Here is a 282,078-nt window from a genome sequence, read left to right as displayed (position 1 = left end):
TGACTCCAGCTAAGCAATTCAAGCAACCAAAGAGAAATTTGATATGCCAAAAGATGATGAAATGAGAGAGTTGCTTTCCTTATATAGATTTTGTGGAGCACTTTTACCTCCATTTTCCTTCCATCATGGGTCCCTCACTTAACCAACGATTTCCCCTCCATGCAAATCAAACTAGGGAATGTGTATTCTCCTAGTGTGGGTGGCCCCCACGTATAACTTAACCACGTCAAAATAACTTATACTAAGTCTAACCTCTTAATAAAACCTAATGGGTCCCATCACCTCCAAAATTAGCCCCAAAATGTAATAATTAATCTTATTCCAAATTAATTTAGGAAGGGACATGACAATCCTGAATGAAGATCCAACTTGGTGAAGTAAATTGCTCCATGCAATTCATCCAGCAATTCATCAATGACAGGAATGGGAAATTTATCTTTAATAGTGAGCTTGTTGAGATCCCTATAATCCGGACACATATGCCATGATCCATCCTTCTTGTGCACCAATACCACAGGAGCAAAGAAAGAACTTTCACTAGGTTTAATTATTCCGACCTCTAGCATTTCTGAAACCATACGTTCATTTTCACTCTTTTCGGCATAAGGATATTTATAAGGTCTGATGTTTGGGTGAACACTTTCCGGAATCAAATGAGTAGCATAATCATGATCGCAAATAGGTGGGAGGCCTTTGGGAGTCTCAAATACCTTGGAATGATTATCCAATACTTTTTGGAGATATGGAGAAATAGATGATTTCGGTGTTTGAACCTCTAGTGAGCATAATTGTGCAATTACGCCCGTTCTTTCTTCGAAATATTTGTCATGCCATTAGAGTTGATTATCTTTCCTAGTTTCCCTACAATACTCCTCCATTCAATTTTTTTCATTCCCAAAAAAATTTCAAGAAAGTTCTTGAAAATTAAAATTTATCATCCCCAAAGATTGTAACCATTGGACTCCTAGTACAACATCAGCACCACCCATTGGAATGTAAATCATTGTACTATTCAAGACATAGTCCCCATGGTTAGCTTGATATTATGCCACTTTCCAAAGCAAATTATAGTTCCTCTTTCTATCTTGAGAGTTTGAGGACTCGTAATTCCTGTCAATGCATTAGAAGATATGGTTCGATTCATTTCTTGTTTCGCAGGGGTTGGTTCTTGGTGTATATCCTCCTCTTTTGATGTTTATTGTTCCTTTTATTCCTCCTCTTCACAATATATGTAAAATGATTTCTTCTCAACACACTTATAACCTTTAGTGTATTCGTTATGACAACTATAACAAATCCCTTTTTTTCTTTTTTCTTCCAATTGTTGTGGTGTCAACCTTGTAGGTTGTGGAAGGCTAGGAGCAACAACACTTCCATCTTTATAGTTGTGAGTGGTAGATTTCCTTGTTGCCATAATTTTACTTTCAACTTTTCTTGCCATCTTGAATGCCTTCTCCAATGAATCAGGTTTCCAAAGGCGAACCTCATGTTGGATGTTATCTTCGGGATGTGGTGGGTCTTAAACTCGACATTGGAGTCTCTAAAATCATGATTAACTTTCCTTTTGTTCTCATCATGAGTTTCATGGAATACCTTTCTGCCATTAGGAATCATTTCTTGTAGCAACTTTGGCAAACCTTCCTTCAAACCTTCCATGTTTTCTTTTAAATCATTCATGTCGTATTTTAATTCTACTTTTAAACCATCCATGTCGCCTTTTATTTTTGCTTTTAAACCATCCATGTCACATTTTATTTTTGTTTTTAAACTATCCATGTCCCCTTTTAGTTCATCTTTGGCTTATCTTTGTGAGAGTGAAATTTGTTGCACTTGGTCCCGTAATTTTGATATATCATGTTGCAATTTTTCCTCTTCATGCGTCATAATAGAGCTTTCTAAGGGCTTAATGGGTGTAGATTTTTTTTGTTTGGGAGGAATTTTAGAACCAAATACTAATATATATGCTTCAATATGCCCTTGGAATCACTTCAAACTGATTTTTCAAACAAAATTTATGTAATTTTTAAAAAAAATACACACATTTTTCTTTTTTTATGAGCTCGATATTGAAATGGTTGTACCTCAATAATTTCGGCTTTCCAAGGTCTGAAATTTCGTCTTGTGATAGCCCTCCAATTCTTCTTTCTAATGACACAAGTCAAACCAAGATTGGATTCCTCAAGATAAATTTATGCACAATCTCCCATAATGACCTAGTTATGGAATAGTTCAGTAGAGCAAACTTGTACGGAATTTCACGTGTCAATTGTTTAAAACTTCGGCCCTAAAAATGATACACCAAAAACTACAATTTGTTCTCTTTTCGTGAATTTTTACGAAATTCAAATCTGACACTCATAGAGAAAGTTTTGGCAATTTTCCCTAGGTCACTTGTTTGAGACTCAATTCTAGAGCATGCCAAAACCCTAACTTCTTAGGACCATATCTCAAAAACTATAGCCAACCAATATATGAAATTTTTACACGAAGTTCATCAATATTTCAACTCTACGTGATCGAAATTTAAACTTCTGAAGCTTCATAGAAAAAATTATAGCGAAAATTCCAAGATAACCTATTTGAAGCAGTGAAACCGTAGAATCCAAACTTTTGATACCAAATGTTATGCAACCAACTCAAAAAACAAAAGAAAAGATAGATCAACGACTTAAAAATTATCTTATTCGAGGGAATAACCTCATTTACATTACATAAAGAAACAATTCTTGGATGATACAAATGATAAGACCTCCTTGATATATATAGGAGTCTAAGGAGTCACAATATAATCAGAGCCTACATAACAATAATAATGTAAGGGCACAACAATAACGATAGTGGGCTTCTATGGGGCACAACAATAACAATATGGGGGATACATGAACACAACAATAACAATAGGGGTCTACACTAACAATAAGGGGGATACACTAGTATTATAGGAATCTAACAACATTTGTTCCAACCCATAGCCATCGAGAACCTGCAACAACAATCAGAAAAGCAAATGGAAAACCCACAACCCACTGTCAATCCAGGAAAATCTCCATGCCAATGACAACACATAAGCAAAGAATCACATGCATATACCATGCATCCAAAAATCAACATGCTAAATCTCACATGCGCACTATTACCTGCAATCCATAGTTAATTTTTGTCCTTGTCCCTGTCCAAGATTTCTCTTGCGCACCCTTTTTTTCCTTGCTTTCTTGTACAAGTGGTTGTTCCTTCTTCTTTGCTGATCTTGATCATAGAATGAGCAACTGATTCTCAGGTGTCTTTTTATTATTGGTGTCCCTTTTTTTGTCATTTTCCTTTATTTTTCCTCTATTTTCTCTTGCATCCAAATTTGTGTCTCTTCACCTTCCTTTTCTCTTATTTTCCTTTATTTTCATAATTAAAATATCAATTATTACCTCTTTCTCTTTACCAATTTTCATAGCCATTAATTAATCATAAGTGATTCCCACTATAATGTTTGTAACACCCTTCTCCCACATCCACCCAAGCAACTGGCCAGCCGGGTAAACATGCAACGAGAGGACACTATAATATGATTTGACCTCCTAAGTCACGTTAAGGAAGTGGAACCGATGGAAACACACTATACAGACATTCAACGTCATCCTTAGGACCCTCAGGAGCCAATCCAACACTTCAGGGAACTTTCCCCAGGGTCCCACTAAACTTTTGGACAATTTAACCTATGGACACTCTCATGTTATGGCATGCCAGTGTCTGATGAGCCTCATTATTGGGTAATTATATGGGCCTTTATTGGCCTTAATTCACCTCCTAGCTTAGTCAAACAAACTACTCTCACAACTTATTGCATACTTTTGATTATATTTTGTTTATGAGATGACTTAGAGTTGGATATTTTTCTTTGTGGTCTAATGTGCATTTAATGCAGGAATAAAGGATAAAAGCATGGAAAAATGCAGGAATAAAGGATAAAAGCAAGGAACTATGTCAAATACCTTGGTAAAAACTCGAATGGGACAAGGGAGAGGAATTATACGAGGTAAATCCTCCTCATTTACTACCCCTTCGTTCGAACATTCCTCCATCAGCTTGGAGTGCAAACAACCATCACTTTGAGGACTAGAAGACAGTCGAACAAATGAAAGGACAAGAAACCTGTTTATCTTGAGTGGGGAGCCTAGCCTCCCTAATTGGAAGGAAGTCGTTGGAGACTTGAGATGTATAAGTAGAGAGGCTTAGGACCTCAGTAGGATTTGGATTCTTATTATAAAACTCTACATTATTTCTGAGTTGCAAGACTTGTGACAGTTTGTTATGTAATCCATGGTCTTTATAATAGAGATGAGTTTTGTTTTGAGTCAGCACTGAGTTAACTCAGAGGACTGAAGCTCTTGGGTTAGGGCCCAAAGCGAGCAGCCAAAGCTCCTCTTTATTGTACATGTATGCTAGCATAGATTTCTAGTTCTGTTCATTTTCTTAAGTAGCTTCTTAGTTTTCTATTCATTTGCTTAAGTAGCTTCTTAGTTTTCTATTCATTTGCTTAAGTAGATGCATTTCCATTACAACAATATAGCGTATATGATTCATGGTTTGATTGTTCGTTTTCTTAAGTTGTTGCATTTCCATTACAGCAATATAGTGTAGATGATTCATGGTTTTCTGTTTATTTGCTTAAGTAGTTGCATTCCGCTTACAGTAGTGTAGAGTAGATCGGTTGTGCTTTAGTTTACTTCCATTTGTGCCTTCTTTCAGTTCACAGGTTAGATAGGAGAAAAATATCACCATAAGGTTGTCTGCAGGTGTCTTGGCCTCACCTCCTCCCTCTGAGATCGTGACTTGATGAAGAGACCCTTCAGCAACCCCAAAAACACATGTTTCTGGTTCTCGCATGAGCTTTGGAGTTTGTTGTTTGATGCAATTACTTGTTTCGTTTCATTGTCATTGTTTCCATCACTCTCAGTTCACCCTCACCCTCACTGGTTTTTCTTTCGTTTTCATTTGAAACCTCCTTCAGCACGTTCTTCATGTATCGTTTCCTCACCATCCGATCCACAACAAACCTGACCAATCACTGTTTGATTCATTAGTTTATCCAACAACCATCGTGAGTGAAGTCTTCCACCTACTTTATGCACTCTAATCTCCACCATCGATCTATCTCTTAATCCATAGGCTATCGCGTCACCTCAATACTTTATGCGCCCCGTCTCCACCGTCGATCTATCTACCCTGATCCAACGGCTATCGCGTCACCCGCTCACCAACTATCTTGGCCAATCTCCACTATCGATCTGTCTAGCCTGATCCGACAACTATCGTGAAATCTCGTGCGGATTCTTGCACGATCGTTATCCGCCTGAGAACATGCGAGAAAAAGTGGTTTTCACGTGCTACGTGTCACCCAATTAGTCTAATCGCATGAAATTTCAAAATATAGCTTACTGCTTACCGCCTTTGAAACCTGCTCCATCATTTTCGCACGTTTTCTTCCCGTGATACGATCTCCTCCATCCATCCTCCGATTAATCATGTCCGTCCATCTTTTGACTTAATCTCCGCGATAAGATATATGTCATTCATCTGTTTTGTTACCCTGTTCGTTCACCTATTCACTAAACTGCCCGCGATAAGATATTCATCATTCATCCTATTCGTTAACCCTGTTCATCCATCTATTCTCTTAAGCCCCCGCGATAATATCTTCACCGTCCATCTTCTATTTGTTGATCGATCCAACGGTCCTTATGCACTACTGCATCCTTACATCCTCCTTTCACCAATTTCGATCTCCGACTGCTCTTCTGTTTGAAAACATATTTAGTTTAGTTCCTTCTCTTACATCTTAGTATAATTTAATGCTCTTTACCTCTGCAACTTAGATAGCAGCATTAGGTTGGTGTTGACTTAGCAATTCTGTTTAACATAGTTGTTTAGATGGTTACTTAGGTTATGGTGTGGTTTAGCATTACATGTTGTTTTCTTCATTACTGTAGTAGTGTAGCTCTCTCTTAGAATAGATTTTCTCTTCTTCCATCAAAGAATTAAGCTTCCTCTGACCCTATAGAAGTCTGGCTTGGAACCCCTGGGGTCTCTTGCCAGATGAGCAGTGACAACAGGCAGGACCTTCACTTTTACTTGTGCATATAGCATTGTCACCTCCAAGTTTGTATGAACCCCGAGTTGATAAGTAAAGCTGGTAGCCCTGGGAGTTGCAGCATTCTTGTTGCAATACTTAGGATCATCAGTGTCCATGTACACCTAGATGCTCTCACAGGCCTGTAAGCCAATGTCCATGGACTCTTTTTGTCATTTTGGTGTCAGCATCCCCGGGAATTAAGCCACATTTTCAGGCCCAGAGCCCAGGTCACTGCCCAGAATTGCATAATACCTTCAAAACATTAAGATAACATGAAAACAATAGTACTAATGCAAATACTTGAATAATAACTTGATTGGACCCCTACTAGCCGTGACAGGAATTTCTTCAATCATATCATGAATATGAAATCTACAAGGGTAAATAACATATCTCAGCATAGGGGTCTCGTACTTAGCTGAGAATTGCTAAGAAGTATTGATGCCTCAACACATCAATTACCATTTCATCCATTATGTCATAGATACATTGATCATTCATTTACAAGTAAAAACATGATGAGAGCCATACATAGCTTATGTCATAAAACACATAAATAACCAACATAATAGTAGCAGATATATTCATGAAATCATAGCCATATAAACCGCATATAATCCAGTATAATACTCATAGGAATACAAGGAGAAATAACCTCATATTGATGATGAAAAATCCAAACCCGGATGGGACTTCCACGTCCCACCCGACCGTAGAATAGCTGAGCCAAATCTCTCTTCATTCATTCATCCTCGTGCCATATTCCAAGCATGAATGTGGGATCTAATAGAAAACATCTAGGGCTTCAAGAGGCCATCCACCTCAACCCACCAAACAATGATTCCACCTCACAGTCGAACATCACAAAACCATCATCAGATTGCTCTCCATCCAATCATTCCAGGGCTCCTAGAGCGTTTGTTCCAACCAAGGCTTCCAAGACTAGTAACTCAACCCACAACTATCGTCGGGCTTCTAGAGAATTTCTCCAACCAAGGCTTCCAGGACTAGTAACTCAACCCACCAAGGGCTTCCAGAGTGTTTGTCCAACCAAGGCTTCTAAGACTAGTAACTCAACCCACCAAGGGCTTCCAAAGTTTTTGTCCAACCAAGGCTTCCAGGACTAGTAACTCAACCCAAGCTATTACAGGGCTTCTAGAGAATTTTTCCAACCAGTGCTTCTAGGAACTAATAACTCAACCCAAGCTAAGGAAACATGAGAACCAACCAAAACAAAACAAGGAAATAAACCCACAGACTCAATGGTTATCCATGAAATGGCTAGGCTAGGAAATCCACTGTCAATCCAAGCAAACCTCTATGCTAGTGACAGATCATGACCAATAATCCACATGCATATGCCATGCATGCCAAAACTATTGAGGAAAACATGCACGCAACTAGGTACATGCAAGAAAAATAGTCGTAGTTTCCTGATGCCCTCTTGTGCTTTCCTACTCTTCCTTTTCCTTCTTGCTCAAGAATCCAAGTATGCCACACTCTCTAAGAGTACTCAAAGAAAACTCTAAGTTTCAAAGAGTATGAGAGATATAGAGACAATGATGAAAGAGCTCCAACATTGAACTGACAAAAGGTTACCAACTAATCCTCAGAAGCCTTTTTATGTATGAGGCCTCTATTTTCTTCAGTTTCCAATATTTTCCTTCATTTTCCTCTCTGCATGCAACCTGTGACCTTTCACCTCCCTTTTCTCCTAATTTCCATTATTTTCATAAATAAATGTGTCAAAAATTCCATTTTTCCTTTCCAAAGCCTTAGCCATTGCCTTTGCCAATTTCCTTAGCCATTAACCAACCACAAGTGATCCCCATCACTATGATTTTTCCCAACATCGAGCTTGGAATAAATGTCCCATCAACCATGGTTATTATTTTTCCTTTATTACTTTTATTTCATGGAATTTTTACTAGGGCTGTTACAGAACCTTCCCCTTTGGGGGAACATTGTCCTCTATGTTCAACATGTTGGGTTGTGTTATATTCTTTCCACGTAGTTAACAGGGGGTTTAAGGAGCACCCGTAACCCCACTTTATGGGGTCCGGGGCAGTGGCTCGGAAAATTTTGGTTTTGGACCCTATGTTAGGTTGGGCGGACCCACCTATGGTTTGTGTATGATTTTCGCACATGTTTTTTGGACGCGATGGTTTTCGGTCCATGGTATTGGATGCTTCGGCATGTATAAATATGTATTATAACATTGAAAGGAACATAATGAAAAATCAAGCTGGTAGTCCCGGTTTTGGGATCCAGGGGAAAATCTCTGTGTATATGTGTTTTATGTGTTCTGCTCTCGCATTATTTATTTTCTATGTTTTAGAATTCGTATGCAGGTAATTTCTGTACGGGGTTAAAACTTACATTTGGTATCAGCGCAGTTTTGGCTTCAAGGGGACGCCTTTGTTGCTAAGGGGTTTCGCTCGGGCCTGCGATAGACCCTGTTCAATGGGAGATCTGAAAGATCGATTCTAGTGGTGAAAAAAGATGGCGAGCAGTGGAAAGATAGAGATCGAGAAATTTAATGGTCAAAGTTTTGAGTTGTGGAAACTCAAGATGGAGGATCTGTTGGTGGATAAGGATCAATGGATCGCGGTAGATCCGAGTACTAAACCAACGGGAGTGTCCAATGAAGAATGGAAGAAGTTAGATCGGAAGGCAAAGAGCACAATACGATTGTGTGTGTCAGATTCAATATTGCTGAATGTATCAGAGGAAGCTCTGGTTAAACTAGAGGAAGTATGTTGAGACAATACTGCGAAGGTTTAATATGCAGGATAGTAAATCGGTGAAGGTTCCTATTCCTGTAGGTGTGAGGTTATCTGCTGAAAAATGTCCCAATACACAAGAAGAGGAAGAGGACATGTCTTGTGTTCCATATGCAAGTGCAGTCGGTACCCTGATGTATGCAATGGTATGTACTAGACCAGACATTGCACATGCAGTGGGAGTATTGAGCAGGTTTATGTCAAAACCAGGAAAGGAGCATTGGACAACAGTGAAGCGGGTTTTTAGGTATTTGCGTGGCACTAGTGATTATGGTTTGTGCTACCAAGGAAGATCAGGATTGGATAGAATGTTGGATATTCGTGGCTTTGTTGATGCAGACTGGGCTGGAGATCTGGATCAGAGAAGATCTACAAGTGGGTATGTGTTTAACCTATTTGGAGGTGCAGTCAGTTGGATGAGTAAGAAACAATCTGTAGTGGCACTATCAACTACAGAGGTAGAATACATGGCAGCCACTCATGCAAGCAAGGAAGTAGTTTGGTTGCAGAGATTGTGTTCAAGTATGGGTTAGTACAAGGAGCTATAAGGATAGACTGTGACAGCCAAAGTGCAATTTTCTTGGCAAAGAACCCCGCATATCATTCAAAGACAAAGCACATTGATGTTCAGTATCACTTTGTGAGGGATATGATAGAAGACAAAAAGGTGTTGCTGGTAAAGGTGGACACTTTGAAGAATATTGCAGATGCATTGACAAAATCTGTGAGCTCTGAGAAGTTCTCTTGGTGTAGAGAGACAATGGGCATTTCAGGGCTGGAAAAATGACTAAGCTCTCTTGTGGCCCCCTGTGGAAAGAAAACAACAAGTGGGAGAATGTTGGGTTGTGTTATATTCTTTCCATGTAGTTAACAGGGGGTTTGAGGGGCACCCAATTTTGGTTTTGAGCCCTATGTTAGGTTTAGCGGATCCACCTATGGTTTTGTGCATGATTTCGCACATGTTTTTTGGACGCTATGGTTTTCGGTCCATGGTATTGGACGTGATGGTTTTCGGTCCATGGTATTGGATACTTCGGCATGTATAAATATGTATTATAACATTGAAAGGAACATAATGAAAAATCAAGCTGGTAGTCCCGGTTTTGGGATCCAGGGGAAAATCTTTGTGTATATGTGTTTTATGTGTTCTACTCTCGCATTATTTATTTTCTATGTTTTAGAATTCGTATGCAGGTAATTTCTGTACGGGGTTAGAACCTACATTTGGTATGAGAGCAGTTTTGGCTTCAAAGGGACGCCTTTGTTGCTAAGAGGTTTCGCTCGGGCCTGCGGTAGACCCTGTTCAGTGGGAGATCTGCAAGATCGATTCTAGTGGTAACAACACCTGTAACCACAAAATTGTTGTAAGAAAAATATACTATTGATGGAGCTTTATAACTCATCTCATTGTAGTATTTACAATGATCATCATGCTGAGAAGCAAACTAACATGAAAACATAACAACATAACATCATAATGACATGACACCCATATCGCTTATTGAAGCTTTATAAGATAGCTCACGACAGTATTTACATCCATGTACGTATATAAATAAACCAACATCACCAAAACATATACCAAAACACCATACCAAACCGCCATCCCGAAACTTATTTACCTCAACCGGAAAACAAGGAAGGATACATAGCCCGCAGCGGATCCGCCATCTCCCATGTAGCTTCATCGGGCCCAAAGTGCTTCCATTGCACTTTAACTTGCTTGATTTCTCGATTCCAGAGCATGAGAACCTTTTTTTGCAATATACACTGAGGATCCAGCTGGAATTCTCCATCTCGTCCCACCTGCTACAGACCAGTAAATCACATAATCAACATTTCTAACATACATCTTAAGTAATGACACATGGAAAACATCATGGACTTTCACTGTCGAAGGAAGTGCAAGTTGATAGGCTACTAGACCAATCCTCTCAATAATACTAAAGGGTCCACAAAACTGTGGTGCCATATTGACACATGATCCAATCCGTAAGGAGCTCTGCTTCGATTTGATGCACAAATACACTTGTTCCCAACCTGGAACTCCTTGAAAAACCTGTTCCGGTCTGCATACTCTTCTCCCTATCCTATGCTACCTTTAGATTTTTCTATATACCCTGCATTTCTTGTTCCATGTCTGCCCACATATCTAGTCCAATCAACACCCTGTTAACTGGATCACTCCAACTAATAGGACTATTAGACCTTCGTCCATACAATGCCTCAAACAAACTTATCCTCAAATATTCTTGATAACCATTGTTGTATGCGAACTCAACCAAGGGAAGATACTCTTCCCACCTTCACTACTAATGCATCACATACATCCTCAACATGCCATCCAATATCATGTTGACCCTCTTTGTCTGTCCATCTGTCTGCAGATGATAAGTTGTACTAACTGCCAACTCTATGCCCAAACCTGCAAATAACTCCTTCCAAAGCTTGGAAGTGAACTTTGCATCCCTATTTGACACAATCTTGTTCGAAAAACCATGCAATCTCACCACATCTCTGATGAATATATGTGCTACATCACTAGCTAAGAATGTATACTTCACTGGAACAAAGTGTGCACAAACATAGTTACCAATCAAACGAGAAAATTACCTAGTACCTGTTTTCTTGAGGTAGCAAAAAGTCACTTGATTTTACAAAATGGTGATTCAGAATACACCTTTTTTTTGGAGCATATTTTTGGCACTTTAAATTTTTTTATATATCAAGTATGAACATTTTTTTAAATATTAATGATTTTCATGTTGATTTTGAAAAGTGTTGATGGAGCATCAACACATTTTTTTAGAGGGCTTATTTTTGACACTTTAATTTCATTTATGTATCAAGTATGAACAATTTTTTTTTTATAGTAATTTTCATCTTGATTTTGAAAAGTGTTGATGGAACATCAACACATTTTTTTAGAGGGCTTATTTTTTACACTTTAAATTTTCTAATGTATTAAATGTGGATAAAAAAATTATTGTTTTTATTTTTTTCAATATTTTAATTTTTGTTTTCTTTTGCATTATTTTTTGTGTTTTTTTTATTGTTTTTATTTTTTTTTCATATTTGAATTTTTGTTTCCTCTTGTATTTTTCATATATATATATATATATATTTGTCGATGTTCTTCTAGCAATCCGATCCCATTATGTGCAATTTGATAGTTGATTTTAAATTTTTCATTATAATGAATTGAGTTTTCCCCTGCAATGTGTCAATTTCATTGTTGGTATTTAAGTTTTCATTACAATGGGTCAAGTTCACCTACACTGCGTGTCAATTTGATGGTTGATTTTTGAATTTTTTTTGCAATGTATCAAGTTGTTTTAGGCTAAGATTTTAAAATCACTATACATTTAACATTTAAAAAAAGGTTACTCTTGGTATAATAACTCTTTCATTCAGGGGTTCATTTTTAAAGTTTTTTTAGTCATAAATTTTTGCCATAATGTCATGCTTGAAATATTTTGAAACTTAAGATTGTTTTGTATCCATAACCTTAGTTTTAATTCCTTGGTTGAAAAATTGTCAAGATTTTAATGTTTTTCTAAATCGTGATATTTTATCTTTAATGCTATGGTTGAAAACAGTTATAAGTATTTTTTTCTTAGCACCATGCCTAAAAATTGTTGCAATTTTAAGGTTTTTCAAATACATGATATTTTAAATTTAATGTCATGCCTAAAAACTTTGGAATTTTAAGGCTTTTCAAAGACGTGATATTTTATGTTTAATTTCATGCCTGAAAATCGTTGGAAATTTAAAGTTTTTCAGAGTCATGATATTTTATTTTTAACGTCATTATTAAAAAATGTTGAAAATATACCTTGCAAAAAAAAGACGTTATTCCAACATCAACACTTTTTGTGTTCAGGGTGTTTTTTGCACAAAAAAATTTGGTTCTCACTGTTGTTTTTAAAAAATGTTGAAAATGTATCCCGAAAAAAAGATGTTATTCCAGCATCAACACTTTTCGTTTTCAGCCTTTTTTTATGTTTTTTTGGGGTTTTTTGGCTAGAGTACCCATTTTGAGGTAATAGTTCGCGTTTGGTAGGTAACTATGTTGGCAACCTTTATCAACCTGTTCACAATAACCATGATGGAATCATGTTGTCTCACTGTCCTCAGTAAACCTGTGATGAAGTCCATGGAAATGACCTCCCATTTCCACTGTGGAATCGCAATTAATTGTAGTAGTCCACCTGGATGCTTGCACTCTACCTTCACACACTCACAATCAAAACACCTAGCCACAAACTCTACTACATCCCTCTTTAGGTTCGGCCAACAATAAAATTTCTTCATTGTAGTCAATGTCTTCTGATAACTTGGGTGACCTGAATATGGTTTCGCATGAAACTCCCTCAAAATCACCTTCTTGAGATCATTGTTATCTGACACATATACTTTGTCTCTGAATCTAACCAATCAATCTGTTATAAGATAGTAGTCCATATCCTATGCACCTGAACCGGTACATGTACTTGTACCACTACCTGTACTTATACATGTACCTATCTTACCACATGTACCATACCTGTACTACCACCTATACCTATACTAGTACTCTACTGCAACTTGTGCATAATCTCCATATATATGACATCTTGTTGACCTGCCAGCGAGACCCTATCTTGTAAGTTTGTCCAATAGGAGCTCATAGCCGCTAAGTGATTTATTTGTATCCGCCTGCTAAGAGCATATACCACTGTGTTCTCTTTGCCTTTGATATATCTGATCTCAAAATTGAACTCACTGATCATAACCAACCATCAAGCATGCCCACCATTCAGATTTGGTTGGTCAAATATATACCGCAAACCATTGTGATCACTCATTAATGTAAACATCTTTCCCATAAGATAATGTCTCCACATCTTCAACTTATGTATAATCATTGTCAACTCAAGATCATGTGGGGTAGTTATGCTCGTGCTCATTCAGCTTTCGCAACTCATAGCATACCACTTGTCCATCCTGCATAAGGACTCCACCAAGTTCTTTCTTGCAAGCATTTGTACATACTACAAACTCTTTGTCCGGATCTGCAATCGTTAACATTGGTGCATGTACCAACAACTACTTAAGTTGCTCAAAACTAGACTCACACTCATTTGTCCATTCAAGCTTCTTACCTTTCCTCAGCAATGATGTAATAGGATAAGCAATCTGTGAGGAGTTCCTGTTGAACCTCCTATAATATCCCGCCAACCCCATGAAATATCTCACCTCATCCACATTCCTAGGAGCTACCCACTCCATGATGGTCTTTATCTTTTCGAGATCTACTGCAATGCCCTTACTAGAGACAACATGTCCCAAGTAATGTACCTCAATCTGAAAGAAACTGCACTTGTTGAGCTTCGCATACAATTGATGCTCGCTTAACAACCTCAACATTGTTGCTAAATGTTCAGCATGCTCTTCCTTATTTTTAGAACATACCAATATGTCATCATTGAACACAATAGAAAACTTATCCAAATACGGATGCAACACATTATTCATCAAGCATGTAAATGTAGTTGGAGCATTAGTAAAACCGAATGGAACTACAACAAACTCATAATACCCATACCTGGTCCGGAAATTTGTCTTGTAAATGTCTTACTTTTTTATGCGTATCTGGTTATATCTAGATCTCAAGTTGATCTTCAAGAACATTGTTGCTCCCTTCAACTGATCAAACAAGCCATCAATCCTCGGTAACGGATATCTATTCTTGATGGTCACTTTGTTCAACTGCTTGTAGTCAATGCATAATCTAAGAGTATCATCTTTCTTCTTCGCAAACAATACTGGTGCACCCCATGGTGATACACATGACCTAATGTATCCCTTGTCCAACATTTCCTTCAACTGCAACTTTAACTCTACCAACTTAGGTGTGCTCATCCTATAAGATGCTTTTGATGTTGGAATTGCCCCTAGCACTAACTCAATAGAAACTTCTACCTCCCTATGAGGTGCCAACTCTGTAATGTCCTCAGGAAATACATCCCTGAACTGTTGTAAAACTAGGTCCCTACTCAAAACATCTGCATCCTCAATTTCCTTACCTTTGTCACTAGAAATGTGCACTGCGAATAACATAAACCCTTTTCTGTGACTACGCTTTTCTTGCATAGCTGTCACGATCCTAACCGATGTGGATTTCTTCTTTCCCTGTAAGACTCTTGGCTCTCCATTGTCATCAACACACTCAATGGCTTTGTCATAACAATCCACATTGGTTCTATGAAAATACAACCAATCAATGTTCAACAACATATTGTATGATCCCAACGATAATACACTCAAATGTATTGCGGTAGGCATACCATTCAAATCAAATGCACAATCTCTTACCCAATGGTGAACTCGCTTCTTCGTATCTATATCCAACTGCACTAACCAAGACTCTGCATGCAATTGCTTACTCAAACCACACTTATACACCAAGTCAAGACTAACATAGCTATAATTAGATCTAGGGTTAATCAAAATAGATATGACTTGATCACAAAGCTTACCATCCATCTCAATGATAGATGCATGATGGTTTGCCTGTTTGTTATCCAATGTTGCATAAATACGAGAAACACTCTAACCAACATCCCCAATAGTCTATGTGTCCTATGCATTGTATATCTGAATCCTACCACCCTGATTCTGTGGACAATCTCTCCTGTGATGATCTTTGCCACAAGTCCAACACTCTATAGGCTTTTAGCCAATCTCCTTGTTCTGATCTCCTAATCGAAATCCCTGTCCTCTATCTGATGCATTGAACTTCTTAGATGGTGCAACATTCTCTTTATTATCCGTACCCTCGGATCTTGCTCATTTCTTGTCCCATTTTCCTTTGTTATTTGCATTACCTCTCCAGTCTGGCTTAGTCTCAGATCTGCGCTTTGATTTCTCATAACAATGCCTTAGCTTTTAGATGGCCTCCTCCAACAATCTAGGGTCATCAAACTCAATCATATATTTAAATGCAACCGACAATCCACTAATGAACCTCTGAATTTTAGCCTTCTCCTCCGTGAGATAAGGCACATACCTCAATGACTCTAAGAACCTGTTACTGCCATTGATCCCATGTTTAGCTCATAAAATTCTTTTGCCCTGTCATCAAAGTATCTCTCTGGTAGGTACTTCTTCTTGAATATCCACTCAAACTCACTCCAAGTCAAGTCTTCCTCATGAATACATCTGACATTTTTCACATCTTCCCACCAAATGTTTGTTTTACCTTTGAGACTTAATGTTGCCACTCTAGCTTTCATGTTCTCTAAATAGTCATGCAACCTGAAGAAGTTCCTCATGACAAGCAACCATGCCTCTGTATCATGTGGTTTATTCATCTCTCCATCAAAAGTAAGTGGCTTTGCTTTCTTAAACTCATCCAACAAGTATCCCATATCACTCCTCCTGTAAGGATGATAACGATGATGGTCATAGTGCCTATCTGAATCATAAATAGAATAATACCTGTATCTATCCCCTCTCTTATCCGGAGTGACTAACAATCTTCCATCTCTAACCGCGTCATCTATATCTGACATGTGACCACCATGCGACCTATTACCATATGCCCCATTAGTTTTGTCCTCATGCTCATAGCGGATTTGACGTGGTCCCTGTCACTGCAAATCTGAGAAACTCTGAAGTATCACTCCATTTACCTCTACTTGTTTCTCCTGTGCCTACATGATTCTATCATTATCTTCCTTACAATTCCTCATTTCTTCCTCTAAGCTTCTCAATGTAACTGCCAAATTGAAAGAGTTCCCAACACCATACAGCTCTTCTGATTCATAAGGAGAGTCTTTGTAGTCTACCATCTTTCTAGCCATTTGATATTTCTTCCTGCAAGGTATATCATGTTAGCTAAACCAAATCACAATAAACCAACGTACCTTAGTATAGCTCGGGGAAGATACCTTGTCTGCAAGATCCACAAATCAACGTGATACATGTATAACATAATCATGACAACATATAGAAACATACCACATATGCATATGACCATGCATTCGTCATCCTAGTTAAGGTCCAGTGATCAATGCATGACCTTATCAACAACATATACTATGACCTCATGCATGACAACCACCACTACATCATCGTACACTTGCCCACATGCAAACATGAACATGCATAACCATCCACACATATGCATAAACACATACGATCAAACATAAATGAACAACACTTGAAACCAAACCTACAAAACCAATACATGCAACCAAGTATACAAGAATGTAACCAAGCAGACAAAAACAATACATGTAAGCGACATAAATTGACATGTAACCATTCATACACTCACGATGATGCATTCCACAATAACAACATCAAGTTCCACATGACGACATCACTACAACCATGATCAACATCATGCAAATGCAACAAGCACATGGAATACAAGTGTAAGAAACACACATGAACTAACATGCATGCATGACCAACACACATCCCATCCAGTGTGGGGTGAACCATGCTCTGATACCACTCTGTAACACCCTCCTCCCACATCTACCCAAGCAACCAGCCAGCTGGGGTAAACATGCGATGAAAGGCCACTATGATACGATTCGACCTCCTATGCCACATCAAGAAAGTGGAACCGATAGAAACTCACCATACAGACATTCAACACTAGCCTTAGGACTCTCAGAAGCCAATCCAAAAATTTAGGCATCTTTCCCCTCAGTCCCACTGAAATTTTGGACAAATTGACCTCTGGACGCTTTCATGTTATGGGCATGGCAGCATCCAGGGACCTTTGGACGCTTTCACGGGCCTGCGAACCGGCGTCTAGGGACTCCTTTTGTCAGTTATGTGCTAGCGTCCCCGGGAATTAAGCCACATCTTCAAGCCCAGAGCCCAGGTCACTAGCCAGAATTGCATGATACTTTCAGAACAGTAAGATAACATGAAAAACAACAATACTATTACAAATACTTGAATAATGCCTTGACTAGACCTCTACTAGCCATGACAAGCATTTCGTAAAACATATCACGAATATGTAATCTACATGTGTAAATAACAAATTTGAGCATAGGGGTCTCGTACTTAGCCAAGAATCGCTAATAAGAATTGATGCCTCAACACATCAACTGTCATTTCATCCATTAGGTCATAGATACATTGATCATTCATTTACAAGTAAAAACATGATGAGAGCCATACATAGCTTCTATCATAAAACACATAAATAACCACCACAATAGCAGCAAAAATACTCATGAAATCACAGCCATATAAACCGCATATAATCTAGTATAACACTCATAGGAATACAAGGAGAAATAACCTCATATTAATGATGCAAAATCCAAATTTGGGATGGGACTTCCACGTTCCACCTGACCATAGAATGGCTGAGCCAAATCTCTCTTCATCCATTCACCCTCGTACCATATTCCAAGCATGAATGTGGGATCTCATATAACACATCAATCAAAACTCATCCAGGGCTCCTAGAGGCCATCCACCTCAACCCATCAAACAGTGATTCCATGACCTCACAGTCGTACATCACAAAACCATCATCAGATTGGTCTCCATTCAAGCCCTCCAGGGCTTCCGAAGTGTTTGTTCCAACCGAGGCTTCCAGGACCACTAACTCAACCCACAACTATCATCGAGCTTCCAGAGCGTTTCTCTAACCAAGGCTTCCAAGACTAGTAACTCAACCCACAAAGGAATTCTAGAGTATTTTTCCACCCAAGGCTTCCAAGACTAGTAACTCAACCAAAGTTGTTACAGGGCTTCCAGAGCATTTGTCCAACCAGGGTTTCTAGGAACTAATAACTCAACCCAAGCTAAGGAAACATGAGAACCAACCAAAAAAAAACAAGGAAATAAACCCATAAACTCCATGGCTATCCAGAAAATGGAAAGTTTAGGCAATCCATTGTCAATTCAGGCAATCCCCCATGCCAATGAAAGATCATGACCAATAATTCACATGCATACACCATGCATGCCAAAACTAGTGAGGAAAACATACATGCAACTCGGTACTTGCAAGAAAAATAGTCGCAGTTGTTGATCTGGATGCCCTCTTGCGCTTTCTTGCTCTTCCTTTTCCTTCTTGCTCCAAGAATCCAAGTATGCCATTCTCTAAGAGTGCTCCAAGAAAACTCTAAGTATCCAAGAGTATGAGAGACATAGAGAGAATAGTGAGAGAACTCCAACATTGAACTGACAAAAGGTTACCAATTGATCCTCGGAAGCCTTTTTATGAATGACGCCTTTATTTTCTTCATTTTCCTCTTCACATGCAACCTGTGACCTTTCACGTTCATTTTCTCCTAATTTCCATTATTTTCATAAATAAATGTGCCAAAAAATCCATTTTTCCTTTCCAAAGCATTAGCCATTGTCTTTACCAATTTCCTTAGCCATTAACCAACCACAAGTGATCCCCATCACTATGCTTTAGCTCAGCATTCAGCTTGGAATAAGTGTCCCATCAACCATGGTTATTATTTGTCCTTTATTACTTTTATTTTGTGGAATTTTCCCCAGGTATGTTACAATGTTTGCCCACCAGTCAACTTGGAACACATATCCCACAACCTTGGTCTTATTTTATTTACATGGAAAATCGACCAGGGGTACACTAAAAGAAAAAATGGAATCAAGAAAGCCTTAAAGCCAATCTAAGGAAGAAATCAAACCAAGAAGAGGTTCCTCCCTAGTTGATTCACCATTTTATTGATAGGAATTTTGACATGGTGAACACTAGTCACTCTCAGTGGTATATACCAATGATAGAAAATAAGAAAATAGTAATCTTACAATTAAACTAGGGTCATGGAGAAAGGGGAATATAAAAATGTATTGTGTTCTCTTGTTGAAGAGTCTTCTAAATGAGATTAAGTAGGGGGAGCAAGAGGAGGCCAATAGCTCCTAGTAAACCTATACACAAGACAAACAAAACCTTTTCCCTATTCTAGAATGGAAATATTCTAGATATGACTCACTTAAAGAAAATCATAACCCTTCTAATCTATTTTGTAATTTAGTTAAAAAATGTTGCATGTAAGTAGCATCAAATCAATACAAGAAAATACAAAGGGAAAAAAGTATATTGCATTACAAGAAGAAATCATTACATCAATAAGTCCATACTTTTCTATGAGGTGCTCTCTCAATATCCCTTATCATTGGGTTCATTCCTCTTAAGGCCCTCTATAATCCAAACTTCTTCAATGTCTTCAAGATCTTCTTCTCAATAAAAGTGCAAGAAATATGGGTAGTTATAAGCGAACGTGCATGTGTTGCAACCTTTCGAATAAGAAGAACCAATAATTAATGTCATAAATTTGGCACTCTTACGACCACATATCTTTAATCAAATGTAAAGGACTTGTTATAGTATTCAGTTTCCTCTTAGCGTTTTACATGATGAATTAAAATGACCACGTAAATCTTAAGAAACATGTGCCTTAGTCATGCCACAACTAATCAAATATGATTGTGTCAAAGATTGGGTGCTCTTGATTAAGTTTCCCTTTATCAACAGGGACCATCCAAGTCTTAACCATATATATGCATGTTTGCACTATTTGTGGGGTGAAATACATGTAGGTGTGCTTAATCTTGTAGTTTATATATTTTTCCAAATTCAACTTAAAGCAAGTTCGATCATGCGAAAAGGATCATTAGTGAACAAATATTGGAAATAAAATTGTTCGGTATATGCATGTTGCATATTGGTGTTAACAACCACTCTTAACCCTTCAAGGTTAGACTCTAAACCTTCCTTGAGAGGCTCTATCATGAGTGGAAGGTATAGCTATTTTCACTTTTCTAGTTTAATTTTATAGGAGGAGAAGTGACTTCACCAGCAATGTATACTAGGTTCCTAAGCCTTCATACAACTTGTTATTTTCTTCTAATATCAAGTAGCTATACTACGTTATTTTAGATCCACACCTAAATAAGTACTTTTGCACATGGAGGCAAACAAACCCTAGGACACCCTTCTTAGTTTGCTTCGCCAATAAAGTGAATGCGTTAATCAATCTAATGCTTGTTGTATGTTTGATTGCATTTTGTTCAATGGTTAACTAGGATGCATATGCTCTTCTTTTAGTTTTGATCTTTACTTTTCATAGATTAATTAGAGAACATAAGAGAAAAGAGGAATAAACCAACATTGTTTCTCTTTCCATTTTATTTATATTGGTAGTTAATACTTTATTATTGCATTAAACCTAATCAAATTCACTTGCAAACCCTTCACAATTGTAGGGCATTAATTACAAGATTTAATATTTTAAAAAGCTCAGTGGCTACCTCTTACCTACCTTCTCCCCTCATCATAGTTTTCCTCATTTCTCTCAAAAACCAAGTGACAAAGCAACTCCCTTCCAAGCACTCGAGCTTTAGCCTTCCCTTTTGGTGGTAGTGTAGTATATCACTATATTAGGTACAATAATGTAGCCATCACTCCAGCATGTTATAATGACATAACCAATGGTAAGATCAATAGTAAATAGAATGCATGGAGGGTCTTTTGAAGCTACCACATAGTAATTTTCTAGTAGGCATTTTGAATGTTTGGATACTATAAAGAGCACAATTTGATTATGGAAAACATGACATGCAATATCATAAAATATAAATTTGTAGAGGAGAGTACAAAGTTGCAAAGAGAATTGAACTTGTACAAAAAGTTAAAAGAACAAGTAGGTTCATTGGCAACCAAGTAAGATCTCCATGTACAAAACTTTATCTCAATGATTACAAAGGGACTTGATCCCTAGCTCCTAGGTGAAAACTAAATCACTGAGGTTTTGATTGACATAAACAATCAAGTGGATAAGTGACTTTTATTCCAAAATTTGATGGTCCCTTTGCAATTATTTAAGTCATCGAAACTATATTCACAATCCATAAAGAAACATTTTTTTATACTTTTTTCACATAAAAAGGTTATAACAAGTGACAAACAAAGCATCCAAATTACAAATAAATTTGTTAAAAACTGCCACTAAAAATATATTACTAAATGAAGTATTCCAACCATTAAATAAAACATGAGCAAAATTATTGAGTTATTTCTTTTAATGTTCTAATGAGTTTTTCTTATAATACTCTTATTATTTTTACTTGAACTTGCAAATGCATTGCTACCGTAAATGAAATTATCAACCCATAACAACAAACTAATATTGAATAATGTAAACCTAAGGACACAAAACAAAATAACGTGACAAGAGAACAAGTAGAGTAAAGCACAAAGAATGGTTGTATTACGTGTATAAATTGAAAACATTATTACATATCTAACCAAAGCATTACATAATTTTTGAAACAAATTCCTTAAATATCCTCAAGATATCATGGGACTTTACGTAAATCTATTGGCTTTGCTTACAACACCTAATCTCAACACCCAATCTAGTAAGAACATCTAGTGAAGCAAACAATGAAAGAAACTTTCTAGGAAGCTAACCCTAATAACCCTTACCTGAAGCTCAAAACACTCAACAACTCAAATTTATGCACCACTAGGAAACTAACCCTAATAACCCTTACCTGAAGCTCAAAACACTCAACAACTCAAATTTATGCACCATACTATATTTGATAGCGGTTATGCTATATTCACATCTACAATCTAAAGGTTAAACTATACAATCACACAAGCTAGCACAATAGTGACAATGAGAATGTCACTTAATGAGTGATATTGCATTATTGCAGCAAAATCAATCTGATTTTCTAAAATACTTCACACAAGCTAGCACAATAGTCACAATGAGAATGACACTTATTGAGTGATATTGCATTATTGCAGCAAAATGAATCTGATTTTCTAAAATACTTTATACTAGAAATTGCCCCAAAAGGTGCAAAGAGAGGCCAATAGGATTGTTGAATTGGAAAAGTTGTATTTTGCCTATACATATCAAAGAATGGCAGTGCCATATGCACACTCTTCTTAGCGATGATAAATCAGATCTTCTTGTCGCCTACAATATAAGATGTCGTAGCTATTCAAAGGATGTTTCTTATATTGCCAACATCGAAAACTTTTATTATTCTATATCATCTAATAGACCCGTAGATGCATGGAGCTTTTGTATAAACTCTCTAGTATGATATTCACCTAATGTTTTACACTACCAACAAAATAATTTGCCACTTTAAAGGTAAGTGTAACAGAGTTCCACTCATAAGCAAAGACAACCTTTTTGTTTACAATTATGAATAGGCAACACTGATGGGAATCATTTACAAATCATCTGCCTAGGTTTGATATTTTCGTCATTATTTAATAGTAAACCAAAAAACATAACTTGTGACCCAAATATATATATATATAGTATTCAACCAAAATAATCTAGCCCATAACCCATTTTTTTAATCCAAATTAAATACTTTTGAAAGATCCTTACCAAAAATCAAAGAGTGCTTTTTATTGGAGTTGGGATTTGAAAAACATTTAATTCATTAGAAATATAATTAATATTATAATAATAATTTTTACAATTTGTAAAAACAAAGTATCTCATTACAAACATTTTTCCTTCCAATTTTTACCCAATACAATAAAATATTAAGCGATAGATTAAAAAAAAAAAAAATCTATAAAAACATGTGAGTAAACTCATGTTGTTCCATGTGAATTGCAAGGTTTCCCAATGTTAGTGCCCCCTATTAAACAAACAATACAAGTACCCTGATGGCTTGTCCTTCACGTTTGCTTCCCCACTCTCACATCATTACCCATGGCTGACTTGGTCCTCTTGTGGCTTGTCCTTCACATGTTTCCCCACTCTGACATCCCTCTATAGATCTCTACAAATCTCTCAACTATCCATCGACACAGAGTTTCTGATTTTTTCCCTTTATGATGATTATGTTTGTGCTTATGATTCACACTATTACTTTTCTCCTTAAGACTTAGGATTGAGACCTGACACCATCTTTTATTTACCTCTTATTCTTGTTTTTTTCCTTTATGCAAAGACTTAAATTATGATGGGAAGTAACTCATGGAAAATATATTATTTATCTAAGTATCAAATATTTTTTAAAAATTTAATTTTGAATGATTTTCTTGCAAATCTTAAGAATAAAAAATCACTACACTTATTTAAAAATCATGCACAAATATAGCAACAATATCTAGAAATAATGACATAAAATATATGAGGCAGTTATCCATATTGAAATATTTATTTTTGCAATGTTAAATATTATAAATTACATTGGTCAATGCTATGACAAAGTTGTTTTATCAACATTTAATGAAATGATTGATTTAATCAATAATGCCAATGTGTGAGCTTGTTATGTTGTTGGTACATACAACAACAACCATTGAACTTTCTAAATGTGATACTTATTCATGTGTCTCGTAGTCCTTGACCAAGGCTGGGCATTTTGGGCTTGTGGAAAAAGGAAAAAAGTGTTGGTTACGATTGGAAATATTAAAGAAAAAAAAATTATATTTTTCAACTTTTAATTTATGGTGTAATCATGGTTGTTATCTAGAGTTTTGATATCACTTTGATGGCTAGACAAGAAAAACATACAAAAATATAATAGATAGAATTGCTACTATGTAAATCAAATTAAGTCAATTAATTATTTGAAAATAAATCATTAAATAAACTCAAAATTATTAATAATTTTGTTAATAGACATTTATATTTTTTTATAGGGCTTTTAGAATTGTCAAGAATTATTAGGTGGACCCTAGGAATTTAAACTCGATAGAATAATGTAGAATATTATTAGTAGCGTCCACAAATAAAAAGTTGAGATTTACCTCCAAAATAGCTATGTTTTTTTTCCTTTCAATTAAATTGATTAATTAAAGACAATGTCATATTAACAAGTGTCATTGTTTTTAAAGACTATGTCATTTGTAGGAAAAAAAAATCATACTAATTGATGCACAGATGTCATGTCTCGACGAAAAGGTGAGGCGTAAAGACATGAGGTCAACCGTAAAATGTGAGTTCATATGGTGCACAAATGTCAGTGTAAAATGTGAGGTCATATGGTGCACATGTTAGACGTAGACTAAAAAGATAGAAGAAAATATGATATGAATTGTGATTCAAAAGAAACATGTAGTCTAAAAAGGTAGAAGAAAATCTGAGATGAATTTATTCAAAAGAAAGACCTATCAACCTAACTAAAAATATTAATTTTATTATTATTAAATTAAAAATATTATTTTTATTATCATTAAATTAATAATTTCTATTATTGATTTTAGTCATAAAATGTAAATAAATTAGTTGAAATGTGTTTGTAACATAAAGGAACGTTGGTGTGATGAAAAATTCAATAATAACATCTTTTAGATTACAAAACAGCAAAAATAGCAACTTTAGTAAAAAGACCACATTTAGTGAAGTAAAAAGGAAATGTTTAGTAAAAAGACCATATTTCACAATAATAGGAAAAAGTAACATTTGTTATGTACATTTTACGGGCTTCCATAAACAAAAATACTCAACATAAGGTATTACAGTATTACAGGTTGCACGTTCTTTCATAAAAATTAAAATTCAGACCAAAAGACTCAACAGAGGGTATTACAGGTTGCACTTTCTTTCATAAAAAATAGAATTAGAAAATATGTCGTGTTTGACGTTCAATATCACATGACAGTGTTCTTTTCTCTGATACAAGTAGAAAAATTGTGTACAACACCCAACAATTTTTCAAGGGGCAAGCTTCTAATATTAATTTTGTAAAATCCAATAATCTAGAAATCAATATTGTCTATCATATACTTAAAAATTGACCTTTTTCACAATATAATGTACAAATTTTGCTTCAACTAGTATACAAAATCTCTGCAAGTTCCACTCCTCTGCGATTGTGGACTTCCATAATAAGATTCCTGGCGTAAACCTCCGCAATTGTGGAGTTCCATAATGAGATTTTTGGCGTAAAAATGTGAGGTCAGCCATAAAATATGATGTCATATGGTGCACAGACGTGAGCATAAAATGTGAGGTCATATGGTGCACAGATGTAATGCGTAGGTTAAAAGGTAGACGAAAATATGAGGTTAAATGATTCAAAAGAAAAGCCTATCAGCCTAATTAATTATTATTATTATTATTATTATTAAGAAGAAGAAATGGTGATGAATTTTATCAAATATTTATTATAAATTGAAATAATAAAAAATAAATAACCACACTAAAATAATTGGCGTTCTCTCCCATGTTAACCTTTTATTACCCTTCAACATGTGTTCAAGTTGAATAATCTTTCTAAGTTTCATGGGAATCTCTTAATTGTAATTGAACAAAGCAAGTTTCATAATCCCTTCCCCTTAAATAAAATATAGATACCCGGAGAAACAACATCTCATCCAAAATAACTTGTTCTCAAAAAGCTCAACAATTACACAGCACCTTCCTCTTATTCATGGACAAATTTCAACCTCATTTGCTACTAAGTACTTTAATATTCAATAATAAGTACTTTAATATACTAAATTGCGAACTATTATAACCTTAGTCTCTTGTCATACGTCAAACTCTACAACATCATTGCATTGCATTGCATTACGTTTTGTCGTGCGACAAATAAGTTGCAATTTGAATTCATGGAAATAAGAAACTACTCGGCTCATAACCTACGAATCACTGATTTTTCTAGTCATTTATTTTCTAATTTGTTGTACTTTTATGTAAATTAGAGATAAAATGCTCCTCCTCTGTTACAGACAGAACTTTGCGGATTTTTAATCTGCCTTCCAGAGCCTCAGGTTGTACTGTGAATGTGTAATAAAAAGTATTGAAAACCTCATCAGTGTAAAATGTGATGTCATATGGTCCATAGATGTACGCTTTTTAGTTCCAGAGAATCAGGTTGTACTGTGAATGTGTAATAAAAAGCATTGGAAACCTCGTCAGTGTAAAATATGATGTCATATGGGCCATAGATGTACGCTTTTTAGTCCCTGCCGCCTGCGGCATGGGACTATAGTAATCGGTTTTGTAACTAACATTAGTTTATGTTTGAACTCACTTGAAGTTTTTTTCCCCGCTTCATAAAATATCGTTGTTCAAGGTATCAAATGATATAAAATATTGTTGTTCAACCTATCAAATTATAGTAATGAACCAACCAATCAGATGTTTTCTCATCTTATTTGGCCTCTTCCTGAGGCAAAGAGGTTATATGAGGCTATTTTGTTCATATAATTTCTGGATTCAATGGGTTTGCTCGATGAGTATTTTTGAAACCAAAACTAATGCTAGCATTAGTCAATACAAATTAAATGTTTGGTTTTTTTGTGTTTGACAAATTAAATGTTTGGTTTTTTTGTGTTTGACAAATTAAATGTTTGGTTTTTTTGTGTTTGTTTCTATATTATTTATGGTAGGTACGAGACACCACGCCACATGGTTGTGCACATGTAATGGTGTGGTGTGGTGTCTACCGCTAGGGTCTTCGTCCATTACGCGTATGAACTTCGGGATCACGCACTTATGAATATGAACCCAACTTTCCTGTAACGAACTTTACAAGACTCGGCTTTCTTAGCTTCCCTGTAACCTGCTTTACTGAAATCAGATTTCCCATAACTACACTTCGGATTTCCGATAACTACGCTTGGATACCTCAACCTTCACCATTCTTTTGCACTTTTCTGCACTTGTCCTCCACAATCGAAGTGCACTGAACTTGACGTCTCTCGGCATCTCTATTCTACTTCCCTCCACACCACTGCATGCAGAGTGTTGATGTTTCTTATCCTATCGGTGAAGTTGTTGCTGGTTGATTGGACACAGAGGAAGGTACCTGCTATTAGCTAGAACAGTCATAAATACCAGTTGGAAGAGTTAGAATTTCTTGGGTAAGTTATCTTTATAGGAAAAATTATATAAATTATCTATTTCGATTCTGCTTTTGGTTATGTTTCTTCCTGGTTTTATAACATTCAATATTAAAAAATAACAACTATATTTTCTACAGATCATAAACTCAAGCCATCCACCAATTGTTTTATTCAAGTTTACTGTCCTTACAAAAAGTAGTACATACTATAAACATTTTCTATAGATAATGAAGATGTAGTTACAAACGATATAGTAGAGAAGAATATGCGTCCTCTGAAAGGAAGAAGTATAAAATTAGTCGAAATTCAAATGTTATTCAATATTTGCAAGTTTGCCGTTATTTCAATAGAAGTTCACATGTACCTAGGCAAGTGCCTTCTGCTACTGTTGTTGTTGGTTTACTATTATTGTTGGTAAAATAGATGTTTTTACTCCCCTATCGGGCTACCTCTTCCTCCACGCAGTATTAAGACCCCCTGAAAGAAAACATAGAAATGGAAGAACTTCTAGTGCCATGCATAGCGCCCACGAATAACAACTATCTTTCCTGCAAATCATAAACTCTCTAGCAAAACATGCCAAGCCAATTCAAACCATTTAGGCAATACGCAAATACCTTGTGACATTTAGGCAATACACTAATACTACATGTTTAATCAAGTTGCAAAGACAAAAAATAGATTAATAGATTTGCATGTGTTATAAATCATCAATCATCCTCAATTTTATATGGCCAAAATGGTGATCCTTTCTTGGGAAATCTAGTTGAATTGCTAAATATTTGTTTTCGCTTTCTAGCTCTTAATTGAAAAAAAGGATGAATTTCAATAAACACGTGAAAAGGAGTACTTCCCTGCCTGACCCTTGTGACGACCTGGGTCAAGTGGCGGAGTTACTGCATTTATTATTTGATAGGCATTAGCCTGTGAAAGGTTCTCCATGAGAGATTTTGATTTTGATGTTTTTCCCTGAATACTCGCGGGCCCTTGTTGAACGCAACTAATTATAAGTAATTGTGCTTTCACTTGATCAAATGGTTAACTGGTTCCGAATCATTTTCCAGGTGCTCGAAGAGGATCAACTAAATTGAGATCAATTTCCGCATTCTCTAGTTCTCTCCCCTCCCTTGTTCTTTATATGCAATTTGGGGTTGTTAAATTTGAGGTTCTTACTTAACCAAGCATTGTTAGCAGGTGACTTTCCCATATGTTTCTGAAGAGTGCTTTGGTCCGATTTTCATTTCGAGGAGAATCAATGCTTTCCAGCGCCTCATTGTTGGGGAACCGGACTCCCAAAAAAAGTTGTTCCTACAGATCATCATTGATATTCTTCGCGTCCCCAACCAGACTGCGAACTTATGGATCAGGATTTTCTACAGTGATGGTACAAATCAAGAAGCCAACATGGCCTGCCCTGCCTTTCAGTATAGGCCATCACTGTGTTACGTAACCAAAGCAAACCCAGGAAGAAGTAGAAGCTATGGAGATGTCGAGTTTTGCACAGCTACAAAGGCATGATTCCCTCGAGGTGATTCTCGGTGAGGCCAATCTTCACAATAAGAACTGGCCCTACAGACATGAAGAAGATCCTGAGGAGAAGAAATTTGAAAGTCGTTTGTATACGTCTCTGAGCTAGAAGAAAACCCACCCCCGAGTCCTTCTCAGCCTATAGGAGAAACCCTAGCTACAACAGAAGCTCCTTCAAAGAAGTATGCACTCACCAAGGAAGACTTGGCGTATAAAAGGTTTCAAGCTGAGAAATTAACCTTAGAAATGAAAACAAACAATGATATAGAAAGGCTAATGCAAAAGGATACTCACATGAGGACTCATTCAAAGGAAATAAGTAAGGAAGAAGTCCCAGCACAAACATTGGAAATCCCAAAATCACCTGCTTTAGCTTCACTAGTTGCCCAAGATTTGGTCACAAGGAACATGCATGTCACACAAGATGATCCTTCCAATTCCCTTCCCTTTGTCCCTGACTAGATTACCTGACCAAATACCAAATTGTAGATCTTAATCTCTTTCATTATGACTCTCAAAAGAAAAAGGTTGTCAAAACCATTACTTCCAGAGACAACCAAGGGACGGTGGCACCACAGAGTTAACACTGACAGAAGGAACTCACCTGGATCCAAAGATCACTGCCTTAGCCAATGTTGTCATTGCCCATTGCCCAAGCCACCAGTGACAACATTCTATCCATGAAGATAAAGATCAGTGAACTGGAATCAACCCATGATAGGGTGAAAGAACAAGTGTATGTCATCAGAGTTCAATTAGCCAACACCCATAAGGTTGATGACTACCTTCAAGCTATTATAAGCATCACTGTGGAAGCCCAGGAAGATATGAGAATTCATATCAGACCTTTCTATTCATTAATGCAGAACTTCCAGGACTTATGTGTCAAGACAAGTCAGATGAAGAGAAAGGCCTCAAATCTAAAAGATGAATTCCACGCATACATGGAACAACTATCTGATATCTATATCTGTCTGAGGGGGGATAGGCATAAAGATCAGGATGCCAACAACAGATGAAACATCATAGATAGAAACAGAGGAAACATTCCTTCAGGTAGTTCCACCAACATCAGATCCATATCAATACCCAAATACATATCATATTGAAGGATTCAATGACAACGAACTAACCATCTCTTGAATCTATCCATCTTGACGGGAAACTACTCAAACAACCGGTCTGATCCTGTATTTAGGAAAGAACCAAACCAGCGATACCAGCAGCAACCAAGTGTACTACATGCAATAAACTTATGTCGCATCTAAAGCACAAGATGTTTGGTGTCGACACATATATAAAAATGATTCCATTTATTAAACATTAATTATCTTTTATTTTATTTCAAATAAATAATTTAGGATGGTTCCAGTCAACGTCCACCATGATCAGATGTGCTAAGTTAGTTTTATGTAGTTGTATAACGGCAAGGAAAAATATTTGTTCTACTCACTACCACTATCTATTTTAACATATCCCTTGCCCTGTATCACAAGTGGCCAAAAAGTTTCTAAATCGATTAGCATATCAATACATGAATCAAAATTATATCCTAATCACTGAGCGACAAATCATTCGGTGCAAGTCCATGTCCCTCAATTTCTTTTAAAAAAGGACTTACCTCGTGGATTCAGTTATATGTTATGCTCACATTTTGACCAAGATCCAGCTCGTTGGATATGTCAATGGAATACTTAGGCTGTAAGAAGGTCATTTTTATTAATTTTTCATCAAAGCCACTGAGTTTCAGAAACACAGAAATAAAGATGTTAGTTTCCAAGAGGGCTACAAGTTTGTGAGATATATATATAACACATATCTAACCCTCCGTCATTATGCCTAGCTTGCGTGATAAATATATCATTCTAAGCAAGAAACATCTCTTGAGGGGTTCTCGTTTTTTCCTAGAAGAAGATTTAACTGTAAAAGACAGGAGGAAAGAAGGGAGGAAATTTTAAAGGTTAGGGCAGCGAAAGATGAAGGAAAGAGAGCATGGATTTGTAAAGGCAAAGCTGTGATAGCATGACTTGGACCTCCTTCCAAAACAGAGCAACAAGATGGTAATAAAGACGATGTAACAAACTCTTCAACGGGAAATCAGAAAGCAAGGTCAGTATGGGAAAGCAGGGACAAAGACTCAAATGTGAGACTTGCATGTCAAAATAAATAGCAATCAAGTCATACCCAGGTTTCCTTAAGATTAGTTTGTTGGAACTGCAGAAGTTACCCATGGAGACGAGAACCTAGGTTAGGGCCTATTGCGGAAGATAGAGACATAATTTGCCTTATAGAAACACATGAGCATGAAGGGTGCAAGACACCTCTGTTTGAAGGATACTGGAAGATGGTAGTGTGGAACAAGGAAGCAAGGAATGGCAAAGGGGACGAGGGTATCATGGTTTTAGTAAGGGAGAAAGAAGATCATCTCTTTCAATTAGAAAAAGAAGACTCAAATAAGCAATTCATTTGGTTTAAAATATCAAAAAATGAACACCACATCATAATTGCAACATGCTATTTTGTGTTACAGGTTTCAAAAATCTACAGAGGTAGAGGGCTTGACCACAAAGATCCATTTGCAACCTTAAAAGCGGATATTGCAACATATTCGCAGCGAGGTGAAGTCCTTATAGTGGGTGATTTCAATGTTAGGATTGCAAGTGAGCAAGCTAGCATTCTATGTTGTAAAGATGATTGTGACCCTATTTGGCTTACAGAGGAAAGTAATCATCAATGGGAAAGAATTTCAGAGGACAAGGGTTGCAATCTCTTTGGTGAACAACTGTTTACTATATGTGGGGCCTTTGATTTAGTCATTTGTAATGGCTTGACTAGATGGGCAAAGTCCAGTAATCTCACTTGCAATACTTACAGTGGAGCAAGTGTGGTAGATTATATAATTTGCTCGCATGTTTTGCGTGAGAAAATGGAGGAAGTTTTGATTGGAGATCACCTGTGGGACTTGAAATCAGATCACAAGCCAAATTATTTATGTTTATCTTGAATTGGAAAGAAACAATTAGAATAAAAAATTCAGCATGTCCAACAAAATCTCTCACAGGGCAGAATTCTTTTGACTCTAGAAAATTGTAATACCTTCAAAATGATGCTAGAAAAGGCTCCTAGAGAAGGAGAAAATTACAATTCACAATCTTCATAATAATGAATTAACACATTTAATTCAATGCGCACTTGCAAAGTGCAAAAGAACAAAAATTAAGAAGTTTGAAACAAATTGCTTTCCGGTTAATGCTTGGTTTGACGAAGAGTGCAAAAAGGTAAGGAGAATGTGGAAAGAGTCAAACAAGAATAACATAAAATTCAAAGCTTACAAACAGTTATTAGGCAAGAAAAAGGTCGATTTCATGGTTTCAAGGAGGGAAGAACTAATCTTCCTTGGGAAAAATAATCCCAAATTATTTTGAAGGAGCTCCAATCGAAAAAGATATAAATTGGAAATAATATTACAGCTTCTAAATGGTTTGAATATGCAAAACAACTCTATGAGCAGGTTCCCAAGGTTGACCCTCCCCCTTGGTCAACACTGATACTGAACTCTTCACGATACAAGAGGTAGAGATGGGTATCAAGAAGTTGGGTGTTGGAAAAGCAAAAGACTTAGTTGAACTCCAAGCAAAATATCTAAAGTGGGCTCAAAGATTCTTGCACTTCACATTACAAAAATCTTCAACAACATCATACAACAAGGGCTCCCCACAGATTGGACAACTAGTCTGACAATAACTCTTTTCAAGAGCGGTGACGTCAATAATCCCTTCAATTATAGGACCATCATGATAAACCCTTTGTTTGCAGAGCTATTTGGAAGCACGCTAGAAAACAAAATTAGCAAGTGGGCAGAAGAAAGATAAGTGTGCTAAAGGGCAAGCAGGTTTTAGAACTAAACATTCCACAGCTGATCATTGTATAACTTTAAGGCACATCATTGAAAAAGTTTGGGAGAAGAAAGAAGAAGTCTTTTGTTGCTTTGTTGATTTCAGAAAAGCGTTTGACTCAGTTCCTAAGGATAAGCTTTGGCACAGAATGGAGGAACTTGGGGTTCCTAAACATTTGAGAGCAGTTGTGCATAGGCTGTATGAAGAGGTGAAAGTCAAAATTAGAACTTCAGCAGGCATTTCCAAAAGTTTTAGAAGCGATATCAGGGTCAAGCAAGGTTGCCCACTGTCTCCTACCCTTTTTGGTTTATATATTAACAAGCTTGAGGAGTGGTTAAATTCGCAAGGGGGTGATGGTATCTATTTGGGCAAGTTTGTTATAAGGCTTCTTTTGTATGTAGCTAACCTTATTCTGATTGCTAAATCGACTCTTGGTTTGCAAGAGCACTTACTATCCCTTAGTGGTCTTCTCTAAGAAAAGAAAACATAACCAGTATAAGTTCTACTTTGAAGGCAACATTATGGAAGAAGTTGCGGACTACAAATACCTCGGAATTGACTTCAACAAAAATCTAAGCTAGAATGGTTGTAGAGAGAAAAGAACTTTGCGGGGTTGGAAAGCATTTTATGCTTTTCAAAATAGGTGTAGAGAGGCAGAGTTATGGGACTAGAAAACCAATCAAACTCTTTTTGGGCTTTCAGTGATTCCGATGATTCTCTATTGTTGTGAACTATGGGTCGGCAGTACATCTGACATGCAATGGAGACAAATTGAGAAAATTCAGAAGTGTTTGATTACCATCAAATTTAAGATTAAAAGTGCAGTTCCTTATGATATCTTGTTAAGTGAAACAAGGAGTGCTCCTATTGAAGCCATTGCTATTGTGCGAGTCATAAGGTATTAAAAAAAATTTGAGCAAATGGAAGAGGGTAGATGGCCTAAGGTTTTCTTTAATGATAGATTGTGCAAGAGCAAAAAAAATTGGATGCAGCAAAATAACAAATGGTTTAGTAAATGGGGTATTTGCTTGAACACGTGTCCCAAAAACAACAAAGTGATAAAAGTTTTTGTTATGGAAAAGTTTCACAAGCGTACTTGGGATAATGAGCTAGGAAGAAAGAAAAATTACTATCTTGAAGTGTTTAATCCCACTCATAGTCATCAACCAAAAGCATACATAGAGGTCAATATCTCTTGGAGAGCCAAAATTCTTATTGCTCAGTTAAGGACTAATTCTCATCAACTCCATTGTGAAACACGGCGCTGAAAAAGGCCAAAGGAAGTGTGGGAGGAAAGAGTATACATTTTTGTTCTTCCGTAAAAGAGGAAACATAAAAATATTTCATTTTAGAATGTGAAACCTTCAAAGACAACAAGTTATGCAGATATGCTAGTAGCTAGCTCTTGAGATAATCTATTTAGCGAGAGGTTTGTTGAGAAGCTAGCAGCATTTATTTTGAAGCTTCACAAAAAAAAACCGAATACATCAAGCAGATGAAGAAGCAATCTGTCCCATAGGCTATCTTTAGCCTCGTAGATGTTGAAATAATTTCTTTCTTTCTTTCAACTTTTGTATCTTTGAAACCGCCTTATCTTACATTTTTGCAATGCTCCACAAAGACACCTCCGTTGTTGTTGCCCGATAGTTCTAAAGCGTAATCATCACACTGCAATATAACTTCAAAGAAGTCCAAACTAAAAATGATATATTCAAAAACCATCTTCGATCCATCTATCTGTAAGCCTTTAAGAGGAAATCAAAGCAACTAAATTGATAGAACAGCGAAAATCAAGAAAATCCCCGCCAGCTGTTCTATGAAAATCCCCAGGCAAAATACCCTCCTCCACTGCCCAGATCTAATGTCGATGAAGAGGCTTCCCCAAGTATTTTACAGCAATGCCCGAAATGCGGTCGACCTCTTCTCTGAGCTTGGCGTTCTCGATACGTAACTGCTGCTCATCAAATGAAATCTCTCCTAATGTGACCCGACCTCCACAGTTGGGACATGTTATGCTGCTCAAAGCACCTCGGTACCTCATGTTATCCCGACGAAGCTTCTCATTCTCTGATTTTAGCATAATCTTATCCTGCCGTTCATGGTGACCCTTACGCAGTTGTATAGACCCTATCATTTCCGGTATGCAAATATATTTGAATACAGATAGGCTGGTCTGGTGGCAGGGACATGCTGCCCCGCAAGCCAACCTTGTTTAAAAAAGTAAACGAAAATCTGAAGTTTACTGATTCAAGAAAGACTTATCGGCCTAAAAATACCGATTTGTCACGTTGACTTCAAACTTTGATAAATCGTTTCACAAGCAATATTGTCCTGTGATTGCTGGTAATTATGTTTAGAGTTGGAAGCTTAAAACTTAAGAGGAAAAAACTGTGAACAACAGCAGCAAATTAGCACCAAAATAGTGAAATAATAAAGTAAACATATTTAGGGTGACCACAGCCTGTATTTTGCATTTATCCGAAAAGGATCTTGAAAAGTGAAAAGGCCATTGTTTGTTTATTGACGCTGAAGCTTAGGGATGAGTCAGCACACAGGAATCCCATAGGTGTCGTGATTGTACGCGCCCCTTTAAAGAGGCGCAGTACTATGCACACTCCTCTACAAGGGCATTGTGACCACACATGCATATAAAATGCGTTGGAGAGCCCAACGATGCTGATGCCCAGAAATGCGTTGGAGAGCCTACAGGTGCGCCCAACGATGCTGATGTATCGATTCAGTTCTCAGGAAGTTATTTTACTTTTCATATAACTGAATGGACTCCAAATGGGTCAAATTTCCAAGTGCCGCAAGAGATCCTATCAATTCCACATGCCAAGGAAGAGAGCTCGGGAGCTGATAGAGAAGGCAGCAGAAGGGAAAAGACAAAAGATGGAGCAAGTCATCTTGTCACTTCGTCCTCTATAACCCAAATTATTGAGGATGAAGCACAAACAGAGAAGGCAATAGAAGAAAAAGGCAGAAGATTGAATGCTTGTTGTCATTGATGGAACAAGTTGTTCTATAACTCAGACCTGGATTGAAGATTGGTTTGGAAAAAAAGTTATTTATAGGTTCTCGTTTGGCTATCTTAGAGACAAAGCCAGAGATAGACACGAAAGTCAAGATAATTCCAATAGCTTACACTCTTCCCCGCAGAAGAACAAGGGCAGGCAAAGGAAGAAAGAAGATTGTTTAACAGCCGGAGTCCCATGCACAAATAATTCTGTTCAGAGAGCCCTTTTTAAAATACAGAATTTATGTTCTCAAAGAATCAATAAAGCATAGACAAAGCCATTCCATTGCTGGAGTTCTAAAGTGGGTTTATCCAAGGTAAAATCTGTGCATTAAATCGCATAGGTTTCTCCAGGGTAAAATATGTGCATTAAATTGCATCGTTGTGTGTTGACATTCTGTTATTTTTCTGTATATAGAGAGCAGTAAGCACATCTACGAGATTATAAATCGATAACTGAAAAAACGTTGTTGAACACAGGTTGTGACAAACTTTTAGCAGGATACCTGCTACAGTTTACAGATCATATTAAAACACAATTAACACTAGCACAACAATAGCAAGTACACTACATGCAGACAAAATGGAGTATGGCAATATCATTGAAGAGACTGAAACTTTTGGTCATGTTATAAAGGGCAAAATTGTTCCAGATTACATTAAGCGCAATTCTTCACGTATGAAAATCAAATTAATGGTGGAGAGAGTATGTTTCCTCCCCCAGTTTCACTAAACCGAAACCATGCAACCTTAGTGCAATATAGTGCGATGATAGTTGAGCATGCAAGATAGGATTTAGGAGGAATCAGTTTGGAAAGGTTTGAATGATGTTGCAAATATAATATGGTCGGATGATATTAAGCACGTTAGATAGGATTTAGGAGGAATCAGTTTGGAAAGGTTTGAATGATGTTGCAAATACAATATTGGGGATCATCCGATGATTGGTTTGTTAAGTCTCTCATCGTTCAACGTGAATGTGAAAAGTTAGTTCACCCCCATGTTGAAGTGAGTTCACCTAATTAATGCAGAGTTGGGGTTTACAAAGTTTATACGTATTAAAAGATTAAAAAAAAGAAAAAAAACACAGATGTTGGAAGTGCAATGTGGAAGCAAATTACAGTAGTCTATAAATGATAGTTGAGAAGTGAGGAGGCTGCAAGCTAGAGGTCACTTTAAAAAGTATAAAAATAAGCAGAAGGCAAAACAATGGCAAAACAAAGAATGACCATGGAAGGCAAACTACCATAAGCAATAGTACCAACTTACCAAAAATATTTTCTTAACTGACATGTAAATACTATAAAAGGTTGTACTTACCACTGACTCAATATCAGACCCATGTAAGAACAGAAACAAGGTATTTAATTCTATTGGAATTTAATAGAAAATCAAGGGTTTGCATTTGCAATAAATGAATAGTTTACCTATGATGAATTTTGCAGTTGACGATGCATTGATGTTAATTTGCTACTGTTATATGAATGACGAATTCATACGTACATTCAATGTCTTTTGTTTTTTTGTTATTCAATTTGGTGAGTCAATTGAGCCAATGACATCGTACCATTCAAAGTTCTCTATTCCCTTTCCTCAAAGAATTAATATCTTCCGCATATAAGTTTAATTTGGAAAGATTAAAAAAACAAAAATTCTCAACTCAACACTAAATAGCTCTAATGGGTTTGATACAAAACAAAGGCACAGGCCCCTATTTAAAGAAGCATAAGGGTTGATGTGATCCTTCACAAGCCCTATTCCGTTAGTCCTAAATCTCGACGATATTGCATGGAAATCATTCATGACTAATTATACCGGAGTTATTGAAATCATACATGACAAGTGTCATTGGAGTGGTCGTCGAGACTTACTGTGGTAATTCTACAAATACCTGTCTAGGTCCATAGTAAGTTATCCTATACATTCTTGAAATTTTGGATAGAGAAAAACATCCGATTAGATCCCGTAGACTTTCTTATTTACTTGGTTTATCTTACCTCTCGTTCTCTCTCCCAAAGTTTATCTCTAGCTATCTGTTCTGTGTACTTCTGACTAATGTTACTGTAGTTCAATTTTCCCCGGTGAGTAGCATATCCCATCATTACAACGTTTACTAGATTAAATAGCAACCTCATTTGGATAACTTGAGACCCTCACATTTAGGGTTACTACAGCTTAGTATTTGCCAAGGTGCCATCGAGTTTAGGACAAGCAATATCTGGCTGAAAAAAGCTTGACAGTGTGAAGACAAAGGGGAAGAACGAATATAGTTGTCTGAATTTTGAAATATGTTTTAACCTACGGATACTTGATGCCTAACAATCCTTATTTATTCAGATTTGACGAAAACTGCCACCCACATATGTGCTGTATTGTAGTAGAAGATATTCACCCTTACATATTGTTAGGCATCGAAATCACCTCAATTGTCCTTTTCTTTTCTTCATTGATCAGAAGATATTTCAGGTCTCCAAGATTGTCTCTAAACAGCTTGCAAACAGTGAAAATAATTCGACTGACATATGTCAGCCTTGGGGCAATCGCTTGTGCCTAAGAAAATTAGAAGCATGATGTAGTTGATAAGAACAAGATGAAAATATGAAAACATGGAGCTCAACATAACCATATTAACATGGTGCACATCCTTCAATATCCAGCATTTTATGTTCTTTTAACATCAGCTTGTTAAAGTTGTCTGGTAATAGTTAAATTTTCATAAATAAGCATTAAGAATCTGTAATCCAATTAATATAAAAAATATACATCCAGGCAACTTTCCTGTGCCTTCAACAGTTGACTATCAATGAATTCAAACTCACAGGGATGAAATTCTTCCGAAGAATTTGAGAATATGATCAGAAATTTCATTTGCTTTCTCTTGCTGGATGAAGTGATGACCATCTTCAATAACAACCACTTCCTCTAGAAAGGGGACAAATGTCTTCAAGCCTCCTCCATGAACAAAGTTCTTCATACCAGGTGTAGTATATACCATGTCTTTCTCTCCAACTACAAATTTTGTTGGGACTGTAATTCTGGCTCCTGTCCAAGGGGCCAGGAGCTCCCAATTTCTGCACCAAAATGATTCAACTAATCAGCATCGTAAGACTTCAGAAGAAGTCATCGTACCATAAGCTCAAAACAAATCATATGAAACAAAGTTTTGAATACCCAGGCAGAATGATATCTGGTGCTTTGATATAGCTAAATATGGTTTTGCTTAAATCATCACACTGGAAGGTAACAAACTGAAATTTGAAGGCATAACCTGAAAATGGTAAGTATGATTGAGCAAGAATAACTCGCCGCATGGTGTTCAATGAAATTTTCGCATACAATGTTGCCTTTCAACATATGGTGTCTCCAAGTTTACTCGAATTTTGGTTCAGATATAGATATGATTTGTCGTGACTGTTTGATGAAGCACTTAAAGAATAAAATATTTGGAACTTGTTGACCATTGGAGTGGCACCTGATGATTATATGAAAAGTCCATGCCCAAGGATGTACAAAAGGACACTTGTACCATCAGATATCATTAGTCAACACAACGTTTTAACTTTTAACTCTACTTTTGTTTATCATAATCTGTTCTTATACTCAGATTCCACACCCTGCGGGAAATTGTAATAAGTGATACTAGTAATGATGAGTTTTGAGTCTGTAACAGGTCTAGGATGTTGGGACTCTATCAGCAAACGAGTACACTTTGGAGTGTTTTTTTTAATCTGGTTAATTATCCCTTTTTTTTCAAAGGCGGATAATTTTTTGGGTTTTTTCACTCACTTTTTACTCCAAAGCCAAGGTGACAGTTTGAAAGTTGAGGTCCTAACATATCTTAGTGTCTAGAGTCGATGTATATTACCATACTAGATCACACAAAAAATTTCGTGGAATTTGGTTAGGTCTAAGCTAAGTCACTTGACATGAGGATTCGTGATTCGACGGATACGGAGATTCGAGTGTCGGATACAAACACGTTGACCCCCTGGAACCGAACACGTTCGGATATATATATATATATATATATATATATATATATATTAAAAAATAGATATTGCTCACACAAATTCTCATCCATGATACAAATTCATTGATTCAAGCATAGATCTTCATCTAGATGTCGATTTTACAAAGTAACATTATGCATACAAAATTACAAATACAATTGTGACATAAATGATAAACGATAATTTATTAATTTATAATACATATTCAATTCATCAATGATCCAATAGGAAAAAGACAAGATAGTAGGATAAAGATATTGTAGTTTTCTCATTAAGTCATCAAAATCAAAATGTGTTATTGTTTACATAGGTAGTGCAATGCCAATGGCAAATAGAAATAACAAATACAAAACAACTACAAGTCTACAAGCCTCAAGGCAGTAGGTAGCTCATGACTCATGAGTCATCAATCCTCATAGTCATCATCAAAATCAGCGTCACTGTCCTCATCATCATGGTCACCATTGCTCTCATCTGCTGCATCCTCCTCCTTTGTATCCAAAGTCATCTCTGCATCTGCTGGTGTGGAGGATGAACCCTCTATAGTATCACCATCATCAAATCTGACAGGCTCTAGCACTTACCTATTGCTTGAATCTCCTTGAAATGCTCCCACACCTTTTTTTCCTTGCTCCCTAATACCCACAACAAACTAAACAAGTGAATATGCAAATAGAATGGGGAAATACGCCTTTACAACGTTGTGCAGGTTCTTGATTTCTGCATTCGTGTCTGAAAATCAAGACACGTTCCAGAATCCGGAACATGTGCTGATCAGGACACATTCTGGATTCGAAGTGTCCTAATCAGAACACGTTCCGAATTCGAAATGTCCCAATCGGACACGACGTGTCCCGATTTTTGGACACGAATCCGTCCAAATCAAGCCCTATTCGCCAGATTCGGGACACGTAGGGCTTGGGGGATGAATCTGGTTTCATAGGGTCTAGGTAGTCATTTTTTATTTTTTTGGATTTCACGTAGGTCTAAAATTACAAATAAAATTATATTTAAATTGTAATAAGTGTAGTCTAGAGAAGTATGGGGTATGAGTAATAAAAATTATACCTCTCACTCTCAACTTTCTACTTTAACACACTTTGAAAGGTTGATAATGTGTTTTGGACCCTCAAAACCCACATTTCCTAAATTTTGTGGAAATTGTGGCATTTAATTAGGCTAGAATTAAATAAAATAGAGATAAATAAATTATTCCATGTGACAAAATGACATGGAAATGAGTTGGAAATTATCCTAAGTCAAAGAGTTTGAGTCAACGGACATGTGGAGGATGACTGAGCACATTGCATCATAAATACAACATTATTTGTCAAAATCGAATTTCCCAGAGATAAAACAACAATTGCACATGTCGAAAATCGAAACTATTAGAAGAACTCATGCACTAAAGGAATATTCTATGGAATACTTAGAACTGAGGATTTCGTGGGCCTTCTCTCACTGTTAGCTCTAGTGCTTCAACACTTAGCACTTCACATGGAGGATTACAAGTTTCACTTGGAGGAGATCACACAGTGCTTAGGGATCTAAGCAAAGCATTTTTGGGATCATCATCTGAGGTGGCAACACTTGGCTGAAGTTTGATTTGGTTTGACGGGAGTTATCTCATTGCTTTGATTCACTCATGGATATGCTTACTACGCCATATAGAGAAATCAATTTTCTTTGAGTGCCACGTGAGAAACACGATTTGCCTTGGTGTCTTTATCATCTCCACTTGGAACTCGACTTGCTCTTTCTTGGGATTTGCTCCAATTTTAGTTCTCACATGCATTCTTCCTTGGGATTTGCTCCCAACTCTCTATATAATGAGGCTATGACTCTCATATTGTACCATGTAATACGAGCTTGCTTGATGAGACTCTGCGGGATTGTATTCACTACTCACAATATAATACAACAGTCTTTGGGGTAAAGCGTAATGGTGTTCTTCTCCCTGCATATGTGGTAAATTCTTGACTTCTTGTTATGCTTCTAATTATTTCCTCACGTCATTGTTTCTTACATGCTTGTTTCAAGTTATGTTGGTATGTAGCTATCTCATATTTGCATAAGAATTACTTATTTGTTTTGGGAAAAAAAATCTTCTAGTGGATAATAGATATATCTCTAGGAATTCTTTCCACTACACTTATTTAATTTCATGTCGATTTAATGATTTGTGGTGAAGTTTTGTAGAGGAATCAGTGTTTGGTCAAGTTTTTCAAGCATGAAGGGAAATTCTCGAAGGAATCAACCGATTCTTGAGAAATACTCAAGGAGAACTCGCATGTGTTGAACTCTAAAGTTTCATCTATATCTTATTTGTGTCTTGCAGGGATTCTTCCAAGTTTTTTAAAGCTTTTATTTCTTGCATCAAAATACTAAACTTGAAATAATTTTATTTTTTACGTATTGTACTTCATTTATCAATATCTAACTATTTCAAAGAGCTAAGTCATGGTTAGTCAAAGAGGAGAGCTTGCACATACTCTTTGTCCTAGCCTCTTGTAGATTATTTTTTGTAATATACTTTGTAGTTTCTTGAGCTAACATTTGTTGTTGTAGATTGTTTGTAACTTGTTTTCTTGCAACTACTTACGGGATTCTTTATCAGAAAACTACTTACAAGTTTGCATGCAAGACCTTAAGGCTCAAATTTAGTGATTACTTCCACCTTTAGACTGAATTCATCTTGGACAAGGCCGTGTTCTTCTTGAGGGAGACAGAGTTCATTTTGGCCATCTCTTTCTCTCTCTTGGTCGTGGCCATAGAGGAGACTTATCTTCTCTTCTTCAAAAAAAAAATGCATTTCGCTGAGCCTTTGTGGGCCTCAAATTGCAGAAATTTTCAGGAAGGAAAGGTCTATGGTTTGATGCCAATTTGTTAAAAGAATTTCTTTGGATTTTAGAGAAGACTTTATTGTCTTTTCCTTCTTGTAACAACTAATAAATTTCTGATTTTTGGAGCATGGGTTTTACCCATTAGTATCCCTATCTCTCCACCTTTTGGAGAGGCTTGGTGGTTTGACTTTGTTGTCTTATTTCATTTTGCATACATATCATCTAATTGGGAAATTAACACAACATGCATCACACTCATTTTGCATGCACTTTAGCTTAATTTATTACATGTTTTAAATCTATAATAAGTTCAGATTGTTTGCATGCAAAAACTTTTTACTTGATGTTATTTGGCTTGAACATGGTTCCAAGTTTACTTATGCTTCACCATTAAACACATCTTACATGCATAAAGTATTTGGACAAATTTTCTCCATAAAGTAACATTCTATTTCATGTCAAGCAAGTACATTTCAATTTGAACTTAATCTCCATGTGTTTTGTTTAATTTACTTACATGCCCCAAGCATCAGTAAAACTTACCTCCAACTTAAGTTGGTTGAATAGACTTTTAGGGACTCTACCTCTATTGACTCCTCATTGTAACATCCAAATATTTGGGCAAGGATAAGGTCTGAGGACTACAGCTCAATTCTAACTTTGCCTTAGCACTAATTAATAAAATAAACAAAGAACAACATTCCATCACATTTGCTTTGTTTACAAAGTTGTCAAATTTCTTGCTATCTTGATGGTTTAAAGTTTCACATGCAAATCTTATTTCAAGAGGCACTTTGAATGCAAACAATGTAATCTCTTTTAATTTTGCAATAAGTTTAATTTTCTTGTACTTGGAAATTGGTTTACCTTTTGGTTTAATTGCATATTGTCATAAATGGTTGATTTCACTTTCAAGTATTATTATTTTGGGTTGCAAACTTAATTGCATGTTGTCATCTTGGTCTAACATTTGAGTTATTTTTTCATCTCATTCTCACAAGTAGATTTCTAATTGTATCATTTTGAACAAGATAGTTTCCATGCTTTGATTTGTAGACCTATTCATCTTAAAAACATTTATAATATCTTGTGCTAACAATTTATTATTTTATTTTTCAAGATTACTTTAGCTTTTTACTTCATTTTTGTTAAAATTGGAAACTAGGGCCAAACTCCACATGGGTCATCTTATTTATGACGGTTGATATTTTTCTTGGATATCTCTCTCTGAAAGGTGTAGGATTGATCTAAAGATCATCTGATTTCGACATGTACAAATGAAGTTATGAATTTATTTTGATTATGGACAAATTGTCAAGGTAGGCCAGCGAACTTATGTAGGCTCAGAAGCCCAACAATCACGTCTATTCATCCTCAACGTTTGCTATAAATACATGATGCCTTAGCCTCATTTGGACACACTCATTTCACACTTCTCTCTCTCTCTCCCCTCATTGATTGGGTACAGATTTCTAGGCCTCTCTCTCTCCACACATCTGAAATTTCAAGAGGCCGAAATTTCTGGAGAGCAAAATTTCAAAACGCCGAAATTTCAAGAGACCGAATTTCTGAACAATGTGACCAAGCGTTGACCAGCATGCATTGACCTCCTTTGACTTCGTTTTTCTTAGGGCTATCTCTGTTTGGGCAGGCCGCATTTCTGGGCATAGAAATCGAGGCTAAATGTTGACTGTTGACCAGCGTTGACTGCAGCGAGGGCTGACCGCAGGTGGGCTATTTGATCTGACTTTCACTGGCCTAAATTTCACTGTTTTGAGGGTTGTTTTATCTTGTTGTTTGGAGGCCAAAGTTGACTGAAGTTCACCGATTTGCTGAGGGTCAAATCTGCCCTGTTGAACAGCGTTGACTTTTCTGGTTAGAGCTCTTTTTCTGCTGTTATAAATTATGAGATTTGTAAACTGATTATTGTACTATCTCTCTATGTGCTGAACTATTGAAGACTAAAAGAAGATTTGATCAAGGGTTTCCCCACATTGGGGTTTGTCCCTCGCTGGTGCCACATCTTGCGTCCTCTTGTCTTGGCTTCTCTTCCACTGTTTATGTTTATGTCCTATCTGCATTTTACTATCATGTTGATGTGATTACTAATCTAAATATTGATACTGAGCTAATAAATAAATTGAAGTAAAATTGTTCTAAAGCATAGAACATACCATTGCTGCCTAAAATTAACATGGTATCGAAGCTGAGGTGAAGACAAAGCCCAAGCAAGAGTGAAAGAGCAATCCCCAAAAACAGTTGGACAAGGACAAAAGGTTCAATGGGTTAGCTTCATGATAAATCTGACTATCATGGATGGAAGATGCCTCTTGATTTGACCTAGGAAGAAAAATAAGTGATGGACTATGTACAAGGTAAAATCCCTGAACCTCGTTCAAATGCACTGGCTGCTGCGAAGACCAAGTACAATAGAGCTGAAGTCAAAGCAAAGAAGATTATCAGGGATTCCATTGACAAGCATCTGGTGGCCTACATCTCCGAATTGAAGACTTCCAAGGAGATCTACGACAAGTTGGTCGACATGTTCAAGGTTAGTAATGCTAATCAAAGTTTATTTCTCAAGAATAAGTTGGAGGATATTAAGAATGGCAAGGACAAGGATATTCAATACTATTTCTTGAAGATTACTGACACCAAGAATGATCTACTCTTGATTGGAGAAGTCATTCCTGACAGGGAACTTACTCTCACCACCCTTGGAGGACTCCCACCTAAGTGGTATGTATTTAGAACCATCGTCCTCAACAATGATCGAATTTCAGGGTTTGAAGAATTGATGTCGAGATGCATTCAAGAAGAAACAAGAATGGTGGAGCAAGAAATGCCTTCTAATAGAAGCAACCCCATTACATTCTCTGCTCATGCCAAAAGGAGAAATAATGCAAGGTCTAAAGGTCATTTCCATGGAAACACTGGACCTAAGGGAGGAAGGAAGGGCAGGTGCTTTGTTTGCAATAAGTTTGGCCACTATACAAGGGAGTGTCCAAATAGAAGGGACACATCGCATGATGACGATCATAATCATTCTAGGGGCAACTTCAACAACAACGATCAAAGGAATGGCAGGTCCAATGGCAAAGGAAAAAGGAATGCAAGACATCAAGAAAATGGTCAACCCTCCAAGAAATCAAGGAACTCCAGATATGAAGAATCAAATGTTGTTAACAATAAGCAAAAAGAGTATTATCTTATATCAGCCCTCTCCACTGCCTCTCCTCCGAATACTTTGGGAAATTGGTTGATTGATAGTGGTGCCTCAAAGCACTTCACTAGATACAAGGAAGCCCTCTCTAATCTGATAGAAAATGAGACAAACTTGGAGATCATCCTTGGAGACGATGCCTCCTATCCCGTGAAGGGAGTAGGGAATGTTACCCTTCAATTGAATCAAGATAACACTATTCATTTGCAAGAAATACTATATGTACCTGATCTCAAGAAGAACCCGGTGTCCATTTTAGCCATGGAGGACAAAGGATTCAAGGTGGCATTCATCGATGGAAAGGTACGTGTTGGAAAAGAAATTTTAAAGATACTTTTTCTCTTGGGTTCAGGGTTGACACTTTGTATCAAGTTGGAGCAAGTCCATTGGGAGCCATGTCTTCCGACACATCTCTACAATCTGAACCATGGCATCGGAGGTTTGCGCATCTTCATTATAAGGCACTAGTCGATGTGAGACAGATGGTGACAGGTATGCACAAGTTCAAAGTAGAGCATGAAGGTGTATGTCTGGGATGTGTCGAAGGAAAACTTACAAGGGGACCATTCCCCTCAATTAATAGCAAGACCACAAATATATTGCAATTGATCCACTCTGACATATCTGATATGATGCCCGTAAACTCTTTGGGAGGATACTTATATTATCTCACCTTTACGGTTGATTATTCTCGCAAGACCTGGATCTACTTCTTGAAGAAGAGGGATGAAGCGTTCATCTGTTTCCGACACTTCAAAGCCTTGATCGAAAACCAATTCGAGAAGAAAATCAAGATATTGAGGACTGATAATGGGACCGAGTACGAATCCAATGAATTCCAAGATTATTGCAGAGAAGTTGGCATTAAGAGGGAGTCTACAATGCCATACACTCCTAAGCATAATGGTGTGACTAAAAGAAAGAATCGCTCTATTGTAGAAGCAATTTGTGCCATGTTTCATGATCAAGGCCTTTTGAAGTTCCTATGGGCTGAAGCTGCAAATACCGTCGTGTATGTTCAAAACCGATGCCCTCATCTGCATTGGACTCCAAGACTCTCGAATAAATGTTCACTGGTAAGAAACCCAATGTCTTTCATTTTAGAATTCTTGTATATTTTCATGTGTAGAAAGAGAAAAGAAGCAAATTGGGTGCATCTGGGAAGAAAGGAATCTTTGTGGGCTATAGTGAAAATTCTAAGGATATAGAATTTATGTGGCTGGTCAAAAGGAAGTTGAGATAAGTCATGATGTCACCTTCGATGAAGATATGGTCCTTAGGAAGATCAACAACCTTGCTATCCTAAGGAAGGACAAAGAAGATGAAACCAGAAATCAAGGTGCAAAAAAAGACGAAACGATGCCTGGTGTTGATGAACCTATGGATCCTGTTGATCCTCCTCCTCATGAACCCTCCTCCTCCAAAAGGGGACCCTCATGGCTTAGGGAGACTCTCGAAGATGTCGAGAGACACATTGCACGAAGGGGGACTTTCCGTGAAAGCAAAAAGCCGAACAGGTATCAAGGATATTTGACTGCCATGAGCACTATTATTCAAAATGAGCCTTCATCATTCGAAGAAGCCGTGAAGCATAAAGTATGGAAGGATGCTATGATTGAAGAATACGAGTCAATTATGAAGAATGATGTCTGGGATGTGGTCCCTCGACCCTAGGACAAATTGATTGTCACCTCTAAGTGGCTCTACAAAATCAAGCATGGAGCTAATGGAAGTGAAGACCCTCTCATTCAAAAATGTAAGAGGGAGTTGGCTTCTGAATTTGAGATGAAGGACCTAGGACTGATGCACTATTTCCTAGGGTTGGAGGTCTGGCAAAAGCCAGGTGAAATTATCCTCTCTCAAGGAAAATATGTTGTGAAGATAATGGAAAGATTTGGGATGGTGCATTGCAAGCCCGTGACTACTCCGATGGAAATTAACTTTAAGAAGTTATGTGGTAGTGTCGCTAGACTTGAATTGGGAAATGCTTCCGAGTATCGTCAACTCATAGGAGCATTGATGTTCTTGGTGAACTCCGGTCCAGACATATGTTTTGCAGTTAACACATTGAGCCAATGTTACTTGGGAGCGGGAGCGGGGAGCGGGAGCGGGGAGCGGGAGCGACCATTTTCAGAAGCTCCCGGTTTGGGAGCGAATCCGGGAGCGATTTTTTAAAAATATATATATTTTTTATATTTTTTAATTTTTGATACATATATGTCAACAAAAACATGTAGAATGATGAAATAGACATAAAAAACATAAAAAAACATAAATTGATCATTGAACCATATCACATCAATCATCTAGAAATTATAATCGTCATCAACCATGTCCACAAGTTAGTAAAATACATATTACAACTGCAACATATTGAGTCTTATAAATCATGATTCATCAAATTCAATATTAAAGTTTCAACTTCAAGCTTTCAGAATTGAAAATTCAATAACATTTATCATCATTGATCACCAAAGTTGTACTTGTAAGCCAAGTTTAACCATTACAAGAAGTAATATCGAAGATATTTCTAAGTCCTAACTTCTAACTGTTAACATGATATTAAATGTTAAAAATTTATAAAATGAAACATGAATAATGAGATGAAATGAAACAACTTTAGTCTTTCACAAAGCATCATATTCATAATTCACAATCATTACCAATGAGTTATAATTGCCAAGGCCCAACTTCAAACTTCAAATTTTCATTGTCACAGTGATATAATGTTTACAAAAAATATCATAATGATATGAAAGAGTCAAGAGTCAAGAGTCAAGGACTCAAAACTCAATAGTTATGAAAACTAAAGTCTAATAGAAACTAAAAAAGACAAGTAAACTGTAAATCTACATGTGGCCCTTGCCACGAGAGTCTCCAGGAGTATAAGCAGGTCGTGGTGGTCTTCTAGGAGTCTCCCGCACAGACCGACGACCAGAACTAGAACCTCCACGCGAGGGTGTCGATGGAGGTGGCGACAGCAATGGAACAAGACTCGAGCCTCGAGCACTGCTACTGGATGGTGGAGGTGGAGGTGGCATGGCTGCTGCAGCTGCTTCATTTTCATCCCTTACAAGCTCCTCTTCTAGTTCTTCAATATGTACAATGCCATCCTCCAAATTGTCGTCCTCAGGGTGATTGTCCCAAATTTTATATGTGGGATCTTCATTAGCCCAATCACAGTAATGACTCAACAACCTCAAGTTGTAGTGCACATAAACCAAGCTTTCTGCTCGGTTTTCGTTGAGTCTGTTTCTTTTCACATTATGTATATAACTATAGGTGCTCCAACACCTCTCTGCAGAAGAAGAATTTACAACCTGTGAAAGAACCTTTTTTGCCAATTTTGGCAAAAGTCCGTGGCCGCCATATGTTTCCCACCATGTGAGAGAATCAAATTTATCTTTGTCGTCCATTGCATGGAAGTTACCATACAAACCAGTGCCACTGAAGTATCTGCCTATTTCAAGGTGCACAGCTGCACATTCCTCCCTGTCAGGCACCAACTTTTCTAATGCTTCCAGATATCCTTTAGTTACCTCTTGATCTAAATGGGGTTTGGTCCTAACCCCACCCCCTGCTGCAGGTTGGCCCAACCAAGATGTAGAGTAGTATTTTGGCGTAAGGATATACGCCAAGCAATGTAGTGGAAGGTTAAGCCTATTCCACCGTTCACACACACAATCATGAATCAGTTTGTACAAGTTGGGATCTCTATTATGAACAATGTCTTTTATTTCCCCCAACATGGTATCCATTTGCTCATACACCTCGCCAATCACTGGTTTGTCTGTATCTGCAAACCGAATCATGTGATAAATTGGCTTGGTGAAATCCAATACCTGCCTCACAGTTGTCCAAAACTGCCCATCAAGAGCGGCCTCCTCCACCATTTCAAAACCTGCCATGTCAGCTACATTTGTAGCCCTTTCCTTTAACACCTGCCAATGTGGACTTGATACCATGCTAGCTAATGCCTCTCTTACCTTCAAAAGGCGCCTGAAGGTGAGGTAATAGCTACCAAATCTAGTCCTCGCAATCTTCAGCAACTCCAATCTCGAGTGACTGCGGAAAAGGCCATGGGTATTGCTATGATTTGTAATAAATTTTATCATTTGTTTTCCTTTCTTGTACAAATTACCAATCCATTGGTATTGTTCATTTTTGTTTTTGACAATATCATGCAACAGAAGGTTCAATGTGTGAACCAAACATCCAGACCAAAATATGTTCGGGTATTTATCCTCAATAATTGCTCCCGCTGCCTTACAATTAGGAGCATTATCAGTGATGACTTGGATGACATTGTATGGGCCAATACGCTCAATTGTTTCAAGTAATGCTTCTGCAATGTTGATAGCGGTCTTGAACTTGTCTGAGCAATCATGTGCAGCTAGAAAGATGGGACCACTAACAGACACAGCAAGAACACTTATCAATGGCTTGCCTTTTACATTTGTCCATCCATCAGATACAATGGACACCCCATTGTCAGTCCAAGAACTTGTCATTTTATTCAAAGAATGTGATATTTTTGCTTTTTCATGATCAAGGCCAACAGTTCTTTCCTTGTCATACCCAGGGCTCTTGTATCCTTTAGGGGCATCATTTATGGCAGAAACCATTTCGTGCCAATAAGGTGAGCGTAGAACATTGAATGGTATCCCACATGCATAGAGGAACCTGTAAACTTTTGAATCCACATCATTCCTACACCCCTCATCAAGGAAATCTGATATGGTTCTACGCCTTAAAGATGATGACCCTGTGCCTCCATGTCCATATCCATTGCCTTGGGAGGATGCTGAAGGAGTTCTTTGTGATTGTGAGCTTGGTTCAAAGAAACCCCTTGATCTTTTTGTTCTATATTGGGCGTCCTCCTCTTCCTTTATGTATTTGGCTCTATCTGTTGTTGACACCGCTGCACAAGTTTTGATTCCTATTTGTTTCTCTCCATCCCATGGCCTTTTCCCGCAGAGGTGTCTTCTAGCACGGGTGTATGAACCTGTGTAATCAGTGTTGCAATGGGGGCAATGAAATTTAGTGGTTCCATCCCCTCCCTGTTTCAGCCCTGTGAACATATTTCCACAATGGAGTTTGGTCTTGTTTAGTTTTTTGAGGGTCATGTTCACCCTCCTCCACCTCCTCCTCACTGGGGTTTTCACCCATTTGACTTTCTCCAGCTTCTTCATCCCCCTTTTCAGTTTGGGGCCCCCTCCGTTTCCTACTCTCCAGCACCATAATAACCATAAAAAGGACCAGGAAGAGCAAAATGCCAATAAATATCGCCAAGCCCATGGTGTTTGATGTTTGTAGGGTTTTGAGTCTTGAATCTGCAAATTAATTTAATTTATTGGGATTAATTAATTTAATTTATTAATCTAATTTAAATACATGATTTTTAAACAGTTAAACTCAAACAACTAAATTAAATCAACTAAATTAACTACCTAACCAGCTAAACTAACTAGATTACTAAGTTACTTACCTCTGCAGGCTTGCTCCTCGCTCCTTGGCACTTGCTCCTCGCTCCTCAGCACTTGCTCTTCGCTCCAATGCTCTTGCTCCAGCTCCAAACTTGCTCAATGAAGTTATAATGAATGTTTTTTGGCCCATTGGCCTTATAAAACAAAAAAAAAAATTCTAAATTTTTTAATTTTTTCGGGTCCGGCGGATTTTTTTTCCGCCGAACCGCTCCCGGAGCGATTTTTAATGCCCGGGAGCGATCAGGGAGCGATCGCTCCCCGATCGCTCCCGGGCATTAAAAATCTCTCCGGGAGCGCGAGAGCGATCGCTCCCTGAGTCGCTCCCGAACAGACCAAGGAGCGCAATTTTTTTTACGGGAGCGCGCTTCGGGAGCGGGTTCGAAGGGGGGGGCGCTCCCCCGCAACATGGCATTGAGCCAATATATGGTTGAGCCTCATCATATACATTAGATTGCCGCCAAGAATCTTCTAAGATATCTTCGGGGGCACAATCACTCATGGACTGAGATACACTATCGGAAATGTGAGGCTGCATGGTTATTCTAATGTTGATTGGGCTGACAGTGTGGTCGATCGCAAGAGCACTTCTAGATGTTGTTTTTCTTTGGGTTCTGCCTCGATAACCTGGATGAGCAGGAAGCAGAAATCAATTGCATTGAGCACCGCCGAGGCCAAATACATAGCTGCGAGTATGACCTCTTGTGAAGCTGTCTGGTTGAGGAAGCTCTTTAGTGAGCTGTTTGGACATGTGTTGGATACCACCATGATCCTCTACGACAACAGAGTGGGATCTGATTATCAAAGAATCTCGTGTTTCATGGTCGCTCCAAGCATATAGATATCAAGTACCACTTTATCCGGGATATGGTACAACGAGAAGCAATAAGGCTCCATCACATTGGGACGGATGAGTAGGTCACTAATATTCTGACAAAGCCCCTAGGGAAGGTCAAGTTCTTGGCTTTCTGAGAACGACTTTGACTCGTGGAGAGACCCTCTTATGAGGGTCCTATATGAGATGGACATTGAGCTCTGGGAGCTCCGGGGGGCTTGGGGTACTTCGTGGAGTGATGAGCAAACATAGGGTGAGTGGTTCAGCCTTCCCCTAGTGGTTCGTTGTGTACAGGCTGAGTGGTTCAGCCTTCCCCTAGTGGTTCGCTGTGTACAGGCTGAGTGGTTCAGCCTTCCCCTGTGATACCTCTTAGCGACATGTCGGCAGAATGAGTGGTTCATCTTTATCTTGCTGAGACATCCTACCCATGCAGTCCGGGACTCATGGAAAGTACCTATCATTTAGCCAATGAGTAGGGAAATGAGGATAGGGACCATAGTACTATCAATAGACACATCGTGTACTACTGTACTCCCTATGCTAGGATGACTGATATTGATCTGGAATCAATTGGCACTGACTTCGGGTCAGTAAGAGTGGTATGAGACACTCTCTTTTGATTGGAACTGACTTCAGGTCAATAAGAGTGGTATGATACACTCTCCTTTGATTGGGACTACCTTCGAGTCAGTAGAGAATGGTATGATACATTCTCAATCACTTCTTCTTCTTCATAGTTCAATAGAGCAGAGCAGTGCATTGATGGCAAAGATAATACAAATTCGCAGATGGATTAGCAGATGGAGTTCTCCTTAGTTGAGAGGGAGTGTTGTTAAAATTGGCAACTAGGGCCAAACTCCACATGAGTCATCTTATTTATGACAGCTGATATTTTTCTTGGATTCCTCTCGCTAAGAGTTGTAGGATTGATCTAAAGATCATCCAATTCTGACATGTACAAATGAAGTTATGAATTTATTTTGATTATGGACAAATTGTCAAAGTCGGCCAGCAAACTTATGTAGGCTCAGAAGCCCAACAGTCACATCTATTCATCCTCAACATTTGCTATAAATACATGATGCCTTAGCCTCATTTGAACACACTCATCTTCACACCTCTCTCTCCTCATTGATTGGGTAAGAATTTCTAGGCCTCTCTCTCTCTACACACGTTCAAAATTTCAGGAGAGCGAAATTTCAGGAGGCCGAAATTTCAAGAGACCGAATTTCTGGACAGTTTGACCAAGTTTTGACCAGCATACATTGACCTCCTTTGACTACATTTTTTGTGAGGGCTATCTCTGTTCGGGCAGGCTGCATTTCTAGGCACATAAATCGAGGCTAGACGTTCACTGTTGACCAACGTTGAATGCAACTAGGGTTGACCGTAGGTGGGTTGTTTGACCAGACTTTGACTGGATTGAATTTCACTGTTTTGAGGGTTGTTTTATCTCACTGTTTGGAGGCTGAAGTTCACTGAAGTTGACCAATTTGCTGAGGGTCAAATCTACCCTGTTGACCAGCGTTGACATTTCTGGTTAGGGCTCTTTCGCTGCTATTATAAATTATTGGATTTGTAAATTGTACTATCTCTCTCTCTACTGAACTATTGAAGACTAAAAGAAAATTTGATCAAGGGTTTCCCCACATTGGGGTTTGTCCCTGGCTAGTGCCACATCTTGTGTCCTCTTGTCTTGGCTTGCCTTCTACTGTTTATGTTTATGTTCTATCTGCATTTTACTATCATGATGATGTGATTGCTAATTTGAATATTGATAATGGGTTAATAGAGAAATTGAAGTAAAATTGCTCTAAAGCATTGAACATACCATTGTTGCCTAAAATTAACAATTTTAAGCAAATACAAATTCATTTCTTAAAAAGAAATACTTTGAGGACACTGGTTGTTTATGTATTTCATGCTTATCTTATGTATTGATGGTTATTGCTCATATCAGTTTTTGCTTATAAATCTTAAAGAAGTAATCTATTTAACTCTGACAATTCTCCTAGAATCCCATATCACTTTTAACTTAACTTTTCATTAGAGAACACCCCCCTCACCTAACCTAGGAGATAGCTCAAACAGAGAGAGTCGGGATTAGTCTGACAGCCCCTTCTCTGAGTTCCCTACCACCAACCATACCTTGTGGGGTTGAAGGCTTTTCTCACTAACTTGTAGGTAGATGGAGGGGGCATGATCTGATAATCACCCTATGAGTGACCTCAGTTTGAAAATTTATTAAACAAAAGGTATTACAGACTCATGTGTTGGTGTGTGTTTTCTGTGTTATTGAAACAACAGATCGATCAGATTGCCAATACACAGAAAATAAGTGGAAAGACAGTAGAGAAACACAGTAAGCAACACAAAGACACAAGAATTTTTAATAAGGAGTTCACCCTATTTTCGAGAGCTACATCTCCGGTCCAGCTCTCAGTGGTGGCCTTGTTTTATTGTGTCTTTAAGCAGAGTATTACACATACAGGGACTCAATGCGAGTTCTCCTAAAACAGGTTTGCTTGGCAGGGTGGTTCTTGGATTCCCCAAGCCACTCGGAGTACACAGACTCTTGTTTGTCCTACCAGCGCTGTGACCCTTGGTCTACAGTGGAAAGAGCCAACTGTGATGCTCGATCCGGACAGATTCCTCTATGGGAAGGCTTGAATCTTCAAGCTCTCTGGTGCTCGATGTTGCCTGTGGTCAGCTCGACCCTCTGTCTCCTCTGCTTGGCTTTACTGCTCTCTGTGTTCACTGTCTCCCTTAGTTGCTTGGACTCCTCTCAATTCGGGTTTCCAATTAACTCTTCTCTTCTCTCTGTCTCTCTCTCCTCTCTTGTGCTCGACTGTCTCTGTTCATGGCTTTAGTCATTCGATCCCTATGCATGTTCGGTTCCTCTCCCGCCTGCAGCGATTCACCTTCTGCAGCTGCGCTTGGAATTCCTTGTTCGACGTCAGCACGAACGCTCAGGTAGTGGCCACGTGTCTCCATCTAATTGGTGCCAACACGCTCCGTCGGTTCGTTTCTTCCGCTACGTCATGTATGCGTTCTTTCTCCACCGTGGCGGTCAAACGGACTCCAAATCTCTTTAGAACTCGGCTTAATCCCCTGTCGATTCCGCTTCCTCCATCGGGCGCAATCTCAGTCGTCCGATCTGGGCTCCTCCAGATCCAACGTCATACGCACGTCGAGCGCGATTGACTTGCTCGACCGATAGCGCGCGATCAACGGCGGTTTTTCTCTCACCTCCGCTGCCATGCGTCGATCACTGAGTGGGATCGCTCCACTCTCCTCCAAAACCTCTTACCATTCAAGGGCGCCCCGATCAATACCACCGATTTTCCAGAGCGCAGGTCCCGCCTTTGTCCTTTAGTGCTTTTTTTGTGCCTCTCCGCCTGCGGTTCTCCAGCTCCTAACGCGACCGAGTGCTTAAGGCTCTTCCACTTTGGCCCTGTTTTCCCATAATCGCGCATCAAAATCGCCTCCTTTTCCCGATCCGGGGCTCCCAGGGGCTGCTTTGACCTCTTGCGCAGTCTCCATGGGCTGCTTTGACCTCTTGCGCAGTCTCCATGGGCCTTGGTCAACGCGCTTTGACCGAGGTCCTCGTCGTTCTACGTTGGCGGCCATTGCCACTGGTTCAAGGCGTTTTTGATCGTTGTTTTGGAATTTTCAAGGATTTGTTCAACTCGATACAGTCAAGGTTCTCGACAGTCTTTTGTGGATCCAATTCGGATCACGGCCTTCTCACTGAAAAAGCTTTTGGACCACCAAAAGTTGGTTTTCTTCAAGCATCGACTAAGTGAGGAAACTGCTGTCTCACTTGTCCAATCTCAATCCACTTCGCACTGCTCGGCTTCGAACCTTTAAGCCCAATCCTGAGGTATTCCACTTGTCCACTACGCGTCGTCCTTACCTTCCTGTCCAGCACTGTATCTTCCTGCAACTCATTAAGATATTCAGGTAGCAAGTCGTCAACAGAAGGTAATTGACTCTGCTCTTCAAGGTCCTCAATCATTGAAGGTTCAAACAACCTCAAACAGTGTGCATTTACGACTGAGTAGATGTGCATGTAAGTTGGCAGCGCAAGGCGGAAGGCATTTTCACCAACCTTCTCAAGTATCCTGAAGGGTCCATACCTAATAGCTTTTAGCTTTTTACCTTCACCTTGCATCCTGTCCTTGCTGATATACAGCCAGACTTGGTCTCCAACTTGAAAACTATGCTCCATCCGATGCTTATCATGCCTAGCCTTGTACTTGGCCTGGCTCTTTTCCAGCTGTTCCTGTACTGCCTGGTGGATCTCCTAGATCTGTTCAATGAACCTAGTTGCCTTGTCCACATCACTGTGTCTATCAACCATGGTATCTTTACCAAAGACAAAATCCAAAGGAGACCTCGGTACGAAACCAAAGCAGGTCTCAAAAGGAGATCTCTGTGTAGAAGAGTGTTTGGCTCTATTGTAAGCATGTTGCACATAACACAAGTGTTCATCCCAAAGCTTAGGGTGTTTGCTGCAATATCCTCTTAGTAACTGGATCACCGTCCTGTTAACTACTTCTGTCTGGCCATCTGTTTGTGGATGAAAAGCTGTGCTTTTCTTTAACTTGGTGTCCATTAGTTCCCACAGACTTGACCAAAACTTCCCCACAAATCGGGTGTCTCGATCAGATACAATAGAAGTGGGTAATCCGAAATGAACCCATACATGTTCAAAGAATAATTTTGTAGTTTGTTCAACTGTAATCTGTTTACTACAGGGTATCAAAATACACATTTTGTTGAATCTATCCACAACAACATACAGATAATCATGACCTTTCCTAGATTTGGGCAGTCCTCCAACAAAATCCATGGAAATACTTTCCCAAGGGTGAGAAGGAACTGGTAATGGAGTGTATAAGCCTAGTTTTCTGTTGCTAGGCTTGCTTTTTGCACACATAGCACACCCCTTTACATATCTAGAAACTGTTTCATTCATTTTCGGCCAATAGCAGAACCTTTGCAGCTATGCAACTGTTTTACTTACCCCAAAGTGACCTGATATCAGAGAAGTGTGGGCTTCCCTAATTATCTTTACTCTCTCAGTTTGTGGAATGCAGAGTTTCCCACAATGATATAAGAGTCAGTCCTTCACATGATAGTCCAATTCTTCTACTCTTTTGCCTTGACTCAAAGTTGCATATACATCTTGAAAGTCCATGTCCTGAGCATACTGTTCTATGTAGCTTTCATGCAGCACAGAATTATGCTTAAGTATGGTAGATGCATTTATAATGGGTCTCGATAACATATCTGCAACCTTGTTATGTATGCCCTTTTTATATCTGATGACTAAATGAAACTGTTGTAGAAAACCCATCCATCTGTAATGTCTTGATTGTTGCAACTTAGTTTGGGAGTGTAGATATTGAAGTGGCTGATGATCAGTGTGTATTACTGTTTCTTTGCCCATTAAGTAATGTTTCCACTTTTTCACACTCTGAACTAATGCATACAATTCTTTATCATAGGTAGGATAGTTAACTACTGCAGGATTAAAAGTCTCAGAATGATAACATATAGGTTTACCGTGTTGTGTCAACACTGCTCCCATGGCATAGTCACTGGCATCAGTTTGGATCTCAAATGGTCTTTGTAGATCTGGCAGTGCTAGTACAGGTGTTGTACTAATCTTTTCTTTCAAGGTTTCGAAGGCTTTCTATTGTTTGCCTCCCCACTGGAACACCTTGTTCAATCCTGTCAAAGCATGTAAGGGCGCTGCAATTGAGGAAAAATTTGAAATGAACTTTCTGCAATATTGTGCTGCTCCTAAGAAGCTTCTCACTTCTGTAGCAGACTGGGGTTTAAGCCAGTTTACAATCACTGCCACTTTAGAGGGATCTATTTTCAATTTACCTCCCCCTACTATGTGACCCAAATAATTTAGAGAGGTTTTGCCAAATTCACATTTGGAGAGTTTAACATAAAGTTTCTCTCTTCTCCAAACATCTAATGTCTGCTTAACATGCTTTAAATGTTCTTCCCACGTTTTACTAAAAATTAGAATGTCATCCAGATACACAATAACAAAATCATCAAGAAAAGGTCTGAGTACATCATTCATTAATCTCATGAAAGTAGCAGGAGCATTAGTTAGGCCAAAAGGCATAACCAGCCATTCATACAATCCCTGCTTTGTTTTGAACGCAGTCTTCCATGCATCTTGCTCTGCAACTCTGACCTGATGGTATCCACTGTGCAAATCCAGCTTGGTGAAATAAACAGCGTCCTTCAATTGATCTAAAAGATCATCTATGCGAGGAAGGGGATAAAGATTTTTGATTGTTATCTTATTTAGTGCTCGGTAGTCAATGCACATTCTCCACGAGCCATCTTTCTTTCTCACCAAGACGATGGGTGACCCACATGGTGATGTGCTAGGCTTGATGAACCCTTTCTCGAGCAACTCCTGCACCTGCTTCTTGATTTCAACATTCTCTAAAGCAGACAACCTGTACATCCCAATGTTAGGCAAAGGAACATCTTGCTGCAAAATAATATCATGTACTATTCCCTTTTTGGGTGGCAGACCTTTAGGTTCTTGAAATAAGACATCATACTCTGAAACAATCTTTTCTATATCAGCTTGCTGATCAGCATTACAACCCCCAAATACATTGGTTTTATCAAATTTCTTTTCCTTTACAACCATTAGTAAGAACTGTTTGCATGAATTTATCATTCTTTTCATCTGTCCTGAGTTGATGAGAGTATAGTTATTCTTGAGCTTATGAGCCCTTACAAAGTATTCGATTCCATCTTTAACAAGTAGATACTTGTTCTCAGCTCTATAGAAAATAGCTTTTCTATCATACAAGTAGGGACTTCCTAAAACAATTCCACATATATCTAAAGGAATTACATCTAACTCAACCTCATCTACAAATGCTGACCCAAAAGAAAACTTGAGTTTGCACTGTCTAGTCACTTGTAGTTGTGCTTTATCATTCAACCATCCTAATAGTTATGGCTTCTTATGAGGTGTAGTTGCTAATCCCAATTTCTTTACAATTGCTTCAGAAATCAGATTTACTTATGAGCCACTTTGTTTATGAGCCACTATCAAACAAAGTATCAATCTTTTGATTTTTGGAAACAACTCGAATATGGAAAAGCTCATGTCTTTTTCTCTCATGTTCCTCATCAATAACAGATTGAGCAGAATTACTAGTAGATGCTTCAGAATTCTTACCTTTTATACATGTGGTTGCAATGATTGTTTCATCTCCCAAGTCTGACCCCAAATCTTTCTGAATAGCTGCAACAGTCTTCTTCTTCTTGCCCTCGGACTTCTTAGGTCTCAGCTCTGGATGTAGAATCCAATAGTGCTCATCATCATGCCCCTCCTTTTTACAGTGAGTGCATGAAGTTTTGCCTTTTTGTGCAGTGTTAGCCTTCCTTGCTTTCCACTTCTACTTCCTTTTTTCCTTGCTCTTGCTTACAGTGGGTTGGGATGGTCCCCCAACTTCTGGATTTCCATTCTTTCCTCTAGCTTCTAGATGAGTAGCTTGTACAGATACCTCATCTATACTAGTGGGATTAAACATGAGGATGGTATGCCTCATGTAGCTGTGTAGACCACCAATGTACTTCAAAAGAGTCTCTGGTGAGTCTAATGAGATACCCAACATCAATGCTCTCTTTCTGAATTCTTGAGTATAGCCTTATACACTTTGCCCTTTCAACTACCGAAGAGTTTGCCAACTCATCATGGCTTGTTGCATGTAGGCCAATGGATAGAATTGCTTTTTGATTGCAGCAACAAATTCACTCCAGACAGAGATGGTCTTACCATGCTTCTTCATATCAGCTTGGGTTCTGCCTTCCCACCAAACCAAGGCAGTGCCTCCTAGGCGTAGGCTTGCCAGTTGAATCTTACTCTTGTCTAAGTCTATGTTTTGTACCCTGCAATACACATCAATTTGTCTTATCCAATTGTCTGACTTTTCAGCATTTAGCTCTCCATCATATATAGGCAAATCAAATTTAACATCTAACTTAATGAAAGATGCTTTCTTATTATGCACAGGGCTATTAGGAGGTGTGAGAAAGCCTTCCTCTTTCCCCTTTCCTTTGGAGTGGTCATGGAAATGAGACTCATCTTTTTCTTTATCTTGTTTAGAGCCTGATGAATCTTCATCCCTATGCTTTCTAAAATCCCTATACATTTCTTTTACCATAGATTTTATAGCTAGGAAACTTTCTATGAATTGAGGGTCTAGCCCTATAGAACCTTCCTCTGACATTGTCTTCTGAGAATAGACTTTCCCAATTTCAGGATTAGTTTCCACCAACTCTTCTTCTCCTAATTTGAGCTTTGATCTAGTGAGCATTCACAGCACACAAGCTTGTCTAACCTTACAGCCTAGAGCTTTGATACCACTTGATCTAATAATCACCCTATGAGTGACCTCAGTTTGAAACTTTATTAAACAAAAGGTATTATAGACTCATGTGCTGGTGTGTGTTTTCTCTGTTATTGAAACAACGGATCGATCAGATTGCCAATACGCAGAAAATAAGTGGAAAGACAACAAAGAAACACAGTAAGCAACACAAAGACACAAGAATTTTGAATAAGGAGTTCACCCTATTCTTGCGGGCTACATCTCCGGTCCAGCTCTCAGTAGTGGCCTTGTTTTATTGTGTCTTTAAGCAGAGTATTACACATACAGGGACTCAATGCGAGTTCCCCTGAAGCAGGTTTGTTTGGCAGGGTGGTTCTTGGATTCCCCAAGCCACTTGGAGTACACAGACTCTTGTTCGTCCTACCAGCTCTGTCACCCTTGGTCTACAGTGGAAAGAGCCAACTATGATGCTCGATCCGGACAAATTCCTCTATGGAAAGGCTTGAATCTTCAAGCTCTCTGGTGCTCGATGCTGCCAGTGGTCAGCTCGGCCCTCTGTCTCCTCTGCTTGGCTTTACTGCTCTTTGTGTTCACTGTCTCCCTTAGTTGCTTGGACTCCTCTCAATTCGGGTTTCCAATTAACTCTTCTCTTCTCTCTATCTCTCTCTCCTCTCTTGTGCTCGACTATCTCTGTTCATGGCTCTAGTCATTCGATCCCTGTGCCTGTTCGGTTCCTCTCCCGCCTGCGTCGATTCACCTTCTGCAGCTGCGCTTGGAATTCCTTGTTCGGCGTCAGCACAAATGCTCAGGCAGTGGCCACGTGTCTCCATCTAACTAGTGCCAGCATGCTCCGTCAGTTCATTTCTTCCGCTACGTCGTGTATGCGTTCTTTCTCCACCGTGGCGATCAAACGGACTCCAAATCTCTTTAGAACTCGGCTTAATCCCCTATCGATTCCGCTTCCTCCATCGGGCGCAATCTCAGCCGTCCGATCTGGGCTCCTCCAGATCCAACATCATACGCACGTCGAGCGCAGTTGACTTGCTCGACCGATAGCGCGCGATCAACGGCGGTTTTTCTCTCACCTCCGCTGCCACGCGTCGATCGTTGAGTGGGATCGCTCCGCTCTCCTCCAAAACCTCTTACCGTTCAAGGGCGCCCCGATCAATACCGCCGGTTTTCCAGAGCGCGGGTCCCGCCTTTGTCCTTTAGCGCTTTTTTTTTTCTCCACCCGCGGTTCTCCGGCTCCCAACGCGACCGAGTGCTTAAGGCTCTTCCACTTTGGCCCTGTTTGCCCATAATCGCGCATCAAAATCGCCTCCTTTTCCCGATCTGGGGCTCCCAGGGGCTGCTTTGACCTCCTGCGTAGTCTCCATGGGCCTTGGTCAGCGCGCTTTGACCGAGGTCCTCGTCGTTCTACGTTGGCGGCCATTGCCACTGGTTCAAGGCGTTTTTGATCGTTGTTTTGGAATTTTCAAGGATTTGTTCAACTCGATACAGTCAAGGTTCTCGACAGTCTTTTGTGGATCCAATTCGGATCAAGGCAAGAGCAACAGAACTCGTCATTGAACAAAAACGATTAAAAGGAGGCTTCAACACTCAAAATACGTCATTAAACAAATTTGTAAAGATACTTTTAAACCTTAGATATTGAATGTTATTCAAAAAATTTAAGATCAAAACCTAGGTTACTTGGGAGCAGGAGCAGAAGTGACATTTTCAAAAGCTCCCGGTCCAGGAGCAAATTTTTATATAATATAATTTTTTTTATATTTTGATGCATATATGTCAACAAAAGCATGTAGAATGATGAATTAAATATAGAAAGCATAAAAACATAGATTGAACCATCTAGAAGTTATAATCTTCATCAACCATGTCCACAAGTTAGTAACATACAACATAATGAGTCTCATGATTCATCAATCTTAAAGTTTCAAGCTTTCAAAAGTCAATATATAACATTTATCATCATTGATTACCAAAGTCATCCCTGTAAGCGGTGTAACCATTACAACAAAGAATATCTAACATGAAATGAAATGAAACAACTTTCAACTTTCACAAGGCATCATATTCATACCAATGAGTTATACTTGCCTACTTCAAACTTCAAACTTAAATTGTCATATATTGTTTACAAAAAATATCATTATAAATATGAAAGAGTCGACAATTATAAAAACTACTAGAAACTAGAAAAGACAATTAAATCTATTATCTACAGCTTCCTCTTTCTGCCACGAGAAATGTCTAATTTCTGAGCAGGTCGTGGTGATCTTCTAGGAGTCGCCTCCCACATAGTCGCACGACTAGAACTAGAAGGCACATGCCCTCCACGTGAGGATGTAAATGGAGGCGGCGACAACAAAGGAACAATATTTGGAACTCAAGCACTAGCACTACTACTAGATGGTGGGGGTGACATGGTTGCTATTGCTTCATTATCATCTCTCAAAAGTTCTGCTTCCAATTATTCAAGATGTATAGTGCCATCCTCCAAATTATCGTCCTTTGGGTTGTCACAAATTGTTAAAATTAACAACTAGGGCCAAACTCCACTTGAGTCATCTTATTTATGACAGCTAATATTTTTCTTGGATTCCTCTCTACGAGAGATGTAGGATTGATCTAAATATCATCTGATTCTGACATGTACAAATGAATTTATGAATATATTTTGATTATGGTCAAATTGTCAAGGTCGGCCAACAAACTTATGTTGGCTCAGAAGCCCAATAGTCACGTCTATTTATCCTCAATGTTGCATACAAATAGAAGATGACTTAGCCTCATTTGGACACACTCATCTTCACACTTCTCTCTCTCTCTCTCCTCATTGATTGGGTACGGATTTCTGGGCTTCTCTCTCTCTCCACACGTCCGAAATTTCAAGAGAGCGAAATTTCAAGAGGCCGAAATTTCAAGAGAGTAAAATTTCAAGAGGCCGAAATTTCAGGAGACCGAATTTATAGGCTATTTGACCAAACTTTGACTGGGTTGAGTTTCACTGTTTTGAGGGTTGTTTTATCTTGTTGTTTGGAGGTTGAATTTGACTGAAGTTGACCAATTTGTTGAGGGTCAAATATGCCTTGTTGACCAGCGTTGACTTTTTTGGTTAAGGCTCTTTTGCTGCTGTTATAAATTATCAGATTTGTAAATTATACGATCTCTCTCTGCTGAACTATTGAAGACTAAAAGAAGATTTGATCAAGGGTTTCCCCACATTGGGGTTTGTCCATGGTTGGTGCCACATCTTGTGTCCTCTTATCTTGGCTTGTCTTCTACTATTTATGTTTATGTTCTATCCGCATTTTACTATCATGTTAATGTGATTGCTAATCTAAATATTGATATTGGGCTAATAAAAAAATTGAAGTAAAATATCTCTAAAGCATAGAACATACCACTGTTGCCTAAAATTAACACAAATTTTATATGCTAGATCCTCATAAGCCCGATCGCAATAATGACTCAATCATCTCAAGTTGTAGTGCACATAAACCAAGTTTTCTACCCGGTTTCCATTGAGTATGTTTCTTCTCACATTATGTATGAAGTTGTAGGTACTTCAACAACTCTCTGCAGAAGAAGTATTTACAACCTGTAAGAGAACTCTTTTTGCCAGTTTTGGCAAAAGTCCCATGTCGCCATATGCTTCCCACTATGTGAGAGCATCAAATCTATCTCTCTCTTCCATTGCATGCAAAGAACCAAACAAACTAGTGCATCTGAAGTATTTGCCTAATTCAAGACGCAAATTAGCACACTCCTCCTTGTCAAGTACCAACTTGTCTAATGCTTCCATATATCCTTTAGATACCTCTGGATCTGTATGGGGTTTGATACTAACCCCACCCCCAGGTGCAGGTTGGCCCAACCAAGATGGAGAGTAGTATTTTGGCACAAGGATATATGCCAAGGCATGTAATGGAACATTAAGTTTATTCCACCATGCACACACAAAATTGTGAATCATTGTATACAAGTTGGGATTATTTTCCTGAACAATATCTTTTATTTGCCCTAACATGCTATCCATTTGCTCATACATCTCCCCAATCACTCGTTTATCTGTATCTACCAAATGAATCATGTTATAAATGGACTTGGTGAATTCCAAATACTCCTCTCGCACGTGTCCAAAAGAGACCATCAAGAGCGGTCTCCTCCACCTATTCAAAACCTTGGTTGTCAACTGCATTTGAAGCCCTGTCCTTTAATACATGCTAGTGTTGACTTGATACCATGCTAGCCAATGACTCTCTTACCTTCAAAAGGCGCTTGAAAGTGAGGTAATAGCTAGCAAATCTAGTCTTCGCAATCTTCAACAACTCCAATCATGAGTGACCGCGGAAAAGCCAATGGGTATTGCTATCATTTGTAATAAATTTTATCATTTTTTTGCCTCTTGTACAAATCACCAATCCATTTGTATTGATGGTTTTTGTTCTTAATAATATCATGCATCAAAAGGTTCATTGTGTGAACCAAACACCCAGACCAAAATATGTTAGGGTATTTATCCTCAATAATTGCTCTCATTGCCTTACAATTAGCAGCATTATCAGTGATGACTTAGGTGACATTGTATGGCCCAATATGTTCAATTGTTTCAAGTAATGGTTCTACAATGTTGATGGCAGTCTTGAACTTGTCTGAGTAATAATATACTGAAAGGAAGATGGCACCACTAACAAACATAGCAAGAACACTTATTAATGATTTTCCTTTTACATTTGTCCATCCATCAGATCCAATGGACAACCCATGCTCGTTCCAAGAATTTTTCATTTTACTCAAAGAATTTGCTATTTTTGTTTTTTCATGATCAAGTCCAACGGTTCTAGCCTTGTCATACCTAGGGCTCTTGTATCCTTTGGGGCATCATTTGTGGCAGAAACCATTTCATGCCAATAAGGTGAGTGAAGAACATTGAATGATATCTCACATGCATAGAGAAACTAGTAAATTTTTTAATCCACATCATTCCTACACCCTTCGTCAAGGAAATATTATATGGTTTGACACCTTAAAGAGATGTGTGTTCCTGTTCCTCCATATCCACTGCCATGGGAAGATGTTGATGGAGTTCTTTGTGAATGTGATTGTGAGCTATGTTCAAAGAAACCCTTTGATTTTTTAGATCTGTATTGGGCTTCCTCCTCTTCCCTTATGTATTTGGCTCTTTGTGTTGCTAACACACTTACACAAGCTTTGATCCCTATTTGTTTATCTCTATCCCATGGCCTTTTCCCATATAGGTGTCTTCCGGCACAAGTGTATGTTAATTTTAGGGTATTGATGGTAGAGAGTACAAATTGGCAGATGGATTAGAAGATGGAGTTCTCCCTAGTTGAGAGGGAGTGTTAAAATTGCAAACTAGGGCCAAACTCCATGTGGGTCTTCTTATTTATGGCAGCTAATATTTTTCTTGGATTCCTCTCATCGAGAGGTGTAGGATTGATTTAAAGATCATCCGATTCCGACATGTATTCATGGAGATATGAATTTATTTGTGTTATGTGACAATTCGTCAAGGTTGACCAGCAACCAAATTACCCCAACTTGTCCTCAACGTTTTATTATAAATAGAAGAGGTCTCAAGTCATTTTAGACACTTCTCCTAAGATCTCTCTCCACTCGTTTGGGTTTGGTGGCTAGAGAGATCAAGAGGGAGAAGCCCTAGCTGCAGTTGAAGAAGGTGCACTTATACGCTGCCCTAACGAAGATCAAGCTTCAGTCATCAACGCATCAACGAGACTTATACATTGTCCAAGTAAGGTCACCTAGTTGTAGTCCTAGGAGGAGTAATCTAGCCACAGAGAAAGGAGGGTCAAGCCATGCCCTAGCCGCAGAGAAAAGAAGGACTAATGCAACCTTATAGACGCAATTGAATGGAGACCCTGGGAATTGTATAGAGAAGGGTTTAAGCAGCAAAAAGGAAGACTCATATACGTTGTCACAAGAGCCCTAATTCACAGCTAACGAGTGACCCTAACTCCACAGCAATTATACCCTAATACGCAATCATGAGTCCTAGGGTTTAGAACTGAGCCCTAGTCAAAGTTTGATTCTCTAGCATGATATTATTTGTGAATTCTAGGGTTTTGGAGTTAAACCTTAGTAAAAGTGAAAATCTTTGATGTATGATGATAATGTGATAATTTGAGATTTGTGTAAGATTGTTAAAATCTACATTTTAGTTATAATTAATGTCTGGTTGATTGTCTGAGAAAATCTAGGCTTTGCAACAAACCCTAGTGGAAGCTAGTCATGTTATTGATTGAGTTGTGATTGGTTTTGATTGTCAAAACTCATGTATGAAATCTAGGGTTTGTATGAAATCCTAGTAGGAAGTCTAACATATGAATTTTGAAGTTGTTAGATACTTTGTAGATCTATATTTGTTTGAATTTTTTCTAGGTTTTGCTATATGTTATAATAGGGTATGTCATACCTTTATAAGAAACATTGAAACCCTAGATGTAATGAAGGTTGTTATGAAATGCTCGAAGCCTTGATGAAGTAGTCTAGGGTTTATGACAAAAACCCTAGCAAGAAGTTGTAGAGTATGTGTCTCTTCTTTACAATTAAGTTTGGGTATCGATATATAAAGTCGAAATGCTTTCGTGATTTTGATAATGATTAACTTCATGCTTCTATAGATTTGGTTCTACTTGCTATCTAAGTTGTGCAGGTACATGATCTTCAAAAAAGTGAAGATGTTCGTAAAGAAAAGTTGATGTGATGAGCATGATGTGAATAAATCTAATAAAGCCATGAAAGATTCTCTCGTGTCATAAAGAAGAAGTATAACTCCCTAAGTTAAGAGGGAGCCTGAATCAAATCTCCCTAGGTTAAGAGGGAGCTTCATTGAAAGAAATCTCCCTAGATTAAGAGGGAGCTTGAATGAATGAAATCTCCCTGATTCAGAGGGAGCTCGGATGGAAGGAATCTCCCTAGTTGAGAGGGAGGTCATATCGTAGTCATAATAGACACCTTGATAGAAGAAATTGGAGAATGTATTTTTGAAGGGCTACTGAGATAAGAAAAGTCGGATCGATTTATGGAATATGTTGCTGCATGAGAAGTAGGAAAGGAAGTTGCATGGTTGAAGGAATCTTCTGTCAAGATTCATTGGAAAAGCTCTAAGTCCTACTATGAAAAGTTGAGAAGCAACATCAAGTTGTTTGGAAGACCCCAGAGGTTTGTATCTATTTATATACATTTGAAAGTTTGTTACTGATTGGGGTTGTGTTTGTACAGGTAAATCTCTTGGAAGTTTAACAACTTGTTTTTACATGTTTAGAGTCGATGATCAGTTTGATTGGAGAGTTTTGTTGTCGATCGGTTTGATCGAGGAGGATATGTTGAAAGGTTGAGGCTTTGTGTGAGACATTGTCTGGGAGGAGATCTGGCCGACACTTTGTGTTGATGTCTAGTTCCTGAAGTAGGGAGGGTGGCATTGGTCATTGAGCTCTAACTTCAGATACGCACCTAGTTCCGTGGTTTGATGGTTAGTAAGTAACCCTGATGGTACCTAGAAAGGCTGAAAGCTTTAGTCCATCTTAGTCCCACTTGGATAGATTGCCCTCGATAGATTGCCCTGGTCAGGGATCTAGTCCATGGCATTGTGGTGCCTAAAACTATTGAGAGACCTTGGATAGATTGCCCTGGTCAGGAATCTAGTCCATGGCATTGCGGTGCCTATAATTCTTCATGGTTCATGTGTTCTGAGATCTTCCTTGTACCTGTACTGATGAATACCTCCCTAGTTAAGAGGGAGTATTGAAATTTGTAACTAGGTTCGGTCTTCATTAATGTATTTGAGATGTACTTATCAAAAGAATGAAGAAAATATTTATTATTATTATTATTATGACTTATTAAAGCATGTGTTTCATGCTTGGGTCATCATGTTTTAGGTCAAAGTTCCCATTGAGGACTTCTAGGATTTATTATGTGTCATTAGAGTCATTGTACATTTAAAGAGACCCTTCTTGGGCTTTCAGATCATATAAAAGAATTATTTGAGTGAAAAATGAATTTAGTTTCCTCCACAACAAGTTGGCCTCAAGAAGATAAATTCGGCCTCAAGTCGAGTAATTCGACCTCACAGAAGGGCTATAAATACAAGGAGTTCAAATTCATTTAGAGCATCTCATTCTCTCTCACATAGTTCGATCTTTGAAGCTGGAAGTTGGAGAAGTGCGAAATTGTCTAAGGGCTGGAAAAGAAACTAGAAAGAAGTGTGAGTTTCTAGAGGAAGATAGAAGGGCTCAAAACTGAAATTTTGGGACAAGTCTCACTCCATTCCGAGGTGTATCAAGGGAGATCAAAGTTCTCCAAGTCTGGTCAAGTTGATGTTGCATCTGTTGGGTCGAAGCTGCTACTAGATCGAAGCTGGTGTTGATGTTGCTAGGTCGAAGTTGCTTTGAAAGAGTTGCCATCTGCAAGAAGGATTGAGGGTTGACTTGGTGTGGAGGAATTCTCTGTCTGGGTCTAGAGTCTAGGATTATCTCGAGAATCTATTGAAGGAAGAATTGTTGACTAGGTTTTCCCCTAGATAGGGATTTTGCCTTGGTTGTCCGCCTACATTTGTTGTCCTTGTGTTATTTTTTCAGTAATTGGTTGATGAACTAAAAGAATAAAGAAGAACATAAAGATAAAAGAATCACAAGTAATTATCTATATAAGAAAATATTTCTACCTTTCTGATTTTCTAACACTAAGATGGACTAAAGCTTTCAGCCACTCTAGGTACCATCAAACTAACTTGCTAACCATCAACCCAGGGAAATAGGTGCATAATGCAAGCTCCGAGCTCTATGACCAACGCCACCCTCCCTACTTCGGGAACTAGACATCGACACACAGGCCGACCAGATGTCCTCCCAGGCATTTTGTATTACACACAATGCCTCAACACATCAAATCCCTCCCAATCAAACATATCGATAACATCAAGCATGCTTCCAAAACTTCGAGAGATTTACCTGAACAATCATAACCCCAATTAGTAGCAACCTTTCAAATATACATAAGTAAACACCAACCTTCGGGGTCTTCAAACATCTTGATATTGTCTTGATTGTCTTAATTTATCGCAGTAAGACTTAGAGACTTCCCAAACGAATCTTGACAGAAGTTTCTTCAACCATACAACTTCCTTTCCTACTTCACATGCAACAACACATTCTACAACCTGATTCTGCTTTCCCTCTTTCAGCAGCACCTCAACATGCATTCTCCAATTTCTTCTTCAAGGTATCCATCATGAGTATAATATGCCCTCCCTCTCAACTTGAGAGATATACCCTTTTCTTTCATCCTGACTCCCTCTTAACTTAGGAATATCAATTACTTTCTATGACATCGAAGAATGGCTTCAATCCTTCTTACCAGAGTCATCTTCATCATCATCATTCATATAACTTCCTTCATCATGCTTGTCAATCAAGTCAACTTTTCTTACAAATATATTCAACATCTTGAAGATTATGTACCTTAAACAACAAGAACAACCAAATGCATAGATAGAAGCATGAAGTTATCTATATCAGAATCATACATTGGACTTTAGACACCAACTACCTAAACTTAGTTAGGTTCATAATCAACAAGAGACACATACTTTTATACTTCAACTTCTTGCTCGGGTTTGGTTATAAAATCTAGATCACAACATTTAAAGTAACTTAATCAAGATATTAGTCTCATTATATCTAGGGCCTCAATATTACTTTTAGAAACATGACAGACTATATTATGATATATTACAAACCCTATAGATCTACAATGCATCCAACAACATTAGAATTCATATGTTAGACTTCTACTAGGATTTAATGCAAACCCTAGATCCCATCTTAGAGACACTAAGCCTTAGATGTCAACAAATAAAACTAAGCACAACACAATCTAAGGTTTCAACGATATGACCAACTTCTACTAGGGTTTGTTGTAAACCCTAGATTTATCATCAAGGCTAAACAATATCATTATATCCTAGAATATCAAACTTCTACTACGGCTTAGTTACAAACCCTAGAATTTACACATTATGAGCATCAACAATTAGGTTAGCACATACGTATACATATCTAGGATTTCATAATCATGCACAAGCATATCAATATCCCAAGACACAAATATCGATACATTTAAAGTCAGACATATAACAATTTTGATTAGGCTAGGGTTTTGATTACATGGACAAACATACATCTAGGGTTTCATTCCTAAGAGCTTAGTCTAGATATTATAAGGGTTTTGCTCATAAACCCTAATTTGTCGAAACCTCAAGGTCTACGAATATATTACCATCCAACCCTAATGTACTAGGGTTTTATAAAAATACTATAACTCCAAACATGACATTACCATCAAAACCCCAAACATTTAAAAGAATAGTATTTTTCTAGATTTCATCAGTAACCCTAAGTGGACTACGGTTTTTCACATTAGCATTGACATACCCTTAGGTTAGGGCTTTACAGAGAATCTTTTAGGATTCCATAAACATGATGATTTTAATGAGGTTAGATTCAATCTAATGATTAATCACCCAAATAAGAATCTTTATGATTCAAAGGTCCTAGACATAACACTTGTTAGTAATGTAAAGCAAATTTATTAGAATGAATATACCTTTATCATGAAGAGAACAAAGCTTATGGTCTAAGACATACCTTTGAGTTAGACAAACCTTATAGGACATCAATTCCAACAAAACTTTTATCATGCTTTGACTTACGAGGTTTTCTCCATAACCCTTGAGCACATCAACAATATTTTCCAAAACAAGGAAAATATGAAAAGAATTGTTATTAGCATCTAATGCAAACACATCTAGATAAGAGAAGGAAACCAAATATAAAAGGATAATACAAGAAATAAGATACTTATCTTTAAAAAATGGTGAGCGCTCCCTCTCAACCCAATCTCGAGGGATACCTATAACTTTATCAAAACAATTCAAAAAAATATTTTTCAAAAGCATGTTAAACCTACAAGTATTAGAAATCAAAGCATAAAGGAAAACAATTCAAAACCTTTAGAGTAGAAGGATAGAGTCTCTAAGACTCCCTAGTAAATAAGTCTTTGACTTCAGATTCTTCCATCTTGGTCTATTTTGGTGGTCCTTCATCAACAACATTTGCATGTTCCCTTTCTCTCTTCTTATTTCTTGGATTCTCAGAGCAATCGCTTCTAGAGTGACCCATCCTGTGACAATTGTAGCATTCAATTTTGGATAGGTCTATCTTCTTTCTTGGCCCTTTGCACTTCTTGAAGGTTCCTTTATTCTTGTAATGTGCGGAATAGGCATTCGAACTTTTCTCCTCTTCATTCTCTTTGTTGCTTACTAATAAAACTCTAACTTCTTCTTGACAACATGCATTCCATAATTGTTCGAATGTAGGAGTTTCCTTCCAACTGTTGATACCTGATGAAAAGGTACTCCAAGATGTTGGTAATCCTAGAAGTGCAGTGATTACAAGCTCTTTTCCAGGTACTATCTCATCTATTGCCTAGAGTTCATCTCTAGTTCTAGCTATTCTTACAAAGAAGGATACCACAATGTCATTCTTTGTCATCTTCATAGTTCTTAGTCCATTCTTAAGACTTGCAATTTGACCAAGATTCTTGATTGTGAACAATTTGGATAAGAGCCTCATACATCTCTTGAGCAGAATCTATGTTGGATATATATGGAATGAAGTTATCCTTTACTCCATCCACCCTTAGGGTCATGGCCTATCTCTCTCTCTGAACTTTGTCTTTTCTACATCACTTGACTCATTTGAGGGCTTCTTTCCTTTTCCTTTAACTAGATCCAAAACTTTATTCTTTTCGTGGATGAAATCTATCCTCTTTTTCCATGCCCTATAATTTGATGCTCTTAATTTGTTTTCTCCCTTCAATGAGTTAGACATGGTTCTTGAAGACAGTAGGCTTGTCTCCTTGTATGATCTTGATGACCCTTATTCAACTTTTTAAAACTTATTTTCTTTTCAATAGATCTTCAGGTTGCCTTTTTGTTTCTTCTTCACCTTAGCTCTGATACCATGTTAAAAAATCAGAAAGGCTGAAATATTTTCTTTATCTTGATAATTACTTGTGATATACTTATGTTCTTATTAACTTTCTTGTGTTCTTTCAACTTAGTTCATCAACCAATTACCAAAACCATAACTCGAAGATCAAAGACACCAGATGTAGGTGGACAGCCAGGGCAAAACCCCATCTAGGGGAAAACCCAGTCAACAACTCTTCCTTTAATAGTTTCATGAGATGATCCAAGACTCCTTGACCTAGACACAGACTTCCTCTAATCACCAAGTCAACCCTTCCTTTCTTTTGCAGATGATGACCTTCCAGTAACAACTTCGACCTAGCATTTCTATCTTGCAACAACAGAATTTCGCCCTCCCCAGAAACAGAACTTTGACCTGTAGTAGAATCCAGAATTTCGACCCTAGTAGTAGCCCAGTAACTTCGCATGTGTGAGAGACAAGTAACCCAGAAACTTCGATTTTTATTCTCCAACAAAGCTCCTTCTATTTCATCTGCAATTTCGTATTCTTATGCTTCTCTCTCTTGAATATCGAACTTCTAAGTGGATGCTCCAAATGAATCGAACTGCACTGTATTTATAACCTCTTATGCAGTTCGAATTACCCTGATGTAAGCCGACTTGATCAAGTAAGGGCTGACTTGCTGTGGAGGTAACAAATGTCTTATTTGACTCAATAAAAATTATTTTTACATGATTCAAAAGCCCAAAAAGGGTCTCATAAAATGGGCAATGACTCTAATGACTCAAAACAAAACCTAGAAGTCCTCAATGCAGACTTTGACCTATAACATGATGACACAAACATGAAACCCATGCTTTAATAAGCCATAATAATAATCATAATAATAATTTCTTTTTCTTTTTTTTTCGCAAATACATTTCATTATGACTCAAATACAAGTATGAAGACCGAACCTAGTTACATTCTTGTAAAATTGGCAACTAGGGCCAAACTCCATGTGGGTCATCTTATTAATGGAAGCTGATATTTTTCTTGGATCCCTCTCATCGAGAGGTGTAGGATTGATCTAAAGATCATCCGATTTCGAATAAGTATTCATAGAGATATGAATTTATTTGTGTTATGGGACAATTCATCAAGGTCAGCCAACAACCAAATGAACCCCACTTGTGCTCAATGTTTTAGTATAAATAGAGGTTGCCTTCAAGTCATTTTCAACACACTTGGGATCTCTTCCTCTCTACTTGTCCTTGGGTTTTAGTAGGAGGAGAGATCCTAAGGAATAATGCTGCTCTAATCTAGAGGGCAGAAGTCAGAACAGCCAGAACTGCCGGGAACTGCCAGGAACGGCCGGGAACTGCCGAAATTGCCCGAACTACCGGGAATAGCCAGGAAAAGACAAAAATGCTGGAAAAGCTGGAACTATCGAGAACTGCCAGAACTGTCGGGAAAAGTCGGAACTGCCGGCAAAGCCGAGAACTGCCGAGAACTGCCGAGAAAAGCCGGAATTGCCAGAACTGCGAGAACTGCCAGGAACAGTTGGATTCGCTGGAACTGCAGGAACTACCGGGAACTGCAGGAACTACCGGGAACAGCGGAAACTGCAGGAACTGCCGGGAACAGCCATAGCATCTGTCTCTGAAGGAGAGCAGCATGCAAGGGACAACTAACTAACATTGGGACAACTGTATGGTACTTAGCAGAAAATACACCAAGCATGCAATGTTACAGCTAGCATGCAAGGGACAGCTAGCATGCAACAACAAGCATGCTAAGGACAACAAGCATGCTAGGGACAAGAAGCAAGCAAGGGACAACAAGCAAGCAAGATGCAGCCAACACATAGGTCAGTATGGCAACATGGTGCAGCAATGGCACATAATGCAATACAGTGATGGGTACAGTCATGATTAATGAAGCGTGATGAGATGCAGCGTAGTGATGATGGATGCAACATGGTGCAGCGCGATGAGGTGTAGCATGATGATGAAATGCAGCACAACAATAGGTGAAGGAGTCACCTTGGAGAATCAGTTGAAGCAGCATGTCTTCAACTGATCTCATGTATCATCTTCTTAGAGATGATCTATGCTCTTATCTAGATAAGTCAAAGTGTTGACTTCTGTTGTAAACGTACTCTCTCTCTCTATTGAACTATTGAAGAACATATAAGAAGAATTGATCAAAGGTTTCCCCACGTTGGGGTTTGTCCCTGGCTAGCGCCACATCTTGTGTCCTCTTGTCCTGGCTTGTCTTCTGTGATTTATGTTTATGTTCTATCCGCAGTTTACTTTAATGCTGATGTGATTGCTAATCTGGAAAAGATATTGAGCTAACTATGAAAATTTAAATAAATTGATCTAAGCATAGAACATAACTAAAATTAACATGGTATCGAAGCTGAGGTGAAAACAATGCCCAAGCAAGAGTGAAAGAGAAATCACCGAAGACAATTGGGAAAGGACAAAAGGATCAGTGGATTCCTCATCCCTCTTCAAATTCACCGAGGGTGAAGTCGAAGCAAAGAATATTATCAGAATGGCGCAGCGGAAGTTTCCGATGGCCTACCTAAAGATCACTTCATTAGCAAGTCCGGATCTAAGGGTGGAAGGAAAGGCAGATGCCTTGGTTGCAATAAGTTCAGCCATTATCTGAAGGAGTGTTTGAATGGCAGAGACATGTCTCTTGATGAAGATAACAATCATTCCAGGGACATCTTCAATGATCAAAGGAATGACAGGTAATGCAGATCATCAAGGAAATGGCCGACTCTTCAAAGAAAGCAAGGAACCCCAGATTCTTTGGGAATCTAGCTTATTGATTGTAGTGCCTCAAGGCACTTCATCAGATAGTAGGGTGCACTCTCTAATTTGGTAGAGATGGAAACAATCGTGGGATTATACCTGGAGCCGATGCCACCTATCCCGGAAAGGGTGTAGGGAATGTTACCCCTCAATTGAATGAGGGTAACTCAATTCATTTACAGAATCTCCTTTATGTACCTGATCACAAGTAGAACCTGGTGTCCATTTCAGCAATGGAAGTCAAAGGTTACAGGGTGGCACTCATCGATGGAAAGGTACGTGTTTGAAAATAGAATTTTCAAAGATGTTTTTGAGTTCAGGGTTGTATCAAGTTGCAAGAAGTCCATTGGGGACCATGTCCATTGACACATACCACTGGAGGTCTGCGAGTCCGATGGTGACAGGGATGCCTGAATTCAAAAAGAGCATGAAAGTACATGTCTGAGATGTACCAAAGGAAAATCTTACAAGGGGACCATTCCCGTCATGTAGCAAGTCCACAAGTTTGGAACAACCCGAGGGGTTTGAGATTCATGATCAGGAATCTCACGTATGCAGGTGGAAGAAATCCCTCTATGGCTTGAAGCAAAATTCCCCGGGCGTAGTATGACAGGATTGATAGCTGTCAGATGAATTTGAGATTCACTAAGAGTGAAGCCGATCCAAACCATTGTTTGAAGGTTGTGGATGATAGACCTCTCATACCAGCACCTTCTGAGGATGACCTATTTCAAACAGGTGTAGACTCTCTCACTTGTAGAAGTAAGAGGGAGTTGGATTCCGGATGTGGAATGGTAAACTGCAAGCCCCTCACTACCTTGAGGATCTTATCTTTCAGAAGTTATATGGTGATGATGCCAGACCTGATTTGGGAAATGCCTCTGAGTTCCATAAACTCATTTGCATTGATGTTCTTGGTGAACTTCCGTCCGGACATATGTTTTGCAGTTAGCATGGTGAGCTCATATTTGGTTGAGCCTCACTGGATTGGTGCTAAGAATCTTCTGAGATATCTTCGGGGCACAATCTCTCATGGATTGAGATACATTGCCGGAAATATGAAGCTGCATGATTATTCGAACACTGATTGGGCAGGCAGTGTGGAGGATCACTAGAGCACTTCTCAGCGCTGGTTTTCTTTGGGTTCTGCTTCGATATCATGGATGGGTAGGACGCAGAAGTCGGTTGCTATAAGCACCATCGAGACTGAATACATAGCTATGAGTATGATCTCCTATGAAGCCGCCTAGTTGTGGAAGATCTTCAGTGAGCTGTTTGTACACATGATGAATACCACTGTGATTCTTTGTGACAACCGGAGGGGGGATTCAATTATTGAGGAATTTCGTATTCGATGATTGCTCCAGCAGATAGACATCAGAAACTGCCTTATCTGGGATATGGTAAGTCAATGAGCGAGGCGGCTCCATCGCATTGAGACTGATGTACAGGTCGTAGACATTTTGTCAAAGCCTCGGGAAAGGTCAAATCTATGACTTTCCCGAACGACTTGGAGTCGTTGAGAGACCTAATTATAAGGGTCATGCACGTTGCATGCATTGAGCTCTGGGAGTTGTGGGGGACTTGGGGTACATATTGGAGCAACATACGACCACAGGGCGACTCACCCTCCCCTAGTGGTGCGCTATGTACAAGATGATAGGTTCAACCTTCCCCTGTGATACCCTGTGGCGACTGTGGAACAGGATGATTAGTTCTCCTGTGGGCCGGGATGATTAGTTCTCCCGTGGCAACTGTGAAATAGGATGATTAGTTCTCTTGTGGGTCGGGATGATTAGTTCTCCTGTGGCAACTGTGAAACAGGATGATTAGTTCTCCTGTGGGCCAGGATGATTAGTTCTCCCATGGCAACTGTGAAACAGGATGATTAGTTCTCCTGTGGGCCGGGATGATTAGTTCTCCCGTGGAAACTGTGAAACAGGATGATTAGTTCTCCTGTCGACTGGGATGATTAGTTCTCCCGTTGCAACTGTGGAACAGGATGATTAGTTCTCCCGTCGCAACTGTGAAACAGGATGATTAGTTCTCCTGTGGGCCAGGATGATTAGTTCTCCCGTGGCGACTGTGGGGCAAGATGATTCGTTCTCATGTGGACAGGATGATTAGTTCTCCTGTCAAGGCATCCTACCCATGCAGTCTGGGACTCATGGGAAGTACCTCTCATCTGATCAATGAGCAGGGAAATGGGGTTAGGGACCATAGTAGTACTATCAATGGACGCATCGTTGTATCTATCATACTCCCTATGCTAGGATGACCTCCATTGATCTGGGATCAATGAAATTGATCTGGGATCAGTATGAGTGGTTTGAGACACTCTCTTGTGATATTGATCTGGGATCAATAAAACTTACTTCGGGTCAGTAAGAGTGATGTGACACACTCTCTTCAGATGAAATTGACTTCAGGTCAGTAGAGAATGGTATGAGACATTCTCGATCAATTCTTCTTCTTCATGGTTCAGCAAAGCAGAGCAGAGCAGAGCAAAGTAGAGCGGAGCAAAGCAAAGCTCAACAGTGTAGAGCAGTGCAGGGCACTGATGGTAGAGATGGTACAGTCGGACATATGGATCAGCGGATGGAGTTCTCCCTAGTTGAGAGGGAGTGTTAAAATTGGCAACTAGGGCCAAACTCCATGTGGGTCATCTTATTAATGGAAGCTGATATTTTTCTTGGATCCCTCTCATCAAGAGGTGTAGGATTGATCTAAAGATCATCCTATTCCAATAAGTATTCATGGACATATGAATTTATTTGTGTTATGGGACAATTCGTCAAGGTCGGCCAGCAACCAAATAAACCCCACTTGTGCTCAACATTTTAGTATAAATATAGGTGGCCTTCAAGTCATTTTCAACACACTTGGGATCTCTTCCTCTTTACTTGTCTTTGGGTTTTAGTAGGAGGAGAGATCTTAAGGGATAGCGCTGCCCTAATCTAAAGGGCAGACGTCGGAACTGCTGGAACAGCTGGAACATCCGAAACTGCCGAGAACTGCTCGGAATACCCCGGAATAGCCGGAACTGCCGAAACTGCCAAGAACTGTTGAAACTACCGAGAATAGCCGGGAAAAGCCAAAACTGCCAGAAAAGTCGGAACTACTGGGAACTGCCGAAACTGCCAGAAAAAGTCGGAACTGCCGGGAAAAGCCGAAACTGCCAGAACTGCCGGGAAAAGTCGGAACTGCCGCGAACTGTTGGAACAACCAGAGCATCTATCTCTGAAGGAGAGTAGCATGCAAGGGACAACTAACTAACATTGGGACAGTTGTATGGCACTTAGCAGCAAATACACCAAGCATGCAATGTTATAGCTAGCATGCAAGGGACAGCTAGCATGCAACAACAAGCATGCTAAGGACAACAAGCATGCTAGGGACAAGAAGCAAGCAAGGGACAACAAGCAAGAAAGATGCAGCCAACACATAGGTCAGTATGGCAACATGGTGCAGCAATGGCAGATAATTCAATACAGTGATGGGTACAGTCATGATTAATGAAGCGTGATGAGATGCAGCGTAGTGATGATGGGTGCAGCATGGTGCAGCGCGGTGAGGTGCAACATGATGACGAAACGCAGCACAACTATAGGTGAAGGAGTCACCTTGGAGAATCAGTTGAAGCAGCATGTCTTCGACTGATCTCATGTATCATCTTCTTAGAGATGATCTATGCTCTTATCTAGATAAGTCAAAGTGTTGACTTCTGTTGTAAACGTACTCTCTCTCTCTGTTGAACTATTGAAGAACATATAAGAAGAATTGATCAAGGGTTTCCCCACATTGGGGTTTGTCCCTGGCTAGCGCCACATCTTGTGTCCTCTTGTCTTGGCTTGTCTTCTGCGATTTATGTTTATGTTCTATCTGCAGTTTACTTTAATGCTGATGTGATTGCTAATCTGGAAAAGATATTGAGCTAACTGTGAAAATTGAAATAAATTGCTCTAAGCATAGAACATACCTAAAATTAATAATTCTTCAACAATAAATGTATAATCCCTAATGTTTAATTGAAATCGGTTATGTCACATTGTTTTGTATTCTAGTGGCCTAATAATTCGACTATATTTGACTTGGGAATCACCAATTGGTTTGCAAGTTCCAGGTTTATATAATTTTTATTTTTGGCGTGAGAATGAAATAGTATCATCTTTTAACGTTGTAGTCCCCTTAATTCTAAATAGTAGTGGAGAATAACTATGAGTTTTGGAAAATCTTCCCTTTCTATTCAGTTATAGACTCCATTCCTTTTTCGTCATTGATTGACTGCAATTTGTTTTTATAGAATCTTGTACCTTAAAAAAAACTTTTAGTACTACTTAAATATATATATATATATATATATATATATATATATATATATATATATATATATCGAGATTACTCTTTCTTTCTTTGAATGGTAGATTTATTTTTTAATTTCATTTACTTATTTACTTGAACTTCAGTACTTATGCCTTTAACATCTCTTTCAATCCACTAATTAATAATAGGCCTTTCTAAAAAAAATCACATGTTGATAAGTTACTTAGGAGGGTTTGATGATAACCTCCCCACCCAGGTTCAAGTCTCATTCTGACATGATGCTCAATCAAGAGTTGTTTTTGTATTGGTTATCTTGACAATGTTGACTATGTAACTCTTCCTCGATTCTTGTGAAAAGCGGGAAGAATGATTTCTGCAAGGGAAAACAAATTTAGTCAAGATACGCAATTTCTTCTTGTTTTCTTGGACCTGTCGTGACCTATCTCTTCCAATGTGACTCCCTACTTTATGCGACTCCTCACTGTGAAAATTCCAAACTGGAATCCGATTGCAGCAACCGGTATTATTTCTCCTAATTGTTGATTAATTAGCAATTTATCTGTGACAACAAATATTGAAATAAACACACTGCAACCTTCACAAATAAAAAATTTGCGAAAAATAAAACATTGGACGTTGAGAAATGCTAGCACACACACATAAATTAACACAGTTATTTTTGGACAAAAGTCCTCGGAAAAACCCAACTTTGCTTCTAGAGGCTACTGCACTGCCCCAGCGCCAGCCTCTCTGTGGCTCTTCTTCCTCTCTGCAAATGCAATCACAAGATCTGGAATCCTTCCTCCGGCTTCACTGTCTCTGCCCCTATCTCACTACTTCGATCTCACTAGCTCTCTCTCTGACAACTGATTGTTGCTACTCAGGAAATCAATCTTCTCATGAATTCGAGCTACTCAAGTGTCTTCTCCATCACCACATCGATCTCCTCTCATAATCCTCTGTTGGAGCACCAACGACCAAGATTAAAACTTAATCAATGGCTAGGATCATCTCTGGATCGATCCATGTGAGGTTCTAGATCATTCATGCCTTGACTTAATTAATACCGATTAATTAACCATATATTCCCTAAGTCTAAACTTAGGAAATATTTAAAAAATGGTTGATAATCTAATTAAGTCATTTCTAGTCGAAATTTCCAGAAATGATTTATGGGTTTTGGAGATCTCATGTATTCTAACCTCTCCACAAAATTTCAAGGCTAGAACACATCCTATGCCACAAAAACTAACACTCCCTCTTAGAAAGGAATGTGTTCTAGTGCTACTATACACACTGTAGCAACACTATGTCTTTGCATCATCTCCTGTCACGTTGTTGATGCATGGCCAAGCTTCCCACCAACCACTGCGCAACTCTAATATATGTTGCATCTGTGTTGCTACTAACAATGCATCTGCACTACAACTACCTCTCATCTGTTGTTGCTGCAACTGCAACATCTGCAACTGAAAAGCATCCAAAATACTGAATCAATTGTGATCAGTATAATGCATCTGTCACCCGAGTCTCTGACTGCTACTAGTATCTGCACTATCACTGAAGAATCTGCGTTGTTGCTGACTCTACACTGTGCCAACTACACTGCTACCAACTCTGCACTGCACTCCCCAGCATCTCACTGCTACTAGTCTCTGCAACTATCACTCTGGCATCTAACTGCATCAACTGTCACTAATCCATCCTGCTACTAAATACTATGGGCCCTCATAGCAAGGTATTGATCCATGAGGTGGACTCCTCAAGGACCCTACCCAATCTTTGTAGTTCTCTGGGACTACAATACCAAATCTCCCCACCTCACTCCTAGAGGTATATCAGCGAACATCAAAAAATCTTATCTACTCATACTATTGTTCCTACTGCTCTGTTAATGTTTGCGCGTCGCTGCAACTACTGCAATAATGAGTCTGATCTCTCCAGATCCTGAAGTACTAACTTCCATAGGGATGCTCCCTCTGAGTCTCGATCTCCCTTTGGGAAATCTCTCTGTTCCCTCCTGGCAACTCGCATTGTCCTCTTGCACTGGAAACTGGACTGTTAAGTTCTGCGCTGGGAATCTTCTAGCTAGAACTGCACTTCCATACTGCAACTGAGCAATTCACACTGCCTGTGTCACTGCACCTAGCTCTACAACTGTCTCCCTGGTACTGACTGCAACTACATTTGCAATTTTCATCTGAATGACTGGTTGCATCTATTGTCACTGAACTTGCTACTGTGATACTATGAGCTCCTGTAGCAAAGGTGATGGTCTCGCTACAACAATTTAGAACTGATCTGACTGATCTCCTTGTTGCAACTATGTTGGACCTTGCCCATTTGGCACACTGGAGTTACATACTCCTCCTCCCGGATTTGGTGCCCCACTATCTCCTTTTGAACCTAGTACCTGGCTGGAACCCTTCCTTTCTTTACAACTCGCACTAGACCACTAGCACTTCCTCCGACACCTGTGTCCAACAACTAGAAGTCGATCTACTTCCCATATCTGCATTTTGGCTAACTCGCACGGCCTCCTCTTGAAATCTCGTATGGTCATCCCCATATAGCTGCAAAAATCTAGAAACTCAAAACTGGAGAAAATAAACCAAGAAGCTCCCTCTCTTCCTTGTTCAACGGCTGCTCTGCTACTCATACTCCCTTCTAGAATGTGCAAATCTGCTAGCTGCTACTGCCAATCTACAATGGAAAATCGAACTTCAAAAACTCGAAGTTCCCTGAGAGAAATCTTCCCTCTGCTGTGTGTGCTTTTCTCTTCCACCTGACACTAATTCTGCAACTGCAAACTGCTGCAAAACCCTTTGCATCCAACCAAGGAATCCGCTCATCGAAAATCTAAGTTGTTGCTCCCTCTATCTGTGGGAATCACTATTCTGGGTAGCTCGAATTTTCTGCAAGCCTGCAACTGAAAATCGAACTCTTGCCCCAGCAATTCGAACTGTCAATCTGGGCACTAACAACCTCTAAGAATTTCAATCTATTGCTCCCTCTAAACAGTGAAATTCTCTCCTCCACTTCTAAGCTCTCCAGCTGATCAACTGCGCTATGATACCATGTGAAAATTCCAAACTGGAATCCTATTGCACCGACTGGTATTATTTCTCCTAATTGCTAATTATTTAACAATTTATCTGCTACGGCAAATATCGAAATAAACACACTGCAACCTTCACAAATAGAAATTCTACAGGAAAATAAAACGTTGGAAGCTGAGAAATGCTAGCACACACACATAAAATAACACAGTTATTTTTGGACAAAAGTCCCCAGAAAAGCCCAACTTGGGAAAATTGGTGCATCAGTCGAGGGTTTTATTATTATGCCTTCAAAATTTCAGCCCTCTGAGCCTCTACATCAGCCTCTGCGCTGCTCTGCGTAGTTCGCTGGATGTCTAGCCTCGGATTGGACTAATGAAGTCGTTCTGCCTTCTGCTGACCAGAAAGATGCTTCTATGGTAGTCTGGGATTCCTTCTCGACGTATGGAACTAAAACCGTCAATCTCTCCCAGCAAATCGACTTTGCCTCTAGAGGCCACTGCATTGCTCCAGCGTCAACCACTTTGTGGCTCTGATGCTTCTCTGCAAATGCACTCACCGGATCTGGAGTCCTTCCTCTGGCTTCACTGTCTCTGCCCCTCTCTCACTGCTTCGATATCACTAGCTCTCTCTCCGGCTACTGACTGCTGCTACTCTGGAAATCGATTTACTCATGAAATCGAAGTGCTCAAGTGTCTTCTCCATCACCACATCAATCTCCTCTTATAATCCTTTGTTGGAGCACCAACGGCCAAGATTAAAACTCAATCAATGGCTAGAATCATCTTTGAATCGATCTATGTGAGTTTCTAGATCATTCACGCCTTGACTTAATTAATACTAATTAATTAACCCTATTCCCTAAGTTTAGATATAGGAAATATTTAAAAACGGTTAATAATCTAATTAAGCCATTTCTAGGTGAAATTTCCAAAAACGATTCTGGGTTTTGGAGATCTCATGTATTATAGCCTCTCCAAAAAATTCCAAGGCTAGAACACATCCGATGCTACAAAAACTAACACTTGTGACTTACTTGTGCCCCTCTGCGAGATTTGCTACTTCTGCGTCAAAGTTTATGATTAGATTTGCTCCTTCTGTGTCAAAGCCTATCATTAATATTCTATGTCGATTTAGTGATACTTATTACGTTGCCTCAAAAAGTGGATGTTTGAAGCACGATATGGCAGTAGCTTGGCCCAACAAATGTCACCCTTACTCATGATTGTCACTGTTTTTGGAAAACCCTTTAGTTGAATTAATCCCAAATCAATCTAGCTTAAACCATTACGATCTTCCCTGAATAGTCGTGGCATCGTAGTGCAAAACACTCAAGCAGGGTCGACGACAGGATAAACAAAGGAGTATCTGCAACTACAATTGACAGTAGTGGTGGGAGCTGCAACAGTGGGTTGATTGCACGAAAGACGACAGGGCTGCGATAGTGGCGACTGTCGTGATGATAGGATATTGTCAGAGACACCAATAAATATTGCATATGAATGGACCAATGATTGAACAAGGTGAAAAATAAATGAATATCTAAGATAATATTATTTGGCCTCTTCTTTTGCTTTGGGGTAAAGCATGTTGACAATGGGAGGGTATGTTCCACCTCTAGGCATAATTTGTCCCTAGTATAGGAAGCATACATTCATTTTCCAAAAAAACTCTTATTGATGTTATCATTGTAATGTTCAATCCAAAACAATTCCAACAATGTACAATATGACATATATTTGTTAAATATCAAGAATGATATGGTTTGCTAAAGTCAAGTCATTCTTTATGGTGGCTCAAGTGTCATGGGTGCCCCACGAGGCTAACTCAAGTGTTATGGTAATCAAGACTCGTGAGTTGTTATGTATTTGAAGTCTCTTCTTATCAAAGGAGACAAAAATTTTATCCATTTATCAGGATTTTGTAAGGTGAGACTTGTTGACCACTGGAGTAGCACCTGAAGATTTTATGATGACTCCATGCCCAAAGATGTACCAAAGGTTGCTTGTACCATCAGAATTTGCATCTTATTTACTTCACTCATATATGTACTTGGCAAGCATCTTCACACTCATCAAAAGTTAATAAATATGCACAGGCACAGAAGGATGTACAGTGCCCATTTTGGATGCCACCTACAGCACTTTGGAAGCACATGGGACAATGATCTTTGCCACATGTAATTTGACCTCTTCATTGGGATTCACAATTATGCGCCACTTGTTTGATAGATTGGTCATTGGGATTGGCTCCCATTTGCCTATCTAAATGAATCTTGGGCTTCATATTAAATCATGTAATACGAATTATTGGGCTTGAGGACACGCTGTTGGATTGTACACGGCTTTTGCAATATAATACAATAGACTTTGGGGTTACTTGTGATGGTGTTTTTTTCTTGCATATGGTAAATTTTTGACATGTTGTTATTGTGTTTCTACATACTTCTTCATACTTGTTTCAAGTTATGTTGATATGAAGCTATCTCATATTAGCATAGGAATTGTTTAAATGCTCTAGGAAAATAAACATTTTAGTTGATCTCAAATATATCTCTAGGAGTTATTCCCATTGCATTTATTTAATTTCATGTGGGTTTAATGTGTTGTGGTGAAGTTTTGTAGAAGAATCAGTATTTGGTTAAGCTTTCAAGCGTGAGAAGTTCACGTAGAAACTAACCCACTATTGAAATATTTAAGGAGAACCCGCATGCGTTAAATTCTAAAGTCTCAACTATTTCGAATTGTCTTGCAGATGTTCATTTAAGTTTTAAGCTCTTATTTATTGCATCAAAATCAAATTAAAAATTGTATTGCTTACGTATTGCATTTCATTTATTAATATCTGGCTATTTCAAAGAGCCAAATCATTGCTAGTCAAAGAGGAGAGTTTTCTCATACTATTTGGCCTATCCTCTTGTAGATTATTTTGTAACATATTTTGTAGTTTTCTTGAGCCAATACTTGTTATGTTGTTGTAGCCATTTCTAACTGTTCTCTTGCAGTTGCTTGTGGGATTCATCATAAAAAACTACTTACAAGTTTGCATGCAGTTCCTTGGGGCTCGAATTTAGTAACTAATTCCAATTTTAGGCCGAGTTTTTCTTCAAAAATGTCGTGTTCTTCTTGGGGGAGGTCGAGTTCTTTTGGCCATCTCTTTCTCTCTCTTGGTCGTGGCCATAGATGAGACTTATCCTCTCTTCTCCTTCTTCAAAATCTGAATTTTGTTGAGTCTATTTGAGCCTCAAATTGCAGAAATTTTCAGCTTGGAAAGATCTACGGTTTGAAGCCAAATTGTTAAGATTTTCCTTGGATTTTAGAGAAGACTTCATTGTCTTTTTCTTCTTATAACAACTAATAAAATCTCTGATTTGGGGAGCATGGGTTTTACGCATTGGTATCCTTATCTCTCCACCTTCTGGAGAGGCATGGTGGTTTGATCTTTGATCTATCTCATTTGCATGCATCTCATTTAATTGGGGAATTAATACAATCATGCATTACACTCATTCTGCATCATTTTTAGTTTGATTTACTACTTGTTTCAAGTCCATAACAAGTTCAGATTTTTGCATGCAAACAATTTTTACTTGATCTTATTTGGCTTGAACATAGTTCCAAGTTTACTTATGCTTCACCATTAAACACATCTTACATGCATCAAGTATTTCGACAAATTTTCTCCATAAAGTAACATTCTATTTCATGTCAAACAAGTACATTTCAAGTTGAAAGTTAATTTTTATTGTTTGGTTAATTTACTTACATGCCCCAAACATCACTAAAATTTACTTCCAACTTAAGATTGTTAAATAGACATTTTAGAGACCCTTTACCTCTATTGGCTCCTCATTGTGAGATCCAAATCTTTGGGCGAGGATGAAGTCGGAGGATTAGAGTTCAATTGCAATCTTGTTTTAGAATTAATTAATAAAATAAACCAAGAGCACTTTTTCATCACATTTACTTTACTTGCAAAGTTCTCAAATTTTTTGCTATCTTGATGGTTTAAAGTTTCACATGCAAATCTTATTTCAAGAAGCACTTTGGATGCAAGCATTGTAATCTCTTAATTTTGCAACAAGTTTAATTTTTTGGTACTTGGAAATTGGCTTACCTTTGTAACTTAATTGCATATTGTCATGAATGATTGATTTCACATTCAAGTAATATTATTTTGGGTTGCAAACTTAATTGCATGTTGTCATCTTGCTGTAATATTTGAGTTTTTCTAGCATCTCATTTACATCCTCATACGTAAATTACTAATTGTTTCCTTTTGGGCAAGATAGCTTCACATGATTTGATTCATAAATGTGTTTATCTTAAAAGCATTTATAATATCTTGTGCTGACAGTTTCTTGTTTCACTTTACAAGATTACTTTCGTTTTCCATTTGAAAGCATTTCACTTCATTTAAGCAAATACAATTTCATTTCAATGAGCAATACTTTGGAGGCATTGGTTTTCATATGCTTTATATTTATTTTATGTATTGATGGTCATTGCTCATATCACTTTTTGCTTATAAATTTTAAGAAGTTATCTATTTAACTCTCACAACTCTCCTAGAAAACTCACATCTTTAACTTAGTTTTCCTTTAGGGACCACCCCCATAACTAACCTAGGAGATAGCTTAAACAGAGAGAGTTGGGAATAGGTGACAACCCCTTCTCTTAATTCCTTGCCACCAACCACACCTTGTGGTGTTAAAGGTTTTTCTCACTAATTGTAGGTAGATGTAGGCGGCAAGGTCAACATCTTTTAGCGCTGTTGTCGGAGACAAGCTTTCTTGTACCTAGGAAAATGGCTAACTTTTGGTTTTTGCATTTTGTATTTTTTGAGTCAGATTTTTGTTCAAGTGGTGACTCCACTTATTTCATTTTCTGTAAGGATTTTTGCTTGAAGCTTGCTTCTTGTAGACTTCTTGCTAATCTTGGACAGAATCCTCTCTTTGGTATCTATTGTCGCACAAAGTGTCTATGCACCGTGACAACGCTCAGAGTAAGGGTTGTCACTCTAATCCTTACTCACTTCGTTTAAACTCTCTACTAGACAAGTCAAGCAGGGTAGTCCCTAAGGTGAATGAATGAGAATAGCGTGTGAAACACATGCTCTAGGAGACTTAAAAATGGACAACTTGATGAATTTAGAACAAATCTTGGTCAACTAAGACGGATAGATTAAAATAAGACACACCCACAAGATAAAAATAATTATAGACTAGTGCCTTTATATTCAAATAATCATAGAGTAAACAGAAACAAGTTATCCCGAGCAATTTATAATTGTAGTCTGTGACGAATAGTGATGATCATGTTTCTCTTCTCTTCCTTTCCCTTTCCTCTTCTTCCCTTCCCTTTTTTCTTTCTCCCTTCCTCCCACTTATACCCCCTCCTACCCTCTTACAATTTTCCCTACCTTTGCTCACTTTTCTCTATCCAGTGATTAAATGTCAACGACCAAAACCTTATCACGCAAGATATTCTAGCAATTAAACCCTGTGAAGAATTGTGAAATTTAAATGCTAAATAATGATTCCAAATTTAAAATGATTTTCATTAATAACCCAGATCTAGAATGATTTATCATTCTCCTATACGCAATATAATTTTTAAAACATTAATAGCAATTGCCAATAGAGAAATCAATACCACAAAAATTAAAATTTTACACTTTAACAAAAATAAGACACCAAGGAACTTTAGATTTAAAATTTAGTTATCCCTTAGGTAAATTTTAATGTGACCAAAAAATAAAAATCAAAAGTACTTAATTAAATTTAAAAAAATTATGGGTCGTAGGCCACCTAAAAAATTTTAATTTTTTAAATGTGAAATCTTTAGTACTGCATTTGATTTATTTCATTACCAATTCTAAAGTCACCAAAAAAAAATAGATTTTTTGATGTTTTTTAAATGTTTTTTGAATTAAACAAAAATTTAAAATTTAAAATAATAACAAAAAAAAAATCAAAACACATTTCTAGGTCATAAAAATAAATAAAAATATATATAAAACAACAAAAATAAAACCAAAAAAACAAAAAATATCAAACTTCAGGAGTTTTCAATTTTTTTTATGAAACAAAATAAAATATGAAAAGTTTAAAAAGTTAAAGAGAAAAGCCAACCCAAAAAAAATCAAATTATTAATAAACCTAAACCTAAGCTAACATAAGAAAGACAAACAAAAATAAAATCAAATGCTAACCTAAACCTAATGCATAACAAACAAACAAAAAAAATGAAATAGAGTTTTTTGGGTGTTTGTTCTGTGTGCAAGTCGACGGCAGCAAGAGGAGCTCAACTGAGGAGAAGAGAGGATGTAGGCTGAGGTGGAGATGGAGTTGTGGCAAATGGTAGCGAAGGGCTTCGATGGCAGCATTTGAGAAGGATGCAGGTTGATGGAGACAGTAGGGGAAGGCTGCAGATGGGGAATGGTACAAGGAAGAGGGACGGAAAGAGCAATGACAGAATGGAAGGAAATTTTGACGCAGAGGAAGGGACAACAAGAGGGTAGCGATGAATGGATGGCGCAGAAGAAATGGGGAGGAGCTCATTTGAAGGGAGCAAAGGAATGAAGCAAGTGGAGTGGCATAGTTGCAGGTTAGGAAGGCAGAAAGAAAGGGAAACGCAACTATGGAAAGGAAGGAAGGAAAAAGAAAACGCAGATGGGCAGCATTGGGTTTGCAGAGAAATGAAAAAGAGCGTGATTTTTTGATAGCTAGCGATAGGAGAAAGCAAAGGGAGCCACAGTAGAGGTTGTAGCTTTGGAGCAGAGAAAGGTAGACATAACGAAGTATGGCAGCAAGAAAAAAATGAAGACCTTTGGCAGCAAAGAAATTCAATTTTTTTCATAAACCCCAAAACGCAGACAACAACAACAACAAAAATTCGAAATTTTTCGGAGGGGAAAAACGCAGCAGAAAATGGAGGCTCAATATAACAGCAAATAGGACAAAAAATGGTAGCCAAAAACCTAAGAAAATTCCCAAAAATTCTAATTAAAATGTTGAATCCTTTGCTTCAGATTTATCCCTGAAACCCTTAAGAAAATTTCCAGATTTAAGGATTTTTAAACCCTTGGACTGCAAAAATTTGAATAATATACCTACAAAATTATGTTGATAAACCCCATAGATCCAGATCTTACCTTCCAGAGCTTAGATCTGGATTCTTCACAAATTTCTTCCTAAGATCTCTAGTTGCACGACAACAAGAAAACACCCGAACGATATATAATGATAAAAACTAAAACCCAGAAAAACCCACGTTAGAAAAATAATTACAAAATTTACAGACTGCAGGCTCTAATCAACCAGATCTATCATTATGACGCACAAAAAATTAAATTTTTAAATTTTAAAGGAGGTGCTAACTCGAAACCCTTCGTGCATCACCAACAAAAAAAATCTTATGATAAGCTCGGAGCTAATTTAGTTGGGTTTTTCCAGGAACACACATCGGGAGTTGGTTGGTCCAACTGAAAACTTCCCCAAACGCCCGAGGATCTAAAATCAAGATTTCCCTGCAAAACTCAATCCAGCGATAAAAAATAGAGCGAGAAAATAATAATAAAATTCAGACAAATAGAGATACCTGTTATTATGTTCAAAATTTAGATTTTTATTCAAACCTCAGTGACTGAGCAAGATACCTGTACTCAAATCACACTTTAGAAGCTATTATCAGTGGCTTTAGAAAAACTTATGCATGAAAACAACACATCTTACAATATTCCTATGAAGAGTAACACCAGCAAAACTTAACCCCAAAGTTTTTCTTTATTATCCAGAAAAAGATTACACAAAAGCTTCTTGCTAAGCACACAACTCAAAGGTCGGATAGATCGACTAACAAATGGCTTCCTATTTAAAGATAAATCCTCCAACGGCTAGTTCGAGTGATCCTCGTCATAGCAATCTCGACCGTTGATGAAGATTAAAATTTATTTTAATCTCATCCGTCGAAATATTTAATTCTTGAGGAAATTCGAATCTTTCAATTAAATGCATTTTAATTAACTCAAAAAATTAATTTTTGAGTTAATTTCCCCAAAAATTTGACTTTGACTTAACCCCAGGGATCAAAGATTTAAAATTTATCAAAATAATTAATTTCCTTAGTCCCAAGACCTTTTAAAATCTAATTTTTAAGGACCGACGAATTTTGCATCTGGAGAATTTAAATTTACCTAGGACCTAGAATTAATTAAATTTCTTGCTCAAGATTTTACTTAATTTTCGGCCATAAAATTTAATTAATTAACCTCTGAGGGGATAAATTATTTTTCCAACCCTCAAGACACTTTACATCATGATTTTCATATTTTTTACATTATAAGAGGGGAAACCCATTTGTCATAAATCCTCACTGACTACCAATTTTTGCGACCCAAATATAATCCAGCAGACCAAGTAATTTGTAATAAAATAACCTAACCAAATAGTTAGGATTATTCCCAAATTACTTTTACATAGACTCGATCTAGAACACTAAGACTCACCTAAGATCCTAGCGACAAAATCCATTCCAACTTTGGGGTAAGAATGAAGGAAAACTTTGCCAACCATCCGAAAATGGATTGATGAGAAAAAAAACCTCCCAGAATGGAGATCGTCACTATTCGTCACATTTGTAAATTGCTTTGGATAACTTGTTTTTATTTAGTCTATGGTTAATTGAATATAAAGGCACTAGTATATAATCATTTCTATCTTGTGGTTGTGTCTTGGACGTATTAGTGTTTGATCTATTTGTCTCAGTTACACTAGTCTATAATCATTTCTATCTTGTGGTTGTGTCTTGGACGTATTAGTGTTTGATCTATTCATCTCAGTTAACCATGACTCATTTACATTTGTCAAGTTGTCCATCTTTAAGTCTCCTAGAGCCTTTGTTTTACAAGCTATCATCATTCATTCACCCCAGAGACTATCCCCCTTGACTTCTCTAGGAGAGAGTCTAAACGGAATAAGAATTAGAGTGACAGCGCTTACTCTGAGTGTTGTCGCGGTGCCTAGACACTTTGTGTGACAACAGTATCCATTTGCTCTTTCAGAGTCAAGGGAGCATGACATCATGAATGGTTTGTTTGCCCCCTTGTAATTTTACTAACATTCCAAGCTATCCAAATTTTATTCTGGATGAATCCATTGAGGCTATTGATGAGTTGCCTAGTGTTCTAGATAACAATGTCATTACCACCGAAACTCACCTTAGGAATTTCCACCTTTGTTTGAGCAAATGGTGCCATGATATTAACCATGAAGATGTTAAAATGAGACTTTTCATCTTTTCATTAGATGGTGATGCTATGGATCGGTTCATAGACTTACCTACTAATAGTTTTGATTCTCTAGAATCAATCACTAACGCCTTTGAAGAAAAATATGGAGATGAAAGAAAGATCAAAGCGAAAACTCAAGCAAATGAGAATGATAAGGATCTCATCAAGGGGTTGACTCAAATGATTAAGGATATGCAACTTAACCAAGCTCAACTCATTAAGATCATGGAGGTAAATCATGCACAAGCAATAAAATCCATGGAATTCAATCATTATAATCAGATGACCTCTACTCAAAACAGGTTGCTTGCCATCGAAGAAAAACAAGTACAATTAATCAACACCATGGAAGCAAATCATGCCAACGAAATAATTGTTATGAAGGCTAATCAGATCACTTTTCAAAATAGGCTGGAGGAAATTGAAAGATAACAGGTACAAAAATTCCAGCTTAAGACAGATGACAACAAAACAGATCATAAGCCTCCCAATCCATTGAAGCAATCTTCATCTCATTATGAGGAGGTCATTTACTCCATTGAAAAATGGCTAATTGATGGAGACCTAGATGGCAAGGAAACTCAGGGGAATCAGGTTTATACTTATGAGATTTATCCATTACCCATGTCGGAGCTGATACAAAATGGAGAAAGGAAGGTCAAATAATTCTTGGATACTTCAAATTTTTCATATGAGCATTTTCAAGATCAAGCATAAAGGTCTACTTTGATCACATCAACATCAACATCACAATCTATTAAGAAGAAAAGAAAAAAGCGGAAAGGATTTGGTAAATCTGATGACCGTGTACAACACAGTGTTGGGACAGATCAAAGTCCTAAGATATTCAGAATTGAACAGGGCACATCAGAAAAACAGCCCAAGGATCTGCCTGAAAGTAAGCAAGTTCTAAGCATGAACTTCATTGAGGACATCCGATTCCATGGGGCATCATTTTGTATCATATTTCTAAACTTATCCCTTGTCATTTTGGTTAAGTAGTTTCATTTCATTTATGCTCTTAGAATAAATTTCCATTTCTTCATTTTTGTACTTGATTTCATACGATGATATTTTGAATGAATGTTGTTGATATATTTCTTTTGTTGGTGGCTACAGATTCCAGGTTCTTGCATACTATCACTTCCTATCTAGCATGCATTTCCATATGGAACCAAATGTTGACCACTGGAGGGGTACCTAAAGATTTTATGATGACTCCATGCCCAAGGATGCACCAAAGGTTGCTTGTACCATCATAGATCATCATATTACCTGAGTTTTTCAACTCTAGCTTCTTCTCATTTTCTTCTTCAGTCCTCAGATTCTGCAGTCCTACGGGGATATTGTATAAATGTCACTAGCATGATGAATAAAGCCATGTAACAGGCCTAGGGTGTTGGGACTCAATCAACAAGCGAGTACACCTTGGAGTGTTTTTTTACTTGGTTAATTATTCCTGCTTTTTAGCGGCGAATAATTTTCTAGGCTTTTTCACTCACTGCATTACCCCAAAGTCAAGGTGACGGCTTGAAGGTTAAGCCCCTAACACGTCTTTGTGTCTAGATTCAATGTATATCAGTGTTGATAATATCGTCGATATATCGGCGACATTTGAAAATATCGCGATATTTTCGGCAAAACGATATATCGCCTAGTAAATATTATTGAAGGAAAGGTAACTAGGTTTGGTTTTCATTATGACTTGTAACGATAATTTTATGAAGAAAAATTGTTATTCCTTGCATCATGGGTTTCATGAGCAAGATGTGTTTACCATAGGTCAAAGACTTATTCTTGATGTCTTTAGGATTTTTATGTTTAATCATAAATGTTATGAAAATCATAAGGTCAAAGATCGAAGGAAACGCTCTAAGATGAATGTCACTATCTTTGTGCAAAATTCACTCTACATATTACAGTATATCTCCTTGACATGTCGGCTCAATTTTGAAAACTCTTCTGTCGGCTTAAAGGCATTATCGTTGACCCATATATATACATGGGTAACGCAGAGTCAAGTGGAAAAGTCTTTGAATCTCAGTCATTGAATACATAGTGAACAAATCTTCGGATCTCAGTCATCGAATACACAGTGAACAAATCTTTGGATCTCAGTTATCAAATACACAGTGAAGAAGTCTTCGGATCTCAGTCATCAAATACACAGTGAAGGAGTCTTCAAATCTCAATCATTGAATACACAGTGAAGGATAGAGTCTCGACATATATATTAGAAGCACGAACATATCTCGAAGGACGAAGTCTCGGTGTTTATCTCAGAGCCTCGGAACTTATCTCAGAAGTCTCAGCGTTTATCTCAGAGTCTCGGCACTTCTCTTAAGAGTCTCGAAATATATTTCAAGGTCTCGGTATATCCATATGTGAAGTTTGATAGGCTTTCGAAACCCTGTAAGAATATCTCAATCATACGAAGATACATAAGCTAGAAGAGTATTCTCGGAACATCCTTCAGAAGAGCACTCACTATAATGTACACACTCCATGACTTATAAGAGGACTGCGCATTTGTATATACAGTAACAAGTCATGGCATAACTTATCTCTGGTGTAATCGTCGAGGAATCAAAAGATTGTGACAAGTTGAGAAGAGAAAGAATGAGAACAATGATGTCATAAGGAAAAGGAGAACAATGATGTCAAGACAGTGAATCAAAGACCAAACAGTGCAGCAGATAGTGACAAACATCTTGGAGGTAACTTTGAATCTACTTTGTTAAAGGTCCTGATATTCAACATCAAAATATCTATAAGAAGAGATTCAAGGGTTTTCCTCTCTAAGAGAGAGAGGTTTTGGCCCTGGCAGAGAGCCAAATTTTGTGTTCTTGTTCTTTGTTTTTGGTAGCAATTTGATGAAGTAAACACACACTAATTATAAAAAGAAGAAGATCAAGCTAACAAAGGGAAATTGTAAAAATACTTCATAAGTTGTTATCAAATCTAGAAGAATCCTAATATTCATAAATACCAGTCATTCTTCAACATGGTATCGGAGCTAAGGTGACACATCAAGGAAAGGGCATCTCAAGAACACTCATAAGGTGACTCATCAAGGAAAGGGAATCTCAAGAACACTCATAAGGTGACTCATCAAGGAAAGATATCTCAAGAGCAACTACAAGGTTGAAGCATCAAGCCAAGAAGTCTCAATTACATCAAAGACAAGAAGGTTTACCATTTACTATCCATCAAGGAGGACTACAAAAGTAAGAGGAGAAGCCTTTTGTATAAAGGCACCTTCAAGTAGAGCAAGCCAAAATGGACCTACATCAAGCTACACCACCTTCAAGGAGAAAAATACTACAAGCCAAATCATCAAGCAATTCCACTGGGAGAAAGCAACTTGAAGAGCATCCAAGAAGGCAAGCTATCAAATCTTCAAGAAGAAAGCAAGTCTATTACATCTCAAGTAAGTATATATATGTCCACTTTTGAACATTCGATAATGTCTTTTTGCAAGGAATGTAACAAACTAGTTGGGACAACTAACTTCCTTGCATGGAAGAAGAGGACTAACTTACTTCTCAAGGAGAATGAACTCCTAGAACTTATCAAAGGGAATGTTACTATCCCTGCTAAGGAACAAACTCAAGCCTTAGCCAAATACAACAAGGATGAGACAAGAGCCCAAAGGATTCTAATAGAATCCATCAAAGACTCTCTCATTCCTTATGTCTCCAAGTTGGAAACATCCAAATAAATCTATGATAAACTAGTAGAGCTATTCTCAATAAGCACAGCTAGAGAAGTGATATCTCTTCGAAATGATTTGTACAAGATGAAGATATCCAAGGAAGGAATAGTTCCATATTTCATGAAGATCTCTGAGATGAGGGATCAACTTCAAGGGCTGGGATAAGTCATGTCTGACAGAGAAATGACAACCGTAGTACCTAATGCTCTACCTGAGGATTGGGGCAACTTCACATCAAGCATATACGCCAAGGATGAAGCTACCCCACTAAGTGAATTATGGTCTCTATGCAAGATAGAGGAAACTAAACACAAAGAAAAAGAGGATGTGGGATCAAAGGAGCAAGCATTTGCAACCATGGCCAAGAAAAAAGGGAAAATTTGGCAAATTTGGTCCAAAATCCAATGCTTTGGATGTCAAGAATATGGACACTACAAAAGGAATTGTCCTAAACTTAAGAAGGACAACAACAAAAAAAGAAAAAGGGAAGAAGCTCACATGAGTCAAGAGGTGAAAGAAGAAGACAAGAAGCAAAAGAAGGAAGATCCTCCAGATCTCTACTATGACTAAGTCTACTTATTTACTTAAAATCTTCTTTCAAAGTTTTGAGTAGTATAGGAGCTTGTAGGAATAGAATAAAAATGCATGGCTAGAAACTTCTTATACAATCTAGAAGCATGATGTACATAGAGTTCAAAATACTTGTGTAGAAGGAGTATTTAGAAATAGAACAAAATGCATGGTTAGAAATATCTTCTAGAATATAGGAGCATAGTATACATATAGCTCAAGATATTCATATAGAAGGAGCATACCTATTATAAGACCTCATCCATGATAAAAGAATAAGTGATCATGATTGTAAATCCTAGAAGGCCACCATCATCAAAAGAAAGAGACATTTGCAAGATGAGGATCTACAAGATTCTATGATAAGAATCTTCAAAAGAAGGTTCATAAATAAGAGTAGATGTGTCAACAAGAATTCCATTCATGGAATATAAGGAAGAAGGATGTGCAGGCAAGAATGGATGAAGCAAAGAAGGGCTACATCAATCAAGAAGGACCATCAAATGAAGCCAAGATGATCAAAGCAAAATCAAGATGAGGTATGTATGCACTAAAAGATAAAGTCATGTCATCTTATATATTATTAAGTCATGGGAATAGATCTAAGACATGATCAAGTACAAAAGGATCTCTTTCACCGAAGACATACTCAAAAGCATGTACAAGTCAACAAGAGAAGTGTTCACATAAGGAGCATAAGGTTGTTGACTACTCCATGAAGCAAGTGAAGAAGAAATACTCTCCTATGGAGTACAAGACTGCTAACTAAAAGACATGTGAAGAAGAAATGTTGACTAGTTCAAGTAAGCAGGAAAAGAAGAAAGTGCTCTCATGGGAAGTATAAGGTTGTTATCTAAACAACTCAAGAAGCAACAAATGAAGAAAGAGATCAAGCATGTGAAGAACACCATGGTCATAAGGAATCACTATCCGACAAGATCCATTAAAGACATCTCCCGAAGGAAGGCATGACAACTCTGACAAAGCAAGAAAAAGATCGAAGGACCCTTGACACCTATGAAGACCTTGGAGATATTAAGGTGTAGATAGCTAATTCAACTCTACGAAGATGTCATGATGAAGAGGCCATCCAACAAAAGCACTATCTAATGTTGAAGCAAGTCAGGATGAAGTCATGAAGGGCTACCAAATCGAAGCATGGAAACAAGCAAGTACAACTAAGCATCTATGTGATAAGTATAGACAGATGACAAAGGAGTAGCCAAATGATAAAAGAACCTGACACATATCTAGAAGGACACTTTCCACGAAGAAGCAATGACATGACAAGAAAAGAAGGAAAGTGATCAATGGTCGGTGCCCTACCAAGAAGAAGTTAGAACAAAGACTTCATGACATCAAAGAAGGAGATCAAGCAGCTGAAGGACCCACAAAGAAGAAGTTGTTGATGAATGGACAAGTCCCTAGCTAAGAGGGAGTTATAACAAGTTCTCAATTACAAAGGAACTTGGACAAGTACCTTGTCAAAGGATACTTGGGCATGTCTTCCTCAATTGAGAGGAAGCGATAGACACAACATTCTTGTCTTCACTTGGGAAGAAATAATGGGAGGATTGTGTAATCATCTAGCATTCGATACTCTTTGAGGATGTGTAGGGCATCCAAGACAAGAGTAGGCAAGAGGATCGATACTCTTTGAGGGATGGGAACCCAAGACAAGAATATTCCTAGAAGGTCATACTCAGTGAACACCCGGGTGGATATGTACATTGAGAGACAATGACTAAGGTGTCTATAAGTCATTGGTCTTGCCAACATTGTGCTCTGATCTATTGAGAGATAGAGTTGTTAGTCAAGGCCTTGCTATGTGACAATGTTGGTTATAATAATGCTATACAGATGGATTACTAGTCCAACTCTTCTTATGAGATATCTTTAGTGTTGAATAGCCATGTACCATTTAATGAATACCTCCCTAGTTAAGAGGGAGTGTTGAAGGAAAGGTAACTAGGTTTGGTTTTCATTATGACTTGTAACGATAATTTTATGAAGAAATATTGTTATTCCTTGCATCATGGGTTTCATGAGCAAGATGTGTTTACCATAGGTCAAAGACTTCTTCTTGATGTCTTTAGGATTTTTATGTTTAATCATAAATGTTATGAAAGTCATAAGGTCAAAGATCAAAGGAAACGCTCCAAGATAAGTGTCACTATCTTCGTGCAAAATTCACTCTACAAATTACAATATATCTCCTTGACATGTCGGCTCAGTTTTGAAAACTCTCCTGTCGGCTTAAAGGTATTACCGTTGACCCATATATATACATGGGTAATGCAAATTCAAGTGGAAAAGTCTTTGAATCTCAGTCATCGAATACACAATGAACAAATCTTCGGATCTCAGTCATCGAATGCACAATGAAGAAGTCTTTGGATCTCAGTCATTGAATACACAGTGAAGGAGCCTTCGAATCTCAATCATTGAATACACAGTGAAGGATAGAGTCTCAGCATATATTAGAAGCACGAGCATATATCGAAGGACAAAGTCTCGGTGTTTATCTCAGGGCTTCGAAACTTATCTCAGAAGTCTCAGCGTTTATCTCAAAGTCTCGAAAAATATTTCAGGGTCTCAGTACATCCATATTTGAAGTTTGATAAGTTTTCCAAAAGCCTGTAAGAATATCTCAATCATACAAAGATACATAAGCCGGAAGAGTATTCTCGAGGCATCCTTCGGAAGAGCACTCACTATAATGTACACACTCCATGACTTATAAGAGGACTACTCATTTGTATATACAGTGATAGGTCGTGGCATAACTTATCTTTGGTGTAATCGACGAGGAATCAAAAGATTGTAACAAGTTGAGAAGAGAAAGAATCTAAGACAGTGACAAGACAGTGAAAGGCATAAGGAAAAGGAGAACAATGATGTCAAGACAGTGAATCAAAGACCAAACAGTGCAAGAGATGGTGACAAACATCTTGGAGGTAACTTTGAATCTACTTTGTTAAAGGTCCTAGCATTCAACATCAAAATATCTATAAGAAGAGGTTCAAGGGTTTTCCTCTATAAGAAGGAGAGGTTCTGGCCCTAGCAAAGAGCACAATTTTGTGTTCTTGTTCTTTGTTTTTGGTAGCAACTTGATGAACACAAAATTGTAAAAAGAAGAAGATCAAGCTAACAAAGGGAAATTGTAAAAGTACTTCACAAGTTGTTATCAAGTCTAGAAGAATCCTAATATTCATAAATACATCATTCTTCAACAAATATCGTGATATTTTGAAAATATTGATTAAATATCGCCATATTTTGAAAATATCAGCCATGTTAAAAGATCTGAACAAATTAAACAAAAAACAAAACAAAATAATTGATTTTTTATGTTTGTCGATATTTACCGATATTTTCACTGATATTGTCGATAAGATGTTTTCAGTACCCTCGCCGATATTTTGTTGATACCGATATTTTCAACGCTGATGTATATACCATGCTAGGTCATCTCTGAAATTTCGCAAAATTTGACTAGGTCTAAGTAAGATTTTTTAATAATTAAAAATTTCCTGCAAAACAGGATTTTTTAATTATTTTCTATGCAATGATGTAAATAAGTGGCATTGGGAAATGTCTGGGGCGTGTGACTACTCGAAATTCATCCTCAGAGACCCAACATTATCGTAGGACCCACTTTGAGGGTCAAAAAAACAACATATAGTCTGTCAAAAGCTTATTTTTCTAATGTTAGTGGAAAAAATGAGGAAAAAATTCAAAAACATGAATAATTGAAAAAATTTAGAAATTTTTCCAAAGATTAAAGATTATCTATTGTCGCGTCCCCTGATGATGGACTCACTTGGCAGTCCGAAACGTTGGGTTCACAAAACTCTTCAACAGGTCATTCCTCCTCTATCTAAAACCATCTTCACCTGTATGGACTCCCTATTTAACAATTTTTCCAAAGTCAAAATAAGCCAAATTTTGATATGGAAATTATGTGGAGAGTCAAAGGCGATGTGGTAGCTACATGGGGTCCACATAAAAAGGGCCTAGCTCAATTACAACTCAAGTCAAGGTCAAAGGGTGGTCAATTAGCAAGTCAAATGTTCCACGGTGGGTTCATGAGGCAACAAATAGTTTGATTTAATTTAAAATCAAAGGTGATTGAATTAAGTTATAAGCTAAAGTTAAGAAAAATGAGTGGAGGACCCCACCTCACTTACTTAACGCATAGTATGGAAAGTTAATAACACACATGTCCAATTCTCCACGCAGCAAAAGTTAATAGTCAACGTAGTTGTCATAAGTATGCTGCCAACAGGGAAAAATCAACGTAGATATGGATCAGTTTAATGAGCAATTTGAAGTGCATTTTACTTGAAGTTTATACCTACGCATGTCAAGTTGTACGCAAGATCAATGCAGGTATAGATTAGAAGAGGATAAAAAGATCTTCTACAGCATCTTACGCAGCACTTGAGGATCAGTTTTATGGCACGTATTGTGAAAAGTTATATGCATGGTTTATTGTTGAAAATTCGTTAGGAGTTTGTCTCTTATTTACTTCACTCATATACGTACTTGCCAAGTATCTCTCACACTCATCAATAGTTAATAAATATGCACACGTAGAGAAAGATGTACGCTGCCCGTTTTGGATGCCACGTACAATAGTTTGGAAACACATGGGACAGTCATCTTTGCAACATGTAATTTGACCTCTTCATTGGGATTCACAATTATGCGCCACTTTTTTGATGGATTGGTCATTGGGATTGGCTCCCACTTGCCTATTTAAATGAGTCTTGGCTCTCATATTAAATCATGTAATACGAGTTATTGGGCTTGAGGACACGCTGTTGGATTGTACACACCTTTTACAATATAATACAACAGAGTTTGGGGTTACTTGTGATGGTGTTCTTCTCCTTGCGTCTCGTAAATTCTTGACATGTTGTTATTGTGTTTCTACATACTTCTTTATGCTAATTTTCCTTCATGCTTGTTTCAAGTTATGTTGATATGCAGCTATCTCATATTAGCATAGGAATTGTTTAATTGCTCTAGGAAAATAACATTCTAGTTTGCTCATGATGACAAGTCCTTCTTGTTTGATAAGGATGTCATTAATGAAGATGTCAAGCTATTAATGATGCCATTATAACGTCAAGCCACTAAGAAGATGTCTTGTCCTAGATGCTTGAACTAACCATGAAGACACCATAACCTCATGTATCCTTGCTCTTGAATCTTGATGAATAAGACATAGAAATCATGATGATGTTCTTACTCTTGATGAAGAAGCCTAGAACTAGGATGATGTCCTTACACTTGATATTGAAGGACTATACATGAATGAGCACACTTGATGATGTCATATGTGATGGCACTTGATGAAGGTCTTGATGACATGGACAATGATTGGAGACATGACATGAAGGACTTGGAAATCTCCTAATGGAAAATTAATAAATGTTGCACTATGGTTGGTGACATATCACTGCACTATTATTGGATACATGATGCTACACTATCATGATGACATGAATGCTAAATACACTATCATGATGTCGGATACACTATCATGGTGACATGGATGACTCACATACACTATGGTGAAGAACTTAGAAGCCCTAATGACCTCTTGTTGTCCTAATCACCCTTTGCACTAAAAATTTCAAAGAGCAGTCACAAAGAAAAATATTTTTTGACACCTTGGAGGCATCTTTCCACAATGAGACCTATACCATCTTATAGAGTATATTTTTCCCTTTCTAATGAGCCCTTACTTGCCCTCAAAATCTCGGTGGTTGAGGAGATAATGAATTTTTAAGTTAGAAAAAATTATTTTGACAGTGAGCCGACCTGCACCTTGTCTTTCAAGTTGGCCTCCATACAGTGACATGTCTTTTCGTTTTGTTGTGCAAAAAACACTATATATAAGTTTTCGGACCTCATTTTAACCATCAGAATTTCGGTGAAAAACACAGAATTCGGACAAGAATCACAGGAGAAAATAAGAAGCCGAGTTTGTAGAGAAGGTATATCTGTTTGGGTGCAAATCTCCTTGGGTGAGAGAGCCGCAGTTCTGAGGCAGCCTGTGTAAAGGATAAGTGGACTGTTTGGCATGTTTATCTCTTGTGTTTGGATATGTCTTTCTTGCAGACAAGGATGAAATAAAATGTTGTAGCTACAACACTATTGGAGGACTGTTTGAGTAGGCCGAGAGGGACTCCGTTCTGAGCTTGGACAACCTCTTAACTTCAAACTTCCTGTGATTGAACAGATCTCTATTGAAACAACCCTTCTAGGCTAGCACAGAGCTCAAATTTGAGTCTTCCTGTGGCTTAGTCGAGAAGCAAACTACTTTGAGCATAACTCAGAATTGTGGAGTAAATCTTGACAAAACCTTGAGCCTATTAAAGCAGATTTTGACTTGGAAGAAGCAGTGTTCTCAGACTTATTGAATCAATCTTGTGGACAGATCTAATTTATGTCTTAGAGACATTAGGGAATTGACTTAAAGGCAGTTTGGGAGAGATCTTTGTATAGCAATTTATTGAAGGTGTTTGTGTTAGAAGCCAGTTTTGGACCAACTTTAAAAACAGTCCTGTAGCAGCAGTTGAAAGTCTTTTTCAAACAGTCCTGAGATATCCTTTTGTAGCACATTGAAGACCTTTTGAAGGTGGATTTATAGCAGGTTTGAAGACTTAGTTTGGATTGTTATTTGAAGCATTTGAAGGCCTAGAGCAACCTCCTTGGAGCAACTATTGAAGGATCTTTGAAGAAGACTTTGATGATAGTCTGAACAAATTTTGAAGGTTTTCCAGATCAGATCTTGGAGCTTGTGTGAAGCAGACTTGAGGCTTGATTGAAGGTTGATCCTATATTGAAGCATAATTGAAGGACACTTCAAGTTTTGAGAGCCTGTTAAAGAACACTCTAAGAGTGGTGTGCAAGCATATTGGAGAAGCCTTTGTAGATTTGTCTTGGAGCCATTTGAAGAACCCTTGAAGGTTGGTGTGCAGATCTATTAAAGAAGCTTTTTGGAGCAGGCTTAGTGCAGCCATTTGAAGACATCTTGTTGAAAAGCTTTAGCTGATCTTGGAGACATTATTGGAGACCATGATGCGCTGAAGCCATCATGAGGTGACCTTGGAAAAAGTGTTTGGGTAAGATGAAGAGCAGTGGTGACACCTTCTAAGAGATCAAGGTTGTCATTGATGATGTGACGTGGAGACTAAAGTGAAGGGATAGCTGAAGATTGACAAGGCTCGTTGAAGAAGACATTGGGAGCCATGAAGTATAACCAAATACATCTTGACGAAGTAAACTGAGGGTTGGAGCCCTAGAGGTTGGAGCCTTGAAAAGATAGGGTTGGTGCCTTGGAGAATATGGTTGGAGCCCTAGAGGATTGGAGTCCTCAAGAAACCAGGTCGAAGCCTGAACCAGATAGAGGGTTGGAGCCCTTGAGGTTGGTGGCTCTAAATTGACAAGGTTGGAGCCTTGGAAATCCAAGTCGGTGCTTGGCACAATACAGGTTGTAGCCTGGGACATTGAAGATTGGTGTCTTCATCTAAGGTTGGAGCCCTACATATATTGTACTTGATTTATTGTAAAGAAAAAATTAATAAAAGCATTTATTCTTATTGTTCATTTTGTGTTCTAAATATAAGTGATCTAACTGAGAACAATAACAATTGAAAATAAATATTGATTCACCCCCCTCTCAGTGTTTCCAATAGCTTGTCAGCTACATTTGTAGCCCTTTCTTTTAATACCTGCTGGTGTGGACTTGACACCATGCTAGCCAATGACTCTCTTACCTTCAAAAGGCGCCCGAAGGTGAGGTAATAGCTAACAAATCTAGTCTTCGTAATCTTCAACAGTTCCAATCTTGAGTGACTGTGGAAAAGCCCATGGGTATTGCTATGATTTGTAATAAATTTTATCGTTTGTTTGCCTCTCTTGTACAAATCAGAAATCCATTTGTATTGTTGGTTTTTGTTTTTAATAATATCATGCATCAAAAGGTTCATTGTGTGAACCAAGCACCCAGACCAAAATATGTTGGGGTATTTTATCCTCAGTAATTGCTCTTGCTACCTTACAATTAGTAGCATTATCAGTGATGACTTGGATGACATTGTATGGCCCAATACACTCAATTGTTTCAAGTAATGGTTTTGCAATGTGTGAGGTCGGTCTTGAACTTGTCTAAGTAATCATATGCTGAAAGAAAGATGGCACCACTAACAGACACAGCAAGAACACTTATCAATGGCTTGCCTTTTACATTTGTCCATCCATCAGATACAATGGACACCCCATGCTTAGTCCAAGAATTTGTCATTCTACTCAAAGAATGTGATATTTTTTCTTTTTCATGATCAAGTCTAACAGTTCTAGCCTTGTCATACCCAGGGCTCTTGTATCCTTTAGGGGCATCATTTATGGCAAAAACCATTTCATGCCAATAAGGTGAGCAAAGAACATTGAATGGTATCCCACATGCATAGAGAAACCGGTAAACTTTTGAATCCACATCATTCCTACACCCTTCATCAAGGAAATATGATATGGTTCTACACCTTAAGAAGATATTTGGTGACCCTGTGCCTCGATATCCACTGCCATGGGAGGATGTTGAAGGAGTTCTTTGTGCATGTGATTGTGAGCTTGGTTCAAAGAAATGCTTTGATTTTTTAGATTTGTATTGGGCTTCCTCCTCTTCCCTTATGTATTCTCTCTGCTACTGACACACTTGCACAAGTTTTGATTCCTATTGTTTATCTCCATCCCATGGCCTTTTCCCACAAAGGTGCTTTATGGCATGGGTGCATGACCCTGTGTAATTATTGTTGCAATGGGGGCAGTGAAATTTAGTGGTTCCACCTCCTTTCCCTGCTTCATGCCTAGTAACATATTTACACAATGGGGTTTGGTCTTGTTTAGTTTTTTGAGCTGAATCATGTTCACTCTCCTCTAGCACCTCCTCACCAAGGTACTCCTCTCCGGGGTTTTCATCAAATCCACTATAACCCACTTCTTCATCCCCTTCTTCATGTTCAACCCTCCTTTTTCTACTCTCCAACACCATAATAATCAAAAAATCGACCGAGAAGAAGAAAATGCCAAGCAATATAACCATGATCTTTGAAATTTGAAGTTTTGAATCTGCAAAAAAATGGAATGGGAATGGGAATGGGAAATAGAGAATTTTTTTTATTTATTTATTTAGCAATGAACATAACAAAAAAAAATAAAAAAATTGCCAGATTAAAGTGTAGATCCTAACTCTTTGGCCTCCAATCCCAAGCTCCAATCTCCCCTTGCAAGCTCTTCAAACTCCTCCAAGCTCCTCTCCTTGCTTCAAACTCTCTCCAAACTCTCTTGCTCTCTCTCCAAATTCTCTTGCTCTCTCAATGGGATGAAGTGAATAATGGCAGGGGAGAGGATCTATTTATTCCCCCTTCCTCCCCTTCCTTCTCTCCCTCTTTCCCTCCCTTTCCCCCTCTCCTAAGCCCTCATTGCCTCCCTCTCAGCCGCGCGAGCGTCACTTTCCGCCAATCGCGAGTGAATTTTCCGACCGGGGAGCGGTCGGGAGCAATCGCTCCCCGGTTGGAGAGCGACGCTTCCAACCTTTCTCCCAAAAAAACCAGGGAGCGGTTTGCGCTCCTGACCCACTCCATAGTCGCTCCTGATTGGAGCGCGGATTGGGAGCGGTATTGAGAGGGGGGGCGCTCCCCCGCAACCCTAGTCCGACGATATTAATACATATGACCTAGACCAATCTAGAGTTTCAACCAAAAGGACATATCTATATATGACTAGATTTTATCATCATGCAAAGGCATTTCATATCATGTGTTAGTCAAACCCAACTTCACAATATCAATATAAGTTAGACATATAACGAAACACACACACATACGAAGGAGATTACTTCTAAGACATTATAAGGGTCTTGCTTACACATTCCACCAAACCCTAATGGGTTAGGATTTCAATGTAGAACCATAGAAAACACAACATTACCAAAATTTCCAAGGCTCAAGATTTTAGACCTTATCATTCAACCCTAAAAAGTTAGGTTTACCCGATCATACCAAAATCCCAAACATGACATCATCAATAAAAACTTCAAACAACATTTCACAATATCCCTAAGCAACTTAGGGTTTCAGACATTCATATTAGCATACCCTTAGGTTAAGGTTTTCCAAAACCTTTCTAGGGTTCTAAAAAATCGGTTAAGAATATGAGTGGGGTGTGTAGATTTATCAAGAAATGAATCACCCAAAACAAGAATCATTATGATTCAAGATAGCTAGACATAACGATGTTGGTAATGTAATGCAAACTTCAAAAATAAGATAAAGAGAATTTTATAAGATATATAGACATACCTGGAGGTGGAGATGTTTCTTGACAAACCTGGTAAGGATTCCTTGAAGTGTTTTCTTTGTACTAGGCCAAGATCTTGTAATAAATACTTACAAGCAAACCATGTGATACCAAGAATGTGATTTAATTTCTCTCAATCAAGGACTTTTGCTTGGAATCCTAGATTACTTGTAAATCCTAGAGGGAGAGGATTAAGGTTCTAAGAGTACATTCTTAATCTTAGACTAGATAGAAATAAGGATTATATGAACCATAGTAGCAACTCAAATGCTTATATACATACCTTGTGATTTCATACCTTTAATTTGATAACTTGTAGTACCAATACTTAGTTCCTTGTACTCAGATCCTCTTCAAGTTGGTTCCTTGCACTGTCAATTTCGATTTCTATAGACTTCGGATTCTTTATGTGATGACCGAGATTTATTCATGTGGAAGCATAATATCATACTGTGAGAGCATGACACCGAACTTGTGGAAGCATAGAAATCATCTTTCCATCAAGTCCGAGATCTTTATCACTATGGAGGCATCGAAACTATCTTTGTCTCATTGTAGGAGTCTCGAAACTTCCTCTCTGTGGTAATACTGAGGTACCACTATGTTGTCACCTTGTAAGATCATTGAAGCCGTGGTAACTGTGGAGGTACTGAACTATGGGAATACCAAATCCTTGTAATAGCATCAGTGTTATGTATCTAGACCTTCTCGCTGTGTTCACAGTGAAACCTTCTCACGATGATGGAACTAGACCCTTATTGTAGTGACCTTCCTTTTGTAATAGTATTAACCCTTTCTTACTATGATATCACCACTATGATAGAACCAAGTCTCATATATTGTATTAGCATTATTGAAATAGCATCGATTTGAAGTCACAAGATCATAATGTTGTGAAAGTACTAAGACTGTGTTGATATGGTGATTGAGATGACACCGAGGCCCTTCTTCTTCTGCCTGTGATTATACCAAGAGCACACCTGAGATATCCAAATTTTCTCACTTGTGTAATGGCACTAAAACCAATTTACTATTGTTTGTAATAAACTTAGAGATCCGACCTTCTGTGGTAGCATCGAGATCATCATTAGTTTCATTAGCCCAGAACTACCTTTCACCAATATCATAGCTTTGATTCCATGTTGGAAAATCTATATAGGTGGGAATGAAATGATTTTCCTCTTAATGACATTAACTTGTGATGTTTTTCATTATTAGTATTAGATTTCCTAATTATCTTTTCTGATCATCAAGATTAATACCAAGCAACAAAAGAAGAGAACACAAGATATAGGCATGTTGCCAGGGCAAAACCCCCCTCGAGGGGAAAACCCAGTCATAAATTCTTCCTTCAATAGATTCAAAAGATGAGACGACCATGACTCTTACAATCTAGACTCAAGACTACCTTCATCCATCATAGCATCGAGACAAATATGAACTGTGGAAGCATTGTTGATTTGGGGTAGCATCGGATGTGCTCTAGCCATGAAAATTAGTGGAGAGACTAAAGCACATGAAATCTCCAAGACCCAGAAATGGTTTGGGCAAATTTTACCCTGTTAAGGAGATATTAAAATAATTAATATTTTTAATGGAATTCCTAGGTCTAAACTTAGGAAAAAAAATATTAATGGGTATTAATATAAAACTGGGTTAGAAGGCTCTAAATGACATGGATCAACCCAAATCTAATCTTAGCCGTTGATTAGAGATGTAATCTCGGTCGTTGAGGGACCAATAGAAAAAGTATAAGAGAAGGCTTGAGGGGCAATTGGAGAATACACCAGAGTGATCAGTCATTCAATTTTCTAGAGTGGGGTTTGCTAAGAGAAATTGAATCAGTGATCAGTTGCAGCGAGGGGCAGTGAGTACGAGGCAAAGAGGTAGAGATAGTGTCGAAAGACCAACACAGAAGAAGAGAGAGGCAGACGCTGAGCCAAAGGGAGCCACGCAAAGCTAGCAGAGATTGCGCAGAGGCCAGAAGGGCCTACGTCATCCACGCAGAGGCTGCAAGAGTGACGCAGAGGGCCATAGAGGCTACGCAATGCCTCAGAGTGCTAACACTGGGGTTCCAGGCTGACGCTGAGGCCAGGTGGGCTAACACTGAGCTTGTGTGGAGAGGGTTTCATGGGGCAGACTTTTCGAATATCTACTTCTGAATAGAGAGGTATTACTACCGGATTATTTTCTCTATCAAGTGAGCCGATTTTGGCACCCAATTGTACTCAGAAAGACTGCAAATAACCCTCAGAAATGCTGCACCGGTTTTCCCAAGTTGGGTTATTCCGGGGACAAGTTGTCCAAAAATAACGGTGTCACTTGTGTGTTTGCTATTTATTTCAGTGGTTGATCTGTAGATGGTTGAGACTGTATTGTGTTTATTTTGATATTTATATGTTTAAATAACTTGTTTGAAATTAACAAGTAGGAGAAATAAATCAGAGAATACAGATAAAATTTCTAATGGGTAATACTTAGAAATTTCAACAAGCATCACTGTAATAGCATCAACGAAGTCACTGTACTAGCACCGAGATGAGGTTACTGTGGTGATGTGAGAGCATCGAACAAAGGTCACTGTAATAACCTATAATCCTGTGAGAGCATACCGAACTGTTGGGAAGCCTGACATCGTTCATAGAGATCATCTTGATGCCCTATCCGAACTCCCTGAAACAACACTGAAATGTCTGCCCTCATCCGAACTTGAATCACAGAAAAGTTTGCCCTCATCTAAACCCTGTGATCACCGAAAAATGCAAGCTCTGAAATTCTGATCCAAAACTTTTGTGTCATCTCTGAACTTTTGTGGCATCTCTGAAGCCCTACACGAACGTGTCATCTCTGAATCTTCCCTAGAATAATGCGAGTTTTGTGATCTATGTTATGCGAGGAACCGAAGCGGGTATATATAGTGGTTGCCCCATGTAAATAGGCTGACATAACATTGTGAAGAGTTGCGTCTGAATTATTGAGTCGACATGTATATTCATTTATTTGTGTAGGCCGACATGTGATCTTCTTATGGAATACAACTTGATGGAAATCCTTTCAACAACAAGGAGACTTCGATGGAGTCTTCACAAATTTATTTTGACAATAACCTAAAGCCTACAATGGAGGCTTGACCTATACATTTGACCCAAGCATGAAACCCAAGCTTTAATAAATTGAATCAATTTAATAATAAAAATTCTTTCTCATTTTTTTCTGACAAATATATTACATTTGACTCAAGTACAATAATGAAGACCGAACCTAGTTACATTTTCCAACAAGGGCAAGTTCTCGAAGGATCCAACCCACTCTTGAAAATATTCAAGGAGAACCCGCATGCGTTAAATTGTGAAGTCTGATCTATTTTGAGTTGTCTTACAAGAGTTCTTTTAAGTTTTAGGCTCTTATTATTGTATCAAAATCAGATTAAAAATTTTATTGTTCACATATTGCATTTCATTTATCAATATTTGGTTATTTCAAAGAGCTCAGTCATGGCTAGTCAAAGAGAAAAGCTTTCTCATATTCTTTGGCCTAGCCTCTTGTAGATTATTTTGTAACATATTTTGTAGTTTTCCTAAGCTAATATTTGTTGTGTTGTTATAGCAATTTCTAACATGTTCTCTTGCAATTGTTTGTAGGATTCATCACCAAAAACTACTTACAAGTTTGCATGTAGGACCTTGGGGCTTGAATTTAGTTACTACTTCCACCTTTAGGCCGATTTCTTCTTGGACAAGGCAGTGTTATTCTTGAGGGAAGTCGAGTTCTTTTGGCCATCTCTTTCTCTCTCTTGGTCGTGGCCATAGAGGAGGCTTATCCTCTCTTCTCCTTTTTCAAAATCTAAATTTTGTTGAGCCTATTTGGGCCTCAAATTGTAGAAATTTTCAGCTTGGAAAGGTTTATGGTTTGAAGCCAAATTATTAAGACTTTCCTTGGATTTTATAAAATACTTCATTATCTTTTCCTTCTTGTAACAACTAATAAAATTTGAATTTTGAGAGCGTGGATTTTACCCATTGGTATCCCTATCTCTCCACCTTTTGGAGATGCTTGGTGGCGTGATCTTTGACCTATTTCATTTTCCTGCATCTCATTTAATTAGGGAATTAAAACAATCATGCATTACACTCATTCTGCGTCCTTTTTAGTTTGATTTACTACATGTTCAAACTTTAGATTTTTCATGCAAGCACTTTTTACTTTATCTTATTTGGCTTGAACATAGTTCCAAGTTTACTTCTTCTTCACCATTAAACACATCTTACATGCATAAAGTATTTGGGTAAATTTTCTCCATAAGTATCATTATATTTCATGTCAAGCAAGTACATTTCAAGTTGAAAATTAATTTTCATTGTTTGGTTAATTTAGTTACATGGCCCAAGCATCACTAAAATTTACCTCCAACTTAAGTTCGTTGAATAGACATTTTAGGGACCATCTACCTCTATTGGCTTCTCACTGTGAGATCCAAATCTTTGGGCGAGGGAGAGGTCGAAGAAATAGAGTTCAATTGCAATCTTGTATTGGAGCTAACTATTAAAATAAACCAAGAACACTCTTTCATACACTTACTTTACTTGCAAAGTTCTCAAATTTCTTGCTATCTTGATGGTTTAAAGTTTCACATGCAAATCTGATTTCAATAAACACTTTGGATGCAAACATTGTAATCTCTTAATTTTGCAACAAGTTTAATTTTCTTGTACTTGGAAATTGGCTTACTTTTGTAACTTAATTGCATATTGTCATGAATGATTGATTTCACTTTCAAGAACTATTATTTTGAGTTGCAAACTTAATTGCATGTTGTCATCTTGGTCTAACATTTGAGTTTTTTTATCATCTCATTTACATTCTCATAGGTAGATTACTAATTGTTTCTTTTTGGGTAAGATAGCTTCACATGCTTTGATTCATAAATGTGTTTATCTTAAACGCATTTATAATATCTTGTGCTGACAGTTTCTTGTTTCACTTTTCAATATTACTTTTGTTTTCCATTTGAAAGCATTTCACTTCATTTAAGCAAATACAATTTCATTTTAAAGAGCAATACTTTGAAAGCACTAGTTTTCATATGCTTTATGCTTATTTTATGTATTGATGGTTATTGTTCATATCACTTTTTGTTTATAAATCTTAAGAAGTAATCTACTTAACTCTAACAACTCTCCTAGAAAACTCACATCTTTAACTTAGTTTTCCTTTAAAGACCACCCCCCATAGCTAACCTAGGAGATAGCTTAAACGGAGAGAGTTGGAAATAGGTGACAGTCCCTTCCCTTAGTTCCTTGCCACCAACCACACCTTGTGGGGTTAAAGGTTTTTCTCACCAACTGTAGTTAGGTGTAGGCGGCAAGGTGAACAAGACTCTACCTTACAATATTGGTAAATTGATTATGAACATCTTATATTGTTAGCTTTATTTATGTTACTGTTCTACATTTTATCAGTTATGCAATGGACATGCAACAATTCAATATCTATGTGCTTACAATTGAGCTACCAAACCCTCCCAGCTACCAACACTTTAATAACATAATGTTGGTCACTTTAACACTCAAATGACCCTTATTACAGACTAATGCGATTTTTTTAATTATTGACATTACTGGAGTCCTGATAAGACAAGAAGATAAAACTAGAACAAAAACACAATATTAGTTGAGGAAATGAGCATCAACTCTATTGTGTGATACCCTTGTTCCTAAAATATTTGTATCTATGATTAATAGTGCTAAAAGGATTACAATATAGTGCCCAAAATGCTTGATTTCTTACCCATATTCTAGATAAATTTAATAGCATAAAAAATCATTTGAAATGGCATACAAAATGTGTAGATAAACAAACAATTAGTGAACTAAGATATCCATAAATAGAAGTCTGTTTAACAATCTAAGTACAGTTTTAGGATAGAGAACGTACAAATCAAGTGCTCGATAATAGTTGAAACCTCCAGTAAAACCTGTTTTCTCAAATTGCTTGGCAAAGTATTGGATTTCTTCCTCTGTCATCCAAGAAGGAAGAACTGTTGGAGTCTTCAAAACATCTAAAATTCCTTTTTCTGGAGATGCAGAGAACAGGCCTGTCCCAGTTGCCAATAGAAACTTTTTCATAATAGTTTCACAATCAAAACGGCTGAATTCTTCTTCTGCTCTTCCAGGCTCCTAAAACATTCCCAAAAGTCTTTATAATCAATGAAAAAAAGGAATAAACTTGGAAACTAAAAATAAAATGAAACAAATTTTATTTAATAATGAATATCACTAAATTAAACTTACCAGAACATAGTCACAAGTTACAACTTCAAACCAAACAACAAAGGCCATAAAATACCTCTGAAGTCTACGCATTTTTCTCTAAAGTTATCTACTAACTAAAAACTGTACAAACCTTAGGCTTCAATCAAGGTGCAAGTTAACAGACAACATTAGGATTCAACTCAATTGCAAATCTATTAGACTATGTAACCAACAGTTCATATGTGAATGTTAGTGCCATCGTAATTCTCTTGGGTTCTGCCAAACTTGAATTTCCATTCTCATTGAAAAACCAAGAGAGAGGATAAGTCATTAGCCCTAGTTTGATTGATTTATCATTTGGAAAGAGATTCACACCTAAACCTTGTCCATCACTGGTGTCACTTCTTACATTCTTGATGCATGAGAGTCAAGTACTTTGTTAATCAACATAACTTCAAATATCCTTCCCAAGAAGCAAGTTCTGCACTCTGGCATTTGCAACTACTCATTCTCCAATTCCCAGACATTCAAATCTTAATTTAGTTTATCTGTTGGACCATGCTTGCCATCCCAACTAGTGTTTTTAAACTCAGCATACTCAAACTCGGAATTGGTCAAGTTGACTGAATCGATTCCTAACCAAAGTCAACTTGGCTTTCTACTCAGTTCAGGGGGTGGTTTGGTACTAAATCAATCCAACTCGACAAGTCTGTAACTACTTGGCCAAGTTGGTCAGAGGCCCCACCATAGCGCAGTTTTCAAAAAAAATACAATTAAAAAAATGCCTAAGCCCTAATTTCTAGCACCCTAAACCCTACAAAAAGGTTATAAAGAGAAATTTGGAGCAACATTGAAGGGTTGTGATTTAGAGTGAACTTGGAGCTTGTTCGGAAATCCTCTTGGGCTGTTTGCAATGGATTTAGCATCTAAGTGAAGAGGCTACAACCAATCTTCAAGCTCGGAGGTGTCATAGACCGGATTCTTGTGCCCACTGCCCAATCTCATTTCAAGGTTAATAGTTAAATCTGCCCCTGTTTTTTCTCATGAAATTGCAGATTTGAAATCTATCTTTTAATTTCTGTACTTTCATCCTTTTATAGTTTGAAGTTTGAACTATGCATATTCCGATAGGGTTTGCAATGCTATGTACTTAAATTTACAATATTTTTCCATTTAAATTTTACCACAGTCCAAAGAGTTGAAGACCTTGCATGGATCCATGTTGATCTTGTTGATGATGAGATGTATTGCAAATATTGCAAGAAACACACAAGCTAGGAGGGGAGTATTTATAGGTTGAAACAACATTTGGCTCGTATAAGAGGTCAAGTTGACCCATGCAAGACACCATTAGAGGAGATTGAAAAGATTATATTGGAATTGCAAAATGAGTTTGAGAAATTTGAAGAATAGGCAAAAATAGATAAATGTTGAAATACAAAGGATGAAGCAACTTGCCACAATGAGAGAAAATCCTATTGTTGAAATTGAGGGCTCTTCCTCTATCCCTTCTAGCAATGTTAGGGACCCCTTTCATTATGTTCTTCCCCATCCTAAAAGCCATCCTAGAAAGAAGAAGAACATTCCAAGTTATTTTTACATCTTCCCTCACCTCTGTTAGTGCCTTTCAACCAAGTGAAACCCAACCCACCTTAGATAACCACTAAAAGAAGCAATACAAATATGTTGTTTTTGAATATATAGCTAGATGGTGGTACGATGCACATATTCCCTTCAATGCTACCCGTTCACCTTATTACCAACCTATGTGGGATTTTGTTATTGCTACCTATTACTTGCTAAGTTCCACTTAGAAGGATGAGAATGCCCCATGGCCTAATGCACAAGGCACTTGACAAATTTTCAAATGATCGGAATTCTAAGTTGCAGGAAACGTGGCCCTAGGGGTCGTTTCCCCAGGGGAAACGAAACGAAACGCGTTTCCCCGTATCGTACGGCCTGGAAATGCGTTTCCGGCCGTACGGCCACGTTTCCCGAAACGGAAACGTGGCCGTACGGCTGGAAACGCGTTTCCAGGCCGTACGGGCCACGTTTCCCCAAAAAAACAGTTGTTTTTTAATTTCTTTTTTTTTTTTTAATTTGTTTTTAAATTTTTTTAGGGTTTCCAGGATGTTCTAGAATTTAGGGATATGCAATTCATGGTAATGTTAAATTCTTAAAGTAAAAGTGATATTCTCCTTTATTTTTCATTTTCATCCTTTTACTTAAATTTTTAACATTACCATGAAATGACTCAGGATGTTTGAGAGTGGTTTCGCCCTCATTGGATTTCATATGGAGAAAGTAGAATTTTAGATCTCACTCAAAATCCAGCAGACTTGTTTGTTTTTCAGGATTTCAGGATTGGAGGGATTGCAATGTTTCCATTGGATTTTATCATGTACTAGGGTATGGAACTTGTATTTAATCAAGAGAACCAAGCCCTCTATGCAGGGGAAACTCCCAATAATCAAGATCATGTAGGGTACTAGGGTATGAAACGTGTATTTAATCAAGTCAGCACTAAGGTTGTTCGACTATGTAGGAGGAGACTCCCAATACAATAGTGGTCCTTCTAAAGAATGGGATGTAGATGCAGAAAATCTTGATTTGGATCTCTCTCTTGCAGCCTTATAGTCTTTATTGTACTTGCAGCCTCATATATTAATATAAATAAAGGTTGATTTTGAGATTTGGATATATAATAAAGGTTGCTTTTGGATATTCCGATATTTTTATTTTCATTATGTGATCATTCATGAGTAAATGTGATGTAAATTAAATCGTAATGTTTAAGTGTAATAAATTATAATGTATCATTTATGCTTTATGATTGCACATATATATATATATATATATATATATATATATATATATATATATATATATATATATATTCGCGTTTCCCCGTTTCCAAAATTTGGGGAGGTCGCGTTTCGTATCGCTTCCCGTTTCGGAAACTCGTACCCGTTTCCCCGTTTCGGAAACTCGTACCCGTTTCCCCGTTTCGTGCAACTTAGTCGGAATTCCAACAGGGCATTTTTTTCCCCTTCTTCTCTCTTTCTTCTACTTTGTTCTCTCAAATTTCATAACCCCATGGGGGAATTGAAACAAATGAACACTAGCATAACAATTTTATGTAACAGACTTAGCCAATTTGAGACCTAGTTACTAAGTGAGTCCACTCTAGAGTGTTTTTTTCACTAGACTAATTATTTTTACCAATGGTGCACTAATCGTTATCGTGATAATATCGGCGCGAGGAAAAAATCGGTAATAATAGGGAAAAAATCGTTTGGTACAAAAATATTCATTTTTTTCAATTTTTTTAATATCTAAACCATCTACAACATAAAATAAATACATTGACACATAAATATGATAAAAAAACTAATATATAAGATGTTTAATATCATTTCTAGTGCTAAAATCACACATAACAATGAATCATGTCCTGAATAGTAAGTCCTGACTCCTGAGTCCCAACTCAGCCTCAAAATATCAACAAAAAAATATAATAATGTATCTCATGAGTCATAATGTCATATACAATGAAATGAACAAAATAACTAAAGTCTAATACTATTGATTTCCTTTGCCCCTCTTGCGAGAAAATGCCATAGCTTTCCCTTTCCCTCTAGATGTAGATGTTGGTGCTGGTGGAGTTGGCAGTGGAGTCTGTTGTGCTCTAGAAGCTGAAGAACTAGGAGTAGGAGCTATAGGAGGTAGACCACATCCTCTACTGGTGGCAGGGGTAGCCCGGGCAAGTGGTGTCACCTCCTCCTATTCCTCGGCCTCCTCCTCCTGTTCCTCCTCCTCCTCCACTACATCCTGCACTAACCAATCATTAGCGGACTCCATGAGAGGCCTCTCGGCCTCAACCCTCCATGCAGCAGTGGTGTCAATCCCATCCAATGAGATGGCCTCCATATCAGGTGTCCTCTCAAGTTGCCTCACCCACAATCGAAGATTGTAGTAGATGTAGACCATGTCATTAAGTCGCTGGGACTCCAACTTATACAAAGATCATGAAATAATAATTAATAATTATAAAAATATATATATAGTGTTTAATGAATTCAAAAATTTATTTGGAAATTTGCAATATTCTAAATTTTTAAGTGTTAACATGTTGCGCTTCTTGTTGTGTATTTTTTCAAATACACTCCACTTGCGCTCACATCCTGAGGAGCTACATGTTTGGTTGAAGATTCGAATGGCAAGCTTTTGCAGAAGGGGTACCCTGGCACCATACATTCTCCACCATGCATCTACAACAAAATTACAAATAAAAATTTAAATAAACATAAGAAAAAAATGGAATTTGAAGAGACAATGAAATTTGAAACAAAGTTACAAACTAAAAAATATCTGGCATTTTAATCGTCCTATCAGTCACAGCCATGTCAAAGCCAAATGTGCCACCTACCATCCTATATGTCTCAATTTCTTTAGAGATCTCTGTACATTATGCTGGAGATCGCACCATCTTCTGGACACAGGATAAGAATCCATCAATGATCTCAACATCAACTACAAACCCACATACATAAGAAAATGTGGGGTTCAGGAAAATCCCAACAGCATGAATGGGACGATGGAGTGTGTTGTTCCATCACTCATCAATCACTTCCCATAGGAGGAGTTGTCTCTGAAACTCCTCATCTCCCTTATCATCATAGTAGGCCCGAATGGCATCTTTGGCCCTGTCCATGGCCTCATACAAATAGTCCATTGCGGGCTTCTCAACATCAACTAACCGAAAAACCTTTACCACATGTTCAGTAACAGCACACACCTCCTACACTCCCGCCCAGAAGTCTTCCTAGTATGAAACTAGTCTGCATACAGCCTCTCCCTCTGGTTTGCGGCTCATTGGCAACGCACGCCACTCCTCTGAAAGAAACATTCTCTTCACATCCCACATAAAATTCAAGAGGGATTGAAGAAATATGAAACTGGTGGCAAACCATGTAATGGCGGGGCACACTAACTCTTTGTTGTTGGTGAATCTTCTCATCAAGCTAAGCACAGATGTATGGTTATATATAAATTTTGTAATGCTTTTGGATGACTCAACAATATCTTTGACAAAGGGAATTTTGCCTATGTCCTCCAACATCAAATCAATACAGTGTGCAGCACAAGGTGTCCAAAATAAAGTAGGATGTCTGTCCATAAGCATCCTGCCAGCAGCAACATAATTTGCAGCATTGTCTGTTATGACTTGGACAACATTTTCTGCACCCACCTCCAAAATAAACACATCTAGCAAATCACATAAAGTTATTGCATCTTTGATTTGTGCAGATGCATCAACAGATTTGCTAAACATAGTCCCCTTGAGACAACTAACCAAGAAGTTTATAAGGGTTCTCCCCTTTTGGTCAGTCCAACCATCTGACATCACGTGCATCCTGTTTGTGCCCATGATGCCCTAAAATCCTCCAATCTTTTGGTGCAGTCAAACTTTTCATTTTGAAGAATCCGGCCTCTCATGTCATGATAAGAAGAGATTTTGTACCCTGGGCCAACAGTGGCAATAGCATCAAGAGCAGGTTGGAAAAATGGATTATTCCTTACAATGTTGAAAGGAATATCACTCCAAAGGAGAAATTTTGTCAGCAACATGTCAGCTTGTTCCTTCTCAGTTTTTTTTAGCATTGAACTAATAGATGGCTGTGAACCAGGTGTGGTTCGAGGAACAAAAAATGATGAGGCAGCTACCGGATTGGTTGATGCTGCAGTAGAACCAGTGGCACTTGCTTGTTCAGCTGACTTTTTTAGTTGCCTCTTCATTTCTTCTTTGGCCTCTCTATTGTGGTCTAAAGTTTCCAATGCTTTTATGGCTCGATTTGTATTTTTGCAAGGCCCTACATCAAATCCAGGGATTTTTGCAAGGTGATACTTCAATCTGTACACCCCCCCTAGACATATGGTGCCCACACAACTTGCAAGTCAAGTTTAGTCTATCATTCGGAGCATTAGGTTCACCAAATTCCCAGAAAGGGTCCAATTTCCTTGGCATGTTTGATTTTGAACTTTGAAGTTGAAAACTTGAATGGTGTTTCGGTGAACCTATGGGAAAATAAGGATTACAATTTAGTATTTACAAGTTACAAACTTACAATTTAGTATTTTACTATTTACATTGTACAAAAACTAAAAAAAATTACATACAATTTAAGAAACCCCATTCCAAACCCAACCAAAAAAACTAAAAAAACAATACATTGGACAAATGTCAAAAACCCCATTCCAAACCCAACCAAAAAAAACTAAAAAAAAATTACATTGGACAAATGTCAAAAACCCCATTCCAAACCCAACCAAAAACATTGAAAAAAAACAAAAACAAAGTTACAAAACAATGAAAACAAAAAACATTGGTGCCCATACCGTTTTTATGGAGATAATTTGTCTCCTCCTTAGCTCACTCTTCGATTTTCTCCTCCAGGTAGTTGATTTAGCTCCAAAATGGAAAAATCTCCAAGCCTCCAACACTCCAAGTCTCCAAACCCCACTGCGCCCTCTACTGTCCAAATGAAATTAAAAAAATCGCGTTTTTTCCCTTTAAACACACGCTGCCCGAGCCTCCCGCAATAATTACCAAAAAAATCACGCAAAAAAAGTTCTGATTACTACGCGCGATTTTATCTTTTCTTTGAAATTATCGCGATTATACGATAATATCGCGATTAGTGCAACACTGATTTTTACTCTTTAGAGACAAATAACTAGTCGAGTTTTTTCACCTCATATACCTCAAATGATGGAGTGTGACTTATAATCAAGCCTTGAGTGCGTCATAATTACTGATTTTCTAGCACAGTGAACGCTAGAGTAGTTTTTCACAATTGATAACTACTTCTAATGATATTTCTTTACACTTCAATCATCAAGTAGTTATACATGAAAAACTTCAATCATTCAATTCATCAATAGAGCAATATAGAGATCACAGTGGACAATAAACAATAGACAACAGACACCAAGAATTAGGCTCATAGCCAGGGCAAATTCCACAAGGGGAAAAACCAACCAAACTTTTTCCTTATAACAGAGAAATTTTGTCCATCAAATAGTACATCAAGAATATTTCAATAATATCCAAATCTAGCCTCAATAAAGTCTCAATCAAAACCAGTCAACGAGAGAGAGAAAAGTCAACTTTTGGTCAACAATATAAGTCTGCACAGTGAGGCCAAATTTCGGCCTGAGGTGGCTTAACAAACAGGGCAAAATTCGGTCCTGAGGTGGCTGAACAGTTAGGCCGAAATTTGGTCCTAAGGTAGCCACAGAAAGTCAACGCACCAGTCAACAAACTTCGGTCAAATCCAAAGTCAACAAATTTGGTCAATGTTGGTCAATGTCCTAATGTAAGGGTGAAATCACAGTCAACAAGAGTCAATGAACTTCCAAAGTATTCAACCTTCCAAGATGATCCGAATAGAAGTCAAAGAGATGCCAAAGATGGCCAAGTCAAACACAGTGAACGCAGCTCTAAGAAGAAGGTCAATGCAGATCAAAAGAAGCCTTTTTGTCCTTTGCACGTGTGGTGTCTCTCTCTGAAATTGCAAATTGAAGATGCTTGAGTTGATGCCCCAAATGAGTCTAATAAATGCCCTATTTATATGAGTGTGAGGAGGGCTAATTAGCCCTAGTGGGGTCGACTTGTAGAGTGTGAGGGCTGACTTGTGGAATCAAGAATTATGAATTTTCTCCATGGTTTTCCAATGAAAAATATTGACTATAGCTACTTAAATTTCCAACACTCCCTCTTAGCTAGGGATGTAGTTTTTCATTCTCTCTCAAAACCAATCTTTCCGACTAGTTCATAGGTCTCACAACTCATAGCCTAAGGAAGAGATCAAAATCCAAGTCTCTCTCTCTATCAAGATCAATCTCCCCGACCAAATCATATGTCTCACAAGACATAGCCTAAGGGAGACATCATCAGTCTCATCATAAGGAAAGATACATAGTATCCATTTCATCTCAAAGCATCTCCCCGACCACAAGGTCTCACAACACACAACTTAAGGTAGGAATCATTAAAACATCTCCTGGACCACAAGGTCTCACAAAACACAACCTACAAAAGGGATCAATAGTACATGTGCTAGACCACAAGGTCTCACAGCACACAACCTACAAGAGGGATCATTAATACAATACATCTCCCCGACCATAAGGTCTCATACCACACAACCTACGGGAGGAATCACCAATACATCTCCCAGACCACAAGGTCTCACAACACACAGCCTACGGGAGATGGTCCATAATATGATGCTATGTAATCAGTGCTCCCTCTCTCTCAAAGAGGGGTTCTCAACGACTCCAAGTTGTTCTCTGAAATAGCCAAACTTCATCTAGGACAACAACTTTGTCAACACATCAGCAACATGTTCATCAATAGGAATGTATTCGAGCCTCACAGCTCCTCTTTGGCCAATATTCCAGATGTTGTGATATTTGATCTCGATGTGTTTTGATTTGTCATGGAACACAAGGTTCTCATCAAGCCTTACAAAGCTTTGATTATCACAATATATGATGGTTGGCTCCAACACTTGATCAAATAAATCAGAGAACAACTTTCGAACCATATAGCTTCACAACAAGTTGAACTAGCAGCAATGTATTAAGCCTCAGCTGTACTCAGAGCGACAAAGATCTACTTTCTACTAGACCATGAAACAATAGAGAAGCCCAAGCTAAAACAATATCCAAAGGTGCTCTTTCTATCATCAGAGTTACCAGCCCAATCAACATCAGAGAAACCATACAGTTGTCATTCTCCATCAGAAGCATACATCAGACCATACTCAATTGTACCTCGCAAGTATCTCAGCATGTGTTTAGTTGCAACCCAATGTACATGACAAGGCTCAACCAAGAATTGGATCAATGTATTCACGGCATAACAAATGTCAGGCCCGATGTTCATGAGATAATTCAGCAATCCAATCAATTTGCAATACTTACTTGGATCAATCAAATCAGAATCACTATAATAAATCTTCTTCAAATGTGTTACCATTGGAGTGTCCATGGACTTACAGCCCATCATAGAAAATCTCTGAAGAATCAAAATAATGTGCTTGCCTTGGCCTCCAAAGATCAGATTATATTTTTGCTAAATTTCCAATCCCAAATAGTAATGCATGAGGCCAAGATCCTTCATCTTGAATTTGGAAACCAACTCCTTCTTACACTTGACAATCAGAACTTCAACCCTGTTAGAAACAAATCATCTACATACAATGGCAATATCAAGGATTCGCCTTCAACAACTTTGAAATTAAAGTTCGGATCAACATCGCTCTTCTTGAAGCCAAGATTCAACAACTAACCACAATGCGGGCGTACCATGAACAAGGTACCTGCTTCAGGCCATACAGGGCCTTCTTCAATTTACAAAGATGTGTCTTTCTATCATGGGCATCAAAACCTTAAGGTTGTTCAATATAGACTTCTTCAACGAACCCATTCAGAAAAGCATCTTTGACATCCATTTGATGCAATTTCCAACCTACAATAGATGAAAGAGAAATAACATATCTAATAGATGCATACCTGGCAATGGGAGCAAAGGTGTCTAAATATTCTTCTCCCTCTTTCTGGGAGAATCCATGAGCCACAAATCTAGCCTTGTATTTTTCAACACTTCCATCAACAGCATGCTTTATCTTATAGATCCACTTTGAGGACACAAGGGACTTTCCTTCAGCCCTTGGCACGATTTCCCAAACATCATTCTTCAATATGGATTGATATTCTTCAATAATTGCATCTTCAACAACCTCTTCATAGGAGGATGGCTCGAACTCAATGATCTTGCACATCAAGGTTGTATAACCAGAATACTTCTTTGGCTTCTTGCTTTCCCTGAAGGTTCCACTTGCAACAACATGTCCTTCAGCTTCCTCTAGTGCCTTTTCTAGCCAAGCAGGTCTCTTTCTAGACTCAGGTATATGAGCTTTTAGAGATTCAACAGATTCATGATCAATGGATTCTTCATGAGGAACGTGATTCATTGGTTCAAGTTCTTTAGACTTTGATTCCACATTTTTAGGAGCCACCTGTATTTCATCATCAGAGTCCAAGTGTGAACCCTTGGACTTCCAAAATGCAGAATCCTCATCAAAAATAACATCCCTACAAGTCTCAATATATCGTTGCCCTGGAATGTAGACCCTAAAGGCCTTTGAATTTTCAATGTAGCCAACAAAAGTACCCTTCTTCCCAAATGGTTCCAATTTTGTTCTTTTCTCTTTAGGCATATCAACAAAAACAGGACAACCAAAGATTCCTTTCATCAGCAGAGTCCAAGTGTGAACCCTTGGACTTCCAAAATGCAAAATCCTCATAACAAATAACATCCCTGCAAGTCTCAATATATCGTTGCCCTAGAATGTAGACCCTAAAGGCCTTTGAATTTTCACTGTAGCCAACAAAAGTACCCTTCTTCCTGAATGGTTCCAATTTTGTCCTTTTCTCTTTGGGCACATGAACAAAAACAGGACAACCAAAGATTCTTAAATGTTCAACATTTGGTCTCTCACCTGTAAAGACTTCTTTGGGAGTCTTATAATCCAAAATTTGATGTGGGCATCGGTTTTGAACGTAGACAACAGTTCTTGCAACTTCTCCCCAAAGAAACATAGACAACTCTTGATCATGAAGCATAGCCTTAACAGCTTCCATAATGGTCATGTTCTTTCTTTCAACAATTCCATTTTGTTCGGGGTAGTAGGGAACTATCAGCTCCCTCTTCTATCATCCCTGTAGAAATCAATCAATTCAATGGATACATATTCCGCACCATTATTGGACCTTAGAGTCTTGATTCTTCTCACTATAGAACTTTCAACCTTTGCTTTGAATTCATGAAACTTCTCAAATACTTGATCCTTGGTTTTTAAAAGATATATCCATGTTTTGTGAGAATAATCATCAATGAAAGATGCATAATACAAGCATCCACCCAAAATGTTATCAAGCATGGGCCCACAGATATCAAAATGTACAAGGTCCCACAGATATCAAAATGTACATAGACAACTCTTGATCATGAAGCATAACCTTAACAGCTTCCATAATGGTCATGTTCTTTCTTTCAGCAATTCCATTTTGTTCGGGGTAGTAGGGAACTATCAGCTCCCTCTTAATTCTATCATCCCTGTAAAAATCAATCAATTCATTGGATACATATTTCGCACCATTATTGGACCTTAGATTCTTGATTCTTCTCACTATAGAACTTTCAACCTTTGCTTTGAATTCACGAAACTTCTCAAATACTTGATCCTTGGTTTTTAAAAGATATATCCATGTTTTGTGAGAAGAATCATCAATGAAAGATGCATAATACAAGCATCCACCCAAAGTGTTATCAAGCGTGGGCCCATAGATATCAAAATGTACAAGGTCCAATATTCCTTTGGATCTACTGTTACTGCTAGTGCTTCTTCTTTTAACAATTTTCCCAAGGGCACATCCTCTGCATACTCCATCACAGTCTGTCTTAAGTTCAGGTACACCTTTAAAAAAATTATTCAATATATCCAAAGCTTTATGATGCACATGAGCATACCTTCAATGCCATATCTCACAAAGTTTAGTAGTGTCGTATTGAGGGATTGGATTTAGTGACTAAGGAAACAATATAGTCCAAGATGATCCGAACAGAAGTCAAACAAATGCCAAAGATGCCCAAGTCAAACACAGTGACGCAGCTCTAAGAAGAAGGTCAATGCAGATCAAAAGAAGCATTTTTGTCCTTCGCATGTGTGGTGTCTCTCTCTGAAATTGCAGATTGAAGATGCTTGAGTTGATGCCCCAAATGAGTCCAATCGATGTCCTATTTATATGAGTGTGAGGAGGGCTAATTAGCCCTAGAGGGGCCGACATGTAGAGTGTGAGGGCCAGCGTGCGCAATCAAGAATTATGAATTTTCTCCATGGTTTTCCAATGAAAAATATCGATTGTAGCTACTTAAATTTCCAACACTCCCTCTTAGCTAGGCAAGTAGTTTTTCATTCTCTCTCAAAATCAATCTTTCCGAACAGTTCATAGGTCTCACAACTCACAGCCTAAGGAAGCTCTCACAATCCAAGTCTCTCTCTCTATCAAGATCAATCTCCCCGACCAAATCATATGTCTCCCTAACCAAATTATTCAATATATCCAAAGCTTTATGATGCACATGAGCGTACCTTTGATGCCATATCTCACCAAGTTTAGTAGTGTTGTGTATAGGGATTGGATTGAGTGACTAAGGACACAATATAGTCCTCCAATTCGTACCCCAATGACTTTAGCAGTTTCAAATCAAATGAAATCTATGACAAGTTGGTAGAATTGTTTTCTGTAAGTACTGTGGGAGAAGTTATATCTTTGAGAACCGAGTTATACAAGATGAAGGTATCAAAGGAAGAAGGGATAGCCTCATATCTTATGAGGGTGTCTCAAACTCTCAAATAAGAGACCAACTACAAGAGTTAGGGGAAATAATGTCCGATAGAGAAATGACCAATGTCATGCTCAATGCACTTCCTCATGAATGAGGAAACTTTGTATCAAGTATCTATGGAAAGAAGGAAGCCACTCCATTCAGTTAACTTTGGTCATTATGTAAGATTGAAGAAACCAAGTTGAAGGCAAAGAGCGATGTCGGATCAAGGGAACAAGTTCAAACATACGCTGCCATCGCCAAGAGACAAAATAAGTTTGGAAAGTTTGGTCCTAAGAAAAAGAAGAACAATATGTCAAACATTCAATGCTATGGATGTAACGAATTTGGGCACTTTAAAACGAATTGTCCCAAACTCGCGAAGGACAACAAGAAGAGAAAGGAAAGAAATGAAGCCCATGTTACCGAAGAAGTGGAAGAATCAGAAAAGAAGAAATCAAAGAAAGAGGAAGTGCAAGATCTCTACTATGATTGAGATAATCTCCTTCACTTAGTTCTTTTCAGTTTTATATAAGATAGCATTCATGATAGGAAGCATCACTAATGTCAAGATGCATTAGAGTTGAAATAGAGATGACATTGTCATAGCAGCTTGGAAAGAAAGCTGAAGTAGAAGTCTACATAGTTGTAGCAGTCATCATGACAAAAAGAAAGTAGTTCATGGCATCTCCATTGGAAGAATATGACAACCAAGTTAGCAATATATATGGTTGGAAGAAAGTCATCTAGCATGATAGAAGATAAAGAACGGTCATCATACATCATCATTTGAAAGGAGCACTTGCAGAATGAGGATCATCAAGATCCTCCACTAGAATCTTTATAAGAAGGTTCACTTGGCAGAAGCAAGTGTCTCATTGATAGTCTTCGGTCCACCTTGTGTGGATCCACTGCTAAGGCATGGTGATGAAGATGTGCATCATGTTGAAGTTGTTTGAAGTACTTTCTAAACAAGAAGAGGAAGTTGCTAAAAGGAAGTCTAGATGACCAAAAGAAAGAAATGTGTGTATATATTTAATAGGTAAAGTCATGTCATCATATAGTTGTAGATAGCTTGGCTGAATTGCTCTATCTTATTAGCATGATCGAAGATGACGGAGCCCTTCCATTAGAATGATGAATGAAGGCATGTAGACAATGTGCCTTGAAATATTCTACATATTGATAAGATGAAATCAACATAATATGACCTCGTGTGGATTATGAGGTGGTTGAAAATCATGGTTTCTATGTTGAGATGATCTCAAAGGAAGCAATATGTGAAGAAAGGAAGAAGAGTTCCTGAAAGATGCAACTATAGTCACGTAAGATAAGTGATCAACATCTGATAATGAGAAGTATTAGCTATGACATCTCCATGGAGAAGGTATGAAGAACATGATAAAGTTTGAAAAAAAGTAGACCCTTAATAATGAATGTCTTGGAGATGAAGTCATACATGTGCAGGACGTTGATGTTGCATGAAGTTGATGTCATGACAAAAAGCCATCATGAAAAGGTAATTTTGATTTTTGAAAACATATGGTTGGGTTGAAACAGGGCTACCGAAAGAGAATTGTAGATGTCACCTACAACTAGAACTCATGTGATTGGATGGAAGATCCTAAAAGAAACATGACTTGGAAGAGGTAGTTATATGAAGAAAAAGCCAGATGTGGACTAATAGATCACTTTCCGATGAAAAGAGGGATGACACAATTGATTCAACATTGTGGTTCGTTGAAGGGAAAGTGATGAAGAAGATGGTCGATGCCCAACAAAACAAAACAAAAATGATCTAGAAGATGAAGGCTCCAAGATGAAGAAGTTGTAGTTCATGACATCGAAAGGATGAGCCCTACAAGCAGCTGATAATACCATGATCTCCACCAAAGAGCAGATAGTTGTTGTTGGAAACAAGTCCCTAGTTAAGAGGGAGCTTGGACAAGTCCCTAGTTAAGAGGGAGCTTGGACAAGTCCCTGGTTAAGAGGGAGCTTAAGTAGATTTCTTTTTATAGGAATGAGTATATCCTCCCCAGTTGAGAGGGAGAAATAGACACATCATTCTTGTCTTCATGTTATGAAGAAAGAAAAGAGGATTGGGTAAGCATTTGAGACCAATTCCGATATTCTTTGAGGATGTGGTAGGGCATCCAATAGGCAAGAGTAGTCGAAGAGGAAATTCCTTGAGGATATGTTATTCCAAGATAGGAATTGTCCTAAAAGAACATACCCTCTGAACAACCGGATGGGGTATGTGCCTTGAGAGACAATGATGATGGTGTCTATCAGTCATTTGTCTCGCAAGCAATGTGCTCTGATCTTGTGGAAAGATAGAGATATTAGTCAAGGCCTTGCTATGTGACAATGTTGGTTGGTATAATGATATGCAATAAGTTAAGCTAAAATAATAGCTTATGAGATTACCTACCAATTTGACTATCCTTATGAGAATTCTTCAGTTTGAGAATGTCCACATACCTTCTATGAATTATCAATACCTCCCTAGTTAAGAAGGAGTGTTGAAATGTGTAACTCGATCTTCATAATGACAAATGTAATCATGATTTTATATTTGATGAAAAGAGAAAAAGAATTTTATTATTATTATTTTGTAGCATGGGTTTCATGTTCAAGGTTATTTGATTTATAGCTCAAGCACCCATTAAGTGCTTCTAGGGCTTGTCATTAAGTCAACAAGTCAATTGAGTCATTGTCATGTATGGAAGACCCTTTTGGGCATGTTGTATATTGTAAAGAAAAAATTATTTGAGTCAAAATTAGAGTCAAAGACCCTCCAAGACCTTGTCAACGTGCAAGCAACAAGTCAGCCTATCAAACAGTGAAGTCGGCCTCCTAGAGATGGCATGTTGGCCTAATAAGGCTCTCTAGAAGCCTATATATAAGAGGGAAATCGACCACATTTGAGACCATCCAAGCAACTCACAAGAAGTTCGATCAAGTGAAGATGAGGAGACCCAACTCCAGTGAAGAAGAAGAAAATTCTAACGAAGAAGAATCCAAGTTTTGGAACTGTTTTTGGGCCATCATTCTCACACATGTGAAAGAAAAGTAGGTCACTTTGGAGTTGCAAGAAGTTCAGATTGCAGTCATCACTAAGAGTTGAATTTTGGGTTAAAAGAAGTTTCCTTTGCAAGCCAAAATTTCAAGAAGTCATCTCAAGTGAAGGGGAGAAGAGGGCAAAATCACCATAAAAAATCTCACACGAGCCATCTCGGGTTTTTGCAACAAGGGTCGTGTTGACCACTAGAGTGGCACCTAATGATTATATGAAGACTCCATGCCCAAGGATGATCCAGAGGACACTTGTACCATCAGATATCGTCAATCAACAAAGTTTTTTAACTCTACTTCTATCTTCTCATCATCTTTCTTGTACCCAGATTCCACACCCTACGTGGAATTGTAATAAGTGATACTAGTAATAATGAATTTTGAGGTTGTAACAGGCCTAAGATGTTGGGACTCGATCAGCAAACGAGTACACCTTGGAGTGTTTTTTTTCTTTGGTTAATTATCCCTTCTTTTTCAGAGGCAGATAATTTTTTAGGTTTTTCACTCACGTTTTACCCCAAAGCCAGGGTGAGGGTTTGAAGGTTGAGCCCCTGACACATCTTAGTGTCTACAGTTGATGTATATTACCATACTAGATCACACAAAAAATTTCGTGGAATTTGGTTAGGTTTAGGCAGTGATTTTTTAATTTTTTAAATTCCCTGTAGGTCAAAAATTGCAAATAAAATTATATTTAAATTGTAATAAGTGTAGTCTAGAGAAGTTGTATGGGGTATGAGTAATCAAAATTACACCTCTCACCCTCAACTTTCTACTATAACACACTTTGAAGGGTTAATAATGTGTTTTGGACCCTCAAAACCCACTTTTCCTAAGTTTAGTGGGAAATTTGGCAATTAATTAAGCTAGAAATTAAATAAATGAAGAAAAATAAATATCCACACATGCTAAATGTTGTGAAAATGAGGTGGAAAATTATGAGGGAGTAAAAGTGAAGTCTCAAGGTGATGTGGACTCCTAAAATCAAGGAAAAGACATGTGCTCAAATAAAATCGAATCTCTGGCATTAAATGAAAAAGCTGCTTGGAAATTCGAATTTGTGAAGTTAATGCACATTTGGGAGGGGATTTGGGAGAATATTTGGTGGAGATCTTTGTGGGAAATTGTTCCCACATGGGTTACCACCCATATACACTTGTCATTCCACCATAAAATTTGAATTTGGCACATAAGAGAAGAAGAAAATGGTGTCCACTTGCCAGAATTCGATTTTTACACTTGGCATTGGAGCTCCATTCAAAAAATTCAAATTTCTCTTTGGGATTGTCACCTCATGCCACTTGTTTAATCACTTCTACATTGGGATTGGCTCCAATGCCATTTGTCATTGTCATTCTTCATTGGGATTTTCTCCCAACTCTTTATATAATAGAGTCATGGGCTCTTACATTGTATAATATTGTTACTAGCTATTGTGCTTGCGGAAACGCTGCTGCCTTGTACACTTTCAGAAATATCAATAAAGACTTTGGCGTTTCATTCATGAGGTGTTGCTCCTTTTCGAGTGTGATGAATTGTTGAGCATTGGTATAATTCATTTTACTTATGCTTTGATCTAATTTGCTTCCATATGCTCTTGTAGATTTATTAATGTAGAGCTATTTTGCATTGACATTTGATTTAGAAGTATGCTCTAGGTATAGAATGCTCTAGTTGGTTTTAAATAAATCTCTAGAGTTTCTTATCATTGTTTATAGCTAAATCTATATGGAACTAATTCTTGATTGAAGTTTTGTAGAGGGAACATCTTGTTGGGATTACAGAATCAAGCGTGAGGGGAAGTCTTTGGAGAGACCAACCCACTCTTGATACATTCTTTAAGGAGTTCTCATTTGTTCTTTGAACCTTCATAGTCTTATCTTGCAAAGTGGTTTTGCAAGGATTTCGGCACATAGCTTGTGCACAAGCCGAAAACTTCTAAATTTAAATCTCTTTTAAAAAACCATTATACTTCATTTCTTTCATTTGCTATCTAAGAGCTTGAAGATGGCTAAGAAAAGACGAGAGTTTACTCTCACTCTTTAGCTTAGCCTGTTGTAAATTATAATTGCACATATACATTTTATCTTGTTGATTTTTCCATTAATACTTAACTTATTTTGCAGCGATTATTTGGATTGTTTGCTAACTCTTGTGTGGCCGATTTTGAAGAGCAACTTCCTGCAACATCTAACAAGTGTTTGCAGGACCTTTGGCAAGTGTTGGGGGTCCGATTTCCAAGGATGTCGTGAGCACTTTTGAGGCTTATTTTGGCCAAGTCGAATTCACTAGAGGGCTGCTCATTTTCCTCTTTAAGCTGTGGGCATTTGGAGGAAACTCACACCTTGTTTCCCTTGCATAAGTTTTGTGAGATCTTGTCACTACTTTCTCAAGAAAAGAGGTCTAGTGTCCAAGTTTCAAGCAATTATTGTGAGGACTCTCCTTAAAGTATAGTTGAGAATTTTGAAGGGCTCTCTTCTCATTGTAATATTAATAAAAAATCTAACTTGCTTGTGGGAGCTTGGGATTTCTCCCATGGTATCCTATCTCCCCATTTAGAGGGAGGCTTCTCTTGGGTGGATTGACATTTGCATGGTTTAATCTTTCATACTTCATTCACTTACATGCATGCTTTAATTAGGAATTAACACAACCTCACTATCACATTTCATTAAGTTAAAGTTTGTTACAATTTCATTTGAGCTTTGCATTTTCTTTTTCATTGTTGCTTGGAGCTATAAGCTTACACTTTACTTTGGACAATTCATCCTTTACATGCAAGCATTTTATATTTTTAACAAACTTTGATTTGTTTCCATTTACCTTGGTAAATTGTTTCATGAGCACTTGAATACATGCTTCAATTTTATGCTACATTGTTATTTTGAATATTGGAGCAATTTATTGTCATTGTCTATTTGAAACAAATTTTACTTTCAAGAAAATTACTTGTATCATTTTAATTCATTGATGAAACAAATGCAACACTTGTAAGGTAATTTTATTCCTCCAATTGAAGTTATAATTGCAACTTATGTTGAACACTATTTCATTTTCAAGCATTGCAAATCAATCTCTTTGAAGCATTTGCATGTATCAATATTTTAATTTGGGAAATTAACACAATTTGCATTTCATCTAGGCATTTAGTGTAGGAAGGCCCCAAGCCTCATTAAAATTTTACCTCCAACATAAGTTGGTTGAAGTAGACATCTTAGGGATCCTCTACTCTATTGACTCCTCAATGTGAGATCCATATCATTGGGCAAAGGTGAGGTCTGAGGATTGAAGAGTTAAATTGTAATTTTGTTGTAGAGCTAATTAATAAAATTAACCAAGAGCACTTTCCATTACATTTACTTTACTTGTCTCTTGATGGTTTGAGTTTTCATATGCAAAGTCTATTCCAAAAGCAAGTATTGTAATCATTTCAAACAAGTGTTTTCTTTTCATGTTTCAAGTCTAATTGCATATTGATGTCTTGGTTTAGCACTTCCTTTCTTTTACATTTCCAAGTTAATTACTAATTTTTGGGTTTTGGCAAGATATGTTTCACATGTTTTGATTTATAAAGTTGATTATCTCAAAAGCATTTTGTATCTTACATATCTTGTGCTAACAATTCTTATTTACATTTCAAGGTTACTTTGTTTTCTCTTTTGAGAGCATTGCATTTTACTTTGAGCAAATATATCTTTAAATTGTTGAACAAATTCCTTGTAAGGCACTGGTTTTATGGTTTTTAATCATATTAGATTGACATTGCTATTTCAAGTCGCTCACTTCATATTTGCCCATAAATCCTTAAAAGTAATCCATTTTCACTATAACACTCTCCTAGAAACTCACATCTTTTAACTTAACTTTTCATTAGGAACCACCCCCCTTAGCTAACCTAGGAGATAGCTCAAACGGAGAGAGTCAGGATTAGTGTGACAGCCCCTTCTCTAAGTTCCCTGCCACCAACCACACCTTGTGGGGTTGAAGGCTTTTCTCACTGACTTGTAGGTAGGTGTAGGCGGCAGGGTCAACAGGCCGATAATTGCAAGTCGAAGTTGTAGTCCCAAACTTGTAAGTCCAAAGTCTAGGTCGGAGGAGAAATTGCAGTTGCTACAAGGCAAGGTTGACTTGGTCTTGGAGGACTCTTGGTCAAGGGTCATAGGTCTTGGAATTCGTCATTTGAAGTTTTGTAAGAAGAGAAGAGTTCTTGTGGGTTTTCCTCTCAAGAGGAGAGGTTTTGGCCCTGTATTATAGGCTATATCTTGTGTCTTCTTGTCTCGTTGTTCTTCATTGTTTGGTAACTATTTGATGATCAAGAACACTAATAATAAACAAGTGAAAGAAGAAGTTAGTCAAGTTAATTAAAATACATCACAAGCACTTATGAAAGAAAGAGAAATTACCCTAATCTAGTTGCCCTAGATTTCTCAACAATTTATGTTGGTTCACTATGGTATTATCAAACATTTTGGGTGCAAGGTTGTACTGTTCCAAACTAGGGAAAATAGTGCTATGCAAAGCGGACAATAAAAATAACACCATAAAATTAAATCAGACCATGAGGCCACAAAATTGGCAACCAAACTGCATTGTTTACTCATTTTATTAAAATGGAAGAGGTGTACAACAAAGTGCTGGAATGTGTGCACCTAGGCTTGCTCTAGGCAAGCTACCGAAAGCCCAAAATGAACAATGGAGCACCCTCCTCAAATTTGTTGGTAATCCGGCCCAAGAGTTGGGTTGTTACTGCCCAGAAAGGTGTTGCTACCTGAAATGATTTGTTGTTAGAGGTTTCCCTGTTGCTCAGAAAATTTTGGGAAATTAATCTCGGCCTCTATGCAAGAAACCCAGAATAACCCATGAAAGAATTGGCCAAATGTTGACTTCGGAATTTTGGCCCAAATTCCCCTTAACTCCTCTAGCTCGTCACTGAGTTCGTGCCCTTGTTTGACCCCTCATATATGCCTAAAAAATTCTATAAAATTAGGAGTGTGATCCTTGCCCAAAACCCCAAAAAACACAGAAAGGGTTTCCCTTGGTTCCAACCTTCAAAAATTGACCCTTCACAGCTTGGCCCTCCAATTTCGGGTTCTATTGCTGTGACTGATCATGTCAATCTCTGCTCTCCCAACTCCAACAATCCTCCTCAAATGGCCCTCCAAATGATCTCCCAACTCCCAAGCTCCAAACTCCCCCGGATGGTGTTGCCCCAAAAAGTCTCACTCTAATGACTGCATAGTCATGGAGGAGATGACGCAGTCTTGCGTGTGATGAAATGATAGTTGCGTGTAGGATGGCCCTCTTGTCTATAGCTACCCATTATACTCATGAAAATGATGAAAGGATGCTCCTATCTCCCCAACTTCCCGGAGTGCCTCACATTGTGACTACTCAATCCTCGCATTGATGTAACTCCCCCTGCTGCTGGTACTCGACTTACAACTGTTGTAACTCGTATCTCTATTGCTGCTACGAACTGAGATAAAGAAGAAATCCCTCCTAGGGCTGGCACTCGAAGTCCACCGAAGCAATGGTTGAGATCTCTGCTCGGAGACACTCGTGTGCTAAACAGCACAGTATCCCAACTAAGCAGCTCGAGAAACTAAGATTGAGTTCAATATGTCAAAAGATAAGATGTTGAAACTAGAAGAGTTGCCTGCCTTATATAGATTTCATGGAGCACTTTTCCCTCAATTTTCCCTCCATCGTGGGTCCCTCACTTAACCATCGATTTCTAATCCATGCAAATCAAACTAGGGAATGTGTATTCTCTTAGTGTGGGTGACCCCCACGTACAAATTAACCACATTGAAATAACTTCTACTAACTCTAGCCTCCAAATAAAATCGAATGGGTCCCATCACCTCCAAAATTGGCCCAAAAATGTAGAAATTAATCTTGTTGCAAAATAATTTAGGACAGGACATTACAATTCTCCGCTCCCAAATGTTGCTTGTCCCCAAGCAACTTCAGTGTTGGATGCTCAAGTATGCGCTCGCCCTTCCAAGTAGCATCCTCATCCGACAAGCTCCTCCAATGCACCAAAAATCACTTGTCCTCAAGAAATGCCTGAGCAAGCATCCTCTCTAACTGTTGCTCCCCACTGTCACTGCAAAATGTGCCCGGGTCCTAGATGTGCCACTAAATCGTACCTGACCTCGGCACTGTCCTGATATGAAGAAATCCTTCAATACCCGGATCCTAGGCCATCTTGTCCAACATGAAGCTCCACTCACTATCCTGCCCGGTACAAGTACCAGAAGTCCCCTGCTCCATCAGTGACTTGCTAAAGCGCAATGGAAGATTTGTATGATCTCCCCTTGTAGTAGCCAGCGCGTCCCTAAAGGTTATTGAGTTGTGAAGAGATGTGATGCCCCAGTTCCCTACTAGTCCCTGAGTGGTGGCACCATGTTGACGTTGTGCTACTCTAACTATGACATACTTCCCATCATGCACAGACAGTATCCTCCTCTCTTGGAACTCAATGGTGGAATACTGATAGAGGCAAAACACATCCTGCCTGGGCATCTCCATGGTGCCAGGGCCTACCCATCCAAATCTAACCTTGAACCTGTGTAGCAACAGAGAATATTTGCCTCCCCATACGATGAAACCCTCTGTGAACCCCCATGTGTCATCACAAGAGCGAACTATATCACTCTCTGCCACGACTCCGCTCATCACGAGTGATCTATCAATCAACTGAATCCATGCATCCCATAGCCAAACCTGCTACAGCATAGCCCTGACAACCGATGGAATCCCTTTGGCCCTCATCTCTAGTCCCTGCATGCCACCCATATATAGGCTCCATACATCATGAACTAATCTGAGGCATGCTAAATTGTCTTGTGCCTGCCACTGTGTAGTACTGATGACCACTGGAAACCACGTGTGCCAAATAGCTACCCCCTGAATGCAACCAATAGATGGGTATCTGATATGCGCAATCGACTCAGTGTATGCGGATCCATCCTGCTCCTGCCAACCATCGCCACTGGTTCAGTGACCCACCCTTTGGAGAATGTCCCGATACAATGTTGGGAATCTGGATACATACTGGACAACTGTCTCAGTCGTACACAGTATCCTCTGCTCCTGCATGGTCCAAGCATGCCCTGTGGAAAGAGTGAAACATGTCCCCCCTGTGACCAGCTCCCCAGGCATAGGATCAGTAATGAACGATATGCCATCCTTGTCGGTGATCACCTCATCCCTCGACCTGTGGCTGTCAACTCGCGCATCGACCTGATGCCCCCACTGAGAAGCCTCTCCTCTATCGCACCAAGTGTCATCCAAATATCTCGGGTGAGCTCCACATCCCATACTGCTCGTGCCCAGAGTGTCAAAGGACAACAACCAGATCGCATGTTCCTATAAGTGATGTAGAAGAGGATCAGGCGTGTGAGACCCTGTGGATACCATCAAGTATCGCTCACCTGTGTCCCCATCAATCCTGGGTGAACTACACCCAGTGATATGCTCGATGTCTCCGTCCATGGGTGTCCCTAGAGGAAACACTCCAAGAACTTGTTGTGCAATACCATACAACCGATCATCTCAGTACTCCTGGACATGCCACTGTACATTGCGGCCTGCCCCTGTACATTGTTGGATACCCTCGGCTACAGTTATGTCGTCCTGCTCCCTGCCTCTGTCACTACACCTATTGCTCCCCGCATGTACTCAATGCAATGTGAGGCACTCCCACTCCACAACACAATCCAACACACTACAACACACCACCATGCATCTCCATGCCCACCTATAGACCACTGCTCAACGCTAGATGCTCCCACATATCCCTAAATGTGATAGCCTAGAGCTATGTCTCTACGTGTCAAGCCACACCTGATCAGTATCATCGCCTCCATCATCGCATCATCATACCCTTCAATGAATGGATCTTCAGTCCACATCCTCCCTGAGGGATCCGAGAAGTGAGTGTCCCTATGTGTCAACAGTGATGCTACCCTTGTGCTGCTTCTCTGCATCCCATGTGCCCCACGCAAAAGTGAAGAATCCCCAACTCCATACAAGGCATCATCTGGTGGCCTGCCAATGCCACCTCCTCCGACAAACTCCTGCCAAAGTATGTTGATCACCCAGTTGTCTCGTGTACAAATGCCATACCAAGAAAACCAAAAGAATTTGTCCATAAACTGGTCGGCAACTGGTGCTGACTGAGACTCCCCTAGCGAATGTGCACGCTCAACTGCTAAGCCAATTGTACCATCCCAGTTGTAGTCAACCGAAATACCTAGGAAATGATAGGTAGTCCCACCTGGACCCCAATGCCCGTCAGCGCTATCGATATCCCCAGTTTCTAGAAGCTCCTGCTAAACTACACCTAGGTCCACCACCATCTCCATAGCCCACTCCATAGGGTACCAACTCAGAATCTCTCGCCATCCAACCCCAAGAGAGGGATCGAATACACGAACTCTCGCACATAGAACAACCCCAGCATGCAAGTGTTGCACCTTGTGCAACTCAGGTCGTCTCATCTCCTTATCCTGGTCAACACATGAAATTTGAATAAGTAGCTTTGTCTCTGTCTCTATCCAATGGGCAAAGGTAACCTAACAGTGTTGCCAGACTGTCTATGCATACTCGAAGAGGGCTGCTCTCAAGCCCCAACGTGCACTCTAGCTACACCAGTAAGGAATCCAACCACTCCCCAACATGAGTCAATTTGGTTGTGGACTCGGCACAAACCACTCGCATGCCCTCCATCTCCTCGTTTTATTGCAAAATAGCCTCTCGCACTAACGCGCCCTTCCTTTTTAATGCTAGAAGGTGGGCCTGAAACTGATGGACTCGTCGTGGGCATATATCATCTGTAAAATCGGTCACGGCTCCAGATACCTCAACGACTGTTTGCATCTCGTCCATGGGTTGCACCCCCTCAACAAATTGCTCTATGTGTGTAGGCTCTATCCTCTCCCCCAAGGTGTCAACTGGGGCTATCAAAGAGGTCTCTAATAAAGGTGATTCCTGCGCCACACAAGGTATATCAATGTGATCCTCACCATCCTGTGGCCTCTCAGCATCATTGCTCAACCTCCTCCTCCAGCTCCCGATATCTAAAACCAGGTCTCCACCAGCAAAAGTGCCCCCTAGTCTCACCCTCTAACTGTCTATGTCCTGCCTGCTCCTTTTCAGGAGATCGAGTGCCCTGATGTAGTCGACTTTACCCACATGATGTAGATGGTTGCATCCCCATGGCCTACTCACCTCTAGCGTCTTTGTTGTAAGGATGAGGATGGGTTTGGTCTGTCACCCTCCTCAATTGGGCCAACCGCTCATCTTCCCAATGAATTCTACCCCAGAATTTTTGCATAGTGGATTTCCCTTGAGCCATGGGTTTATCTCTAGTTTCATCCGTCACTGTGGACTCATATCCAACGCGTCCATGATCTTCTGGCTAGTTTTCCCACAGCTGGGCCAATATCATGCTCTGATACCACTGTAATGTTCGAAACTAGGGAAAATAGCGCTATGCAAAGCGGACAATAAAATAACACCATAAAATTAAATCAGACCATCAAGCCACAAAATTGGCAACCAAACTGCATTGTCTACTCATTTTATTAAATGGGAAGAGGTGTACAACAAGATGTTGGAATGTGTGCACCTGGGCTTCATCTAGGCAAGCTAGCAAAAGCCCAAAATGAAGAATGGAACACCCTGCTCAAATCTGCTGGTAATCTGGCCCAAGAGTTGCGTTATTACTGCCCAAAAAGGTGTTGTTGTCTAAAATGAACTATTGTTAGAGCCTTCCCTGTTGCTCAGAAAATTTTGGGAAATTAATCCCAGCCTCTACACAAGAAACCCAGAATAACCCACGAAGGAATTGGCCAAATGTTGACCTCGAAATTTTGGCCAAATTCCCCTTAGCTCCTTTAGTTGTTGGCTGAGTTGGGACCCTTGTTTGGCCCATCATATCTGCCCAGAAAATTCTATAAAATTAGGAGTGTCATCCTTGCCCAAAACCCAGAAAAACACAAAACGGGTTTCCCTTGGTTTCAACTTTCAAAATTAACCCTTAATAGCTTGGCCCTCCTCCAATTTCAAATTATGTTGCTATGACTGATCCTGTCAATTTCTGCTCTCCCAACTCCAGAAATCCTCCTCAAAATGGCCCTCCAAATGATCCCCCAGCACCCCATCTCCAAACTCCCTCGGATGGTGTTGCATCCAAAAAGTCTCACTCTAATGACTGCGAAGTCATTGAGGAGATGACGCAGTCCTGCGTGTGATGAAATGAGAGTTGCGTGTAGGAAAGCCCTCTTGTCTGTCGCTGCCCACTATACTCTTGAAAATGATGAAAGGATGCTCCTGTCTCCCCAACTTCCCAGAGTGCCTCACATTGTGACTACGCAATCCTCGGGTTGTTTTAACTCCCCTTGCTACTGGTACTCGACTAGCAACTGCTATAGCTCGTCTCCCGGCTGCTACTACAAACTAAAATGAAGAAGAAATCCCTCCTAGGGCTGGCACTCGAAGTCCACAAGCAAGGGTTGAGATCTCGGAGACACTCGTGTGCTAAACAACACAGTAGCCCAGCTAAGCAGCTCGAGGAACTAAGATTGAGTTCAATATGTCAAAAGATAAGATCCTGAAATGAGGAGCGTTTCCTTCCTTATATAGATTTCGTGGAGCACTTTTCCCTCCATTTTCCCTCCATCATGGATCCCTCACTTAACCATCGATTTCTCCTCCATGCAAATCAAACTAGGGAATGTGTATTCTCCTAGTGTGGGTGGCCCCCACGTACAAATTAACCACATCAAAATAACTTCCACTAAGTCTAGCTTCCTAATAAAATCAAATGGGCCCCATCACCTCCAACCTCAACCCCAAAATGTAGAAATATATCCTGTTCCAAAATAATTTAGGAAGGGACATTACAAAGGTGTTGTAGGTAATTTTCTGAAGTTATGCCCAAATAAACATGTACAGTGAACAACATTTGCCCAACTAAAGCTTCAAAATAACATTGGTTGATTTATATGATATTTAGAATTATTCACAAGGTTGGTATAAAGCAATATAGCAACAAATTTGAGCAAGAACAACCATTCATTAATTTAATACATAAACACACAGTGAGTAATAAGAGTGGAGGAACTTGGTGGAATATACATCTGAAGCCCAAAAGATTTCAAATTTCACAATGCCTTGGCTGTAGGATTGAAGCAAGTAAACCAAAATGAATGTCCAACCTTTAAGAGCCCAATTCTCTGCTTAATATATACCCATGATATAGTTGAAGGTGATATCAGTCCATGCAATCATATAAATGAGGGAACTTGTGTCACTTTAGCTGATGAAAACTCGTCCTAGTGTGATGACAATGCCTGCCCCTCCCTTGCAAACAATTCTACCCTGAAAACTGGAACTCGACCCCTGCCTGATCAAAGCGAAATTCTGGAAGAATCTGTGCACTGGGAATGGCTTCAGATCTAATATTATACGCAGTGATATGAGTCCTCAAGATAAGGGAATTCTGCCCACAAATTAGAATGAATTCGGCCTGCCTTCTTCTAATAAAATTCCAACCTCAAGATTAGCATGTCCTCTAGCTTGGAAAATGAATTCTAGAAAACTGTGGCACTGAAATTATAGCTTCAAGTCTGAGTTCAAATCAGTTCTTCCAGGGAGCAGGAAGGTAGTAGTTCGACGAGATGTGAAGTTTATGGAGGACAAGGCTTTCAAAAAATCTCGAGAAATGCCTTCCGAGTACCAGTCAAAAGAGGAACCGTTGGTCAAACCTCTTCAACCAACGGAAGAAAAGAATTCTTCCTCGGGTCAAGAAGAATCATAGGATGAGGGAGAGCTAATAGAAACACCTGCTAGCAGAGGAAGAACGAGAAGGGAACTTCGTTAGATTCTGCGAGATGCAGAGGACTTCATCGGTGCACAAAGGAACAATAAGAGGGAACGAAAACAGCCAAACAGATAGCAGGCATTAGTAGCTCAAGATGGGGAGCCTACAAGTTTTCAAGAGGCAGCTCAACATCAAGTTTCGTTGGATGCGATGGTAGAGGAGTATAACTCCATAATGGTGAACGATGTCTAGGAGGTAGGGCCAAGGCCTCAAGACAGATCAGTGGTAGGTTCGAGATGGATCTACAAGATCAAATACGTTGTAGACAGCAGTGTTGAGAAATACAAATACAGGTTCATAGCTAATGGGTATGCTCAGAAGGAAGTAATTGAATACGAAAAGAACTTCATCTCGGTAGCTAGGTATACATCTATTAGAACCGTGATATCTCTTGCAGCACAGATGGGGTGGGAGATTCATCAAATGGATGTCAAAACGGCTACAACCAGAGGGCTTTGAGACACATGAGAAGAAGTCTCATGTATGCAAATTGAAGAAAGCCTTGTCTGGGTTGAAACAGGCCCCTAGAGCATGGTATGGTCGAATCGATGGCTACTTGCAGAAAATGGGATTTGTCAAGAGTGATGCAGATAAAAATCTCTACTATCTGGTTGTAGAGAATGAGCCTTTAATCTTAGTATTATACGTGGATGATCTCTTCCTGACTGTATCATCCAGGCTCATCAGGGACTGCAAGAAGAATCTAGCCACAAAATCTGACATGAAGGATATGGGACGAATGCATTATTTCCTAGGGTTGGAAGTTTGGCAGCAAAAGGGGGAGATCTTCCTTGGGCAAGGGAAATATGCTACAGAAATCCTGAAAAGATTCAAGATGGAAGACTGTAGACCCATGGCTACTCTAATGATCACCAACTGGAAGAAGATTGATGCATCAGAAGACAAGGATGTTGATCCCACCTTATATAGGCAGCTCATAGGGTCCCTAATGTATCTAGTCAATACCAGGCCAGACATTTGCTACGCTGTCAACACCCTCAATCAGTTCATGGTGGAGCCGAAGAGGGCGCACTGGGCAGCAGCCAAACATGTTCTCAGGTATTTACAGGGAACAATGGATTGTGGACTCTTGTACACCAGGAGTAAGGATATCAAGTTGAGTGGATTCACTGATGCAAATTGGGCAGGGAAGTTCAGTGGATCGGAAAAGTACCTCGGAGTACTGTTTCAACATTGGATCAGGAATGACCTCCTGGTGCAGTAGGAAACAGAAATCCGTGGCTCTGAGCTCATCTGAGGCAGAATATATGGCTGCAAGCACAGCGTCGTGTGAGGCCATATGGCTTAGAAAACTGCTTGTGAACCTATTCAAAAGAAAGATGGAGGCGACCAGGATCATGTGCGATAATCAAAGTTGCATCAAGCTCTCTGAGAATCCAGTATTTCACAATCGGTCAAAGCATATTGATATCTGGTGTCACTTTGTCAGAGATTGTGTCCAACAAGGAGCTGTACAGATGAGCTACACTCCTACAGGAGAACAGGTGGCAGACATCCTCACCAAGGCCCTTGGAAGAACAAAGTTTGATTATTTCAGGGAAAAGATGGGGGTGATAAAGAACCCATTTCAGTACCAGAATTGGGGGGTGATGTAGCAGTCAGCAGTAGCACAATGCAACATGGCAAGAAGAGATTGCAGTGCAGATGCAGTATTGGGAAGAAAGGACCAGCAGCAGCACGGATGCAGAGGGCACTGCCATAAGGATGCAGCAACACTCCTACAGGAGAACAGGTGGCAGACATCCTCACCAAGGCCCTTGGAAGAACAAAGTTTGATTATTTCAGGGAAAAGATGGGGCTGATAAAGAACCCATTTCAGTAGCAGAATTGGGGGGTGATGTAGCAGTCAGCAGTAGTATGATGCAACATGGCGAGAAGAGATTGTAGTGCAGATGCAGTGTTGGGAAGAAAGGACCAGCAGCAGCACAGATGCAGAGGGAGCTGCCATAAGGATGCAGCAGTGTTAGAGGCAGAGCCATAGGCAGCAGTACAGGATGCAGCAGAGCCATAGGCAGCAGTACAGGATGCAGCAGAGCCATAGGGAACAGTACAGGATGCAGCAGTGCCAGAGGCAGAGCCATAGGGAACAGTACAGGATGCAGCAGTGCCAGAGGCAGAGCCATAGGCAACAGTACAGGATGCAGCAGTGCAGAGGATGTTGGGCAGGGAGGCCTAGCATCAGCACAAGTACCAGTGTCGTATAGTCAGAGTAATGTTCAGTATGGAGTATTACTAGAGCACAGTCCTCGCTAAGAGGGAGTGTTGATTTGCGGTAGCATCGGATGTGCTCTAGCCATGAAACTTGGTGGAGAGGCTAAAGCACATGAGATCTCCAAGACCCAGAAATGGTTTGGGCAGATTCTAACCGGTTTGGGAGATATTAAAATAATTAATATTTTTAATGGAGTTCCTAAGTCTAAACTTAGGAAAAATAAAATATTAATGGGCATTAATATAAAATTGGGTTAGAAGGTTCCAAAAGTCATGGATCAAGCCAAATCTAGTCTTAGTTGTTGATTAGAGATTTAATCTCAGCCGTTGAAGGGCCAACAGGAAAAGTATAAGAAGATGCTTGAGGGTCAGTTGGAGAACACACTGAGGGAGACCAGTCAGTTCGATTTCTGGAGTGGGGTTAGCTAAGAAATTCGAACTAGTGGTCTGGAGCAATGTTGTGAAAATCACGATCGGGATTAAATTGGCGCGGGGAACAAATCGGAAAAAATCGGGAAAAAATCGTTTGGTACAAAAATATTCATTTTTTTCATTTTTTATTTCAATTTTTTTTAAATCTAAACCATCTACAACATAAAATAAATACATTGACACATAAATATGATTAAAAAAACTAACATATAAGATGTTTAATATCATTTCTAGCGCTAAAATCACACATAACATTGAATCATGTCCTGAATAGTAAGTCCTGACTCCTGAGTCCCAACTCAGCCTCAAAATATCAACAAAAAATATGATAATGTATCTCATCATGTCATAATGTCATATACAATAAATTAAAGTCTAATCCTATTGATTTCCTCTGCCCCTCTTGTGAGAAAATGCCACAGCTTTCCCTTTCCCTCTAGATGTAGATGCTGGTGCCTGCGCTAGTGGAGATGGCAGTGGAGTCTGATGTGCTCTAGAAGCTGAAGAACTAGAAGTAGGAGCTATAGGAGGTAGACCACGTCCTCTACTGGTGGCAGGGGTAGCCCGAGCAGGTGGTGTCACCTGGAAACATTACAATCTCCCAATCCTGAAATCCTGAAAAACTGATAAGTCTGCTGGATTTTCAATGAAATCTAAAATTCTACTTTCTCCATATGAAATCCAATAAGGCTGGAACCACTCTCAAACATCCTGAGTCATTTCATGGTAATGTTAAAAATTTAAGTAAAAGGATGAAAATGGAGATTAAGGAGAATGTCACTTTTACTTTAAGAATTTAACATTACCATGAATAGCATATCCATACTAGGGCCTGGACTTGATCATTAAGCTGCCCCACTCAAAAATTATTTGTTTCTTTCAAAAACAATTGCATGAAAAAACCCAAAAAAACGTTATAAAACTATGTCGTCGCAACCCCCGGCGATTTTTTAAGTTTTTATCGCCATTTTTTTGTTTTCATCGCGATTTTTTCAGTAAAAATCGGCAAAAAAAAAATACCGGCGATTTTTTTGTATAAAAATTGCGATTTGATCGGCAGAAGGAAAAAATCGCGATTTTCACAACGCTGGTCTGGAGCGCTGTAGGAGGCAGCAATTATGGAACAAAGAGTCAGGAACAACGCCAGAAGACCAGCGCAGAAGTTGGAGAGGCAGATGCAGAGGCAGCAGACTGCGCATTTATTGGAGGGCTTGCGTGGATGATGCAAAGAGGCCCATTGCTGACGCAGAGAGGCAGGTGCTGACACAGAGGATCCGGGAGCTATGTTGAGGTCAGCTAGCCTGACGCTAAGACTGTGAGAAGTGCTATATAATTTTCTCTCTGTTGGGTAAGCCAGTTTGGCACCCAGTTGTACTGAAGAATTGCTGAATAATAAAATCCTCCCTTGCTGCACCGGTTTTCCCACATTGGGTTTTTTTGGGGACTGTTGTCCAAAATATTTGTGTCGATGTGTTGATTATTGTGCATGTGTTTGTTTCTGTATTATGGTGTGATATCTGCAGTAGAATTTATTTTAATGTTTACTGAAGGATTTTCATAAATAACTTATTGAAAAATAAGTAGGTAAAATAAATCAGTTGTTGCAAATAGCATGAGATGAGTCCTGATTTGCTTGGTTGTGCGTGAGGAATAGTGGTTCCAATTCAGCCTCTAAATCTTCTAAGTAATTCGACCCTCTTGTTCTGGTAATAGTCACTAAAATGGGTCAATGGAAGCAATACTTTGATCCCAATACAAACCATTCTCTGGCTGAGATAACACTAAGATAAATCAGTCTCCAAATTGTGAATGCAAACATGTATCAACTCGGTCTCTTGATCTGGAGATTTATGTAACCCTGCAACCAACACTAGCTGAAGACACCTGCAAATAAATTCATTTAACAATGGAGACTCCCTGCAATAAGCACAATTGGAAGATCTGAGATAAAATTCCCCAAGAGCTAACTAGGGTGGCACTCGAAGTCCACCAAAATTAGCTTTTGAGTTTCGTTTGAAACTCACTTGAGCTTCTTCTCAATTTCAATAGAAATGATAGGAATAGAATGATTGTCCATTGAGTTCCTCCTTTTAAAATTCTTCATGGAGCATCCCTCTAGCTTCTAGATCCTTCCTTTTTCCTTATTGTTTTATTGTTGGGGGCGATTTTCCACTTTTTGCCGCCATTTGAATAAAATAATAACTTTCCACTATTCCAATAAAAAAATAATTTCCTTTCATTCTCCAATGAAATATTACTTTGCCGTCATTCTCCATTAAAATAATAATTTACCTCCCTTCTCTAATAAAATATTATTTTGCTGCCATTCTCCATTAAAATAATAATTTCCACTTTTCTCCCACAAAAATAATATTTTCTCCTTTTTATTTAATATCTCCAAAATTGGCAAAACTCCTTAGTGAATTTTGCACTCACAAAAATTAGGAACATGACATAGATAGTGAACAATAGACAGAGACATCAAGAATTACGCTCATAGTCAGGGCAAAACCCACAAGGGGAAAATCCAACCAAATTCTTTCCTTATGAGAGAGAAATTATGTCCATCAAATAGTACATCAAGAATCTTTCAATAATATCCAAATCTGACCTCAATAAAGTGTCAGTCAAAACTAGTCAACAAGAGATAAAAGTCGACTTCTTGTCAACAATATAAGTCTGCACAGTAAAGCCGAATTTCGGCCCTAAGGTGGCTAAACATACAGGCCGAAATTCGGTCCCGAGGTAGCCACAAAAAGTAAACGCACCAATCAACAGACTTCAGTCAAATCCAAAATAAACAAATGTGGTCAACGTCCCAATGCAAGAGCGAAATCACAGTCAACAAGAGTCAATGAACTTCTGAAGTATTCGGCATTCCAAGATGATCTGAACAGAAGTCAAACAGATGCCAAAGATGCCCAAGTTAAATACAATCAAAGCAGCTCTAAGAAGAAGCTCAACGCAGATCAAAAGAAGCCTTTCTGTCCTTTGCACATGTGATGTCTCTCTCTGAAACTACTGATTGAAGATGCTTGAGTTGATGCTCCAAATAAGTCCAACTGATGCCCTATTTATATGAGCGTTAGGAGGGTTAATTAGCCCTAGTGGGGCCGACATATAGAGTGTGAGGGCCAACTTGTGCAATGAAGAATTATGAATTTTCTCTATGGTTTTCCAATGAAAAATATTGATTGTAGCTACCTAAATTTCCAACACAAATGTCTAGGGTCAATGTATATTACCATGCTAGGTCATATCCATGGTCTCATTGAATTTGATTGAGACTTTCTAGGATTTTTTTAAATAATTAAAAATTCTTGCAAAACGAGATTTTTGATTAATTTCCTATGTAATGATGTAACTAAGTGATACTAGAAAATGTTGGTAGCATGCAGGTGCTCAAAAATCATGCTCAAAGCACCAACATTCTCCTAGTACCAACTTTGGGGGTTAAAAAATGATTATTCCCCCATGAAAACCCACTTTTCCCAAAGATGAGGACAAAAGGGCAAGAAAATTACAAAAAGGCTGAATTTAATTGCTGAGTTTAATTGCTGATTGGGAGGCCACATAAGCAAGGACGAATTGCTACCTTCAACTGCCAATTTGGTGGGCCAAATCCCACCAAAATAGCTGCCAAGCCAGTCAAATTTGGGGGACCAAATTATAGCTCTTGGTGGGGTAGTTAACTACAAGTGAGTGGGAGTTATCTCCCACCTCACTCTAACTGCAGTCACCTGTCTTCAAGACTGATACGCATAGCAGACTACGAGCAGTATGCAAGCCAGCAAAGGAATGATACACTGCCCCTCCTAACAGCCATATGCAGGCCTGTGATGGCAACTAGTACGCTGGCCTCCTAACAGTCAGTACGCAGGCCTGATTTTAAGGGACACACAGGCCTATTTTGGCAGAGAATTGGCAATCAATCAACAGTCTATCTTTTAGCAAATTCATTGGGCCTCTTGGGCCTCTCCCAAATTCTATAAATTGAACCCACTTGCTCTCATTTGGCATAAAGGAAGCCTCAGAGCTTAGGTAAATTCTAGTGTAATTTTGCTTCATTTTTTATAATACAAAAGACTTGGAGGTCAATGGTCTCTTGCCTCTTGTGGTTTTCCCTATGCTTATCTAGAGGTAACCTTATTGTTTTTTATGCAATTTGTTTTCAAGTTGGTTATCAAAGCCCTTGATAAGGACATTGTTGTCCAAGGGAAAGACAAGCAATTACTTGTTATTATTTTGAAATTTTGCATTCTAGACTTAACTATTACATGTGCTATTTGGTTGAATAACATGTTCAATTGATCATTGTGCAAAATTTCACCTATTTTGCTAATCTTGTGGGAAAGATCTTAAATGGTTTTTACAAGTATCTCAAGCTTGGAGTTGGGGAAGTTCTTGGCTGAACCATCCACCTCCAAGAGTCATAAGAGGCATTAGTCCCATGTAAAGTAATAAGGAAATTTTCGTCCTAGATTTCCTATTGTGAAAATTTGGAAGCCCAAATCTCTACTGCAGCAACTGATTAAGCTTCTTCTATTTGTTAAATTATTGAACAAATTATTTACTGCATCCTACAACAAATATAGAAACTAATACATTGCAACCTTCACCAATTAAAATTATATGCGGAAACAAGAAACTGGGCAAAAAAGAAATACACAACACATTACAATGTTATTTTTGGACAAATGTACCCGGAAAAGCCCAATGTGGGAAAACTGGTGTAGCAGCGGAGGATTTGTATTATTAAGTAGTAGTCTTTGTAATACAATCTTTGGATGCTTTACTGGCTATCCAATGCAAAGAATCTGACTGACACAAGATTAGTGAGAAATACCTCACACTATCACTGGCGATCCAACATTGATCTAGCCACTGAATGGCTAGTCCCTAGTAGCCTCTACGCAGTTTCTACGCAATCACTGCATTGTACTACGTCACTCCTTTTGGGGTCTACATCACTCCTTCTGGCTGATCATTTTGCTTCTAGAACTTCGACTTTTGCCCTCTTGGCCTCACACCCTGCTTCCGGCTTCAGAACACGACCTCCCCAGTGAAATACGGATCTCCTCTCAAGCTCTGCGCTGCTTTTGCGGTCAACCTATGCCGCCCAGCGTAGCCTCTGCGATGCCTCTTTTGGTTCTCTCTCTGCCTCCTCTGCGATGTATTCCCGGATCAGAAAATTCTCTAACCAAAACTATCCCTGCCCCTTACTGCAAGAAATCTCCTCAATCGATTCTCTAGCAACCACTGCGTTGCCCTCTCTAAGAAATTCGATCTCTTGATCTCTTTCCTAAGTGTTTTCCAAATGCCCATCAAGCCTCCTCTTATAATCTTCCCGTTGAGAACCAACGACTCATATTAAATTCTAATCAATGGCTCAAATCATTTTGGCTTGATCCTCGTCTTCTTCTAGAAGTTTCACCCATAGTTTGATTAATACCCTTTAATTATTTTAATTTCCCAAGTTTAGACTTAGGCACCCATTCAAAATAATTAATTATTTTAATAAAACTATCTCCGGGTGGAATTTCCCAAAACGATTTATGGGTATACATGTCTCCAAGCCTCCCTGCAAATTTTGAGGCTTAGAGCACATCCGATGCTACCAGAAATAAACACTCCCTCTTAGCAAGGAATGTGCTCTAATAATGCATCCTGCTGAAGCATCACCCTTCTCTGTAACATCTCCCTTTGCGTTGCTGATGTCTGACATCCCTACCCACCAACTATTGCGCAAATGTTGCATTTGTACTGTTGTTGACCCTGCCACTGCCAACACTACAAATACAAGTGTCTCCAAGCTCAAAAGGGGGTTAATCAAGGACCCTATTAGGTGGTTTCAACCACTAAAGTGGATGGCATGTCCATAGTACATTCCTTAAGAGGTAGGTGGAATATGATATAATGATGGAATGGAGTGGGCGCGAGGGGAAACATCCACACCACATGTCAAGGTACATTGGGTAGCTCTAACAAGGGAAGCCCACCCCCTGGTATATGAATGTAGGAGGGAAAAAATTATGGTGCATGAGTTACCCCGACCTTTGTTTTTCCACCCTTCTTCATATGCCTTTTGCCTTTTATTGATTTTTCTTCATAATTGCTCGAGGCTCCAGGGGATGGAGAGCATCATGATGTGCAATATGTAGCAATGGATACCCCCTTGAGGTGGGGCAGTTTATCGCCCACCAGGGGTTGGGACAATCATGGGTTCCATAATGATGGAAAGGGCACATCTAGGGCCCATAGGAACCAGGGTGATGGCCATGCATAAGGGGTAGAGCTCATGTTCAGTTTTTTCCCACGTGTTCAATTTGTATGTCCCAGCCATCTTTTGCATTTTTTGGTACATTTCCTGTTGAGAGTGGCCAAATTATGCTTTTTACTTTCTTTTTAGCTGCATCAACCTCCGGAGCATCGTTTCAGGCCCGACCCAAGGTGTGGACAAGGAGAGGGGGAGGCTAACCCTATGTGGACCCAGTGGACACGTGGACCCGGATAAGAAAAGAGATGAATGGGGATCGAATAAGTGGAGAGTAATGTAGGTGGTATCGGGAAGCAGGACCACGCAACCAAAATCGGGATTTCCCATGTAATCCCAACCCTAAAGCTAATGGTCAATAAAGGAGATCCCATGGGACTAAGATACAAGGGTAAACAGGAAATCGAGCGATGGAGACAAGAATACAAACCTAACCCACTCTTTTCGTCGAATCCCCCCACTAATTCATGCCCCAAAGTGCCCATGACAAGGTAAGGAAAATTACTCAACTATACCAATGAAAAGTCATACCTTTGGGTTCGGGAGGCCCACCTTCAAACATATAGTCATAACAGATGGGTGAGGGACCGCATGGCTATCTCAGGTGGCGAAGAAAATAGCACATCGAGCTATTTGGGTGTTACAAGGGGTTGTTGGCTTCCCGCTGAGGAGCATCTAGCAAAAAAAATTTCACCCATATACACTACCCACAGGTGGTGGGTAACCCGCCCAACAAAAACACTGCTCCACAACTGCCTCTCCCAGGAAATGCATATTCACTTACAGTGCCTAGTCTGCTGAGGAAAGCTCACGAATTGGCTTGGATAATCAACAAAATAGCTCTACAATCTGAAATGGAGCTCCTCCTAGGGATGACACTCAAAGTCTACTGAAGGTAGGGTGAGATTTTCGCTTGGAAATCTCGTGTGTTGAACAACACTTTGTTGACCCAACTAAACAACTTGGGCAAACAATGGTTTGGTTGTCAAATGAGCAAAAAGCCCCAAAATGAGTGCTTCTCCTCCTATTAATATTTTTTGCCTCCTCTTCCCTTGTGGGCTCCACCCCACTGACTTCCTTCTTTTTCCCTCTTCCCTTTCCCAATCGAACTCTCCAAGGGGTGTGTATTCCCTCATGGAGTGGCCCCCACCTTCCACTAGCTCCACGATTTTCCTTTTGCCTCTATAGTGGGGCCCTTTCTCACCAAAAATTAAATCTCCTTTAGATTTTCCCATTTTTCCTAAGTTGTGAGCCAAAAATTTAATATACCTAGGCAAAATTGGTGTAGTTGCTTGCTAATTTTAAGTAGGGGGGATATCACACCAGCCCTCAAAGTTGACCTAGAAGAGGCCCATGCACCCACTTGAAAAGCTCTATATAGAGGAGGATTCGACCCCCATTAGACACACTTTGATCATCGAACTAATCGAGCAGATCTGGTGTATTACAGGAAGTACAAAATTCTTAAAGAAGGAAGCGAAATATCTCTCTTGGTTTGGTTTTCATCTACTCCTCTCTTGACAATCAATTTTTTCTATGAAAAGGTAGGATTTCTGCAGGTCTGAAGTTTTAAAGAGCAACAATATTGTTTGGTGACGCAGTTTATTATCTTGGGTGGTTGGTCTGATCTTGGTGGTTTGTTGGTGAGTTTATGGTCTTGGAAGTATCCTTGAATTGATTCTATAAGCAGTGAGTTTTTTGGCTTTTCCCCTATTGAGGGGTTTTTCCCTGGCTTGGAGCTTGTCTCTGGTGTCTCTATTGTTTGCATTGTGATCTTCTTGTTTGGCATTTATCTTGATGATGCACAGAATTCAATAATGATAAAAGAACTAATGCAATAAGCATCACATGAACTTGTCAAGTTTAGAGAAATCATTAATAAAATCCTAATTATATCACTGCCCTAGATTTCTCAACATGGTATCAAAGCTAGGGCTTTGAAATAAGGGTAGAAAGAAGGTCACATTGGCTTCAAAACAAGAAAATAAAGAACATCTACCTAGCACTGAATTACTAAGGGCAAGCAGGACTAAATTTTGGACACATATACTAGCTCTCTCCACAGTGACTATACTGAAGACCTGAGTGTAAATAGCAGAGATATTTTTTCTAAAGGACCGAAAGGCTTCAAGACTTCAAGGAGAATCTAAATCTCTAGGATCAAGCTCCTTGGAGAAGAAGTTTGCAATTCTGGGCACACAACTTGGCCCTAGTTACACTAATAAGGCCATAGTCTTGCATATGAACAACAAGGCTATTTGAAGGACATACAAGCCCTGTTCTAGATGACTGAAAAGCTAATCTAATCGCCAAAAGCAAGCCGAGCATCTTTATAAGAAGAGGGAGAGTTTAAGTCTAATCCTCAAGATCTGAAATCTCCATTAGATGATCTGAATTTGCTATGTTATCTCAAAATTTTAAAGTTCAGAAGTATATGCACTTGTGGGGGATCTAATCTATGTTTCGAATATCACATAGAGGACAAATATCAGTGCGAGTGTGTTTAAACGCCTTATAAGCTTGGTAGAAAAAACTTATCTTGCAACCTCAGTCACCCTGGAAAGGAGTCGAGCCTCCCTCAAAGTTTTGAGCATAAGTAGACATTAGAAGGATTAAATATAAGTCAATGTCGCCTTCAAGAAGAGTCGAAGATTTGAGCACATAATGGACTCAAGGCTGAATCTTTTAATTGGCTCATTTCTCATCTACAAGTCACCATATTTGAAGAAATATTACCAATCATGAACAATGGTATAAAAGCCATGAGATTGTAATAAAAAGGGCATTATCTTGTGGCACATAAATATACATAATCCGAACCTAATCTATAAGAAAGGGAACCAACCTTAGAAGCATCATCAATAATTGACATTTGAGGTATATATGTACAACAATTGTTCTTGAGAACTACAACAGCCTCTCCTCTTTCAAACTTTTGTCATTTTGAACATACTTTTTGATTGATCCAGTGCATATCAGAGTTTTGTGGAAAAACCCTATCCAGAGGGTCATCTCATGTAAGTATAACAACATTCATAAGGTCCATTTATCTTATACATCTTGGAAAGCAGTAAGAAGTTCTAGACGTAGGGTCTAGTCGACAGTAATAGAAAGCCCATGTCTTAAATAAGATATTCAAGATCTGTGTCTAGAAGAAATAATAGTCTCCTTGGAATCAGTGATAGAAAATCACTTTGAAACCCTGTTGCAGTCACTCATAAATGTCAAAGATAGCAGCATGACTATTTAACTCATTGGAAGAAACGTTCAACATCTTAGTTCAAAGATGAAGGTAGCAGTACCTATGCAAGCAGCTCATGACTTTGACATCATAAGGAGTCTTCACTTTTGTAAAGAAGATCATGGCATCCTGAAGCAACCCTTGTGGCAGCCTCTATGAACATGAAAGATAGAAGTATGTATTCATGAGGTATGTATAGCTTATTAATTTATTATGGGTCTAATATAAAATGTTTTAGGGTTTGATTGCTTGGATGATTCTAGGGATTGTAATTGTTGTTGATATCTATGAATCATAAACCCTAGATGGTTCATGAAATGTTAGGAAAACCCTAGATTTATGGAAGCCCAAACCCTAATTCGATTGTTCCCTTGTAGAAACCCTAGCTCTTAATCTCTAGGGTTTGCAGGTAGTCTAGGGTGTATAATAAATGCTAGTAATGATAAATGAGGATGATTTGATTTTTAACTAGATCTACGGTTGGCATTTGTAAACCCTCCATCCTCTAAGAGCCCATTGAAACCCTAGTTTATCAGATTGACATCATGCGTTTCTTATCATATATTTGCTTGGTTGTATTTGTTAATAAGTATTGCAGGTACATCATGAAGAAAACAAAGGAAGATGAAACCTGTAGTTTGGTGAGCATGATAGAAGGGAAATGGAAGAACCCTGAGAATGGTAACTTGATAATCAAGTTGGATCCTTGGGCACTCTGATACGGATAATACGATTCATGTAAAGAAAGGTTGTATCAATACCTGATTGATAAGGTCGATGAAAAGAGAGATTTGGCACAACATACTAAAGAAAGTCCACTATACATCTATAGCATAAGTTCATGTAGAAACTAGTTGTTGAGGGCCATTCCAGGATCCTCCATTAGATGAATTCATGGGAAGATTTCTTCAAAGAAAGACCATGATAATATTGCAGACGTTTTCCACTCTCTCAGTTTTGGGGCAAGCTTCCTAGAAGTTTGTTGATACAATTGCAACATGATGAAGTCACATCTTCAAAATGGGGAGCAGTTTGAAGAAAACTACATGACTAGTTGAAGTAAGAGGTATGAATGTTTTTGAAATTCTTATTTGATTTAGTTGACCTATGTTTTCAATATGCAGAAAGAGTAGGTTATAGAAATATGCTTGGTTGCATTAGCATGTTTTGAATTTGATTGGGTCAAAGACATTTTGGTGGTAATCAACATCCAATATTATATGAAAGACTGTAGACTTCAAAAGACAAGATGACCTTAAAGAAAGATGACTCTTCCTAATGATTAAATAAGGATATTGATGAAGAAAAGGCATGACATAGGCTATTATAATCCAATGACTTTGATGGTTTGATATAATTCTGCTACCAAAAGAAGATGCTTTGCAGGAAGATTTAGTGACTGAGATTCAATTGCAAAAATTGAGTGGATGACTTTGGCAGTCTAAGTCCAAAGTATATATATCACTGACAGGAAAAGTAGCAGGTTGCAGATGGTTCGATGATCATGTCTTGGTAGATCACTTTCCCAATGCTCAGAGGGAGCTATGTTCAAGCTCCATAATGACTGGTTCGTAAATATGCAGCAGGTAAAGATTAATGATATGGAAAGTGAGGGCTTATCCCTACGAGAAGTTGTGAAAGATGTACGAATTTACAGGGTAAGTTCCTTAGATAGAACACCAAGGGACACCACTCACAAACAGATCACAAATCAATACACCAATATTCTTGACGTGATTAAAACCCTCAAAGAGGGAAACAGTGCACGGCCTGAGCCAACGCAGCCTTCAAATAGCTCTGATACCATGTAGAAATTTACAGGGTAAGTTCCTTAGATAGAACACCAAGGGACACCGCTCACAAACAGATCACAGATCAGTACACCAGTATTCTTGACATGGTTAAAACCCTCAAAGAGGGAAACAGTCCACGACCTGAGCCAACGGGACCACTTAAGGCAATTTATTAATGTAAAAAAAAGAAAATTTACATAAGCTTCTCTCATGAACAGTCACCTTACAAATGACCCCCCGTGCTCTTTAAATAGAGATCATGGACAAATCGAATGTTAAGCCACAAATCAAGTGTCGGTAATACCGAGGAGAGAATGAACAGTCGGATCACTTCATGTCTAGAACATATCGTGACAGTCGGATTGTAAGTTACAAAAGTACAAAGTAAAGAAACACATTTTACCTAACTCTACACTAGACCAAGTTATACTTAACTATTTCCTATGTGTCGGAATATCCTAACATCCCCCCCTAAGAACAACTTGGGATAAGATTGAAGGATGTACAAATATGACACAATAGGAGAAGGAAGGAGGCATTAGAGCCTATCCCCCCTTAGTGACAACTTCATGAACTCCAACCATAAATCGAAGTTTAGTCAACTTTGCCTCTATGAGAGCTTTTGTAAAGATGTCTGCAACTTGATCATCGGTCGAAAAATATTTCACTTCAAGAACATGGTCATGAATGAGCTTTCCGATGAAGTGCATGTGTAGTTCAATGTGTTTGTTGTGGTGATCTTGCACTGGATCTTTGCATAGTTGAATGGCATTTTAATTATCACACCAAAGTGTAGTCGGATGCTACTGTTGAAAGCCAAACTCTGACAAGATCTGACGAAGCCACAGGGCTTCCTTACTAGCTTCTATGGCGCCACGATACTCTACTTCTGCTAAAGAAAGAGAAATGGCACTTTGTTTCTTGCAGGGCCATGTAATAGGTCCAGAACCAAGAGTGAAGACATAACCTGCAGTAGACTTCCGATCATCAGCGTCACCAGCCCAATCGGAATCAGTGAAAACAACCAATAGAGGAGATGCTTCTGCACTGTAATGAATCCCAAACTGAATTGTACCTCGAACATAAAGAAGTATTCTTGTAGCTGCTTTCCAATGACCTTCATGTGGGTTTTGCATAAACCGAGCAATAAGGCCAACAACAAAGGAAAGGTCAGGACAGGTTTTCCTACAAGCTGACGGTATAAGGTAGCATCAACTTCAAGGGAAGTAAAAGTGACTAAAAGTTTGGCTCTAGACTGAAAGGGAGAAGGGGCTGGCTTACAGTCTTTCATGTGAAAGTGGCGTAGAAGATCATAGGCATCCCTGGACTGGGAAAGGGAAATACCTTCTTTGGATTGCAAGACTTCAAGACCAAGAAAATAATGTAAGTATCCTAAGTCTATCATTTCAAACTTCTTTTTAAGGTTGGACTACACAGGTTTATAAGGTTGGCATCACTACCAGTAAGGATAAGATCATCAACATAAAGAACAAGAATGATAAGAGACTTACCCACTTTCTTGGTGTAGACAGTATTGTCAAAATGACACCTCGAAAAGCCAGTATCTAAAGGAGAGTTATTCATTTTGGCATATCAAGCCCGAAGGGCTTGCTTGAGACCATAAAGGGATTTCTTAAGCCGACATACAAGGCCGGAGTCTGTTTGTATAAAGCTAGGAGGTTGTTCCATATAGATTTCTTCATGCAAGAAGGCGGATTTAACATCCATCTGATGGACTTCCCATTTGAAAGAGGCAGCAAGGGACAGAACAAGGCGGCTAGAGTTCATTTTGGCAACAGGGGAGAAGGTTTCAGTATAGTCAATGCCTTCAACTTGTGAAAAACCCTTAGCAACAAGACAAGCTTTATGTTTATCAACTTTTCCATCTGGTCCAAACTTGGCTCTATAAACCCATTTGCATCTAACAAATTTGCTTCCCTTTGGAAGAGGAACAAGGTCCCATGTATCATTTGCCAATGGTGAACGATATTCTTCATTCATAAATGCATCCCAATCTGACTAGCCTGAAGCTTCTGCAAAGGTGTCAAGATCATAATTCGCTGAAGCTTGATCCAGTAAAGAAGAGGCTCTATCAAACTGAGAACGTGTGCAACGCTGATCTGTAGGATCACCTACAAGAGCACCTACTGCATCCCGAGTAGCGCAGACCCATTTTGGAAGCTGAGGAACTGAAGGAGGATCCCAATAAGGTGGGGGGGGATTGTCATCCTCGCTGTCATCATCTAAAGAAGAAATATTTTCAGAATTAGAAGGGATAGAGAGAGGTGGCACATCCGCCGAACTAGGCTCGTAGGCCAATATATTTTCAGCAAACTTTACATCCCTTCTAATGATAATATTTTTGGATTTAGGTGGAAGAAGTCTATACCCTTTGACATCTTTAGAATATCCAACAAAAATACATTTTTCACTATTAGGTTCTAAGGCTTTATGTTTCTCATCTAGAATATGGGCCCATGCTTCACTTCCAAAAACATGAAAGTGACTTCCATTTGGTTTAATTGAGCTTCATGCTTCTTCTGGAGTGATATTCTTTAAAACCTTAGTAGGAGTGTGATTTACTATGTAATTCACACAGTTAATTGTGTCTACCCAAAAATTAAGACTAAGTCCTTTAGATTGAAGCATACAATTAGTCATTTCCTTTAAGGTGCGATTCTTCTTTTCAGCTACACCATTTTGTTGTGGAGTATATGGAACAGTATGTTGCAATTGAATTCTATGCTTAGTGCAAAAGTTGATGAATTTGTTGTTAACATATTCTCTGCCATTATCAGATATTAGCTTAAGAATTTGATGTCCAGATTGTTTCTCAACAAAGGCCTTAAAGGCCAAGAACATGTTAAAGTCTTCACTCTTGAGTTTTAAGAAGTATACCCAAGTCCGTCTAGAGAAATCATCAATGAAAGTTAAGAAATACTTGTAGCCAGAGAATGAAACAACTGGAAGTGGACCACATAAATCACTATACACAAGCTATAAAGGGGCTGAGGCGTGCCAAGAGGCATGTTTTTCAAAACTATCACAATAATGTTTTTCGAGTACACATCCGAAACAAACACCATCTCTGCAAGATACCATAGGAAGACCTGTCACCATATTTTCTTTACATAGATTTTGAAGGGAGTAATAGTTTAAGTGACCAAATCGCTCATGCCAAAGTTTGCTCACTTCATCATTATGAGCAACAAATACTGAGGGAAGAGTTGATGACCCAAAGTTGTTAAACTTATACAACCTTGTAGAATCATCAGCAATGCCAGTAGCGAAAACCTGTCTAGGATCTCTTAGGTCCTTAATTACAACATCATGAGGTGAAAATTCAACGGTTTTACCTTCCCCTGATTGAGTTATCTGATATACAGATAGAAGGTTGCAGGATAAGATAGGAACGCATAATACATCATTAAATTGACCATTGTCTAATGAATAGTTCCAGTCCTTAAAACACTAAGAGATCTATCATCAACAACATATATATTTTTGGTGTTACAATCATTTAAAGAAGAAAACATGGCTTTGTTTTTGGCCATGTGATAAGAAGCTCCATAATCAATGAGCCACTCATGAGAATGAGAAAAAGTAGATACATTTAGTGCATAACCAGATCGAGATACTTGACAACCACATGCAAAAAGTGTTATTCTTGAAGATGAAGTTGAAGATGAAGAGTGCTCCAAATGGATGTTATGCTTCTTCATTGTTGCTTCCAAGGCTTCCATCTTCTTAAAGCATTTGGATTCTAAGTGGCCATCTCGATTGCAAAAGTTGCAATGTCTATCAGTCTTCTTCCCTTTATTTTTTTTTGCCTTGTCATTTTGTTGAATTGATTTTTCATTTCGAGACTGAAATTACTCAGGACCCTTGTTTGGTTTAGAACCATTCTTTTTAGGATACTGCTTCTTAGGATTCTTTGAATTTGGTTGTTGTTGCACTGCTAAGGCTTTCGTAGAAGCATTTCCAGTATTAAGAAGATGAAGATGTAAGAATTTTTCTTGTTCTCTTATTAAAGAATCACAAAAGGCATCAAAAGAGAGGGACTTTTAAGCTTGTCCTTGAAAAATAAAGGCTTCTCTAGTAGAACAACCATTGGAAGTAATTGGTGTTGTCAAGAATAACTTGGAATGGACTTTCTATTTTAACAGAAACTGAAGTTGTAGGTGTTGAAACTAAATGTTCAAATGGAAAGATCTCGAAAAATTACGCTGATTAAAAAAAACGACTCTGAAAACGGCTTCCGGATGAAGAAGTTACGACTTTTTGAAGAAAAGTTGTTGAAGATGCCAACGAAGTACGTGAATGTTCGGAAGTGAGTGATAATGTTATATTTTAAAAAAAATCCCCCCATTTCCAAACTTAATCTAATTAGCTCACTTTTAAAAAATATTACTCTGTAACCCACTTTTATAAATAAGTGAAAACCGCTTTTACAATGGTACTTTATGAGCTACCCACTAAATAGTAACTTAAATAAAAGATAAAGTGACTTTAGAATTATAAGTGACTCACTTTTAAAATTGGATGAGAACACTTTTACATAAAGTAACTTTAAAACATAAGTTACATGTGCTTTTTGAAAAAACAACTCAACAAAAAGAAAGACTTGAACCCAAGACCTCTATTCTCATAAAGTAACTTTGGACCAAGTGAGCTAGTTTAAAAGATTAGTAACTTTTCGAAAAGAGGAAGGAGGGTTTATTTTTTTTTACTCACTGAAGCTTTCGGGTGCGTGCTTACTTGAAAAACCTCTTTTTGCCTACAAAACAAAGAAAAACCACACAACCAACACGAACATGCAAAAAAAACAAGCCTTACGGCTTAAAGTTAGATTTCACTAGAAACAAAATATTTTCCTCAATGTTTTTGATTTTCCGAGATCACACTAAGGCGCTGCGATAAAGAGCATACGCATGAGAAAAATCCTTCCTTTCTATTTTTGATTTGCCCAGATCGCACAGAGTCGCGAGGCAAAGAGCATACGCAGAAATGAAAGGTATAGATCCGGTAATAAAAACAGTGAGATAAATAAACCGAAATGAACAGAGAGAATAAATAACTAACACTGCAAATAAAGATCGTAAACCTCCAAATCTTAAAAATGACATAGCTAGGGTTAACGGAAACCTTTTCGCATGAAACGAAAGGGGTTCCTCACTGGAATAGATGCTCCTAACACAATAGAGAAGTCATCTGAGCCCAAAAGCAGTCAGAAACAGTAGATCTAGGAAACGACAGTCGGATGTAGTCGTACCAACTTCGAATTTGGATCACCAACGGATGCAACCCTCAAATAGCTCTAATACCATGTAAGAATTTACAGGGTAAGTTCCTTAGATAAAACACCAAGGGACACCACTCACAAACAGATCACAGATCAGTACACCAGTATTCTTGACGTGGTTAAAACCCTCAGAGGGAAACAGTGCACCGCCTAAGCCAACGTGGCATTCAAATAGCTCTACTACCATGTAGGAATTTACATGTTAAGTTCCTTAGATAGAACACCAAGGGGCACCGCTCACAAACAGATCACAGATCAGTACACCGGTATTCTTGACTTGGTTAAAATCCCCAAAGAGGGAAGCAGTCCACGGCCTGAGCCAACGCGGCCACTTTAGGCAATTTATTAATGTAAAAGAAAGAAAATTTACATAAGCTTCTCTCATGAATGGTCACCTTATAAATGACCCTCCATGCTCTTTAAATAGAGATCATGGACCAATCGGGTGTTAAGCCACGGATCAAGTGTCGATAATACAGAGGAGAGAATGAATCGTCGGATCACTTCATGTCTAGACTCTAGAACATATCATGACCGTCGGATTGTATGTTACAAAGTACAAAGTGTTTATATTCCGCTACTTATCAGTTAAAGAACTTTGTATCTTAGCGAAAGTAAATTTGGTTTCAGTATTGGTTGCCTTCTTTTCAGTCATTCAATAAGTAGTTGCAAAGTTCTTTAGAAATTTAACATGGTATCATAGCAAAGATCAGCATAAAGACCAGCACCAAGTTGAAGAATTAAGTAAAGAGGCACAAATCAGTCGAAAAGGTGAGCGCTAGAGTTTGAAGAGCATAGCAGAGCAGTGTTTGGATAGCAATATGGTGTTCCTAGGACTAAGGTCATATCACAGTTTAGAGGGAGCCTTGAATTTATGTGCATGGAAGGAGCAAATCACAATAGTGTTGGAAGATAATGGGGTAGGAGAGTTTATCAAGTAGGCAATAATGCAACCTCAAGATCCCCAACAGTTGGACCAGCATACTAAGAATGGCACCAAGGTGAGACGGATCATTCTAGAGGGGGTTAGAGACCATATTGTTCCTCATCTCCATGAGAACAAGACATCGTTTGATGTTAAAAGCCATCTTAGATCTGTATCAGGGTTCCAATGATTCCAGGAAGCTAGCTCTCAAATAAAAGCTAAGAAGTATCCGGATGAGCAAAGATGAGGCCATCGTCACATATATTTCAAAGTTCACTCAAGTTCGAAATGAGCTAGGTTGTGCAAGTGTCACTGTACCAAACAATGACCTTGATAGTTTTGCATTACTAGGACTTCATAAGTCTTGGTATAGCTTCCAGGATGCAGTAAGTGGTGGTGGAAATTTTCCTAGTTGGTAAAGGCTATGGGGTGACTGCGTTCAGTAAGAAATACAGAGGGACCAAAGATGGTAGATCAACAAAGACAAAGGACGAGGAGAACTTCGCCTTGGAAGCTAAAGCCAAGGGCAAGAAGGGTAAAGGAGAGGTCGAGTCCAGTCAGAAGGGTGAGAAGAAGAAGAAAGATTTGAGCAAGATCAAGTGATTTCATTCCCATGAGTTTGTACATTACGCCACTAACTGCCCTAATTGGAAGGAGTCCAGTAAGGATCATGAAGTTGCATCAGTGGAGGTAGATGTGTTTTCTACCCAGCTCAAGAAAGTTTTTGCATGGAAAGCTCAGCAAATAGCAGTGTATGGCATGCATGCAGCGAGAGGAGTTGGTACTATCAGTTTGCAGAGGGAGTCAGGTAATCCTCTCCATCTTAGAGATGTCCTCTATGTTCCAAGACTAAAGCAGAATCTTGTTTTGGTAGCCACCCTTGAGTAGAAGGGTTATGATGTCATCTTCAGCAGAGGTAAGGCTTACCTCCAACATTTAGCTTCTAGATATAAGAAGTTGAAAGGTGTGAGGGTGAACAATCACTACAAGTCCCTGGCAGAGACTATTGAGAAATCTAGGGCAGCTCGATTAGGGTAATTTCTCTTTACTTTGATAATTGCTTGTGATGTTCTTTACTTCAAATTGTAGTATTTATAATTAGTTTCTTCTTATCTTGATTATTATAGTGTTCTTATCATCAAACAACTACCAAACTATGAAGATCAATAACACAAATGGACACATGATATAGGCTTCTAACCAGGGCCAAAACCTCTCCTAGAGAGGACCGAGAGAGAGAAACCCACAACAATTCTTCTCTTCTTTTAGAATCTTCAAATGACAAATTCCAAGACCCTTGGACCCAAGACAAACACTCGTCCAAGACCAAGTCAACTTATCCTTTGATGAGCTTATCCTTCACAAAGTCAACCCAAGTAAAATTAGCTTCAATCTCTTGATTTCGACCTTCTACAACAAAATTTTGGTTTCCACTTCAAATCTGTAATTTTTTGGCCCTGTTACCCACCATTTTGTGGGTGATGTCCCTAGGAAAAGAAATTCTAGAACATGGTCCTCAGAGGGCAGCCAGCAGCCCCTTGCAGCCACCAACTAGCTCGTTGTGCCACTTCTTCGCCACTTGAGCCAGCCATGTGGTCCCTCACCCATCTGTCATGATCATATCTTTGAAGGTGGGCCTCCCAAACCTAAAGGTATGCCTTGTCATTTGGTAATTGAGTATTGTAGTTTACTTATCATGGAAACTTTTGGGCATCGATTAATGGGGGGGATTCGGTGGAAAGAGTGGGCTAGGTCTGTGCTCTTGTCCCATAGAACTCTTTTGGATGTTAACCCTAGGCCCTAGTCCCATGGGATCTCTTTTATTGTCCTTTGAGCTTTAGGGATGGTACTTCATGGCAAATCCTGATTTTGGTTGCATGGTCCCACACCCTCATCCACATATATCACTACCCTTCCACTCATTATAACCCCATTCATCATTCCTCCAACATGGGTCCACGTTCCTCCACTGGTTCCACATAGGGTTAGCCTTCCCCTTCCCCTTGCCCACAACTTGAGTCGGGCCTAGAATGATGCCCCAGAGGTTGATGCAGCTAAAAAGAAAACTAAAAGCATAATTGGCCACATTCAACAAGAAAATGTACCACAAAATGCAAAAGATGGTTGGGACAAACACATTTAGCACGTGGGAAAAATCCAATGCATGAGCTCTACCCCATTCTCATGGCCATCACCCTAGTTCCTATAGGCCCTAGATGAGCCTCTTTTATCATTCAAGAACCCATGATTGTCCCAACCCCTGGTGGGCAATGAACTGCCCCACCTCAAAAGGGGTATCCACTGCTATACTTTACATATCATGCTCTTACTCCTTGAGCCCTGAGTAGTTAACCGAACAAAAATCATAAAAGGCACAAGGCAAATGAAGAACAAAAATCATAAAAGGCGCAAGGAAAATGAAGAACGGTGGAAAAATCAAAGCCGAGGTGACTCGTGTACCACGATTCCTCCTTCCTATATATTATATACCCAAGTGTGGGCTTCCCCTTTATTAGCTACTGTTGTACCTTGGCACGTGACCCAGGATTGGCTCCTCCATCCCCTACTTTGTACCATCACTTTATCACGTGCCACCACATTTGAAGGATGTACCTTGGACATATCATCCTCTTTAAAAGTAGAAACCACCTAATAGGGCACTTGGTTAACCCCCCTTGGAGCTTGAAGACATTAGGACATGCCAAAAGCCCACTATGGAAGGGCATGCCATTATGAAGTGCCCACTTGTTGTCAATAGTTTGTAAGTTCTTTAACTCGATTTCTTTAAATGACTTATTGTACTAGAAGGCAAGGGGATGCATTGGATCTTATGCAGCTTTACAAATGGTCTCCATTTTGGGTTTGGTCTCCCACTACGGGATCCTAACCTTTTAGAGGGCTACATTGGCACATGTAAGGTGTGTGTAGAGAGCCATGGGCCTCCACAGCAGTAGACAACATTCCATGAATCCCCAGAGATGTTCATAGATTGCTCGAGTTTCATCTATTGGATGAAGGGGTGCACCTGGTTCACCATGCCTAGCCAGCCCCACAGATGTATCATACACTTGGCAGATGACCCAGGATTTGTGTGCTTATGTGGCATCACTTACATTATCATTTGAGCCCTTACAAATGGTCTACAGGCATCTTCGATCTACTTGGAGACCCATGAGGTTACTTGTGTACCCCCACACCCATTAGGTATTTGGAGAACAAAGGGCCAACCCCTTGTCCACTACTTTTGGGAGTCTTATTCGTCATTATGACACTTGTGGACTTCATCAAGCTTCTTAGAAGGCCCAACGACATGTATTATTGATCATTTGACCTCTTAAGAGGCTTATTCTTTTGTTTATGAGCTAGTTTGGTGGGCTTGTCCCCAAAGTTAGTTATTTTGCACATTATTTTATTTTAGGGGCTAATGTAGGCCTAATTAGCTAAATCGAACTCATTAGAGGTGTATAAAAGTAGTGATGAGGATTCATTTTAGCATCGTCACTTCAATTTGGAACTTGTGTCTCTTTAGAGATTTTCGCTATCCTTCTTGGAGGACGAATTTTTAGAGCATGGAATGAATTTTGATGTTTGGATTATTTTCTCATGTCTTGGAGCTTCTTGAATGGCAAATTTAGAATGGTTGGATATATTCTTATAAATGTAAGTACTATCTAATGCTATTCTTTCTTTCTGTTTCTGTCACATACATTGTTGTTGGGATTTCGCTATACTAGAGCTTATTTGTTGCATCTATTTATGCAAAGTTGTGGAAATTTTGTTTCTAGATAGTGAATGCTTCATGTATGGGCCATGTATAATGAATGAATGTTCCTAGGGATGTTTCATTGCTAAAATTCATCTTGATAAGCCATCTACCTTGCAAAACGAAGTATAAAGTCTTTAAAGTTGCTTTTGTTGTTGCCCTAGTGCTAAGAAAAGTTGTCTTTGAGGCCTCCTTGACCTAGAAAATCTAAAATTCCATAGTCATAATTCTACCTGACTCCAATCTCCCCAAAGTATTAAGCATTGGTCCACCAAAAGGTGATCACCTTAAACCTTATTCATTCTACTCCCTCTTCTTTTCTAGTCCCCTAGGGCATCATTTATCTTACAAACCACCCATCAAAAAATTTCGATCTCTTGGCCCCTACTGTGTTGGTGTGTCTCCTAGGTGCCCTCCAATTTTGAAGAAATTTCAACGGTGGGATTTTGAGATATCTCAAGCCCTAGCCTCGAGATTGAATCTTGCCCTTGGTTTCCTTAGGCTAGAAACCTCATTAGGACCCTCACATTGTCTTGCATTAAAAATTCTTTCTTTGGTCCCTTTCTTCCACCGGAATTAGGTCAAGCATATCATTGGTTGCTAAACCCTAACACCTTGACCTAACCCTAGGTCCACTAGTCCTGTGTGGTCCCATACACTATTAAGGGTAATTCTTCAAGGATCACTTGGAATCCAAGCTTTCACAAGAATTTCAAGGCCTAGGAACCTCCATTATAAGATATATACCTTAAACCTAAACCTTGAAATTCCCCTTAAGCCCTTCCTTGAGAGCTTTCAACCTTGCCTTCCAAAGCAAGCAAGCCACATATTTGAGCCTATGTTGGAATAGGCTTTCAGGATCACCCCTCACCCTATGATTGGTCTATCCATTTCATGATCCTCATCATAATGGGTCTCCTCCCATCAGTGAAAGTCTATAAAGAGCAGGGAGCCTTAGCTGGGGTGACAATGGGCTATTGCTCAATTGTTGCCCTTAGCCTAGTAGTAGCCCTTCAAGGATCCCCTTTTAGGACCCCTGCTAGTTTGAGTGGTAACATTTCTGGCGTCGTTGCCAGGGAGGAAGTAGGTTTGCCTCCCTAGTGAATCATTGAGGAATTGATTCATTGACGAATTTTCAAGTATTCCTTTGGTGAATCCACTCATTCTTAAAACCCCTAGTTTACTTGAAAGTGACAACATTCCTCCTGTAACTAGGGTTGCTGCAAAAAAGAAGGAAAGAGCCCCATCACCTGTTGGGACCACTCTTCTCCCTGAATTTGAGGAGGTCAGTGATCCTACCCCAAAGATGGCAACTAGTTCTACCACTGACCGTCCTAAGATGACCAAGAGTGAAAGACACTTGGTTAGTGTCTTTGCCCCTTTGAAGTTGAGTGATGATCCCAAACCATTACCTGAAAAGTATAACCGATGGTTACCCAAATTCAAAGGGGATGCTACTATGAGTGCTTGTGACTTTGTTGAAGAATTCTATTGGCACATGTCCCCTAGAATGATCTTTGATGAAGATAGGCTCATGATGCTTTTTGCTCTATCACTTGAAGGACAAGCAAGAGAATGGTACCTTAGTCTTCCCCCAGCATGCATCAAGGATTCTGATGATTTTGAAGACCTATTCATGAAAAGATGGTCATGCAATGCCCAAGGAACCTTTAACATTGAAAAGTTCTATCAAATAAATAGGGGGAGGGAAGACATTCGGGAATTCATTCAAAAGTTTGATAGGGTAGTCTGAGATATCCCTGATCACTTGAAACCCTCTGATGCTAACATCCTTGACAAATTCATAAAAGTTGTTGGGGGCCACCTCACCTATACATTAAGAGACAAGAAACCTTCCACATTGGCCAAAGCCAAAGAAATAGCAATTGAGGTCGAAGAGAACCTATGTATTTCAAGAATGGATGCCAATGACATTCCTAAAGCCAAAGTCGAAACCAAGAAGGAAAAGACTAAAGATCAACATGAAGAAACCCTTTTGGCCATCCTTAAAAGGATGGAAAAGCTTAGTGAAGAATTCCACTCATGGGATAGGGTAGTTATGAACAAAATCACCACATTAGAGAAGGCCCAAAAGTCTAGTTACATTCCAAGGGGTAAACCTTTTCCTAAAAAGCAAAATGACGAAGAGAAACCAAGCTCATCTCAAGTCCTGAACACTTTGGCTCCAACCAATGTCGTAGAGTAGGATTCATCCTTTGAAGACGAGAAAAGTGAGAGTGATGAGAGTGATGATGAAAAGGCAGATGAGCAGGCCAACCTTGTAGAATTTGATGTCTTCAACATTTTGTTGGGAGGCTCATACACTCATCCTCCCATTAGTGAGGTTACAATCCAAGAAGAAAAGGAGGAGCCTATTCTTAATGTTGACAATAGTGGGAGATTCAAAGGGGTACAATATTCACGAAAGGATAACCATAAGGACCCCACAACCTCTAAGGAAACCAACAAAGACGAATCGCCTCCCAAGCAAGCCCCTCCAAAGGATGTCCCCTCTAAAAATCCTTCTAAAAAGGATCCCCAAACAAAGGTTGACCCTAAAAAGGATCCTTCAAACAAAGAGAACATTAAAAAGAAGGAGAAGAGCAAAAAGGGTGGCCTTAACATTGACTTGGATCCTTCTTTGATCCCTAGGTTTTGAAGAGGAAGAATTACCTGAAGACTTACAAAACATTCATATTCTTGATCGTAACCCTGGACATGAACCATTTATGCTCACTTTGGCTATCAATGACCTCTTGCTGCATAATTGTATGCTTGATTCAGGGGCCTTTGCCAACATCATGCCTTTAAAGGTTATGAAGCAACTAGGTCTCAGCATCACTTGGCCATATAAGAAGGTATGTGGTTTTAATTCTAAGCCTGTGGAGGTGGAAGGCCTCATAAAGGATCTTAAGGTCTCTTTGGCTAGGAACCTTGATATATCCCTTCTCATGGATGTTGTCATCATAGATATTCCTGATGTATGGGGAATGCTCTTGTCTAGGAAGTGGGGAGCCACTGTTGGGGGTCATGTTCAAATGGACTTGTCATACGCTACTATCCCGCAATCCGATGGAACCCCTTTTATCCTCTATAGAGAGTCGACTTACCTTTCTCATGTGATCAAGCCTGGACCAATCCCCTATTATGAAACACATGAGGTTGAAAAGCCTTCTCCCATTCTCCCTTCACAGGAAGTCTGCATCCTCAAACGACCAAACCACAAAATGAGCAAAAAGTGGAAGCCTAAGAAAGAATACAAGGTCGGGGACTTGGTCTTAGTTGATAAAGACCTGATGCCTGTCAAGATCCATGGGAAAGTTGGGGAGGACTATTACTATATTGCTAAACTCAACGACGAACTTTGGCCACAACCGGTCAAGTTAAGTCATATCACCCCTTTCCTTGATACTTGACATTGTAATATATGCATGTTAAAATAGGATGCATTGCATACTGATTTTTGCATTAGAACTAATGTCATATGATATTTCTCATGATAGATTAGTTGCATTTAGATTTAAAACTGCATTTGAAAGTTTATTTTTATGAGTCAATTTTATGGGTCTAATCCAAGCATGTGCGATCATGAGACGTTGTGAAAGCATGTTGCCTCGTGTTTTGCATCTATTGTATGTGCAGCTAACAAGTTTGTGGTGTCCCAAGAGATTGTTGGTGTTCTCGTGACCTATCATTCATGTAGCTTTTCCTACTGTTCGATAGATCACGTCCCAATTGGACCGGGATGTTACCCACCATTTTTTCAGTGATATCCCTAGGAAAATAATTTCTAGAACATGGTCCTCAACCGGCAGCCCCTTGCAGCTACCAACTAGCTCATTGTTCCACTTCTCTGCCACCTCAGCGAGCCATATGGTCCCTCACCCATCTGTCATGATCGTATGCTTGAAGGTGGGTCTCCCAAAACTAAAGGTATGCCTTGTCATTTGATAATTGAGTATTGTAGTTTACTTAACATGGAAACTTTTGGACATGGATTAATGGGGCAATTCGGCAGAAATAGTGGGCTAGGTTTGTGCTCTTGTCCCCTAGACCTCTTTTGGATGTTAACCCTGGACACTAGTCCCATGGGATCTCTTTTACTGACCTTTGGGCTTTAGGGATTGTAGTTCATGGGAAACCCTAATTTTGGTTGCGTGGTCCTGTTCCCTTATCCACATATATCACTCCCTTTTCGCTCATTATAACCCCATTCATCATTCCTCCCACCTGGGTCCACATAGGGTTAGCCTTCCCCTTTCCCATACCTTGGGTTGGGCCTCGAATGATGCCCCGGAGGTTCATGCAACTAAAAAGAAAAGTAAAAGCATAATTGGCCACATTCAACAGGAAAATGTACCACAAAATGCAAAAGATGGTCGGGACAAACAAATTTAGCACGTGGGCAAAAGCCAATGCATGAGATCTACCCCATTTTCATGGCCATCACCCTGGTTCCTATAGGCCCTAGATGAGCCTCTTTTATCATTCTGGAACACATGATTTTCCCAACCCCTAATGGATAATGAACCGCCCCATCTCAAAGGGGGTATCCACTACCATACTTTACATATCATGCTCTTACTCCTTGAGCCTCGAGCAATTAACCAAAGAAAAATCATAAAAGACAAAAGACAAATGAAGGGTGGAAAAATCAAGGTTGGGGTGACTCATGTACCACAATTGTGTGAAAATTCTATTACTACAGCAACTGATTTATTTTACCTACTTATTTTCCTATAAGTTATTTACGAAAACCCTTCAGTAAATATTAAAATAAATTCTACTGCAGATATCACACCATAATACAAAAATAAATACATGCACAAGAATCAAACACATCAACACAGATATTTTTGCACAATTGTCCCCGGAAAAACCCAATGCAGGAAAACCGATGCAGCAGAGGAGGATTTTATTATTAAGTTTTTCTCAAGTACAACTAGGGTGCCAAACTGGCTCACCCAACAGAGACAAATCCTTCGGTGCCTCCCCTAGGCTCAACGTCTGTCCAGCTAGCCTTTACGCAGCTCCTAGACCCTTTGTGCCAGCATCTACCTCACTGCGTCAACACTTGGGCTCTCTGCGTCACCCACGCAGGCCCTCCAGTGACTGCGCAGTCTAGCTTTCTCTACGTCTTCCTAAGTAGCTCTGCATCTACCTCTCTGAACTCTGCGCTGGTTCTCCGGCACTGTTCCTACCTCTCTGTTATGTACTTGCTACCTCTTGCTGCAATCCAGACCTCTAGTTTGAATTTCTCAGCAAGCCCCGCTCCAGAAATCGAACTGACTGGTCTCCCTCAGTATATCTCCAACTGACCCTCAAGCCTTCTCTTATACTTTTTTTGTTGATGGATCAACGGCCGAGACTAAGTCCCTAATCAACGGTTGAGATTAGAATAGACTTGATCTTCATCTCTTAGAAGCTTCTCATCCTTATCTTTATTAATACCCATTAATATTTTTATTTTCCTAAGTTTAGACTTAGGAACTCATTAAAAATATTAATTATTTTAATAACTCTTCATCCGGATGGAATTTTCCAAAACGATTTCTGGGTCTTGGAGATCTCATGTGCTTTAGCCTCTCCACCAATTTTCATGGCTAGAGCACATCCGATGCTACCCCAAATCAACACTCCCTCTTAGCGAGGAATGTGCTCTAGTAATACTCCACAACTGAGCATCACCCTGATCATCCGACACTGGTACCTGTGTTGATGTTTGGCCTTCCTGCCCAACATCCTCTGCACTGCTGCATCCTGTACTGCTGCCCATGGCTCTACCACTGCCACTGCTACATCTATACTGCAGCTCCCTCTGCATTCGTGCTACTGTTGGTCCTTCCTCCCAACACTACATCTGCACTGCAACTCCCTCTGCATCTGTGCTGCTGTTGGTCCTTCCTCCCAACACTACATCTGCACTGCAACATCATACCCATTTTTGCTACTGAAATGGATTCTTTATCATCCCCATCTTTTCCCTGAAATAATCAAACTTTGTTCTTCCAAGGGCCTTCGTAAGGATGTCTGCCACCTGTTCTCCTTTAGGAGTGTAGCTCAACTATACAGCTCCTCGTAGGACACAGTCTCTGACAAAGTGATATCGAATATCAATGTTCTTTGACCAATCATGAAATACTGGATTCTCAGAGAGCTTGATGCAACTCTAATTATCACACATGATCCTTGTTGCTTCCATCCTTCTTCTCAATAGGTTCACAAGCAGTTTTCTAAGCCATATGGCTTCACACGAAGTTGTGCTAGCGGCCATATATTCTACTTCAACTGAGCTCAAAGCTACGGATTTCTGTTTCCTACTCCACCAGGAGGTCATTCCCGATCCAATGCTGAAACAGTACCCAAAGGTACTTTTCCGATCAACTGAACTTCCAGCCCAATCTACATCAGTAAACTCACTCAATCTGATATCCTTACTTCTGGTGTACAAGAGTCCATAACCGATTGTTCCCTGTAAATATCTGAGAACATGTTTGGTTGTTGCCCAATGAGCCCTCTTTGGTTCCACCATGTACTGACTAAGGGTGTTGACAGCGGAACAAATATCTAGCCTGGTATTGACCAAATACATCAGGGACCATATGAGCTACCTGTATAAGGTGGGATCAACATCTTTGTCCTCTGATGCATCAATTTTCTTCGAGTTGGTGATCATTGGAGTAGCCATCGGCCTACAGTCCTGCATCCTGAATCTCTTCAGGATCTTTGTAGCATATCTCCCTTGTCCAAGGAAGATTTTATCCTTCCGCTGCCAAATTTCCAACCCTAGGAAATAATGCATCTGTCCCAAATCCTTCATGTCAAATTTTGTGACTAGATTCTTCTGGCAATCCTCAATTAGCCTAGATGAACCTGTCAGAAAGAGATCATCCACATATAATACTAGTATTAGAGGCTCACCTTCTACAACCAGATAGTAGAGATTGGGATCAGCATCACTCTTGACGAACCCCATTTTCTGCAAGTAGCCATCAATTCGACCATACCACGCTCTAGGTCCCTGTTTGAGCCCATACAAGGCTTTCTTCAATCTGCATACATGAGACTTCTTTTCATGTGTCTCAAAGCCTTCTGGTTGTTCAATGTATACTTCCTCTTCTATTACCCCGTTCAAGAGTGTCGTTTTGACATCCATCTGATGAATCTCCCATCCCATCTAAGCTGCAAGAGATATCACGATTCTAATCAGATGTATACCTGGCTACTGGGGCGAAGGCTCTTCGTAATCAATTCCTTCCTTCTGATCATACACCTTAGCCACAAACCTGGCTTTGTATTTTTCCACACTGCCGTCTGCAGCGTATTTAATCTTGTGGATCCATCTCGCACCTACCATTGATCTGTCTTGAGGCCTAAGCACTACTTCCCAGACATCATTCACCATTATAGAGTTGTATTCCTCTACCATCGCATCCAACCAAACTTGATGTTGAGCGGCCTCCTGAAAACTGGAAAGCTCCCCATCCTGAGCTACTAATCCCTGATATCTACCTGGTTGTTTTCACTGTCTCTTATTTTTTCTTGGTGCACCGATGAAATCTTCTGCATCCTGCAGAATCTGTCGAAGTTCCCTGCTAGTTCTTCCTCTCGTAGCAAGTGCTTTTGTTAGCTCCTCTTCCTGTGATTCTCCCTATTTTGAGGAAGAATTCTTGACTTTCGCTGGTTGAAGTGGTTTGACCAACGGCTCATCTTTTCACTGCTCCTCGAAAGGCATTTCTCAAGATTTTTTGAAGGCCCTATCTTCCATGAACTTCACATCTCGTCGAACTACTAGCTTCCTACTCCCTGGAAGATAGATTCTATATGCCTTAGCGTTCTCGCTATATCCCACTAGATATCCTTTCTCTGCAGTTTGATCTAACTTCTTCCTTTTCTCCTGGGGTATACCGCAATATGCTAAACTCCCACATATCCTGAAATGGCCGACTTCGGGAGTCTTTCTGATGAAGACTTTCTCTGGAGTGATCTTGCCCAATGCCCTTTGAGGCGTTCTAATATGGACATAGACTACCATGTTGCATGCTTCTACCCACAGGAATTTTGGCATATCCTGATCATACATCATGGCCCTCGCTGCTTCCATGATAGTCATGTTCTTCCTTTCTGCTACTCCATTCTGTTGTGGAATGTAAGGAGTTGTCCACTCTCTTCTAATGCCCTCCTTAATGCAAAAATCAGTGAAGTCCTTATCGACATATTCTCCACCATTATCTGAGTGCGAAACTTTTATTTTCTTCCCTGTCAGGTTCTCCACCAGAGCCTTGAATTATTTGAATCGAAAGAAAACCATATCTTTGGATTTCAAAAAATAAATCCAAGTTTTCCTTGAGTTGTCATCAATGAAAGTGACGTAGTATTCGGCACCAGTGAGAGCTTTAGTGGACATAGGTCCGTAGATATCTGAGTGTATCAATCCTAGTACACTCTTGGCCTTGTTTTTACTTCTAGGAAATGTTGTTTTGACATACTTTCCCATAGCACATCCTCTGCATACATCATCTCGTTCTGTACAAAGATCTGGAACTCCTGTTACAGTTTTCCTGAGAATTCTCACAGCCCCATGGTGCAAATGTCCCATTCTTTTGTGTCGTAGTTCATTCAAATCCTTGTCTCCGTTACTGCCTATCAGTGCCATTGGTGATTCTAGCTGTAACCTGTACAACCTGTTACTTCTTATTCCAATATGTACTTTCTTTTTCCAGCTCGGGTGTTTGACATATACTTTCTCCTTAATGAAGAAAACGTCATAGCCCTTGCTTTGAAGTTGCGATATAGAAAGTAAGTTAATCCCCAGTCTTGGCACATGCAGCACATTGGTAACACAGAACCGCTCTCCCGTTTCTGTTTGAAAAACTATGGTACCCTTCCCTACTAGAGTACACTTTGCCTTATTCCCCATGGTGATATGAAAATTCATCATTTCCCCCTGATAATCTGAGAAACATTCTCGGATTCCTGTCATATGCCAGGAGGCTCCACTGTCTATATACCATACCTTTGATGATGCAGAGCTTGTCATACAAGCAACTTCTCCAATCTGGAAGCAAGCATAGAGAAATCGAAATTATTGTCTCTTGTGTAATTTCCTAAAAATCTGCGTGAGTCTCCTGACATAGATGCCTCTGCATCATGATCTCGACCCATAATTGATTTTCCCTTCCCGTCTCTAATTACTCGCTCTGATACCACATGAAAATTCTATTACTGCAGCAACTGATTTATTTTACCTACTTATTTTCCAATAAGTTATTTACAAAAACCCTTCAGTAAATATTAAAATAAATTCTACTGCAGATATCACACCATAATACAGAAACAAATACATGCACAAGAATCAAACACATCAACATAGATATTTTTGGACAATTGTCCCCGGAAAAACCCAATGCGAGAAAACTAGTGCAACAGAGGAGGATTTTTCTCGAGTACAACTAGGGTGCCAAACTGGCTCACCCAATAGAGAAAAATCCTCCGGCGCCTCCCCTAGGCTCAGCATCTGTCAAGCTAGCCTCTGCGCAGCTCCTAGACCCTCTGTGTCAGCATCTACCTCACTGCGTCAGCACTTGGGCTCTCTGCGTCACCCACGCAGGCCCTCCAGTGACTGCGCAGTCCAGCTGCCTCTGCGTCTTCCTAAGTAGCTTTGTGTCTACCTCTCTAAACTCCGCACTGGTCCCTTTGCACTATTCCTGGCTCTCTGTTATGTACTTGCCACCTCTTGCTGCAATCCAGACCTCGAGTTCGAATTTCTCAACAAGCACCACTCCAAAAATCGAACTGACTGGTCCCCCTCAGTATATCTCCAACTAACCCTCAAGCCTTCTCTTATACATTTCCTGTTGATAAATCCAACGGTCGAAATTAAGTCCCTAATCAACAGCTAAGATTAGAATAGACTTGATCTTCGTCTCTTAGAACCTTCTTATCCTTGTATTTATTAATACCCATTAATATTTTTATTTTCCTAGCTTTACACTTAGGAACTCATTAAAAATATTAATTATTTTAATAACTCTTCATCCGGATGGAATTTTCCAATACGATTTCTCGGTCTTGGAGATCTCATGTGCTTTAGCCTCTCCACCAATTTTTATGGCTAGATCACATCCGATGCTACCCCAAATCAACAAATTGTTCCCTCCTATACATTATATACCCAAGTGTGGGCTTCCCCTTTATTAGCTACCCATGTACCTTGGCATGTGACCCAGGATTGGCCCCTCCATCCCCTACTTCATACCATCACTTTATCACATGCCATCACCATTTGAAGGATGTGCCTTGGACATATCATCCCCTTTAAAAGTAGAAACCACCTAATAGGGCACTTGGTTAACCCCCCTTGGAGCTTGAAGACATTAGCACATGCCAAAGCCCACTATGGAAGGACATGCCATTATGAAGTGCCCACTTGTTGTCCATGGTTTGTAAGTTTTTTAACTCAATTTCTTTAAATGACTTGTTGTACTAGAAGGCAATGGGATGCATTGAATCTTTATGCAGGATTACAGATGATCTCCATTTTGGGTTTGGTCTCCCTATACAGGGTCCTAACCCTTCAGAGGGCTACATTAGCACATGTAGTGTGTGTGTAGAGAGCCATGGGCCTCCACAGCAATAGACAACATTCCATGAATCCCTAGAGATGTTCAGATATTGCTTGAGTTTCATCTATTGGATGAGGAAGATGCACCTAGTTCACCATGCCCACACAACCCCACAGTTGTATCATGCACTTGACAGATGATCGAGGACTTGTATGCTTATGTGGCATCACTTACATTATCATCTGAGCCCTTACAGATGGTCTATAGTTATCTTCGATCTACTTGGAGACCCATGATGTTACTTGTGTACCCCCACACCCATTAGGAGCAAAACAGGTTTATTATTTGGAGAACAAGGAGCCAACCCCTTGTCCACTACTTTTGGGAGTCCTATTCATCATTATGGCACTTATGGTCTTCATCGAGCTTCTGAGAAGGCCCAACGACATGTATTATTGAGCATTCGACCTCTTAAGGGTCTTATTCTTTTGTTTATGAGCTAGTTTGGTGGGTCTGTCACCAAAAGTTAGTTATTTTGCACATTATTTTATTTTAGGGGCTAATGTAGGCCTAATTAGCTAAATCGAACTCATTAGAGGTGTATAAATAGAAGTGATGAGGATTCATTTTAGCGTCATCATTTGGATTTGGAACTTGTATCTCTTTAGAGATTTTCGCTATCCTTCTTGAAGGACGAATTTTTGGAGCATGGTATGATTTTTGATGTTTGGATTATTTTCTCAGGTCTTAGAGCTTCTTGAATGGCAAATTTTGGATGGTTCGATATATTCTTATGAAAGTACAATTTAATGCTACTTTCTTTTTATTTTTGTCACATACATTGTTGCTAAGATTTCGCTATACTAGGGCTTATTTGCTACATCTATTTATGTGAAGTTGTGGAAATTTTGTTTCTAGGTAGTGAATGCTTCATGTATGCTTCCTAGGGATTTTTCATTGTTGAAATTCATCTTGATAAGCCATTTACCTTGCAAAACGAGGTATAAAGTCTTTGAAGTTTCTTTTGTTGTTGCCCTAGTGCTAAGCAAAGTTGTCTTTGAGCCCTCCTTGACCTAGAAAATTTAAAAGTCCATAGTCATAATTCTACCTGACTCCAATCTCCACAGAGGATTAGGCACTGTTCCACCAAAATATGATCACCTTAAACCTTATTCATTCTACTCCCTCTTCTTTTCTAGGCCTAGCCCATTAGGTCCCCTAAGGCATCATTTATCTTGAAAACCACCCATAAAAAAAAACAACTACAAAAAAAAAAAAAAAAAAAAAAAAATCGATCTCTTGGGCCCTACTGGGTTGGTGTGTCTCATCATAATGAGTCTCCTCCCATCGGTGAAAGTCCATAAAGAGCAAGGAGCCTTAGTGGAGGTGACAGTGAGCTATTGCTCCATTGGTTCCCTTAGCCTAGTAGTAGCCCTTCAAGGATCCCCTTTTAGGACCCCAACTAGTTTGGGCGGTAACAAGCCCTCCCTATAGTTCTGATTTTCGCACGTGTGAATGATTTTAGGGCAGAATTTAGTCCTTTTCTCCTTTGCTTGGTTTGCTCTTTTCTTCTTAGATACTCGGCCTCTTCACTTGTTTTTCTAGCAACTATATCTTGGCTCTTTTGGTGAACTATTTACTATAATCTTGTGACTTCAAAAGCCCTAGTTGTAGCCCGAACGTGTGAGAGAATAAGGATAGAAATAAGCTTTAAACATTGATTCTTCTTCTTAAGGTCCTCTTGCTTTCTTCACTTGTTTTTAGGTCTTCTTCTTGTGCTTGATTGATTATCCTTGAAATGAGGTCAAATGTATTATATATATAGTTGATCATGGAGTTCGAATAGCCCTAAATGAGGTCGACTTCATCTCAGCAGGCCGACTTGTTTTCTTCTAGGCCGACTTGGTCTTGGAGGGAGACTTTTGACACTTTTGACTTACAATAAATTATTTTTACATGATAGAAAATGCCCAATAGGGTCTATTACATATGACAATGATTATTTTGACTTCTTGACTCTATGACAAATCCTAGAAGCACACAATGGTTGCTTTGACCTATAAATAAATTGACCTTGAGCGTGAAACCAATGCTATAAAAATAATAATAATAATTTTTCTTTTCCCTTTATATCAAATATATAAAATCAAGAATATGTAAGACATTATGAAGACTGAACCTAGTTACATATTTCAACAGAGACAGGGACAGTCTTGAGTAGCATGGTAGGAAGTGCACAGAGTAGAGAAGTGATGGTTGAGGAGAGCAAAGCTCTGAAGGAGTTCGTAGAGCAAGAGAAAATTCGAGTACCTGGGAAGAATCTACTCAAGATGGAGCCTCATCCAGTATCTCAGTTTGAGCCTCGGGTAGTTGGTAGTTGGGGTGACCAGCAAGATGATGAGGAGTAGAGCCCAGGACGAGTGGAGGCAACCCCTCAGTGAATCACTGCAAGTATAGGGAGAGTCCGATCCAAGTGGAAAGAAGATTTGTTTGGGGAGGATCAAAAGAGAGTTGGACTTCCTAGTACCACCTTCAACCAAAGAAAGTAGCCACAGAAGTACACGTGGTACATGGCACTTATGACTAAGGTGATAGACTCGCAGAGCATGGTTGGAAAGAATAGGTCTTTAGATCAAATTCCGTAGGAGAAATCAGGGAAGTCTTCTAGTCCAGAGGCAGCAACTGCAGTAGCGAAGAACGTGATAGTGTTGGAGACAGTTCCAGGGTGACGAGGCTCTTCCAAAAGCACCTTCCTGGCTAAGAGGTCTTCCCTGGCTCATGCCTTAGCTAGGAAGACCGAGTTTGTCTTTCCTTTGACCATGGACAAGTTCATGGAGACGGCATACCCATATGTAGTGTTGGAGGAATAGTTACATGGACCTTCTTCAGTTTGACTACAGATCAAGTGGCAGACTAGAAATTATAAATTTAGAATAGGACAAGTGGAGCTTCAGTCCTTGACTGAAGGAATCGTGAGTTGTAACTCCAAGTTATGATTGGAGAGAGAAGAACCAATTCGACTCAGTTAACTTGTTAAACCACGAATTCTAAATTTGTGACTTGCCAATTTTAGCATGGATTGAATCAATAAAAGGATGACAAAAGCACATCTATTCATCATTGTTTTGTGCACAAGGTTGTGCGACAAAGCAAGCCTCATGAGTTAGTGAGAGAGAGACCTCCTTGCTTGTGGTGTGCGTGGGATTTAGGAGCAAGAATGCAAGGTTATTGAGCTAATTTGCACACAAATTTAGGAGTTGCGTCCTATATAATAGGAGACCTGTGGGCACAGAAATACAGACATATTGCGCGCAAAAATAGGAGTTTTTGTGTGCACAAATTTAGGCCCTAGTGCACTAGGAAATAGGGTTCTTGGTGTGCAAGGTTTAGGAGCTAGATCAAGTGTATGCAAGGTGTTTCAAGCTAGGTTAGCAGTGAGAACAAGAGGGTTTTGATAGTGAAACAAATTGCCATGCAAGAGATCTAATTGCTCTTAACTCTATCAATAAATTGTACAACAAAGAAGTGGGTTTTCCCAGGAAAAATTATTGTGTCTCTTGCATGACTGTGTTTTTATCTCTATGTTTATATTTCGTTGTTTATCAATTAAAGAACTTTGTATCTTAGCGAAACTAAATTTGGTTTCAGTATTGGTTGCCTTGGTTTTATTATTGGAAATTTAACACAATATTCATCATAGACACAATCATAGTTTTGATTGATCAAACATCCAACAATTCATACTAAAGCCCGTTAATAATCCACTTCTAGCCCTAGCAATAACTTCGTATCTGAGCAGATATTTACTATATAATGAACTTGTATTTGAGAAGAAACAAATATGAGGAAGACCACGGGCTTAGAGATGAATGTTTAGTCCCTTGCCCAAACTAGTCTCAAGGTTCTGCATCAAAAGGTTATCGAATCCACCCATCGGGACCTTTCCAGATTTTGCTTCAGCATACCTCAAACACCTCTGAAATTCTTCCACTGGAGCTCCCAAAATTTTCCTCAGAGATCAAATTTTAGATCAGGTCGAACTAGCCTCATATTAGCCTCAGTAGTCTTGGACGCAAACCTAAATTGTCAAAACTAGGCCACAGAAAAAGACGAATTTACTAGTTCTGCCTTAGGGTAACTACGATCTATTACAAGGTGCAATCAGCCCTTTGAATGATCTCAGAAAGACTTTCCTCAACTGTGATTTGCAGCTACAAGAATCCTTATTAATCTGCTGCAACATTTCGTCGAAGACGAGTCAAGGACATGTGGTGATTGCTTCAGGGAAAACTCAGCCTAATTTAGTCTTTGTCCAGCATAGAAAAGGACTCTATCTTTTGTTCTTAATGGAGTTTTCTAACGAGGCGGAGGAATTGCCCGGACGGCCAAAAGTGGCCGGAATCCGGACAAAAAAATTTCAAAAAATCTTGTAGAGGCAGTGTTTGAAACGTGTTTTTGATAGTGGAAATGGATTCAGCACCATCAGAAACATCTAGGGCACCTAAAATTTTTTAGTTTAACAACTATACCTTGGATTTACAAAAATCCTTGCCGAAATTTCTCTAAATATGACCGGAATTTCCATAACTTTCCGGGCAACTCCTCCGCCTCGTTAGACTACACCGTTCTTAATTAGTTCGGTGACCACAGACGGTTATCCATCCGCAAATTTGTCATAGCAAGTTACTAACAGGATGACGTTAACACTAGAATTGTTCCATCCTGTATCAATTAAGCTCCTTGTCACAGGAAAATTGCACTTTGTCTCAATTAAGGTCCTTCTTGCCACAGGAGATCTGCGCAATGGTCTAGTCACAGGAGGCTTGACTAGAACCAGATAAGTAACCTCAAAAGTACTAAGTCACTTCGACTTAGAAACTTTGCCATGTTTAGAAACAATCCGTCCAACTTCACTATGTTCAAGATCTTACCCTAGGCCCTTCCACGTATATATGTTGTTGCTCCTTGTAGAGAAAACTTGTTCCAAACAAAGTAGAAAGAAGAAAAACTAATTAGGGTGGAATCTTTCACCACTGAAATTAGAGGGAAGGTGACTAGGCAGAGTGGGATCACCTCCACCGAAACTAGTCCAAGAGAAAAGACTTTGAAACCCTCAGAGCCTCAGGCTCAAAGAAGAACAAAAACAAAAAGATCCAATTCATGATCAAACGAATCCAACCCCCTTGTATTTATAGATTTCCTTGAGGGGATTTTTTTTACTTAATTAGTTGAGTGAGATTCACATGAAGCCCAAACTTTGGGCATTTTTTCCCCAGCTGCCCCAAACTTTCCCAAACATTGGGTATTTTGGCGTTTTCCTCTTTATCGGGGACTATAGCCTACAAGGATAGATAGGCTACTTCGTCCCTTGGACCAATTAATCCCTTGGGGACATTATAGTCACTCCCATTTCGCATGGTTGGAAATGGAATGAAAAGGCTTATTTGCTCAACAATTGTGTGTTTTATTCTCTATTTCCATTAGTATTTGCTCAACAATGGTGTTTTTTATTCTCTATTTATAGTGGCTGAATACTCTTTTTTGACACAAATTTCCAAGATGTTTGCTTATTTTATGCTTGAATATGTTCAAGGAATCTACTTGATGCATTGATCATGTGAGTGCTCTGAGTATTTCAAGGTTTTCTTTTCCTGAGTTGAAGTGTCCCTGTTTGGCCTTTTTAATGCAGGATTATCTTATTGAATGGTGAAACCATATGGATAACAAGATGATCTGAATTTTCTTTGAATCGCATTTCAAATATCTCGTTGATGTATCTATTCAAAGTGTCCTTAAGTGTTTAAAAATGTAAGTACAAATTCACTCTAACTCTGTGATGATGATTACTGTAATATTCTCTTCTTGGCATCTTTTATGGATACAATCAACCTGGTTATGAATTATGATGATATGTGCACTAATTCTAAATGTGTTCATTTCTCATGGAAAATGATATTGCACATTGATATGCCTTTGAAAGTTTAAATCAATACTACCTCACTAAAACCAATTTCACAGATGTCAAATTGATTTAAACTTTGGGAAGATATCAGCTCTACACTTGCTATTAATAAGCTTGCTATTCTGAGTGACATTTAAAACAAAGGTTGAGTATAGCAGAAGCATGCAATTATATTCTTTTAACTGCACTGTGGGCATAATTTGTTAAATCTGATGGTCACTAATTTCATCTACAGTGCACCTGTATACCTGCAATTTTCATCACTGATTTCAAGTGGGTTAAAATCTTTTTATTTTATTTTATTTTGAAATCTTAGTCCACACTTGGCATAAGCATGTGTAATATCCCTTTTGGGAATTTTGTGGTATTTTTTTGATAATTTTCTTTATAAAATTTTATGCCAGCATTTTCGCCAAAAACCCACGAAATTACACCAAAATGCACCAGTAAATAGGAACCCATAAATTATACAAGCACAACAAATACATTGACAATTTGCAGAAGTAAACCCAAAAACTCAAATAACATCAGAAAATGCAACACAAGGAATGACTCAGCTTCATTTATTATAATATAGCATGTAGAGTACAACTGGAAATATCTAAGACAAAATAGAAAGAATGATAGCTGACTGGACCTCCAAATTTTTTGTTGCTATGTTGATCCTGACCTCTCAAAACTCCACAACGACTGCACTCTCCCTCCAACAACAATTGCCACTGAATCAACTGAAGACGATGAAACACCAATTGAGGACCTAAATGATCCTCGCTCCAATATCCCTGAAGCTCGATGAAACTCCTAGATGAAGTCTCCTCAAGGAGAGTTGGGTTTTCGTCCAACACTCAACAGCATACCCGAGGGTTTCCGTCCTAGGGCCAAAGAAGTTGGGAACTAGGTTCTCCAAACCTCATCAATAGAATATATCAACAATCCAAGATGTCTTCTAATGGTCTCCTCCTTCTCTTTTTATAAATTTGATGGACTCCTCTAGAACCTCCTATTTTATTATTATTTTAATCATTGAGCACATTTCCCTTTTTTTTATTTCAATTAAAATATCTTTTTTAATATGGGGAAATGGTAAATTGGCCACCATGCCTCCTCAGGTTACTGAAAATCAATTCTAACCTCCCCATCTTATAGATCTTCTCATTCCGGTTTCAACGAGCTATTACATTGAGGTGCTCCATCAAATAATCTTCCCGGAAGTTAGGCCCCATAATAATGCTATTTTTTTAAAGTTGCTGGAATGCAACGGAATGAAAGGCAAGTTGTGCAAATGATGGAATATGCCAAGCGAATGCCATCGGATCCCATAAAAACTCCACAAAACTCCCCCAGGATCCCTGATGATGTAATCCTACTCCTGCGGCCTGGCCATCACATACCCCGGAAATCCACCCTAGCTATAGTATACAGGAAAATAAAAATAGGGACATGACAGCATGATTTAACTCAACCAGATCAGTCAAGCCATAACGATTTATGGTAATCCTAGGAAGGAACATAACTGAAAGTAATGATCAGGTTATTACATGGCTGACATAATTGTTGGCTTAAGAAATTACATTAATGCTGGTTAAACTAACTGCACTGTGGAAATTTATGCTATTTGGATGGGTTACAGAGCTCTTATATGCAACTCTACAACTCAGCATTTAATCATTTTTGTGATTGGATTAAGATCAGTAGCCTATCTTTTATGCCACATTTAGTTGGTAAGATCTCTTTGAATAGTCAAACAAAACACTTATCTTTCACGTTCTTGAAAATGATCTAATTTGGAGAATCAGTAGGGGCTGTTATAATCATTTCATCTCCAGCATTTTTATGCTTTACAGTGTTTGTCTCTCACAAGGTTAACTATTGAAAATTTTGGGCACACATGCGAATTTGATGTTCATAAGCTCCACATATCACATCCGGTTTCCTTAGTAATGGAATTATTCAATCTACTCTAATTTATCTCCCACTCCTAGTACATAATTTTGCTAGATTGACTATTAGGGTAGTTTTTTGCTTTAGCCTGAGGTATGGCGAAAGACTACTAAGGTAACAGTGGTTAGCTTGCCTATTGTTCCTCCAGGCCCTTCTACTGAAGTTAGGAATGATCCTCCTAGGGTAGAGTTTCAGAGATAACAGGCCTATTCTTGGGAATGCCGCTAAGGGAGGCACAATTTTTGGAAGGGATCTTTCCTTGAAAAGAGTGCCAAATTCAACACTAATTCTATCATTAGAAAGGATGTTAATTTACAACTTTCAGTTTTCTTGGGAAAAGAACATCAAATTTAGAACATTACTTTAGGGTTGGAACCATCCTTTAGCAAGAAGGGGCACAGGAAGGAATCCAATCCAGCAATGTATCATAATACCCTAGTTTTGCTGCTTGAAATGTATTGGATCATGTTGTGTATAAACTATAAATGTGCAGTGATAATGATGGGAGTCGATCCATGTGAACTTAAATAATGACCTTTGTGTAACTTTGTAAGTAATGTAAGGCTAAGACCCAACTAGTCAAGGGATGGTTGTGTAGACACAGTAAATATATCTCTATGGACTGTGTGGTCAGCATACCATGGTGCACTCAAGCCATGTAAATATTAATGCTGGAATATAAAATATAATGGCTCAAGATGGTTGTAAAGAACACGAGAGGGGCTATTATTCCACAAGAATGGAAGAGTAAAGGGGGCCTTTGGCAAAGTCATACTCTACTGCCAAGTGTCAACCTAAAATATCATCTCTATTCCATCATGTGCATTAAATAAAGCCATCCACCTTTTTTCACTTAGACAAGCCAATCATTAATCCATATAGAGGTTGGTGAGGAAAACAACCTCACGTAGTTAGGAAACATGGGCCAAGTACGAACACTTTGGGAAAATGTGAAGGGACCATTCTTCTATCACATGGGAAAATCATTCCATTCGTTCCTCACTCTTATCATACTTGCTTAATTGTCTTCTTGTGAACTACCATGTGGGTGTCTATCATTGTTGTACTTGAAATCATAGGATGTCTTTAAAGTTTATATGTTTTCTTGCATTTCTAATTGACCTATTTTGCCTGGCTTACACCTATAAGCCCCCAAGGACTATGACTTTGCACTAACAAGTACAAATGGCAACCTCTAACAAAAAATAAAAGAAAATACAGCCTAGATGCATCACATAGAATTGGAGCTATCACATTGTAATATTGCATAACAAGGTCATCTATGTGTGATTTAGTAAAAATTTACACCTGTCAATTTATAATCAATATAACAATCATACCTAAGATGCAATAACATATTCTATAATGCTGCAATGAAACCCATAATAGTGGCATCACCATTTTGCACAACTATTCTAGGTTGATGGTATATTACTACTAAATGAGTTTATTGAAAATGCACAAAACTATCGATTTTTCATACAAGATAGTCTTTATCATTTCCTTTTTATAGGGCAATTAAACATCATTATCCATGCCCGTATAAATTACCAAGCCGATTGCATGCTTCTTTCCCAAGATAGAACTGTAGAAGTCATATCTAGCACCATGGGGAAAATTGGTTAATAATGGTCAATAAAAATGCATTTATCATTTCAGCCCATGCTCTATTTAACAATGACTTCCCTGGAGGGTGGTTCAAGGTTGTCACTAGTCTACAAAAACTACATGAAAGCATTGTGTTCCAAAAGTGTAGTTTCAACGTTATAGTATTTTTTCACTCAGAACTTGGCATATTGGTTTCTTTCATTGCCCTTTATGCATTAAAGGGAAAAATCATTTCAATCTTTTGTCCCATAGAACCCAAAATAGACTGCTTGCCCATTTATACAAAGTTTATTATGTTATTCATAATTTATCCCTCTGACACATCTGCTGAAAACATTATCTTATTTTCTTCTTTTTCGCTCTTTATTTGTAAAAATGTGAATGTAAGTGGTTTCATATGGTGTAGATTTGGAGACATAATCATAATAGAAAAAGAAAGAAGCCATGTTAAGAGAAGCCCTTCTTAAAATAAAAGTGTGCCGAATGCAATAAAGGATTACCTGGAATCGGCATATATAGTAGTTTTCCCCCAAAATAGTTCTCATCCTCTCGATTGGCTTTGTTCTAGGATTACGTGGCTGAAGAACAACACTCAAATTTACTAATGCTATCACTCTATCTGGCCGAAAAAGAGAAAGGTACGACGCAATCAGAGAGCCCCAATCATGGCCAACTACAAATGCCTGCTCACAACCATCAAGATAGAATAAGAAAGTTTGACCAACGCCTCATTACAAAGAAGAATATCACTTTCAATTTTTAAAGAGTTAAAGGAGATAACAGGGCCCAAGACACATTAATGTTACCATGGACTTAAGATGACTGCTTCACTTGTTTTTGTGATGGAATGCATACATCCATTATTATTTATACGTTCATAATAAGAAAACACTTTTTAGCAAACAGAATTTACAAAAGTTTGATTAGCAATTTTAAGGTCACATACAGATGTGCAGTAACCATCCAAGGACATAAAAAAAACACATCTCTAACTGCATTCACATTTCTACTAGAACATTGTGTCCCTTGTCTACTATTGGGAATCATATAGAAAGACAAGAATATGCTATTACAACCTTGAGATTTGACATTAGATAAACAAATGACACTGGATAAAACATAGTTTCACACTGAAGATTATAGTAACTAATCAGAAACTGTGAGTCAACTAGACCAATGAATGAAAGTCCATTACCCTAATTACTTCTTTTGGCACAACACTTCCTCTAAGTAGTAAAAGCAAATACGTTTTCTTCAAACATGATGCATTCATCCCAAGGTATGTGCATATTTTGGTAATATTATAAATAGCTTTAACTTGGCCATGTTTGTTTATGTTTCACTTTTCTCAAACATTGTTAGTCATCGACCACAAAGAGTTCAAAGATATTTTGCATATGTTTTCCAAAATTAATATTTCGCTTAAGACAGACAATAAATTTTTTGGATTGTTTCTTTCTCATTTATGTTTTATTAGATTACAATATTCTTAGATCTTAATGTATTTTTTCTCTCCATGTTGAAAGGAGCTACAATCTTTACTCGTTAGACTATCCCGCATATCAGTCTTCCCTGATCCTGCTAAGAGATACCCGTTAAAGTACAATTCAGTTTGAAGCAGCCATCTAGACTTTATGAATATATTGGAGATGTGAGAGAAAGAAATCCCAAGTCGGGCAAAAGTGTACAGTTTCCACAACAAATTCTAGCATGTAAAAGCCAACTTGAAGAATGGAGTTAAAGTTTTAACAAAATATGGACACTTGAAAAGAGAACTAGAAAAAGAAGTAAAAGAGGTTCAGTAAACGATGTCAGGATATATATGTAGATATAAGGAATAAAGAAATTGAGACTCTTAAGGATTTAGATAAATATCTAAAGACAATAGGAACACAAGGAGAGGTTGAAATCAAGGATGACCATCTTTTGAAAAAATCATATGCAAACAGAAAATTATTCCATAGTGTAGTGGTTCAAAAGAGGACGAAAAGGGTGGCAGTTGGAGGTGGTGTTCTCATCAACCCAGGAGAGAAAATAGAACACACTTATGTGTAATGTCCCGAATTGGGAAATTACAGATATTTTCCTGAAATGCCTTCTAAACAAAATCTTCACAACCAAATTCTCATAAATATAACAGAACATTGCCATGTAAAATAAAGCAATCAGCATGTGGCAAACAAGTACACAATAAACCGGAAAACAATCTCAGCGTTATTATTATACGAAACAGGGTTACATGTAGATAAACTGAGAATAGCTGAAACTAGAAGCTGGCCTCCAAGATAATCTGTTGCACTGCACCGGCCCTCCAAACTGATATGAACTGCACTACTAAGCTCTCTTGTGAATTCTAGATGAACTCACCGAGGGGAGATGGGTACTCACCTAATCCCACTAAGTCACCCGAGGGTTTCCGTCCTGGGGCTACCAGTGAAGTAGAGAACCAAGTTCTTCAACCTCTCACACAACAAGAAAGATCAAATCCAAGATGTCCCCCAATGGCCTCCTCCTCCTCTTTTATAAATCTGATGGACCCCTCTAGAACCCCCAATTTTATTATTGCTTTTAATCATTGAGCACATTTTCTTCTTTTTATTTCAATTAAAATATTCTTTTTAATGTGAGAAAATGGTAAATTGGCCACCATGCCTCCTTAGGTTACTAAAAATCACTTCTAACCATCCCATCCTGAGATCTTCTTGTTCTAGTTCCAACAAGCTATTACAATAAGGGGTTACGTCAAGTATTCCTCTCGGAATGCCACCTTAAGCGTAATTAATTGAGTTAGGCCCAATAATAATCTTGTTTCCCGAAAGTTGTTGGAATGCAACAGAACGAAAGGCAAGTTGTACAGATGATGGAATATGCCAAGCGAATGCCATCGAATCCCATCGAAACTCCTCAAAACCCCATGAAACATCTCCAAAAGCTCTTGGGCCTGCTGATGAAGTAAAACAACACCTGTGACCTGTCTGCCTCTAACCTTGAGAGTCCATCCATAAGGAACACTAGAAAAAGGAACATCACAAATCCTCCCTCCCCAAGATTGCTTTCCCTCAAGCAATCCAAAGTTCCAAACCTGTGGACCAGTCTGCAGGCCCAAAGCAACTGAGACCCAATCCCTAGATCCCATACAAACCACTGGATGATGCTCTGCCTATGTGTCAACCCACCATGAATGGACCCTTCAATGCTCGGATCCCAGACCAGTCTCTGACTGAACTCATCATCAACAAATCCTCCTGGATACGAATGCCACTAAGAACAAGCATCAATGCTCCATGGCTCAAGTTGTGTTATAGCTCCAGCTATGAATGTTGCTCCATCAACCACATACCAACTCATTACCTCTCTCCAGTCCAACCCTTGGCATGGGCCAAGGTCAGCCCCACTATGTAGATATAGGCCTGAAATGCTGGAAAGTTGTTGGCCTACCTCCCACCACCAACTGGAGCATGTAGTACTCCTCATGCCTAAGGGTCCTTGTTGCATTATGCTCCTCACTAATCTCCCACTAATCCATCCCATGGGAAGGATCAGATGCATGTGCACTTGAATATGGTATGAGTCCACTATGTTGCACCATGCTCATCTCATGCGGCTCTGCCCACCCAATCAACGAGATATGTCTAGGAATCCCTGCCTCTCTCCCTATAAGTGGCCAACTCGTACTACATGCCCTGTCTATGTACTCTTGGAGAGGGTTACTGCCTGGAAATACTACAGCTTTGCTCGTTGCCACTACATCTACTTGCCCCTCGTCAATGGGTAGACCCAAAGATCGATGCACCACTATCTCCAAATGAGCCTCCCTCATCTGACTGAAAATTCCATGCTCCACTCGTTACTTGCAAAATTGTCTTGTCAAGTCCCAATGCCTCCTGATGACCAATGTCTGCAAATACGACCTCCCTGCTAGTTGCATGCATATTTGTATGCCCCTCGTCACTGACTATCCCCAGGGACTGTTGCTCATCCTCCTCCACCATGGGCTCAATATGAGCCACTAACTGACTCTCCAAAAATGGCCCATCACACACATTGTGCTCCACTATGTGCTACACATGCTGACTCATCGAACATGGATGTATATTTAGGTTGTCATCAGCATCTCTACACGCTAAGAACCTGGATTCGTCCTAAACCCTCTGCGTGTCCTAAATTGGTCGAATCGAAAACAATTTGGTGGGACACATGTCCTCCGATCGTGTCTAATCGTGTCTCAATCGTGTCCGGGGAACGAGTCCATCGTGTCCCGATTCTGGGACACGTGTCCCCTTGATTTGTGTGTCGCGCAGCCCATAAAGGCTGGTTTTGGGTCATTTCTCCCTCACTTTTCTCTGTCTCTCTTGTTGTGGGAGCGAATAGCAAAGGGTTTGGAAGCATTTTGGAGGCAATTTGTCTTATTTACAAGCAGAGGGATGAGTGGTTGGAGGGAAAGACAAAGATGTTGGATGTTTTTCCTGGTGATATGGGTTTGGACAACAATGTTGAGTTGGCATTGGCCAACTTGCATTTTAATGAGCCAATGCTAGAGCTTGTCACTTTTGATGATGGTGATATTGTTGAGGGGCCATCCTCCACACCAGCAAATGCAGAGATGACATTGGATACAGGGGAGGAGGATGCAGCAGAGGAGAGTAGTGGTGACCATGATGATGACGGTGATGCTGATTTTGATGATGATAATTGATGACTCAAGAGCTACCTACTACCTTGAAACTTGTAGTTGTTTTGTATTTGCTATTTCTATTTGCCATTGCCATTGCTGCTACCTATGTAACACATTTTGATTTTGATGACTTAATGAGAAAACTGCAATTTCTTATCTTTCTCCTATTGGATCATTGATGAATCTGTCACAATTGTATTTGTATGCATAGTGTTACTTCGTAAAACTTACATATAGATGAAGATCTGTGTTTGAATCAATGAATTTGTATCATGAATGAGAATGTGTAAGAAATATCTAATTTTTACTATAGATATATATATATATAACATATCCTGTTCCAGGGGGTCAAAGTGCCCGTGTCGGACACTCGAATCCTCGTGTCCTATGTCCCTGTGTCAGGTGACTTAGTCTACAGGTCTGCTCAAGCTCCTCTATGTGTTCACCATGCTGGATCGCCACTGATAGCTCACCTCCCTAGTCTCCTCCCTGCATGGGAATAATCTGCTACTCATCAAACCTATCCACCAAATAGTTATGCATACCACAGCTGTAAAAACCATAAACAGATATACAGAAATAGTAAAGAATTTAAAGCAGATACCTACCTGAACTGTTGTAGTTGATGATGCTTGCGGCTACTCTGCTCCAATTACCGAGAGACCAATTCCACCCAGCCAGACTGAGCAGAGCCTCGCTGCTCAATCCAGTAAGCTTCTCAACAGAAGCTAACTGTCCCCCGTGCCCAGAACCTCAGAACACTCGAAGCTCTTCCAATGGTGAGTTCTTCCTCCTGGTTTGACCTTTTTGTTGCCCCGTCCTCAGCCCATTATCTGCGGTTTATAGCCTTGGGTTTGGCGGTGGCTGCCCTGTACACCAGCGATTCCACCGTTTTCCCTCGTGGTGACAGCTTTCCTCATGAGCGTGAGTCACAATCCCGTAACAGGTGTTATGTTTAAGGTTTAGTTTAATTAAAATGTGATGGTCATATTAGATTATTTGTTTTTGATATAAGGTTTTGTTTATATATATATATATATATATATATAAAGCTCTATTTACATTTATTTTAATATAAAGTTCTATTTACATTTATTTTAATATAAAGTTCTATTTACATTTATTTTAATATAAAGTTTGATTTATATTTAATATAAAGTTTAGACTTTATATTATTGATATTAATACTTTATATTTTTATTCTATTTTATTAATATGATTTTTTATCAATATTCTGGAGCATATAATATATATATATATATAGTCCTCTTGATTCAACCATACATTACGCGATATTGCTGAACAAGCAGAACTTCTTTTCCCAGAAGGGTCATGGTATTTAGCACTTATAATCAATTTAGTATAAAATACTAGTGCGGTGTATGCGACACATGCATATGTAGCTATCATATGCATGTACTGTATAGCTGCTATTATGCTTGCATCCTTTGTATTTATAGATGGGTCGTTACATACACTTCCCCTTCAGAAAACTTAGTCCCGAAGTTAGAGTTTTTATCTTATCTGATTACTTATTATAGTAATTAGTACCCCCTTCTTAGGTTTTTAAAATTTTTATTTTAATATCAAGACTATAAAATTAGAGTTTTAGGTTTATGATTTTAATGGACATGTCTTGCCCTGCCCAGGTTCCCAAGCTATTCTAAAATCATCCTATCCTTCCTAATCTCTTCCGCTCCCATCCTATTCGTCCTCTACTGGAGTATGCCATGGCGTCAGTTTTACTGACCGAACCATTCATAAACTCTAAGGTGACAGCGTCGGTTATACCGACCTGATTCCTAGTAGGCATCTGGCAGTCATCATCACACGTCTAGGGGAGCATGATTCGCACAGTCCTCCCATGACTCCAGAGTTCGGAGGATAAACGGTGGGTAACACCACCACCCCTCCCAGTAGAATTAGGGTTAATACCCTATCATAGAATCACTCTGAGCTTTAATTGTTCTGAGGTTCTGTCATCACGTGGTCATCCCGGTAACTATTTATTATCTGCAATCATACACTTATCCATGCATTCGTAAAATGTGCATCAGCATAATCAAAATACTCATGTATTATTCACATATGTCACTACAGTATAACATATTTTACCAATTTCATGCATGTCGTTTGCCTTTCCAAAATGTATTTATTCCCTGATTTCTATTCCATTGATCATATTGACACGTATAAATAAAATAGATTTATAACATCTTAATTTCTATCAGAAGTAAAATCATTTAACTGCTTTAAACCTTACTTTGACAACTATAATTTAGTAAAATCAACAACATATATCGTTTTGGTATCCATGTACCAGCAGAAGTTAAACATGTATTATGTCACAAAATTTCACGTTTATCTATAATCATTCAAAATGTTTCTGAATCTCTGATTGCAATGAAGTAAATATATACTAAACATAGTTTAAATTTCTTCAAAATTGACATATATTAGGGTATCTTTGACATATGTCCTCTGTATTTTCCCAAGTCACCGATCCAGGACTATACTTGTCCCATTGGACCTTAACTTGGTCCACCAAGCGGTTCCGGAGCTGTCGAACCCTACGTTCTAGGATACGTAAAGGTTCGATCGATACGACTCCCTCGTCCGATACTTGCAATTCCTTCCATTGAAGGTTATGAGATTGATCAGCTATATAATGTCTTAATACAGAAACATGAAATACATTATGAATTCTATGCAGGTGAAGTGGCAGGGCAAGACGATAAGCAACAGGTCCAACTCTTTCCACAACTTTAAATGGTCCGATAAATCGGGGTGACAACTTTGTCCCTTTTTCGAATCGAATAGTACTTTTATTCGGTTTGATGTGAATGAAAACCTGATCCCCTACTTCATACCTCCTATCAATTTTGTGAGCATCAGCATAGCTCTTTTGTCTATCCTGTGCTTCCTTTAATCGTTGTCTAATTTGTCTTACCTGTGCTTCCATTTCATGGATTAATTCTGGTCCTATTATCACTCGATCTTCTAACCTGTCCCAACTTAACGGTGTTCTGCAAGGTCTGCCGTATAAAGCTTCAAATGGAGACATTCCAATCGAACTGTGGTAACTGTTGTTGTATGCGAATTCGACTAAGGGTAAATACTTTTCCCAGTGTGATTGTTGATCCATCACATACATTCGCAACATGTCTTCAAGTACTTGATTTACTCTTTCTGTTTGCCCATCAGTCTCAGGATGGTAAGCAGTGCTTAAATTTAGCTGAGTACCTAAGGCTATCTGCATGCAAGTCCAGAATCTAGAAGTGAATCGCGAATCTCTATCGGATATAATCTTCTTAGGTACTCCATGAAATTTGATAACTTCATTTATGAATATTCGAGCTACGTCAACAACATCATAAGTATCTCTTACAGGAATGAAATGGGCGCTTTTTGTTAATTTATCCACTACTACCAAAATGACATTGTGTCTTTGGGAAGTAAGAGGTAGTCCAGTGATAAAATCCAAAGAAATGGTCTCCCATTTAGACATAGGAATGTCGTGAGGTTGTAAGAGACACACTGGGTGACAATGATCTGCTTTTACGTGCTGACATTCCAAACATTTTGCAACAAATTGAGTGATATCACGCTTCATGCTTGCCCAAAAGAAGAGTTTCTTGGTATCTGCATACATTTTCCCTACTCCAGGATGAGCACAATATGCTGCTCTGTGGACTTCCCCAAGGATAGTGTCTCGAAGATCCTTATTATCAGGAATATACATCCTTCCATGGAATCGCAAGATCCCATCGTTTTCTAATTCATATCCCTCAAATTTAGATTCATTTGCCTTTTTACCCTCAAGACTCGATCTCACATTTAAATACCAGCTATCTTTTATAAGATGTTCCAGTACTTGTTGTCTTAAGTCTACTTTAATGGGTATGAGAGAAAATATCCGAGGTCTTCTGCTTAAAGCATCTGCTACTACATTTTCTTTTCCCTTAATGTATGATATTCCGAAGTCATATTCACTTAGGAATTCACTCCATCGCCTTTGTCTGGCATTTAAGTCTCTTTGGGTGAACAAATATTGTAGACTTTGATGGTCGCTTTTAAGTGTAAAACTTCGTCCCACTAGATAGTGTCTCCAAATCTTTAAAGCGAGCACTACAGCGGCTAATTTTAAATCATGAGTAGCATAAAGTTCTTCATGAGGTTTTAACTTTCTGGAAGCATATGCTATCACTCCTCTATCATGCATTAACACTGCACCCAGCCCTTGTTTGGATGCATCAGTACATACCGTAAAATCTTTGTCCATATCAGGGACTCTTAGGATTGGTGCACTGGTGAGTAGTCCTTTGAGTTCAGAGAATGCTTTATTACATTCCTCAGTCCAGACTCCATTCATACTTAACACCTTTACGTTGAAGGGTTGTAATTGGCTTTGCGATTTTGGAGAATCCCTCCACAAATCTTCGGTAATAACCAGCTAAACCCATAAAGCTTCGTATCTCATGTGCATTTTTCGGTATTGGTCATTCCATGATCGCTTTTACCTTCTCAAGATCTACTGATATCCCTTCACCTGATATGATGTGAACCAAATAATGAATCCTTTCCTGAAAGAATGAACACTTGGATAGTTTTCCATAAAACTGACGTTCTCTAAGGCAGGACAATACTATCCGCAAATGATCTTCATGCTCTTTCTCATTCTTGGAATAGATGAGAATATCATCTAAAAAGACTTGCACAAATTGATCAAGATATTCACGGAAAACATTGTTCATAAGATTCATGAATACTGCTGGTGCATTTGTTAATCCAAATAGTACCACAGTAAATTCATAATGTCCAAAACATGTCCGGAATGCAGTCTTAGAAATATCATTTTCAGAAATCCTTAGTTGATGATATCCTGATCGAAGGTCAATTTTTGAAAAGACAGCGGCTCCTTTCATTTGATCGAAAAGATCATCGATTCGAGGCATAGGGTATTGATTCTTTACTGTAGCTCGATTCAAGTCTCGATAATCTATGCATAATCTTAAAAATCCATCTTTCTTCTTCACAAAAATTACAGGAGCGCCCCAAGGTGATGTACTGGGCCGAATATGCCCTATATCCAGTAGTTCCTTCAATTGAATTTGCAATTCCTGAAGTTCTGGAGCTGTCATTCTATAAGGCGTTTTAGAGATCGGTTGGGTACCTGGTTTTAATTCAATAGTGAGATCTAGCTGTCTTACCGGGGGTAATCCTAGAAGTTCTTTTGGAAATACATCCGAGAATTCGGCTAACACCGGATATTGTCCTAAGGATGGTCCTTTTCCTTCGCTTACTTCTTGAATTACATAAGCCTGACAACCTTTCCTTAAACAACGCTTCATTTTCATTGCTGAAATGTAGCGTAAAGATACCTTCCTCTTGATTCCTTGAATTTGGATTACTTCTCCCTCATCATTCATGCCTAGAATTCTTTTCCCATAACAGTCTACCCAAGCTTGATGAACTTCTAACCAATCCATACCTATGATAAGATCATATGTTCCTAAGGCTGTGACATAAACTTTCAGTTTAGTCGTACAGACCCCTAGATCAATTTTGTATTAGTCCACACTCAAGCCCACGGTTTGGAGTTCTCCTGAGGCGATTTCCACTTGATGGAAATCATTTTGTCTACGAGCTGCCAACCCACATTTGTTTAATACATAAGACGAAATGAAACTATCTGTGGCACCAGTATCAAATAATATTTTGAGCTTTATACCATTGATAATACCTGAAGATTCCACTACAGTGAATTGATGTGCTGCTTGGTCGTTGCTGACTACTGCGTGAATTTTATGATTACCTCGATTGTTTGATATCGGCTCCTTTCCAGTCCTATGCAATATATTCGACGAAGCTTCTGGGCAGTCACGTTGAAAATGCGGTCCCCCACATCCCCAACAATTAAGTTGCGTTGATCCTCTTGAATCAGGACGTGAATTTCTAGAGAACGAGCTTCGTCCTCTTATGTTGATTCCTCTCGAATTTCTTCCTCTACTGGCAGTCCCTCGAGACGTCCATGGACTGGTGTTAGATGATTCCACGGCTATAGTGTTTACTGCCATGGGAGCTCTTGATCCTATATTTCTTGGGGTAAACCTGTTACCATAAGGTGGCCTCGAGCTACCTCCTCTGAAGAAGTTTCGGGGAGTCTTTCCTGGAAATCCTGATTGTAAAGGCCCTGCTGGCCCCATATCTTTTTTGATTCCAAGGTGCTCTTCTGCATAACGACCACATTCGACCGCCTCGGCTACTGATGATGGTTTCCACATGCTTACCAAGGCTCTGATGCGAGGATTTAAACCAAATATGAAGCGTTCAACTTGACGTTCATCAAAATCTAAGTAGTGAATGTATTTTACAAGCTCCATAAACCTTATCTCATATTCTTCCAATGTTTTATTTCCTTGAATTAATGTATGAAAGGCTCTGGCTCGCTGTTGTTGAAAGTATGGAGGTAAATACTTTGCGCAGAACCTTTTCTCAAATAGTTCCCAAGGGACATTATCCAATGTAAGGTGCAGCTGCTTCTCCAAATTTCCCCACCAAATCAAGGCACTTTCCTTTAATTGAAACACAGCAATTTTTGTTTTTGCCGAAGAAAAATATTCTCTTAACCTAAAGCATCTGTCCATTCCTTCTAACCATGCTTCAGCGCGTTCACCTGCTCGACCTCTTGAGAATTCCGGGAGTCTAATTTTCTGAAGCTCCCTAGAAATGTCTTCTTTCGATCTTCTGGGCTCAAAATTCTTTGGTTCCGCTGAACTGGTAGCTAAATGTTGAAATTCCTCTTTGGTTTTAGCCTTAGTTGATTCTTTTAATGTCTCCAATAAGGCTTCCAATGAGTTCATTATCACAGTCAACTCTGGCGCTGGGGCGATTGATGTTGATAATGGTCTTGGTGGTGACGATGGTGATGGTGGTGGCGATGGGGATGATGATGGCGACGGTGGCGGCATTAATGGTGGTGATGCTGCCCGATCACGTCGTCGTCGCTCATAAGTCCTTACCATTGTAATGGTTCCTGAACACATAATAAAATTCTATAAAAATTTTGAGGTAGACAATCGAATTTAACATATAATTTTCTTTTGCAACTTCACATTCATAAACGGGTATAGTTTTGCTATTTTTATCCGCTAGGCGGATCTTACTGGTACCGAGGTCAAGGAGGGTGGTCTCGCGACCTCCTTGTCCTAATGCAGAGTATTCTATCCTAATATGAAATAATGCAGAAGTGTATGGTCATTAGTTCTTAAGGTAAAACATCTAAAGTTTATGTACTAAATAACATCCACAAAATGAAAATGTTAAATGTCTCATTACAATGGACATCGGTAACATACCCGTCATACCTCAATCTAGCTATTACATTTAAAGAAGGGCATACATATCTATATTTTTGAATATTACTTAGATATGGATTAAACCTATAATATATATAAATGAAGGGTTGTTCTAGTTTCATATCAGTTTGACTTTTAGCAGGGAAATTTAACATAGACATGTCATGATTAAAATCTAGAAGAGATACAATTCAGCAGTCTACCATACCATAATGTAGGTTAGGGGTCAAACTGAAGGGTAAATTCAGATCAATAGTCAAATTGTACAAAAATGTAGGTCAGTGGCCTACATATTGCAATTGATCAGGCAAGGTAGAAAAATGGTTCTTTTAATGTTTCTACAGTATCCTATTTTGAAATTCGAGTGACCGAGGACCAAAGGCACTATTACCAAATATATAGATCCTAAACATTCTTGTCAATATGCAGTGGAGGTTGCAGTGCTGAGAGGGTTTCACATAATGATAATCTGCAATTAGGCTTTACTTCAGACAGCTCGAGGACTTGCACATTGTATATGCTTCACAGAAAGTTCCTAAAAATCTTATAAGATCTGGTTTTGAAAATTCTTATTACTCCCTATGGAATATCCTCAAGATTGGAAGTCATTCCCTCTATTTTTCTTGCAGGCCATCAAGCTACTGTTTGAACGCTATCCCGAGTTTTAACTAGAGAATGTTGACAGTGAATTGAATCTGTTGTGCCTCTTGTAGACATTCTAGTTTGGTAAATTCGGAGTAAGCATAAAAAAAAAATATTGCAGAAAATAAACCAAGTCCAATCAAGGTTGGTTAAAAATATGTGCCACTGTTGGTGCATTAGGCATGGTTTCAAATGCATTTTGGTTAGTCTAAATTGCCATTTGCAATTAATTGAAACATGGTTGGATAGAAAAGTAAACATGTATTCCAATGCACACCTTCACTCATGTCAATATATACAGGAAAATGGCATGTAAAAATCTTTAACCAAAACATGCCAGTTTTATGAAAATGTCGGAAATAAAATGGAAGAAATGCTTGTAATATGATAAGGTAAATGTTCCTATCCTCCTTCAATTTCAAGTTGCATAAGAGCATCTAAGCAGAAAGAGAAGGTGTTTAAATTGAACTCAATGGTGCTGGTCTTCAGCAACGCATATACTCTGATCTGTGAAGAGGATAGTGTTTGTATGTTTGGAACAATGCCTTACCATATCTCCTTGCTCTTAGCAGTCTAAAAGAAGCACCAGGCATGCCACGATAAAGTAGATCAGGAAACTGCTTCTATACACTAATCTTCAGTTTTAAGTCAAAGCAACACTGGCCAATTTAGAAGCCCTATTAAACACCTTTTCAGAGGCTTCCATGTTCTTTGTAGAGACGTTGCAATGCAAGACATAATTCTCCAATACATCAGTGATGGTTTCTTAATTTGAGCCCGGTTAGCATTCAAAACACTTGATTGTTTAATTTGACCAAGATTCTCCAAAATTAATCGAAAACAACTCTGAATCTTGTAAACATTGTCCATCATTTTTTGAAATATATCTGATAACTACATAAATCCTCTTTATGAATAACATTTGTTCCCATCTTACACACAGTTTTTCTTAGAATTGATTTCAACGCTTCCGATGCTCCACAAAGTAGATCTGGGCACAATAATTTATTTGGAGGGAGATATCAGCTTCCAGTTGTCATGTACGAACCCGCCATCTAATGGGACACAACCCTCACCACTAGACCACGCATTTAAGACATGTGCATGTGCTGACGTTTATGTGCATGTGCTGGAATGAATATTTCCATTTGGGCACCTGCGGGTATGGAACGTTTCGTAGAATCAAAAGGAGACCACTGTCCGAAGATTAGCGGTCATGCTTTTTGATAGTAAAAGCATTTTAATTATGTAAGAACCCAGAAATTAATTCCTGAGGCTTCAATTGGCCAAGTTAGACTATAGGAACATCATTCAAAGGCTCTAGCATCTAACTTCCTTTATCATCGAACATGTCAACTCTCAAAGACTCCAACACAGCTCAGAAATTGGTGAGACAGTGGATCGATATTGCATACATAAGTGTGTCTCTACCCTGGAATGGATGTCTACCCATCGGAAATGACTTAGAGACCCTCTCGGTCTTCCCCAAATCAGCTGCTACAAGCATGAAATGATTTCGGCTTTTGTTTAAGAAGTTGTTACAGGCATACAAATGCAAAATATTTTCCCAGACACACAGTCACAACCAACAGTGCAATTGCGCTATTGACGATCCGAATCTGCTGAAGCCAAGCAGGATCCTTCGAAATGTACCACAATGGGCCAAAAGCCGACGCATATAATTGAAACAGCAGGGGCACAAAAGAAAAAAAAAGAATACCTAATAATTATAAAGTTACACGTTATACATCTTATCCCGGAGAATCACCGCCTCAAATCAAATTCATGGATTAAAAATGTGTCCGAGGGTTGCTGCCGGGCTCAATTCTATTATAATAGATACCCGTCGGAGTTTCCACTTATGCCAAAGAAAGCAAAAGATAAATATAAACATAAGAAAATAAAAATAAAAATGATATATTATATTGGGTAACCCGAGGTCTCACGGTCAAGCCCTGATAAATAACAGGTTAGAAAATTCTGTTTAATTACAGTGAGAACGACCTTACTCATACGACCCAATATTACAAACCCTACAAACCAAAACATAAAACGCACACAGCGCAACACAGTCATTTCATATAGCAGCCACGCAAAACCCCACACTGCTTAATTTTGCCGAATTTTACACAGAAGAAACCCTGACCATACTGAAAAAAATATATATAACTAAATTTGACTTTAATGAAAACAGGAACTTGCCAGTATTACCGGAACCCAGAAAGCTCAACTGAAACTTTCAAATTTCATCTGGAAACAAATACAGAGAGGCAAAATGCGAGAGAGAGTCAGATTTTATCCAAGGAACAAAATGCGAGAGGTAGCTCCTAGGACGTGATCTAACCTTTGGTTGTTGGATAAAATCTGACAGGGTTTCCATTCAGAGTCTACAGCAAGACCAGCGTCTCGTCCAGCAATGGGGATTCGGGAATTGGAACGATGGGGTTTTCTCTACTATTACGATGAAGTGAAGCTTACACAGACCATAACGCAGGGCCTATGAGGTCGAAAGGTTTGAACAAACCCTCTGATACCATGTGTAAAAACCATAAACAGATATACAGAAACAATAAAGAATTTAAAGCAGGTACCTACCTAAACTGCTGTAGTTGATGATGCCTGCGGCTACTCTGCTCCAATTACCGAGAGACCAATTCCACCCAGCCAGACTGAGCAGAGCCTCGCTGCTCAATCCAGTAAGCTTCTCAACAGAAGCTAACTGTCCCCCGTGCCCAGAACCTCAGAACACTCAAAGCTCTTCCAATGGCGAGTTCTTCCTCCTGGTTTGACCTCATGGTTTTTCTCCTGATTTTTGTTGCCCCGTTCTCAGCCCATTATTAGTGGTTTATAGCCTTGGGTTTGGCGGTGGCCGCCCTGTACACCAGCGATTCCACCGTTTTCCCTCGTGGTGACAGCTTTCCTCATGAGCGTGAGTCACAATCCCGTTACAGGTGTTATGTTTAAGGTTTAGTTTAATTAAAATGTGATGGTCATATTAGATTATTTGTTTTTGATATAAGGTTTTGTTTATATATATATATATATATATATAGATATAGATATATTAATATAAAGCTCTATTTACATTTATTTTAATATAAAGTTCTATTTACATTTATTTTAATATAAAGTTTGATTTATATTTAATATAAAGTTTAGACTTTATATTATTGATATTAATACTTTATATTTTTATTCTATTTTATTAATATGATTTTTTATCAATATTCTGGAACATATAATATATATATATATAGTCCTCTTGATTCAACCATACATTACGCGATATTGAACAACAAGCAAAACTTCTTTTCCCAGAAGGGTCATGGTATTTAGCACTTATAATCAATTTAGTATAAAATACTAGTGCGGTGTATGCGACACATGCATATGTAGCTATCATATGCATGTACCGTATACCTGCTATTATGCTTGCATCCTTTGTATTTATAGATGGGTCGTTACAACAGCTGTTGCCATCATCCCCACATGCCTATTGATGCTTTTCAGAAGAATCCTCATCTGGATGGTCAAATGAGTCTCCCCCTAATCTACCTCTATCATCCCCTCTGTGTCACTCAACCATGAGTGGTCAAGTCCCCAAGGTTCCTTACAGATGAAACAAAGACCCTTTCTCCTTAGCTCAATCCTGTTGCATGTCCCATCAACTCTCAGCTGAGCCTCCCTGGTCAACTGCTCAACCAACCTTTCAGCTAGCTCATAAGAAGTAGGTGAGACCAATTGTTCTCTCCTCCAAATGGAAAACAATCGAGACTACAATTGACAAATGGCATCACGACCTATCATACATGATGACAAGATGGACTGCATGTGTGCTTTCACAGTCATGATGATGTTTCCTAATGCTGAAAAAGCATTGGAACATTTGCAGGATAAGTCATCACACTCTAGATCAAACATGATTTCATAAGTCCTATTCATGGTCATGGCCATAATTTCCAAAACTTGAAGCTTCTTCCCAAATGTAAGACCCACGGAGTTATCCAAGTCTCGCAAGGTTCCTACCATCAGCTCAAAGACTCTCCTCATAACATTATCATTGTAAGGAGCTATAGGGGCAGTCAGCATCATGATGCTACTAAGACAAGAGGCAACTGGAAGTGTGACCCCTTCACAAGGGTACTCCAAAAACTTGGGTTGTATTAAAGCTGGCATGGCGGGTTTCAAAGTCCACATCAACTTCTTCCCCTCTAACCGATCTATCTTGGAAAGGAGTTCATCTAGTTTGAAAAGGACTTTCCATGTGACCCTCATGCGTTATAAAATTTGTCCCAAGTGCAATGATTCTGTGTCCAATCTCCATCTCTCTCTATAGATCCCTTGGTTGTTCTTTTCGCAGAATGGCATAGACCCCTCTTGAGAAAGGTTTGTTGTTCTGCTTGGTTTTCTGGTGTATATCATTGTCCATTGAGGTGTTTTTGTGTTGGTTTATGAGACGTTTCAAATACTCCAATGTTCAACACCATACAATTTGTCCCCTCCCTATGCAAATATATAATGCTTCTAATAGTACATGGCAATGTTTCAGATTCACATGGCATCAAATAACTCTCAGTCTCTCAATATAGTGACCATGGATATAAGCAGAACTACTTGACATACCCTTAGCAGGACTGTTAGAGGGCATACCCATGACAATAGCCCCTATCCAATATGACAGAAATGGATATTTATGGACCATTACAACAGGCAATACTTGACTAAATACAAGGCTAGCATACATACACACAGCATATAAAGCAGAGGATAAATACTGACAGCAAAGCAATGTTAGCTCATAATCCTAGCTCATCAGTGACTAAAATAATTTTTGACACCAACTCTCTCAACAATGTCATACCCAACTTGGTTTATCTTGAGAAACCCACAAAGATTTTTGAGTTTATATGGGTTTTATCTCTATGGTGTTTGTCAAACAGATGGTTTACACACTCTTGTGGGTGTAATTTGCTTGTTTTAGTTTCAGGTGTGCATAGAATATGAACTCATATTCAGGCCTTGGAATAATGACATACTTCCCAGATAACATTAATGACAGTCATGAAAGCAGCTTAAATACTCAGAAAACGCACAACAGACATTATGGTTCATATTCCTTTCATGGTCACTGAGAAATGCACAGGAACCTGGTATTTCAGCGTGGGAATCCTTGTATCAAAGCAGTGGCTCCTCTTCTTTAATCTGTCACCGCAGGGCCTCAAAACTGGCCCAACTCAGCATATTAACTTAGCCTCAAATGCGTTACACATTGAGGAATGGTTCTAGCAAGAAAACTTGGCCTATAAAGGCCCACGCGTTGCGCCCTCCTTCCAAGCAATTCAGTTGTCCCTACAATCTTATTTCAACATGTTGTACAGCTATATAGCTCATGCACAGGAACATTCATGGTCACACAACAGACCAAATTACAATGGCGGCTAACAGTTCAGTGTTCCTACTTCAATTCGCGAATTGGTTAACAGAACGTGACTGTTCACATTCCACCAATAGTCGCAACCATGAAACAGCCTGTAATGCCAAATCTGGCTCTAACTTGGTCAGCGTACTAACAGTCAACACTATTGCGCTAGTCACCAAATCAGTCAACTTGAGCAATCATCATTGACTCCTTTATGGCACTACAATGTGATCAGCCTCTCACGATCAGGACAATTGTCTACGCGATTTCCTCAAGCAACATTTTAAGCAAATCCATGACAGCGAAAACAGTGTGGGCTCTTGGATATGTTGACTTTCCTGTTCAATGGTGTACTCCCTTTTCTCAGACGACGTTTATACCGATGGCTTGTCATTCGACTAGAGGTTACAGATTTCTCAAAAAAAATAGAGCTTCATATATCTGCGCTGATCAGCTCTGTTTACAGACCATTGGTAATCCAGGACTTCAGATCGACCTGCAGCTCTGCATTACGTGGAAAGGTTGCGCAACATTAATGCAATCCCTTATTCCATACGTTTGACAGTGATCCAATCATTAATCTTCAATTCTCAGATAATGTTGCCTTTTTGGATTAGCTGTGAAACCGGCTCTCTTACCTGACACGACTCGGCAAGCTAAAGAGAAATCAGCTCAATTTCCTTGGAAATTTGTTATTCGGCTATTGGAAAAAAAAATTGTCGAGGCTCAATTTAATTCGACTCCTAATCCGTTGTAGTGTTAATCAATCAAACTCCCATGCACCGCCATAATCTTGGTCAACGCATTGCTCTCACGTTGTTAATAATCGCACGAGCCAGACGTGATGATAGGGACACTGTCTCTCTCCTTCCACGCACAATACTGCCCAACATGATTCCAACACTAGCCTCAATTAAACCTCGACCTGATCTGGTTATAAACTCCGCCAAAAATGATGAATGCAACTCCAGACAAATTTTAACGTGTTGTTATCCAAAGAAGCTGGGTCTAATTGATTGGAATTATGCTGACGGTCAGCATTTGATGTGCTACAACTGCCCAATAAGAAATTCAACCCTCGATCTGCATCATTGTTGATCTGCTTCCTAGCTGAGCGAAAGACAGGAAATTCCAAATTTGGTCTCAATGAGTGAAGGAACTCGAACTTCCAGAAGAAGTGCTCCTGCAATAAATCTAGCCCAACAGTTTCAATAGAGAAACCCTAACGCTGACAGGATGCATAGCTTTGATACCACTGTAATGTCCCGAATTGGGAAATTACGGGCATTTTCCTGAAATGCCTCTTAAACAAAATCTTCACAACCAGATTCTCATAAATTTAACAAAATATTGCCATGTAAAATAAAGCAATCGACATGCGACAAACAAGTACACAATAAACCGGAAAACAATCTCAACTTTATTATTATACGAAACAAGGTTACACGCAAAAAAAAATGAGAATCGCCGAAACTAGACGCTGGCCTCCAAGATAATTTGTAGCACTGCACCAGCCCTCCAAAATGACATGAACTGCACTACTAAGCTCTCCTCTGATTCCTAGATGAATTCACCGAGAAGAGATGGGTGCTCGCTTAATCCCACTAAGTCACCCGAGGGTTTCCATCCTAGGGCTACCAATGAAGTAGAGAACAGGTTCTCCAACCTCTCACACAAGAAGAAAGATCAAATCCAAGATGTCCCCCAATGGCCTCCTCCTCTTTTATAAATCTGATGGAGCCCTCTAGAACCTCCTATTTTATTATTATTTTAATCATTGAACACATTTCCTTCTTTTTAATGTGGGAAAATGGTAACTTGGCCACCACGCCTCCTCAATTCATTGAAAATCACTTCTAACCATCCCATCTTGTAGGTCTTCTTTTCTGGTTCCAACGAGCTATTACACTAAGGAGTTTCGTCAAGTATTCCTCTCAGAATGCCACCTTAAGCGTAATTAATTGAGTTAGGCCCAATAATAACCCTGTTTCTCAAAAGTTGTCAGAATGCAATGGAACGTAAGGCAAGTTGTGCAGATGATGGAATATGCCAAGCGAATGCCATCTAATCCCATCGAAACTCCTCAAAACCCCATCAAACATCTCAAAAAGCCCCAGGGCCCATTGATGAAGTGAACCGGCCCCTGTGACTTGTCTGCCTCCAACCCTATGAATTCATCCATGAGTAACACCAAAAAAAGGAACATCACATTATGCTTGAAGCCTAGGAATTCTTTCCAACAATCTTGCGAAGGCCTATGCCCTCCCATAGAGTTTGAGGCTTGCAAACTCTCTCCGCAATCAAAATCTCTCATTGAAGAGACTCAAAGAACATCATTTGTTATTTGATTTTGCGCACCATCACTAGAGATTACATGTTAGCATCGATGTCTTCTAGGAGTCAATAATCTTTATCCTATATTTATGGAGTGGGTTTTTCCCATGTGCTCAGAGAAAACAATCAATTAGCAAATAAATTTGCAAATAAGGCAATATTGGGGAAAGGGGGAAGAATTGAGATCAACAGAAAGGTCCATGTCCAACCCATCCCATAATGTTATTATTCATCACTCCTAAGGTCACATCGAAGTGGCACCTACCCCTTCATAGGCATGACAAACCCACAATCCATGTCTCAATGTGACAAGTTGGTTCTTCATGTTGTGCACCCCAAATCCACCACTACAATCATAATGAAACATTAATCCTCAACTTATATTGCCAAGATGGGAATTATGCAAAGGCTCCAACTATGAAATTTTGGGCAGAGTTGTGAGTGCAAATTCAAATTGTTATGGGCGTATAGGTTCAATAGTGGAGGTACATCAGTAATTTGGAGGTTGAATGTGAAGCCCTCCAAACAATTGTCAGCCAATGCAGAACGAATCTTCAGTTGGCAGCCAAGTCAGAAGTGTCGTCATGCGCCTTCTTCCTGATTAAACAAGCAAGTTCAAGATACCACTAGTAAAGCAACAAGCAATGCTGATATCAGCCCCAACCACAGTTAGTTTTATATGTTTTTGGAAAAATTCTGATATTTCGTATGTAAAGTTACTTGAGTTAGAAAATTATTGGCTGAACTCAAGTTTATTGTGTTTCTCTAGATCTATACTTCCTCCTGTGACTTCGATGCAAGCAGTAGCTGCAATATTTTTGCTCAATACAAATGTTAATCTGCCACTTCTTGTCTTAAAAAATAAAAAAGACAAAAAGAGGATGAACAATGGAATCAACATGAGTCAAATTGATGATAAGTGTGAAAACTTGAGACCCAAATTCCCTACTGCAGCGCACTGATATTACTTCTCCTACTTGTTAATTAATGCAAGTTATTTACTGTGTTACACTGTAAATATCTAAGTAAATACAACTGCAGCCTTCACTAATTAAATTATATGTGGAAACAAGAATTGAGCAAGAAGAAATAACACACACACAAGTGACACCGTTGTTTTTGGACAAATGTCCCCAGAAAAACCCAATGCGGGAAAACCGGTGCAGCAATTGAGGGTTTGTATTATTATGCAATAGTTTCTGAATACAATCTTTGGATGCCTTACTGGCTATCCGCTATAGAGAATCTGACTGGCAGAGAACCTAGTGAGAAATACATCACACTATCATTGGAGAACCGACACTAATCTAGGCCTTGGATGGCTGGCCCCACACTGGCTCTGCGTCAACCTATGCAGATTTGCGTCAGCCTCTCTAGGGTCTGTGTCACCTCTTCCACGGATCTTCTGATGTCTGGAACTTTGTTCCTCTGGTCCTCCGGTCTCACACCCCAACTTCTGGCTCTGGAATTCGACTTCCCAGTTGAATCTCGAACTCCCTCTGAAGCTCTGTGTTGCCTCTTCTAGATGGATCTCTCTACCTTCTCTGCAATGTATCCCCGAATCAGGAAACTCTCCAACCGGAAAACTATCTTTGCCCCTCACTGCAAGAAATCTTCTTGATGTCATGCCCCTTCTCAAACACATTTGTAACAGGGTGCTGCTACACAATTTTGCACAGTTTTGACTAAGGAAGAGGACCCCACACTTTCGACTTAGGGACCTAGGAGGCAAATCAACTTTATCTGGCTGCTAATGGAATATGTGGGCCACCCACATGGGAGTTCGAATTAGCCATTCAAATAGCTTGGAGGGAAAGTCGAATGGGTGGATGGAGGGACCCACATGAGGCTAAGGAGGCCCAAGGAGTTACAAGGAGAGACCGACTCTCATTTTGGTTTCATCTTTAACATTTGCAAACAAACTACTCAACTGTTCACTCTGTTGTTTAGCTGAGTCAACCGGTTGTTTAGCCACGAGTCTCTCAAGCGGTAGATTCAACCTCTACTTTAGGGGACCATCCGTGCCTGCCCTAGGGAGGCAGTTCCACAAGGATTTCAAGAGTTCTAGGGCAGTGACATAGCACCATTAACCAGCGCAAAGCAGGGAGTGTGTATTTCTAGGCAGCTAGAGAATACGCAGAGGGAGATAGAGGCCAACAGAGATCAGATTGTTTGTCGGGGAGTTAGAGAGCTGAGGTAGCAGCAATAGACCAGCATTCTTGCTGGGTTTTACAGCCAGCTGAGCCAGCATTCCAACAGTTCGAATTGCTGGGCTGAGGGACAGCGCAGAGGCCACTTAGCAGATTTTCGTGGGGCTTGGGAGCAGGTGATTTTGGCCAAGAGCTCATCCGAGAAGTCAGGGGTTGGATAGCAAGGGTGAACCCAACACTTTGGGGGTATTTTCGGAAGGATTGACAAGCAGTTTCCAGCAGGCCGAGTTTTGTAGCTGCAACTAGAGTGGGGCTCCAAGGGGGTCGAATTTCAGAAGTCTAAACCAGCCAAAATCCCTTCTGGGTTTTTCTGGGTTTAGGCCAAGGAGTCCGGGGTTAAAAGCACATAATTTTTTGGGCACTATAAGTGCACTTTCTAGCCATTCGAACTGCAACAGAGAAGCAGTTTTTTGGGCAACGCAGTGCAGATTAGTGCAGTGGTTGGGCAACCTTCAGCTCAGCCATTTTCCCACCTGGGTTTGGTCATGCTTGTCCATTAAGACAAGCCCATGTGCACCATCTTGTTATCTATTGTATTTTTCCTTCAGAAACTTAATAAAATGGCTCAGCAGTTCCCTATTTACAGCTTTTTTGTGGATGCTTAATGTGTATTTCGTTTTTATGAATTGTTGCACAGATTATTTGCTTTTTATCACTTTTATTTATATTTAGGATCATTACACTCGATGAATTCTCTGGAAACTGTTTCGATGCTCTCTTGAGAGATCGATCTCTTGATCTCACTCGATGTGTCTTCCAAATGCCCATCAAAGTCTTTCTTATAATCTTCTCATTGAGTAATCAACGGCCCAGATTAAATTCTAATCAATGGCTTAGATCATATTGACTCAATCTTCGTCTTCTTCTAGAAGATTCACACCCAGTTTTATTAATACCTTCTAATTATTCTAATTTCCTAAGTTTATACTTAGGCATCCATTAAAAATAATTAATTATTTTAATAAAATTGTCTCAAGGTGGAATTTCCCAAAACGATTTTTGGATATTCTGGAATACATGTGTCCGAGCCTCCTTGCAAATTTTGAGGCTTAGATCATATCCCATGCTACCATAAATCAAAAATAAGGGCTTCACAAGAAATAGCTCAAGGATTAGAACTTTTTCATCTCTCTTCTATGATGACCTATACAAACAAAATTGAGAGGACGACAATGAGGAAAGTTCATAAAGTATCCTGAAGCACATACTAAAATTGAATGATGACCAGATGGTGAAAAAATAATAATGACATTTATAATGGAAACTCTATTTGATTACCTATCAAATAAAAAGAGGGAACGCCCTTGGGCTAGATGGTATTGACATAGATTCTAACAATTTACCTAGAAAATAATAAGGTAAGAGGTATAGCAGATGGTCGAAGAGTCAAAGAAAGAAAGAAAAATGTTAGGAGCCATGAATTGTGTTTTTGTGGTCTTCATTCTTAAAGGAAGATATGTGCTTGCTTTCAATAGATTCAGACCAATGCCCTAATGTAATACCTGCCACAATAGGGCCGAACATTATGGCTGAAGATATAAAGAGTTTCCTAACCATAATCAAATCGAAGGAACAAATTCGTTATGTTTGTAGAAGACATTGAGCACTAGATCAACTTGCACACTAATAAAAACACATATTTTAATGATTTCCTTTTGTGCAAGGATACCTAGTGTAACTAGGAACACAACATTTAGGGGTTCAATAGAGGACCTGGCTCTTCAATGAGAAATTGATACATACAATTTTCAACAACATTAATTCCTCGCTTTTAAACACACATTAGGTCAATGCAAGGAAGTACGAAATGATATAAATATATAGAGACCTCTTTCTTGGCACTTTGAATTGACCTCTTTCATGGCATTATTAAATGACTCAATGATGCAGAATCCAGAATAGTGTCTTGAAAACCAAAGACTTCTTTGTCTAAATTGTTAAATGATTTCTCACTGCCTGTTATCATTTATGACTTCACCTAAGGTGTCAAAGTTCTAATTCACAAGGTGAAGACCTAATGGTAACTTGGAGGGATATCCACTGTCACCTTAATAAGCACTCTCACTCTGTAGTTTGGTTCCTTTCGAGCTCAAGGTGGGAATCCCTAAGCACTAAATATCTAATGGGCAAGGATGATTCAAATGGGATTTTAAGAGACCTAATCTTAATCTAAGTCACCTAACATGGGGACACGGGACACAAAGGACATGAGGATTCGAGAGTCTGACATAGGCATGTTGACCCCCTAGAATAGGACACGTTATATACTATTTTATTAATATATATATATATATATATATAAAAATTAGATATTTCTTACACAAATTCTCATTCATGATACAGATTGATTGATTCAAACATAGATCTTCATCTAGACGTAAGTTTTACAAAGTAACATTATGCATACAAATACAATTGTGAGTCGTGACATATTCATCAATGATCCAATAGGACAAAGACAAGATATTGTAGTTTTCTCATTAAGTCATCAAATCAAAATGTGTTACATAGGTAATAGCAATGCCAATGGCAAATATAAATAGCAAATAAAAAACAACTACAAGCCTCAAGGCAGTAGGTAGCTCATGAGTCATCAATCCTCATCATCAAAATCAGCATCATTATCATCACCATGGTCACCACTGCTCTCCTTTGTTGCATTCTCCTCCTATGTATCCAATGTCATCTTTGCATCTGTTGGTGTGGAGGATGACCCCTCTACAGTATCACCATCATCAAAAGTGATAGACTCTAGCACTGGCTCATTAAGATCCAAGTTGGCCAATGCCAACTCAACACTGTCGTCCAAACCCATATCATTAGGAAAGACACCAAACATCTTTGTCTTTCCCTTCAACCACTCATCCCTCTACTTGTTGTTGTAAAGTAACTAGGTTTGGTCTTCATAATGACATGTAATGGTGATTTTATGTAATTAATGAAAAGAAGAAAAATAAAATTATTATTGTAATGCTTGTCTCATGGATTTCATGAGCAAGGAATTTTATTTTAGTGATGGCTCCCATTGTGAGCCTTTAGGATTGAGTCATCTAGTCATAAAAGTCTAATTGTGTCTATGTCATGTATGAAGTACCCTTCTTGGGCATTTTATAATTTGTATGAGCCATTAGATAAGTGTAAACAGCCCTCCAAGACCAAGCAAAGTCTCCTCATGCAAGTCGGATTTAAGGTGAATTAAATGATCTCCTCAAGTAACATGTCGGCTCACACCCAAGTCAAGTCGGCCTATATTGACAAGAAACAACTATAAGTAGGCAACTCGACTATCAATTCAGAGCAAGTTTTTTGCTGAAGATTTCAAAGAAGGCAATCTAAGAAAAGGTGTGAAAGAGTTCAATCTAAGGGTAAAAAACAGCCCTACATTCAAGCGAAGGAAAGAAGATTAAGTTTGAAGGGAGATCGAAGATATTTCAGGACTATTTTCTAGGTAAGGTCTACCACATATGCGAGGAAAGGTAAGAACAGAATTACAGAAGATAAGAATCCGAATTTAGATGTTTATGTTGCATACCGAGTCAATATAGAGCCTCTTCCTAGTTAAAGCAAAGAAATAAGGGACAAAACTCATCCCTTATCAGTCACACGTGCAAGAAAGAGAGAGTCTACTACAACAGGCCAAAGACTATAGTCAAGGAGACTGAAAAGTTCAGATCTGAGTTAGAGAAGTGAAGGCTAAATTGCAGAAAGTTGACTTGGTCTTGGAGAGGTCATTTTGGTCAAGGGTCTAGATCATGGTCTTGGTATTCGTCAATTGGAGTCTCTATAAGAAGAAGAATTTGTTCAGGTTTTCCTCTCAAAGAGTGAGAGGTTTTGGCCCCAACTAATAGCCTATATTTTGTGTCTCTTGTCTCTTTATGGTTTATGCATTGGTAGTTGTTTGATGAAGAAGAACACTAATAACCTAAGTAAAAGAAGATCCTAATCTAAGAAGTAAAAAGCACTCACAAGCCGTTACTAATAGAAGAGAAATCACATAATTGCTATGCCCTAGATTTTTCAACATGGTATCAGAGCTAAGGTGACTAAGTCAAGGAAGGGCATCTTATCAAGGGACACTCGAGGATAAAATCTCAAGGAAGGAATCAAAGCAAAGATCATCTTTAAGACAAGATCTACAAAGGAAGCATTATAACCCTAGTTCGAAAAAGGAGTCTACAAAGAAGTCTTGGGATCATCGTCAAGAAAAGAAGGCCAAATTGAATAGATCTACGAATCAAGGTCCTTATCATCAAAGACATCACCAAGAAGTCATTATTGATCTTCATCAAAGGATCACTCTTGAATAAAACTACCTTCATCAAGGAGAAGTTTTCTACTCTCTATATCATTATCAACATCAAAAAAGCAGCAAGGAGAAAGGAGCATCCTATCAAGTAAGTATATGACCTTATCTGAATTTGTCAAAATGTCTTTTTGCAAGGAAAGCAACAAATTGGTTGGGGCTTCAAACTATCTTGCATGGAAGAAAAGGACAAATCTAAATCTCATTGAAAATGAGGTCATGGATCATGTCAAAGGATCTATCACCAAACCAGGAGAAGAAGATGCTTAAGAACTTGCAAAGTATATGAAAGGGGAAATTAGGGCTCAAAGGATTCTCATTGAATCCATCAAGGATCCCCTCATCCCATATGTATCTAAACTCGAAACTTCAAAAGACATCTATAACAAACTAGTAGAGTTGTATTCTGTAAGCACTGTTGGAGAAGTCATCTCATTAAGGCAAGAACTCTACAAGCTGAAGATGTCTAGGGAAGATGGAATAGCCTCATACTTTATGAGGATATCTGAAATCTGGGATCAACTACAAGATTTGGGAGAAGTCATGTCTGATAGTGAAATGACTACCGTTGTATTAAATGCACTATCGAAGGAGTGGGGTAACTTTACTTCAAGTATTTATTGGAAGAAAGAAGCTACTTCATTCCAGGATCTATGGTCACTATGCAAGCTTGAAGAATCTAGACTAAAGGCCAAATCTTATGTGGGAACAGGTGAGCAAAATCAAGCTTATGCTGCAATGACAAGAAGAAAGGGACAATTTGGAAAGTTTCGTCCTCAAAAAGAAAAGGAAAAACATGGCTAAAATACAATGCTATGGGTGTCAAGAATATGGGCACTATAGGAGAGATTGTCCTAAGCTCAAGAAGGACAATAACAAAATAGGAAGAGAAGAAGCCCATATCGCCAAGGAAGTGGAGGAAGCTGAAAGGAAGAAATCCAAGGAGGAAGTAACAGATCTCTACTATTGAGATAGTCTTCCTCACATAAGTTATTTTCAAGTTCCTATGTCTTCTGTTGTAAGATATGGCTAACATGATTCACTGAGTAAAATAATGGGATGCATCAAGGCATCATGGAAGCATTGAAAGCAAGAACTCGGGGCATCATAGAGAAGCATGAAAGATGGTTAGAATCTATGGAAGTCAAGGATACAGCTCTTGGGAATCCCAATGAAAACATACGTGGCATGTTCATCTAGTACAAAGTTCATCATACATCTGTCAAAAGGAAACATCTGCTAATGGGGATACTTTAGATCCTCAAGATTTGCTAATGGAATCTTCAATTAAAGGTTCACTGATCATGAGGGGAAGCAAGTGTTTCATCAAGAATTCCAAACTTGTGGAATTCATGGCATGATGGTATGATGACATAAAAGTGAAGCGGTTCAAGGGATTGAAGCTCTTTCAATCAAGGAAGTTGTTGCAGGTAGTTTGGATGACCCAAAGGAAAAATGAGGTATGCATGCTTACATTTAATATTGTGGAAGTCATGTCATATGGTGGAGGAAGATATCATGAACCAATGCTCTATCTTAAGAACATGATCAAAAGAAAGGATCTCCTAAAGAGAATGCAAGAATGCATGGGTTACACATTCACTAAATGAAATTAACATAATATGTCCTCATATGAAGTATGAGGTGGTTGAATACAATTAAGGAACTTTATTGGAAGCTCCTAGGAATGAATTGTGTGAAGAAAATGTGAAAATTTCTGAATCTACACATCAGAAATCCTATTGAATCACTGGTTTACCATCTCCTACTTGTTTTTACATTCAACAAGCTATTTAATTATTTAAATAGCGATGAAAACACTATTGCAGACTACACATACATACAGATCATGAACTGAAATAAAATGAGACAAATACACAAGGGACACTGTTATTTTTGGACAATCGTCCCCGGAAAAACCCAATGCGGGAAAACCGGTGCAACATATAGAGGGTTTGTATTATTAAGCAGATTTCTTAATACAACTAGGGTGCCAAATCCGGCTCACCCAACAGAGAATAAACCTGGCAAAAGCACCTCTATCTAGAGAAAGAAGAACAAACCCCACAGGTCACTGCGTTGTTCTCAGTGCTGGGCAGCGATGGCTATGCCAAGCTCTGTGCTGGAATTGCGTCACCTCCTCTAGGAGTTGCGTCACTGCGTCAGATCTCTTCGTCTACGCCACTGCATTAGTGTTCTCCCTTTGCATCACTGCAACACTGCGTTAGAGCTCTCCCTCTACATCACTACGTCAGAGCTCTCCCTCTGCGTCACTGTGTCAGAGCTCTCCTAGTGCTTCTCTGCCTCTCTGTTATGTATTCTCGGCCTTGGACTAAAGTCCCTCTGCCGAACTACCCCTCTCACTGCAACAAATCACTTGTTCGATTTTCTCAGCAAACCTCACCCTAGAAAAATCAAACTGACTAATCTCTCAAGTGTATCTCCAACTGACCCTCAAGCCTCCTCTTATACTTTTCCTGTTGATGAATCAACGGCTGAAATTAAGTCCCTAATCAATGGCTAAGATTAAAACAGACTTGATCCTCGTCACTTAGAAGTTTCTCACCCATATTCTTATTAATACCCATTAATATTTTTATTTTCCTAAGTTTAGACTTAGGAACCCATTAAAAATATTAATTATTTTAATAACTCCTCATTTGGGTGGAATTTCTCCAAACGATTTCTAGGTCTTGGAGATCTCATGTGTTCTAGCCCCTCCACAAAATTTCGGAGCTAGAGCACATTCGATACTATCCAAAATCAACAGAAAATAAGAGATCATGAAATATCTAACCATGGTAAAGGCAATCAACATCTGATAGACCATGAAGATTTGACTAGGATATCTCCATAGAAGATATGAAGACTCTGATGGAGTCTGAAAAAGAAAGAGACCCTTGGTAGTATATACCTATGGGAGATGTGTCGATATGTATGCAGGATGTTGATGGGAACTTGTAGATGTCATGATGAAGGACCATCGCAAAGGTAATGTTTATTTTTAATGTTTGTTCATTTATTTTTTGAATATCTAGATGGGTTTATGCATGGCTGCCAAGGGAAGATCTATGGATGTCTTCCACCATCAATGCACATGTAGTAGGATGAAAGATCCTTAACTAAACATGGCATGAAGAAAGCAGCATGGCATAAAGGAGGCCAGATATGGACTAATAAATCACCTTCCGATGATGACATGATTGACTCATGCATAAAAGTGATGGATGGTCGGTGCCCTATGTAGAAGTCCCAAACATGAAGACTCCTAAATAACAAAAAGAAGTTCATGACATTGTGAAGAGGATTTCTTCAAGCAGCTAGTTGTCCCATCATCTCCACCTTTGGAGCTATTGTAGGTCCCTAATAAAGAGGGAGCCTGGAATCAAGTTTCTTACTTGGAAATTCCTAAGCCAAGAGGGAGCTTAGGTACATTCCTTCTGTAGGAATGAGTACATTCCTTTATTGGAATAGATATGTCATCCCTAATAAAGAGGGAAATATAGACATATCATTCTTGTCTTCACTTGGGAAGACAGAATGGAGGATTGGGTAAGCCTCTGGCATCCGATGCTCTTTGAGGATGTATTACGGCATCCAAGATAAGAGTAATCATTGAGGACTGATATTCTTTGAGGACTGGAAATCCAAGATAAGAATAGTCCTGGTGGAACACACCTTGAGAACCCAGGTGGGGTATGTTCCAAGAGAGACAATAATGAGGGTGTCTATATAGTAAACATCACTGTTCTCGCCAACATTATTCTCGAATCTCGTGGAGAGATAGAGTTCTTAGTCAATGCCTTGTTATGTGACAATTTTGGTTGATATGATGCTATACAGATGAGTTACCAATCTAATTCTTCTTATGAGAAATTCTTTAGATTGAGAATGACCAAGTACCATTATGAATACCTCCCTCGTTAAGAGGGAGTGTTGACAAGTAACTAGGTTCGGTCTTCATAATGACATATGTAATTGTGATTTTATGTAATTGATGAAAATAAGAAAAATAAAATTATTATTGTAATGTTTGTCTCATGGGTTTCATGAGCAACGAATTTTACTTTAGTGATGGCTCCCATTGTGAGCCTTTAGGATTGAGTCATCTAGCCATAAAAGTCTAATTGAGTCTATGTCATGTATGAAGCAGAAGGACCCTTCTTAGGCATGTTATAATTTGTGTGCCATTAGATAAGTGCAAACAACTCTCCAAGACCAATCAAAGTCTCCTCATGCAAGTCGACTTCAAGATGAATTAAATGATCTCCTCAAGTGACATGTCGGCTCACACCCAACTCAAGTCGGCTTATATTGACAGGAAACAACTATAAATAGGCAACTCGACTATCATTTCAGAGCAAGTTTTTCGGTGAAGATTTCAGAGAAGGCAATCTGAGAAAAGGTGTGAAAGAGTTCGATCTAAGGGTAAATAACAGCCCTACATCCAAGCGAAGGAAAGAAGATCAAGTTTGAAGGAAGATCGAAGATATTTCAGGACTGTTTTCTGGGTAAGGTCTGCCACATATGCAAGGAAAGGTAAGAATGGAATTACAGAAGATAAGAATCAAAATAAAGATCTTTATGTTGCATACCGAGTCAATATAGAGTCCCTTCCTAGTTAAAGCAAAGAAATAAGGGACAAAACTCATCCCTTATCAGTCACACGTGCAAGAAAGAGAGAGTCTACTACAACAGGCCAAACACTATAGTCAAGGAGACCAAAAAGTTCAGATCTGAGTTAGAGAAGTGAAGGCTAAATTGCAGAAAGTTTACTTGGTCTTGGAGAGGTCATTTTGGTCAAGGGTCTAGGTCATGATTTTGGTATTCTCTATTGTTCGGGTTTTCCTCTCAAAGAGTGAGAGTTTTTGGCCCTAACTGATAGAGCCTATATTCTATGTCTCTTGTCTCTTTATGGTTTATGCATTGGTAGTTGTTTGATGAAGAAGAACACTAATAACCTAAGTAAAAGAAGATCCTAATCTAAGAAGTAAAAAGCACTCACAAGCAGTTACTAATAGAAGAGAAATCACATAATTGCTATGCCCTAGATTTTTCAACACCTGTAAATAAGACGAAGGTTGGTGTGCACATACACCATTGTCTCTGCCCTGGACTGCTTAAGTCTGCTCTTCTTGACACTATACAAATTCTCATATGTGCTCTACTTCCTCTCGCAACAGGAGGATGAAGTCACCTGAGAGAGGAACCTCATGGCTAACTATTGTAGAGGAGGGCTTGTTGCCCCATGAGTTGCCCACCAAGAATAGGGCTTCTTAGCCCCTTGTCTCTAATCACATCATATCCTGCAAATCGACTAGTGCCAGTGGAAAACTCTGCAAAGGCATCCTCCACCTCATCAAGGGATGCTCTATCCTGGAAAATCCACCTCAATTCATATTTCCTCCCCTGTTACATTTCACCATCCATGTAAGGAGGGAATCTGCGGGAAGGTCCACCATTCAGCCACTCATGGTTGTAGTATTTTGGGTTCAATGAGTGAGCCAAACAATGCAAAGGTGTGCAATTCTTGTCCTATCTGCTGACAAGAATATCCTGTATGGTGATGAAAAAGGCCTATGATGACGTCTCATACTCGGGGCACTCACTCTGTAAAATAATGCTCCTCACAGACTCAATCATGGAATTCCATCCCTCATAAACCTCTCCTAGGATGGGTTGGTCTGTATCTGCAAATCGTAGCAAAGAAATGATAGGATCCATGATCTAAATAAGTAGATCTACCCTCTCCCACCAAGCATCATCTAACACTGTGTCCTTCACTCTTTTTGAGGCTGCTTGATCTATCTTTCTCCAAAAAGACCAAAACTCTAAAATAACCATGGCCCCTAGAGTGGTCTTGACCCCCCTCAACCTCTTCAACGTGATGAATGAAGAGGCAAACAGTGTATCTGCAATCTTCAACAACGATAGATTGGTGTATACCTTGTAGATAGTGACGGCATTTGTATGATTTTGTACAAAGTTGCAGATATGTCGTGCATCTTTAATAATACTTCCTATCCAAAGCACATCAGAAGCAATAGATTTGAGTGCTAAATTCAAAAGAATGGAAAATGCAAAGTGTCTAAAATACTTGTGGATATTTAGCTTCCACAATCTTGCAAACAGGTGCATTATCTGTAATAATTTGCACACAAGAATCAACGCCTACAACTTCAATAACTTTAATGAACAACTCACCCATATATTGTGCATCCTTGTATTGTCCAAGTGCATCCACTGATTTCAAGAAAATTGAACCATTAAGGAAGACACCATGAAGTTGATGAGTGGGCAGCATCTTGGATTTGTCCATCCATCAGAAACAAAACTAACCCCAAATGTTGGCCATGCTAATTTAATAGGCTCAAGCATTTTGTCCACCTCTTTGTTTGTCTTCGTCAACAATGTGGTTCTAAGCTTCTCTGACACATGAGGCACATACTCTGATAGAGCCCCTTGAGTTAGAGCTCAGCACGTCTCAATAAATAAAGGTGAGCGTGCAACATTAAAGGATATGAAGTTCTGATAGAAAAAGAATGCAATGGTGAGATCAAGCTCTTCCCATTTCTCTTTCTGAAAAGTCTTGTCCATTGGACCAAGTGCCACTGCCTTTCTTTTATCTGCTTGTCCCCCACCAAAACTCTCAAATGGAAATTTGTTGTTGTTTTTCCTCAAGAATGGAAGGGGAATATCATTCTTGTTTTTTTAGATATTGCAACAACCTTTGTCATACCAACATTGGTCTCTTTTTCCATTTCTTTCCTCTTAGCTAAAGACGTGTACATGTTGCAATTCCACAACCTGGTAAAGCCAACAAATGAGATTTCACACGGTAATATGTGTTCATGAAATAATTGTTGCAATAGTTGCATTTCCAAGCAACATTGCCTCCTCCCTTCAACTTGTTCACTGACCCTTGCTCTCTTGTGACATATTTCCACAAGACATTCTTCCCATTCCTTTGCTCCTTCCCTATTGCCCTTGATTGAGCCATGAATGCTGTAAAAAAAATAAAGACAATGCACAAATTTGTAAAAAAAATGCACATGCAAATTGTTGTAATAAAAATGCAAAAACAATAGAGACAAAATACACTTACCTGTTGCTTGTATCGCCTCCAAAATGCTCCCTGTTGTCGCACAGAATATCTAGGCACCGCGACAATGGCTCAGATCGGGGGCTGTCACCCTGATCCCCAATCTCTCCGTTTAAGTTGTCTCCCTACACCAAGCTAAGGGGGTAGACCCTATCGAAAAGTGGAATTAAAAAGAACTAATTGGGAACCAGTCAGTTCGGGAGACACAGTGAAGCGATCAAGTACTTGATTATGATTTAGCAAGACTTATAGGATTTAATTAGATTTTAAACGATTGATACCAGTGCCTTATGGAGTCAATGATCTTGCTAGGGAAATTAAGACCAAGTAATCGATTAACAACTACTGCTTAGATGAAAGACTATTTAATATGAAATGCAGATCCTAAAACTAATGTGAGATGCAAGAATCTTTATTAATTTTAGTTAAATGCCTATTTAAATGTGAACCCTTCAATCCTTTCTGTGTTGAACTTAATTTCGTAGTAATTGGCAGAGAGAAGATCGGGAAAAGCACACTAAGGTTTGATTAACGATAACTCTCCTGAAATTCTAACATACCTAGTGCCTCCGGCGCTGCAGAGAACGGTGGCTTTGACTACTGCAAGGTCACCATTTTAAGTACTATTAAAACAGGCTTCTCAAGAAAATATGGATAGAGATCTATCTGTCTATCAACCAAGCTTATGCTTAGAAGTAAATTTTATCCATGCAAAATTAACTTATATGCAAATGCACCAGAAGATGAGATGAAGTTACTTGAGAATGGGAAAACACTTATGCTGCAAAAGCCCTCAATTACCCAAATGAAATGCTCACATTTTTTTAGATGAAGACTTAGAAAATAAACTTTTGAAGATACTATAGTTAAAACACCAACTTATTTCAAATCTTTTTGATACAATTTATCTCAAAGAGAACAAACAACTTTGCAATTCGATATCAATGTCTACAAATACTCAAAAAAAATACTCAATTTATGAAACAAAGGATATGCATTTTATCACAATTCCATGATAGAGTACTTAATTTTCATAAATTAGTTTTTAGGACAGCAGTAAGAAAAACTTTATGACAGTAGCAATATGACAATGAAAACAGTAAGCTATTAATGATATCTTTATGCCAAAATTTACCGAAATTTTTCCAAACTTGCCCACATGAATTATCAAAAAATTTCAACCTATTGTGATGTGATTTCCAAAATTATATCAAATCTGATATGCTTATTACAACTAGCAATTAAAACATGAAATAAGCCTAATGATGAATGCCCAACTCAAGAAATTAATTCATTAATGTATTAGACAACTTAGGAACTAATTTTAGGCTCCCACATGAAATTTTTCCACTATTATATTTCAGACTTCAGAAACAGAATTATTAAGAGATAACAGTGACCCAAAATGTAGATCTAGGTCAAATTTTTGATACACATCAAACATAAATGACTTATTAATGTATTTAGCAGTTTTTTAGTTAATTTCAAACCACTTAGATGTGTTTTTCACCACTATTAGAAAGGTATATGACTGCCGTAGCAAATAGTGAGGGAAAAGATAGTTTAGAGATCAAACCCTTAGGCCCTAGGCTTTGAAGATCACTTGCCCAAGTTGCCAAAAAAAAATCAATATCTGAAAACACAAATTTTTACCAAATTTTCTGCAAAAAAACCCACCAATGATTAGCTTCAGAAAATCAAATATTCAAATCAGAAATGGAGCAATGGAATCTAGGGCCAATGAGAGCTAGCACTAGGCCCAATAGAACTAGTGTTGGGCTAGGAGAAGCCAGATCTGAGCTTAGGAGCCCCAAAACTTGAAACCCTTGTTCTGAAAAAATTATTTTGCTTCAGATCTTCATATTTATTGCAAAATATCTAATGGTTGGCCTTGTAAAAAGATTTGGAATAAGATATTGCCCCCCAGGGCCTAGATCTGTCTCAAAACCCCTAGATCTGCTTGAAAAATCTCAGATCTGAAGATTTACTTGGTTGATTTCTCAGAACTATCCTTGTAAACAATCTTTGAGCCCAAATCTTGCCCTCCAGGGTCTAGATCTAGCTCAGATCTAAAGATTTACTTGGTTGATTTCTTAGATCTATTCCTACAAACAATCTTTGAGCCCAGATCTTTCCCTCCAAGGTTTAGATCTAGCTTAGATCTGAAAATTTACTTCGGTGATTTCTCAGATCTATTCCTGCAAACAATCTTTGAGCCCAGATCTTGCCTTCCAGGGTCTAGATCTAGCTCAGATCTGAAAATTTTCTTGGCTGATTTCTCAGATCTATTCCTACACAAGTGAAAAGAAAAAAACCCAATACCCAATATGTACAAAATAGAGAAAATCCCAAAAACCCAAGTGTTAAAATTCAAAATTTTGTTACAAAATTTCATATTTCTATACAAGTAAATAATAGATCTATACAAATAATTTACAGATCTATACAAATAATTTACAGATCTATCAGATCTGAGGAGTATGAGTCCAACTCCGCTCCCAGATCTGATAATCTAAGGCTCTTAATAGCCAGATCTATCAAAATTTCCACAAAATATTTAAAAGATTTTGAAATTTTATAGATGTACTAGCCCAAAAACACCCTGCAGAGAAAAGAACAAAATAAAAAAAAACAAAAAAATTATCGTTAGATAAATCCTGAGGCTTATATGAAGTAGGTTCTTCAAAAAATGTGTTGAGAGTTGGCTGGTCCAACTGAGAACTATCCCCAAATGCTCAATGAGAACCTAAGAGATCTTCTGCAAACACTAGATCAACCATCAAATCAAGTAGAGAAATAGAACAACAATAAAATTCTGAAGAAATAGAGATACCTGCTACTTCAATCAAAATTTAAAATGTTACCCTAGATCCAACAAACTGAATAAGATACTTGTATTCAGATTATCCTAAGAGAGTTATTAATTGATAGTTTTCACATAATATTAACCAGAAATTAAAACAATGTTACCATTAAGAAGAGGAACACTACAGCACGTTGAAACCCCAAAGACTTTTGCATTAATTCAAAAAGGTATACAAGAGAGCTTGAGAGCTTAGTACACGATCTAGAGATCGGATGATCTCAACTGACAAATGACCTCCTATTTAAAGATAAATCTTCCAACGGCTAGTTCGAGTGATCCTCGTCAAAGCAATCTCAACCATTGATGAGGATCAAAATTTCTTTTAATCTCATCCGTCGAAATTTTAAATTATTGAGGAAATTTCGAATTTTTCAATTAAATGCATTTTAATTAATTCAAAAATTAAATTTTTGAATTAATTTCCTCAAAATTTTGACTTTGACTTAACCCCAGGGACCAAAGGCTTAAAATTTAGCAAAATAATCAATTAACCTTAGTCCCTGGACCTCTTTAAAATTTAATTTTTAAAGGACCCACGAATTTTGCCTTTGGAAAATTTAAATTTACCTAGGACCTATAATTAATTAAATTTCTAGCTTAAGATTTTAATTAGTTTTGGCTAGAAAATTTAATTAATTAACCTATGAGGGGATAAATTATTTTTCTAGCCCTCAAAACACTTTACATCACGATTTTTACATTTTTTACATCTCAAAGGGGAAAACCCATTTGAAATAAACCCTCACAAACTACCCATTTTTGCGACACAAATATAATCCAGCAGACTAAGCAATTTGTAATAAAATAACCTAACCAAATAGTTAGGATTATTCCCAAATCACTTTTACAGAGACTTGATCTATAAAACTAGGACTCCCCTAAGATCCTAATGACAAAATCCACTCCAGCTTTGGGGTAAGGCTGAGGAAAACTCTGCCGACCATCCGAGAATGAATAGGTGAGACAAAAAGCCTCCCAGAATGTAGATCGTCACCAGAAAAGTAGGTTTACCTAGGTGATTACATATACGACATGGATCTGCTGAGATTATTTACATTATACACATGCAGAATGGGTTTACATTATAACATGATCCTCAGGCTGACGATGATAGCTGGATGGCAAGAACACATCGATCAGGGGCTATCCCTTTTGCGAAAAAGGGGGTGTACTGCTATGGGTCGTTGACACGTAGTGGTCAACACTTCCACACCCTTTGCTATTCACTCCCACACTCCCACAGCAAGAGAGAGTCAAATGTGAAGTTGAAATGGGCCAAAACCACCCTTTATGGGCCCCACGACACTCAAAAAAGCGGACATGTGTCCTAGAATTAGGACACGGTTGAACATGATCCGGAGGACACGTCTCCAACCGAACCGTGTCTGATTCGACCGATTCGGGACATGAGGGGGCTAAGGAACGAATCTAGTTTCTTAGATGTTCATCTAGTTTCATGATGATAATCAATAGTTAATTCCAGATTTATTACAAAAGAGATTGAACCTATATGATGTATAAATAAGTGACTCCTTGGATTCAACTTGAATCTAGATTTTAATATAAATTCCAGATTTGCTGTACTTAAAATAAGCCTAACTAAAGGTGCTAAACAAGATTACTTTTAGGCCTAGAAGCAACTTTGATATTATGGAAGTTTTAAGAATACATTTCAGATTTTGGAACAGAAAAAGGAGTCTTTTGTTGGAAAACAAGAGTTCTAAATAGGCTGAATTTCCTGTGTAAATTCCAAATCTCAAACAGCCCACAAATGGAAAGATTTAGGCTCATGGAATGAAGTCTTAATTCTGATTCTTGCATGCGGTTATTTCATATTTCATTCCAGCAAAGTAAAATATGAAAATTATGATTTTTTATTTGGGTTGGAAAGCAAGACAAGCGCCTAAACAACACTGGGCATATGAAGCCTAAAAGGCAAGGTCATATGAGCTTGTTTCTCTGAAAAATACGGTTGTTTACAACAAAAACAAACTTGCTACAGACACCTATTTGTTGCTGTTTACAAATTCTCAAACTTAGATAAATGACCGAATGATGGAAAATCCAATAAGTGTGAAATAAGAGGATGTCTATAGCTGAAAGTAAACCAGCCTAGATCCATATTAAACCCGGATCTATCAAGCGCCGACAGGGATCAAATCTCTCGACATGCAAACCTCTTTTTTGAATGCAAAACTTGAGGAAAGGTTTGCACCTTGAGAGATTTGATCTCTCTCGGCGCTCGATAGATCCGGGTTTAAAATGGATCTAGGCTGGTTTCAGTTGTGTGCAGTCATACAAAATTTGTTGAACATCTAATTATTTTGATCATTTTAAATATGCTAAATATGTTTAATATTAATTTGCTCAATTTAATTTTAAATTTGCTTAGTTACGTCAGTTTGTTGAGATGAGAGAGACTATTAGTAACTTGAATGATGAAAAATGATGAAATTAAAATTTTAAGTGCAAAGTGACAATGTAACAATGTTGAATGATAGAAAATGTGAATAAAAAGAATATATACAGTTATAAACAATCTTCGTTGTGATCAATCTAAAACTATTTTCTTCTAATGTTCTTATTGTTACGCCTATTAGTTTTGCCATTTTCTCATATCGATCATATGAAAAGAGCAGTTGAAATCATAGACCATTCAAATATTTAACTCGAGCTACTATAGTAAACATCATGCCTTGTCTTTGTTGCTCTCTAGTGTTATAGCAGTTTTCTCCAAAGTCAATAATTGTGATTTATGGAATGTTAAACCCCAAATAGTTTTCAATTGTAGTTATTTTCCATTACTGCGTTTGAATGCAAAGTGATTAATAGTGTTGAATGATGGAAAATGGGAATAATAAAAATGTACCCAATTACAAATAGTTTACAATTTTAGGAAGCAAACATTCCGAGTAAGTGAACATTTTATTTAGGATGAAAATTCAAGTATTGTATTTATGGTTGAATTACTGTAACACAAAAATCAATGCACGTCATGAATATTTTTTATGTGCTTACACTGAGAGAGAGTGTATGTTTTGGGGGTGAGAAGGAGAGACAAGGGGAGATAGAGATATAGATGGAGGGGGGAGAGAGGGAAGAAGAGAGAGGCAAAGACAGGGAGGGAGGAAGAGATATAGATATGGAGAGAGAAGTGTTAGAGAGAGAGAGAAGGGGAAGAGAGAGAGAGAGGGAGGGGAAAGGTAGGGACAGAGAGAGAGAGAGAGATAGATAGATATGGAGAGAGTGTGCGTATGTTTGGGGGTGACATAGAGAGATAGAAAAGGAGAGACAATGGGAGATAGATATATAGATGGGGAGCATGGATGTGCTTACAATGAAATCAATGCACACAATTAATCTAATTACTTTGGAATTAATGTACCTCATACATCTAGTTGCATCAATTTAGAAATCAACATCTACATTGAAACCAATGCATCTAGTGCAAACAATCAAATAGGATTAGAAATCAACATCTACACTAAAATCAATGCATCTAGTGCAAGAAATCAAACAAGATTAGAGATCAACATCTACACTAAAATCAATGCATCTAGTGCAAGAAATCAAATAGGATTAGAAATCAATATCTACACTAAAACCAATGCATCTAGTGCAAACAATCAAATAGGAGTAGAAATCAACATTTACACTGAAATTAATGCATCTAGTGTAAGGTATTAAATAGGATTAGAAATCGACATTTACACTGAAATCAATGCATCTAGTGCAAGCAATCGAATAGGATTAGAAATCAATATCTACAATGAAAACAATGCATCCAGTGCAAGCAATCAAATAGGAGTAGAAATCAAACATCTACACTGAAATCAACGCATCTAGTGTAAGGTATTAAATAGGATTAGAAATAGACATCTACACTGAAATCAATGCATGTATTTTAGTAAAAACTAGAATATTCATGACTTTCTACATCTAACATTTTTGTATATATTTGTTTATGTGCCTCTTTCTTCTTCTCTCTCTCTCCACCTTCCATTTTGTGTCTATCTCCCTCCCTCTCCTTCTCTCTCTCTCCTTCCCTCCCCCGTCTCTCCCTCTCCTTCTCTCTCTCTCCTTCCCTCCCTCGTCTCTCCCTCTCCTTCCCTCCCCCGTCTCTCTCTCCTTCTCTCTCTCTCCTTCCCTCCCCCGTCTCTCCCTCTCTGCCTCTCCCTCCATTTTTCTATCTTTCTCTTCTTCCCTCTCCCCCCTGCCATCTATATCTATACCTCCCTCTATCTCTCCTTATTTGTCTCTCTAACTCAATCCGCGAAACACATGTCATGCTCTCTCTCTCTCTCTTGCCCCCTCCATCTATATCTCTATCTCCCTCTGTCTCTCCTTCTTTATCTCTCTATATCAACCCGCAAACATACACTCCCTCTCCATAACTATCTATCTATCTATCTATCCCTCTTCCTCTCCCTCTCTATCTCTTCCCCTTCTCTCTCTCTCTCTCTCTCTCTCTTCCTCCCTCCCTCTTTTTACCTCCCCCATCCATCTATATATCTATATCTCCCCTTGTCTCTCCTTCTCACCCCCAAAACATACACACTCTCTCTCCATATCTATTTATCTCTCTCCCTCCCTCTTCCTCTCCCTCTCTCTCTTCCCCTTCTCTTTATCTCTTCCCCTTGTCTCCCTCTCTCTCTCTCTCTTCCCTCTTGCTCTCCTCTCTCCCTCATTGTCTCTCCTTCTCTCCCTTGTCACTCCCTCTCCTTCTCCACCTTTCTCTCTCTATGTCTTTCTTCCCCTTCCAACTCCATCTCTCTCTATCCTCTCTCTCAAGTCCTCTCTCTCTTCCTTCATCTCTCTCCCTTTCTCTCCCACCTCCCTTTGTCTCTCCCCCCATTACACACACACTCTCTCTCCACCCTCCAACTTTGTCACTATCTTCCTCCCTCTCTCCTTCTCGCTCTCCCCATGTCTCTCCCCTCCATATCTATGTCTCCATATCTCTCTCTTGCCCTTCTTTCCCTATCTCTATCCTCTCCTTTTATCTCTCTTCCTGTTGAAAAGTGTAACTAGGTTTGGTCTTCATAATGACATGTCACTGTGATTTTATGTAAGAGATGTAACGAAGAAAAATAAAATTATTGTAATGCTTGCATCATGGGTTTCATGAGCAAGAGATTTTATTTTAGTATAGGCTCCCATTGAGATCCCTTAGGAATTTTCTCATCTAAGAGTCATTGTCATGTAATGACGACATGTTACACATTGTAAAGAGTCACACTTGTCTATGTAAAGTCATCCTCCAAGACCTTGTCACTAGCCCTCTTCAAGTTGGCCTACAACGAAGGGAGAAATCTAGAAGATGATGTCGGCCCTCCTCCAAGTGATCATGTCAGCCTAAGGGACATGGGAAAACATGTATATAAAGCAGTGCTCGGCCTCATTTGAAGGCAAGTAGTTCGGTGAAGCAAGTCTCCAAAAGGAAGTGCGCATTACATCTTAGAAGAAGCCTCCAAGCCAGCGAGAAACGAAGGAAGATATCTTTAGAGGACTATTTTTGGGCCAGATTACCCTCACACGTGCAAGGAAGAGCAGGTCTGAAGTTAGCAAGGATAGACTGCAATTTGCATTGATCTAGTTTGGGAAAGGACTTCGCTCAAGGAGGTCGAGTAAGGAAGTGAAAGTAGTCTCCCTCTTAAGGAGACTAATCAAGGAGTGAAAGTCTTCTAGGGTTTTTGTGGTAGAGTCGCAGACCTACAAAAGGAGGTTGAGATTCTCAAGAAAGTCAAGAATCTGTCAATGTCTGAAGCACCTCTCTGTTTCTTCTCTCACAAACTCCTGCGAATCTCTCAATGTCTGAAGCACCTCTCTGTTTCTTCTCCCACTAGTGGTGGGTGGAGCTTCATGTCCCTCTGGTTGTTGCTACTACTCCACCTGTTGTGAACTCTCATATGCACTTGTACCTACACTTGTACTAGTCATTGTACTCGTACTAGTGCCCTGAGATTGAGATCATTGTTCTTGCCTTCGAGCTTTTGCTGGTTCACTCTGATCAACTGTTGGCATCTCGCGAGATCTCCTGAAAGCTTACATCCCGTTTCACATAATCTTCCTACTACCTAGAACGTATATCTTGTATGCCTTGGACTTCTCACTATAGCCAACAAAATATCCCTTCTCTGTAGTCGAATCCAACTTGGTGCATTTATCATCTGGCATGTGACAAGAAGCTATGCTGCCAAAGATCTTGAAGTACTCGACCTCTAACTTCTTTCCAAGAAACGCCTCCTTGGGTGTCATCTTTCCCAACGCTTTGTGAGGAACACTGTTCTAAATATATATTGTTGTATTACATGCCTCTGCCCATAGAAATCTGGGCATATCCTGGTCATATAGCACCGCCCATGCTGCTCCAACTATCGACCCGTTCACTCACTCAGTGACCCCGTTTTGTTGTGGGTTATAAGGATTTGTGTACTCTCTCTTGTTGCCCTCCTTCGCACATAACTCCTTGAATATTTTCTCCAAATACTCGCCTCCATTATTAGTAGAAAGCACCTTTATCTTCTTTGCTGTCATATTCTCCACAAGAGCCTTAAACTATTGGAAGCGACTGAAGACAACGTTCCTGTTGAGAAATCAATGCATGTAGATATTAGGGTTTGATTCCTCTTTTCTTGATAATTACTTGTGATGTGTGTTGGCTTCTTTTACTTCTTTATTATGTTATCTTTCATCAAGCAATTACCAAATCAAAAGTGCATGAAGATCACAAGAACGTGGAACACAAGATATAGCCACTTAGCCAGGGAAAAATCCCTATCAAGAGAAAAACCTAGTCAAACTCTTCTACTAGTAGATTCAAATCAAGAAGAGACAATCCAAGACCGTTTTGATCTAGACAAAGACCTCCTCCAATCCCCAAGTCAACCCTACCTTCAAGTAGATGAGCTATGTCGAAGTCTCCAAGTGTCAGCTTCTCAAACGTAGCTTCAATCCAGAATTTCAGACCTACACTTACTTCAGAAATTTCGGCCCTTGCAACTTGACCAGAAATCCTAGAAAAAAACTCACACGTGAGAGAGAGAGAGATGCTCCAAATTTCGATTTAGCTTCTTCCTTGAATTAGGTCTTCTTTCCTACGATTCACTCTTCTTTTTCGTCCTCTTCCTTTTGTAGATCGAACTTGCTGAGTGTGTGCTCCAACTGAGTCGAACTGTCTCTATTTATGCTACTTCCACAGGGTCAAATGCCCTATAACTGAGCCAACTTGGTGAGGAGGGACAAAATGACTATTTTTTACTTAAAATAAATTTCTTTATATGATACAAAAACCCAAGAAGGGTCTAATAAATGTGACAATGACTCTTATGACTCAAGACAAAACCTAGAAGCCCTCAATGAAGGCTATGGCCTAGAAAATAAATAAAGGTGCATGAAACCCATGCTTAAAAATAAATTTTCTTTTACAATAAAATCTCTTTTTACATCATGACTCAAATACAATTATGAAAACCGACACTAGTTACATTCTTCAAAACTCCCTCTTAACTAAGGAGGTATTCATAATTACATATATACAAAGGTACATGGTTGATCTCAAAATGATATGAAGTCACAACACAAGTAGTGCTACAAATTAGATACTTGACCAAGGTATCTAGTTGGTTGGGACTACGGTGTGTTCCAAGCTTTAGCCAGTATAGGTACCATCGGGCTTCAACTCTAACTCCAACCCTAGGATCTAGGTATCGTATCCAAGGTCGGAGCTCACAAGACCAACGATACCCTCTCTACTTCGGGATCTAGACATCATCACACGTCGTCCAAATGCCCTCCCAAGCATTTCGTCGCCCCAAGATGCTTCATCTCTTCCTATCTACTAAATTTGTGATGTCTACTAGCCCAAGCATGCTTCTGAGATTTTTGAACTTCTTATCTGGAAGAGATTTCGTCAATACGTCAGCTACTTGTTCATCAGTCAGAATGTATTGTAGCTTCACAACCCCATCCTGCACCAAACTTCTAATATAGTGGTATTTGTTATTAATATGATTCGCCTTGGCATGGAACACGGGGTCTTCAGACATCTTGATGATGCTTTGATTAACACAATTTATAACTGTAGGATCTAATGGCACTGCAAACAAATTTGATAGAAGCTTTTTTAACCAAACTGTTTGTTTTCCTACTTCACATGCAACAATATATTCGAGTTCAACAATACTCAAAGCAACTATATCTTGTTTTCTACTCATCCAAGAAATCATTGCAAATCCCAAACTAAAACAACCACTGGTAGTTCTTCCATCTGTCACACAGCGACCCCAATCAAAATTGGTAAAACATGTTAATTGAATCTCCTTCCAAACATATTTTAGGCAGTGATGAATAGTTCCACGTAGGTGGTATTGTTACCCACCATTTTGTGGGTGATATCCCTAGGAGAAAAAATTTCTCCAAGATTGTCCTCAGCGGACAGCTAACACCCCCTTTGTAGCCACCAACTAGCTCATTGTGCCATTTCTCCGCCACCTGAGCCAGCCATGTGGTCCCTCACTCATTTGTCATGATTGTATGTTTGAAGGTGGGCCTCCCAAACCTAAAGGTATGCCTTGTCATTTGGTAATTGAGTATTGTAGTTTGCTTATCATGGACACTTCTGGGCATGGATTAATGGGGGGATTCGGTGGAAAGAGTGGGCTAGGTCTGTGCTCTTGTCCCCTAGACCTCTTTTGGATGTTAACCTTGGACCCTAGTCCTGTGGGATCTCTTTTACTGACCCTTGGGCTTTAGGGATGGTACTACATGGGAAACCCCGATTTTGGTTGTGTGGTCCCGCTCCCTCATCCATATATATTACTCCCCTTCCACTCATTATAACCCCATTCATCATTTCTCCCACCTGGGTCCACATTCCTCCACTAGGTCCACATAGGGCTAGCCTTCCCCTTCCCCTTGCCCACACCTTGGGTTAGGCCTAGAATAATGCCTAGAGGTTGATGTAGCTGAAAAGAAAAGTAAAAGCATAATTGGCCACATTCAATAGGAAAATGTACCACAAAATGCAAAAGCTGGCCAGGACAAACACATTTAGCATGTTAGAAAAAATCAATACATGAGCTCTACCCCATCATCATGGCCATCACCCTGGTTCCTATAAGCCCTAGATGAGCCTCCTTTATCATTTAGGAACCCATGATTGTCCCAACCCCTGGTGGGCAATGAGCTAAAGGGGGTATCCACTGCTATATCTCACACATCATGCTCTTACCCCTTGAGCCTCGAGCAGTCAATTAAAGAAAAAACATAAAAGACAAAAACCATATAAAAAAAGGTGGAAAAATCAAGGCCGGGGCACCTCATGTACCACGATTGCTCCCTCCAAGTGTGGGTTTTCCTTGTATTAGCTACCCTTGTACCCCAACATGTGACTCAGGGTTGCCACATTCATTCCCTGCTCCATTCATTTATTTATCACATGCCACCACCCTTTAAAGGATGTACCTTGGATATACTATCTCGTTTAGAAGTAGAAACCACCTAATAGGATACTTGGTTAACCCAATTTGGAGCTTAGAGACATAAGCATATGCTAAAGCCCACTATGGAAGGGCATGCCATTATGAAGTCCCCACCTGTTGTCCAAGGTTTCTGAGTTCTTTTACTCGATTTCCTTGATGACTTGTACTAAAAGGCTAGGGGACACATTGGATCTTATGCAGGATTGCAGGTGGTCTCCATTTTGGGTTTGGTCTCCCTATACGGGGTACTAACTCCCTAGAGGGCTACACTGGCACATGTAGGGTGTGTGCTGAGATCCATGGGCCTCCACAGTAGTAGACAACACTCCATGGATCCCTAGAGATGTTCAGAGATTGCTCGAGATGCACCTATTGGATGAGGAATATGCACCTAGTTCACCTTTGCCCAGCCGGCCCCACAGTGGTACCATGCACTTGGCAAATGACCCAAGACTTGTATGCTGATGTGGCATCACTTACACCATCATCTGAGCCCTTACAAATGGTCTATAGGCATCTTCAACTTACTTGGAAACCCGTGAGGTCACTTGTGTGCTCTCACACCCATTGGGAGCACCACAAGTTTATTATGTGGAGAACAAGGGGCCAACCCCTTGCCCGTTACTTTTGGAAGTCCTATTCATCATTATGACATCTATGGACTTCATCAGGGTTCCTAGAGAGCTCAACAACATGTATTACTGATCATTCGACCTCTTGAAAGGCTTATTATTTTGTTTATGAGCCAATTTGGTGGGCTTGTCACCAAAAGTTAGTTATTTGCACATTATTTTTATTTTAGGGGCTAATGTAGGCTCAAATAGCTAAATCGAACTCCTTAGAGGTGTATAAATACAAATGATGAGAGTTCATTTCTCATCATCACTTGGTTTGGACTTGTATCTCTCTTGAGATTTTCGCTATTCCTTCTTGGTGGACGAAATTTTGGAGCATGGATGAATTTTGATGTATGGATTGTCTTTTCTTATCTTGGAGCTTCATGATTGGCAAGTTTATTGGTGGTTGGATATATTCTCTTACATGTAAGTACAAATTTAATGCTATTTATTCTTTTACTTTGTCACATGCATTGATGATGAGATTTTCGCTATACTAGGGCTAATTGTTGCATGCATTTACTGCGAAATTGTGGAATTATGTTTCTATATAGCATATCTCTATGTATGGGCCATGTATGTTGAACGAATTCTCCTAGGGATAATTCTATGGTTGAATTTATCTTGACAAGCCACCTTACCTTGCAAAACGAAGTATAAAAGCTTTTAAGGTCACTCTCCTTTGCCCTAATGACAAGCGAAGTTGATCTTAGAGCCTCCTTGACCTAGAAACGAAGTCCATTTTCATATTCGTCTTGACTCCAATCTCCCCAAAGGATTAGGCACTGGTCTACCATAAGGTGATCACTTAAAGAATTATTTTTCTTCACCTCTCTTTCTTTATTCTAGGTCTAGCCACATTAGGGCTCCTAGGGCATCATTTTCCCGACAAACCACCCATAGAAAAACTTCAATCTCTTGGCCTCTACTACGTTAGTGTCTCTACTAGGGCTCCTCCAAATTTGAGGGAATTCCAACGGTGGGGTTGTGAGATATCCCAAGCCCTATCCTCGATATTGGTTTTTTGCCCTAAGTTTCCCTAACCTAGTTCCTCATAGGGACCATTTTGCACCTTCGAGTGAAAATCACTTCTTTGATCCCCTTCTCCTCCTTGTTTAGGTCAAATCTATCATTCGTTACTAAACTCCTTACTCTTGACCTAACCTTGGTCCACTTGGTCCAGTGTGGTCCCATACCTCGTCAAAGTCAACTCTTCAAAAACCACTTGAGAAACCAAGTTCAACAAAGATTTTAGGGTTTGGGAAGCTACTTTACAATTCACACTCCTTAAACCTAACCCTTAAGTCCTCATCCGCTTCTCCTTGAAAGCCTTGTACCTTGCTTAAGAAGCAAGCAAGTCCCATTCTTGAGCCTCCCTTAGGAAAGGGTCCCCGAGTTCACTTCACACCCATCTTAGTTTATCTATCCTTCATAAGTGATTCTCTATATATCGGGTCTCCTCCCATCGGTGAAATTCCAAAAAGCGTAGGAAGCTTTAGCTATGGTGATAGTGGGCTTTAGCTTCATTGTTGCTCTTGACCTAGCAAGAGCCCCTCTAGGACCCCCTGCTAGTTTGAGCAGTAACAGGTATCTCAAAATGTGCTTTGCAACTATCCAATGATCATGACGAGGCTCCAACTGAAATTGTCTTAGAACAATTACAACAAAGCATATATCAAGTCTAGTGTTCACCAAGTACATCAAAGAGCCAACTAGCTTTTGGTAACTTGTGGGATCAACAAGACTAAAATCAAAACTTCTTAACTTTTTGAGATTTGTGATCATGGGAGTTGTCATAGACTTGGAATCCACGTTATCTTTCTACGCACAAAGGTGGGTCCCCATCACATATAGCAACAACACACGGACTCACCAAGGTTCAATTGACATTCACGTACAATCTGAGGTGACGAGAACCTTCAGCCAAGTAATACGTCTCCCCAACAATGGTATGCTGCTAAGTTTCCTTCTTCACCGGCCCCACGTCCAAGTCACACGAAATTGAGAGGGGCAAAAACTAGAATGCGGCTTTTTGTGGAAAAAATCCCCGACATCCAAGTCACACAAAATTGAGAGGGGCAAAAACTAGAATGCGGCTTTTTGTGGAGGAAATGCAAGCCCAACAATTAGAAATGACCCATGGCCTGAGCTATTAGTAGGAAACATGACTTCTTGAGCCCAGAACTCGATTTCTATTGACAGAAATTTGTCTCAGCAGATGTTACTTCGCTCAGTCATCAGATGGAGGCAGCTCGACTCCTTTCTGCTCATAGGAAAAACTCGACCCAACAATAAGTATGTCCAGCTGATAATTATATGACTCGAACCCCTTGAAATATCACAAGAACTCGTCCAGCATATCCATAACACTCGTACCATGTAACTGTGTATGGCTCAGTCACAAAATTGACCTCAATTCTAGCATTTGGGTTGTGTCTCTTCACTTGCTTCCTCAACCTGTCAAAATAAAATGAAGAGCACCAATTAAGCTTTTAAAACCAACTGATAACACATGAATACCTCCATATTTTTCAGGAAATCATGTTCTCCATTGAAGCCCAACGGTGAAATCTGAGTGATTTCACTCACAAATCCCAAACTAGGGTGTCTCATTGCAACACTAAAGTCTGTTATGGCAACTAAGGTTCCAAACCCTCAGCTTCTCCTTCAAACACTCTCCAATAGCTCTTTCTCCAACTCACAATGCACTTTTCCTTATTTAATGAGTTTAGGGTTGTCTTTTCACCTTCACCTTCCCCTTTTTCTTTTCTTTTTGTCTTTTTATAACTCACTTACCTTTTCCCTCCAATTAAATATTTAAAAGCACTTTTCCTTTCTTTATTTAATAAAGTGACTTTTATAAACTAATTAAAGTCACTTTTAATGCCAGAAAATGCTTAATTCACCTCTGTGGTCACACTGGCCACCCAAAGCCCCTTTTTATCATTCTTCCATGTAGATCTTTTCACCTCGATTCCAACAAGCTATTACACTAAGGTGTTTCTCCAAATAATCAGCGTGAAACAACACCTTAAGCATAAATAATTAAAATATGCATGTTATTAATTCCATTTTACGAAAATTGTCGAAACGCAATGGAACCAAGAGCAAATTGTGCGGAATTGATCTCGATGATGAAATATGGTAAGCGATCCCAGTCGAACCCATAAAACTCCTCCAAAACCCTCTGGGCCCACCGATGGAGTAATCCTGCTCCTATGACAATCCTGCTCCTATGACCAAGCTAACACAAGCTCTGGGAAACCTTCCTAACCACCTCGCCTAGTAATCCAAAATTTGGGGACAATACAGTTGGCTTGGGGACATAAGGAGGATATTGGGGGAGAATACTCAGCATTTTGGAAGCAGCAAGCAGTAGTGTTTCCTAGAGGGTCGAATTACCCAACTGTCAAAGGAGCAAGCCACAAATTGGGGGTAATTTCAGAAGTTGGAATTAGGCCCAACCCTTTCTGGGTTATTGTGGGTTTGGTGAGAGGAGGCTAGGGTTAATTTCGTAGAATTTTCTGAGCACTTCTGAAGGCATAATTTCTAGTTCCACTCAATAGCCAACAGCGAAAATTGATAGAGGAGGGCGCAGTTTATTCCGGGGCCATTTCCACCACTTGGGTTTGTGAGAGATTTCTAGGTTCTGTTGAGCTGGTGGAGTAGCGCCTGTGGCTAATTTCTCAAAAAATTTGGTGCACTCTAGAGGGTTCAAACAGCATCTTCCTTCCAGCCAGCAGTTGCAGATTTCCAGGGCCAGCGCAAAAATAGCAGGGAAAGGACTTCCTAGCAGTTGGGCAACATACTTTCTCACCTGGGGTTGTCAAGCTTGCTTTAGCAAGCCCAAGTGCACACACTCCATTCAGATTTGTACTTTCCACTTACATACATATAATAAACTGGCTCAGTTCTGTCGAAACTGGCCTACCCAACAGAGAATTTCCTTAGCAATAATACCTCTCCGTTTCTGACAAATCTACTCGTTGAAACCCCAGATAATACTTCCGGCAACTACTCAGCACCATTCTACCCCAGAAACCCCAACGTCTGCCCAATCTGGACTGCGTCAGCCTCTCCTAGCCCAGCGCTGGCCCCGCGTCAGCCTATCTTGGCCTGTGTCAGCCCCAGGAGGCCCTACGTCAGCTCTCTGAGCCTCTGCGTCAGCTACACTTGCCTCTCTGGCGCTCTGTGCAGCAATTAGCTGCCTCTGTGTGGCCCTGCGTGAGCACTGGTTGCTCCTACGTCACTCTCCTTGGCTGCTCTACTGCTTTCCCGGCACTATCTCTCCCTATCTGTCTCTCTATACTCAATGCCCCTCAACTACTCTCCAATCACTGATTCTATCTCTCTTAGCAAACCCTGCTCTAGAGAATAGAATCATTGATCACTCTGGTGTTCTCTCCAAGTGACCCTCAAGCCTCCTCTTATACTTTTCCTGTTGACATCTCAACGACCAAGATTAAATCCCTAATCAACGGCTAAGATTAGATCTGGCTTGATCCATGCCTTTTGGACCACTCTAACACAAATTCATATTAATACACATTAATATTTTATTTTCTCTAAGTTTAGACTTAGGGACTCCATTAAAAATATTAATTATTTTCATATCTCCTGATCTGTTTAGAATCTACCCAAACCCTTTCTGGGTATTGGAGATCTCATGTTCCACAACCTCTCCACCAAATTTCGTGGCTAGAGCACATCCGATGCTACCCAAAATCAACACTCCCTCTTAGCGAGGATTACTCTCTAGCAATACTCCTTACTGAGTATTACACTGATCATCCGGCATCGGTACCTGTGTTGATGCCATGCCTTCCTGCCCAACATCCTCTTCACTATTGCATCCTGCACTGCTGCCCATGGTTCTACCACTACCACTGTTGCATTTGTACGATAGCTCCCTCTACATCCGTGTTGTTGCTGGTCCTTCCTCCTAGCACTACATCTGCACTGCACCTCCTCTCATCGTGTTGCATTGTGCTGCCCATTGCTGCACTACAACTCAGTTACTAAGAAGTAAGTAACTAATCTCCCAACTGACCTCCCTGTTGGGCTAGAAACGCCCACTGATGCTGAAACTCGCTTTGCCGCTGACAAGTGCTCCCTCTCTCAGACTTTTGCGCAGCTGCAACAACTCCCTGCATCTCGCACCGTTGCACACCTCATTGTGCCTTCCTGCACTAGTGCAACACTCTTGTGCCTCTCGCACTGCTATAGCCCGCTAGCTCTGTGTTGTCTTGGGACTCCTACACTATAGCTCTCTTTGCCGCTCCATCCGCATCTGTCCCTACCCACCCAGCCAGTCCTGTTACTCCTCATCGAGGCTCCCGTAGCAAGGTCTAATCCAAGAGGCTAGGCACCTCGAAGATCCTGCCCCTCATTGCCTGTAGTCCATCTGACTACAGCTCGATGTCTCCCCACTTCCGCTCAAGTGGCGTGTGTTGCATAATGACCCATCTCCCCACAGTGGAAGCACTTGATCTTGGAGAGGTCTTTCTTCTTCCGCTTCTCCTGCTTTCCCTCAGATACTAGGGCCACATCTTCCTCCTCCTGCTTGATTTTGATCCCCTTGCTATTGCTACCCGTTTTTTGCTGTCGTTTGATCTCTTCCTGGCGAAGAGCTGCGCACATCTCGTCCCAAGTGGAAGTGTCCCTCTGCCCAGTATACTCTGAACAAATACTTCCCATTCTTCTAAGACAGCGTTCAGGGCTGTCCTCACCATCATCTCCTGATCCGGTGTCGCCTCTATAGCAGTCAACTGATCTCGGATCTCATTCAGTCCTCCGAGAAATGTGTCAATCAGTTCTCCCTTCTTCATTTGATACGACCTCAACTAATTCTCAAGTAACATTCTTCTCTGCACAAAAGTATGTTGGTACAATTTATTGAGGGCCTCCCACATCTCATATGCCATTTCCTTCTCGGCAATGTGTGGAACTACATGGTCCTTGATCCTGTCAAGGATGATGCACTTGGCCCTCGCCATTGCCTCTTCATACCTGTCATTATCATTGGGGTCGACTGGGACAACTATTACCTTCAAGGCGAAGTTCTTGACACGATTCTTGTCAAGCACTAATAAGATTTTGGCCTTCTAGACTACGAAGTTCGATGCTCCATCCAGTCTATCCTGGTCTCTTACCCCGTGTAGTGCCATGATGTTCCTCTACTTCCCTCCTAGAAGTTCTCTGTTCGACTCCTTTGAGTCTCTACTTCCCGTTTGGAAGTTCTCTTCTAGACTCCCTCTGAGTCCTAATTTTCCTCCTAGAAGTCCCTCTACCGCTTGTCGAGATGCCCCCTACTCTGATCGTCTTGTGCAACCGCACTATTGATCCGGGTTACTCGGCTAGAAGCCCTCGGTAACAACTCCTCTGGCCCTGCTCTATCAGGTATTGTTCTGACTACAGTACCTCACCAACTCCACTCTGCAATATTCCTGCAGCCTTCTAGACCCCAGCAACTGCCTCTCTGTGAACTGCGTCAACCCCTCTCTACCTCACGCTGGCTCTGCATCACCCCGGATGGGTCTGCGTCAGCCCTGGGATGCCCTGTGTCAGCCCTCTGGCCCTCTGCGTCAGCAACGCTGGCCTCTCTAAGGCTTTGCGCAGTTCCCAGCTTCTTCTGTGTGGCTCTGGCTGGCTCTGCGTCACACTTCCTTGGCTTCTGCGCTGCTAGAAACAGCTTCTGTCACCTCGGGACAGTTGTTTTCTGCTGCTATTGCTTCGCTCGGCTGATGTCTTTTAGTCCTCCTGTGATCTGCAATCACGCTCTAATACCATGTTGAAGTTTCTAAGTTTACTTAGAAACCCTCCATGCACTTTATCTGATTTATTCCTACCTACTTGTTATTTTCCTTAACAAGTTATTTACAATGTAAATACTGAAAATAAACACTAGTGCATGCTCAACATATTACAGATCAGCAACTAAAAAGAAATAGAAACAAACACACCATATGACACCATTATTTTTGGACTAATGTCCTCGGAAAAACACAATGTAGGAAAACTGGTGCAGCTATCTGAGGGTTTTCTTATTAAGCAATATCAGAGTACAATCTAGGTGCCGAAACTGGCCTACCCAACACAGAATTCCTTAGCAGTAATATCTCTCCGTTTCTGACAAATCTATTGGCTGAAACCCCAGATAATCCTTCCGGCAGCTACTCAGCACCAATCTACCCCAGAAACCCCAGCGTCTACCCAATCTGGATTGCGTCAGCCTCTCCTAGCCCAGTGTTGGCCCCGCGTTAGCCTATCTTGGCCTACGTCAACCCCAGGAGGCCCTGCGTCAGCTCTCTGAGCCTCTGCATCAGCTACGCTGGCCTCTCTGGTGCTCTGCACAACACTTACTGTCTCTGCGTGGCCCTGCGTGAGAACTGGCTACTCCTATGTCACTCTCTTTGGCTGCTCTGCTACTTTCCCGGCACTATCTCTACCTCTCTGTCTCTCTATACTCAACGCCCCTCAGCTGCTCTCCAATCACTGATTATATCTCTCTTAGCAAACCCTCTCTAGAGAATAGAATGACTGATCACTCTGGTGTTTTCTCCAAGTGACCCTCAAGCCTCCTCTTATACTTTTCTTGTTAACATCTCAACGGCCGAGATTAAGTCCCTAATCAACGACTAAGATTAGATCTGGCTTGATCCATGTCTTTTGGACCACTCTAACACAGATTCATATTAATACACATTAATATTTCATTTTCCCTAAGTTTAGACTTAGGGACTCCATTAAAAATATTAATTATTTTAATATCTCCTGATCTGTTTAGAATCTGCCCAAACCCTTTCTGGGTATTGGAGATCTCATGTGCCCCAACTTCTCCACCAAATTTCGTGGCTAGAGCACATCCGATGCTACCCCAAATCAACAAACAGCAGCCACCTACAACAACATGGAGAACACATAGAGGGACGTGAGCTAGTCATGGAGGGGCAGTCCGTGACTCATGTTGAGCCCATGGTGGAGGAGGACGAATAGTCATCTTTTGGGCCAGACACTAATTTAGAGCAGACAAATGCACAGATCATCAGCAGAGTTGCAGTACTTCCAAACAGTAGCTCTCTTTGGGCTTATATAGATGGGGCTTGCAGCATTGCTAGGCTACCCTAGCACAGTGGAGAGGGAGAAGCAGAGTCACCTCTACAAATTTTATGTGTTGACTAGGATGGTGAGATGAGGCAACATAAGTTGCGCAAGGTGCAGCACTCGCAGGATGGAGGGCATGTTCTATGTGTGGGAGTTGGATGGCGAGACATTCTGAGTTGGTAGCTGGTGGAGTGGGCTAGACTCATGGATATGGTCGTAGTCCGGAGTGAAGCTCAATGGGAGCTCTCAGACACCGAGGGTACTAGAGGCCCAGGTTGGCATTGGGATCCAGGTGGGGCTTCCTATCCGATATCAAACATGCGGGATGGCTATGGCATTGATGAGGTAGTCGACCCAGTGACTGAACACATGCATTCTTTAGGGGAGTTCCAGTCGGCACTAGTGGCCAGGCAGTTTGTGAGCAGACTCCATGGGTTGTTTTGGCATGTTGGTTTGGCATGGGGTAGGAGGATGATTAGCATTCTCTGGCAGGAGCTGGTTGGAGCAGGTGGTATGGGTAGGCCACCAGATCGGACATTATATGGAGACGACGTTCTCCCATTGAGGTGTTGAGCTCAGGGGTCACCGAGGACCAGCACAGTAGAGATATCCCCTCTAACAAGTTTGGAGTTAGGTCGCTCAAGTCTACTAGGATGGATGCAGAGACATGACGTGTGTCATGGTGAGTTCACTAGCAAAGTGGTGAATACTTTGGCACATGCAGGTTACCATATGTTATAGGGTGGTACAACAATAGGCAGTGGTACACAGGACTGCATAGAGTTATGTTGTAGGGTCCAGTGTTATATAGAGGGATGTGGCCTAATGCATACAGACCCAATTTTAGACCATAACATCTAGTGGTGTGCAGGGTTATGTAGCAAGGAGCAGTGGCCTGCAGAGGAGCATGGAGATGTATGGTGGTGTGCCATAACATGTTGGTTTACACTGTGGAGTAGGAGTGACTCGCATCGCATTGAGTACCCGTGGGGAGTGTTAGGCACAGTGACACTGGTAGGACATGAGACAGTAGAGGATGGTACAACAATAGCAGGGGCTATCCAGCGGTGTACAGGGGTAGGCCGCAATGTATAGTGGCATGCCAAGGAGTATAGGGATGCTTGGTGGTATGTAGGGGAGTATGGTGTTGCACTGCGGGGTCTTGGAGTGTTGCCTCCAAGGAGACTTATGGACGGAGATACTGGCCACTCCATTTCGCGAGGAGTAGGACCATAACAACAGGTGATCTAGCTCACTTTGGGGTTGACACGTGGGGGATCGCTAAAGCCTCCATTGTTTTGTGATGCAGGATTTTCCACTTGCAGCTCAGGATCGGAATTAGTGATGGATGGGTAGATTTTGACATCATAGAGATACTTGGGCAGGATGATCTTGGCCTTCAACGATATTTCACCGCTCGGTTTCAAGAGAGGAGGATGCAGTGTGCACACAATGAGCATCCTATTAGAGTTGAAGTGGCGTGGCAATAGCTTGGTGGCGCTTTCCTGAGACGAGCATGGGACCCGGGCATTACAGTACTAGACAGCTCAACGACCTTTAGGGGTGATCTGGCTGCTACAAGGGGAGATCATCCAAATCTTCCATTGGGCTTGTGTGACTCGCTGATGGCATGGGGGACTTCATCAACATGGCAGGTTGGTAACCAAGAGGATATCAGGGGAAGCTCATGTGGGAGAGACTTCCTCCCCACAGGGGTTGGGGTGTATCTTCAGGAGTTTACTCTTGGAGTGCATGAGGTGGACTACTCGGTAGGGCCACTTCATGGGGAGTTGGACAGAGTCCTGCATTATCATGATGCTCTACTTATTGAGAGTATGTAGAGGGTTTATGGAACCTACACCTAGCCGGATAATGAGAGGAGCAAGGGGTGCTCCACACTGATCAGGGTGGCTCGAGATCCTGGTATTGAGGGATTCCTTTGTGAGAGGATAGTGCATGGGACAAGAATGACAAGGTGGCACATTTGGGACCCTCGTAACATTTGCAGTGACTGCTTAGGCCATCAAATAATGGGAATGCTTGTTCAGGCATTGCTTGGGGACAAGCAATTTTTGGCAGGGAGCACTGTAATATCCCCAATTTTCCTAAGCCACTTAGGAAATATTACACTTTTTGACAAATTTGGAATTAGCAACAATTTTGGGTATTTTGACTTAGGAGATGGAAAAAATCAAATTCTTAGTGGGTTGTGGGGGCCACACACAAAAGGAATACGCACTCCCTTAGGAAAACGCACTTGTGGAGAAAGAAGGAAGGAGAAGGAAGGTGTACTAGTGGAGAATGGGGCCCACGAAGAAAGGAAGAGGACAGCAGCATAAATAGAAGAGGACGGGCCATCATTGGGGGCTTTTATCAATTTGAAAAATTATACTATTGTTTGCTTGAGTTGTTGAACCAAGTCAACTTTGTGTTGTTCAGTACACGAGCTTTCTGAGGGGAAATCTCAACTACTTCAGTGGACTTCGAGTGCCACCCTAGAGGAGCCTTTTTCTTATTGTGGAATCGTCCACGAGGTAATTCTACAGGTTAATTTGTGGCATTCTGGAGCAGCTTGGGTGTAGAGAGATGCCACACTTTCTTGAGGAGAACGAGCTATAAAGCAGCAACATTCTCAAGAATTTAGGAGCGCATTCCCTCAGGGTTCAGCAGCGTTTTTGCAGAGGTTTGTCCGGTGGTTTGAGGGGCTACTTTACTGGCCAAATTCTTCTCTTTTGGGTTAGCGCAAAGGTGACTGATTTGGGGCCTGCGCAGTCATTGGTGAAGGCCACTCATTGTGGAGGTTTGATCAGTGATTTTGGGGATGAGTTGGCTTGGGGACATAAAGAGGATATTGGGGGAGAATACTCAACATTTTGAAGGCAGCAAGTAGCAGTATTTCTTGGAGGGTCGAATTACCCAGCTGTCAGAGGAGCAAGCCACAAATTGGGGGTAATTTCAGAGGTTGGAATTAGGCCCAACCCTTTCTGGGTTTTTGTGGGTTTGGTGAAAGGAGGCTAGGGTTAATTTTGCAAAATTTTATAAGCACTTATGAGGGCAGAATTCCTAGTTCCATTCAGCAACCAGCAGTAGAAATTGATAGAGAAGGGTGCAGTTTATTTCGGGGTCATTTCCACCACTTGGGTTCGTGAGACATTTCTGGATTTTGTTGAGCTAGTCGAGTAGCACCTGTGGTTAATTTCTTAGAATTTTTGGAGCACTCTAGAGGGTCCATTCCTTCCAACAAGCAATTGCAATATTTCCAAGGCTAGCACAGAAATAGAAGGGGAAGTACTTCCTAGCAATTGGGCAACACGCTTTCTCACCTGGGTTGTCAAACTTGCTTTAGCAAGCTCAGCTGCACAAACTCCATTCAGATTTGTACTTTCCACTTGTATATATATAATAAAATGGCTTAGTTCTACGTTTCATGGCTAAATTAGTGGGTCACTTGCTGCATGTTGGATTTTGTGTTGTATGTGTATTTTTGCTTTATTTATCACTGAATTTCTTAAGTAGGAATATTACAGTAACAACTACCCTAATTAATACTTTGCATACCCCGTTGGCCCTCTGTGTGGGCCTTGGAGCTACTGACAACATCGAATCTTAACCTTTTGAGCTTCATAGGAGGTTTCGGCCTCAAAAGGAAATCTCGCAGTCACCTCAAGATTGGCGCAAAGTGTTAGTTTGCCATAGTGGGGCTCCCGAATTCATAAAAAAGAGATGATTTGTCCAAATTATGTCTTCCTGATCTCAAATTGCGAACTTAATGCCAAATAGTCAATGACCCCTCCACAAGACCAGACTCCAAGCAATAGATCTTCGGTTAGGAATTTGCCTTCAAGTATGAGTTTAAGCCATAGATCTCAGTTTTTTCCCAGGTCCCAAACCCTAGCATTGCCTAGAATATTCATGAGAGTGCCACAGAGGATTGTGGATAACTTTTCTTGTTGTTGGCCAGAGCTAGATTTCGATTTAACATGTTCACTCCAGAGAACGGGGTTTCTTGTTGTATCAGAACAATTTCCATGGAAAAATAAACTTCATTTCCTTCCTAATGATGTCTTTGTGCCCAATACCAAACACTAAAAGAACTTGTTGCCTCGGATAGGACTCTTTGCCAAAACAGAGAGAAGAAATAGGATGAGGCCAACTAGGATGGAATCTTTCACCATCGAAATTACAAGAGAGAAAAGGGGTCTTAAAACCCTCATAGCTAATGCTCAAGAAACAAATAATTTTATCCACAATGATGCCCAAAATGAATTCATCCTTCTTTTATTTATAGATTTCCTAAAGGGGTCTCTTCTTCTTAAAGGATTGAGTAATGTTAAATTTTGGTATGTTCTATGCTTAAGAGCAATTTACTTCAATTTTTTTCATTAGCCCAATATCAATTTCCAAATTAGCAATCACATCAACATGATAGTAAAATGCAGATAGAACATAAACATAAACAGTAGAAGACAAGCCAAGACAAGAGGACACAAGATGTGGCCCCAGCCACGGACAAACCCCAATCTGGGGAAACCCTTCATCAATTCTTCTTATATTCTTCAATAGTTCAGCAGAGAGAGAGATAGTACAAATATACAAAACTATATATTTTATGATAGCAGTAGTAAAGTCTTGACCAGAGAAGTCAATGCTAGTCAAATAGGACAGAATCTTCTCTGAAGATCATTCACCAAGATGTACATTAAACTGAACCAAACATGGTCAAACCTTGACCCAATACATCTCCCAAAACGTTGTTTTCTTCTTGCTGCACTAGTTGTCACTGCCTCAGAAGTTAGGGCATCAACCTTCGATCCTCATCCTTCACATAGTCAACAATAGTTTTGTTGTTGTCATCATGAGGACTAGTTAGGGCACCAAACACTACTGTAACAGTCATCAAAACAGCCTTTAATCTCTGCGGTACTAACTCACAAGATAACTCTAAGTTATGATGTTGATCTGGGCATATATAAGCCCTCAAGCACCCATACACAATCCTTGACTGTGGTGTTATGCTTGCGGCCTAACACATAGTCTACATGTAGCTTCCAAGCAGCATAAACATTATTCCTTGTCCCTCCAATGATACCCCAACCGATCTATACCTTAGCTCCTCTAACTCGACCCTCCTAGAAGAAGAAAACAGCCTCATGCAGTCACAAAAAGGATGCTCAAACAGTCCCTTAACCCATGCCTCTTTCACGTCATCAACAGGATTATCCTAGGTGTGTAAGGGCTCCTTTTGCTACGGCCAGGACTCCTCCTCTTGTTGCGGCTTAGGGTCACTCCCTAGCTATGTATTAGGACTCCAAAGACTGTTGCTTTGGGCCTTTTTATGCTGAGGATTAGGACCTTCATTTAGAGCCTTCATGGAATTCGTATTGAGCCTCTTCCTTGCTGCGGATTAAACCTCCTTAGACTGCGGCTAGATCTCCCTTAAATCTGCAGCTTGATCTCTTCCTTAACGCTGTTAGGGCTCTCCTTAAACTGCGGCTAACTCTCTCCTTCACCTGCGGCTAGGGCCGCTGCTATGTGACCTTAGATGACTGCGTCTTAGGCCTCTCTCTAGATTGCGTCTTAGGCCTCTCTCTAGATTGCATCTTAGGCCTCTCTCTCGCTGTGGTTAAGCCTTCTTTTGACTGCGGTTAGGGTTGCATTTGACTGTGGCTAAAGCTCCTTCAAGACTGCGGCTAGATCTTCCTCTTGACCTCTCTTGCCACCAAACCCAAACGAGTGGAGAGAGATCATAAGAGATGTGTGTGTCTCAAATGACTTGAGGTCTCCTCTATTTATAATGCAACATTGAGGTTGAGATGGCGGTAATTTGCTTGCTGGCCGATCTTGACAATTTGTCAAATAATACAAATAAATTCATATCTCCATAAATACATGATGAGATCTGATGATATTTAGATCAACCCTACACCTCTCGGAGAGAGGAATCCAGGAGTTTGGCCCTGGTTGCCAATTTTAACACTCCCTCTCAACTAGGGAGAACTCCATCTGCTAATCCATCTGTCAGTTGGTACTATCTCTGCCATCAATGCAGTGCCCTGCACTGCTCTGCTGAACTATGAAGAAGAAGAAGTGATCGAGAATGTATCATACCATTCTCTACTGACCCGAAGTCAGTCCCATATAAAGAGAGTGTCTCATACCACTCTTATTGATCCGAAATCAGTTCCAAATAAAGAGAGTGTCTCATACCACTCTTACTGACCCGAAATCAGTCCCATATAAAGAGTGTCTCATACCACTGTTATTGATCTGAAATCAGTTCCAAATAAAGAAAGTGTCTCATACCACTCTTACTGACCCGAAGTCAGTTCCAATTGATCCCAGATCAATATCATCCTAGCATAGGGAGTACAGTAATACACGATGCGTCCATCAGTAGTACTATGGTCCCTATCCTCATTTCCCTACTCATTGGCCAAATGAGAGGTACTTCCCATGAGTCCCAGACTGCATGGGTAGGATGTCTCAGCAGGAGAAGGATGAACCACTCATCCTGCCTACATGTCGCCATGGTGTATCCTAGGGGAAGGCTAAACCACTCACCCTATACACAACAAATCACTAGAGGGAGGCTGGACCACTCACCCTATGATTGTGTCTCAGCGGGAGAAAGATGAACGACTCATCCTGCCTACATAGCAAACCACTAGGGGAAGGTTGAACCACTCACCCTATGGTTTCTCATCGCTCCAAGAAGTACCCCAAGCCCCTCGGAGCTCCTAGAGCTCAAAGTCCATCTCATACAAGACCCTCAAGAGAGGGTCTCTCCACGACTCCTAGTCGTTCTCGGAAAGTCAAGAATTTGACCTTTCCCAGGGGCTTCGTCAGAATATCGACGACCTGCTCATCAGTCTAATGTGATGGAGCCTTATTTCTCCTCGTTGTACCATATCCCAGATAAAGTGGTACCTGATGTCTATGTGATGGGAACAATCATGAAATACAGGATTCTCTTATAATCAGATCCCACTCTGGTTGTCGAAGAGGATCACGATGGTATCCAGCACATGTCCAAACAGCTCACTGAAGAGTTTCCTCAACCAGACAGCTTCACAGGAGGCCATACTCGCATCTATGTATTTGGCCTCAACAGTGCTCAAAGCAACCAACTTCTACTTCCTGCTCATCCAGGATATCGAAGCAGAACCCAGAAAGAAACAACATTCAGAAGTGCTCTTGTTATCGACAACACTGCCTACTCAATTAGCATCAAAATAACCATGTAGCCTCACATTTCTGGCAGTGTATCTCAGTCCATGAGTGATTGTGCCCCGAGGATATCTCAGATGATTCTTGGCACCAATCCAATGTGTGTGATGAGGCTTAACCATATATTGGCTCAACACTGTGTTGCATGGGTACCCGCACCCGGGGGTGGGGTTCTCGAACCCGTCTCAGGTTCCCGCACCCAAGTACCGGATTCGGGTACGGGTTCTTCCCAGATGAACCCAGAAGAACCGGGTGAAGAACCGGGTTCTTCAAAAAAAAATTTGGGTTCTTTTCCTTTAACAGGTTCTTGGGTTCTTGGGTTCTTCGGGTGCTTGGGTTCTTCGGGTTCTTCGGGTTGGGTTCTTTGGGTTCTTCATAAAAAAACTATATTAAAAATTTAATTTTCAAATAATTTTTTTATTATTGAAATTTAAAAAATAACTTATAACAAAGGTAAAACTTATAACAAAACCTAAAAAACCCTAAATCAATTCTTGTAAATCAATTTGGAATGAAACATTCTTCCACGGTCCTTACCATCAAAACCTGTGTTGCACGGGTACCCGCACCCGGTTTTTTAAGTTTTTTACAAGTCTTGTTTTTTAAGAATTCTTGTAAATCAATTTGGAATGAAAAATTCATTCCCGAGTCAAATAACCATCAAATTATAAACTGTAAATGCACACATATAGGTTCAGACATTTTCGGTCAAATAGAAAGTAGGATTGAGACCAGCCATAAGCTGTAATCAACTGATGCTGTTAAATGGCGAAGGGCTATTTTGGACAATGGCTAAATTAAGTATCAAAATCTGCCAATTTCTCACAGCATTCTGATAACATCATGTTAAGATTAAAACTAGGAAAATATGCCTAAATCATATATGGTCTCTACAGACTTGTACACCAAGTAATCTCTAAAAACTGCGAAGATGTTTTATGTTTAGATAATTAATATTCAGGCAGAGCTTCGCACTCAAAGACAAACTATCCCTCAAGCCATCAGATGGCTACTGTGCATTTTATTGGGAAACAAAGACTGATAAGCGTGTTTTGTGGAAGGGTAAGGCTGCCACTGTTTTTGGGATTGCTTTACCACAGAGCACACCATGCATGGGGCAGGTGGATGATTAGACATCAAGAAAATTCTAGACCACTATCAGGTTGAGAAGAATCTCCTATGAAAAAATTGTGTTTTTATATGGGAGAGACTAAACATTCAAAGCAAAGTTACAAGCTCAAGCTCCAGCCAAAATGAGCAATTTCAATAAGGAGAGAAGCTGTCTTGAAATTAGAGCAGGAGGCAGAAATGCTAACACTCCTTGGCTGTGTAGGAGGAAGGGTCTGTACAACCACAGCCTGATTCATTGATAGGCATCCTTGCAAATGAACCTAAGCTGCATAGTTATTTTAAAGCCTGTGTGTGACAAAATCTGTCCCAAGTTTCACCAAAATCGCTGAGTCTAGCATTTATCCTAGTATGTATTTTGAATTTTCAGTTTTAGTAGTAGCCTTGAGCTCTCTCACATAGCTGTCATAGTGTCATGGTTACACGGAAAAGATTCAAAAGAACAGTTTTTTGGTGATAAATTTTGAAATTTCAATGTCAATGTTGAATGTTCAATGATGTGCATGTTTAAATGATTATCATTAAACTTTTCTTGTTTAAAGTTGAAAAAATATACAAATTCAAATTTCATATATATTATTAATTATAAATTTATAATTTATAAAATATAATTATTAAAATTTAATATTATTATATTACCCGACGAACCCACGCACCCTGTTTCCAAAAATGCCGTCCCCGTCCCCGTCCCCGCACCCACGTTTCCTGGCAACATAGGCTCAACATGCTAACTGCAAAACATATATTCGGACGAGAGTTCACCAAGAACATCAATGTTACTATGAGTTGACGAAACTCAGAGGCATTTCCCAATTCAGATCCGGCAGCACTACCGCATAACTTCTTAAAGTTAAGCTCCATCGGGGTAGTCACAGGCTTGGAGTTCACCATTCCAAATTCGGAATCCAACTACCTCTTATGCTTGTAAATGAGAGGGTCTGCACCTATCAGAAAGAGGTCATCCTCATAAGGTACCAGTATGAGAGGTCTATCATCCACAACCTTAAAGCAAGGGTTTGAATCAGCTTCACTCCTAGTGAATCTCAGCTTCATCAAATAGTTGTCGATCCTCTCATACCAAGCCAGGGGTGCTTGCTTCAAACCATAGAGAGCTTTCTTCAACCTGCATATATGAGATTCCTAGTCATGAATCTCAAACCCCTTGGGTTGATCCACATTTCTGGTCCTGCTATTACTTGAGGGGAATGGTCCCCTTGTAAGCTCTCCCTCGGTACATCCCAGACATATACCTTCATGCTCTTCTTTGAACTCGGGCATCCCTGACACCATCTGACTCATATCGGGTAGGGCCTTGTAATAAAGATGGGCAAGCCTCCAATGCCATAGTTCAGATTGTAGAGATGTGCCACAAGACATGGCCCCCAATGGACTTCCTGCAACTTGATACAAAGTGCCAACCCTGAACCCAAGTGTAAAATCATCTTTAAAATTTCTTTTCCAAACACGCACTTTTCCATCGATGAATGCCACCTTGTAACTTTTGTCTTCCATTGCCAAAATAGACACCATGTTCTTCTTGAGATCAAGTACATATAGAACTTCTTGTAAATGAATTGTGTTACCCTGTATCAATTGAAGGGTAACATTCCCTACACCCTTTATGAGATAGGTGGCATTGTCTCCAAGAATAATCTCCAAGTTTGTTTCCTTCTCTATCAGATTAGAGAGAGCTTCCTTGTATCCAGTGAAGTGCCTTGTATCAATAAGCCAATTCCCCAAAGTGTCCGGAGGAGAGGTAGTGGAGAGGGTCGATATAAGATAATACTCCTTTTGCTTATTGTTAACAACATTTGATTCTTCATACCTGGAGTACCTTGCTTTCTTGGAGGGTCGACCATTTCCTTGATGTCTCGCATTCCTTTTTTTTCTTTTCCATTGTACTTGTCATTCCTTTGATCGTTGTTGTTGAAATTGCCCCTGGAATGATTGTGATCATCATCATGTGATGTGTCCCTTCTATTTGGACACTCCCTTACATAGTGGCCAAACTTATTGCAAGCAAAGCATTTGCCTTTTCTTCCTCCCTTAGATCCAGGCTTTCCATGGAAATGACCTTTAGACCCTGCATTATTTCTCCTTTTGGCATGACCGGAGAAAGCAGTGGGGTTGCCTCTGTTAGAAGGCATTTCTTGCTCCACCATTCTTGTTTCTTTCTAGATGCATCTTGACATCAATTCTTCAAATCCCGGAATTCGATCATTATTGAGTATAGTGGTTCTAAATATATACCACTCAGGTGGGAGCCCTCCAAGGGCAGTGATAGTAAGTTCCCTGTCAGATATGATTTCTCCAATCGATAGAAGATCATTCTTGATCTCAGTGATCCTTAAGAAGTAGGATTGAATATCCTTGTCCTTGCCCTTCTTAATATCCTTCAACTTATTTTTTAGGAACAAAATTTGATTTGCATGACTAACCTTGAACATGCTTACGAATCTGTTGTAGATCTTCTTGGAGGTGTTTAGATCAGAGATGTAAGCCACTAGATGCTTGTCAATGGAACCTCTAATAATCTTCTTCGCTTTGACTTCACCCTTGGTGTACTTGTTCTTTGTAGCAGCCAATGCATTTGATGGAGGCTCAAGGATTTTACCCTTCACATAATCCAACACTTCTTGTTCTTCCAATGTCAGATCAAGAGACATCTTCCATCCGTGATAGTCAGACAGGAAGTGGGATGAGGAACCCATTGAGCCTTTTGTCCTTTCCAACTGTCTTCGGTGATTGCTCTTTCACTCTTGCTTGGCCTTTTTCTTCACCTTAGCTCTAATTCCATGTTAAATTTTGGTATGTTCTATGCTTAAGAGCAATTTACTTCAATTTTTGTTATTAGCCCAATATCAATTTCCAAATTAGCAATCACATCAACATCATAGTAAAATGCAGATAGAACATAAACATAAACAGTAGAAGACAAGCCAAGACAAGAGGACACAAGATGTGGCACCAACCACAGACAAACCCCAACGTGGGGAACCCTTGATCAATTCTTCTTATATTCTTCAATAGTTCAACAGAGAGAGATAGTACAAATATACAAAACTGATATTTTATGACAACAGTAGTAAAGTCTTGACCAAAGAAGTCAATGTTGGTCAAACAGTACAGAATCTTCCTATGAAGATCATTGACCAGGATGTACATTAAACTAAGCCAAAAAAGGTCAAACCTTGACCCAATACATCTCCCAAAACATTGTTGTCTTCTTGCTGCACTAGTTGTCACTGCTTCAAAAGTTAGGGCATCAACCTTCAGTCCTCATGCTTCACTTAGTCAACAATAGTTTTGTTGTTGTCATCATGAGGACTAGTTAGGGCACCAAACACTACTGTAACAGTCCTCCACTAGTCATCAAAACAATCTTTAATCTCTGTGGTATTAACTCACAAGATAACTCCTAAGTTATGTTGTTGATCTGGGCATATATAAGCCCTCAAGCACCCATACACAATCCTTGACAGTGGTGTTATGGCTTGCGACCTAACACACAGTCTTCCTGTAGCTTCCAGGCAGCATAAACATTATTCCTTGTCCCTCCAATGATACCCCAATCAATTTGTACCTTAGCTCCTCTAACTCGTTCCTCCTAGAAGAAGAAAACAGCCTCACACAGTCACAAAAAGGATGCTCAAACAATCCCTTAACCCATGCCTCTTTCACGTTGTCAACAGGATTATCCTAGCTGCGTTAGGGCTCCTTTTGTTGCGGCTAGGACTCCTCCTCTTGTTGCGGCTTAGGGTCACTCCATAGCTATGTATTAGGGCTCCACATAGTGCGGCTCTAGGCCTTATTATGTTGCGGATTAGGGCCTTCATTTAGGGCCTTCATGGGTTGTGTATTGAGCCTCTTCCTTGCTGCGGATTAAGCCTCCTTAGACTGTGGCTAGATCTCCTTAAATCTGCGACTTGATCTCTTCCTTAATGCTGCTAGGACTCTCCTTCACCTGCGGCTAAGTCTCTCCTTCACCTATGGCTAGGTGACCTTAGATGACTACGTCTTAGTCCTCTCTCTAGACTGCATCTTAGGCCTCTCTCTTGCTATGGCTAAGCCTTCTTTTGACTGCGGTTAGGGCTGCCTTTGACTCTGGCTAGAGCTCCTTCAAGACTACGGGTAGATCTCCCTCTTAAACTCTCTTGCCACCAAACCCAAATGAGTGGAGAGAGATCATGAGAGATGTGAGTGTGTCCCAAATGACTTGAGGTCTCCTCTATTTATAATGCAACGTTGAGGTTGAGCTGGGGGTAATTTGCTGTTGGCCAACCTTGACAATTTGTCAAATAATACAAATAAATTCGTATCTCCATAAATGCATGACGAAATCGGATGATCTTTAGATCAATCCTACACCTCTCAGAGAGAGGAATCCAGGAAAAATATCAGCTGCCATAAATAAAATGACCCACATGAACTTTGTCCCTAGTTGCCAATTTGAACAAGTAAACTTTACTCCAAGCCCCAATTTTGGGTTTCTTCACCCAGCTGCCCCAAAACTCGCCTAGACATTGGGTATTTTAGGGTTTTCCCCTTTTATGGAGGACTATAGCCTATGGGGATCGATAGGCTATTTCATCACTTGGACAATTAATTTCTCAGGAACGTTACATTTTCTCCCTCTATTGGTTTCTACTTATATCCAGTGTCCACATGTACTAATTTTTATGTTGTGATTTACATGTTAAATGCTGGTTACGTGTTAATTTTGTTGTTCATGTGATGTATTGCTTGTAAGTTGTCTGTTAATAAGTTTAGATAAATATTTAAAGGAAAAGTAAACATAAATTTGATGTCCATGAATGCACTAAATTGATTCACCCCCACCCTCTTAAGTTTAGTCAAATTTCCAACATGATGTAAATTTCAATTACAGATTTGCTGAAGAAATAATAAAATCCCTCATTTGAAAAATTGGTTTTCCCTTCGGGGCTTTTCCAAGGACAATTTGTCCAAAAGTACCAGTGTCAAATTTTGTGTGTTATATTTTCTCAGTTTCTGTGATTATTTATTTGTGAAATTGCAGTTGTGTTATTTTTAGTATTTATCACGAATTAATTTTCCAGAAGACAAATAATCTGCAAAGATAGAAGATAATAACCAGTAACTGCAATAGGATTTTCATAGAGGGCATTAGCTAGCTGCTAATTTTGTTTTTGTTGTCATTGTACATCTACCTTATTATGATGAGATACATTTATATATGTTATGTCATTTTGTATTGGTTCTCTATTTTTGAGTGCTTGATTGGACAACTATCAGACTTGAGGATTCAATATTGACAATGATGGATCATTTTTTATTTGGCATCCACAACATATATATAGCAGTGCTTTCTCCATATTTATGTGCCAATGTGTTTATCTGATGTTATTGTTGCTTTATATGTTTATATATATATATTAGTAATTTTTTATGTTTGCTGATTTTTCGCTATTTTTTGCCCATTCTAGTGTTGTCAACATTGCTTGGAAGTGGGCAGTAACAATTGGGAAAAACTCCATGCTCTGAAACTCCTATTAAAACTGACTATAGAGAAGGAAAATGGTGTAGAAATTTGAAGAAAATGTTGCTTGATGCAAATTCAGAAATTTCACCTCATTCTTTAGGCTCCTCAAATCTATTTCTTGTGAACTTTCATCTTTAGCGATGAATCTAAAATATAACTTACTACAGTATACATTTCACTTCTGTCTAAACAATGTTTCCATCCCTTCAGGCACAATCCCTAACATATAACAGATCTAAGATAACTTATAAACAGCAGATTTGCTACAGCCACAAAGCTGCCCCCTTAGCTTCTATATACTTGTCAAATCACTCAACAAAACTGTTAACTCTTTATGATAAATCAGCATACCAAACAGCCACAAAAACTACTCATTCACCATAAGAATATAAGCTGAAAATCAGATCTGCAAATACTACAGAATTTGAACAGAAAAGTACACTTCACATATACATAAGAATGAAGCTACAGGTACTTATCAATAATTTATCACATGCTGGTAAAAGACATTCCTTCAAGCTTATCACAAGCTAGGACCCCCCAATGCCTCCAAACCATAGCTAAGACATCGACCATCAATAGAAAACCCTGACCAGTACTGAAAAAGGAGTAGAAAACATCCCACAAAGCTATCTATCAACAACAAGCTAGCATTGACACCATCAAGTCCACCCTTGACCTAACACCAAGCTTGCCTCACACAATCTCTCCAAGCAAAGCGCTCCAAGTCTCCTTTAGGGTCATTTGCCATAAACCCTATGTCCTTCAAACACAAGAAATGAAGCCCTAAAAGTTCAAGTCTCCTCTACAAGTTGGCTCTCACAAACCTAAGCACCTCCCTCCCTTGCAAAAAGACAAGTACAAAGACTCAAAACAAGTTCATCTTCAAGATACAAATGGTCTAATGAACACTCGCATGCTTCTACATGATTACAACTAAAGACTCTCTCCTCCATTCATATAGAATAGGTGACAGATGCCAATCATAGTAAAATGGACTAACTCCACAACCAACCTAATATAATCCTCAAGCTAAGGTCTCCAAGCAAAGCGCTCTCTCTCCAAGGTGTGCACATGTCAAGACAAGACTCCTCAAGTGATGCACTCGCCAAGCATGGACTCCAAACGTCAAGCACTGCTCATCACAAGGCTCCTTGCATTCCAAGACAAGCATTTAATGTTCCAATACTCATCCACTTATGTGTCCCATGTCCACATACAACCCCAAGTAATGCGCCCTCAAACTCTCAAGCCAAGCTGCTTATCCTCCTAAGGCAAGCCAAGCAGTCCCAATGCTCCTAGGGCTAAACAGCCACTCCCCTAGTACCAAGCTCTTCTCTTCCAAAGTAGATCTAACACCCATACAAGCAACCATCCTCCTCAGCACATGCACCATGTAGAAGATATTGATGCCAAATAAGATAATCACCACATCATGGAGTATACTACATCTAGCACCACGTCTAATGTCATGCAACAACATTTAGGAAGCTCTCCAGATGTCATCAAACAAAAGATATAAGTCTCTAAGATACAACTACAGGGATAGGGTTTCACCATGTATGCCTCATCACATGAAGGTGCACCTAGCATGGCAACCACTTTCAAAGCAACCCAAAAGCTAATGGTGGGGAGCTTCAAATGATAAATCTTTGGAAACTAAAATCTGGTCATAGACCGGGTCAAGGGCACATTCAAACACCAAAACTTCATCTTGGGAACAACACCAACTCTGTATCAAATCATAGACGCAGCTGGGAAGTTTCATGAAATCACCTTTCAACGTGTACACAGAAAACATGATAGGAGAGTTGATAAGCTGTCAAACACCGCAGTCAATGGCCAGCTTGCAGTACATTTTGCTTAAGGAGCACAGAATGGAAGGGATATCTGATTCTCTCTCATAATCCTGCTTTTTACGTCACAGGGAAAAAGCTCTTTCCCACCGTTTTCTCCTGCATCATTAGTTTCTTCTTCTGCTTTTTTCATTTACAAGTGAGATTATATCCTAGACTGGTAATGGTTCCTGATATTTGGGATATGTTTCCAGTTACAGGAAATGGATCCTGATGTGTTGGAAGTTGGAACTGTTTCAGTATTCTGAAAACAGTTCCAACAAAAAAAACCCTCAAAACCTGGATATTCTGAAACAAATCCCAGCTTCCACGGTTCGCATCCACATGTTGTATGGGATCAGCACCCTACGTAGGCGATTCTGGTAATTTTTTATGGCATAGTATTTGCTAAATTGTAAAAGGTTTTGCACAGTGTGACTTACGTACTAATCAAAATCTATGTCAAATGGCTGCCATGATAGAATCTCATCATCGTTATTTTCAAAATATGGAGTGCGACTTCTGATACTTTGGTATTATCCTTGTTTTTCTTTTAAAAGAGGATATTTCTCAGGTGAAAATATTAAGAATTATGTATTTCTACCTCGTTCATAATATAGGACTCGGCTCATTGAATAAACCAAGTGGTACCTTTGGGGAATAAATGTGAGCAAGATATGATGTTTGTAAATTCGACCTTCAATCAGAGGTTCAATAAGTCCATGCACAGCAAACTAGACAATGTGGGTTGCAAGTGAATGTAGAGTAAGACTTTAAAGTAGATAGCCCCAGATCATATTTTTATACATGGTTTAGACATGAATATGGATACAACAAGAGTTTGCTTTCCTACTTGTATTGTTTCAAACACTTAAATCTTGTTACTTGTGATTTTCGGACGAAATTGCTTGTCTTGTGTGTTGGGTTACTTCAGCTAGTAACACTGTTACCTTGGCTGTTTAGGGAATTCGAACATCACACACACATAATCGTTCTTGGATGCTAATAAGAATGCAAATGCAAAGAGTTTTACAGAGGCATAGGCCACCTCTCGAAGCTACCAGCTTTTCAAATGGTACTTTGACTACGTTTTCCTCGCACGTTTGTCTTTGGAGAAAGTCACAACACAATAAACAAAATCGAAGCATCTAAATTTTATATAACCATTAAATGAGGTCTTGATTGACAAAGAGTTTTACAGCGGCCTAGGCCATCTCCCAAAGCTAACCGCTTTTCAAATGGTACTTGAGTACTTTTTGCCCACGACAGTCTTTGGAGAAAGTCATAAGACAGTAAACGAAATCGAATAATCTAAATTTTATGTAACCAGTCAATGAGGTCTTGGTTTGATGGTAGAGTGCAAGTGTTTAATACCCTCACCAGATTCAAATCCCTCCAAGTCATATTTTGCCTCTCATGAACATATCAACCATGCAAGCAAGGTGTGCCATGTGGTTGAAGCCAAGTGCAACACATGGTTATTTAATCTGAAGCATCTTGTGCAGAAACAAAGAATCATGTAACCTACAATTTTCGTCCATCATAATGCAAACTAACAGATGCTTGAAATTTTAGTGATCGTGCGAGACATACTTTTTCGACGCCAAGGCCATCAAGCAGGCCAATCAAGTCCCCAACAATATGAAAAACAGTGTAATTTTGCGCACCAAGAGGGGCATCTGTGCCTCCATACCCTCGGATGTCTGGGGCCACAGCATGGTATCCTGCCTCTGCAAGCACAGGAATCTGATGGCGCCACGAATACCACAACTCGGGGAAGCCATGTATCAGCAGTACAACCGGCCCTGTTCACCATGGATACAGTTTATTTGCATCAGAATTCGTAGACACAGACCTACATAGTCTTCCGGACTTCCTAGAATGCGAGGAGCTACAATGAACAAACCATGTCTGCAAACAGTATAATAATAATCCGATCATGTGATATCAATAAACGAATTAGATGATATACTTACCTGATCCTTGCTCAGCAATGTGCATTTTGATGCCATTTGTCTCTATGATCCTGTGAGTTATCTCCATTACCTTTCCTCCTTTCTTTCGCAGCGTCCTCCTTCAATGCTATAAAATCACGGCTCTGCTCAGAGTGGAAAAACGCAGAATTTTGTTGTGTGAATTATTATCGAAGTTTAGCATTGATAATTTTGATGGTTAATATGTAATTTCATTTCGATTTGGAATTAGTTAAATTTCAGGCCAATAAAATAAAATAATTTGGATGGATGGATGGAATGAATCACCATAAAAAAAAAATTAGGTAAATCACTTATATTATATTGTTATTGGAGAAATTTTTACAATATGATTAACTGTGGAATTTTTAGATGATGGATGGTCTTTAATTATGGATGGAGTCATTATCAAAAATTTTGGATAGATCACGCATATGATATTGTTATTGGGAATATCTTTACAATACAATTAATTGTGGAAAAATTTTGGATAGATCACACATATGATATTGTTATTGGGGAAATCTCTACAATACGATTAATTGTGGAATCTTTAGATGATGGATGGTCCTTGATGATGGATGGAGTCACCATCAAAAATGTTGGATAGATCATACATATTATATTGTTATTGGGAAAATCTGAAAAAAAAAATATGATTAACTGTGAAATCTTCAATAACTCAAAATTGGAAACTAAATCTTAAAATACTTTATAAATCCAAAATTAAAAATGAATCAAAATTAATTTTAATTTAAGAAAATATATAAAATAATAATAAAATTCAAAATATGACTTTTTAATAAAAATAATTTATTAAAAATTTTAATATAATTATTCATTAATTCATTTTAATTTCAAATTTATTAGCTTAATAACTAACTTTATTATTTTAAATTTTATATGTATTCACTTAATACTAATTTTATTACTTTTAATATTCATTTCAAATATTTAAAATTAACCTGAACAAATTTATTACTTATCATCAAAAAAAGATCTACGAATCATCCCAAACACCTATTTCTAACTCTATAGATCTATTAATGCACTTTTTGACAATGCCTATTTCCAACTTTATAGATCCATTAATACACCTTCTAAGTACACCTTCTAAGTACATCGGTACATGGGAACTCTGACATCTATTTAGATGTATTTTATTTTATGCTCCATTGTTGGAAATGTATTTTATTGTTCTCAGAGTTGATGTACTTACGATATCTTTGTATTTATTATAGTTCGCCGCTAGAAACTTCGATGTCCTTAGGATATATCTGCATTAATTATAGTTCAGATATATTCTTTATTTATGTGTATAAGCATAGGTAGCATTTAATTACATCGAATAGGTTGAAAACATGTGAACTTCGATGTCCTTAGGATATATCTGCATTAATTATAGTTCAGTGTCAGGCATATTCTTTTTTGGTATAAGCATTAACTATTTACATAGGTAGCATTTAATTACATCGAATATGTGTGTTTATATTGAAAACATGTATCAGATTTTAGGGTGTTTGGATGGTCTGAGTATATATTTGTATTTATTATAATTTATTGTTAAAAATATATGCAGTTTAATTTATATATTAATGTTTATTATAATTTAAGGTTAAAAAGATATGTAGTTTAATTTATAAATGAAATGATTTTTTTGTTAAATATTTTTCTATATTAATTTTATTCAAAATTTAGTAGAGATTTTTAAGAATTATAAATTTAAGTTATTTAATCTTTAAAATTTTTTGGTAGAAATTTTTAAGAATCATAAATTTAAGTTATTTAATCTATAAAATTTGAGTGCTTTACAGTTTTCAGGGTGTTGAATTTATTTATGAATTCGAAAATGCATTTTAAACACAAAGAAATCACAATCTTATTTGAAATTGTATTACCCGGTTATATTTGAAAAAAACAACTACACACCAAAACTTAATTGTATTCTATTAAACATCACATATAAATACAACAAGTATTGGTTTAAGATAGAAATTTTATCTTAACCATACAATCAACTAGTTGAGAAAATATCTCAACCAAACACCAAAGTAGGAGCTATATTAGTTAGACTAAATCTCTCAAATCCAACTAATTAACAATCACACAACAATTACATTTAATGATAAAGAACATCAATCAATATGCACAAGACAAGTAGGAGTTAAATCTCCAAGTCCCTCCCTTAACAAGTACTTGTCTTTGATCTTCATGTCTGCAAAGTCTTCATTAGCTTATTTAAACATCTTCGAAATTGCATAGAGTGAACTCCATCAAGTTGTCTCATAACCCTTGTAAAGGTGTAGTCAGCAAACTGGATTCCTGAGTTCCACTCTCAAACTCCTAAATCACAGATCTCCTGAAATCAATTACTGAACAATGCCCCAAGTTGTCGCATAACCTCACAAGAAGACCACACCCACGTCTTCAACAAATGAGGGATCCTTCCCTAGATCCATAACTGCCAAACTATCTGGACAACAATCCATACTCAGATTTTACACCACCTGATCTCTTAAAATAGTTTCTTCAGACACAATCAATCCCCTGTTTGCACTAACTAAACTACTAGTCATTCTATGGACAAGCTCCCATCCACCAAGATACATGGGCACCAATTGTTGTACTCGTCAGTTATCTAGAAAAATCATCTAGATACAGAATGTATCTAGAGTCAGTTTTATAAAATGACCTCCTTATCTGATTTGAAATTCATCGTCACTTAATTTTTACAAACAAACTTCTAAACTTCTAATAATTTATAGAAAACCTATTACTAATTAATATTGTTGCTCCCTTTCAAAACACACTAACAATGGCATCATGTAGAATAGAACATCTATGTAATCTTACTATTGTTGTTATGAGCTCATGCTCTTCTCATTTGGCCTACCATCCACCTTTGTAGCAAAACCACTCTTTAATCCAATCAGATGGCAGTCATCCAGTGATAATTTCCCACTCGAATCCTTTTGAGTGGGTCATCCCAACAGCGATCGTCATTTTCACTGAGTTCGGTTGAATATTAGATTGGGAAGAAGTACATATTATTGCATTTGAATTGTGTTGTGTTTACTTGTTGTGAAGAGACAGACGTAGACACCAATGAGATACCCTCAAAACATGTGAGTCTATAGGGCATCTTCCATGGCTTCTTTAAATGGTTAACTAGGGTTCAAACCAAGATGCTTTTCTCCTATTTCTATGTCTCCTGGCATGGTTGGACTTCTCTTCGCGATGCTTAAACTGATGTCTAAGAATCTCCACATGCAATTGCAGGATCTTCATATATCTTTTTTCAAATCGAAAAAGCATAATTCTATTATATTGAGGCAATATAAAACAGATAGTACATCAAAAGATTTTGAAAGATGTAGCATAAGCTAGAACAGAACCAAATTGGATGCCTTATGCATCCTAGGAAGCTATGGGACTGATAACACAAAATGCCAAATACAGGACTTCTAGAACAGCAACATGAAATTCCTGGAATATAAAACTGATTGCCATGGAAAGGTCACCGATTTATACACCATACCTATACAGGGATATATATCAAAATGATCAAAAAAACAGAACATACCAGTAAATTTTCAGAGCATTAGAACCCAGGGAGGGAGAAATCCTGTATGGGGAAGGATTCCCCGGCAGATATTACCTTCATAGACCAGTTACCTGTTTGAGATAGCAATCCTTCCTTAGATAAGCAGTCAGCTTGTTGATTCTTTGACCTATAGATGTGTTGAATGGAACATCCTTGCACCTTACCCCACAAATACATAATTCTGTCCATCCAGCCCGCTAGGTGAGGGCAGCTGATACAGCATTTTCCCATAACATGATCAACCATAATTTTAGAATCTCCATAGATTGACACAAAGTGAATATCAAAAAAGATGCAAAAAGTAAGAAGACCCGCCAAAGCCATCGCCTCAGCCATACAGTTAGAGCCCTTTCCTCCATTCCATGAGATGAGATAATGAAGGTCCTCGTCCATGATAATATGAACCCCGCACCCACAGGAATCGTGCTGAGCAGCACCATCAAAGAAAGCCCTTGGGGCCCCAGAGATAACATCTCCTTGCCTGTTCCCATTGACATTTTTTCTTTTTTGATTCTTAGCCGGAAGCGATTCATAGAAGGATACAACATTTTGTAAAATAGCCATGAAAGGCTCTTTCCTGGCTCTAAAGATAATATTGTTCCTCCACTTCCAGGCAAACCACAGGACTATGATGATAATTGGTCTCCAAGATTCACGCTGCCCACTCCACCAGATGAAAGCTTCCTGTATAGAAGCATGAGACACAACAGGGAATCCAAGTATGACAGCCAATTCATACCACAGTAATCGCGATTTCTGGCACTGGAAGAACATATGGAAGTTGCTTTCCTCTGCTGCTTCACACATTAAACAAAAGCCCGGCCCATGCCAATTTCTTTTTTTTCAGATTATCCCAAGACAAATTTTTATTGTGGAACACCAACCACGCAAAGAAAGTTAATTTGAGAGGACATCCGGCTTTCCAGAAAATGGAAGGAAAAGAAGGGTCGGCATGTGCTATTTTTAACCCAATCAAGTTAATGTAAATGTCTTTTACGCAAACCTGGGACCTTGCATTTGGCACTTTCCATACCAAAACATCTTCAGGTAAAGAACGATATATGCCACTGCTTCTCAAGCCGTCTCTGATTATGTTCCATTGTCTTGCTAAAGAGTCACACATCCCCAAACTGTCAGCCTCTCTCCACAGTGGGACTGGGCCCTGCCATGATGCAATGAGTTTATCCCAGGTGAAGAAACCCTTCCTATGGAAGAAGCTTAGAAGATTTACAGGAATAGAAATTTTCTCACGCCCGCTTATAAAAGGGTCAATTCCAATGATAATCCTGCTGCCAGATTGGAAGCTCCATATCAAGTTCTTCAGAAAATAGTGTTCAATCTTTCGAAAGCTGAGCCAGATAGCAGACCCATACTTGGAGCCAATCCTCCCTAATCTGTACCAATGTGCCATGTCTTTGCCGCCCATGTATTTCTTTTTAATTGTGCTGCTCCAGGGGCCCTCTCCATAGATCCCCCTCCATAATGATTTGCACAGTAGCGCCTTCCCAAACGATCTCAGGTCCAACAGTCCCCATCCACCTGAATTCTTCGGCTTAGAGATCTTATCCATTTTAACAAGATGGTATTTCCTCTGCTCTGATTTGCCACCCCAAATAAAGTTTGCAGTAATCTTATTCATTTTCTGGATGATACTCGCAGGGAGAAAGAATAAATGTGCCCAGTATACAGCCAGTTGAGTTAAAACTGCTTGCGATAGGATAATCCTTCCTGCCAGTGATAGGCTCCTATATTCCCAAGCAGATATCTTTTTGTAGTACCTGTCAATTATCCATAGCCAGTCTGCTTTTGAATATCCCTTTGCTTTGAGATGGAAACCTAAATATTTAAATCCATTTTTTATGGATTTCATATCTATCCCAAACAGCGTTGAGACCCATTCAGCTGTTTCCATGTTGACATCATTGTGGAACAGGATGGATTTTGACTTATTAATATGAAGACCAGTAGCATCTTGGAATCTTTTCAAAATGACATATAGATGTGACCAAGTGACTCTGCACAACATTGCGAAGATGAGCACATCATCAACAAAAAGGTTATGCGAAATGAAGTTGTTCCTGCAAATCTTCAATGGTCTGCATCTGTTTTCACTGACTGCTTTGTTAATATGAAGGCTTAAAGAGTTCATTGTCAAAATAAACAACAGAGGAGATAGGGGGCAACCTTGACGAAGACCTCTTTCTGCAAGAAAAAAAGGGGAGGGGATCCCATTTATAATGACAGCATAGCTTACTTTCTCCACACAAGCCATGATCCAATTTATAATATTGGATCTCAGACCAATCTTAGCTAATAAACATCTGATAAACCCCCAATCTAAGCAATCATATGCTCTTTGAAGATCAATTTTCAGAATGGCAGCATCAGATTTGCTTGAAAGCATGGAATATAAACTTTCTTGCGTGTTAGCAACAACATCCAATATGTTCCTACCTTTTAAAAAAGCATGTTGATCCTTCGTTAAAAAACAAGCTAAGGTAGATTTGATCCTTTCAGCAATAATTTTTGTAATAATTTTGAAAGTGATATTGCAAAGGGAAATCGGCCTAAAGTCTTGAAAGGATTCAGCCTCCGATTTCTTTGGGATGAGTGCTATTTGAGTGGAGGACATAATCTGGTGAATGCTGCCTGAAATTCTTGCTGCCTCAACCATCCTTAGCAGGTCATGTTTGATGAGTTCAAAAAAGTGGATAAAGAAATCTATTGTCCAGCCATCCGGACCTGGGCATTTGTCTTTCTTGAAGGACATCATTACACCAAGAAGTTCGTCCTCCGTTATGGGCTGGAAGAGGTCTTCATTTTTTTCCTCATCAAACATTTGGGGGAAAGGATCTATGCCCCATAAAATATCCTGAAACCTGCAGGCATCCATTCTTTTATATTGTCTTTCAAAGTATTTCACAGCTTCCTTTTGGATGTCTTGTTGGGAGAAAAGGAAGCCCCCCTGACCATCACTAATTTTCCATATGGAATTTTTCTCCCGCCTGGAATTTGCATACCTATGAAAAAATTTTGTGTTTTTGTCACCTTCCTTGAGCCAAGTCGCCCTACTCTTAAGTCTCCATGAGGCCTCCTCCTGCTTCAGAATTTTCTGCTTTCTCCTTTCAAGCTCGTTGAGGTAGCATCTTTTTTCCAAAAGCATGCCGAGGGAGGAGCGCCCACTGTCTGCCAGCAAACCAAAGCCAGGTAGATTGAAAGCAGTGCATAAAACACCCATGAACCCAGTAAAATTAAAGAGCATGGCGGTAGAGATCGCTAGTAAGGAAGATGTGTATGTATGAGTTGAGCTAACCCAGGGCCTGATGCGCAGGGGGAAAGAGGAGTAAACAAAACCTTCTCCCTATCGATAGAACCTGGATTTATGGAATACTACAGAGTCGGGAAGCCAGCAGAAGAGAGAGTGGATGTGTCATATGGATGCTTTGCATGTAACAGGCCCAACCGAGGGGGGAGCACGTCGTGGTAAGGGAGTCGTAGACAGAGAAGAATAAAATTGTTGTGGTGAAGGAATAGAACGTGGAAATTTGCGAGCGTGGTAATATATTTACCTTCCAAAAGCACTCACTTGCCTGAGATCCATTGGTTGATCGCCATGTTGATAGCGTCCTGGTTGGTTGCTATTCGGCAGATATGGTTTTTCTTTTGCAGCAGTTAAGCAAAATGGTGCCTAATCTAAAGATTGCATTCAAATCATTGGGCTTCACCTTTCTACCACTCTAGACATCTCTCGCGAATTTTTTTCCTGTAATAATAGATCCAAAAAACATCGTGGTGTTGCCACACACATGATTTTGATCAAGAGAATACAAGTCAAAATACTTTAATTCTCAATCTTAGTACCCCTAATCCTGTAGGCACTCCACATCCAAGCAAAGAGCTCTTGTCCAACAGAACTTCTGGATTCACCTTTAAGGAATCCAGAGCACGGTTGTAGCGGGACAGATCACAAACATGACTCCCACTCTGAGCACCTTGTGGTTCTGTGAAAGATCACAAAGAAGCTCGTAGTACATGCTTTGATATGAGGCGGCTTCCCCCACCACATGCACTGCCTCACACAATGTTCACAACTCCTACCAGTCGACTGGTTCACTCTTCCACGTAGCCATGGAATATCTTGATTTAGACATTCTAAAAAAATGTCTAAACATTATGATACACATAGGGCGTGACACAAGTCTGGTCTTTCCTCGAAAGGTTTGGGAAACACACACCACAATACGTTGTCGCTAAAGACAAAACTCCCACCAATTAACTCTACAAATTCAATCTACATCTAAATATATCAGGGCCTCCCTTAAAGGAGTTACCCACAGACTGGATCTTATACCAATTTGAAAAAACCAATTGCACACCAAAACTTAATTGTATTATATTAAATATCACATATAAATACAACAAGTATTGGTTCAAGATAGAAATTCTATCTTAACCATACAATCAACTAGTTGAGAAAATATCTCAACCAAACACCAAAGTATGAGCTATATTAATTGGATTAAATCTCTCAGATCCAACTAATTAACAATCACACAACAATTACATTTAATGATGAAGAACATCAAACAATATGCACATGATAAGTAGGAGTTAAATCTCCAAGTATTCCAACTAAGAAAAGTCATTTCATCTATTAGTTAGACACCTTAAAAATATAGTTGATGTATGTAATTAAGGCATAGTCTAACTTATAGCTAAAATGGCCTTTTTCATGACATTTTTTTCTCGTTAATTTTAACCAAGATCCAACAATGATTTTTAAAAACTTGAATTTAAGTTGTTTAATCTGTAGAATTCAAGTTCCCCAACAGTCTTTCAGGGTGTTGTCCATAGGGTCTTGGACAGACGGTGATTGGGTGCATTGTTAAGGCACCCCTAGATGTTAAGTCATTGATTCAATTCCCCACTCTATTCAAGTGTTATTCTTGAACATGATGATGATGCCTCAATGTTGCAGAACTTACAAAGAAAAAGAGTTTTTCATGGTGTTGAATCCATTTACGCATTCAAAAATGTATTTTAAGTAACAAAAAATCAAGTTCTTGCTTGAAATTGTATCGTTTGGTTGTGGTCAAAAAAGTTATTTCTTCTATAAGTTAACTATGCTTATAATTAATACTAGTATTAATAGATAGGAAGTATTTAATTACATTTATAGTTATGTCTATATTAAAATAATTAGGATTTTTAATTTTTTAATTACAAATATTATGTGTATATTTTTATTTTATTTTGTCAAGTTGTCTGTGATCCTCCAGGTTTGACCTGTGGCTTAAATAGTCGTGACCAAGGGGCATCTAAGCAGTCAAAGTCACCTAGGGATCACACCCAGCCTGGGCCACACCAGCCCTCTAGCTGATTGGATTTTTTAGCATGTCTCTTCCCCCTAGCACATGGCACAACCATCCCCCGCGAGGTTTGATCTTGGGTTGGCTTGTTGACAAGGCCCACCCTCAACTGGTTGTGCGAGTGGGACTTGACAAATATTATGTGTATATTTATAACTTAATAAAAATAACAGTTTTTATTATGAGATTGAACTGGTGCAGCCTACGCCCGAGGAACTAGATAGCAGGAGCCTGGTGCAACCTCTGAGGGCGGTAGGAGGAAGCCCGAGGAGCGCGTGAAGAGACACAGCCAACCACGGGACTGCGCACAGCACCAGAGCCATGGCCCCAGGAGGGGGCCATGAAAAGGATCCACCCTTACCACCTGAGCTAGATGCATTCTGGGATCTATTGCGGCATGCAATAAACAACCTGCAACAGAAAACCAACAAAAGTTTATAAAAAAATGTAATCCATCCCCACAGTTTCTCTATCGATTGAAGAATCCTGCAAAGCGGCGTTAAACCTAGCAGAACGAGGGCTTATTGGATAGTTCACAGGCTTATGGCCCTCACCCAAAGCTGTAGAATCCTGGGTGCAAAGGAACTGGAGACCTTTGGTCAAGGAAGGAATAAAAAGCCATTTCGTCGACAAAGGCTTCTTTGTATTTGTTTTTGAAGCAACAGAAGACAAGAATCTCATATTCAAAAAAGGCTCGTATTTCATGGGGCCTCAAGGCCTCTATCTGAATCAATGGACACCAGACTTCAATCCGACTCAAGACGTGCCCTCAGTTGTTCCAGTCTGGGTGCGACTGCCCCATCTTCCTCTGCACTACTGGAACCCAAAATCCTTAGAAACAATAGGCAACAAGCTAGGCAAATACATCGATTGAGCAGAAAGAAACGATCAATACTCCTATGCGAGAATTTGTGTAGAAGTAGACCTGGAGGAAGGTCTCCGTGAAGCCATTAAACTGAAGATGGTTGACTGGACACACATACAAGTGCTAGACTATGAGCAACTCCCATTTAAATGTCGGCACTGCCATGGATATGTGCATTTCACCAAGCATTGTAAAAAGAAATCAAAGGAGGAAGCTAAGAAGGAGAAAGGAGATCAATGGACTCAGGTTCAAAAATCAGGAACAACTAAGTAGAGCAACAGGAATGTAGGGAAAGCCTTGTCCACTGGGAGGGTTGCCCCCCCCGAAGCCCAAGCAGAAGGTAGCTCAGTCCCACCAAGAGCAGACATATCCACAAATCCCTTTGAAATACTCAACACACCAAAAAACTCCAAGATCCAGCAGATAAAGAGGTTGAACAACAGACTAACAACATGGAAGAAAACAAAAGGCAAGAGGAATCAGTCCCTCTTCAAATCACATCCCCAAAAGGTGCCTCTAGCTCCCCAACCTATGCAGATATGACAAGAAAGAAGACCCCAGAGACATCGGGATCCTCGGAAGATGAAACAACTAAGAGGCCCTTGAAAAGAGTGGGGAGGAAATCTCATAGAGAGTTTAGAAGAGAAGAAGCAAAGAGACAAAAAATGCAAGGCAGCCAGGGCACTATAGAGATGTCTATCGGCAGAAATACTAGAACCAGGCCTCCCAAGGGAGGTGTTGCTCCAACCCCTACCAGTAAATAATGTGATTATTCTCTTGGAACTGCAGAGGACTGGGGAACCCATCAAAAGCTGAAGCAGTCAAGAGTCTATTGAAATCAGAACTTCCCAAGATCCTCATGCTCCAAGAGACTAAAATAGAGGGCGAACCCCTCCTGGAACTCAGCAAAGTAAAATGGAAAACAAAAGCCGGGAAAGCGGTAAGTGCTAGAGGTACATGCTACGGGCTAGCCACTCTTTTGGAGGCTGACAAATTCCAGCTTGAGATCTCCTTTTAGACGCAACACTGGATCTACACCGAACTCTGACACCGAACAAGTAAGATAAACTTTGCTCTCTTTAATCTCTATGTACCTGTCCTCTATACAGAAAAGAAACAATGTTGGCAAACTCTGACTGATTTTTTAGAAGCATACTCCCTCAACAATATAATTATTGTTGGAGACTTCAATCTAATCCTAGACCCAAAGGAAAAAAGAGGAGGAACCAACAGCAGGGATCGCTTTCTTCCCTTAGTGGAAAACCTGATTCAACAATGGGATTTATTGGATTTCAAGCCAAAAAAAGGGCTATACACATGGACAAATAACATAATAGGGGAGGAGCACATATCAGCCAAGCTGGATAGATTCCTTCTTCAGAGTTCCTTCCTCTCCGAGAAGATGATCATCTCCACAAAAATTCTGCCAAAGTGGAACTCAGACCATAAACCCATCCTCCTTCTGCTGGAAGAAGAAGAAAACCTGGGGCCAATCCCCTTCCGATTCAGCCCTCTATGGGCAAACAAAGAAGGGTTTTTGGACACAGTGAATAAGGCATGGTCCATCCATGTTCTTGGATCACCCAGCTATGTTTGGGAGCAAAAGATAAAAGCCACCAAAGCAGCCCTGAAGCAATGGATAAAAAAGCCCTCAAATTCTCCCACTACCCAATGAAAACAGAGCACAAAGCAGTTGCTAGATCTCCAAATGGGTCTGGAGATTCAAGACATAACCAGAGCAGAAATTCATAGTGAGCAAGAACACCAAATCAACACCCTCTGGACATTTAGAGAGGAGGAAGAATACTTGAGGCTCAAGTCACGCAATCTCTGGCTTGCATCTGGAGACAAAAATACAGCCTTCTTCCACAAGCAAATTCGAACCCGTCTCTCGAGAAACCACATTGCTGAAATAACCTCGCCATATGGGATTGTTCTCAAAGGCACAACTCTGATAAAAGAGGCAGCAACCTCTCATTTTTAGCGATTTTTCAAAGAAGAAGGCACAAAGGATGATGAGGAAGCTCGTGACTTCCTCAAGCACGTTATAAGGATGGTTAACGAGGAGGACAATACAACTCTCCTGAAGCCATTCACTGAAGAAGAAATTAGCAATGTAATATGGAAGATGGAACCAGATAAAGCCCCAGGACCTAATGGATTTTCAATACACTTCTATAGAATCTGTTGGGACATCATCAAGGCTGATTTGTAACGAATGATCAAAGAATTCCTACGAAAATCCAAAGTGGGAGGAAGCACAAACTCCACCTTCCTAGCTCTAATTCCCAAAGAAGCCAACCCAGAGGCATTCGACAAATTCAGGCCAATCTCGCTATGTAATGCATCCTACAAAATTCTCACCAAGTTACTTGCTAATAGAATAAAGCCTCTGCTGGAAAAACTCATCTCACCCAATCAAGGAGGGTTTGTCAAAGGCAGGCATATCCTGGACAATGTGATACTGGTGCAGGAAATCATCCATTCCAGCCATCAACGCAAAGAGCAAGGCATGCTCATCAAACTGGATATGGTGAACGCCTTCAATCGAGTAAGGCACTCCTTCCTCCTCCAAGTTCTTTCTACATTTAGTTTCAGTCCTGAACTTGTAAAATTGATTAAAGCATGCATTGGAGAACCTTTGATAGCCCTTCTAGTAAATGGCAGGCCGACAAACTACTTCAAAGCTTCAAGGGGAACCAGGTAAGGCTGCCCTCTATCCCCCTTCCTATATATTTTGATGGCGGACTCTCTAATCCGAAAGCTCACAAATGAGAAGCTCAATGGGACACTTCCTGGCACCAGGGCAATAACTAGAACAACCTCAATCAATCATGCCCTGTTCACCGATGACTCTATCCTCATGGGAGGAGCCTCCATTAAAATAGCAAGAACCTTCAATGGAGTAATCTAAAGCTTTTGTAGAGTCTCTGAAGCTATGGTAAACAAAAGGAAAAGTTCAGTGTACGACTGGGCAGTAGACCAACAATTTATACTCTCGGGATTGCCCAAACCCTGGGCTTTGCTGGATATGCCTCTTGGGAAAAATTCAATCATCTTGGCCTGCCTTTAACCTTGGATACCACTAAGGCCCCTCATTGGATGGAAATTATCAACAAAATCAAGGCAAAAATGACTGCCTGGGGCAGTCAGTGGCTCACCACAGCCGAGAAGCTCACTCTGGTCAAGTCAGTTCTCTCTTCCCTTCCTATCTACCAGGCTTCGTTCCTTTTAGCTCCAAAAATGATCACTGAACAGATAGTAAAGTTGATTCGAAATTTTCTATGGCAAGGAGGAAGGGGGAACCAAAAAAAAATTCATATAGTAAGCTGGGACATAGTGAAAAGGCCAATATCTGAAGGTGGGCTCCAAGTAAGAGATCCTGGGTTGGCCAATTTGGCAATGGGAGGGAAGATCCTCTGGAAAATATTCTCAAGCCAAAGACGCCCTGTAAGTCAAGTTCTAATTAAAAAATATCTGCATAGACTCTCAATAAAGAATATGGAAGAAGGAGCTTCCCACAAAGGAACCTATGGAAGTTGTGTAGCCAAGGCTGGAAATTCTTTAAAGACCAGCTCTATAGAATTCCAGGAAATGGGAAAAGAATTAGACTGTGGGATGACAAGATTATGGGCCTTCAACCCCTAAATCTTGCACTGTAAATAGTAGACTTGTGCAACTTGCTCATCCAAAAAGGTATCCACAAACTTGTTAACATATGCACTTGGGATTCAGAAGGGAACTGGAGCAATTGGGCCCTCCATCTCCCCCTTGATTGGATGCTCCCTCAACTCCATCAATTACTAGATAAACTATATGGTCTAGCTCTTGTGCATCTCCAATCGAGGGACAAGTGGGGCTAGGGGAAGTCCGGAGCTTACTCAGCACGGCTGGGCTTTGCAGCCTTACAAGAAAAAAAACATCAGATCCACACTACAAAGCTTTGGTAGCATGTTTGGGACCCATTTGGACTCCCAAAAATCAACTTCTTCTATTGGATTCTCATGCACAAAAGGACTCTCACTGGAGATAACTTACTAAAAAGAGGAATCGTTGGACCTCACAAATGCCCTGTGTGCTGCAAGGCTCAGGAAATGATCAAACACTTATTCATAGACTGCCTCTTCTCTCAAGAAGTCTGGTTGCAAGCCACGATGGGGCTCAACGCCCAAATCCCTGAGCAGACATTAGTTGTTAGTCTCTTTGCAACATGGAAAGAATGCTATCCACACACTTTGAAAAGAAAATCTACATGGACTAAAGTCTGGAATGCAATCCCAAAATATATCTACTAGAGAATCTAATTGGCAAGGAATGAAGTCATCTTTAACAACAAACTTCAATCCACTAGCTCAGTGATTGTCAAGGCCAAAGCTCTGCTGTTGGAAACTTTTGAAAATAGACCTTATAAGCATGACAACTCTCTACTCCCTGAAGAACTCAGCTGGCTAGGTGAATCCCTGAGACGGGTTAGCCTCAATAAGAATATCTCTCTGCCTAGACACAACCCAGAGTGGCGACTTCGGATCTTTGAGGAGGACTTTAAGAAGTGGTGGAAAAATCAAGGCAAAGTCATGATATTCTTTGATGGAGCCTCCAAAGGAAACCCAGGGACATCAGGGGCAGGAGGAATAATTTACTCCACAGATGGGCACAAAAAGGACAGCTTTAGTTGGGGCCTAGGACAGAGCACTAATAACCAGGCCAAGATCCTCGGACTGCTCAAAGCGTGTTAGCTGGCTCAGAGGAACAGAGGGGAAAACCTTCAAATCTTCGGGGACTCTGAAATCCTGATAAAAATCCTTAACACGGGCAACCATCTCAACAACTCTTCTCTAAACAAGACCCTTGAAAGAATAAGAAAAATGACTCAAAATTTCACTTCCTACTCATTCTACCATGTCCTGCAAACTCTGAACAAGGATGCTGATATAATGGCTAACAAAGGATGTCTTCTAGCTCAAGGTATGCTGGCAAAGAACGAAGAAGAAGTTGAAATGCACCCAATTCCTTAACAGAACAGGAGAGTTGTACAAGGATAGGTTAGACAAGGCAGTGGGCCTAAATCCCGATGCTTAAGTCCTGCCTCCAAGGTATTGCAAATCCCAGAGATTGCAGCATCCACCAAATCCGCATTTGAGTGTAGAAGAAATATGCAAAATCAAGGCTCTGGCGCAGGTAAACGGATCGCAAGATGGTTTATCTCCATGCGGAGTCATCAGATAAATGGTATATTACATGGACCAACAGAGGTTTGGAGTTTAAACAGGGCGCAAAATCGAATTCAATCAGAGGACGATTGTTTTTATGACGCGGGGAGTGGTAAGCGGTTTTTATCGCACCGCTTTTGGAGGCTGGGCATATTCCTCAAACGGACGCGATGCACTTGAGGGACTGATGCATGGCAGGAAAAAACCACCCATATCGCGTGCTTCTGTGGTGTTATGGGTCGAACAGCGAGGGACGCGAAAAGCGTCGGATCTGGGCAGACAAAGATCTGACAGTGATCGCGTGAGGAACATGGTGGGGAGTTAATGACGCGGGGAGCAGTAAGTGGTTTTCATCGCACCGCTTTTGGCTATTGGGCAGTATTTTCTTAATCGGACACGATGTACCTGAGGGCTCGATGCGTGGTGGGACAAAACCACCCATATCGTGCGCTCCTGAGGTGTTAAGAGTCGGATAGCGAAGGACGCGAAAAGTGTCAGATCTGGGCGGGGGAAGATCAACGGTTATCGTGAGATGAATAAGGTGGGAAGTTAACCCTGATGTGGGGTCGGGAACGGAAGAATAGCCCGGTATAATGGAGGTGGGGCCAGGTTATATAATAATATATTTTAAAATGTGCGGGTAAGTATTATATGGGTTTGGGATTAATATTTATCTGGGAATTATTGTAAGTCAAGCAAGTTTCAAATTATCAAAGAAAAGCGGAAATGTAAGACAGGATACTCAGAAACCAAGAGTAATCCAAGGAACACTCAACCATTCCTAAAGAATCAAAAGCGACAGCTAAGCTCTGATACAAAAGCCAGAATTTGAGGATTCTAAAAGTTAGAAAACTCTCAAATCACTATAATAGAGGTTGTTTAGCCATGCCCAACCTCCCCTTATAAATAAAACTCAACCGTTTTTGTTATAAAAAAAAATAACATTTTTTATTTTACTCCATAATGAAAAGTTGTGATTGAATTTATTAAATCACTAACATTTTATAAATAGTGATTTGTAATTATTTATGCTATTATTATTATTTTTTTTTTTTGCTTGCATTAATGTCATAGTTATGGGCATTCATTAGTTATTTAACTTATATCATTAGCTAATATTATATAAATATCCAATATAAAAATATAAAATCCAATATATAAAATATTAAGTATCTTGTAATTAAATATTTATTTATTTTGAAAGTGGATAAATAGTTATTTTATTTAATATTGAACTATCATTAACTTATCCCAGATGCGGGTGCTCAACAAGGATAATGAGGTGGCAGTCAAACGGAGTGGAATGTAGCTAGACCATATGGACTTTCGTAGTCTGGCACAGTGGTCTAAAACTGGCATTAACAACAGCCATAAAATGGCTTTTAAGGGGGCGCCGTCTCCAAACTGTAAGCAACCACCCACCTCGGCTTTGCGTAAACATGAATGCTAGGGATAATCTTACCATTGCACCTGTCCATCATCCTCTGCCACTGCAATGCCTCTGCCCTCAAGCCGTTGTAGCACCTAGCGCTTGCACTACCACTGGGAGACGTTGCCACCTCCTCTGTTGCATTGATTTAGGCCTGGGAATTCACTTCACCCAGAGCCTGGCTTGCCATTTTGTTTTCCACTCGGCCTCTGCTGCTAGTCCCTCTGCTGAGCAGCCCGTAAATTCGACTGAGCCTCTGCATCACTCTGAGCCCAATCCCGGAAGAAATTCTTAAACTTCTGGAGCCAACATGCCGATAACGTGTCATCGTATGCGCAGTCGCAGGGGTGGAAGCAGAAGAAGCCTGACTCGTCCCCATCATTCTCCAGTTTCTGAATCCACTTCCTCTCTGGCTGAGCAGACTACTGGGCGCTACCCAAACACCCGTAGTGGAAGAGGCCGCTCTCAATCTTACCGCCTCCATTCGACGCCCCCTGCCTCGCCTCCAAGTGGCATTCCTTCCATTTTCGCTTCGACCCGCATCTCCAAATTGCCCAATTCACATTTCGTTCATCTCTGAATAGGCCCATCATCACTACCACTATCTCCATTTTCTTTCACGAGATGGAGCAAGTAATTGAGGGACAGGCCACTGCAGGTGGTGGTCGCACTAGAGCAATTGAGAAGCAGGCCACTGAAGGTGGTGCCCACACCAAAGTAGAACTAGACATGGCTCAGACGAGCACCCACGGAGCAGGGAAGAGGCAAACTGAGAAGGAGACAGGACAAGCGGGGAAGGAGGAAGACAAGGACCAGCACGAAGAAGAAGCCATGGACCCTTATCGTTGTTTCATCGAGGAGGAACATTCGACGCAGCAGGCAAGCAACACGGAGGCCTCGCAACAAGCAGGTGTCGACATGGAGGATTACAGGTGCTTCATCGTGGAGGAACACCCGTTGTCTCAGCCTCGCTCCTAGTCAGCCACTTTGCTTGCCGCGTGTTCGCCACACAGCTCGCCATGTGTTTGCCACATAGCCTGCCATGTGTTTGTTTTCTAGTTTCTTTAATGGGGTTTCGGAAAAAACTGATGGTTTTAGGTTCCTTGGTTGGTTTTTGTTTCACCTTGAACACTGATAAAAAACTGTGCGCATTTGTTGGTTTCCTCTGCGTGGGTAGCAAGTTAAATTTTGAAATCGTTTTTTGATTCAGACTGGTTTCCCATTATGGGCAGTCCAGACTTTGTCTATGTTGTTTTTTGCTATTACTCAAGCATGGATAGGCACAGGCTAAGGCCTTAGTGTACAATATTTTTTCAGTAATAGAATTAGCCTAACTTAGAAAAACAAAACAAAACAAAACAAAACAAAAAAAATTATCATTAACCTAAACTTAATTTAAATGAAAATAAATAAATATGTATTGATTGTTTATTAAAAGAAAATTATATAAAATAATTATATTAATAAATAAATATTAGAATGTGTTATGTTTTATTAAATTGATTGGTGTGATAGTTTTAGGTGGCAATTCAATTGGTGATCAAAGTCAAAGGATATCTTGGAATCTAAGAGATCCAAGGTTCAATCTCTTTGCTATAACCCGGTCTACGGAGAAGAGGACAAGTCATAGGATAGTGGTAGCGTTCAAAATTAGCCCATGCCACGTGAGTATGAGACTAACAGATATGTAATAATGCCACGTGATATGTAATAATTTTATATATTGACCGTAAATTTCCAAAAATAAGAAATATATAACTTTATTGAGTTGATACGTAATAATTTTATATATTGACGGTAAATTTCTAAAAATAAGAGATATATAACTCTATTGAGTTGATATGTAATAATTTTATATGTTACTTTTTGGGATATATAACTTTAACTTTATTGAGTTTATATGTAATAATTTTATATGTTACCTTTTGGGATAGATAACTTTAACTTTATTGAATTGATATGTAATAATTATATATGTTACTTTTTGGGATATATAACTTTAACTTTATTTAGTTGATATGTAATAATTTTATATATTATTTTTTGGGATATATAACTTTATTGAGTTGATAAAATTGCATGGAGCATCAAGGGTACATTGCATTGTCCAAGATCGGACCACAAAACCTATGGAAATCAAACCTCCCCACCTAAACATTAGACCACAACAATAGACTCAATTAAAAGAGATATAATAAATTGATATATAATTTTATGGAATTAATATATAATAATTTTATATATTAATTAAATAAAAGAAATATAATATTCATATAAAATAAAATAAAAATCCCAATATTAATTAAATAAAATATTAATATCATAATTAAATATTAAAATCATATAATTTAATTAAATATTAAATAAATAAATAATATAATATAGATCATGATTTTATATATATGATAATTGTGCATGTGGTAGGTTAACTCCTACTCATATAATTATTTAATATATTTAATTTGTTTAATATTCTCTTTTATTTGTCCAATATATATTATAATTTGTTAATAATTTTCTATATTTTCACCTTCCTAATAATGTTTTTTTGTTTGTTTGTCAAGTTGTTTGTGATCCTTTAGGCTTGGCCTGTGGCTTGAGGAGCCACAACTGAGCGGCATCTAATTTGTCAAAATCACTCGGGGATCACAACCAGCCCTAAGCTGACTAGATTGTTTGGCATGTCTCCTCCTCCTAACACAGGGCATAACCACCCTTGTGAGGTTTGATCCCAGGTCGCCTTACTAATAAGACTCATCCTCAACTATTTGTGCTAATCAAGGCTCATCCTCAACTATTTATGCTAGTCAGACTTAACACCTTCACAATAATGTTAATTTTAAAAGATTTAATGATTAAAAAAAGCTCCTCACATCTCAAAATGTTTATTTTTGTTATTTTTCTAGATATATTGGTTTATACATCTCAATATTATATATTATATTTATTTTTGTTATTTTTCTAGATATATTAGTTTATACATCTCAATATTATCTATTATAAGATAGAGCATGTGTTTTGATTTTAATAAAAATATCATATATTTGCTTTTACGTTATTTTTATTAGTTTTATATTGTAATTTATATCAAAAGGAATAAAAAATAGAGCATCGAATTAAATTCAATTTCTTTTGGTCCGCTTGGGATAGCTCAATTGGCAATGGCCATGGAAATGAAGTCTCACCGAATCGGGAGTCTTGAGTTCAAATCTTGTGTTATCCCCTTGATCGCAGTGAGAAGTTAGACATGATGAAGATATAGTCATACCAAGCTTACAAAAAAAATTCAATCTTTTGGATTGATATTCAATATATAATATTTATATTTATTAAAAATTTAAATATATAAAAATATAAAGTTTGTAGGAGTTTGAATAGATGGTAGTTGGGTGCTTTGTTAATGCACTCATTGATATTAAGGTCATTAGTTCAAATTTTGTGGGTCACAGCAGTCCGAGTATGAGACTAACCTAGTTGTTGATTCCATTATGTAGTAAAAGTTTTTTACAATTGGTTTAATTAATAGATGAAATGTGTTTTTTGTGAGAATTTAGTAATACAATTTAGAACAAGATTGTGATTTTTCGTTGAAATGCACCTTTAAATATGTGAATAGATTCAGCGCCATAACCCAGATGCCAAAATATACCTGAGGACAAGGGAGAATATGATTTCTTGTTTAAAATGCATTTTTAAATGCATGAATGAATTCAACACCTTAAAAAAGAATGTGAAACACTTGAACTTTGCAAATTAAACAACTTAAACTTATGATTCTTAATGATTTGCTAGATTTTGGACAAAATTGAGGTAAAAAATGCGAAAAAAGGAATATATATATATATATATATGTGTGTGTGTGTGTGTATTCTAACTTATAGACAAAATAACTTCTTTCCACATATAATTTCAAGCAAGAATGTGATTTTCTCGAATTCTATAGATTAAAATATAGCATTCATGGTAAATCTCTAAAAATAAAGAATATATAACTTTATTGATATGTAATAATTTTATATATTACATTGTGAGAAGCATATAGTCATGCCCGACCACAAAACTTATGGAAACCAAACCTCCCCACCTAAATGTTGAAACACAACAACAAGACTAAATTAAAAGAAATATAATAAATTGATATATAATTTTATGAAATATATATATATATATATATATATAATAAAATAAAATTCCAATATTAATTATATAAAATATTAAAATCATCTAATTTAACTAAATATTAATTAAATAAATAAATAAATATATACATATATATATATATATATATATATATATATAATTGTGCATGTGGTATCATATAATTATTTAATATATTATAATTTGTTTAATATTGTCTTTTATTTGTTCAATACATATTATAATTTGTTATTTTTTTGCATCTCCATTTTTTCAATAATGGTTTTTTTGTCAAGTTGTATGTGATCTTCCAGGGTTGATTTGTAGCTTGAGGAGCTAAGCAGCATCTAATCCATCAAAGTCATTTGGGATCGCACACGGCCTAGGCCACACCAGCCCTTAGCTGACTAGATGTTTTGGCATGTCTCTTCCCCCTAGCACAAGGCACAACCACCCCTCGTGAGGTTTGATCCTGGGTCGCTTTGCTAACGAAGCCCATCCTCAACTAATTGTACTAGTGAAACTTGACACCTCCACAATAATGTTAATTTTAAAAAATTTAATAATTAACAAAAAGCTCCTCACATCTCAAAATGTTTATTTTTATTTTTATTTTTTTTTCTAAATAAAAATATGGATATATTGGTTTATACATCTCCATAATATCGATTATAAGACGGAGCATGTGTTTTGATTTTAATAAAATGTTATTTTTTATTTATTCTATATTGTAATTTATATTGAAAAAAATAAAGAATAAAATATTGAATTTTTATTTTTTTGAATTGATATTCAATATATAATATTTATATTTATTAAAAAATTAAATATATAAAAATATAAATTTTGTTGGAGTTTGAATAAATGGTAGTTGCTTTGTTAAGGCAAGGTTATTAATTCAATTTTTGTGGGTAGTCTCACTTGTAGTTTGAGTTAATCTCATTGTGATGCTCCAATAACCTTAGTTGCGAGCATCTTTTTTATTCTTTCCCACAGTAATGGTAGCCTTCACTCTAAAGGGAGGAGGTGCTTTGGATCCAGATCTAGACATGGCGCATTCCAATCCTTGGTCACCTCCTTAAATAAATCCATCAAGTAAGCTCCTCCCTACTTTGTTAAGAAAATCAATGATTTATATGTTATCCCTCTACCTCCTAAATCTTATCAAATGGTCATTTCTTTCACAAATAAGGCATTGATAGGACAATTTGTAGGTTTATGGTCATCTAAAAGCAATGGCAACATGGTTCGCAACTACTACGAACCCATAGTTCAAGGAAAGATCTCCTTTGAATTACGCGGTAGAGGTTATTTCACCTTTTTGTTCCAACTAAAAGAGGATCGGGACCGTATCTTTAAAAGTGGGATGTACTTTTCGGTGAATGCATGAAGATGGGTTACACTTTTGGGACAAAGGTGGTGATGAAATTTCAAAATTTTACTCTTTTTTCGAATTGAATCCCTCAAAATTCATATAAGCATTGTGACTTTTGATTCAGAGTAAAAAGACAATTTGTGGCGAATTATGTTGTTGTCTTAATGATATTTTTTCCAACAAAATTAGTGTCATATAGTTTGTCAATTTTCTATTAAATGAAATGCTTGTCCTCTCAATTTTTGCACATCTTAAGAGGTATGTGTGTGTTCATGTAGCATAACTTAATCTAAAATATGTAATTTAATATATATATATATATATATATATATATATATAGATATACATATTTATATGAACCAGAATGCGTCAGGGTGTTTTGCTGTACAATCATTTTTCAATTTGTTTACAATATCAGAGAAAATGGAAGGGCCATGGATTTCTGCATGTTTGAAAATTTCTTGGATCTTGGAAAGATCTATTACTGCTTCATAAAAATTGCTTACCTCCTTAGGTTTTACCCTGAGTGTGTATTTACTCTTAGCAGGGACTTGCACCTTGTCTCCTTGAATTCTGAAAATTATCAGGTTCTTTTCAATGGTGATTGGCATGAATTTCTTCATAAAATCTTGTCCAAGTAACATATCAGCACCAGTATCATAATTATATAAGGTGACATATACTTCTTGTGAACTTGTGTTAAATTGGCAACTAGGGCCAAAATCCATGTGGGTAAGCTTATTTATGGAAGCTGATATTTTTATTGGATCTCTCTCGTCGAGAGGTGTAGGATTGATCCAAAGATCATCCGATTCTGATATGTATTTATGGAGATATGAATTTATTTAGATTATGGTTTTATTATCTAGCCGACCAGCTCTTACGTAGGCTCAGGAAGCCCAAACGTCATGACTATTCATCATATATATTTTAGTATAAATAGGTGAGGACTTGAAGTCATTTCACATACGTATTCTTGAGGTGATCTCCTCTCCACGTCTTGGGTTTTTGGAGAAGGAGAGAACAAAAAGAATACGCTGGCCTACAAGTCTTGAAGAAGAAGGTATTAAATGCAGTAAAGGAAAAGGTATTAAACGCAACCCTAAACTACAGCCACGTGATGCCCTAGCAGTAGTAAGCCGCAGGCTTATATGGAAATATAATACACTGTCCAATAGCACTTATACGCAGTCAAAAGATGGAGGCTCTAATACGTTGTTATACGCTGCCAAAGAAGGAGCCTTTAACACGCTACTTGTTGAAGCCTAAACGCAGTCCTATCATGCAAATCAATAGAGACTTGTTTATGTTGACGCAGCCTAAGAAGAAGAACATAACTCACACATGGAGGAGCAAGTTTGTATTAGGTGCAGTCATATTCTGATCTCAGGATGAGGACGCAGTAGTCTATGTATCGAAGCCGCAACCAAGGTATGAAGTTGCAGAGAACCGCAGTCTAATCAAAGCCACAGTCAAGGTCACGTATACGCTGGGTTAGCCGCAGTCATGAAGGTATCCATCCGCAGAAAATGAAGGTCCCTATCCACAGTAAATGGAGGCATTAAACACAACCCTAAATTACAGTCATGTATGCAAACCTATACGCGGTTCATGGTGAATCTCTATACGTTGTGCATGGAAACCTGATACGTTATTCATGGAAAACCCTATACACTCATACGCAGATCAGGGAGACTCATATACGTTGTACATAATGATACTTATACGCAGATCATGAAGATTCTATGCAGGTCATGAAGACTCATACGCAGTCAATAGTGACACTCAAACGCAGTCAAAGCTGTCATGTAAAATGCAGTTATAGAGACATGTAAGCAGTTGTACAAACATGCCCTAGTTGCAGGTCATAAAATACTTATGTACAGATCAAGGAGACTTCTTTATACGTTGTTCATTCAGGTCTTGATGTGCTATGTCACGTTGAAAAGAAGATCTCGGTATATAGATCGTAGTGACATACAACCTGTACAGTTGTGACTTAAAGTATTAAATGATGCACCAATATGTCGTTCTCACCAAAGGTAAGAGGCAGGATCATAATCTTAGAATACAGTAAGGTGCAGTTATGATCTCAAGGTATTAAGATTATCTCAGCCTCTAGGAATAGTCATGGTGTATAATCCTCTCATCATAGCAGAGCAGCATTATGATGGATAAGATCATGGGCATGGACAACAACATGGTGTAGTATGCAATAGTGCAACTAGAGGACCAGATGCACCACGATGATAGGTATCAGTTGAAGGAGAATGTCTTCAACTGATCTCATTGTTATAGGAGATGATCTATGCTTAGATCTAGACAAGTCAAAGTGTTGACTTTTGTTGTAATTGTACTATCTCTCTCTCTCTCTTTCTCTGTTGAACTTTGAAGATAAAAGAAGATTTGATCAAAGGGTTTCCCCA

At 39.1% G+C, this 282,078-nt stretch overlaps 1 protein-coding gene across 1 annotated transcript; it reads right to left on the bottom strand.

Moving 5' to 3' along the window:
• Window positions 1-38,800: 38,800 nt before the first annotated feature.
• On the bottom strand, window positions 38,801-257,830 carry LOC149249994 (epoxide hydrolase 1-like). Its single transcript, XM_089458878.1, has 5 exons — window positions 257,667-257,830; window positions 257,284-257,495; window positions 185,369-185,551; window positions 113,086-113,327; window positions 38,801-39,258 (listed from the first exon to the last, which is right to left on the bottom strand). The coding sequence occupies exons 1-5, from the start codon at window positions 257,731-257,733 to the stop codon at window positions 39,003-39,005; spliced, it is 960 nt and encodes a 319-aa protein (XP_089315004.1). The 5' UTR covers window positions 257,734-257,830; the 3' UTR covers window positions 38,801-39,002.
• Window positions 257,831-282,078: the final 24,248 nt, after the last annotated feature.

Source organism: Pinus tabuliformis, chromosome 7 (assembly GCF_031772625.1).
Source record: "Pinus tabuliformis cultivar Carrire ecotype Pingquan chromosome 7, CPIR1, whole genome shotgun sequence".
NCBI classification, from domain to species: domain Eukaryota; kingdom Viridiplantae; phylum Streptophyta; class Pinopsida; order Pinales; family Pinaceae; genus Pinus; species Pinus tabuliformis.
This window is presented reverse-complemented; position numbering and strand designations above follow the sequence as displayed.

Excerpts from the sequence above, each read along its gene's own strand:
- LOC149249994 (XM_089458878.1), bottom strand. The coding sequence starts at position 257,733 with ATGGAGATAACTCACAGGATCATAGAGACAAATGGCATCAAAATGCAC. Across the intron at positions 113,328-185,368 it reads ACTATATATGCCGATTCCAG|GAGCCTGGAAGAGCAGAAGA; the intron begins GTAATCCTTTAT and ends GGAATGTTTTAG. Across the intron at positions 39,259-113,085 it reads TATTATCGAGCACTTGATTT|AAATTGGGAGCTCCTGGCCC; the intron begins GTACGTTCTCTA and ends ATTTTGGTGCAG.